The 276678-nt window shown below is 43.7% G+C and overlaps 6 protein-coding genes and 1 long non-coding RNA gene across 8 annotated transcripts in view; 3 read left to right on the top strand and 4 right to left on the bottom strand.

Annotated features, from left to right (window-relative positions):
• Window positions 1–7617: 7617 nt before the first annotated feature.
• CCDC13 (coiled-coil domain containing 13) lies at window positions 7618–32413 on the bottom strand. Its single transcript, XM_058816950.1, is given in 15 exon segments — window positions 7618–7841; window positions 8034–8133; window positions 11667–11821; window positions 14026–14154; window positions 14924–14998; window positions 17708–17805; window positions 18590–18775; window positions 20167–20343; window positions 20968–21132; window positions 22592–22696; window positions 23503–23619; window positions 23834–23923; window positions 26256–26398; window positions 28371–28519; window positions 32199–32413. Coding segments are annotated over 15 exon segments (1986 nt in total). The 3' UTR covers window positions 7618–7759.
• Window positions 32414–37056: 4643 nt separating this feature from the next.
• HIGD1A (HIG1 hypoxia inducible domain family member 1A) lies at window positions 37057–43236 on the bottom strand. The gene is made up of 4 exons (XM_058811144.1): window positions 43204–43236; window positions 41316–41423; window positions 38769–38903; window positions 37057–37737 (listed from the first exon to the last, which is right to left on the bottom strand). The coding sequence occupies exons 2-4, from the start codon at window positions 41416–41418 to the stop codon at window positions 37688–37690; spliced, it is 288 nt and encodes a 95-aa protein (XP_058667127.1). The 5' UTR covers window positions 41419–41423; window positions 43204–43236; the 3' UTR covers window positions 37057–37687.
• A 3292-nt stretch (window positions 43237–46528) lies between these two features.
• Window positions 46529–51116, top strand: ACKR2 (atypical chemokine receptor 2). Of its 2 annotated transcripts, XM_058801459.1 has the most exons (4): window positions 46561–46706; window positions 47284–47341; window positions 47465–47597; window positions 49010–51116. In XM_058801459.1, exons 3-4 carry the CDS (start codon window positions 47564–47566, stop codon window positions 50125–50127), a joined length of 1152 nt encoding a protein of 383 aa, XP_058657442.1. In that variant the 5' UTR covers window positions 46561–46706; window positions 47284–47341; window positions 47465–47563; the 3' UTR covers window positions 50128–51116. The 2 variants fall into 2 exon arrangements, with proteins under 2 accessions (XP_058657435.1, XP_058657442.1); XM_058801452.1 differs by lacking the exon at window positions 47465–47597 and having other exon boundaries at window positions 46529–46706.
• A 1145-nt stretch (window positions 51117–52261) lies between these two features.
• Window positions 52262–54856, top strand: LOC131555412 (7-alpha-hydroxycholest-4-en-3-one 12-alpha-hydroxylase). Its single transcript, XM_058801440.1, has one exon. It carries the CDS (start codon window positions 52384–52386, stop codon window positions 53911–53913), a length of 1530 nt encoding a protein of 509 aa, XP_058657423.1. The 5' UTR covers window positions 52262–52383; the 3' UTR covers window positions 53914–54856.
• A 799-nt stretch (window positions 54857–55655) lies between these two features.
• OBSCN (obscurin, cytoskeletal calmodulin and titin-interacting RhoGEF) lies at window positions 55656–250903 on the bottom strand. Its single transcript, XM_058801413.1, is given in 122 exon segments — window positions 55656–57044; window positions 57406–57555; window positions 58401–58476; window positions 58900–59123; window positions 60369–60608; window positions 61776–61896; window positions 63251–63421; window positions 65606–65728; window positions 66148–66315; window positions 66421–66531; window positions 67916–68041; window positions 68612–72179; window positions 73035–73112; window positions 73528–73573; window positions 74288–74440; window positions 74728–74754; window positions 75302–75474; window positions 75597–75674; window positions 76302–76362; window positions 76871–77071; window positions 77538–77619; window positions 78272–78440; window positions 80135–80247; window positions 80620–80753; window positions 81085–81208; window positions 84170–84247; window positions 84287–84430; window positions 100472–100577; window positions 101704–101833; window positions 102399–102501; window positions 103301–103468; window positions 104313–104426; window positions 106293–106470; window positions 107463–107621; window positions 109253–109417; window positions 110626–110742; window positions 111214–111373; window positions 112982–113155; window positions 113996–114078; window positions 114421–114621; window positions 115569–115708; window positions 116438–116566; window positions 116872–116891; window positions 116993–117059; window positions 117827–118045; window positions 118527–118625; window positions 118714–118746; window positions 119157–119354; window positions 120293–120411; window positions 120770–120848; window positions 122014–122292; window positions 122865–124217; window positions 125240–125512; window positions 126903–127190; window positions 129744–130016; window positions 131229–131501; window positions 133725–133991; window positions 137797–138069; window positions 139979–140245; window positions 141641–141907; window positions 144287–144553; window positions 145138–145407; window positions 146248–146514; window positions 148410–148530; window positions 148532–148683; window positions 149416–149688; window positions 151453–151719; window positions 152949–153215; window positions 153881–154147; window positions 155214–155480; window positions 156548–156811; window positions 157457–157723; window positions 159084–159347; window positions 160366–160629; window positions 161521–161784; window positions 162085–162348; window positions 163103–163366; window positions 166321–166584; window positions 167453–167719; window positions 168585–168848; window positions 170092–170358; window positions 171386–171652; window positions 172605–172868; window positions 173795–174061; window positions 175061–175324; window positions 176402–176671; window positions 177579–177845; window positions 180624–180789; window positions 180791–180891; window positions 181902–182174; window positions 183775–184041; window positions 184777–185043; window positions 185714–185983; window positions 186834–187100; window positions 188165–188431; window positions 190545–190811; window positions 191603–191872; window positions 192468–192734; window positions 193438–193542; window positions 194266–194427; window positions 195731–195884; window positions 196857–196969; window positions 197246–197512; window positions 198873–199136; window positions 199421–199690; window positions 200350–200616; window positions 201371–201646; window positions 203103–203378; window positions 204239–204514; window positions 205596–205871; window positions 206933–207208; window positions 211415–211690; window positions 212361–212636; window positions 213511–213786; window positions 216764–217036; window positions 221099–221374; window positions 222686–222952; window positions 224003–224305; window positions 227401–227661; window positions 231387–231656; window positions 239317–240425; window positions 250734–250903. Coding segments are annotated over 121 exon segments (29859 nt in total). The 5' UTR covers window positions 240413–240425; window positions 250734–250903; the 3' UTR covers window positions 55656–56866.
• LOC131555430 (uncharacterized) lies at window positions 93691–97918 on the top strand. The gene is made up of 3 exons (XR_009274544.1): window positions 93691–93852; window positions 95551–95623; window positions 97626–97918. It is a non-coding gene; the product is annotated as an uncharacterized LOC131555430 (long non-coding RNA).
• Window positions 250904–268366: 17463 nt separating the features above from the next.
• LOC131566441 (meiosis-specific coiled-coil domain-containing protein MEIOC-like) overlaps window positions 268367–276678 on the bottom strand; it is a 15345-nt gene continuing 7033 nt past the window's right edge. The window contains exons 4-8 of the mRNA XM_058817755.1: window positions 274762–276529; window positions 272052–272180; window positions 270709–270889; window positions 268757–268918; window positions 268367–268389 (exon numbers count right to left, since the gene is read on the bottom strand). Coding sequence (XP_058673738.1) covers window positions 268367–268389; window positions 268757–268918; window positions 270709–270889; window positions 272052–272180; window positions 274762–276529 — 2263 coding nt within the window. The remainder of the gene's footprint in view (window positions 268390–268756; window positions 268919–270708; window positions 270890–272051; window positions 272181–274761; window positions 276530–276678) is intronic.

Raw genomic sequence — 276678 nt, 5'->3', positions numbered from 1 at the left:
TAAAAATATTGTATTTTATTAATTTTATATTGTATAAATTTGGATTTTATAAATCCCATGGTTTAGCACTTGCATTCGATGGTCTCAGAGCTCTTTCCAGCCTTAACGATCCTGGGATCTCTACAAAACCCCTTTAGGGTGTTCCAGCAGGGAAGGGACAGGGCTGGGTTGTGGCCTCTGTTATCTCAGGGTGCCCTGTGCCCACATCTGTCACCAAGCCCTGTGACATCTGGGCACAGCTCACCCTGGGGCTCCCTGAGCATCCCTGGGCTGCCTGAGGGGTCAGCATGGAGAAACAAGGCAGACATTCTATAAAAATGTTATATTTTAATGATGTTATATTGTATCAATTTGGATTTTATAAATCCCTCTGTGGTTGGTTTGTTCTGGGAGGGGACCTGCAGCCCTGGGATCAGCCCAGCTCTGCTGTTTTGCTGGCTGTTAACAAAAAGCCTTTTTAGCACGGTTTTGTTTTCCACCTGGTGCACACAGAGAGGCTCTCCCCAGCCAGGGCAGTGTGCTGACACTCCCAGCACCTAACGAGGAACTTTAATCTTGTGAAAAACAAGGTTCCCTCTCCTGTAAAAATGTAAAAGTTTAATAAAGGACAAGAGGAGAAAAAGACAATAAAGCAAAGATTTATGGCTGGGTGCTTGGCATTCACCTGCTGTTTCACCCTTTATATACCACTTCTATTGTATCAGCCTGTTACATATTGACAATTATGCATAATAAACTTTTCCCCAAACTAGTTTACATGTTCTGAGAACTGTTTTATTACTGCACTTGAGTGGGCGCAGTTGGTGAGAGAAAGATGGTGAATTTTGTTTCTTGAATCAGAAGGCTTGATTTATTAATATATTATATAATACATTATAGTTATACTAATAGAATAGGGAGAGAGGTTTTGCAGAGCAGCTAGGTTAGCTAGGAAGAGATAGAAAAGAATCTACAACAAAGCTGTGGCTAAGGACTCGGTTTCTTGGTTTGCGCTGGTGATTGGCCCTTAATTATAAACATAAAACATGAACTAATTACTAATCAAAATAGGTACCCCTGTTGCATTCTTTAGCAGTTGATAATAATTGTTTACTTTGTCTTCGGAGGCTTCTGGCCTCCCGAAGACACAGAAATCTGAAAGAAAGGATTTCTGTAGAGAAATGTCTGCGACACTGTTTAGCAGGGCTCCTCCTCGGGTCTGCCTTTTCAGAGTGTGTTTATTTCTTGGCTGTGGTTTTAGTCTGTTCTTGTTATCACCTTTAGTTTGGGCTTTGGTCTGTTTTCTACTGATGCGAAGTTTGATAGTTGGCATATCATAAATTGGGGTCCTCTTCATCTGTTCATTGAATGTTATCTCAACCAAGCAGGAATTTTAACACAAATATATTTCTATCACTTATTTCACTGCTATGTCTAACAGAAATAAAAACTATATTTTTATAACAAAGTTACTTTAACATTACACATACAACATCCATTTTAATATTTGTGAAAGGCCAATATTATAATATGTATTTATAACAATCTGGATGCAGATTGTTATAAATACATATTATAATATTGGCCCTTGGATGGCCCAGCCCTGATCCTGCTGCTGCAGCTCCATCCCTGCCCGGGGGCTCCCAGACCTCGCAGTAATTGCCTGGCTAATTAAGAGATCGCTGCAGATAACACGGGACACAATTCTTCACAATTCCTCACAATTCCTCCATCTCCCGGTGACTGTGGCAGACAGGGGTTTGTGGCCAGCAAGGAGGGAAAAGAAATCTGCACACAGATGGACATGGGGTCGGTGTGGTGTTGGGGACACGAGGGAGGCAATGAGGAAAAGCAGATCAGTGTCACCCCCTGGCTCCCAAACCCACCACTCCCCATCACAATCCACGCAGAAAGCAAAGGTGGCCCTCAAATTTATTATTTTTCCTATTATTTTTCTTTTTTTTTGTGTTTTTCTTTTGTTTTTGTCACAGCCCCATGGTGCTGCTCCCCTTGGGCACTGGCATCATTTAGGGAGTTTCAGGCAGATGTTAGATTTTCCGCTTCTTTATTATTTTTATTATTTATTATATTTTTTATTATTTTTTTCAATCCTGAGAAATCTATAATCCTGCTGATTTCAAAGGGCAACACAGGTGAAGGGCCAAGCAGTGGTTTTTTCATGAGGCTCTGGGAGCTGTGGTGATAAAAAAATAGTTTAGCTTTAATTTATAGATATTATAAAAAATTAGCCACCTTGCTTCTGATTCTTACTATAATGGGATTTATTTTAATGTGACCAGGGTGTCTTCCTCAGCACTGGGGACATTTCTGTGTTTTATGGCCCCAGTGTTTATGGCTTTGAGTTGGTTCAAGTGATATTTTTTCAAATATTTGGAGGCTTGCTGGAAGTTGTGGCACAGGATTTGAGGCCAGGGCCCTCTGTAGGGCCTGAGAAAGGAGGAGGGGTTCCAGGAAGGGGCTTGGCTCTATCTCAGGGAGACTTGGGACAAAGTGGGGACATTCGTGGGGACACCACACAAAGTCCCTGGCTGCTGGAGCAGAAATTTGAATGGGAAGCAGGGAAGGTTTTAATTACAGAATCCTAGAATGGTTTGGGTTGGGAAGGACATTAAAGTTCCTCTAACCCCACCCCCTGCCATGGACAGGGACACCTCCCACCATCCCAGGGGGCTCCAAGCTGTGTCCAGCCTGGCCTTGGGCACTGCCAGGGATCCATGGGCAGCCACAGCTGCTCTGGGCATCTGTGCCAGGGCCCACCACTCTCACAGCCAGGAATTCCCTCCCAACGTCCCTTCTAAACCTACCCCATTCTTTCAGTTTAAAGCCATTCCCCCTGTTCCTACATTCCCTGTCCTTGTCCAGAGTCCCTCTCCTGTTCTCACATGGATTATTTTCACTGCCTGAGGTTGTCCCATTGGGTTCCTCATCAGACATCACTGGGAACATGCCAATCCCACCAGGATGGCTCAGAAGAGAGGGACATGACCTCCATCCATCCATCCATCCATCCATCCATCCATCCATCCATCCATCATCCATCCATCCATCCCTCCATCCCTCCATCCATCCATCCATCCATCATCCATCCATCCATCCATCCATCCATCCATCCATCCATCCATCCATCATCCATCATCCATCCATCCCTCATCCATCCATCCATCCATCCATCCATCCATCCATCCATCCATCCCTCATCCATCCATCCATCCATCCATCCATCCATCCATCCATCCATCATCCATCCATCCACCATCCATCCATCCATCCATCCATCCATCCATCATCCATCCCTCCATCCATCCATCCATCCATCCATCCATCCCTCCATCATCCATCCCTCCATCCATCATCCATCCCTCCATCCATCCATCCATCCATCCATCCATCCATCCATCCATCCATCATCCATCCATCCATCATCCATCCCTCCATCCATCCATCCCTCCATCCATCCATCCATCCATCATCCATCCCTCCATCCATCCATCCATCCATCCATCCATCCATCCATCCACCATCCATCCATCCATCATCCATCCATCCATCCATCCATCCATCCATCCATCCATCCATCCATCCCCACCTCCAGGACCCCTCTCAGCACCCCCACAATGGCTCTGTCCATCCCTCATGGCACCCATTATCCCATCCAAGCTCCCAAATTTTCAGCCACCCCAGGGAAAGCTCTGAAGGAGCTCCCACCACCTCCCCTCACCCAGATCATGTCCAACCCCCTTTCTCCAGCTCCTCCCCTCCCAATCCCCTCCCATTCCCCCAAAATGTCCCAGTTAGGTCAGGGACAGACTGGAATGACCCCTCTGCTCCTTGCTGCAGCCCCAGCTCCCTCTTCTCCCTGACCCAGGATCCGCTGTGAGCCCAGGGTCCCTCCTGGGATGGTTTGGGAGCTGTAAGAGGAGATGCCAGGGATTTGGGTGGCATTTGTGAGCGAGGCCAGCCTGTCCCATGGGAGCAGCCAGCTCAGGAGCTGGAGGGGAGAGGATGAAGGGAGGAATGAGAAACCCAACACCCCTCTAGGCTCTGTCGTGCTTAATTTAGAGCACAGGGGCTCTGCCAGAGTGTTTTTCCATTTAAAGCTGAACCTCTTCCCTTTTGTCCTGCACGGTGCCTCGAGGGCAGTGGCAGCTCATGGCTGGGGCTGCTGGGGGGGGTCAGCAAAGCAGTTTCCAACTCAGCTCCCCTGTGCCACCAGCTTCTTCCCCATTTGTCCCACATCAAAACTGAACTCCATCTCCTCCTGCCATCCCTGTCCTGCTTTGCCACAGCCCAATCCACAGCTCTGAATTCCCATGGGATGGGCTTTGACCCCCCAGCTGATCCTGTGCCCCCTGTCCAAGCAGATCCCAGGGCAGGGACAGCTCTCCTGTGTCAATACTATGTTTAACCACCCTAATGCAACTCAATTCATCTTACAGCCACTTTGGAAAGCTCTTTGCAGGTGAACTGCTGGCAAGAGGCCCAAAGGAAAGGAGGACAATTCATCAAAGACCATTTATTGCCAGCAGTTCAGCTGTACTTTGAAATGGGATCCATCCATCAGAACCTGATGGCTGCTCCGTGGAGGAGCTCTGCCCAGCTCCAGGGCAGGAGACAGATTTTGGTTCTCCAAGAGTTTGGAGAACTCATATTTGCAGTTAAATCTGCCTAAATGCTAACAAGGAGTGCCCATAACTAAATACTGGCAGTAAAATTAACTTTAACTGTACCCATCAGCCTGTGCCAGAGATGTCACCTCTAGCCTGTCACCACCCTCAGCTGCAGTGAGAGGCTGAAAAAACTCAGAGCTTATCAAAAAGCTGCCTGGGACACGAGTTCTCACTGGATGGGGGTTGTCCCAGTGAGGAAATGCTGGGGACTCACAGTGCTTTTATCTGAGAGAGGCAAAACGATGGCTGGCTGCAAACTGGAGCCAGAGAAATTCAAATTTGAACTGAAATACAGGATTTTAACAAGCTGATGTTTATCCATTATGGAAAAAAATCCAAAACACTGAAAGTTCCAAGGGAAGCAGGGGCTTGTGGTGATTCCATGTCAGCTGTATCCCTGAAAGAATTGTGTGCTGGAGAGATCCTGGGGCTGAGGATCTCCAGTGTGGGGATTTTTCAGGCAGAAACAAAAATATTGTCATTGGTTTTGTTCTCTGAGTGATGGGCTGGGGCTGCTGCTCCCAAGGTCTGCCAGGGCTTCTTATATTTAGCAAAATACTGCAAGAAAATTGATCTCATTCCTTGAAAACTGGGAACCAGCAAGAGCCAGAGAGGCAAAATGATGGCTGGCTGCAAACTGGAGCCAGAGAAATTAAAATTTGAACTGAAAGTTAGGATTTTAACAGGCTGATGTTTATCCATGAGGGAAAAAACCCAAAACACTGAAAGTTCCAAGGGAAGCAGGGGCTTGTGGTGATTCCATGTCAGCTGTATCCCTGAAAGAAACTGTGCTGGAGAGATCCTGGGGCTGAGGATCTCCAGTGTGGGGATTTTTCAGGCAGAAACAAAAATATTGTAATTGATTTTGTTCTCTGAGTGATGGGTTGGGGTGCAGGGGGCTGCTGCTCCCAAGGTTTGCCAGGGTTCCTTATATTTAGCAAAATGCTGCAAGAAAATTGGTCTCATTCCTTGAAAACTGGGAACCAGCAAGAGGCAGCATGGGGAGAATTCAAGCCAGGTCACTCTGGGGAAGTGCATTTCAAAATCCTGAGAAGCCCTGGACATTGTGCACTCCCCACTGTGACAGGAGACAGACTGCACATTTCCATGAGCAGCAGCTGCTTGCAGGTACAGGCTGCCTAAATAAACTGCTTTATAGTGGTTGGGTTCTTTCTTTGATAAGCATTTGGTGGTGCAGAAAAAAAGGAGAAAACGTCCATGTGTGTTCTGTGAGATCCCAGTTTCCTCCTGTGCTTCAGGGGCTGACTCAGAGCCCTTTTCCTGGAGAGAGGTTTGATCTTCACAGCTTCCCTGGGCCAGGGCACCAGGAAGGGCAGCAGATGCCTCTGCTCTGCTCCTGGGAAATTATTATTGATTCACACTCCTGTGTAAGTGAAATCAGAACCTGCAGCTCCAAGTTCCAGCCTGAATTTAGCAGCACAGCTCCCACAGCCCTGCTCCTGCTCAGGCAGCTTCCCCAAGGGACCTGCTCCCTCCTGCAGCTCCTTAAAATCCCCACCAGAGGATTCCTCCCCTCCACAGAGCATCAGCATGGAGCTGAAACCAAAGCTGTGGCTCCTCTCAAGCCAGGATTTATTCCTCAAGTTGTCCAGAGATGATTGAGGGTTGCAAGGTGCTTTTTCTTCTGATGATACTGGCAGGAAAAATATTGCAATGGATGGTCCTGCTTTTTGTGAGAGAGCTGGGCTGAGCTCTAGGGCAGTGCAGCAGCCCCATGAGCACAGGGAGGGTTAATTCCCTAAGTCCCAGGTGCTGAGCTTATCCCCCAGCTCCCTGACTTCCTCCATCCGGGACTCCTAAAACTGTTTGAAAAGAAACATTTCTTGAAGAGAGATATTTCTGAACCTAAACAGGAAAAAAAAAGACAGGAACAACACATCTGGAGTGACTCCTGCTCTGCTTTTTTCCACTCTGCACAGGGGAGTCAGGATGAAACCCAAAAATCCACTTTGCACTGGTGCATTTAGCCCTGAAATGCAAATTCATGGTGGTGCTGCCTGGGGTTAAAGCCTGACAAACTTCAGGCTCATAAAAAGAGGCTGACAAAGCAAAGGAGAAAAAAAATAAAAGCTTTCAAGACTTTCAAGTGAGAAACAAAGCAGCACTGTACAAAAATGCCTGGCTCTCCATTTGCCTGGAATCCCCAAGGCTGCTGTGCACTGGCAGGCTGCATGGCAATGCCTGATTAGCTTGCACTCTGTGTCCTCACTGTGCTGCAGCAGAGAAGGACAGGGCTGCCAGGGTTTGCAGCAGCTCCAAAAGTCCCAGCACTGCTGCAGTGAGGACCTGCCTGCATTTTATAACATTTCTTCCCAGGGAGAACAAGATCTGCCCGATGGATGAATGCAGAGACCCAGAAATGGGGAATTCATAACCTGAGTGGCAAGTTTTTTATGGAATGAGCTGAATTTAAGGTAGGTTGACTCATTGCAGGGGTAATCTGCACAGCTCTTCAGTGGAAACTCAGAAAACTGCTGCATGTTCAAGCCAAGAGAGAGGTTGGGATGATGAGAGGAGCCCACCCAGAGCTGATCTGCAGATAGTCCCAGGTCAGGCTAATCTTGTGCCTGGCCACTGAAGTGCTACAGAAAGCCTGAGACAGGCAGGTAGCAGTGTGGGATAAAAACAGAGCTTGTTTTGTTCTAAGGAAGGGGGCTGGCCTAACTTTTGCACAGCAAATTCCTTCCTGAGCTGATAAAGGCAGCAGCAGATTGAATATCAAGCCCTGCCAGGGAACACTGTGCTGGAACCTGGAAGGTTTTGTCCCGAATCCCCCTGCAGAATTGCAGCTTCCCAAACTACACCCACCACCCTGCTTGCCAAGCCTCAGAGACAGAAAGTGCTGACACATAAAACCTTCACTTTTTGTATTTCATCTCTGCTTCTCATCCTCTCCTGCAAATGCTGAAGAAGTGACAGGATCTGAGGCTGCAAAATGACACTGGTGCCTGGGCTCTGTCCCTGCTCTGCAGCCCAAAGGTCTGGCAATATCTGGATTAACTCTTTGGTGTGTGGGGCTGAGCACCCTCTGCAAACCCATCCCTCACTTTCTCCATTGTGGCTTGATGCAGTTAAAAATCCTCCCCTTTGGCTGTCACAGTCTCCTTCAGAGCAGCCTTCAGACTTTTGTTCTCATCCAGCTGGAAGCCAAGCCTGCAAGGAAACAAAAGGAAAAAAACCTCCCTGTGAGCTGGGGAGCTTCAAAGCAAACTGAGAACAGTCACCTGTGCTGTGGGGACAAAACACTGAAACCCAGAGCCCTGAGAAAGAGCAAACTGAGCCCTTGCTCCTCCTCTCCCTGAGGCAGGACAGAGCAATCCCAGCAGGGAGAAAGGGAGAACATACCTCCTGCTCAGCTCCTCCAGCTGAGGCTCCAGGGGCAGCTCAGACAGGGCTGCAGAGAGCTCCTCTCTGTCACTCACAGGCAAGGGGAGGCTGGCCTGGGCTGCAGGTTCAATCACAGAGTGGAGTTTAGTAAAACAGCAAATCAGTTTTGGCAGCATGCTGAGTCAGTGTCAAACAACGCTGAATTTATTCTCTCAAATAATGTACTTAATCTCTTAAATAAATATTTAATCTCCTAAATTCTATGTTGCATCCATAACATATCATAAATATATGACAGAATTATTTTAATTTCCTTCCAGTAAAATGAAAACATGATGAATTTACGCTTCATATGCCGACATATGTAGGGAGGAAAACTAATTCAAAATATTGAAGTGACCGAAACAAGAGGTTACAGACAGCTGAAAAGGATTAATTTGATGTTAATCTTGCAATTGTGTTTCAGATTATGACAGCTGTGGCTTCCTGAATGTCTGGGACAAAGTTGGCACGTGGCACCCATTGAAACAACTTTTGTAAAGTACTTTGATCCTCAGCATAAACAAAATGTAGTTTAAATGTACTGCAAGGTTTACTTCAAACCAAGGTTCTACTTCAAGAATGCTTTCCTAAATAAAGACCTACCCAAAACATGCAGCTCTGGTCATCTCAAAAAAATCAGAAACTTTTTTCAGGGTGGTAGAGAAACATATAATTCAAATTTACAGCTGGGACTGGAGAAGCAAAAGCTGTGACCAGTGAATGGCTGCAGTGGAAGGAGGAGCAGAGAAGTGCTCAGGGAGCTCAGAAAGGAGAGCAGGAAGGGAGCAGAGCTATTGCAGAGGATGCTGAACTCATCCCAGCCCTGAGGACTGCAGGGTGATCTCTGCTCTAGACAGAAGGCTGAATCATTTTAGTAAATGTAAATAAATAGCTTTCTCTAAAATAATCAATAGCCAGCACTACCTACCTGGAGCCAGGTAACATGAGGGAAGGATTTGTGTGGATCAGCCCCAGATAAATTATAAAAATCAAGAAAGCAGCTAAATGAAGAGAACAACAGGCTGGAGCTGGCTGCAGTCCTAACTGGGAATCTAGCACCAGGACAGGGAACAGCCAGGCTGGAATCTGTGCTGTGCTCCTACTGAACACTGCAATTGCTGGTTTGTGCTTGTGTTGTTGTGTTGGCACATTTCTGTATCCCTTTGCCCAATCCATTTCCCTCATAATATCAAATATCTTCAAATTTGGTATTAAAACACTAAATCCTCCTTGTGTGGAATTATCTGAAAGAACCTGGTTGGAGAGTACTGAACTCTGACAAAAACAAATGAGAAGAAAAGGCTGCATTGTACAGCTAAAAAATGCTTTTGATCTTGAGGCTGTGCTTTACAGGGCTGAGGAAAAACCTGCTGTTACTTACCTACCCCTCCTCTGGGATTATTCTTTGATAATTTGGAATTTGGATAAAACAGGAAAAAAAAGGCACAGAAAATGAAAAGCCTGAATGATTTAAAAACACAACTGGGTTGTTTGCAGCTCCTTAGCATTTTTTTTTTATCTACTTCCCTTGAATTGAAGGGATCAGAAACATTAGACTAGCAATTAGATCAGCTCTCTACAATTTCGTACTTTCAGAAAGAAAGGAAAATATTATGTTAATTAGCAGGTTCTCTAGTCTCTATTTTGTATTCAAGCTTTTCATTTTTCCTTATTTCCTCAACCACTGGCATGAAAGCACTGAGATAACCTCCATGCTCTGCTGAAGAGGTGTGCTACAGGCTTGGTTCTTGTACAAGCTCCAATTTTGGCACATCACAAAGCTCTCATCAAAGCAGGGGAGTGGAATAGATTGTTACCTACTCATCTCATGGATTTAGAGAGGATTTCTCCTTATTAGCCTTCCTGCCAATCCTTTTCTACTTTTGCTTTTAGTCCTTAAGCAGAGGAGATTAATGAACTAAATATTTAGTGAGAAGGGATCTGTCACTGGTGAAAACAGCTTCTTCCTCTGGCTATGAAATGCCAGCCAGCAAAGGGGAGTTACTAAAACTTTACTACAGCACAACAAAACTTGAGCAAAAAGCCTCAGGAGCTGGAGAGTTTGTCTCTCAAGGAGAAGATTTGGTAACAGAACACATCAACACTTCACCAGGCTGTGTAAAAGTCTCAGCACTCAGAAACTCAGTTAAATTCTGTACAGAACAGCACCAAAATGCTCTCACACTTCTGGGATCTACATTTTTCTGCTCTCAGCTAATACAGGTGAGACAACTCTGAGAATCAGTGCTCATAAAAAACCAGATGAGAATGAGTCAGAGTGGGCTGGAGCCCCTTCCCAGGACACAGCAAGGAACAAATCCATCTTTTACAGAGAGAAGCAGGTCTGAAGCACCCGTTCAGTCCCCATTCAGTATAAAGGTTCCTCTGAAGGGCTCATCCAAGGTTTCTGATGAACCCTCTGGTCACCCTAACTCAGCCTGACACCACCCCAACATTTGCCAGATTGAAATTCCCCTCCCTGCTGTTCATCTTCTCGCATTTGAAGTCTTTTTACTTTATGAAAATACACATAAAAAGGGAAACCACTGGAAAATTTTCCTTAAGAATATGTGCCATTTTATTGGTTTAGACACTTTACAGAATCAGAGTCCTTAAGCAATAAAAGGATCTGATCAGGGAAATAAAAATTTAACATCCACCATGAATTCTTTTTCTTTAACTATGCCAGGGAGGCTTTCATATTTATAGCAGGAGATTATCACATTCACGGGATAATAAATTACACCAGATCTAATTACTTCATCACCAGCAATAGTTTTTCATAGGCACTGACAGGCCTTAAATTGGGATATGTCCTTTAATTCTGCTGTTAACCTTCAGCTGAATCCCTCAGGCATGAGTAAAAAGAGTTCTGGGGGCAGCACAGAGCAGGGAAAAGCTTTTATTTTTCCTGGAATTATCCCATGGAAACACACTGCAAATATCCTGGTCCCCCTCAGACCTGAGGGAAAAGCCTCTCCAGTGGAGAAGGGCCAGGATTTTGCCTCCTGCCTTGCTGCTGGCTCTGAGCAGGTCCCATCACCATGTGCAAGGTCAAGCACTGGGCTGGGTTTGGCAGGGGGAGCCCAAATGTTGTCACTGTCTGTAAAGGCCAGGGGTGAAACAGGGGACGTGGCTGTGGCTGAGTGTGGAAAGGGATTTTCTTTTCTGGAAAAATCCCTTTGCCCAGGATTCTTCTCCTGAGAAGCCTCAGAGAAAAATGAAAGCAATAATTATCTGATTTGCTTCTGCTGTGTTTTGCTACTTTGGAATGTGGTTGGAGATTGTTTGCCCACAGGTGATTGTTTCATTGGTTTCATGTGAATTGTTTTCACTCATTCACCAACCACAGCCAAGCTATGTCAGGGCTCTGTAAGTTTTCATTATTATCTTTTTATCCTTCTGTAAGTATCCTGTCTGTATTCTTTAGTATAGTTTAGTATAGCATTCTTTAATACAACATAATATCATAAAATAATAAATTAGCCTTTAATATAATATAGTATCATAAAATAATAAATTCGCCTTCTGAGAACATGGAGTCAGATCCATCATTCCTTCCTGCCACAGGGCACCCCACAAATACAAGAGCTGAGGGCTCCCCTTTACCTTTCCTGCTCCTCAGGGCAGGCTCCTGGGCAGTTGTGCTGCTCTCTGGATCCACCTGCAGCTTTTCCAGCTGCTGTTCCAGGCTGTCACTCTGCCACTGCTCTTCCTGGAGCTTCTTCTCAGCTTCCAAGACTTTGCTGCTGCTTTCCATCACCCTGATAGGCAAAAAATTAATGATTAAAAAACAAAAAAAAAATAGTCCAGCTTATTTGTGTCATGTCTATGTCAAATCAGTCTTGGTGCTGGATCCTGCTTCTTCCAACAGAAGGGAAAGAACTTTCCATCCATCCAAAGGCAGAAATCCCCCTGAAATTGTATCAGGTGATTTCTTCTAAATATGCAAAAGAGAATTAACTAATGGGTACAGCTGGAAACAAGGGGTTTGTTTGCTCAGATCCCTTAATTCCGGCTCCCTGTGTGAATTCACCCTTCAGATGAGCAGGAAAACTGCAGATTGCTGAGGAATAATAAACTGATTTTTTTTAGCCACTCTGGGAAAGCTTGGACGGCAAATAGTTTATAAAAACACAGTCTAACATTTGCGTCAGTTATCTGAGAGGAGAAAAGAAACTTCTGCTTTTAATAAACTTGGAAATCAGACATGACCATGGAGGGAGAGGGTGGAAAAGAAACTGGTGGTTGCATCACAAAAAAGCAAATTGCCTCTCTCCATCCTGAATAACATCTCAGAAAATTAACTACAAAAATATCTGATGTGCACCCAGTGGGGCAGTGACTGACACCAAGAGATTCCAATGAGTTTAAAGCTAAAAAGAAACACAGATTGACCCTCTGGATTGGACTAAAAAAGAGAATTTCCCTCCTGACCCCACGGGTAGAAGCTGGTTACACTCTGAATCAAGAGACTTGATTGGTTTATTTCCCTCCTAGCTGGTATAATTAAAAAAAAAAATTATTACAACTCTAATAAAATTATATCAGTGGTTTAAAAATGTAGCTACAGGCAAGACTCGACCTCCTGTGGCAGTGAATTCCCAGGCTGGTGATGTGCTCTGAGACATTTTATTCCTCTCGGTGGTTCTGCATTCACTAAATTTTCATTTGACCCTGGTGTTCCTCTGGAATCCACTTTGCACAAAAACTGGAGGAAAAATGGCAAGATCTGTGGGATTTTTAATGGAATCATTTGCCAATAGGAATAATTTAAATTAAAGTGCTGTAGAAAATCCCACTTGTAACAATTCCCAGGGCTCTTCCTCTTGATTTAAGCATTATCTGTGTTACCTGAACTTTGTTACACCCCAGCAGTGGAGGGAAGAGGAGGAAAACCTGACTTTTAAAAATATATTCACATTGAAATCTGGCTGGTGCTATATTACCCTGAGGTCTTCCAAGAGTTATTGCACACAGTCTCACAAAATTTATGTTACCTGCTTGATAAATGTGTGATAAGTGTGGAGCTGCTGAATCATCAGTTTATGGCACATTTTACAACCAACTGTGCATTTCATTGACTCTGTTTTTCATTATTCCATACTGGTGCTGGCCACACTTCAGTTACCACTCACAGCCCCATCCTCATCTGACTGCACAGCTCTATTAAAGTCACTGGGCTTACAAACATGAAAAAGATTTTTTCCCAGCATGTATTTCCAGAATATAGCTTTAAAAGCACCTTTTCCAGAGTTCTAAAAGAAAAAAAAATCTATTTTTTTCTGATTGTGATTAATCATGCAGGAGAAAAGTGATAAAAGTGAGAATGATAACTGTGGTAAATGAAAGCAAGTAAGAAAACAGTGCTTATTGTATTGACAGGAATATACTTCCAATATTGGAATACAGATTTGGGAATCAAATAACACATAATGGGAAAAAAACAATAGCTGAAAGGTGTCAAAAAATTACTTTGCTTTCTCTTCTCTTCTAAAACATGGTTGGCTTTTATCATCTTACATTGAATCATAGAAAATAAAATTTAAAAAAAAATCACTGCTATGCCTCTGTTAAACCAGAAAAAATTCATTTAGAAAAGGATACAATGGAACTTAAAAAGAATGTGAAAAGCTTTGGAAGTGAATATTATAACAATAATTACAGTATTTACTACTGATGAATAATATTGCTGCCTCAATAAAGCCATGCATCCATAAATACAGCAATTCTGCTTTTATCTAGGTGCAGCAAGCTGGAAGATGGCTCCATTTTTTTCTGCCCTTTGTTCTAAAAGAATAATAAAAAGAATGAATCATCAGCCAGGCAGGGAAATCGAGCAGAATAAAATTGAAAAGCCCCTATTTAAGGCAAGGATGGCAGCGTGTGATGCTCTGTGGGGCACGTCCCAGACTCTGCAGTGCTCCCTGATCCCACAGAGGATGCTGCTGGCAGGGTGAGGCTGTACCTTCTCTGCAGCACAGCCAGCAGCTCCAGGAGCTTTTCCCTCTCCTTTGCAGCAGGCTGGCACAGAAGCCTCTGCGTTAGGAGCTCTCCCAGCAGCGTTTCCCAGCTCAGGTTGTCCGTGCCAGCAGACCTGAGGGAAGCACAAGCACAGAGAGTCTGGTTCCCACCTCTGGAATGAAACAAAGGCAGGATTTGAGCGCTGTCTCCAATACACTTGTCTGAAGGTGAGGGCAGAATGCAGAGCTCACTACCTCCCCCCAGCACCCATCTCTAGACTGCGATAAACAGAAGAGAAATATTTGGCTATAAAGTCACAGGGAGTGCCATTAAAAAGCTGCTTCCAGGATGCTTCCCCTCCTCATCACCCCTGAAAACAAACTTCCAGCTCTGATCAATTCATTATCCCTGACTCTCCTCTCACTGCTACTGCCAAAGTAAAAGGAGATTCTATCTCCCAAGTGCTACACTAAACTATGAAATGCCCTGCTATTGATTTTCTCCCTCTGAAAGGCTTCAGGCAGCACTTGCACAATGGCAGTTCTTGTGGCCAAAATGTGCTGAAAGGAAGGGGCAGTTTTCCCATGCATCCCATTATTATGTAGTTCATTACTTCTCTGACCTCTCTGCTTTCAGGAAGACCTTCTTTATAACAAAAAAAAAAAGCAGGAGAAATCTTGGTGGTTGGGAGTAAAAATGGAAAAAAAATTTATGTCAAACAAGCAGTCAATTATAGAATTAAGAGAGAAATCAGATGTTAGAGCTCTGGGACAGCTTCAGGCAGGAGGGATGGAGCAAGAAGCTTTCATCACAGAAACAAGGCAGGCAAGACAAGGATTTCCAGCAGCTTGCAGAGCGTGGCAGAGCACTTTCCTTGCTGATGATGAAGTTTGTATACCCACCTTGCAGGTGGGATGAGGAAGAAAGGCTCTGTGGCTGCTGACTCCACGAGCACGTGGCCCATCGCGGACACTGTGCTGGGGGGAGGAAAGCTGGGTTAGGGCTTCACACAGGGCAGAGTTCCCACAATCCCAGTCCTTCCCCAATGCCTGGGTTTTGTGGGGAAGGGCTCCCTCACCCCACACCTTCACCCAGCACTGGCAGAGGCAATCCCAGCTCTGTGCAGTTTGATGGGGTTTGCATGCCACAGATTCTCCTAACAAAGCGACCCCTGCTCTGAAACCCAGGGCACAACTTGGATTTCCCAGTGCCTTTTAAAATATATTTCACACAGCTTTATGGATTTCACACAGCTTGATGAAACCTGCTTTGTGAAAACCCTCAGGAAGATCTGTCATGCTCACTGTTGTAAGAAGAGGATCCAACTGATAACACTGGAGTATCACTGCCAGCCTGGATGAGTTTTGTGCATAATGATGTGTGTTTGGGACATCCCATTTAGGTGTGTGTATGTTTGGGACATCCCATTTCAGTGGGTGCTTGTTTGGGACATCTCATTTAGATGTGTGCCTGTTTGGGACATCCAATTGTGGTGTATGTTTGTTTGGGACATCTCATTTAGATGTGTGTGTGTTTGGGACATCCCATTTCAGTGGGTGTTTGTTTGGGACATCCCATTTTGGTATGTGAGTGTTTGGGACATCCCATTTTGGTGTGTGTGTGTTTGGGACATCCCATTTCAGTGGATATTTGTTTGGGACATCCCATTTAGGTGTGTGTTTGTGTTTGGGACATCCCATTTTGGTGCAGGTTTGTATGGGACACCGGATTTTGGTGTGTGTTTGTTTGAGACATCTCACTTCAGTGTGTGCTTGTTTGGGACATCCTATTTCAGTGGATGTTTGTTTGAGACACCAGATTTTGGTGTGTGTTTGGGACATCCTATTTAGGTGTGTGTGTGTTTAGGACATCCCATTTAAGCATGTGCTTGTTTGGGACATCCTATTTAGATGTGTATTTGCCTTTGGAACGTCCCATTTAGATGTGTGTCTGCTTGGGACATCCCATTTAGATGTGTGATTGTTTGGGTCACTCCATTTCAGTGTGTGTTTCTTTGGGACATTCCATTTCAATGGATGTGTGTTTGTTTGGGACATCCTATTTAGATGTGTGTGTGTTTAGGACATCCCATTTTGGTGTGTGTTTGTTTGGGACATCCCATTTTGGTGTGTGATGGTTTGAGACACCTCATTTCAGGAGGTATTTGCTTGGGACACCCCATTTCAGTGTGTGTTCATTTCCTCAACACAAATTCAGCTGCCAAAGCCAAGTCTCTGCAGACTTACCCCACGTTTCCTTACTTCAGCTGTAGCTAACAAAAGGATAAAGCCTTAGAATTGAGGAAGTGACAGATGTGCCTTCTGGGCTAGGAGTGGTTAATCCTAAAATCAAGTTAAGGTTCATACTGACAGCCTTGGCCCAGCCTAAAAATGCAGATTTTCACTCTGCCATCTCCAAAAGGTTTAGCATCTGTTTAGAGGGTTTTTCATTTCACCTTTTCTGATAGGAAAAGATGATTCACTACAGCCAAACAGAACTGAGAGTTGATCAGCATATTAAAGTGAATGGAAGGAATGAGCCTTGCTGACCAAGTTATTAACAGCTCCCAGAGTTTTTCAGGATCATTCATTGCCCACCTGGCACATCAGCTCTTTCCTTGGCCCTGTACACAAGCAATAATTTATGCATTGCACTTAGTGCTTTCCACAAAGCCATTACCCAGCTTTGGTTCCTGCTTACCATCAGCAGACATGTGAGGTTAAAAAAAAAGGGGATAAAATATAGAATTGATCCAGGAGAGCACAACAACTTCTGCAGAGTTAGAAGGGGGAGAATTAACATAGTCAGAAGGGTGTAGAAACTTTCAAATTAAAGATGTTTTAACTCTAACTCAAAACAACAGAATTCTTCTTAAATTTTATAGTAATGCTCTACTTAGGGATACTCAGCTGATTTTAAAGCCAAATTGGGTGTCTAAAGTAATGAGGTAGGAAATGACACAGAAGAGATCAGTTGTAACTTTATCTTGATGAAAAATTTCCCCCATCCCCATCAGACCAGTCTCAAATCCTCTCTATCAATTAGACCATGAACTCTTCAGCAACAATTTAACAGGAAAGGATATAACTTGCTGTGGTACCATGGTCCCTTCACACAACCAGAGTGACCCAGAGTCACATCAGTGCAAACACAAATCAGATTTATTGCTGCACTAAGATTAGTGTAATTTACACAGCCCTCAGTGAGGCTTTAAAGAGGGTGTTTGGTAAGAACAAATGATGTGGTGTGTTTTCAACATTTCTGCATGTAAATCCTTCTCAAAGAGTATTTATTGATTTAAATAATGCACCAGTGATTTAGTGCTTACCTAAAATGGCACTTTGCCTTCATTGCTCACCCTGCTCACAGAAATCTGCTCCTCAGAAGCCTCGTGTCTCATAAGGGAACAGATTCCCAGGCACTTAAGCTGACCACATAAACATTAGCTGAGCTGCAGGAGGAGAAATAGCTGCACCACCACCATGCCAAATCTAGTCATGTCTGCAAGTCTGCACATCCTTCTCAGCTCCAGCACAAAAGTCCAAGAGATAATGTGATTAGAGATTCCCATATATTGCAAACAGGCTGTTGGCACAAAGCACTTGTGGTTTGATGAAACTGCCTGGGAAAACCAAGCTCCTGGATTACTCAAACAATTTGAAATATTGACTTTCTGATCTTCTTACCGGGCAGATTCTGTCCTTGCAGCCTCAGGTGATGCTGAGTGCTCAGAGTGTGGTGGATGAGCAGCTCCTGACTTGTCCTATGGATGGGCAGAATTCTTCTGTTAATGGTGGAGCATTTATAAAAGCAATTACATAGTTCAGAGGAAAACAGCTGCACCAATGCCAAAGCAGAAGCTTTTGATTATTGCTACAAGCAAGCCAGAACTTTTGATTTACAGGGCCTCCTCAGAAGCTCTGCTTTAATTCCCATCCATTGCAGGATGCAAACAAAGCAGAAGTCAGTAAAAAGGGCAGTTTCATATGAAATCAGAGTGCATTAATAAACCAACTGTGCTGGCAGTGATGCTGCTGCACTGTGGGCTGTGTCCCTAACCCAGGTTTCATCCTGGGTTCAATTTTCCAGCCCCCATTCCTGATTTGGGAGATTCACAACCTCACCATAACCCCAGGAGGGTTTTGGATCAATGAGAACGGGATGCCTAAATTTTGTTCACAATTCCTGCCTGTGAGACAGCAGCAGCTGCCTATGCTGGTGTGACACATTTGTTTGCTTCCTGCTTCCAGCATCCAAGGGTGCTGAGCACTGAGGAGTCCCCAGTGCAGCCCCAAGTCCTGCTGTCAGTCAGTGACAGTCCTGACATGGCCCACGTGTGGCTGTGGTTGGTATTTCTGTGTTTGCTGCTGCTGAAACTGCCTGGAGTTATGCACAAAGGAACTGAGGAGTTACAAAAGAATTCCTGCTTTATCACTCCATCAGGAAGGACTCAGCAGGACAGGGATCCCTGTCTTGAGGCAGCAACCATCTCAGATAACAAGGGACAAGGGTGTGGAAGAGCAGATCTGATTACCAAGTGTGCTCCTCTAATTAATTTGTTTGCCTACCCGATGTGTGAGCTGCCCAATCTCCTCCTCCAGAGTTTTAACCTTTGCTTCTCTGTCAGCCACCAGCTGCCTGAGCTCATCTATCAGGGTGCTTTGTTTCTGAATCTCAGGCTCCACCATCTCCTTGTTCTCACCCTTCTTCTGGCTCAGGCCCTTTAAGATCTCCTGCATTTGCTTCTGCTGGCTCTGGTAAAAATAGAAGCAGGTGAGATCTTTATTTGGTACAAAATTATTATTTTAAACCCCCCCAAGACAAATATCCATTTAGGAATGGCAGGGCAAGCCCCTGCCCTGCCAAGCCCATTCCTTGGTGGGAGCACACTGGTGTCACCTTGGCAATTTGATTTGTTATGTTGACCTGAGCAATGGTCAGATTCAATTTGCTGCCAGCTCTGCTGCTCAGTGTAGCAGAAAACAGAACAAGAAAGGCTGGCCTTTGATAAAGAAGTGACTTTTTCCATAAACTGAATGAAACTCAAGATTTCAATGTGCTTTTTGTGGAGTTAGAACATGATCAGATCCTGTGATAGTGATATTAAAGGCTGAAGATACTGTGGGGTGACAGATATGAGGCCAGGCTGTTTCACCAGTACTTATGGAGGTTTTTTTTTTCCACACTGACAAATCTAATACCTGTCAGGCAGTTTGTTCTGCCAGGCCAACAACCTGCAAGTAAAGTGCTTTTGTGATAGAAGGGATAAAAGAGATTTACCATCCCTTCCCTGATAAACTTGCATCTTTCTGTATTAATTTTAGTGGGAACACTCAGAAAAAGTGCCAAATGTTCTTTGGCACTCCTAATCTGCTGGTCAGCACCCACAGGGCCTGGTGGGAGAAGGGTGAATGGCAGCTGAGCTAAAACCTACCCAGAGCAGCAGGGAAATCTGAGTGGCTTGAAACTAGTGAGGAATTGGATCAGGAAACACAGAATAAACCCTGCTTGGAGGTGGTGTATTCATTTATTTTTATTTCTAATAAATTTGCTATTTTAATTGAGAAAGGCTGTTTAAAACCATGGCAGGACCATGACAGGAATCATTTATTTCTTTCTCAGCATCTTTGAGCCTTTGTTAAAATTCTTGGTTTAGAAGAGGCCAAATCCTCTCAGCTTCTGCATGTGAGCGTGCACATGGTTTAGTGCTCATGGCTCAGTTTGTGTGTTGTGGGCTGTGTAACAAAATAAAATAAAATAAATGGAAGTTTTGTTACAAACAAAAAAAAATCTTACAGGACGGCAGGCATTCTAAGGAAAGAAAAAGTCTACCAGTGGAACTGAAAGCAGAACAAAGAACACAGGCCTTGGGTCAGGACTGAAACCCTTCCTCGACCTACTTCAATCCTTCTGCAAAATGTTTCTGCCAGTCCCTGCAGCTCAGGGCCACCTGGCTGCCACTGTCACACCTGGCGCTGTCTCACAGCCCTTACAGGACCTGATCCAAAATGCAGGAGGGCTTCAGCTGACAGGAAAACCTCTGGCTGTCACACTTGGATCCATCAGGCTCCTGTGCACCCTGAGGCTGTGTGTGCCACAAAAGGACATCCTGTTTTATCACCTATAGAACCAACACACACTGTACCAGCAAGGCATCTATGAGCTCATCATCGTGTTTCCCTTTCTCCAGCAAGGTTCCAATCTGCCCCTTCAGCATCTTCACTTCTCCACACAGCATTTGGTTCCTGGCTCTTGTGGCATCAAGTTTTTTTTTCAATTCCTCGTGGTTTTTCTGGAGAGTGTTGTGTTGCTCAGAGAGTTTCTGCAGTGATGTAAAAGGAAATGAAAGTTATAACTTATCACCGAGCCCCAGGTGCTGTGGTGAGCAAAAACAACCACACATTACCTGGTAGAATCTAAAAAATGGGACTGGAATACTGTATTATTCCTAAGGAAATAGAAATTATAAATGCTACAGGCTGCCTGCTTGTCAACAACCAAGAAGGGTCTGCTCAGGAATCTAGGTGGTCTGAGTAGATTCTCCATTATTCTGGATTCTGATTCTCCATAATTCTGGATTCTGACTCTCCATTATTCTGGATTGTAATTCTCCATTGTTCTGGATTCTGATTCTCCATTATTCTGGGTTCTGATTCTCCATTATTCTGTTCAAATGGAGCAGCCCAGAGCCCTACAGCTCCAGGAGTGTGGGGAGATGTATTTGGGATGAAGAATGCACTCCTGGCCAAGGGCTGACAGGGCTGCTGAGGAGTTTGGGTGCAGCTGTAGCAGAGCTTGGCTGTGAAGTGGGGCAGAGCTTCCTCCAGCAGACCAAGTGGGTTTATGAAATGGTTTTAGGCAGGGTGTAACACACCCTGAAGGCAGAACAAGCTATTACACACTGCTCCACACCCAAACAGAACTCTGTCAGCTCACAGCATTCTACCTCCAAAGATTCCTTCTTCTCTTTTTCCAAGCTGCGAATCTTCAGCAAGTTCTTCTCTTGGACTGACAATTTCCTTGAATCAGGAAATGCCAGCAGCCCCTCATCCATCTCCAGCAGGGAAGTTCTGATCTTCTGCTGATTCAGTTTGTGCTCCAGCTCGTGAACCTATGGCACAATAATGACAACTCAGCCAGAGCTTTACCAGGGGTACAAAGAGGACATGCCCAAAGGCAGCTCAAATAATATCTTGATATTTTCATTCTAGCAGAGTCTGGTCTTTCAAACTGAAATTTAGCTGCTAATAAACATGCAGATTTGAGGGCATCTGTGCAGGATGGAGATCTGGGACACATGGGAGGTTTGTGCCTTTGTGGAGCACATTTTGGAGGCCAGACAGGCACTCCAGAGCACTGGAATTGCTGCTGTGTGAATCCAAGGGAACTTTTGGTGATTCAGTTTATGGTCCAGCTCTTGTACCTATGGCACAACTCACCCAGAGCTTTACCAGGGCACAGGGGAAAGAGGACACAGCCAAAGACAGCTCAGATTATTTCTTGATATTTTCATGGTTAACTAACACTAGCAGTGTCTGGTCTTTTAGACTGAAATTTAGCTGCTAATAAACATGCAGATTTTAGGGCATCTGTGCAGAATGCAGATCTGGGACACATGGGAGGTTTGTGGAGCCACATTTTGGAGGATAGACAGGCATCCAGAGCACTGGAACTGCTGCTGTGTGAATCCAAGGGAACTCAGCTCTCAACTGCTCACTGCAGGCTGCTTTTGTAGTCAGTGGAAGGAACTGGGCATTCCACAGCTCAGTTCCTCTGTCCTGCTTTGGAGGAACCTGCCTCACTTTTGATCCAGTGACTGGATTTACAAGATCCCCACTGACTACAGAAGGACTCTGGATCAGAAAGAAATCTGCACTTTAGAGCAGAGAACAGTAAGAACAGTGGTCAGATGAACCCCAGGCAGGGATAAAACAGGGGGACATGGAATTTGCTCAAGGGAAAGCAGAGGTTAAAAATCTCAGTCAGAATGCAAAAAATCGTAGTTTGATGGTATATAATTGAACAGCAGGAAAATAGGAAAATTACAAATCAAATTCCTGAGAGAAGTTTTATTTAGATGCAGACAAAACTGCCTCCCTGCCTCCTGCTGACATTTCAGCTAAACTCTGCCCTTCAGAAGACTCAAGAGTTAAAAGATTTCACTGAAGCTCCTGAGGGAACAACTTGAAAACCTGATCTGGCCTCAATTCCTCCCATCTGACTGCAAGCACTGAACAAAGGTGTCTAAGTCAGAGCACAGACACTGACAGGGCTCCTTCTGTTCTCAGTGGAGAGAGGCACCTTCAAAACACCCTGGGACCTGAACTGGGCTGCCACAGCTCTCCAAGGTCACTGAACTCCTTCCTTTGACACAGATGTGAAAGATTCTCAGCTGAAACAGCAAAGCCTGCAGGGCTGCAGAGTCATTAACAGGGTGTGCACACAGCAGCAGAGAGATGTGAAGAATTAATGAAGAACTAACAGCACTTTTACCTTAATTTGAGGTGATATCTGCACTTGGAAAGAGAATTCCAGCTGAAACAGCAGCACCAGGCAGGGCTGGAACTCACCTTGCCTTGGAGAAGGACAATTTGCTGAGCTCGCCCACGCCAGCTGCCAGAATTGGTCAAGAGACTTTGGATATTCACATCTTCCCCAACTTCTTTGGCTAAAATCTGGGAAAAGGGATTGGCATCAACAATAAGGCTTAAAGGGATGTGTTGGGGACTAGGGAAGGAAAAGCAGCTCTCTCTAGCAGGGAGCACAAGCAGTTTTCAATATACACAATTATTTTTGATAGGATGAATATTTAACCATAATTAACCAGGAGCAGAGCAGAGGTATTGTCCTCATACACACCAGGAATTGAACCAATCTCCCTTGCAAAATTCTGACACAGCTAAACTTAGTATGAAAAGCATTTAAATTATTTATAAAAAGGTCAGCAGAGTTCTATTTTTAGGACCATATTCTCTGCTCTGATCTGCATTGCAGGTCTCCTACATAAAGTAGGGAAACCAAAGAGAATCAGAGCACATAATAACACTTAAATCCACCATGAATCAGATGAAAAGGTTATTCTGGATGTCATTCCAGCAAACTCTTTAAGCACATGCTGTAGTTCAAGCAAGACCTTTAATCTCATTGAGTCCCATGGCACTGGAGCCTACATTAAAAGTAAATACATAATTAAATGTATGGGAAAGGAGGAATGAACCTGGATGTATGTCACAAACAATTCTGCTGATCTGGGACTTTAAAACTCAGAAGGATTTGTGTCCAATGGACAGTGGGAGGCAAAACATGAGATCCCTGTGTCCAGGAGCACAATTTCATTCCAACCCCTACCCTTGTGTCTTCTTCAGCTCCCTGCTCCATGGAACAGCCCATGGGGACCAACCAAGGGTAAAAAACCTCCCAATTTCCCAAGACTGAACCTCCTGCAGGGGTCCCAGCCCCAGAGTGCTCCCTGCAGTGGCACCTTCTGGGTCAGCTTCAGTTCCTGTTTCAAATTCTGGAGCTGGTTCCGATATTCTGTCACTTTCACGTTGGCTGTGCTCAATTTTTCTTGCAGTGCTTTCACCTCCGGATTTTCAGCCTTGGAGGAAAGGAATGTACTTGGTGAGAACAGAACCCTCAGGGGACAACTGAAGTGAGTAACATCCACGGATCCACCAGGATCACGGAATTATTTTTTCCAGACATAATTTTTGGGGCATAGAGGGGGTAGAGGGGAATTTGGTCCCAAAAGTGGTGACAGGGACCTTGTTCTACAAAGCTGCTGATTTCCTCATTTCAACTACAATTCCTACCAAGTTTCCTTCCAGCTTTTTCAGAGCTGATTCCTTGATTCCTGCAGCATCACCACCAAGGGAATGGATTTTTTCTGCAGCTGCCTGTAGCTGGAAAAGAACCCCACTGTTAGTGCAGAATGGATGCAGAGAACAGCATCACTCCATGGAGTATTAACTAGCAAAAAAGTATAACTTGGATGTTTATGTACTCTAAAAAGCCAAAAAAATCTTAATTTTCCCTTGTTTTTTAACACTTTTTAATCAGTAGGAAAGCTTTTTTTTTCCCTGAAATGCTTCCCCAAGAATCATGTTGTATTTCACTGTGGAAAACTTCAGAAGATATCTCTGACTTGCTGAGATGGGATCAAATTTCAAGTATGGAGACTTCTGAGGTATTTTATCACCAAAAGTATCTCAAATTAATGTTTACGTACATAAATCCAAATCCTGTCCAGCCAGAATATTTCATAAAAAGCAAATAGTACTCAACAGAGAAATAAGAAAGGAGAAATCTACCTGACACCATGTAACTGAGATTTAATGGTGTTAAGGCTCTTTTTAGAACCTCCCTTTTTAGCTGGGAGCTCTAAGGCAGCATTTTTTAACTGCTTTAAATAACTTAAATTATTATTTAAATTATTTATTATTTAAGAATAAAGACTCTGTCTCCTCTTGCTTGCCACAGCAAAGGAAAACAGACACACAACCCCTCCTGCTCTGAATCATGCCCTGTGTTGCTGTTGCAAAGATTTGTAAATGGATGAGAGTGCAGGAGTTTGGGGCTGGAAAGGCCAGGAAGTGTTGCTTTAAAAGTCTGGGACTTCATTCTTTGAGGTGGGTGGAAAATCTTGATTATTTGCCTGAATTAAAGAAGGCTCTAAGGAAGAACTCCTTCATTAAAAAGGGACATCTGGGGGAAAACTCACTCAGGGCCAGCTCTAATTTCACCCTTTTTCATGGCTTAGGGCCACTCTCTCTATCCAGTTCATAGAGTTTTGTATGAACTGATAATGAGGGATTTCAGCTGGAGCTGGCAGCTGCTGGCTCCAGCTCTGAGGAAATTTTCTGCAAACACCCTTTGCTTACATGGCCCACCCTCTGCCAAGTGATTGTTCAGTGGCCACACCTTCCATTCTGTTTAGTGGGAAAATAATCATGGTAAAATACTTATGATTTACAGATTCTTCAGTTTTCAGGCAAGGAAAGAGCTAAAAATAGGTAAAATCACAGTGTTTTCTAGCTATCACTCTGCATTTTTGATAGATACCTCCTAGTGTCAAACACTGCTTTCATTTTACTGATCATTTACATTTTTATCTTCTTTCTGAAATGTTTGTGCTCCTTTCTTTTTGGGCCAAAATCTGAGAATATTTAATGTTTCTGTTTGAATAATGGTCATTCCACTTCTGCAGTAGGGGAAAGGAACCAAGTTGATTTTTCCTTAAATTATTCATGAATTGCTCCACTACTTGTGTGATTTTGTAGGTCCCAAACTACACCTGATACTTGTTTGCCACCCTGCCAACTGTTTGACAAGACCCCTGTGACCAGAACACTGTGGATTTATGCAGGAGTTCTCCAAAATTTAATTTAATCTACGACTTCTTGATCTTTCAGGTAGCTGGGGTGCAATTCAGGTAGATGCATCACTCTTGATAATAAGTGATGGTGAAAGGCTGAGTCAAAATGCAGCTGTCAGCATTATTGATTTATTTAACTGATGTCTTCTAAGAAAGCAAAGTTCAGGGAAAAAATAAAAATAATAATAAAAAATCACCAATACTGTGTAAGGAAGAGGAGCAGTAGCCAAAGGACAAAGCAAATATTGACATCAGGACATCTCATTTTCAATTCAGCAGCCACCTGAGCAAAATTACTTCTGTGAAAGGTTGGCAAAAAGTCACAGAAAATTTAATCTGCCTGAGTGAAGATTTGCTGTCTTATATGATATAGCTTGGTGTTGTTTCAGCTGTGTAAGTACTTATTCCAGAAAACAGCTTTCATTACAGGCATTACAAAAGCTTAGAAGAATAAAGAACTAATTAGTGACTGGTCTTAACGAGGTGGGACTGTAAGACACAAAGGTGTGAAATTTCCTTCTAAAAAAATAAATAATAAGAGAAATAGCATTGACAAATGGGTAGAAATGTCTCTGTGCTTCTACAAATGAACATTCCTAATCGCTGTTTAATAAACCCTTGGCTCATTGTAACTTGGAGATATCCTTTCCTATAGGATATTCACCTGCACAGGTGAAATCTGATTCCCCTGCAGAGGTGAAACAGCTGAGGGAACATCATGGACAGAAATGACCACAACCCCAAGCAAACACAGATTTAAGAGCAAATTCAACACGGGAACATGAACCAAACCCATTTTCTATCCCAGAGGCTGGATTTCCATGTTTTATCATGCAAAAAGAACAAGAAAAATGCCTCACTTCTCTCTCCAGCTCCTTGACTCTGTGATTCAGCTGCTTCACTCTGGCTCTCTCACTCTCAAACTCAGCAGTCACCTCCCGGTTCTTTTTGGCCAGCTCAACTATTTTGGTGGCAGCCACGTCTCCAGCCAAACCAGACACCCCTGAAAGGACACATCAAAGCAGAGGGCACATCTCACAGGCAGGATTCGGATTCAGAACAGAGCAGGCTTTTGTTCTCTGCCACAATGAACCTGCATTGTCCCATCCCTTCCTCTCTGAGCTGTGCCAGGCACTCCAATGAACAAGTGAGGGAAGAGATGTCAGAGGTGCCAGCTGGATGGGTTGGTCCTTTGATTCAGCAGCACACCACTGCCACATTTCACACTGTGGCAATGTTTATATACATAAATCCAAATCCTGTCCAGCCCAGAAGAGCTCATAAAAAACAAATAGTACTCAATAGAGAAATATAAAAGGAGAAATTTACCTGACACCCTAGAACAGAGATTTAATGGTGGTTGGAGCCACATTTTTACCCAGAGAGGGCAGTGGTGGGAAGGACAGCTGGGAACAGGATTTTTTGGCATTATCACAGAAAAAGGCAACACTCAGCTTTGCCTGGTTGTTTACTACAGGAGGAGCTGCTGGAACAGAGGTGTGAACGTTTCCAGACATCAGTTCTCAAAGGTCAGGCACAATATTACAGCTGGGTGCTGGACAAGGTCCAGGAAATTTCATTGTGCCTATTTATAACTCCCTTGGGATTACACAGGGAGCTTTACTGCATGACTCTAAATTGCTCTTTTAATTAGCCACGTCACTGGCTCCCTCATCAGGGAGGGTTTGATGAGTGCCACAAACAAAGCAAACCCCAGGCCTGGCTCTTGTGTCACCTGGCTCTGGTTAACACCACACAGGTGAAGCAAAGCTCTGGTACAAGTGCAAAATCAATGTCATGGCAAACAATGTCCACAGAAACTGCCAGCTCAGCGAGGAACATGAGCCTGCAACAACAAACCCTTGGTGGGGGTGTGCAGACAGAACCTGGCTGCTGTCATTGCTCTTAACTCTTTCATCATTACAGTAATCACTTTTCTCTGATATTCATGGACTGGGGTGGGGTGAGAGGTGAGAGATCGCTCCCAAGTGAATGCTGAGGCCCATAAAGCCCCAGGGACATTAATTGGGCCACACAGAATAAAACTGGCAACAGAATTTGTTCCCATGCCACTGTTTAAAAACCTTGTAAAGAACACAATTTATTGTTTTGAAGGAATTTATTTTAAAAGCACTTGAATTCAATTCATTATTTTCAAAAGCACTGTCCTCATTCTTTTGTGTGATTTGTGCTACCCCTCCCACCTAGGAGCTACTTTTACCTCAGTTTTCAGGATAAATAATGGCTGCTGAGAATCACAGTAAATACTAAATTAACCAAAGCCAGGTTGTTGTTTCCATGTTAAATTGCTGGTCTTCAAGTGCATTGCACTGACCCAAGGCTGTTCACTCCCAGGCAATGTGGGGATTGCCACAATACAGAGAGGAAAACAGAGCCAAGGGATTGGCATCAGCCAGAGAAGCTGCAACAGCACATCTGCCTCCTGCTCCTGACCAGGAAGGGATTATCACCTCTCCTAAACACAAACTACAGCTGCTTTTCAAGGATTAAGGTGGAATTTAATGTTATTTAGTTCTCCTCGTTGCTGGTTTCCCCCTTCTCTTCAAGCCTGGTCATCACTGCTGTCCTGACCAACAGTGGCACCCAGTGGAGGAGGTGCAGCCTGCACAGTTCAGTTGTCAAAAAACACCAAAATCACTTTAGAAGCTGAATTTTGCATTCATCCAGCATCCTGTCTGTGCCCTGTTCAGGCAGCAAAAAAGGAGCCTGAATAAGAAATTGAACCCTACAGAGCAGAGAAAGCTGCAGCACAGCTCTTTGATACTAACAAGAAGTTTTCCAAAATAATATTTTTATGGAACATCATTATTTTGTGCCAATAATAGCAAGTTTACAGTTCTATGAGGAACAGAAATCACTGTGTACCCTAACAGAGCACAATTCTTTTCAGGGACTTTTTTTGTCACCAGCATCAAGCAAACCAACACGGGGAGAACACAAAGTTCTGTGTTTACCTGACAGAGCCAACCTCTCCTCCTTTACTCTTTTCTGGAGCTCCTTTATTTCAAAATCTTTCTCTGCCATCAGCCTGTAGAGCCTGCAGTTCTCATCCCGGAGCTCCCGGAGCTGATCCTGCAGCTGCTCATTCTCTGCCTCAAAGAAACTGGGGAAAAATGAACCATAATGGCAAACAATGCACAAATAGAAATAAAATAATGAAACAACTGCATGATAGATGGGCTGAGCTTATCAGGAGTGAGTTTATTGAATTAGGCACAATGTCCTAAACCTCAGATAAGAACACAAGCTGATTATCTGATCTATTCAGATAACATCTTCTTAAAAAAAAAAAAATTAAAAATTGTATTTTCTTGAGCTGTCTGGGGTAAAACATCACAGAACAGGTGCATTGAGGTTACCAAATAGTGTCATCTCAGTGTTACTTACCTGCTTCTTCAGAGGAAATCAGGCAGTATTCAGCATGTGGGACATTCAGGCTTTCTTTTCTATACTTGACAAAGCCAAGAGAAGCCAACAGAGCATTGACTATAAAGCTGCTCCTGGGGTCTTTTAAAAAATCAATGTTTTAGAGCAATTCATAAAAGACCAATTTCCCATGTCCTCAGCTGATTCTCCTGGAACCCTGTGAGCATCAGTTTGTATTACTAATGGTGCCTTTTGGAATTCATTTAGAAACAGAGAATACCAAAAAACCTCTCTGAATGGAAAGAAATAGCCCTGCTTCTCCTATTCTTCAGGACATTTAGCAACATTTAAAGGTTTCATCTCTCTAAGACATCCAGAGGATTAATAACTTTAATCTCTTTATGGCCCTGATGTGATGGGTCCTTCAAATATAAAATCCAGGAGCTGTGGCCTCAGGGGCTGCATTCAATTGTGGAAATTCAGAATTATCTGAGCTCCCTGACATGGGGTCCTTGAGAAAAGCTGGGATTTAACACAATTACCCACTCACAGGTGACATTTGGGCTGACCCCAGCTGCTGCTGGTGGGAGATGCAGGTCTCCAGTGCTCTGGGATTCCCATGTGGAAATTCCTGATAATCTGAAGCATCTCAGTTACCCAGATACCTTAATCAGCTGGATTAATTGACTCCTAGATTCTCATTTAACCCTAAATCTCCACTTTGGAGATGTGGTTTGGACAAAGCCCAGTTGATACAGTATGTACCTGTAAACACAACCAAGTCAGATGTCTCAATAATCATCTCAATTTTTTTATTCCAAAGTTTTAGCAAGCTCTTAGCACCCATTGGACCTGAGAGCTTTTAAATGCACCCTGCATCTGCCCATGGACCCCTTAAAGCACTGCCACAAACAGCACAGCCAGTTTAGGGGAGGATTCCCAATGCATAATTAAGAAATGCACTTGTGTTTCAAAGGGAGATCAAAGGCAGCTGCTCACAAAGGAGAAGAAAGCAAAGAGCAACGTGAGCAAAGGCAGAACTGAGCTATTCCCACATGAACCACCCAGAGGAGTGAGCAACAAAACTCAGATCCAATTAGAGACACCTGAACCAAAAGATTCTGAACAGTTGGGGGATTAACATGGAAAAAAGGTTCTAAGCTCTTAACACACCTGAGCAGCGAAGTCTTCAGAGAGCTGAGTCCAAGTCTTGAGGAAAAGCACTCGGAGGAGGATGGACAGAAATCCCAAGTGCACAGAGCTGGAGTCTTCTCTGAGGAGCTCCCCACCCCATCCCACAGTGACTCTCCCTGTTACAGAGGCTAAAAATGAGCCAAAAGAAAAGGGCTGCAAAAGGTGCCCCTTTTCACTCTCCTTCAAGGAACCAAAGCCAGGTGGAGCTTATGAGCAGGGCTCTGCCTGCAATTCAGGTGGTTTCCCAAACTGCCTGCCCTGTTCAGGCCAAAAAAAAGTAAGGAATTAATTTAACTTTCGTCAAATTGTGTCTTTCCCAGCTCTTGTTACAGATTCTGCACATAATGGGGAGAGTCACTTGGATACATTCAAGTACAACAAACAGGGAAGGGAGGATAAAGTTACAGAGAGAACAGAACAGGCAGAAATATCAGCTAAACACTTGTCTAAACAAGACTGGGGAGTAGGATGTGAGGAAGGAAACAAGAATTCCCAAGGCTCAGAGGAAGGGAGACTTCTGAGAGGAGAATGTTTTCTGATTGCTGCTATAAACAACAGTGACAAACTCCAATCACTGTCACTGCAGGCCATGTGCAGCCCTGTGATCCTGGAACGAGCCTCTGATGTGCTGTCATGGGAATATTGCAGAGAACATCCTGGTGAATCCCTTCCAAAAACAAATCCTGCCTGGATTTGATCACTCACAACCACTCTGCTGAATGCACACAAGCAAAGGACAGTCCAGATCTATCTGCCACACCTGCCATGTTAAATGAGGACTTTTGAGAGCCAGTGACACATCAAGAGAGGTAAATAAAAAATCTGGGATGACTCAGGCCTAAAGTACTGGACTCTAAATAGCAGAGAACTTCTGGGCTTTCCTGCACTTTGCACACTGCCCAGGCTGTGCCACGGGAGCACCTAAATCCCTTTGCTCTGCCAAACATCTGAACTATGGGAATCAGCCTCACAGGAATTTGTTAAAAATCAAATTTCCATCATAATCTTCTACAGATCATCAGAAAACAATGTTGAAGGGAAGAGGACAGCTGGTAGAAGTCAGACTGGGGGCTTAATTTGGCAAATCAGACAGCTCTGGTGAGTGCATGAAAATTTCTTCACCTGGCTTCACCTCTGCCACAGAGCAAAGCCCTAAACACCTGATGTTGTAGTAAGGTAGAAAAATCACAAAGAAAGGCTTCATAAAATCAAGCCTGCTCTGTTAAAATCAGTGGCTGGTCTGGTCAAAGCTAACACTTAGCAAGTTCCCATGTGAAATCAATCCTGGTGTGAGCAGTTCATTAACATAACAATCTATTCCTGGGTGAAAACCAACCAGCACCTGTATAAACTGTTTTACATCGTTAGAAAAATGAAAACTGTCTCTCATAAACAACTTTCCCTGCACATACACCTCAGGGGGTTGAGTGACCAATAAATACAGAATAACAACTTGTTGCTTACCAATAAGTAATTGGCAAGAAAAGTACTGACCAATTGGAGTCACAGAAAAGGTCTGAAAACTGAATAAAAAGGAGTTATGTGAATAAAGAGGGAGATTTTCCACCAGGAAGAAATGGAGTCCATGTGATTTATTCCCATAGGAGCAGTGCAGACACCTTTGGGTGTGTCCAGCCCCAGAGCTGCTCCAGTCAGGGGAAGCATTAATTGGGTCAGAGGGAAAGGCTGACTGTGACCTGGGAGGAAGAGAAATGATCTGAGCTGGGGCTTTAAACCTCTACTCCAAAAGAAAACACAAGATTAAGGGAGATCCATACCAAAATGCCCAATGTGCTGGTAATCTTGTGATCCACCAAATCAGGATATACTGCAAAGAAATCCCAGGGAAAACTTCACTGCAGGCCTGTGGCTTGCTCCCATCAGTTGCTTTGCCTGTGTCCATCTTTGGAAATGATTCCTGGAGGGAATCTATTAGTTTAAAGCTAGGTAGGAGCCAACCAGCAGTTCAGAGGGTGCCCAAAAGGCTGGATTGTGTCAGGTGGCACCTGGCTGCCCCTTCATTTGTAAAATACTGACATTAAAGAGCACAGCACAATGCCCTGAGGGTAATTATGGACAAGGAGAATCTGCACAGGATAATGAAAGCCCAGTGTGTGAAAACAGAAAGTTCCCACTCAGCTTAATAATATTGAGTTTCATGAGATCATAAGCAAAACACACTCCAGTGACTTCCTGAAGGAATGGTGCTGCCAGACCTTTACCTTTTGCTGGCATCTTCCTTTACAGGAGGTCCTTTTTTAAACAGGTTTAGATCACTCAGGGCCCTTACAGTCTCCTTTGTGCTGCCAGTGCTCTTCTGCCTGTCCTGCATCTCCTTCTTGGCCTCCATCACGCTTTTCAGCCGCCTTTGCTGCTGCTCCTGGTAAGCCTTGAACTGGCTTTTGAAATCTTCACTCACTTTTACCTCTGGCTCCATTGTTTACTAAAAGCATAAGGAGAGGAAAATAAGAAGTGACAGAGAGCAGAGATCAGCACTGCTCTGAAAAACATCCCCTTGTGGCAGCTGCTCTGCAGCTTCTCCTCCCTGACCCTGCCCAGTCTCCCACCTCTGTCACAGACATATTTTGTGAAAAATCCTTTTGCCAGGATCTTTTCTCCTGAGAAGCTTCAGCTTCTCCATGTTTTGCTGCTGTGGAATGCAACAGGTGCATCTTTGATTGGTCTCATGTGGTTGTTTTTAATTAATGGCCAATCACAGTCCAGCTGGCTCAGACTCTCTGGTCAGTCACAAAAATTTATTATCATTACTGTTCCTTTCTTTGTTAGCTTTCTTATGAAATCCTTTCTTCTATTCTTTTAGTAGATTTTTTAATATATAATTTTCTTTTAATATAATATATATCATAAAATAATAAATCAGCCTTTTGAAACATGGAGTCAAGATTCTCATCTCTTCCCTGCAAACATCACCACACACCTCCTCCTTCTCCTCCTCCTCCTCTCCAGCCCTGCTTCAAATCCCTTTTTCCATACATGGCTTTTAAACAGCCCTTTAAAAAAAAGCTTTAGGGGTTTTTTTCACTCCAGAGTTCAAAAAGCAACATTTCCAAATGTTCCTAAACAAACATTTTAACAGAGGAGCAGGTTGGGGCCAAATCCCAGCCAATGTGGCAGCCAGGTCACACTGGAGTGTTTGGGACCCTCCAGCCTCCCTGCCCACATCCAGGAAAGGTGAAAATCCCCCCATTTTTGGGTTAATGAGAGAGAAAGAAAAATATTTTTTTCCTTATGCTCCCTTTGGGCAAGACAGAAGTGTGGCTTACAGCTTTCCTGCAATCGCTGAGTGATAACATTAAATAACTAAATAAGAATATATTCATTATTAAGTATATCTAATTTTAACAATATATTATGAATATGTATTTTAAATAATAATATTGCTGTATTTTATAATATAATAAAAAGTATAATATAATAATAATAACAATATTGCTGTATTTTAAATAATAATAATATAACGTTTCCTTAGGATGACTAAAGACAGTTTTCTGATAAACTGCAGCCCCTTTCTCTTTCTGTTTGACATTTTTTGTGGGCAAAAAATCCCTATTGCACCTTTGGTCTAGAAAAACTAATACATAAATACCTCCAAAGGCACGCCCTGCACTGAGTAATTATCACAGGGCCTTTCCCACACTGAGGGAAATCCAATAATCCTGATTGATGCACCAAAGGCAGAGTGTCCCTTTGTGTGCTTTATGGGCAGAGTCACCTGGACAAGGTGCAAAGAGCAGAGTCTGCACAGCCCACAGGGCTCTGAGCATGAGGGATCAAAGAATTACTGAGTCAGTGAGGCTGGAAAATTAATTTTAATTGATTAAAGCCAATTCTGAGATTTGGAAGAAGCCTACAGAGATAAGGAGCCCGTTCCATTTACTTCAGCAAACTGGATATAAAATTTAGACAGCTTTTCTGGGTTCAGTAACCTTTGGGTTGATAATTAAATTTATAATTAGATTGGATCTCTTGATGGGTTTAGCTACTGACCTTAAAGATAGCAAAGATAAGCAAGAACATCTTCAAAGAATAGTTCTCTCTGTTCTGAAAATATCCTAGAATTCTTAGCAGAGTGACTTTTTTAGGCTTCGTGATTTTTCTAAGAATTTTCTTTACTTAGACTGCATTGCTGATTAATTTATTATTTTATAACTTATTGAGTTATTCACTTATCTATAGGCCAGAAATGTGCATGGTACTCAAGGTGCAGCTCCAACCCCACAATGCTACAATGGAAAAACCCTCTCAGATCCTCCAGTCCAACCATTAACCCAGTGCCACCACCAAACCTTGTCCCCAAGTGCCACATCCATGTGGATTTCAGCACTCTCAGAAATGAAGTGCTCCACACTGAAAGGTTTGTGAAAAACGCCAAGCACTTGTTTTTAAAAATTTTGAAAGTTTAATAGTAATAAAATGGTTATAAAAATAGTAATATAATTAGAGTAATAATAATTTGGACAATTTGGATTAGGACAATATGAGACAAAAATACAAAGAGTTACAGACAGTCAGGTACTTTTTTCTGGGCAACATAAGCCTGAAAAAGGACCCCTGTTAACAAAGGATTAACCCTTAAAAACAGTAACCTGTTGGATATTCATACACCTCATACATGATGCATAAATTCCATTCAACCACAGGATTCTGTCTGGGCAGTGTCAATTTCTTCCTCTGAATCCTAACTGTGTCTTCATGGCTGAGCAAGGCAGGAAGAAGTTCATTTCTCCTGATAATGGAGCAATAAATTCTCTTCCTCTGTGTGTATTTTTTGATTGGCTTTTTATAAATATTAAAATGAATATTATATGTGTTAGAAAGTAATGCTGTATTAATTCTATTAAATAGTGTGTTAAATATAGTTTTAGGTTATAAAAAAATGTTAAAATAGAAACCATGCTATGTAGGATACTTTTTTTAAAGAAAGGACTCACAGTGAGACAGCAGCCACAGGACACCTGAATCCTTCAGAGAAAGAGAATTTATTGCTCCATTATCAGAAGAAATTAACTTCTTCCTGCCTCAAAGGCACAGTTAGGATTCGGAGGAAGAAGCTGACACTGACCAGACAGAATCCTGTGTTTGAATGGAATTTATGCATCATGTATGAGGTGTATGAATATGCAACAGGCTGTTGTTTTTAAGGGTTAATCCTTTGTTAATGGGTGTCCTTTTTCCGGCTTGTGCTGCCCATAAAAAGGTACCCAGAGCTCTGTAACTATTTGAATTTATTGTCTCATATTGTCCTCATTCAAATTGTCCAAATTATTATTACTCTAATTCTATTACTACTTTATAACCATTTTATCCCTGTTAAACTTTTAAAATTTTTAAAACAAGTGATTGGCGTTTTTTCACATCTGAAAATAATTTTGGTGTCCTGTGGCTGCTATCTCACTGTGAGTCTTTTCTTCAAAAAGTATCTTACATAGCATAGTTTCTATTTTAACATTTTGTTATAACCTAAAACTATACTTAACACACCACTAAAAAAATTAATACAGCATAACTTTCTAACACAACACATATAATATTCATTTTAATATTTGCAAAAAGCCAAACATAAAATACGCATTTTTTCACAAGGTTCAACACTTCCAGTGATGAAATATTCCAGAATATTGATGAAATATTCCCGAATATATCATCTAAACCATGCCAGGCTCCAGCCAGGAGGGCTCCAAGGCGGGGTCACCTGGAGCAGGTGACACAGGAACTCACCCAGGTGGCTTTGGGATGTCCCCAGAGAAGGAGACTCCACGCCCTCCCTGGCCAGACCTTCCCAGCTCTCTGCAGAAAGAATTTCTCGCCCATTTTGAGGCAGAATTTCTCGTGTTTACGTTGATATATTTTAACTGCAAACCTGTCGCTGTAATTGCCACCACCCCTGTGACCTGCCAGGACCTGCTCGGTCCCGGCAGCGCCGCGCTGTTCCCCCATGGCGGGAGCTCCTGCCCGCGCTTCCCGCACCTCCCCCGGCCTACCCGAGCCGCGTTCCCGAGGGCACCGGGAGGGTGGCACCGGGAGGGTGTCCCCGGCTGTCCCCGGTTCCTGCTGGGCAGCGGCGGCACCGGAGTCGTGGCCGCGGCTCCCGGTGCGGTGCCCATGGCAACGCGCGTGCCCTTCCCCTCAGCGCCGCCGCCATGATGGCTCCCCTTCACACACCGCCCCCTATCGCCATTCCCGCAATCCCCGCGATTCCTCCACCGATCCCGGCCCCGCGAGCGGCTCCTTCTCCTCCCTTCACGGTGGGAGGAACAGAAAAAGAAAAAGGCGTCGGGCCCCTCCTCATCTGTGTGGGAGCAGCCAAGGGCAGCAGGGTGAGAGCAGCTGGGAGTCAAGGACAGCACCAGGCTGGGAATTGCCTTCCCCTCCTCAGAGGATTTTTATTCTGCTCACGCCATCCCTCTGCTGCGGGATGGGAGCCCCTCGCCAACAAATCCATAGGCGAACAACTATTACCGCCACTGCTCTCTTTTATTCATGTTTAATCTGCCCCTGCTCCGTACAACAGGCCACAGAAATTATTACCTCCACTGCTCACTTTTATTGCCTCTGCTCTGTACAACAGGTCACAGAAATTATTATCTCCCCTGCTCACTTTTATTCATGTTTAACCTCCTCCTGCTCCGTACAACAGGTCACAGAAATTATTACCTCCACTGCTCACTTTTATTCGTGTTTAATCTGCCCCTGCTCTATACAAATTATTACCTCCACTGCTCACTTTTATTCGTGTTTAATCTGCCCCTGCTCTGTACAGCAGGTCACAGACAGGTAGGTGCAGTTTGTACCTTGTAACATCTGAGACTGTCACTATGGAATGTCAGCTGACAGGAAAATATGTGCTTTTTTAGAAATTGGCTTTTATTTTTGTGACTGCTGTTAGAAGTACAAGGAGTTTGAGTGTAAAATAACTCACAGACAAGGATTTTAATACCTCAAAGGTGATGGGGGGGGGGGCTTTTCAGATTTAAATGTTTGAAAATTTTCTGTGGGGAACAGTACTGCAGAAATCAGCTAGATCGTACACTTTAAAAGCATTAAACCACCATGTTAAGGTTCAGTTTTCACAATCTGTATTTTAAATGTTACATTTAGATGTTACTCAGAAGGACACTGTAAATAAAGTTACAAAATATCATAATCCAAGGGTCTGATATAGCAAAAATAGGGAGCCTGTGTCTTCGTTAACAATGAATAAATATAACATTTAAATAGCTGCAACACACTTATCTCTATGCTTTAAATAAAAAATATAGATGTTTATTATAGCTCTCAATATTTTAGAAGTCATTTAGTGCTACTGGAAGCTTCTAAATTACAAAGTTGGAGGCAGAGGATAGAAAATGACAGCAAGGCTTTCCTGACAGAAGCCAGTTCAGACATCATGGTTTTGGGCAACAACAGCAGAAAAAATCACCAGTTTTAGGACTGAGGTGAAGGGGAAGATAGAGGGATTGCACTCCACAGTATCCCTTAAAAACTGGGATGTGGTGGTGTCAATCAGAGAGACCCAGACCCCAAGAGCCACAGGTCCCATTCTGAGGCTGCCAGGTTCAGCACAGTGTACCATACACAAAAATTCTCTAATGCCATGTATTATTTGTTTTCTTCAAGAAGCCCTCAGGAGGAGCTTGGGAGCTGCAGTACCCAGGCCAGCATCAGGACAGGGATTTCAGACAGCTTCCCACTATTCCTTGGGCTTCACCACATACTCCCGGAACATGGAATACAGCACCCCTGCAAGACAGGGAAAAAACAGGACAATTACAGAATTGTGTTAAATTAGAAATAATGGTTTTCAAAATCTGAACAGTTCTCAGCAAGGCAGAATTTCCCTTCCTCCTCAGCTGCATTTTTTTAATAAACACTACAAAATTCTTCATATACAGAGAAACTGGGCATGAAAACATACAATTTATGAAACTGCAAATCCTGAGCTAATTCTAGTTGATTTTGTGGCCAAAGTCAAGCTTTTCTGATGTTCCTGCTGGGAATGCAGTACAAATAGTGTTTTATGGGATGGACATTTACACACAGAGGAGATCTGGGATGTACAGATCAGAGGCACAGTGTCCCTGTGCATGCAGAGACACAAGTCCAGTCCTGAAAACATACATATATATATATAAATATATACATATATATATGCACACATACATACATATATATAAAAAAAATATATACACATATATAGACATATAACACTATGTTTATATATACACATATGCATAAATATTGTATACATGTATATATATAAAATATATTCATATATGTATATATTGTATATATGTGTATATAAAATATATAGATATATCGTATACATGTATATATATAAAATATATACATATGTATATAAATTGTATGCATGTATATATATAAAAATATATGCATATAAACAGATATATAAATATGTAATATCATGGTCTACACAAGCTGTAGATCTTCTAATGCATTAAATTTACAAACAGCAGCATATTTAATGTCAGATGAATGTTTTCTTTTTTTGGTCTGTAAGAGGCAGAGATGCAGAACCTCACATTCCACATCTAGACATAATCAAAACCGCTACTCTGAAATTACATACTTAAATACATAAAATCGGGTTACTCCAGCAAAGCTGACTGAGCAGCAGTAAGGAGCACAAACAGCCTGAAATAAACGTTCTGGATGCTCCCAGCCAGCCATGCCAGCTCTGTTACCCACTGGAGAGATGCAGGAGCCTCTCCATGCTTTGCCATTCCCAAGCACAGCTCCCATTCCATACGTACCGCACGTCAGCGCTCCCACAGCGAAGCCCTGGGCTGCCACCCGCATGTGGATCAGGTGAAGGGACAGTTTCATGTCACCTCTGTGCTTCAGCTTGTACAGCCCGTAGGCCACCACGGCGGTGAAGCCAGCCATCCCTGCAAGGCAACCAGAGCATCCCTCTGAGTGGAGATCCAGGGCACCAGGAGTGAAGGGACCCACCTAAACAAAACAGCCTGTGAACCACCGAGCTGTCTGGGCTGGAAAAGACCCTGAAGATCACTGAGTCCAACCATTCCCCCACAACTGCCAAGGGGAAACAACCCACACCCCTAAACCGTGTGTGCAAACCCAGGGCACTGGGAATATTTGTCTGCTCTGGGCTGCCCTGACCCCCAGGGCAGCACTGACTCTGACCCTCATCCATGGAGAAAGCTTCCCAGACTTCAAGACAGACTGGAATCCACAAAAGTGTGCAACAGATTATAGAGAGCAGTGTAGGTGTGTCACTGGGTGAGAAATTGAGGGTTTGGGGTTTTTAGTGTGTTGTGGATGGCAGCAAGATGGAGGGCACAGGGTGTCATCCTGGGTTTCTTCCTCATACTTCTCCTTCCTCCTTCTCCATGGGTTTGGGTGGCATTTTGTAATTGGGCAGAAAAGTCCCCATGACAGCTCTGTGGGATCAGTTATTGGGTTAAAAGGGAAAATAATCCAGGTGTCAGTTCTGAATTGGATAGTTTAGTCTGAAAAGCCCTTGGAACAAGAGATTGTTGGCCATTTTGTGCCTTCTGATGAAAAGCTGCTGAACTCCCAGCAGTGAGACTGTTTTACTGATAAGAAACAATAAACACCTGAGTGTGAACATGAACTGCTGTCTCTGGTGCCTTCAATCCTGACACAGAGAAACCCACAACTGGAACCCCAGCAACTGGGACCCCCACAACCATGTCCCCAAGTGTCACATCTATACAGTTTTTCAATACCTGCGTGGATGGTGATTTTACAACTGCTCTGGGCAGCTCTTTCCTTGAAGAAATTTTTCCTAATATCCAGTCTAAACCTCCCCTGGCACAACTCGAGGCCATTCTTTCTCATCCTAAAATAATCCTGTTTTGCTCTAATCACTGTGGTTTTGTGGAGTGGTAAATCCTAGCCCTGGTTTCACTCCAGTGCCACCTCATTCAATGCACACATCAGTGCAGGGAAGAGTAAAAGACTTCCATCACCATTGAAATGCCAAAGGATTTTGGCATTACAGCTCAAGGTGTGAGAATTTCCTGGATGTTTTTCAGACAGAACCAGGGCTCCTCACACCTCCTTCCCTGCACACACACAGCCAAGACCCCCACCCAGCTGACGCTCAGACTCTCAGTGTGTGGATGCTTCCTGATGTATCCCCTGGCCTGCTGCAGTTGCTATTTTGGGTGTTGTCACATTTGGCCAGGTGCCACCAGGACAGGACAAGTCACGTGTTATTGTCCCCAAGCTGGGAGGAGGGAGGCTCCACCAGCTCTCTTTCCCAGGGCCAGGATTCACTGATAATCCTTCAGCAGAGCAAAACAGCCCCAGCTTTGCCAGCTCCAACACTGATGCTTTCACAGAATGCACAAAGAAATGCACAACCTTTTCCAATTCCATCTATTTCATTCCATTTTTAGGATTATTTGCACAGTTCATAGGTGCATGCCAAGTTTTAAGTGCTGTGTATATTTTACTGAGCAGAGCACAGGCAGTTTGTCTTCCTTGAGCTGGAGCATTACCAGTGCCACCAGAAAGCTGTAAACACTTAATTCACTCTCATTAAATCCCAATTAACAGTTTTAGGGCCTTCAGCCCAGCTCTGACACAGGTCAAAGGTGAGCTCTGCCAATCTGCTTCAGGGAACTGGAACTCCTGGAGTTCATGGTACAGCCCAGCAAGGTGGAGACAAAGTGCAGCGAGCACGGAAGCAGTGACGGAAATGTGCTGGCAAAAGCTTGGAACAGTTCACCCTGAATGACCCTGCTGCTCTCCATTTAAGGTGGCTGGAAATCAAAACGTGTCCCCCTGCTCTCCTCAGAAGCTTTTTGGGAGTCACAACAGAGAGGCTGAGAACTGAACAACTTCCTCAAGCTGGAGTAACATAAAAGTTACTGAAAAATGCATTTTAAACCAAGTGATGGTAGCAGAGGGCTGAAACATTTACCAGACAGGCTGTCATTTAAATCCTTCTAGTTTGTATTTTTACAGCTTTTAAGTCACTTTGTAGTGGTCACATAATTTCCAGGAACTGTGCTCCAGAACAGCTGCACAACACACTCCTTAACCACTTGACAGCCTCACCTTCACATGTTTTCTAGCCTCACCTAAAAAGCCTTTCAGGGTTTGTTGGTTTGGGCTTTTTTCTTATACTTGTAGCTTCTGATTTTTTTATTTAAGGTTATAGACCTCATTAATTTCCCCCTTTCTTCTAGGACAACCATTATGGGGAGGTAATTTCTAAGTAATTTCCTGTTTGCAGAAAAAAGGTGAACAGTAATGGTGTTTCCCACATCGATTGTGCAAACACATTTCTCCATTTTTGAACTCACCAATGGGCACAAATGGCGTCTCCTTAACCTTTTTTATCAGCTTTGAGGTCTGGCTGGTCTCTGTCTCATAGTCAGGGTAAACGGATTCCTGGCTGGGTGACATTGTGGCTGTGAAGACAAAAAACCTCCCTTCAGGTTTTGGATACCCCAAATAAAGAGAATCTTTAGGAAAAGAAAATCCCTTATCACAAATATCCAGGTAGTGAGATATAAGAACAGGCACCATGTGAAGCAGGACTGTGCTTACCAGGAGAGGTAAGAACAAAACAAAACAAAAAAAGGTAAGAGAACAACAAATTTCTGCTATCTGTTCACACCATAAGAGATCACAGTGACCCCCCTCCATAGTCAAAGAAAGTTTGGTCACTGCCTGCCTTTCTTTTTAAGAATTCCATGCCTCACCACGCCGCTTGGCTTTTGCAGGCTGCTCCTTTATGGCACTTCTGACCTCAGCAAAGTTCACTTCTCCCCCTCATTCCCTGCCAAGAGCAGCAGCCACAGCAGCTGGGTTGGGAAGCACGAGCTGCTGCACAAGGTCAGCCCTGCCTGGCAGCTCCTCAGTCACCACAGCCTGTCCCACATCAATATAATTCCCAATTCCTGGTGGAGAACACAGAGATGTTCTCCAGCCACCATCAAGGAGCTGAGTAAGTCCTGAAGCCCTCAATAGGTGCAGACTTGTGAGGGGTCACATCAGAAGAAGTCATCCACAGGTGATTTCTCACCTTCCCCCAAGGAAAATAAAAAGCAGCAACAGCTTGAGAAGGCCTCCACTCACAGAACCATCATCACCAAAGTGAGACCATCCTCCAGAACTTCCCAGCTTTTTGTGCTGGGAATTGCAAGGATTACACCAAGACCTGTTCCCTCCTCAGTGCTCGGCATAAGCATCACTCAGTTAATGACAATTTCTGCCAGTGACACCACAGAGAGCCCTGCTAGAAAAATCTCTACTGCTATTGTTCAGTCTGCCACCAACAGCAAAACACAGCTCAGGGGCACTTAGAAAGGCTCCAGGCTCTCAGAATAAACCAAGAGGAATTTCATTAAGCAGGGGCCAGTAACCTTAGGCAGAAGAGACATTTCAAAGGTGGCCGTGCTCCCTGGTTATGCAGCATTTCGAGCACACCCATGTGAGCAGACTGACTGGTTCTCAAACCATTTCCTCTGCAAGACAAAAGGATTTGGTTTCTCTATCTCTCTAGGATTTGGCCCGTGCTATAACCACTCTTATTTGCTGAATGTAAACTATAATTTTAGCCTGACTCATTCAGAGAAGGTAACAAGAGCTGTCCATCACTCAGCAGAGGAGGAGACAGCCAGAGGTGAGATTTACATAAGAAAACTATATTAAAAGTGAAACAATTCATCCACCACGGGAAGTTTCTGTGACCTTCAGCTCAGACCAAGATGGGCACGGGGCAGAAGAAACCGGGTGAAACACACGGCCCGGCTTGCCCTGACCTTGCCGAACCGAGCAGGGAGGTCAGGGCACCTGTGTGCCCGGTGTCACCCGCGGGGAGGGACACTGGGGAAGGACCATGCGTGGGAAGGTGACAGCTCCCAGCATCCCTCCCGGCAAGGGGAAGGCCCTGGGTACCCCCATGCTGCTTTCTGCCAGCCCAGCTCCACGTGGGGATCCCTCCCCACTCCAGCCCCAGACCCCGCACCCCACATGGGGACCGTTCCCCACTGCGGCCCCGGGCACCATCACCGCACCCCGGCCTTGTGCCCCACGTCCCCACACGGGGCCTCTGCTCCGCTCCTGCCCCAGTCATCTTCCCCCCACATGGGAGCCCTTCCTGGCTCCAGCCCCAGGCACCCGCAGGGCCCTGCAGAACTCGGGCTGTGTCCCCGCGGTCCCGCCCGCCCCAGACCCGGCTCTCACCGCGCTGATCCCTCACCGGCCGGCGTCTGCCGCGCCCGGGCCCGCCCCTACCTCTTATTGGCGGCTTCCGCCCCGCCCCTCTGCCGGGACCACAACTCCCAGCGTGCCCCGCGCCCGCGCGCCCAACAACAGCCAATCCGGAGCGGGGCTGCCACCACCGCTTCCTTATACGGGCGCGGGGGCGGGGCGGGCGGTGACGTCAGCGCGCGGCGCTCCGCATTGCGGCGGGGAGGAGGTGGCGGCCGGCAGGGGGCGCTGCGGGGCCCGGCCCCGGCCTCAGCCCCGGCCTCAGCCCCGGGTTCGCAGTACCGAGAGCCGGGCGGGGGCTCCGAGTCTGGGTTAACCCCAACACCAGCAAAACATCGGCTCCGGCAACAGGGCGGAAAAATGGCTGCTGGTGGTTCTGCGGCTTGTCTGCTTTTCGCTGCAAAAACGTCCCGTGTTGTCACACTGTGACGTGGAGTCAGCTGGAGAGAGACTGCTGGCAACACCACGGAATGACAGGACAAGGGCGAGCAGTTTTAAAGAAAAAGGGAAGAGCTTTGGATTAGATATTGGGAAGAAGTTGTTCCCTGGGAGTTGGTGAGGCGCTGACACAGGTGCCCAGAGCAGCTGTTTCTGCCCCCGGATCCCTGGAAATGTCCAAGGCCAGGCTGGACACGGCTCGGGTCACCCTGGCACAGTGGAAGGTGTCCCTGCCATGGCAGGGGATGGGATTGTACGGAAAATCCCTCTGGGAAGAGGCAGTGTCCATACAGGAAGGAGGCAGAGGATGCTGCAGCTTCATTCAGTAAAGGAGAGCGGCCCTGGGGCTCATCCCCGCGGGGTTTTCTCTCTCTCTCTCTCTCTCGGTTCCTTTATCCCAAACTGCGCCGCTCGCTGCCCTCTGCCTGCCCCTCTGGCCGGGGTACCAGGGAGGTGCAGCCTTCCCGAGCCCCCTGCCACATATCCCCCCCTGAACAGGTTATTTACCCCACAGTTTAGGAACTCAGGGTTGTGCGGCCCCATTTGGCTGGTTCAGGAATCAGACTGCCCGGCCTCTGTAATAAACCCACTACTTGAATTTACGTAGAGACATTAAAACCCCATTTCAAAGCCATTGGCAGCCATCCCCTCTCCCTGGAATTGTTTGTAAAAACATCAGCACACATCTTCCCTATGAGATGAGATGGTCTTTAAGGTCTCTTCCCACCTAAACACTACGGGAATCCACAAAATCAGAGGGTTTTGAGAAAGCTGCAAAAGGCAGGCCTAAGAGACAGCAAAACTGATTAGAGCTAAAAAATAGCCAGAAGATTTGTTAGCAGAAAAATTATATAAGAAGTAGAAAGTAAAGACAAATAGAACATTGGTCTGTGTATTGAAACTTATCTAAAATAAGCTAAGGTTTTGTAACTCCCTAAGCTACAAAAAAGTACATCTAGTGATACTATTATACATCTAGAGATATATAGTATCTACTCCAATAGTATATCTAGAGATACTAAGAAGTTCTAAGCTTAATAATGGAGCTCTGTGCATTCTATCTCAAAGCTTACAAGCAAACATTGTATTTGAAATAAGCAAGCATTGTTTTAACCAAAGGTACGTGTGCTTATAATAGTTAGAACTACTATCAATGTGCTTTTACTTTGTGTGATTGGTCAAAAAACTTTTACAGTGAGTTGCAACATTAAGTTCTTGTTCTGCTGCCTGGGATGTGAGCTGCTGGCGTCTTCTCATTGTCATGACTGTGTAATGAGACTGATGCTGGAAAATAAAACAGCTTGAGACACATTCATCAGCAGTCCTGTCCCATTTGTCATTTGTACATAAACGCCAACCAGCAACAAACATTTCTGAAATTATGTGAAATTTGGGCTCTTACTTAGTCCTTTTGCTGAAGAGCTCCCACCTGATGTCAGAATCATGGAATGGTTTGGGTTGGAAGGGATCTTAAAGTTCACCCCATTCCACCCCCTACCATGGGCAGGTTCCAGATCAGGTTGCTGCAGCCCCATGAACTTGAAACACTTCCAGGAACGGGACAGCCACAGCTACTCTGGCTTTCCCTCAGCCTGATTTTCTTGCTGCTGAATTATGCCATTGACTCTGTTTTCCCATATTTCAGCCTTCAAGCAGACCTCGTTTTACCCCCACTCTGTGCCAGGATTTTCATGCCCAAAAACAGCCTAGAAATTGCTCCTGACTTAAACCATATTCTGGAAGAGGAAGAAGAATCCACTGGGATCCCAAAGATGCCTAAAACCTTCTCCTAAATCTGAGAACTTGTCAGAGTAAAACAGCCAAGATAAATCCTTTTGTCCCTAAGCCCAGTGATCCTGTGTGCTGTTTGTACCTCCCCATCTCCGAGCTGGGGGAAGGCAGAGCTGCTGCTCCTGCAGGGCCACTGCCACTGACATGTGGCACTTTGGGCAGCACAAAATAAAGCGGCTCAGACAAGGCTGCATCTCTCTAAATGTGCCGGCCATTACCCCTAATCTGGTTACTTTAATTGCCAAAGCCATTAGGGCCCTGCAGTCTGAAAGGAAACAAAAAATCGATGCAATTACCAGCCCTGAAATTGAGTTAATATCTTGTAATAAATTACAGTGAAGGCCACTTTCTCCAGTGACTCTCAGAGGCATGTTTAATTCTCTGCTTCAGGGCAGAAACTCAATTAAAAACAAAAACTTATTTCATTTTAATTGCTGGCCTAATATAATAAAACCTCTGTCACCTGCAGCTTCCTTGTGTGTGTGTCCAGTGTCTCAGCTCTATGAGTGGCTTCTTGCTCTCTGTTAATGTGTGTGTTGCACACATATTATAGTAATATAAATTTGTATATTATATGAAAATATAGTATTATAGTAATATATATGTATTGTATTACAGTAATATATATGTATTACACCGTATATTTTAAGTGCAGCAGCAGCTGATGGTGGCAAACATGGAAATGGGTAAAAATAACAAATTTCTCTCTGTGAATCCTCTGTGAATCTCTATGGATGTGGAGCTGTGGCCATCACTGCTGCTCTGCTCTCCTGTTTTTACCAGGCTGGTTTGGGGTGAATAAAATGCACTGGGATTGGCACAGGGGAAGCCTTGGCACAGCCAGTGTGTTCCCATGGCCCTGTTGGTTGGTGACATGAGGAAACAAGCAGGAGTGTGACACCTCACCCATGCTGATGCCCAAAAACTCCTCCAATAAACCATCAGAAATACCTTTGGCATTTCTGCTCTGCCAAGGATAAGAATCCTGCAGCATTAGATTTCCTGGAAAACACAAGGATTCTTAGAGCAGGGGCTCAGCCCTGGCAGCTGTTGTAGATGTTATGCTCAAACAGGGTGGAGATCATTCTTCCAGCTGCCAAGGAATGATAAAAAGCAGGAAAACAAAACAAAACCAGGGCGGTCATGCTGAGCTCACATTTCCCGACTGTCCTCTTGCACGAACGAAAGAAGTTGCTAAAAGCTTGGTTCAAGCCTCTGGCAGGATGGAAAGAGGAGAAGAAGCTCCTGTAAGTGCCTTTTCTGCTTCTTGCTTGTAGACAAGGCCACACAAGAAACCTGGCAAGGCTCTCTTGTGTTTTTGAGGGGTAGCCAGCTTGGGGCTGGGATTAATTACTGAGCTCAGCCCTCCCTTCCACTCTGAGGTACGGGGTGGGGATGTGGGCACCAGTGCTGGGCTGAGGTGGAGGGAGAAGGATGTGGCAGAGGGAGAAAAGGCATCTCAGAGGGCTGGGAGAAACCCCAAACGCAAATTTTGGGAGTGGTTTGCGCTGGTGTGGGCAGAGGGGGTGTGAGGGGGAAGGGGTTTATGAGTCTCGGGTGTTGCTGTGATCAGCAGAGTGTGCAGCCTTGGTTTCCTCTCAAAGGGCTGCAGTCACAGCTGAGGGTGAATTTCCTCCAAAATATGACACAGAAAAGAAATTTTTAAAAGCTCATTCCCAGACAAGTCTTTTTGTGGCTCTTTCCCATGGCAGATCCCTGCTCTCCCACTGCTCTGTCTGAAGTGCTCTGCAGCACTTGCCAAAGAACTGAGACAGCACAAAAACATTTCAGTCCAGCTCAAACCCATTTTTCTTTGCTTTTCAGCTGCCTGCAACTGCCTGGAATGGGTATTTAAGCCTTTTCAGTCATGGGACCACAGCAGGTACGTCCAGAGCTTCACCCCTTAGAGCTGCACACCCACTCTGAGCTCTGGGGTGCAGGGGCACCCATTTCCCTGGGTGTGTGTGGGGAGGGAGCCATCCCTAAACCCTGCACATCTCTGCAGGGACAAACAGATCCTCGAGGAGAGACTGGAGCTACACAGCCAGGCCTCTTTGGGATTGCTGGAAAATGAGCTCCAGGAAAAAGATGGGTAGCTTTGGCCATGGCTGAAAAAAAAATCTGCTTTAAGGGTACAGGTGTGTTGACACAACTTTTTGCAAAACTGTTTTTTGTTTTGCTGTCAAAAGATTAGCCTTGATTTATAAACTTCTCATTAACCTTCAAAGTGCCAGGTAAATCCCATCTCCTACTGTGTGAAATGGGCTCCTCAGTGACAGCTTTTTTGCTTGAAAATCCCCAAAATAGGAGGCTCCCAATCACTCACCATTTCCTGAAATCTGGGCTGCAGCCATCTGTGACGGCCACAGTTCCAGGGAGTGACCACTGCAGGGGTTGTCTCATGCCTTGTCTCATGCAGAAGTGATTCCAGCAATGTTCTTCCAGCTGAATCTCTCCCTCTCACCAAAATTCAGGACTGGATTCTGGTGCCTACATGCCCTTACCTTGGATGAGTCTTTGAGCAGCCTGGGATAATGGAAGGTGTCCCTGCCCAGGGCAGAAGGGTTGGAACAAGATGTTCTTTGAGGTCTCTTCAACACAAACCATTCTGGGATCCTATGAAATCTATATTTTCCATTTTCAAAGGCCTTTTACCAGAATCCATGTCCTAGAGTTGGCATGGAGAGGAGTCCATGTCCTCCAGGAGCAGGGAGATGTTCAGCATTTCCCCTCTGGGAACAGCCCCACTGACATAAAGGTGCTGCTAGCAGGTTCTTCTTTACCAAGAACTGAGATGTTGCTTTCTCAGCAGTGAGCCAGGTGAATATAAGCAGCTCATAGTCAGCTGTGGTGGTGGATTTCCTGTAATTTGGAGCAGAAACTTCACTAAAAGCTTGTGGTGGTGCCAGGAGGAAGTAGTGACTTATGTCAGAGGAAACCAGGCTCATTCATTTTTAAGTTTTATGTGTCTGAGTCAGGAAAGCAGAATTAATTTTGGGTTTTGGGTTTTGTGGGGTTTTTTTTGTATGTACATGTAGACAGCTATGCCCATGCTTAGGCAAAGGCCAAATTGTTCAGAACACAAAATACTCACCAGACAGTGGCAGAAATTTAAACCCATCAAATTCCAGTACCTGAATGGAGCCTACAAGAAAGACAAAGAGGGGCTTTTTACGGGAGCATAGTGTGACAGGACAAGAGGGAATGGCTTCCAACTGAAAGAGGGTGGGTTTGGACCAGATATTAGGAGGAAGTTCTTTACTGTGAGGCCCTGGCACAGGTTCTCAGAGAAGCTGTGGCCGCCCATGGATCCCTGGAAGTGTCCAAGGCCAGGCTGGATGGGGCTTGGGGCAACCTGGGATAGTGGAAGGTGTCTCTGACCATGGCAGGGGGTGGAACAAGATGATCTTGATGTTCCCTTCCAGGCCAAACCATTCCATGATTCTATGAACTAAACATCTGTGTGTTTCAGACATGTGTTTCACATTTCCTCTGTGATGGGCTGTTTCCTTCCTTGGAACAATATTTGATCCCTTTTCCTTGCTCCTAGGCAGCCACTGGTCAAACACAAGCTCAGGAGTGACAGCAACAACCACAGACTCGTGGCTGGATGCTGCCAATTCAAGTGAGTACCCATATGAGTACCTGGATGAGGAGGATTATGGGCTCTATGGCCTTTGCACCAAAGAGGAGGTGCTCTCCTTCAGCAGGGTGTTCTTGCCATCATTTTACACCATCATCTTCCTGGTTGGAATGGCTGGGAATGCTCTCCTGTTTGCTGTCCTCCTCATGTACATCAAGAAGAAAAAGAAGATGACTGAGCTGTATCTGCTGAACCTGGTGGTTTCAGACTTCTTCCTGCTACTGACCCTTCCTTTCTGGGCTCTGTACATTTCTCAGTGGGTCACCTGGGACATCTTGTGCCCATTCTTGAATGCCATGTACACTCTCAATTTCTACAGTGGCATCTTCTTTGTGAGCTGCATGAGCCTGGACATGTACCTGCAGATAGTTCATGCTTGGTCTCCTCACAGCTCCACGGTGTGGAGAAATTCCATCCTCCTCTTGTTGGTGATGTGGGTCCTTTCCATAGCTCTCTCCATTCCTGATGGCCTTTTCACCAGCACAAGGCAAATTCACAACAAAACCATCACATGCACCCAGGATTATGGCCAGGAACAGTTATTTTGGAAAGTTGTCTTTCGGGTGATTCAAAACACCCTGGGATTCCTTTTCCCCCTCCTCTTCATGACCTTCTGCTACTCCCGCATTGCCTGTGTGCTCAACACCTCCCAGATACCCGGCTCCAGGAGAGCTCTCTGCTTAGTCCTTGCTCTGGTGGGGGTCTTCTTTGTGCTCTGGTGTCCTTACAACGTTGTGCTCATCCTCCACTCCCTGCAAGATGTCGGTGTGATCAGGAGCTGTGAAAGCAGCAGGAAACTGGACTATGCTCTGCAGGTCACAGAGAGCTTGTCCTTTGTCCACTGCTGTCTCAACCCCTTGCTCTATGCTTTTGTGAAGAAACGCTTCAGGGCATATTTGTGGAAGATCCCTCAGGCCATTTTCAGGAGAGGTGCTTTCTTTTCCATCCAGGACTCCCAGACGAGCCCATCTTGCAGCAGATACGCAGCTGAGATAGAAATGTTGAGCATCACAAATGCATCATAAATATTTACATTTTTTACATCCTATCCTGCCCATGTTGGAGTTGGTGTTAGCCCACAGCACTGTGTAACCAGATAGTTCATCCTAGCAACAGCCTTGAGATGAGGACTTTCCATACTGGGATTGGAAAAGTACACGTGGGATCTGTTTTTGTTGCAAGTGGAATTATTACGAAAGAATTGTCCTGGATTTGCTCTAGTGGAAGAAACCCAGTTCCCATCTGCAGTATGTGAGGCAGTAGCAAACAAAGGATCAGATTTCTCAATGTTGTGCCTTAAAAAATGCAAACTAAAACTTGAGGAGAGATTCTCCTCCTCCCTGGCATGGGCTTTCCATGGATGGAATTCCATGCTCATCCATCAGGCCAGAAAGACTGCCAAGGGATGGCTTTGCTTCTCCTGGCTCTTACCATCTGCCAGATGATTTAACCAGGACAATCTTGTTTCCTACCAGGAGAAAAACATGAAGGACTGGACACCTTTGAGCTGAGTTGTTCTCTGTCATGATGAGCTGTGGCACATGGACCTGCTGAGCAGGGAACTGTGGCTCCCCAAGGGGCAGAGCCTTGGTTAGAGATCAGTTTGATCATCAGCTGATTTGAGACAGTTTGAGCAGAACAGTCCAGACCAGTAACAATCAGAAAGAGATAAAAAAGGGGGCTCAGCAGAACAGTGGTAAAGGTATTTGCCTTCCAAGATCCAGTTTGACAAGATAAAAATGATCCATGGATACCACCTGTAAGATAAATATTAGCTTTGAAACACAACAGAGTGAGAGCATGTCCTGAACAGCAGAGCACAGAGGGCTGATGGTCAATCCTTATTACCCAGGGCAGCTTTGAAGTTCAAGGTTCTGAGTTTGCTGACTTTTATTTCAAGGCGTTATTCACCCCAAATGCTCCTGAACCTTAAATTGTCCCTTTTCATCCTGAAAATCTATTAAGTCTGGAACTTGCCTAGAGTTTACAAATAAAATGATTAATTTAAGAGAAAGCACTCATCACGTTTATTTTATTACTACATAAGGTTACAGGACTGAGAAGGGCTTTGAGTTGATCACTGCTGTTATTTTTCTTCCCAACATTGCTGCAGTGTTTTTCCAAAATGCTAAGGTTGGGAGCTTTCCTTAAAAAAACAAAGCCAGAATAAATATTTAGCTGATGCTGTGATGTGGCCTTCACTCCTCGGGTCAGGTCACTGTAGGGAACGTGGAAAGGGACAGAAGGGAGAGCAGCTGGGAAGCTAAAAAGTGAAGATTGTGATCCCAGACAGAGGAAGACTCTTGGGACTGTGGAAAACTTCTGATGGGATGCTCTAGGGAAGAGCAAAGGTGAGGAATAGAGGGGAGCATCCTGCTCCCCTGCTCCATCCTGCACAAGAAGAGGTCCAAGCACCAGGGGCTGGGACAGGCTGTGGTGGCAGTCTGGGTAGATCAGGGTGGCACCACCCAGGGGAGCAGTGCCAGGGGGCAGGGGGTCCCTGGCATTGTCCCCAAACCCCATCTGGAGAGAGGTAACAAAAGGGAAAGAAGGGAAAGTGGGTAAAGCAGAAGTGCTGTGGTCCCTATGGGCACTGCTCCCCAGCCAGGGGCTGGATGGAGCATCTGGAAACTCTGCACTCCTCTGGTGCCAAGCAAATGCAGTGGCTCAAGCTCTCCTCACTCGTGGGGCAGCCCAGCTGCTTTGCTTGGCACTCTGACAGAGCAGTAGCCGTTGCACTGTTCATTGGCAAAGCACTCCTGGGACACCATGTACTGTGGAGATCACCAAAATGTCAGAGACTTTTCCTTCTCTTGGCTTTTGAGACTAAATCAGCTCAGCTGTGACCCCCTTCCCTCGGTCCTCATTTCCAGTAGCATTTCCAACACCCACTCTTGGTTTCATTTTTTCAGTGGGTGTCCATAGCCTGGTCTTAAAGGCAAAGATCACAGAGTGGGATTCTCTGAACATTTTCCTTACAAAATCTGGGCTCCATGCAGCCTAGAGAAGGGAATTTGCCTCATGCCAAAACCCATCCCCCCAATACAGCATGGGTATTCCAACGGGATTCCAACATACCTTCCACCTTAAAAATCTCTGTTCATCCAGGGACGAGTTCACCTCGAGCAGAGCACTGAGCAGGGGCAAGGCAAACACTGACAGCCAATGAGGACACAGGCTGTCAGCTCTGCATCTGCCTGTCAGCTGCTGGGTGGGGATAAAATGCTCATTCCTGCCCCAACCTGCCTCTAGTCCCAGCTCCTGGACGGCACAGAGCTCTCATGGTGCTCTGGGTGGTTCTCCTCTGCACCTTGGTGTCATCACTGCTCGGTGGGCTCTATGTCCTGGGCGTGTTTCGGAGACAGAGACCCAATGAGCCACCCCTGGACAAAGGTACCATTCCCTGGCTGGGCCATCTGCTGGAATTCAGAAAGGACAGCTCAGAGTTTCTCAAAAGGATGCAGAGCAAACACGGGGATGTTTTCACGGTGCTGATCGGTGGTTATTATTTCACCTTTGTGATGGATCCCTTCTCCTTTGGCACCATTGTGAAGGAATCACGATCTAAACTGGACTTTAGGACTAGTGCCACTCAGCTGGTCGTGCAGGTTTTTGGCTACAAACCCATCGAAGCCACTCATAGCATAGTTCATACATCAAGCATAAAGCACCTGATGGGAGATGGCCTCACTGTCCTCACACAAGCCACCATGGAGAGCTTTCGGAAGCTGCTGCTTTTCAACCTGAGCTCAGGAGAGAAGAGAGTGTGGCAGGAGGAAAACCTCTTCCACTACTGCTACAACATTGTCTTCAGAGCTGGGTATCTGGCACTGTATGGCACTGAGCCACCCCGAGGGGCAGGGAGCCAGGAGAAAGCTGAAGAGCAGGATCGCCTCCACTCCAACCAGCTCTTCCAGGAGTTCCGTAAGTACGACCGCCTCTTCCCTCGCCTGGCCTATGCTCTGCTGCCTCCCAAGGACAAAAGAGAGGCTGAGAGGCTGAAGAGACACTTCTGGAACGTGCTGTCTGTGAAGAATGTCTGGCAGAAGGACAATATCAGTGGCTGGATAAGTGATCAAGAGAAACTTCTGGCAGAAAACGGTGTCCCCGAGTACATGCGGGAGCGTTTCATGTTCATGCTCCTCTGGGCATCCCAAGGCAACACGGGCCCGACTGCCTTCTGGCTCCTCTTGTATCTGCTGAAGCATCCAGAGGCTCTGAAGGCTGTGAGAGGTGAGGTGGATAAAGTTTTGAAGGAGAGTGGGCAGGAAGTGAAGGCAGGGAGCCCCCCAGTTACTGTCACCAGGGACATGCTGAACCAGACCCCTCTGCTGGACAGTGCTCTGGAGGAGACCCTGAGGCTGGTGGCAGCCCCAATACTGGTCAGAGCTGTCCTCGAGGACACCTCCGTGAGGACAAGCACTGGGACAGAGTTCACTCTTCGCAGGGGGGACAGGGTGGCTCTGTTCCCATACATCTCCGTGCAGATGAACCCAGAAATCCACGAGGAGCCTCACAAATTTAAGTACGACCGTTTTGTACACCCAGACGGCACCAGGAAAGATTTCTACAGAAATGGGAAAAAGTTGAAATTTGTCAGCATGCCTTGGGGGGCAGGAGTTTCCACCTGTCCTGGCCGTTTCTTTGCTACTGCTGAAATGAAATTGTTTGTGTTCTTGATGCTGAGTCACTTTGACCTGGAGCTGGTTGATGGGGAGGAGGAGATCCCAGCCATAGACATCAGCCGCTGGGGCTTCGGGACCATGCAGCCTGTCCACGACGTTCGCTTCAGACACCGGCCACGCTGCTGACCTGGGCACTCCTGGTGGTGTTTGTTCTGCTGTCACCTATGGGACAAATTATCTGATCTCATGGTTATCAGATCTGTGCAGTGCCAACACTGATATGATCTTGTTTGCTTAATGTTTGTCATGGTTTTTGTTGCTACCTCCTCCTCCTTCTTGTGTTGGAGGAGGAGGAGGTAGCAACTGCTTGTTGTGTTGGTTATGGGACAGAAGAGGGTAATCTGCTGCTTGTTGTGTTGGTTTTGGGATAGAAGAGGGTAATCTGCACAGAGAGACAAAATGTGCCCTGCCAGGCTACTCCCAGCCCCATCCTGGGGACTATCAGCCCACTGAAAGCTAGGAGGAGCACAAGGTCAGAGTGGCAGGTGGGGACTCAAATTCAGGGCTTCCAAGGAATAAGGATTTTGTCCAGGTTCCTCCCAGGGCTGCCCCAGCAGAGCATCAGCCCCATGGTGCCAGCATGACTCCCATGGAGATGTGTCATCATCTCTCTGGATCACCACCTGGGATAAGGGAGATTGTGTCAAGGCAGGGGAGGTATCTATGCTGTGTAGGAAAAGAGCATTTACATAATAGAGTGTTTGGGGGAGGAACCAAAGAGGGATAAAAGAGGGATTTGGGTGATTTAGGGAAGAAAATTGAGATGTAAGGGGATAAAAAGGGCTGGTTGGGGGCAAATAGGTGACTGACTGGTCCCTAGACTTGTCTGGTCACACCCTGCACCGGCTAATTTATTTTCCACATGAGGTATCATTGGCAGGATGGCATCAGCTTGTGGTGAACTCCTGCAAGGTCAGAGAGCAGCAGATATCCTCTCCAGAGATGTAAAAATGTCCTTGGGGAAATGTCTTGTTTATGCTCCCTTCTTGTATCTGATGAGGCCTCCAAACAGAGCAACCTCAATCCCTTATGGGCTACAGCCACTGTGATCTTACAGCCCTCAAACATATTTTTTATCTGCTGAATCAGTGCAGAATAAAACTTTGCTCTACAAGCTCTGCTGTGCTTTATCACCCTTCAACAATTAGGACTCTCACCACTTCCTTACAGAGGTTAAACCCAAGCCTCTCCTGCATGGAGAGCAGTGGATTGATTTTAATGCTGACACTAACCTTGAACTGTGGAGATTATTTGTGGTCGAGGAATGAAACTCAAACATTTTCACATGTGTCCAAACATCAGATCCAGACTCTGCTTTGTCCTGCAAAGGTCATGATGTTACATGATGTTGTAACTGCATGTTAAGGGCAAACTATCCCAGCCTGCCAGACTGGTCAGTAGCCCTGACCTCATGGATGTGGTGGAAATTCAGGCAGAAACTATCAAGCAGTTGTGGCAGGACCAAGGAAAAAAACTACCTATAAGGCTTGACTGAAATTGCTGATATTTCCATTAGCAATTCCAGCACCTTTTCACTCCTTCCATGCTCCAGCTGCAGCTCTCACCTATTTTTTTGTCATCCATCTGAAGCCCTTTTCACATTCTGGTCAATGTAAGCTCCAAACCATGCCCAGGAATTCCCTGGGGTAGCTGGGCAGCTCAGAGCCATCATCACATCCTGCCCAGGTGATGTCCTCCTTCCAAAGCTTTAGAAAAGGATTTTTCATGTGGATGTCCTGCATGGAAGTGGTTCCTAGCTAATACAGTATATGCAGGTTATCACAAAGAGCCCAGGTCAGAGTTGAGGGATGTGTGCTGCACAAATGTGGATTGGGGTTGAGGAAGGAATGTAAAAGTAACAACAATGATTCAGCAGAAAAATGTGGCTTTATTTGCTTGTCAGAATGGTTTATTTAACCAAACAGTGTTGAGTCTATAAAAGAGCTCAGACATGCTCAAATGCATGCAATTGTGAGAAGCAAGAAAGAAAATAATTCATATATGGAAGAGCATGAAAACTCCAAGTGAGTTAATCTATAATTATGTTTTTTATGTTTAGATAGGTTTTTCCCTGGCACTGACCTTTCCATCCCAAAGTGCACCAGCAAGAGCAAAGAACCAGCCTGTGCCAACAAAAACCTGACTGGATTTGTGAGAGAAGTTAAATTGGACAGGATCCAGAGTCCTGAAAGGTTTTTTGGGGGGGCAGCCCTCATTGCAGTGTCTGTCTTGTCTAACTCAGCTCTCCTCCCAGAGAACTGAGAATGGAGTCTGGCCCTAAGCCCTTGGGTTTCTCTCCTCTAGCACTTAAGCATTCCAAATTTTACAATCTATTGAGTTGGTGCCTGCTCTCCACAGCACAGGGAAAGCTCCTTTGCTCTCAGTCACAATTCCTGCTCTGCATGCTCAGCAAGGGAAGGAGTCATGATGCTCCATCTTTCAGGTTTGGAACAATATGGGTTAAACTTGTTGGGAAAGAGCATCCCTGGATAAACAGCCTCACTTTTAGTATTGAACTTTAAGGCGTTAGGAGCTATTTTCCTGTTCTCCTTCCTCTAAACACAGCCAGACACAGCTCTGAGAAAGCCTCTTTCTGCTGCTCATATGGGAAATTGAGGGATACATCAATCACTGCAGAGAAACTCAAAGGAACACTGAAGTTATGAGTACAAAGCAATGACACAGCCAACACCATCCTTTGCAGAGGAAAGCAGGGTGTGAAGGTCAGAGAGGAACGTGACATTTCAGGATTTTTAAAAAGAATTAAAACACTCAGCCTTTGCCAGGGACACTGCTGCCACATCTCCCAGTGGATGTGTCCCTGCTCCCCAGGGAAGAGCAGCTCAGCTTCAAACTGGCAAAGTCTCTTAGTGGTACAAAATCTGCACATTACAAGGTCACTGTTGGGTTTGCTGCCTTCACTGTCCAGTGTCCCATTTCCCCCCACAAGTCACAGAAACAGCTTGTGGCAGGAAGGACACACGGACAGAACACAGTGGGGTTGGTAGGAGGGTTTGGTACCAAACACCCGGTGCAGGAGGGCACAGGGAGGTGATTCCCATCTGTCACCACACCCACGTCACTGTGCAATCATGAGGCCATACTTGGAGCACAGCAGGCCCCTCTTCTTTTCCCGTTCCATGAGGAAATTCCTCAGTTTGGTGGTGGGGAAGGTGACCAGTGCCTGCTGCCTGTTGTCCAGACCTGTCTCCTGCAGCCAGGGGCTCTGGAGGCACTCGGAGGCTGAGGGCCTTCCCCTAGGACAGACAGAGGTGAGGAGTCAGTCATGGGGATCTGTGGTGCATGGGGAGGCTGTCATGGACATATTTTATGAAAAATCATTTTGAGAGGATTTTTCTCCTAAGAAGTTGAGAGGCCTCAGAAACAAAATGTAAACAATAATTATTTCTGCTGTGGAATGCAACAGGTGCATCTTTGATTGGGCTTATGTGGTTGTTTTTAATTAATGGCCAATCACATTCAGCTGTCTCAGACTCTCTGGAGAAACAAATCCTAGCAAAGGATTTTTCAGAAAATATATCCATGACAGGAGAATTCTTGCAAATAGAGAGAAGGGGCAACACCCAGGATGTGCTGGGAGGACAGGCAGCCTCTTACCAAGGGTTTGCACACAGAGTGCTCTGCAGGAAGGACACTGCTCCCCCGGACAGACCCGCGTAGCACCGCGCCAGCTTCAGCTTCCCCTTCCTGGCTGTTCTCAGGAACTCACAGGGTACATCCGAGCTGACGGGGTAGTTGGCACTCAACCTGCCCCAGGAGGAGGGAATTGAAAACATGAAGCTGCGTCCATCTCCCAGCAGCTGACAAAATTGAGGATTGTTGTTGACTTTATTTGTGGTGTTGGAGCTTGTGTGGGGGCTGTCTCAGGGGCGATTCAGGCTCTTTAGTGGAAGGGTCAGGAAGTAGTTTAGTTAAAAATGCCTTTGAGAGTTGGAGATGAGGGTTTGAATCTTTTCTTCCTGAGATAGGGTGGTGGGGTAACTCTAAGAAGGGGTTTAGTCTTCAATCTTTGGCTTACAAGACCAATGTTTTTATAAACTATTAGAGTTAATTAGAGTTTGAGTAATTAATTTTCTAGGGTGGCCGCATGAGGAGGATGTGGAGCTGTTGGAGCGAGTCCAGAGGAGGCCACTGAGGTTAGCAGAAAGATGGGGCACCTCTTCTTTGGAAAAAAACTGAGAGAATTGGGATTGTTCATCCTGGAGAAGGCTTCAGGGAGACCTCAGAGCCCATTCCAGTGCCTAAAGGGGCTCCAAGAGAGCCTCCAAGATGGACCTTGGATAAGGGCTTGTAGTGGCAGAACAAGGATGAACAGTTTTAAATTAAAAGAAAAGAACTTTAGATTAGATATTGGGAAGAAATTCTTCCCTGTGAGGCCCTGGCACAGGTTGCCCATCCATCCCCTCCATCCCCCAGCTTTCCATGGCATTGCCAAAGGAGGGGCACAGCTGAGATTAACTCTCTGAAACTGTGATTTTAAAACCACTCACAGGGTAGGGAACAATCAACTGACTCACATGATGAAGGCTGTGATTTAAAAACTGAAACTATAATTTTAAAGCCAATAACAACACAGCAATCAATGGACTCACATGATGAAGGCTGTGATTCCAATGGACCAAATATCAGTCTGGGGAAGGGCTCCTTGCTCTGTCAGCAGTTCTGGAGCTGGAAAAGTAAACTTGTGTGAGGCAAGCTCCTCTCCAACACACTGAGAGCAGCACAAAGGCAGTGGATACTCTCATGCTTTGCTGCCTTCCCAAGAGGGAAGAAGAGGCAGCTGCCAGGACAGGGAGCTGGTTGAGGAGCTTCCACATGGATGCTGATTGCAGTGAAACCATGAGAACCTCTGGGCAGATGGCAGCAATAGATGCCAGCTAGAATGACATTGCTGTGAGCTCTGTCCCCTGTGCTCTGCAGTGGACAGCTGTCACCACTCACTGCTCCCACAGACTCACACTGTCACTGGAGAGCAGCTCCTAGAAGGCTTTTCTGGCTGAGTCCACCTGCTGCCTTGACCAATGTTTGTGTCTTTCTGTTTATCACAGATTCCAGATAAGCCCCAGGTTGCTGTCACTGAGCTCTACTCACCCATGGTCTCCACATAGTCCGAGCATTTATCCATGGTAATAAATTTGTCTGGTGTGTAGAACTGTGCATTGCCAAAATCCAGGAGTTTCAGCAGGTTGGGCTCGGTGATGATCATGTTCTCAGACCTGAGGTCCAGGTGTAGGATGTTGTGTGCATGGAGGTACTCAGTGGCACTGAGGATCTGCCACAGGTAGTCTCGGACCTCCACCTCTGAGTATGATGTCCTGGTGAGAGAAAGGGGATAGAAAACACAGGTGTCCTGTCTGCATGCCCAGAAATGCCTTTCTACACCCACTGTCACCCTCCCCTAGGTGTCTGATCCCATCAGACCCTTGAGAGTCAAGAAGAAACAACTCTAGTTTAGCAAATCAGCTCTGTGTGGAGAGGCTGGTCCATCCTGTGAGTCAGGTTTACAGATGCAACAACAGGATGTTGTAGAGTTGAAAGAGAGAAAGCAGATTTTTCCTCCTCTCCATTGGGAGGGAATTCCAGCTAGAGCATCCTTCTGTTTCTTTACAGAAGGGACATTTCCTTTGTCATGAGAATATGTTTGCTGTGGGGCCATGGATATCTTAATTGATCTCTGAATTGATGCCCACAATCCCCTCTTTTTTAATCACAGGATTTCAGCAGATCCATTTTGTGCCACTGTGAGAAACAATGAATCTTCCTGACCCTCAGTAACCTCCATGTCATGGTGTTGGGGTTAACAGGTGTTGGTGTAAGGAAACCTTTCATGTATCACATTATGGGAGACAGTGATGCCTCAGGTTTAACTTTTCTATTTTTCACATTCTGTGCTGCTTTAGTGTGTGGGTCTGAGCTTCACATCAGGGCATGGTGAGCTCTGTGCACAGAGCAGGGAGACAAAACAATTCCTGCTCCAGCTGGGCACCAAGGACAAATGATCCAAATCTCAGCCCCAGAGCACAAACCCCGTGGGCTGGAGAGAGAAAAACAAGCAGGGTGGGACTGCCTGGGCTAAAGCTGCAATGGGACAATGAACTGCAAGGTGCAAATGGAGCAGAACTGATCCCAGGGAGAGACCCCGGCAGCGCTCGTGCATTTTGGGGCCATTTTGGTTCATCTTGGGTGCAGCCCTGGCTGGGCTCTGGTGCTGCCCAAGGTGGAGCCATGGAGGCCTTTGAATAAATCCCTGCTTTATTCTTTAGCTCTGTCCAGCCTCTGCTCTAGGGCAGCCTGCACAAGGCATCAATAGTTTCATATCAACCACTGTAAACTGCTTTCAGCATCTCCGCTGGGTGGCCCTGAGTTGTACCTCTCTAGGAAATTCAAGTAATTTTTTAATCTGACAAGAAGATGCAGAACAAACACTTTACAAATCCTGTGCACAATGACAGCACAGAGGAGGAGATGGAGAGGGATGATCCAGTTTGTCAGGAGAAACCAACAGGTATCTTCCTCCCAACAGCAGCCCTGACTGGAAAGCTCTTCCCTCATGTTCTTACCGTAATGCCAAGGAGTGGAGCAGCTCTGGCCCCACACACATCTCCTGGATCAGCACCAGATGCCTGGGGCTGACATAGGCACCCTTCAGCTGGGCTATGTTGGTGTGGTGGAGCTTCCTGAGCACCTGGTACTCCAGCAGCACAGCCTGCTTGTCCTCTTGCCAGTAAGGGATGATTTTAGCAGCCAGAGTCTTGCCGCTCACCTTCTCCCGGCACTGCCGGACGATGCTGAACCGGCCCCTGGTGCAAAGAACACAAAGGCACGTTTAGCTTCTCTCCTGTTCTTTAAAACCACCAGGATCCCGTGCTGTGCTTTTCATCTGTGCCTGGCGGGGAGTTATTGTATCTACTGTCACAGTTTGCACATCCTCCTGTGTCTTTATTCTGTACAGTCACTTTAAATTACCGGAGTGAGAGCTTAACTCCTCTGGAGAGAAAGGAGAGAGCAAGAGAACTACCCCTGTTGCCAACAGAAATCAGTGTCTTTCTGTGTCTGCAAAGATTGGTGCAGCAAGGACAAGAAATATTGTTAGCTCTGGGCTCATTTAATGATAAATCAATTGGCTGCCCCCTGCCCAGCACATCTGTTGCAACAGGAAAAGGGGAGATGGCATTAAACTAAAGGAGGGTTGATTTAGACTAGATATGAGGAAGAAGTATTTTTTTACATTAAGGGTGGTAAAACAGCCTGGCCTTGAGCACTTCCAGGGACAAGGCAGCCACAGCCTGTGCCAGGGCCTCCCCACCCTCACAGGTGTCACAGACATGTTTTATGAAAAATCCTTTCCTTAGGATGTTTTATCCTGAAAATCTGGGAGGCCTCAGGAACAAAATGTGAACATTGATTATCTGCTGCTGTGGAATGCAACAGGTGCATCTGTGATTGGGCTCATGTGGTTGTTTTTAATTAATGGCCAATCACAGTCCAGCTGTCTGGACTGTCTCAGTCAGTCACAAGCCTTTGTTATCATTCCTTTTCTATTCTTAGCTAGCCTTGTTATGAAATCCTTTCTGCTATTCTTTTAGTATAGTTTTAATATAATATATATCATAAAATAATAAATCAAGCCTTCTGAAACATGGAGTCAGATCCTCGTCTCTTCCCTCATCCTAAGACCCCTGCAAACACCACCACACACAGGGAAAATTTTTTTTCCTAATACCTAATCTAAACCAACTCTCATTCACTTTGAAGCCATCCCCTTGTCCTGTCCCTAAATCTCCTTATGGAAATCTCCTTTCTTGTACGGTCCCTTCAGGTACTGGAAAGTGCAGTTAGGTCACCCTGAAGTTTGTCCTCTCCAGGCTGAACAACCCCGATTTTCTCAGCCTTTCTTTGTAGGAGAGCTGCTCCATCACATGTGGGATTTCCCTCTGGGGCATTAAGAACTCAGTTGGGTTCTCTACCTTTTGATCTCAGTTTGGAAGGCGTAGGTCTGGTAGGTTGGGAAGGGCTCAGGAGGTGAGATCACTTCACTCTCTTCCTCAGGGGCAGCTGATGGGGACTCCTGTGTGGCAGCACGAGGCTCTGCAGGGGGAAAGGGACAACAGCTTTACATGGGAAAGCAGCTCTGTGTGGAAACTGGAGCCTGCCTGAGTCTCCCCTGCTATCTCTGAACAACAACAAGCAGAACTTTCTCCAGGGGACTCTGTGTTCCAGCTGCTATTGGAATATATATTGGAATATAGCACCCACTGCTATTGGAATGTAGCAGATTCTGCTCTGTCCACCCCAAAATTCCCTGATATGGCCACTGCAGACGGAATGAGATGGATTCTTTGTTGTGTGCTATGGTATCAAACCTTTTAGCCACTGATTCTTATTTTCTCACACAGCAAATCCTCAGGATATGGTAAAAACTGACAAGAAATTAGAAACTCTAATTAGAAATTAGAAGCAATTAGAAAAATTGTGGTTGGACATTTCAGAGCAGCAGCTGGAACTTGTTGCTCTGGTTCTGGTGTTTGATTGTGTCCAAGCACTCCCTGAAATGCTAAAGCATCCCTTTAAAGCATCTGGTTGGAAGAGTTGAGATATGATAAGAAATCCTGAGAAAAAGGAAAGCAGAGGACTTGGGGTGAGTTAAAAATATCTCTGTGAACTGATTCTTACAGAGCAATCCTCTCCATTGGGAGGAAATTCCAGCTAGAGCATCCTTCTGTCTCTTTACAGAAGGGACATTTCCTTTGCCATGAGGATCTGTTTGCTGTGGGGCCATGGATCTCTTAATTTTAAAAACATGTGTGCAGTACAAAGTAGTCAAATGGGTGACAAAAATAGTAAATCAAGATTTCTATACTTCAGAGACAAAATACAGCTGGAAAATTCACCACAGAAGGACAATAATTCCTAATGGAAGACTCCAGAATAGACAAGTTAGCTACTGAATTTAGGATTTAGTCTGTAATATAAGCAAGTCCAGAGTTTTCACCAGTGCAAGATCTGTATCAGTAGATAAATGCCTCCAGTAAAACATTTTTTGTACAAGACCAATTTCCTCATAATCTCAAATCAAAACTGTCTCTTCAACAGGTAATCTACAGCTCCCAGGTTGTTATTTTATTATTTAATTTAATATATATTATTTTAATAAATAATATATATTTATTTTTAATATTAAATTTTATATAGTTACACATTGTTTATATTTACATGATGTTGTTATCTTGAGGTTTTTAATATGTTTATACCTATTCCCCTGTGTCCAGAACTAGAAAATAATTAGAAAATAATTTAATTTTAGATGCAAAAGCCCTGAACAACCCTGAGCCAAGTGGAATTGGCCTTGATTCACTTCTCTTGGCTTCTGGGTCAACAACTAAAAAGATGCAGCAGGTTTGGTGCAGGAAAATCCCAAAGTTTTCTTGGTGTTTGGTCTTACCCATCTGATCCTTGGCAGTGATTGCCACTTTGGCAGAGGGGTCACTGTAGGGGCCCATCCCTGCCTTGCTGCTGCAGGCTGTCCTGAAGCTGTAGATGAAGCCCTGGGGGAGATTTCTGGCATTGTAGCAGCAGTCAGTGATGTCAGAAGCAAGAGTTGTCCACTCCCCATCTGAACCAAGAACAGAGAGAAAAGAAATCAGGATTCATTTTAAGGTGGTCACTATGGCTTGGAGGTTTTTTAGAGATTTGGGGTTTTGTTGTGTTTTTTTTTCCCCCACCAGCTTTATGTGCTGGGAATGTAGAGAAACCAATTTGGCCAACTTTGGGGCTCTACCTTTTCTAAAATTAGTTGGTTCATATCTGATAATTCCAAATTATGCCAATATTGTTCCAGAAGAAAGGTGACATTTTCCTGTATTTTTTCTCTTTATCTAATTCATGCCACCAAACTCTACTGGAAATATACACCAAGAACTCCAAACAAAACATAATTAATTTTATTTTTTTTTTCCTGTTGGCTCTGTCTTAAATCTAGTTGAGACCATGCGGTGCAGGATTCCTGGACAGAACCATCCACTAACACCATCCCAGCAAACCCAGTGTTTGAAGCATGGGGGTTTTTACTCAGTTTTTATGAAACTCAGATGATTTCTCATGGAACTGGGATTCTAAGTGCATTCTGGACTCATTATTCGTGGGACTAAGTTAGGAAGGAGAAAATTCCCAGCAAACATTTAATCAGCATTCCTCCCACATGATGCTGTGCCCTCTGTGCTCAAGGCTGAACCCAACTCCCTGCAACTGCCTGAGATTAAACCCATCCTTCCATTCAAATAAAATCTGGCAAAGAGCCTCAAACCATTGGATAAAGCAGCAATTCCCCACCCAAACCCAAGGTATCAATGATTTTACAGGGTAATGGTTGAATTGGGGGCTCTTTGTGCAAGAAGGAGCAGATAGAGATTAGAAATTGAGAAAAATATGTGCAGAAGCAGCATAGAAAAGCCTGTTTTCAAATAATAGATAAAAAAGGAATTTATTCCTGATTATCTTAATCCTCCTGTGTTCAGGAGAGCAAGATTTTGCAAGTTCCTGCCAAATAAACAGAACACAGTGGAAAATATAGATGCTGTTCCCCATTTTCCTTCCTAATTGGAAGAACTTGTGTTTGTATCCTCCCCAAAATCTCTCCTACAGTTGTGTCAAAAGGAATAATGACAAAGAAAGTGGTGTTGGAGGGAAAGTGACTCACACCAGCTCCAGAGGGAAAGGGCAGAAAGCTGCTGTCCATGCTAATCCAGAAGGGAGGGTTTGTGTGTTTGTTTGTTTGTTTGGAGAATTAGCGAAGGAACAGGGAGCAGCAGAATCCAGGCTGTGTTTGTGTGGCTGCAGCAGGAATTGCTATCACACTCATAATAACAACAGCAAATCCACCCCAAGAGAGACAGAACAGCCTTGGGGATTTGATACAAAGCTTTTGTTACTAAACAGGAAAACATCCACTTTTGACAAGGGCAGATAGTGACAGGATGAGTGGGAAGGGCTTTAAATTGTGAGAGACTTAGATTAAATGTCAGGAAGAATTTATTATTCTGAGGGTGGTGAGGTCCTGGCACAGGTTCCCAGAGAAGCTGTGTCTGCCTCTGGATCCCTGTCAGTGTCCAAGGCCAGGCTGGACAGGGCTTGGATGGCCCTGGGATGGTGGAAGGTGTCCCTGCCCATGGATGGAGGGCTGGCATTAGATGGTTTTTAAGGTGCCTTCCAACCCAAACCATTCCATGATTAAATGATCCACTGACTTTCACCAGCCTCTGCACCAAGCCTCAAAAGACAATATGAAAGGGGTGATGCAGTTTTGTCAAGCTTTGGTTATTTTGTCCTGGCTCTTTGCCCTAAGCCTCCTCCACAGTCAATAGGAATAGAAAGAACAGCTGCTCAGCAGAGGATAAATTGCCTGTTTGATAAATCATCTTTCTCCAAGACTGTACAGAAAACCTGAGCCTGGGATGATGTTGTTTCATTAGTGTCTCATTTTGTCAGATTACTCAGAGTTTATATCAGATTATATCAGACCAGGCATTTTCTCCTGTAGCTGCTCACTTTTTGGTTGTAGCTTTCACACAGCCTTGCTCGATTCACACTTTAGCAAAGCCTAGGTATGAATATGCAAATTCCAGGCTGATTTAACCAGCACAACCCCTAACTTTTAGATTGTTAAATGATACCTGTATGAATCCCATTCGAACTCTAAACTGAGGAGTTAAATCAAGCTGTTTCTGAATAACAATAAAATTTTCAGCTGGTGAAGAGATCATACAAACCAAGATGTCCCTTGCAAAGCATAGGACTTTACCTTCAGTCTTGCACTGGACACTGTAGTGGACAGGGGTGTTGGTTTCCACAGGTTTCCAAACCACCTGCACTCCATCCTTGTAGACCTCCACGATGTCAGGGGGTGGAGGGCCGGGGGGAACCTCTGTGGAGAGGAGGCACAAAGCTCATGAGTGTTAACAGCAGCACTCTATGATACAAAACTCTACACCCAGCATGTCTCAGCTGCACATATTATTTATATATATATAAAACATGTAAATGTTTTTTATGTATACGTATATATACACAAAGCTAGCGGAACAGCAATTTTGCCATCCCTGATTTAAACTCAGTATTAAGATTTTATCTTGGAGTTGCTCTTAATCCAGGAGAGAAAATAAAGAGTGAAGAAGAGGGAATGAACCCTGCACAGGCTGTGGACCACAGCAAGGGAGAGATCTTCTTCTCTCTCTCTCTTTCTCCACCCATGTGAAGAAATCTCATCTCCAAGGTATTGATAGGTTACATTTTTGGGGACAAAATTACTTAAATACCTATTTCTGTAGCTACTCCTTCTCTCACCTGCTTTTCTTATGACACAAGAGGTGGATGCTGAGCCCAGAGAGTTTGTGGCCACACAGGTGTAAATACCAAAATCCTCAGCATTAACAGAGAGAATTGTTAACAGCTGGAAGTGTTTGAGTGTGGAGGAGATGAGGATCCGGCTGCTGCTCTGGACAGGTCTCCCATCTGGAAAGCAGAGATGGGGGAGATAAATACCCTGCAAATTATACAGGGGTAATTGTAGGCCCTGTCCTGAGGGTCAGGGGCTCTCTGGAGGGATGGCAGTGTCACCTCTGAACCAGCTGATGTGCAGGGAGGAGTGAGGTGCAGTCCGGCACGAGAGCGTCACGCACTGTCCGGCAGCCGCAGCCTGGTCCGTGAGCTCCTCAGTGAACGACGGGGCTGCAGAGAGGAGGGAAAGGGGGATTCAGGATGGCCTGGAGGGCTTGGTGGAAAACAAATTTCTGCAGAACATCAGAAAGCTTTTTTAATGCGGTCAAGAACCTTTCTGGTTCATAGTGTCCCATTCCTTTGACCACCATTTGGAAAATGCCCTGAGCACAGAGCACACAGGTGAAGGAACCCTGTTCACCCATGGGTGTGACAGACCAGATAGATCTTGGAAAATCCATGGGGAATATCTGCATCGCCCAGCCCTGGTACAAATATAAATCCCTGCAGGACATCAGAAAGCATTTTTAATGGGGTCAGGAACCTTTCTGGTTCATGGTGTCCCATTACTTTGACCACCATTTGGAAAATGCCCTGAGCACAGAGCACACAGGTGAAGGAACCCTGTTCACCCATGGGTGTGACAGACCAGATGGATCTTGGAAAATCCACTGCATTGCCCAGCCCTGGTACAAAATAAATCCCTGCAGGACATCAGAAAGCATTTTTAATGGGCTCAAGAACCTTTCTGGTTCATGGTGTCCCATTCCTTTGACCACCATTTGAAGAATCCCGCGGGCACAGAGCGCACAGGTGAAGGAACCCTGTTCACCCATGGGTGTCATGTGACAGGCCAGATGGATCTTGGAAAATCCATGGGGAATATCTGCATTGCCCAGCCCTGGTACAGCTAAAGCAGCAGAATAGCTCAGAGCAGAGAGAGACCCTGTCACATCAAGGGTTTTCCTCTGGTCACACCTAAATGTGGGGGCAAAACTGAATTATGGAATTTTGAGGATGAGGGGATCAAACAGGACAAGAGGAAATGGCCTCTAGTTGCCTCAAGGGAGGTTTAGTTTGGGTATTAGGGAAAATATCTTCATGGAAGGTGTTGTCAAGGACTGGAGGAGGATGCCCAAGGAATCACCAACCCTGGAGGGATTTAACAGATGTGTGACACTTGGGGACATGATTTAGTGGTGGCCGTGGCAGTGCTGGGGTAATGGCTGGACTCAGTGAACTTAGAGGTCTTTGCCAACTAAATGATTCTCTGATTGAGACAACACAAGAAGAGAGAAGGAGACATGAAAGATGGATATTGAAGAAGAAAAAGCCCTGTAGAGCATTAAATCTGCTCCTATCTCCATGGGAAAGGGGGAATTCAGGTTTTCTTCTGTGTTTCTCCACAGTGGCCGCCAGCCTCCCACAGTTGCCACAGCCTCCCCAGCTGCCCTTCCCGGTATCTGTCTGGGCTCTGCTGAATGCTGGGACAGTAACATGACTTCAGAAAATGCTCCTGATGGAGCCAAGGGGAAACTTGTCAGGGATAAAGCAATTCTTTCCTGAATCACCCTCTGGGGGTAAAACAAACCAATGACTCCTGCCACAGCAATACCTTTCTCCTTTGGGATGAGGCTTGGCAGCTTGAATGAAGGGAGTGCTGATTTCCTCTTCAGAGATCCTTCAGCCCCTATTAACAGCTCCTTTTCTGCTGCCTCACTTCCCAGCTCACCAAACTCTGCTGTGAGAAAGGATGAGAAGTCATTCAAGGCCACCCTTCTCCCCATGGCATCTATTTGCAGTGACAGTCCTGCCTTCACACATAAATAGTCACAGGTTCCCTGATTAACCAGCATTTGATTAACAGGGAAGTCTGTGACAGCTGCTGCAAACAGAACAGTGTCCTGGAAGAACAGGGAATATCCAGGGATGGCAGAGAAGAGAGGACAGATCCCCATGTCCAGTGACCAGGGTGACTTCAGCTTCTCTCAGTCAGTTTAACCTGAGGGATTTGCCATGGTCAGATGACAACTGCAGCAAAGAAAGCATCACCCAGCCTTGCTCTGCTTCTGTGCCACCTCAAACAGGGAATTTGAGCCCCTTCCATCAGTGGATTAACCCAGCTGACTGCACTGAAGACAGCCAGTAACAGAGACTTGATGGTGGAGACTGCTGAATTCAGAACCTGCCACAGCCAGATTTGTAATTCTGGTCTAACCACAGCTTCAAACATGCTGGGGGAAAAAAGGGCAGCTGTAGCAGAGGCCAGTTATGGCAGCAAATCTGTAAAGGAACTGAGGGAAATAATTACCTTCCTCTGGCTCAGGAGATGTCTTTCCTTTTAGGATTCTTGAAATGTGGGCGACAGAAGCTTTTACTTTCTTCTTCAGACTCTGCTCCACTGACTGCTCCACTGAATGAGACCTTGCATAAGGCTTAAAGAGTCCAGGCTTGCTGTGGAAGGAGCTTTTCTGCTTCCCACTGGAGTCCTTTTGGGAGCTATACATTTCTTTATGGCTCTCTGCCCCTTTCCCCATGCCTAAGTTAGCTGCCTTTGAATCCTCAGATATTTCCAAATGGTTCTTCCTGTTCTTGTCTTCCTGCTCCCTGATGCACAGTCTTTTATCCTTATGGAGATGTCCTGCAGGAGGGGACCTTGCCCTTTCACCAAGGAACATGAACCTTCTAGGAACTGGTTTGGGTGAAGGCTTCTTATAGCTCAGAAACTCAAATGGGAAATAGACAATGTCGTACAAATCTGAGAAATTCAAATAGGCAGGCTCCACTTCTGAGATGTCGAATTTCTGGGGGCCGCTGCCAACACTGGGTGTTTCATCTGACAGGTCTTTGATTTTCACCAAAGAGACCTCTGGGTGTTTGCCAGTGTCCTTGATCACTGGGATGTGTCTTCTTACAGTGTCCAAGCTCTCTGTGGAGGAAAGGCTCTCTGGGCTGGAAGGGGAGGTCTCAAATGCCAAGTCCTCCAGGTGCTCACATTCACAAGGAACTGTCTGTGCTCCCTGCTCTTCCAGGACTCCTGGCTCCTCACTCACAGCAAGGCAGGGTTCTGCAAGGTCATCCTGCTCAGCGACCTCTCCTCTTCCACCCTGTTGGACAGAAGGGAAGGAGGTGTCCATGTGTGCTTGGCTGCCTTTGTAGGACATCCCTCTGGGAGGAGAAATGTGCCTCCTGCTTCCCTTCTCTCCAGAAACTGACTCTGCCCAAACATCCATCTCCTCAGAGAGAGAAACCATCTCATCCACCAAGCCCTCCAGCACAGCAGACTCCTCATCACTGTAAAAAGAAGATCTGTGGTGTGACAGCTCCTGGCCATGGTAATCCCTGCGGAGCAGCGGTGGGGCAGTTTCTCCAGCATCACTTCTTCCACTTTCTAAGGCAATGCCTCCATCCTCACCATAACCCCCTGGATATTCCTCATATACCAGTTCATAGGCTGCAGCTGGAGCAATTTCTGGTTGTGAAGAAGTTAATGCACCTGAACTGCCACTCTCCAGACCATCTGAAATCCCAGCCCTGTGCTGCTCAAGCACCCCATGTCCAGCCTTGGGGAAAGGAGCAGCCACAGCTTGTCCAGCTGCTCGCCTTCCACTTGCTGTCACAAAAGATCTCACCTCCCTGTGAACTGACACCTCTGGGTGTTCTTGATTTTCACCCTCCCAGACCAGAGGGGCCACAGTGCTTTGGGAGGAGGCAGCTCTGGCTGGGTGTCTGCTCTCCAGAGCAGCAGGCTCTGAGCCGTGGCCTTCAGGAACCTTCTGGGGTTCAGCTCCTTCATGGGCCAAACTGGAAACAATCCCTGTGACAGCTGAGGTTTTACTCCTCAGAGCAGCAAGTTCCTCCTTGCTGAGAGCCTGCTGTGCTCCATCAGAGACCAGAGCTGATCCTGGTGGTGGGATTTTGGGAGCAGCAAGCTGCTCTCCCTTCAGGACAGCTGCTGCTGTGTCTGAGTGAACAGGAGCCTTCTTGTGTGCTTGGCTTTCATAACCATGGGCTGATGGCGGAGTGATTTCTGTAACAACTGCTTCTGCATCTTCCAGGACAGCAGATCTCACATCTTTATGGGTCTTCAGCTTCTGAGGAACACCTTCACCAGCTGTGAAGGTACCTGGCTGTTTGCTCAGCGTGACGGTAGCTGCTGGAACACCTTTCCCAGGAATTTCCTCACTTTTGTCTTTACATACTGGAAGTGATTCAGTTTCTGTTTGTTCTGTTGGAGCAGCATAGCTTTCATACTCTGTGGGTTCAGATTCAGCAGTGCCATGAGCCAAAGTCTTTTCATCTGAGTGTTTCTGCCTTTTGTCTTTCCAAGGTGGGGCTGGGGCTGTCCTTTTAACAAGCAAGTTTCCACCTGTTAGATCTGGGTGGGTGTCAGTGGGAGCAGATTCCTGGGGCAGACAGACGCCTCCCTTACTCAGAGGAGATGACTTTGGGGTGGTTTCTGAATGTGTGAGGGTTGAAATGGACTCTTTGCCCTCCTGAAAAGCAGAGTCAGAGGCATGGCCAGAGGCAGATTTACCCTCTGTGCTCTCATGTTTTGGAGCTGATGGTGCTGTTACATCTGAGCACTGGGCAGTTGGAATGGGGCTTTTCCCTTCCAAATGTTCAGCGTCCTCCTCAATCTCAGTGGCTTTTGACTTCTTCAATAAACGCTTCTTACTCTCACTCCTGTGAGGTGACGCTGGAAGTCCCTCTATGTGCTGTATGAGAGCAGGTGGGCACCCATTCCCCTCACAGTGTGTGGAGGGAGAGGGTTTCTCTCCTGAGCAATCCTTGCTGGCTTTCCTGAGGTCCCCTTGCTCTGCTGGGCCCGCAGAACATCCCTTGCCAGCCCTTGCAGAAACATCACAGTGATCGCTGCCTTCAGGGCAGCTTTCCTGGGACAACACATCACAGTCCTCCTCCAAAATCTCTTGTTCCCTCAGGGATCTGGAGGATCTCAGCCTGTAGTCATCCAGGGAGCGGCTGCGGCTGCCACCAGCAATGGCAGGGTGTGGGGGCTTCCTGGCCGTGTCAAACGACGCGGATTTGGTCAAGGATCCCAGCAGAGCTTCTCTGCGATCATCTCCTCCTTCTTCTTCTTCTTCTTCTTCTTCCAGTTCAAACTGCTCAAGGAGGGGTTCTCGGAGGCCACTGAGGGGCACCTTTGAATAGCCAGCCTTCCGGAAAGTCCTCCTGGCTCTGTCCAGGTGCCTTCTGAACTCCCTGCCTGGTGACAAAGGCGGCCTCGCAGGCAGCTCCGTTGCTTGGCTGTAGAAGGTGCTTTTAATGACACTCTGCCTGGGAACAAAGGATGGCTTCTCTGCCCCATCCTCTGCCTCTTCACCTCTGTCCTTTTCAGATGAAGGTGTGTCTGGTTTTTCTTTCTGATGCACAAGTGATGTGCTTTCTGTGGAAGCCCTCAGGGATGAAGGCTCAGCAGCGATACTTTTTTGGGATGGCTCTCCCCGAAGGCTGGGAAGGAGCCTCCCTTTCTCCTGTAAGATACTTGCCATGAGCTCTTTGCTTTCTGTGGGTGATTTATCCCCCACCTCAGCTTTCATTGAGGCATATTTCCTCCTCATGGGTTTTACTGGAGGGATGGAGCTTTTGGAGTGCTCCCGTTCACTCGCACGTTTCAGAGGCTCTGGATGGCTCGGAGCATCAAATACGGGCAAGTGCAGTTCAGGGGTGGAGCCAAAGTGCTTCTTTTGGGGGAAATTTGAGTTCTCGTTGTCTGAGGAGGAGCCACTGGTGCTGGATGAAGTGCTTTCTTCAATGAGGTGTCTGGAGATGGCCAGGGAGCTGTTGTCGTGGGTCCTTTCCAGGATTTCTGGGATGGACCTCATCACCAGGATGGATTTGTAGCACATCAGGGAGCGCTGAGAAGGAAACACAACACAGCAGAAGGAGATGGGAACATGGTCAGAGTATGGAAAGCAAACACAGCAAAATGAACTCCTGCATCCATGAGTCTAACTAGACACTGGCACGCCCTGCACATGTTACCAATCCAGGCCTCATTTTCTCTCCAAATCTTCCTCTTCATTGACATGACATTAAATTGACTTCAGGGAACACACTTGCTTTGGTGACTGGGAGAAAACAGGACTCTGTTTGAGATTTCCAAAGTCAATCTGGCCACTCAAAACAGATGGAAAGGAGTTTTTGATGGAAAACATCAGATGAGAGACTCGCAGGTGTAAATAGATTTAAATCCTTTGCAATACAACCTCCGGTGACTTAGGCAGCAGAACACCTACTAAGTGTAGGAGATGGGATTCCTCTGCTCTAAATTCTGTCATGTAGGGCATCTCAATTGAAGCTGGGCCTCTCCTTCCAGCCAGCAGAGAGAAACTGGCATGTTCAGAAGGCAATCAATCCAATTATTTGAGAGAACTTCAGGAAAAGAGGCATTTTCTTGGCACCTGTCTGTAATTCAGCTCTGATTGCAAAGGCAGCTGAGGGCACATAACTTAGACACAACCTTGTGTCTTACAGGCTCCTGCTTGGGATTCCAGGCAGTAAAACCCTAGATAATTAATTCCTGACACATCCATCTCTCCTGGGCTTTTTCCCAACTCCCAGCCATGCTCAGATCTCTGCTGAGCTAGCTGCTCTAGCCTAAAAGATTTTTGAAGGTTCAGATATTAAATTATCAGTTATAATATTAAATTATTCAGCAATTAAAAATAGATATAACTAAACAGAATCAACACAGATTAGGGGCAACTCACCTGCCACTTGCTCCGAGCCACAATGAATTTGAGCTGTTTGGTGTTAATGAAATGGGCTGCTTCAAGAGGGACGTTGTGCTGCCAGGTGGAATGAGAGGAAAACCACTGGTTAAAAAATACTGATTTCATTTCTTGAGGTGTCTTTGTGGGGTTTTTTAAAGAATTCTCTCTTTACACAATTGTTTAATTTAGGAAAGTTACAGTAGATCAAATGTTGCAGTTCTTTCATAGTTAAATTGCAGACAAAATGAGCTTTTCAGTGATTAAATCAGAACCTGTTCAATATCTGTCATTAAATTATTTTTGCTGTTAGCTATTTTTTACTCTTTTCCTTAGTGATTTAAGGCTTTGGAATATAAACTTTGGTCTGCAAAGCCAGTTTCCTTTCTGTACTGATGTGACAGAACAAGAGGGAATGGCCTCAGGTTGCACCGGGGAGGTTCAGATTGGATTTTAGGGAAAATTGACTAATAGAGGACCAGGACAAACTTACCATGAACCATTTGTGGGAAAGACAGTCCAAAGCATTTGGCCTGGATCTGGTAAGAGAACAGATTGATATTTTAGTAGGAAATGCCCTCCAACACCAATCACTGATCTTCCTGAAGGTTCTGCTGCATGCAGACACCCATGTACACTCAGGGCTGTGTCCTTGGGATGCTGATTTGGAGCAAAGGAACAAAAAAGACACACAGCAGCTTCCAACTCAAGGTTTTCTTCCCCTGAGGGGAAAACATTCTCCTTTTTCAGTCTGACACTCCCCCAGATGCTCAGGAAGAGCTCCTGGCTCTTTGCAGGAACCCAAGAGTGTCCAGAGCATCTCTGAGAGTGACTTTGCCTCTTTAGGTGGCCAGAGTGAAAATAGCTTTGGCAGCAGGCAGAAAGAGTAGGAATGAAATTAAAACCAAATGCCTGTAAATATGCCTTCAAGCCAACTTTTGTACTTGAAATTGCTTAATGAATGTGGTCAATGTTATTTAATTCCCTCAGTACCAGTCTGTGCTCTTTCCACTCGTCTGTGTCATTCTAGAAACTCCTCAGCCTGGGGGAGGCAGGGAGCAAAGACACCACCACACCAGGGAGAGGCCAATTTGGCAAATATCTGAGTTGTGGGTTGGGTAATGGGGAATAATAAAGAAGAATTAGGGAAAAATGCAGCACATCTCACTCAACTTTCTCCTTTTCAAACCAAACCATGAGCTGGGCTGTGGCTGCTGAGACACCAACAGAGGGAGGCACAGGAGGGCACTCACTTGGGGTGCTGCTGCAGGATCCCTTTCATGAAGTCCTTTGCATCTTCACTCAAGTGAACAACATCAGGAATGGTCCATGAAATTTCCCCGTTCTGGATGTTTAGGAGAGTTTTCCTGTCGTTCTCCCCAGCAAAAGGAGACTTGCACGTGAGGCTTATTTATTGAACACCATAAAATGAAAGGAGACAGGTTTTAGGTTTCTGTTTTCTGTTCAAATGATAGAAGCACAAATGCTTACACTTGGTTTTTAAATACTTGAGGGGCTCGATGCCTGGGACTTGCAATGTTCGTAAGGAGCAACCAGGAAATGAGGAAACCACAAAATAAATTGTCCTTATTATGGGAGGACTGAATGCTCCACTGAAGTCCCTCATTTGAAAGTGCTGGAGGGCTCTGATGGACAAAGGGTTATTGAGGGAATGTTTCCAAGGTTTATTTACCTTAAATATGTGATGACTCCAACAGCCCTGAGGAGAGAGGGAACACAAATGTTATTTTTGTCACTAATTTTCCATCCTTCTCAAGCCCCTCTTCCTGCCACTGAAACAGCAAGATCACCTTCTCCTCACCTTTCTAGAATAATAAATCCTAAAAGCTATTTATTGATTTTTTCCATTTCTATTAATTTTTCTCCTTCAATATTTTCTTAAATTGTTCTCAAGCAATCCTTCATTTTTAAATCACAGATAGAGGAAAGGACTCAAAATAATTCATTTTTTTAAACTTTTTTGCCTTTTCTAGAAAGCTCTTTAGGATTACTTCTTTTAGTTGCTGCCTGGAATAGAGATCATCTCCTCCGAGATGCTTCTTTGCATTAATTAGCAGTCAGAGTTCAATTATGGCTGAAAAAAATTAGACAGAAGGAGCTTTAAAGAACCTTGATGGCTTTTGTATTGGCAGCGTTCACTTTCTGTTTCCTGTGTTATAGTCACTGCTCCATTTACTAATTAACAGCTAATGGAAATTCAGGCCATTGAGGGCCTGGAAAAGCTTTTTGTGAGAATGAGAGATTACCAGATATCAGTTGCTTTTGACACTGGTGACTGGGAAACAATTTCTGGGGCAACAAACTCCGGAGAGCCGTATTTGCTGTACTGGGGCTGCACGGGCGTGATCCTCTGGGCAAACCCAAAGTCACAGATTTTCAGGTCTTCCCTCTCAGGATAAACCATGAGGATATTCAGTGGCTGTTCAATGAAAAAGAAAATAAATCAATGGGGAATTTTTTCTTGAGAGCAGGGAGTATTTTCAGTTGTAAGAATAATTCAGAGAACACCTAATCCTTGGCCAACACGTCGTTGCTCATTACCTTGATGTCCAAATGAAGGATGTTGTTGTCATGAAGATATTTGATTCCTTCCAAAATTTGCTTGATGTACAGTTTGACCTGAGAATTGAGCCCATCATTAAACAATTAATAAATGAACAATTATTAAACAGGGAGAGTAAATGGGAGAGTCCCTGATTTCACCAAGATTTGATCTTTAAAGGTCCCTCCCAGCCCAAACCATTCTATGATGTTTCCCTCTAAGAATTTCTCCAAAAAAAGAATTATTTTACCAATAAATATTGGACACCTAGCTACGAGATGGGAAATATGAAACATTTTGAACTTTTAGCACCAAGGATGTAAAAAAAATCCCTTAGAAACCATAACTTCAACTTTTCTTTTGAAAACAGAAAGGGAGTAGATAGAGTACAGTTACAGGGGGATAAAGTGATAAAGTGGTACTAAATAAGGGGAGATAAGAGCTCCAGATGACAGATAGCAAGGAAATTATGACAAGAGAGCAAATACAATATTTCTTTTTTAGGATGAATGCAATGCTGGTAGTCAATCCCCCTGGCTGTTTGTAGTTATTCCCCAAAAAACCCAACTAGCAATGAAAGTTGCCAGGAACACATTGTAAAGGCTGATTCTGCTTTGATGGATTATCACTGGTTCAAAGACATTTATCATATTCCAAAAGGAAAATGCAGAAAGAACTGACTGTGCTTTCAAATGAGAAATTACCTCAGCTTCAGTGACCACGCTCTTCTTGAATAAACGATCCAGGAGCTCCTCACTGGAGCATCTGACAGGGGCATTAAGGGACAACAGAACCATGTGGAAAAGCTTATTTTGACTCTGGAACCTCCTCCATCCAGCCAAGAGCAGAATTCACGAGGTGATCTCAGGCTATGGGATCATCATGGTCTGCTCGAAATCTGGTGCCACTTCTGCTAAAATCTGCCTGTTGATTTTGGGGTTTCTGTTCTGCATTTCCCTCATGCTCACCTGGACAGGATCTCATGGAAACAGAGCTTATAACTTCCAGATGTTTCAAAATTATTTTGGTGCTTAATGACTCATTCACACTTGTATATACAAGTCTGATTTTTCTCACCCAGCAGAAGATGAGGATTGCAGTGGAGCTCTCACAGAGCTGTGCTATCTTGTTGTGCAGAGAAGAATTGTGTGTGCCCTTTTCACTCAGGAAAGAAAGAAACAAACAAACAAAAAATTAATTACTTGGCTATTTCATAAAGCTCTACCCAGTACTACCCAGGCTCTTCCACAGACAATTGCACAGAAAAGGATACAACTCCAGAATCAAAATCAGTGTTTTTCGTGTTTCAAACTCATCCAGGAGCCTGGTAATTCTGTCGTGGGACAGAGAGGCAAGAATATCCCTCTCCTGATGAGCTCTGGACTTGGTTTTGCTCCTCAGAGGGATGAATTTGGCAGCACAGGACACCCTGTTCCCTTTGTGCACCACCCGTTTCACGAAGCTGAAGCAGCCCCTGTGCAGAATGAAAGGACAAGCCCTGATCAGACCTGGGCAGAGATTTTCCCCCAGCCTGGCCTCTGACAGCTCCCTGCTGCTCTGTCCTTCACTTCTCCAGCAGGAGAAGATCGTTTTGCTGTGTGTGAGGTGCTGTTGCCCTCTCCTGGCTGTCTCCAAAGGGAAGCAAGGTGTTCCCATGAAGAGAAAAGCTGTTGCAGCTGATGCAGGCTCGTGCTGGTGCTCCTGCATCCCTTGGACAGATTGATGTGACGGGCTTGGGATACTCCTGTTGCCAAGAAGCCACATCCAGGCACTAATCTGTGAGCCTTTGGATGTTTTTTCTGGTTGGAGCTGCCCCAGCACACCTTGGAGTGACATCCCCCTTCTGCCTTTATCTCCAACTTCTCAGGACCCACCTCTGCCTCAGCAGCTCAAATGGGCAATGAGAATTCCCTAGCTGTAGAGTTGGAAAATTTATTTACCTTCCAATCTCCTGCTTAACCTCATAATGGGAGTGCAGCTTTCTCCTGGTGGCCACTTTCTTCCCTTCTTGGTCTTTCTTAGCTGTGGAAATAAAGAAAAACAAAAGGGTGAATATTCAGACAACAATACCTTGCTAATAGTGTGCAAAGTTATTATTACAGGACAATTTAAGGCAGGAAAAATTGGAGGGGTCTTCTAAACTTTGAAGGAGAATTAAGTGGAGTTGTTTGATAAGAAGAATGTGTTAAAATTAACTTTGGGGTTGCCCAGAGATGTGGCTGCCCCATCCCTGGAAGTGTTCAGGTTGGATGGGGTTTGGAGGAACCTGGGATAGCAGAAGGTGTCCCTGCCCATGGCAGGGGCTTGGAATTAGGGCATCTTTAAGGTTCTTTCCAACCCAAACAATTTTGGGATTTTGTGATTTGATTTTATCCTGGATCCTGCCAGACTGGCCATATGTAAATGCTACACAGGAACCCAGAACAGATTCCATACAGGTACCAGAATAATGACTGCAACAAATTACACACTGCCATGGCAGTGGAGACAACTCCTGCAGCTGAGAGGGTGGCATTGCCCTCATAGGTGACAGGGTGGCATTGCCCTCACAGGTGAGAAGGTGACATTGCCATCACAGGTGAGAGGGTAGCATTGACCTCAAAGGTGACAGGGTGGCGTTGCCCTCACAGGTGAGAGGGTGACATTGCCATCACAGGTGACAGGATGGCATTACCTTCATGTACGATGAGCTCTGCTTTGCACAAAACCTCCCCTCCTGCATTTTTGGCAACACAGGTATAAACACCACCATCTTCCAGGGCAGCATTGTCCACGACTAAGAAATAAGTTGTTCCTTCCCTCCCCTGATGGATCCTGTTGCTGTCTGTCAGCAGTGAAGTGCCCTGAGGGAAGGAAATGACATTTTGGCACTGGGAAAGTCAAGATGGAAACAGATGTTTCTGCTCTTCTGATGCCTCAGGTTTAGCTTTTATGTTTTTCAGATTCTGAGCTGCTTTAGTGTGGAGTTCTGAGCTTCACATCAGGGCATGGTGAGCTCTGTGCACAGAGCAGGGAGACAAAACAATTCCTGCTCCAGCTGGGCACCAAGGACAAATGATCCAAATCTCAGCCCCAGAGCACAAACACCGTGGGCTGGAGAGAGAAAAACAAGCAGGGTGGGACTGCCTGGGCTAAAGCTGGAATGGGACAATGAACTGCAAGGTGCAAATGGAGCAGAACTGATCCCAGGGAGAGACCCCGGCAGCGCTCGTGCATTTTGGGGCCATTTTGGTTCATCTTGGGTGCAGCCCTGGCTGGGCTCTGGTGCTGCCCAAGCTGGAGCCATGGAGGCCTTTGAATAAATTCCTGCTTTATTCTTTAGCTCTGTCCAGCCTCTGTTCTAGGGCAGCCTTCTCAAAGCATCACTTCAAAAGCAAGATATGGGAGCAGAGCTACAACACAGACTATTTATGTGAGCAAACCTCATATAAATGAGGAGAACCTCACATAAATGAGGAGAAAATGCTGCCAGGGGAGTGGTGGAATCACCATCCCTGGAAGTGTTCAAGAAACAACTGGATGTGGGTCTGGTTGAAAAGGTGGTGTTTTGTCAGAGGTTGGGCTCAGTGACCTTGGAGGTCTTTCCAACCTTAATGGTTCTGTGATACTGGATTTTTTTCATAAATCCTATGAAGAAAGGGGCAGGACGGAGTGTGTGTGACACAGAGCAGATTGTGAGAAATTGCAAAAGGTCCCTATGACAGAAAAATGCAAGATAAAAAAATATACTATAATATGTACATATATGTATATTATACCACAAATATGAAGTGATGCAATCCTGTTTTCCCACATAAAATCTCTGTTTCTAAGGTTTTCCTTAAAAAAACTGTAACAAAAATTTAAGTTGGAGTAAATCACTCCACAGCAGCACCAGCTCAGTGCTTGGTGGGAGCTAAAAGGTACCAGATACTAGAAATTATTAGGGAAGAAATGAAGGATAAGACACAGAGTATAATTTGATAAATGCTTGGTTTGCCCATGATGTGGCACTATTTGGTACATCATCATCATCAATGTCCTCTGTAAAAGCCTCAGGATGAGTATATTGACAGCAGACTGGGGCTCTTCAGCCTGGAAGGGAGGGCTCTAGCAAGATATGACAACAATATTCTAAGGGATAATAAATAATTTCTCTCCCTTCTACAGAATATTCATTGTCCTTAGTCACATTGATTTTACTAAGTAGTTACAGGAAAGAGAGAGCCTGGAAGTCACAATAAACCTGACAACTGGGATAAACCACTCAATCCCAGTCCTGCCCCCAAACTGCAGCACACATCAGTGGCACTCAGGTAGAAACAATTTCTCTTTGTGCTCTTTTTGATCCCCAAAACCATCTTGGTTGCCCTCTCTGCAGGGTGACAACACAGGGTGAGATGCACAGGTGGTGGTTCACTGGGAACAGCTGGTTCCATAAACTACAGACACAATCCAGAGTCAGTGTGAGAGGTGTGGGAGGAAAGAGCAGATGAAATTCCCTGTGGAATTGTGCACTGCAGTCCTGACTCTCAGCCAGGAATGAGTCTGCACTCACCTTGAACCACAAAACTGTGGGCTGAGGGGTTCCTTCAATGACTGCCTGGAATTTGGCACATTCCCCAGAGTTCACCTGCACATCCTCTATTGTCACTTGCATGTAAGGAGGACCTGGTGAGAAAAGAGCATTTGCTGCATGCAAATGAAACTGAAACTTCTTTCCCAACATGCTGACAGGGTTGGAGTTAATGGAATTTATAGGACAGACTATTTAGAATGTAACAGTAGTTTAAAGTCAAATCAAGAGGTACAACAGCAATATATTTGGGGTTGTTCACGCTAGCATTAGTTTTAGGCTTGTCTTCACGCTTACCTATTACTTTTTGTTTAATAAACAGTTACCACTCAAAAAATTTAAAAAAATTAAATTAAAAAAAGTAATTTAAAAAAATCAAATAAATTTAAAAAAAAAACAGTCAGGAGTTGTTACCAAAAGAGAAGACAGTGAGAATCATGGGAAAGGGAAAGAGGGTTTGGTCTTACTTGTTGGAGTCTTCTCCTCAGTCTTATACACTCGAGTTCTTTCTGTGGTCTCGATGTAAACTTCACTGTGCACGTCCCAGACCACGTCTCCTTCTCTCCTGTACCAGCCTCCTGCCCCTGCATCTGGAGATGTTCTTTCAAGAAACCCAAGAGAAAAGATCATGGCATAGCCACATAACAAGAGGTGCAGGATTACACCCTGCCATTGATCTGTTTAACCAGCAGACAAAGAGTTATTCGCTTAAAATTAATGCAGGAAGAATTTTGGTTTGGGGAGGGGGGGGGATTAATTTCTCTCCAACTTTTTTTTGCCCTTCCTTGACAAAGCATTGTCACCAGGATTCTAAAAATATTGACAAACTACAAGAAACTGTTTGGATCCACCACAGGGGACTTGCTTTTCTTGCACCAAAGTCAGAAATCCACGTGGATATCCTGGATATGTGGAGGTGGGTATTTATTTACCTGTCAATGGGAACAGTGCGTTCCCGAGTGCTTTCCCCTCCAGCAGCCTCCTCTTCCCTGGAAGGAGCAGGGCTGGGCTTTGGCACCTCTGGTTCTTCAGCTGGAACCTCCCTCTGAGCTTTGGCTGGCAGCAGAAATTGGGCAGGTTAGACTTGCCACTCATGAGACCATACCCAAACCCCAGAGCCAACCTCTGGAGCCATTCCTGGTGTGCCTCGTGCCAGAACTGAGCCCACCTGAGCTCAGCTGGGTGCAGACACTAAAGTTAGAGGAGAATTTGGCATTTTAGCAAAGAGCACACGAAGCAAAGGGGTTGGACAACACCAGAGGTGTGACACTTGGCTGACTGGGCTAAACTGACTGTTCTGTAAGGAAATACACACAGACAAAGGTAGGAAAGGCAGCTGGTAGGGACAGGGAAATAGAGGTGAGCTGGAAGGATAGTATGGGTTCAAACAGCCTTTGTGGGAGATAATTTAACCATGTCTGAGTTCTGGCTTATGACTGTGAGGAAGTCGTGGAATCACAGGAGCATCCAGGTTGAAAAAGACCTTTAGAAACAAGTCCAGCCATCAACCCAGCACTGCCAAGTCCATCCCTGAAATGCATTCCAGGGAATAACCCAGTGTTAGCTTTGTCCACATGAATTTTTCCATTCAGCTTTGTGTTAGAACAGTTCCTGACTCATTGCTGTGATCACAGACAGCACCAGGGACATGAGTGAGTTCACATCCACGTGAGCTGGTGGTCAGAGCAGGTCCTGGCTGAGGATATTCACAGAATTCCCAGAATGACCAGGTTGGAAGAGACCTTCAAGGTCATCGAGTACAGCCCAGCCCCAACAGCTCAACCGAACCCTGGCACCCAGTGCCACATCCAGGCTGTGTTAAACACACCCAGGGATGGGGACTGCACCACCTCCCCGGGCAGCCATTCCAGAACTTTATCACCCTTTCTGTAAAAATTCTTTTCCTAATACTCAATCTAAATTTCCCTTGGTGCAGCTTGAGGCTGTGTGCTCTGGTTCTGTCAGTGCTGCCTGGAGAAAGAGCCCAATATCAATATGGTTGATATGGAGGTAATACGGACTCTTACAGAAGACCTGGTGGTGTTTTAGCATCAGCACTGCTGCACCTCCACTGGAAAATGTCCTTGCACAGCTCTGAGCTACACCAGAACAAGGTCTGGCATGTGGGGCTTGATGAAACAAAAAAATGGTGCAGCTTGAAGGCCATTTCAGTTATTTTTCTTCTTTTAATATTAACTATTTTATCAGATATAGATTCAAAACCTGGTTTGATCTCACATTCCAGAAGTACCTGATTGTCTTTTAATATTGACCATTGGAATTACACCATAGGATAAAGTGCATCATCTCCTTTTTCATTTAAGGAGAAAAGGTTAAATCCTGAGGAATCTTCTACCCAGCAGGTGGGAATATTTTAGGGAGCACTCTAGGAATGTTTGGTGCTGGCTGGTTTTGGAAAAGAACAGCTGTTTCTAGAAATCACATAAAACAGCTCCACTGGGGTGGAAAACATGGTTATTCAAGGAATTACTGGATCAGAGATCCCAGGTTGTGGGATTGTGCTTTTCTATCACCAACATTATTGAAATATTTACCTCCTTTTTATTTAAGGCAAGTGATCATAGAGAGAGGTGTCAAGTCTCTATCTGATTAAAATAATTCCCATAACAAGATGAAAGGCCTGCCAAACCATCTCATTCACTATTGTATTTTCTCTGTAGCTGTGACTGTGGAAATAATCTGCTAGGTGACATTTTACTAAGGATTTTTGAGTCATCCCACTCCACCAGAGGATTATTTCCAAAGATGATTTGTGACTAGAAAGGAAAAAAGGTTTTAAAGCCCTGACACTTTTTTTATGCTGTTATTTTGGGTTGGATTCCATGAACAGCTTTTATTCTTGCTAAGTTTTAAGTAAGAATATTTATTTTTTAAGGAATTATCTGGAGTTTGAGGGCTGAAGCTTACTTGGCATTGTCCTTTGAGTTAACAGCGGTGAGGAACAGTTATTCTGACTTGACACAGAGACAGCTTAAACAAGTTGTTATGGCAGAAGCAGAGGAAGAGTGGAAGGGTTGTCGTTCATCCATGATTTTTTAAAAACAACAGAAAGACAAAATAATTGCTCTCCTGGCAAGACAGAGCCACACACACAGCTGGTTTTAGTCACACAGAAGCTGCAAGGAGTCTGTCCAGGCTCCAGGTTCAGTGAAATGCAGATGAACTTGAGGCACCCTACCCTCTGAAAGTCTCTGACAGTTCATCCAGGATATTAAAGACATTTCCAGCTTGTTTACAGCAAACAATAAAATAAAGAAACCTCCCTTACCCACCCCACCAAATCAAAACCCAGATGATTCTCTGAATGTAAAGGAGGGATCTCACCCTACCTTCTCCCCAAAAGTACTTAAAGTAAAACCAGGGGAAAAGCCCAAAGGTGGAAAAGATCCGCTATTCCTGAATTTTGGGCAGACGATGAACGAAACTCTATTTCAGCCATGGTTTTCAAACACCTCCTGCTTCCAGAAAGATCCGCCCCAAACTTATACCCAACCTAACCAAAACACACCCTCCATGGCCTGAATGCCCTCTCTTAAATCTTCATCTCCTCAAAACACAACAGCACAGAAAAATGAGCTTAAAAACATCATTACTGGCATGCTCAATATTTTTCTGTCTCTCCGCTCCCGGGTGACATCTCCCACCTTCACACTAAACCTACCATGGCCTCCACCAGTCTGGGTTTGGGTGCTGGCTTCATGAAGCACCATAGAGGGTGGATGATTGGGCAGATGATGAACCAGTTTTGGGCAGATGATGAACCAAACTCTATTTCAGCCATGGTTTTCAAACACCTCCTGCTTCCAGAAAAATCTGCCCCAAAATAAGATCCAACCTAACCCCAACCCACCCTCCATGGTCTGAATGCCCTCTCTCTTAATCTTCATCTCCCCAAAACACAGAAAACTGAGCTTAAAAACATCATTACTGGCATGCTCAATATTTTTCTGTTTCTCAACTCCCAGGGAACATCTCCCACCTTCACACCAAACCTACCGAGGCCTCCAGCAGTCTGGGTTTGGGTGCTGGCTTCATGAAGCACCACAGAGGGCCCGGCTGCTGCCCCTGAGGGCTCTGAGGGAGCACAGCCAGCAGGGACAAGGCCAAGGCCACCATCTGCCCTCATGCCAGGGGGAAGTGTCACCAGCAGGGACGCCGAGTCCAGCAGCTTTCTCAGGGCTGTCTTGATCTCCTTGTCAGCACGCTGCAGCGAGGCCTGCACAGAAGTCTCCGTCTCTGACGGGGGGGAAGTCATTCCTACAGACAAGAACAACAACTTTTCTCCCTTCAGGGCAAAAAAGGAAAACAGCAGCAGCATCCAACCCATAGGAATATCTGCCATCATGGCATTTTCCCCTCCTAGAGAAGGGAGTTGATGGAGAAATCCTTATTCCAGAAAGAGGGAGTGTAGGTGAGAGTTAAAATAAGAAGGCTGGCAGAATGTGCTTTGGAAAGTTGTACCTATGTGAACACCTGGCCTGTTCCAGAGAGTGGAACAAAGGATCCATCTCCCAGCTCAACCTGGCATTGGTTGGTCTGTCAATAACACCTTTATTAATCATAGAATCACAGAATATCCTCAATGGGAAGGGATCCACAAGGATCATCCAGTCCAGCTCCCAGCCCTGCACAGTCACCCCAACAATCCCACCCTGTTCCTGGGAGTGTTATTCAAACACTCTTGGCAGCTTTGGGGCCATGTCCATTCCCTGGGGAGCCTGGGAATGCTCTGGGGGAAAAATCAACCCAAAAATTGGATAAGACCAATGAAATGAACCCATTGCACTGATAGAGACCCTACATGAAGGAAGATGTTATCTCACAGGGAAGGAAAAGGAGTGAACAGGAATCAGCCTCATCAGTGACTCTGAAGAAAGGCAAGGGGATGAAGGGAGGGCTGTTCTTTCTCATCAAAGTCTGGCAGAAAAGCCACTCCTTGCTATAGGGTGATGTGTTTTGCTTCACAATATCTGAATATTTCTCATGGGTTGGGATGTAGAAGGCTGGGATGGGATCACAAACTGCAGGAGCTCTTCTCACCCAATCTCCTGCCTGATAAACCTCCCACAAATCCTGAAAAGGCACAACAAAGGGATGGATGTACTTAGGGAAGCCCCCATGTAATCATGAAGACAGAGAAAATGCAGGTCAGGTTAAGACAATGATCACATTCATGATGCAGATGCTCACCATTCAAGAGAGAAAACTCAAATCAACACATGGTTTGAGAAAAAAAAAAAAAAAAAAAAGAGCATTTGGAAAAAACAGCTCTGACTTGTTTAATGTCATTGACATTAATGAGCATGCCCCATAGGAGTTTTGATTCTGCTCCTTTCCTGGCCTCAAGAAAGTCAATTCCCATTATAGACCTGAGAAAATAAAGTTAAAGGCTATGTGTGGATAAAGACATCTCACTTGATTTCTGTTTTCAATGATCATGATGGTGACAAAATATTTATTTCCTGAATCTGTTGATGGAAAAAAGCAAGATTTGCTCACATGATGTCCCAGACTGCCCATCATTGTTCATCAGCACTGGGCTGGCTGGAAGACAATAAATATTTTCCTAGAGAAATGCCTGGATTCTCTGGTGTTCCTGCTGTGATTTCTGCCAACTGGTGCTGTCCTGTGAACTGGGCAGCTGCCAATGAGTGAAATTATTGGAAAGGCATGAAACATTCAATTAGGAAATATATCCACAGGTGTATGGATATAGATCTAGAGGTTATATATAATCACTGGTCTCTCCCATGCTCTACCACCATCATTTCCCTCCCTGCCCAAGGGACATTACACCAATTCCTTCTTTTGGACACTGATTCAGGCTGAGGAACTTTAATATCCCCCAAGATACACAGACCTAACAAACACCACAGTGATGACACCCTGAGATGGACAACCTCTTTCCCAGCTCTAAAATCTCAGCCTTGAGCCTTTCCACCCCACAACTTCAACCATCCCCAGGAACTCAAGACTGACACAAATTTTGGAGCTCCAGCTCGGTCTCAGAGAAGGACCCAAGAGGATGTGAATCACTCAAGATTCCTGAGTTGGAAATATCCCTAAAACTAGATTTTTTCACTTCAACACTCCTGAAACTGTCCATGAAAAATGAGAAAGAGCCCAACTGCATTAATATTTTTGGACTGCAACCCAGTTGCTGCTGAAGTCAGCGGGAGAAGAGGATGAGCTGATGGAATATCAAGTGATGTAACAAAGAACACAGAAACCCAACAAGTCCATTGACAGCTGATGCAAGACATTTATTGATTTAAACCCAGCATCTAACAGCATATCTTGCACTTAACTTTTTTTTGGTGTGTGTTTTTTTTTCTTTTTTGTATCTCAAGCAAACTGAAGTTTCCACTTTATTAATACCCATTTACCTCCAGGAATTTCAGTAAAACATTCACTGTATTAAAATCTTTCATACAGCTGTATCTTTTCATCTACAGGAAATAAATCCCCACACATGTCATTAGTTATCTACACAGTTTAATCACTTACAAGCAGAATTTTTAACCTCTAGGAAAATATTTTGAAAATATATGTAATGAACGTCTCATAAACCTTTCACTTTGTGAACAGAGCCCTGCATAGGATTTTAAAAATTCCCTTCAATTGATTCTCTTTTGCTTAAATATCAAAAGAAAATGTAAACAGATGTTAATTGCTTTGAGCTAATGAATCAAAGTATAATTATTTGTTGTATGACCATTTGAAGTGCAGCCTTAGAGATTCTTTAGAAAAACCTGAGTGTCAACCACAACACGAGGAAACCTCCATGTTCCTTTATACATCCTCATTATCTTTGGTTTGAATATTACATTTTTTGAAGACAATCACAGGGCAAATTCTTTTCTCAGCAGTATCTTCATAAATTTGAATAAAATCCACTTCCTTCTGTGGAATTATTCAAGATTGATACTGGAATAACTGTGATCAGAATCAGGCTCAAAATAAAAGAAACATTTTTAGCTTTGAAAGCATTTCCCTGTTGTGTTCCTGTTACTTTCCAATGTACAGTGCAATATATGAAAAAAGCACTAATATATATATCCATCTTATTGCTTCATTACAAAACAAACAGTATAAACCAAGGAGATGTTATAAAAAATGGGATAGTACCATAAAGGAAGCTTGATTTCCTTCACCACTGGAAAAGCATCCTATATCATGAAGGTAGTGCACACAACATCCAGAGGGGATGTTGAAAGTGAAAGGCTGTGAAATCAATATGTTCATTTTAGTCAGCACAAGGTGCAGCTGCAGAAGGAAAAAAAAAAACTTTTCTACAAGCACCTTTTGTGAATTCATTCCCTGTTGGCAGGAATATTGCCTCCAAAACAAGCTCCTCAATATCACCTGGCTGGGAAACCCTGAGCCTCCCATCCATTCCTTCCCAAGGCAGAAACTCACTCCACTTTCTCTCCTCGTGCTGCTCAGAAATTCAGCTGTGCCTGAGCATTTCTGGGTTCCCTAAACCACAAATGAATCCACAAATGAACACTTCTCCAGAGCTCAGCTGGGCCAGGGTGTGAGGACCTTCCACCCCACATCTCTGTCACCAGAGAGGGCCAGTGCAGGGTCCTGCTGAGATCAATGAGCTCCACCTGACTCCAGCTGGCACCGATATTTGGGCCTGGAAACTCATCTCTTTTCAGAGCAGCTTGTTGGAGGTCTGGGCTACATCCATTTTTGGTGAAGCCAACAGGGATGGGCTGTGCTCAGGGCACCTCAGCCTCCCCCTCGTGCAGCGTTCCTGCTGGAAAGCTCCAGAGGAACCCCACAGTCAGTCCCTCTCCAAGGCACCTCGACCTTCCTGGTTACAGTAAAATGATGCAATTGCAACTGGCAGCCCAATACATTTGGAACAGATCTATGTTTCAACTGAATATTTATGGTAAAGCTCTTTTTTCTCTCTTTATTTTTTTTTTTTAATCTGTCTTTGTGCTCCTGCTACTTTGCCATAGCTCAGTGGTAAATTCCTCTTATCACATATAGGGGACATCATGGATCAATCTGTTAGCAGGAATGTTTCACCACTGGCACAATCAGGAGAACAAATCCTCATCCAGTCATATTTATTGGCAAAGACTACATTTGTGGTGTCCTTTGAAGACCACTTTGTGGTTCTTTGTCCTTGCTAATGTTTGATTGCAGATGCAGAAATTATTTTGTGCAGCACATTAATCTTTCAGTGCATGTTAACTGAATTATATTTCAAAAGATATGGTTTATAAATCCACCACACTAGAATTCAGGATAATGAAACCTACATTATCAGACAACTAGGAAGTGGATTTGAAAATATCAGTCATTTAGAAAAGACAGTCTTTTTCACTTAAAGCAGAAGAGAACAACAAAACTCTTGCTTCCTCACGACAGTGGGACTCTCTCCACTGACTAGAGTCAAACTGGGATTTCAACTAAAAAAATGCCTGAGCAGCCCTTTGAATCCCTGGTATATGTAACATCTACTATATATCTCATTATTTGGCAGAAGGTTAAAAAAATGCAACCAGACTGTGCATCTTGAAAGGTTTATGAAGAAATTTTGGTAGAGCTAATTGGTGTCACAAGTGTAGAGCAGAGTCAAAGCACAGCGAAGCTTCATGACCTTTGGGCCCACACGGTGACAGAAGACATCCCCTGTCCAGGGCTACTGAAGGATGCTGAAAAGCTTAGATACTTTCACCTCCGTGCTACACCAAAAGCTGGCACATGAAAAAAATAAGTAAGTTTATGGACAAAAAAAACTACACTTCTTCATCTAGATTTCTGTCATAGGTAGAAGAATCAGCTTTTCCTAAACCTCCCATCACTGCTCCACTATGGAATGATACATGTTCACCTAGACCAAAGCTTTTAAAGCTACAAACTGTTCTGACAAACTGTTCCCTTTAAGACTGGAAAAGCTTGACACATCATATTTAAATACATTTCCCTCTAAGGCATTTCCTTGTAATCTTCGCCACCAATTCCCCTCGCCTACAACAATTCTGATATTTATATTTTTTACATAAAGCTGCTCTTTTTGGTGTTAAAAACCACACTGGCATCCACTCAGCTCTGGGAGAGGTCTTCTGTGCTGATGTGCAAGGTGACAGGCTCGCCAACAGTCCCGTAGCTGAGGGTTCTGGTGGAAACTTCAGTTTTGAAGCTCGACTGCCCGTTGTCGGCGGAGCGCTGGACCTCGGTGCAGAACGAGGGCTTCACAGTGAAGGAGGGGCCAGGAGGCGCCGTGCGGGCGTCGCTCACACGGAAAGAGATGTTGGAAGGGCCTGAAGACTGCACCCCAGCCACCCTAGAGGCTGACAGGAACACGGCCCCGGGGACGTGCTCCTCGTACTGGCTGAAGAACCTCTGCCTGGGCTCAGGCACCACGGGCCTGACCACGCTCAGCAGCACCGGCTTGCCGATGGTGGGCTCGTTGATCTCCGTCTGCAGCACCGAGATCTCGCAGGGCTTCTCCGCCGTGGGCTTCTGATCCTCACACCTGTAGGTCTCGCCTTCCTGAGGGACGTAGTCCTCCAGGTCCTCCAGAGTTAAGAGTTTGCCGTTGTGGGTTAAAATCTTGCGGTCCCGGGTGCTGATGTCGTCGGTGTGTGGCTCCTCTGGCTCGTCCACTATGACGTTGTCCTCTTCGGGAAGGAGGTCCTGTATTACTTCAGGTACCTCCTCTCCAACAGACCAAGACACATCCACTTCATCGAGCCCTTCCTTCTCCTCTGGACTCACTGGGGAGAACAGAACTTCGTGTTGGTCCCCAGCAGCTGTCCCAAAACTGAAGACCAAAGGCTCGCCCCCGCAGGCGAGCAGAGGGGAGGCAGCGCCTGACCCACAGTCAGCAGATGGTTCCTGAGGGCAGCTCTTTCCTTCAGTCCCATAATCCATAAATGAATCACTTCCTAATTGCTCAGACCCACACGGGGAGTTTCTCTCTTCACTGCTGACTTGAGGTCCTTCCTGCTCAGTGGTATACACCAGAGGCTGGATGTCACCTTCAGAGAGACCCTCGTTCGGCAGAGACTTTGACTGTTCCACCAATTTATTGTTGGAGTTGTTTGTGTTTGGATCATCTTCTGGGGAGCGCTTCGGCCTTGAGCTGGGAAAAGTGAACGTTAACACTCCTGACTCATCTTTTTCTTGTTTTACTGGGGAAGAACCTCTTTTCCTTGTGGGCTTTGGCGACTTTTTCACCTTGAATTCAATGATTTCTTCCACTTCGACCCACTTGGGCTTTTTCTCTTCCACTGTGCTTTCCACAACGACGTCTCTCGCCGCTGCCCCTTGCATGTCCTCGTGTTCTGTGACATACAGCCTGGGAACAGCAGCAGCCTTTGCTGCTGCCTCCTGCTCGTGTCTGTGGACAGGCTGCCTGATCTTGGAGACATAAACCGGCTCCGGAGCCGGCTCCGCCCGCGGGGAGCGGGAAGGAGAATGACCTGAAGGAGAACGTGCAGGAGAAACCCTTCCCCTTTGTCTTGGGCTCTTCACCACCGTGGTTATGGTCTCCTCTCTGGTGGCAGAAAGGGGTGGAGTTGGCGGGAAGATGAGACTTTCTGGGGAGCCCCACTCCACCAGCACATGCTGTGGCGCCGCGTGGGGTTAGTTTGGGGTGAGCATTGCAGCTTTTGGGGAAGTGGTCATTTTGGGAGGGACACACACGCAGAGCACACACCCACATGCCACTCTCCACTTCCTGATCCAGGGAAAACCCCTGATCCAGGGAAATCCCCTGATCCAGTGCCCTTTTCCCCAGGGGAAACCCCAGCTCCGTGAACCTCATCCGTTGGGTGTGAGCACACAGCGAGCGCGTCCAGCTGAGGGATGTTCTGCTGGCTGCTGCTGTATTTCATGTGCTTGTGTTGATCACCTACTCTGCTACTCCAGACCCCCCAGAATTTTAAACACCCAAAGACTTTAACCTTTTCCTGAGTATCCTTGGCTAAAATCCTAATTCTGTCCACCTCAATGGCTAAATACCTTTTATTGCAGTAGGGTCAGTGTCTTCTTAATAGGGTTGGTGTCTTCTTAATAATATTTAATTAATGCAACATATCTTTCTTTTTTTATTATTATTATGGCCTCTTTTGAGACCAGAGATCTGCATTTCGATATGCATAACAGTTCCACTGAAAGGGATTAACCTTAAAATGTGGATGATCAGGAAAAGAAAGTTAGAACATCTCCTGCACAAGTCATCTATGCCGAAATGAATATTTTTTACTCTTCACAATACCATTACTGTAGACACAGCCTGATCCTACTGCCTCCAATAGACATAGGAATAGCAAGCCAAATTGGGATACATAATTATGATTTCTCAGTAGATTTCTGCTGGCTTTACTTTAGATTTTTTGACTGAAGTTGGGCTGGTGGTAGATGCCTCATCCCTGGAAACATTCAAGGTCAGGCTAGACAGGGCTCTGAGTAGCCTGATCAAGGTGAAATTGTCCCTGCTCACAGCAAGGGGTTGGACTAGATTATCTTTAAAAGTCCCTTCTAACCCAAGGCCTAAACCCAGGCTCCAGTGCTCTTAATTTATATACTTAGCATGCAGTTTTTCCTGCAGGTTTTTCCTGTGGCATTTCTTACCTTTATTTTAGGTAAATACATTTCTGCCAGTATTTTCCTGGCAAGCACAAGGGAGCCAATGCTCCACATCTGCTCCAGTGGAAATCACAGCAAAACTCATTTTGTTTCTGTGTTGAGATTCTGTCCCTACCTCCAAGGAATGGGGTTAAAAACAAAGAATTAACTAAAGGGTCAAACAGTGGCCTGAACTGAAATTAGGAGTAGAGAAAGCAGCTTTTTAATTCCTCTCCTCCTCCTCACTATCCTCCAGTCACACCCATGTGGAGCTGAAGATCACTCCCTCTGCTTCTCAGACATCTCTGCTTTGAGTTTTGCCCTTGAGAATGGAGAACCTGCTTATAGCCATCAGGGTAGACTAATCCTCTTGGCTTTATTGCAGCCTTTCTCATCTTCTGGTCTTATTTTTGAAAACTTGTACTTCCTTCTCCTCTGGAGATCAGGTTTGTTTCCACCTTTAATCTCTCCCTTTGAGGACATGGTGGAGTCCAGGACTGGATCAGCTACAGGGAGGTTTATTTCTTTGCAGAGCACCCTCTTTTCTGCTCATTTCCACTGCTTTGCTCTTTTCCCTAAGTTTTCTGCAGTTTTTCCATAGACCTTTAAGGTCTGTGCAGAGCCTTCCTACTGGCCATGGTGCCTTTCTGAATTACACAGAATTAAAGAATCATTTTAGATGAAAATGAATCCTTGGGTGCTTGCAGAAGACCATGATCTATTTTGCAAAGTTAAAATGGGTTTTTTGGGGTCTGGGATTTGCATATATGGACATGGTTCAATCCCATCTCTCAATTATCTATTATTTTCTGACAGTAGTTTTAAAGCTGTTTCTGTTCATCCACTTGCTACAGATTAAGAGTTGGAATCTGCCCTTTCAGAATTATTCCCATACTTTTCCCCATCACTATCCCAATTTCAGTTGAGGTTCACTCTTATCTAAAGTTCATTACCACAAAAGGAGGGGAATTTCTGCCTGAGATTCCACTCCTAAATTTATCAAACTCCTTTGAGGCTGCAGCCCTTGATTTAGGGATCCCTCCTGGAGCTGTCCTGAGGAATAGCCTATGGAACTGAGATCTCAGAAATCTAGAAATCAGCTTAACTGATGGTATTTTGTATTAATGAATATTATTATTTGATCCACCAGTATTAATGCTGCTGCTCCAGATACAGGGACAGAGATGTGGTTAAATAAGATTTATTAAATTTTAGGTGTGGACTGGCTCTGAGATTCCCTCCTGCTCACAACTTTCTCACAATATTTCTGAATGTGATATAAAAAAAAACCCCTCTCTGTTCAGTTGCCCTAGTCTGAATCCTGGTCCTTGAGGTAATACAGGTAAAAACACTTTATTTTCTGGTTTTTGCAGGGTGAAAAAGATCTAATGGCTGGAAATTTAACTGAGCTTATCTGCAGCTTCTGGGAGGGGAGACAACTTATAAACCACTGCCTCCAAAAGGGCCAAGTGCATGGGTCTAAAGATACAATCCTCAGAGAAAACAATAAAAAGGATAAAAGGTAAGCAGCTCTTAACCATCCTTCAGTTGCAATTTTATGTCTAACAAAACCAAAATACATCCAGTAAGCCTCTTGTCCAAATCAAGGGCTGATTTTAGAATAGTGCAGCAACTGAGGGGAGGCATTTCCCCAAAATATCCATTGCATAACTCCTTCCTGCCCTCAGGATGTGGCTGGAGTGGCTTGGAACTGCTCTGAATCCTGTCCCAGGTCAGGGCCTCCCTTCCAGCACATGAAATTATTTTATTATGTATTTCTCTATGGTGCTTAAGAGGATAAATTAAGATTTTAATGGCTGCTTGGCTTCTAGGCTGTGTGTAACTGAGAAAATACTGCTTTTTACAGTAACTAATCTTTGGATTTTACAGGCATTCACTATAAACCAGGCTCAAAGCATCTAAAAAGACCAAGTCATGAGGACAAGTATTCATATTACAAATATAGAGATAGAAGGGGATAAAAACATTCATCTTCCTTCTGCTTCATCATACAAGCCTTTCCTGAAAAGTTTAAAATAAAGCCAGAAGAAATCACTCTAAGCTCTGAGATATTTGTTAAATTGGTAGGTATTTTCAGGTAAACAATTTTCAGTTTTTTTTTTTTAACGCTGAAAGTCAGATTCCCCCTTCCCAAGCTCTTGTGAAACTCTACCAGCATTAGGGACAATATTTTTCCTGTGTAATATCAAAAAATAACTGTCCCAGGCTGTGTCTAACACCAGTGCTGCTATTTTTGGTAAAGAACAAAAGGACTTTTTTTGAGGTGGTCACTTGACACGGCACAGAATTCTGTGGGATCTGGGAATGGACACACTTGCATGGCCAAAGAGCACAAGCTTGTTATTGGATCATGCAGAGGCAGCAAGGCAAAAAACCCACAAATGTTACCCAAAAAAAAAAAAAAAATCAGCACTTACATGATGATGGTTTTCTTGGGCACTTTAGTCTCTTGTTCAGTGACTACAAAGAGAACAGTATGAACAGCATGGGGTTAAAGAAAGGCAAAAGCTGAAATGATTAAATTATCTTTGCTCAGTTCATCAACATAAACTGGAGTGAAAAATAACCAACTGTACCATCCCATCCATGCTTTCTGTGGTTATTTCCAGCATCATCTTTAGTGTTGCTGACCAAGAATGAGAATCCAGAATGCTCTCTGAACATTTGGCTTAGAAATTAAATATTTTGTGGAGAACAATTTGGCAAAAACTTTTTATTCTACCTTTTTTTTTTGGTAGCTCAAAGCTAGAAAACAAGGTCCTTATTTAAATTTTCTTTATCCTATAATAAGGTAGTGATGGTGTCAGAAACCTGAAAATGCCTCAACCTGGAAAATCCTGGAGAGCTGAAATTCTTTAAACTGATTTCACTTCCTAGAAAAAAAGAGTTCCCCAAACACTGGATTGTGGCCAAACTTTTGTGGACTAACATCATTATCATCAGTAGAGAAAATCAGCATAAAAATCCCAAACCCCAAAATCCTAGGAAACCCAGGAGAGCCCAGTGTCTGCTCCATCTCTTTTTTTCCTGCTCTAATTTGCAATTTTTCCTGACCCTTCTTCCATAACCAACTGGAAGCTGTTGATGATTATCAAGATCAAAAGTTAAGATTTCATGGTGTTGCAAATATTCCTTAAAACTGACACTTTTAAAAATTAAAAAGATCCTGTTTGAAGAATTAACTGATATTTTCAGCAGGTTTCCCATCTCCTCCACTGGAATAAAATTAAGAAACTCTTTGAACAACACTGCTTTGAGCACATCTGAACTGCTGAACCTATTTCAGATCTACAAAAAAAAAAACATCAGCAAGCCTCACTCTTTATTTAATAAACTAGCAAAATATCTTTAAAAAACCCATAATTTAATCTCCAGCAATTGGTTTTCAGTTTTCCAGCCAGCCTATAATAAATAAGCTCTGGTAATTTTCAGTCAGTGCAATTTAAGTGAACTGCTACTTAAAAATATCTATAAAATCACAAACAGTTCTTGCCCAGGGAATCTGGAGTGTCTGTATTATTTGTTTAATAACTGATGATTAGTGCTAATGTTTTCAATGGTGCCCTCAAACCTGCATTGAATGAAAATTAAAAATACATTTACAATATTAAATGGAATACTTTAACCTAATTTTCCTTCCACTTCATTTCCAAGGGCTCTTCCCTGCCTCAGGTAAAAACACAAATTTGACCATAATGAAAAGGAATTTTGTGCAAATATTGATGGTAATTTCTGACCGAGAGCTCATGTTTTTTTTGCAGAGCCTTGTCTTGTTTATGCCTGTAAAAACTGGAATAATTTCCCAGAGATTCAAAGGAGTTGCTGCAGAACTGGGTGAGTTTAAACAAAATCTGTTTGGAGATTTGAATTTAAACTAACTGGATAAGTAAAGAGCAAAATTATTTTCAAATATTTATCCCTGGACACAACTACAATAAACCCATTTACCTATACTTAATTAATATTTTTTTAATAACTCAAACCTTGTTTTAAATGGTGAAATTATAATAATACAGTGATAGCAGATGAATTGAGTGCTCTAACAATTTACCACACTCAGGTTAGAGATTGTCACTGAATTTTTAAATCACTATTCTGCAAATTTTAAATAACTTTTAGAAATCTCTTTAAATAATATTATGAGATTAATCCATATGCACTGAGTATACGAGTAAAAATACTGAAGTTCTGATGGAAATGTTTTAATTAATTGGATTATATATCTGATAATAGGTGCTTTCTATCATTATTTTATGTATATTTCTACAATTAATTTAATGTATTTAGATGAGAATTAAGTAATATAAATTAAATCGTTCAATAAATTTAATGAAATCTCACAATGTCTGTAAGAAAAAGTCTCTTTAATGGTTGCTCTATGAATGTCTGGTCTTGAAGTCCTCCCAAATGACACCAACTGTGATATTTCTATTTGTAGCAGATGTCAAAGAGATTCAATATTCAATATTGGGATGAGAAAGCTGAAAATGGCATTTAATAAATTGTATATGTGCTGTCCAAGGTGTGAGGGAGGATTTGAGCAATCCTATATTGAAGGATAGAACCACACGAAAGTAGGATGAGAGAATTTGGGTTTCTTTTCTTTCTTTCTGGTTTTCTTTTTTGTTTGTTTGTTTGTTTTTGGTGGGTTTTAAATTTTTTTTCCTGTTGTTTTTCCCCGAGAGGAAAATATTCTGCATCCATTTTTAGCATTTTTTTAGGATTTATCATTTCAACTTTTCAAGAGCATTTTAGGCAAACAGCTTTGCAAAGCAGGAGCCCCTGATAAGCAGGTTAAAAGCTGTAAGCATTAGGGACAGCCCAGACATCTCTTTGGTTAATAGATTAAAACATTGGCTTACAAGTGATGGAACACTGAGGATAAGTGAGTTCTCCTTGCTATGGATGGATGGATGGATGGATGGATGGATGGATGGATGGATGGATGGATGGATGGATGGATATTTGTGGCCTTTATTACAATTTTTAAGTCTCTTTTCTCCACTGACAGAGGCTTAAACCTATTTTTGCTCTCAGTTCATGCTGACATGAACCAGAGGAGCACTGCTCTGTTTTCACCTCCTTCTGCTACACTTAGAGGCTAATCTGCAAAACCTGACAAGAACTGCTAAAACTAGTCCTAAAATGAGCAATTACTGCAATTATTGAGGTTGGAAAAGACCCTTAAGATCATTGAATCCAACTGCTAAGCCAGCACTGCCACCTTAAACCCTGTCCCAAATTCCACATCCACATGTCTCTGAAATCCCTACAGGGCTGGTGGCTCAACTCATGCATATAAGAGTTTTTTATGTTATATAAATGGGATCTCTATCAAAAATACCCCTCCAAAACCTAAACAAACAGACAAACATAACCCCCAAATCGAACCAACCAAAAGGCTCCACTCCTGCAGTGACTGATATGGCTGCAAAGGCACCTGGGGCTCTCCTGAATTTGAAACCCTGTGGTCTGGCCAAAAATGAGACTGAACCATGATGATAAGAGAATAAAAATAATGAGGTAAATACCCTAATCATCACCCTAATCAGGGAATATCCCACAGGAGGCAAACTCCTGTGCCCTATTTCTTCAGTAACAGAGATCTGATGCTCCTCTGTGTTTTAAATCTTCCTTGTGAAAACTTCAAAAGTATTTTGGTGATTTTTTAACAAGGTGGCTGCTACAAGGGAACTGAATAACCTGCCCAAGGCTCTACATGAAATCTAAAAGTTGTGAAGGAATTATTGTTACCCAGCTGTAGCTGCTTTGGGAATTTTATTTATGGCTTTGTTTCTACTCCTGTACCTAACTCCTCCCCTTGTATTCATTCTAGGTCCTGACCTGCCCATCCATATGGAAATGGAGCACCTTTCCAAGGCACTGGGCTTTGCTTTTCTTGACAAATAATCAAGTTAGTGAGCCTGGATGGATAAATCACACCAGAACATGCCAGAGCACATCAGCCCAGGTGTGCCGTGTGCAGGTTAAGCAGTGAGGTGCAAAGCAGACACAGTCAACTGGAAGTCAACGAGAAGGATCTTCTTTCAACTACACTTTTTAAAAGTGTCTCAAATTCTTCCAATATCCACAGAAAGAGGATTTTTTTTTTAAGCAACCCTCCATTGACTTCAGTGCAGCGACCAGGTGTGGCTGAAGGCAGATCTCAGCTCACAAGGGATCCCTTAGTCCAGTGGTTTCCATCCTTTTTGGATTTGGTCCATTCAAGGGACCTGCAACCCCCCCTAATGTGAATTTAAACCAAAGAATTTTGGTTTTGATACCCATGGTCTTAGACTGTGGTCCATCACCAGCTGCAGGTCAGGGGCTTATTAACCACTGGACTAATGGTATCCCAAACCATGTGTTTGGTTCAGCAGAATAAACAGTACAGAAAGGCAGGAGGATAAAAACTAAAATAGTTGCCCCTTGGGGTGCCTCATGAGACCCAGACAGTGGTGATTTCACAGGAACAGAGATAAATCAGATAAACCTCAGACCCAGGGTACAGTGAGCCAGGAAACAGACACGGGATCTACTTCTGATGTGATGTTGTCCTCTTGGTGAGGCTACAAGTAATCCCATGTTCACAAATAGGAAGGATTGTGAGGATGGAAAGAGCCTTCATCCTGATCCACCTGTCCTCCAGGTCTTTGCCATATGAACCTGATTTTTCCCCAGGCAGATCAAGGCTGGTTACTGATTCTCAAGAAAGCAACGAGTTCCCTCCTCGGTCACGTGCATTATGCCAAATTCCTCCCTGGTGCCATTCTGCTCACAGCAATCCTCTTGCTCCATGGATGAGCCTATTTTCTCCACTGGCCTGAAGCAGATCTCCCTCTGTTTCACCCTGGAGATGACTCAGGGATCTATTTTCTTCCCTATTACCGAGTTCAAGCAATTGCACACATCACAGAACAAATTTATTTCATGACATTTCTGAAGCTTCCAGGCAAACTCCAATTATATTTCTGTAACCAAGCTCACAATGATTTTTGTTTATGATTACAGAATAACAGCAGATGAGAAATTTCGGCCTGAACATACACATTTGCAAACCCCAGAGCTGAAAATGCTCCTAAAATTTCATACAAACCTTGTTTGCTTTATAACATCTGCCTGAAAGGAACTTCATCAAGACACACCTCCCTGACAGAGATTTATTTGTGTTCCTCTACATTCTGCACACAACTTATTTTTCTCTCTTTGGGGCATAGAAAAGACAAAGAATTCAATTACTTGAAGGTTCATTTGGCTAAAAAAATTCTAGTGTTTCTACACTTACACCATCCTCCCTCTAATGCTTTTTGATGGGACTCTGGGAAAGAACTAAAAGGAAAACATGTTTAAAATGAAGTCAAGAAAGCTCATAGATCAGGATGATAATACTAATGATTTATTGTGGATGAATCCTCTTAATGTAATAGCACAACATTTGTGTCTGCAGAGGGCTGGCCCAAAGGTCCAGCCAGACCAGGGTCCTGTCTAAAACAGGGCCAAGAGCAGAGGACTGTAGAAAATAACGAAAAAATATGAGCAGAGGATCGTTTATCCCTGAATATTATTCCAGACTCCAGCATTTTCTGCCCAGCAGCCTCATGAGTCAGAATGTTGCCTCTTAATGGAAGTTGATAATGTCAATTATGGCCTTGAGCTGGGTTCAACACACTTGAACTCCTGTTATTATCACAAGACAGGGTGGGAACACCGAAGTTGAGGGCAGAAGGTCCTAGAGCTGTTGGTAAAACTCTGGCTTTTGTTGACCATGCCTCCACCAACCACATCTACGAGAAGCCTGTCCCTATCCCAGTCCTCTCTCTTGCCCTCCAAATCTGTCCCTTACCTATCAAAGCTGGTCCCTTGGCTGTATCAGCTCCTGAGCTGTCCAAGAGAGACAGGACTGGCTGGTTCACACTCAGCCACACAAGGACATTTATAAGATGTGCAAAGAACCAATTCCCTATGCCAGGAAATGCTCCCTAGGGAGATGCAGCCATGGATTTAAACTGGACTGTGATGGGTTTGCAGCAAGCACTGACACACTCCATGTGGAAATCCCTGGGATAGGCAGTAATCCCTGGAACTTTAGGCAGTAATGACTAAAAGCTGTGAAGAAAGATGCATTTTTGGATGGGTGGAAAATCAATTCTTATCGCCCTACCAATCCAGGTGAAACTGGCAGGAAAAAAGGAACAGACTCTATGGTTATTGCTGGACAGTCCTAAATAATGGATGAACTAATCGTTGCTCAGGACACACTGCTGTCAGTTCTGCTTTCCCAGTCACTCCCCATGTCCTCCAGTGGTATTTCAGGAACAATCCCAACACATCTCCACTTCTACTCAGTGGCCCCTGTAACATTTCTGCCAGGCTGACACACATTTCCAAGTTTTCCAACAACATACAACATTTCTTTTCGCACTATTGGTGGCGTGACAAACCCTTCATCTGCTCCTCCTTTTCCATATAATGCATCCACATTATATGAAGTTGATTTGCCAGGCTTGGAAATCAACAGATGATGATGGGCACAGAGCCGAGCCGCCCTGTGCCCATGCACATCTCCAGAAGACGTACAGATACATGGACACCAACAACCAATGTGGGTAAGATGGCAAAAAAACCCTGGAATTTTGTTGTTTTTAGGGCTGGTGTACGTACAGAGCTGGGCAAGGGTCGTACCTTCAATGGTGATGGCTTGGTCTCCTCTCCTCTCCTGGGTCAGGGCTGCGGCGCTGTGGTGGTAAAGCTCTGCTCCACTCTTGGCAGACCCTAATCTGTTCATCAGCTGGAGAAAATGGTGCAGTGCCAAATGAAACACAGCATGGTTTGGTTTTTTTGTCATGATAAAACCCTGCCTGTGCTACTCTTGGAAATTCAGTGCTGGCAGAAATGGGTGAAGGTGTGAGAAGAGTGCCAGGCTGGAGTTTGAAGGGACACTTTGGTGCTCGATGGAGTTCATTTTAACAAAATTTTAACAAAAATTTTAACAAATTTTAACAAAAAATTTAACAATTTCAACAAATTTTTAACAAAAATTATTCACAGAGACAAGTTACAGCACATCTGCAAACTTATTTACTTAATTACTGGATCTTACTCTGCAGCTGGGACTTGCTCCTGGGGTAACTCTGTCTCTACCTACAGGCCCAGATTCCTGCTGCACACACACTTAGGTGGCCATAAAGTGGATTTTTTTTTTTGGTTTATCATCCAATAGTTACTGAGTTTTACTCAACCAAGGGAATACTGGACCTTAGGATCTTGGTCAATGGCAAATGCAAGGTAGTTTGGTTTTGCTAAAATTCCAGTAGAATTCTTTAAAGTATGTCAAACTTCCCAAATATTGCTGTCCATTTACCATGGAGCAGCTGATCCATGCTAATTTCCTAAATCAATACCAATTTCTTTTACTGCCAAGCCCTCAGAACTTCTTATGTTTTATTACAATGAATGCATAGATTATGACTAATTTTCATAAAATATCTTACATTTTATCAGCTACTTCTACATATATTTATTAAACAAAACAGGAATTTCAGTGCTTTATCCTTCTATTTAGACTTGATTTCTTTTTTTTTTTTTTGGCTCTGGAGAGTTTCTTAGTCATAATTTAAAGACAGTCCAGAAACAAAATATCACATCAGAATGGTCCCAAATTTTGTAAGAGTTTCCTCTAGAGATCTGGATCTGAGTTTAAGCTCCAGAACAAGCTCCATCAATTCTTACTTGTACCAACAAACTATCAGATCAGAATACTCTGAAGCTTTTGGATATTCACAATCCAGATCTAGCTCTAGGCTATGCATAATATTCTTATGAGCAATTCTTCAGCCATGGGTCTCTGCCAGTAAAATGAATTCTCCTGCCTGTACCATTTCAGATGACAGATATTTAAATCTCTCTGAACTTACCTCACATTCATAGTGCCCCATGTCTTCATTGGAAGGGTTCTTCACCACGAGGACCGCGATGCCACTCCGTGGTTCACTGAAAGTCTGGTATTTACTGGTGTCCTTCAGCAGCACCCCATCCTTGTACCACCTGAGTGGGAAAACATGGAGTGTAAGCCAGGACAAATTATGCAGCATCAAGAGGTCCCCAAGATCACTGATCCATCCATCCAACAACTCCGGAATTGATCCTTAGACAAACACTTGGATCCTGGAAGGGAGGGCTGCAGGTGGGCAGATCACACCTGGGTATGAACCTGCACACCTTTATGAGGTTCTTCCCAAGAGATCTCCTCAGTCAGTGCTGGAAAAGGGCTTTAAATGATGACAAGACAGGATTTGCTGAGCTCTTTGTCTGAATACCTGATAAAATCAAGTCAGGTCCAAGGCAGGGAGGATAAACAATGATTAAATGTTTTCCAAGGCTTTAGAATGGACAGAGTCCTCCTCAGGGTCTGTCTGCAGGTATTTCTTTTTAAATTCTAGCTAGAATTAATTGCTGAGAATCTCAGCAATGTCTGGATAATGAAAAGCCAGCATTGGGATGGGGTTTAGGTGGAAGGCACAGTAAAGAAAGGGTCATAAACTCAAAATTACTTTTCTGACTATGCAAATGAGAAACAAGGATTTTTTCCCATGTGAGATGTAGGACTGACCTGATCTGAGGCCTGGGTGCTCCTTCCACAGTGCAGGTGAACTGGACATCTTCACCCTCGACAAGATAAGCATTTCTGACCTTGTTCACAAACCGTGGGGGCACTGCAAAAGCCAAGGGTAAATGTGACTGCTAGCTGGAAACATGAACAGAGAGGAAGGGCATGTCCCTGACCAGGAAATTCTCACTGGGTATAAAGGGTACTGAAGACCAAATTTTTTGACCTAAAAACAGTTGCCTGCATCTGTACATAATTTTTTTAATATATATTATCCAGTATATGTTGTATAGAGCCTCTGGAATGCCTGAATATTTGTAACATAGAAACATAGAATCATTTAGGCTGAAAAAGACCTCTGGGGTCATGGAGTCCAACCATTAACACTGCTAAGGCCAACAGTCAACCACATCCCCAGGTGCTAAATCTAAATGTTTTCTGAGCTCTTCCAGGGATGGTGACATCACTAGTTCCTTGAGAAGTTTTTTCTGGCAGCTGACAACACTTTTGGTGAGGAAATTTTCCCTAATCTCCAATCTAAACCTCCTCTGGCACAGCTTGAGGCCGTTCCATCTCCTCCTGTCCCTGTTCCCTGGGATAAGATCCCAAATCCCCTGGCTGTCCCCTCCTGTCAGGAGTTGTGTAGAGCCAAAAGGTCCACTATGAGCCTCCTCTGCTTCCCAGCTCCCTTCTTGTCCTCCAGCCCTTTTCCCAGCTCTGTTCCCTCCCCTGGACAGGCTCCAGCCCCTCAATGCCTTTCTGGTCATGGCAATCTCAAAAGTGACCCCAAGCCAGCACAGGGGACAGTCACTGCCCTGCTCCTGCTGGTCACACCACGGCTGGTACAGGTTTAAGGTATTTCATAGCAGACCCCTTTAAAATACTGCACCTGGGCAGGACTTTACCTTGAACAAGGATCTTTCCCAAGGTGCTGGCATTCCCAGCAGGACTGGAAGCAAAGCACATGTACTGTCCTGTGTCAGCCCCGGTCAGGTTGTCCAAGATCAGCGTGCAGGAGCCATCAGGATCTTCTATGATAATGTGGTGGGGATCTACCTCCACGGGCTTCCCATCTGAAAGGGAAATTATTTCTTTTAAAATAGCTTACTAAGAGATTCCTCCTTAGGAATTTCATCCAGCTTTTCGTCCTGAGAGGGCTGAGAGCTGTATTATTGCAGCTGGTGTTGGTAGTTGAGGAATCAGCTCTTCCTCTTCATCCAGCTCTCTATAAAACATCATCCAGGGCAAAGTAGTGTTGAAGGACCTCATACATCACCACTCCTCATTTAAAAGTGAAATTATCCCAGAGTACATTGTGTGCAGTAATTATTCTGTTTTTCCAGCCAAAGGAGCACACCCAAAATGCCCAAAAACACGATCTTTAGACTTGAGAACCTCTAGAGCATCAGCTCTTGGAAAATCCTGATACCTTAGATTTTTAAGTTTTTCTATTCTGTGTTGGTGTGCAGCTTTTAGCTTTATATTAAGTGTTACAAAGATCTTTCCACAGGGTGGTAAAAGACCAAGCAATCCTATTCTAGCTGGAGACTCAAGGACAATCTCTTTAAACTTCAGGCCCAAAGCATGAACAATGAGAAAAGAGGAGGCTGGGCAAGCAAGCAGGGAGGATGAAACTTCATAATTTAAAGCCATTAATTGGACAGTTAACTCCTAGATGGAAATAGACTAAAACTTATAAAAATGTGAGATCTCGTGACCAAGCCCTCTTTTGCTCCATCTTGGAGCCATCCAGGTACTGCCAAGGTGTGGCCTTTGAAGGCTCCTCAATAAATCTCCACTTTATTCCTCTTAACTCTTGTCTAGCCTCTGTTCCAGTTCCTTAAGGCATCAACCCACTGCCCAATTATGGACAGGGAGCACATTTGGAGGGTGCATTTCCTGCCCTGCTGCTCATACCTTTGTACCAGCTGATGGATGGCTTGGGAGCTCCTGTCACCTTGCAGGCCAGCTTGACTGTCTCTCCCAGCTCAGCTGTGCAGTCTGCCAGCTCTTCCTCAAAGTCTGGAGGGACTGAAATATCAGAAGAAGCGTGTTAGTGTGGAGGAAGGGGCTCTGTCCATGGCATGGCTGCTGCTAAGCAAAATAACAACAATTTTTGCAAATCTGTGAGGTTCAGAATGGAAAAAGTGAACAAGAAATTTTAGCAGCTCAAGACTTAATAGGTGACGTGGTCTCCTTGCTTGCCTGAGACTAAATTCAGTCTGTAACACATCTGTTGTTGGCTATAAAGTTAGACCATATGAAAAAAAAGGGAATTTGTTGCCGATCTGGTATTATTTTAGACCATGATTTTAATAAGCACATCCCTTATTCAGACACCACACATCTGTCACCGTTAAGGAAATTCCTCCAATCAAGTGCAGCCTGGGTATCCAAACCAGCATTATGCTGGTGTCCTTACAATAAAATCTATGCTTTCATTGAATCATAGAATTATAGAGTGGTTTGGGTTGGAAGAGACATTAAAGATCATTGCATTCCCACCCCTACCATGGGCAGGGACACCTTCCACTGTCCCAGGCTGCTCCAAGCCCCATCCAGCCTGGCCTTGGACACTTCCAGGGATGGGGAAGCCACAACTTTGGGCAAACTTTTCTTTTATTAAGTGACTTTTCTTTTAACCCATTGCCACCATATGAAACCATACAAAATTATTCTGATAGTCTTCCTCACTAAAACACTTTACTAAAAGCACAAAATGAAGTACCCAGACTTGTTTTCAGTGTATATTGACTAAATCCAATGCTGTTTTGGCATTTTAAGATGCTAAATATCCTTATGCTATAGTGGACACCATTTGTAGCTGATGCTTGGAAAATAAAAGGATCTTATATCCCTACTGATAGATTTTGTGGATTGAAAATTGGTGGAATCTCAAATGACACTGAGACTGATGAAACATTAATGACCAGACAAAATTCCAAAGCAAACACAGGTAAAAAGATAATGCGACATAAGCCAGGAGTCAAGTAAAGAGTCTGGAACCCAGTGAAGGCACGGGGTCTTTTGTACTGGGCTGTGTAGAACTCTGGATCAGGGTACAACCCCAACTCTACCTCCCTTTCCTTCAGGAGAGGTGTTTCAACCCTCAGGTTTTCTTCTAGGCCTCTTCTGGACTCACTGCAGCAGCTCCATGTCCATTTTATTTTGGAGACCCCACAGATGGACAGAGCACTGCAGGTGGGATCCCTCAAGAGCAGAGCAGAGGGGCAGAATCCCCTCCCTGGACCTGCTCCTACATTTAATGATCATAAACAGCTTCTCTCCCTCTTTTATAATTTCCTGTATCTGCTACCTCAGGTTTCGGCTTTTATATTTTTAGATTCTGTGCTGCTTTAGTGTGTGGGTCTGAGCTCCACATCAGGGCATGGTGAGCTCTGTGCACAGAGCAGGGAGACAAAACAATTCCTGCTCCAGCTGGGCACCAAGGACAAATGACCCAAATCTCAGCCCAGGAGCACAAACACCGTGGGCTGGAGAGAGAAAAACAAGCAGGGTGGGACTGCCTGGGCTAAAGCTGGAATGGGACAATGAACTGCAAGGTGCAAATGGAGCAGAACTGATCCCAGGGAGAGACCCCGGCAGCGCTCGTGCATTTTGGGGCCATTTTGGTTCATCTTGGGTGCAGCCCTGGCTGGGCTCTTGTGTTGCCCAAGGTGCATCCATGGAGGAGATCCTTTGAATAAATCCCTGCTTTATTCTTTAACTCTGTCTAGTTTCTAGTCTAGAACTCTGTTCTAGGTCAACCTGCACAAGGTACCAAACCAAGGAGACCATCCAAGAAGAAAACCCATGAGGTTTGGGTTGTCTGGTGAACCAAGGAGACCATCCAAGAAGAAAACCCGTGAGGTTTGGGTTGTCTGGTGCCACACTTACTCCAGATGGGCTCACTGATCCTCTGTTGGATGCCCAAGATCTCCTTCACCCAGGAGTTCTTGATGTTCACGGTCCGTGCCTGCAGCAGGTACTTGCGCACCAAATCCTCCCGCTCGTGCCAGATCTCAAAGGCCCGGTCATCCCCTTCCACCAGGTCATTCACATCTATGTTGTTCAGCTGAGTGACAGAAGGGGCAAGAAAATAACCACAAATCCTGTGTTTTTTAACAATTCCTAACAGCTAAAAGGGGTAATTTGCGTTTTCTTCAAGGACTTTTCGGATCGTGTGAGCAAGGCGGATCGTGGCTTTGGATGAAGAGCAATCAGAGCTACCTTGAGAGTTATTTTCCCTGGTATATTTGACTTTCTGTTTACCAAACTGACATTTTCCTGGTGTTAATTTTTCAGGAAAACAATGTCCAGCATCCCGAGGGTAGAACACAAATTTTCCCTGAAGGACTGGGTCCAGGCAGCATGGAAAAAACAGAGAATAGGCAGTCTCTGGACAAAGCATGGAAATGGTTCAATTTTATTTTTCTTGGAAAATCTGCCTGTGAATATTGATGAGGACTTTCAGAAAGTCCTGGCTGGGCTTGGTCAAGAAGTCCATGTTTTTTTTGGTTGGTTGGCTGGTTTTTATTGGAGTTGAGCATGTCTTCCCTTGTGAAAACTCTTTCCTCAATTTCTGGCAGTTTTAACTCTCAATGTCTGAAGATAAGTGGGTCAAATGCTCTGAATTTTTCCATTTCTGAACAAGAACTGGTGTCTGGAAAGGACATAACCAGCAGAGAAAACCCAATGGAATTTAGCAAATAAGATTCCTTCTAATTTACTCCCAGTGTTACGGATTGCCAAAACCAGAGATTTACAAATGCAAGAAAATACTGTAGGCAGCAAAATCCACATCAATATATTTATGCTGTAATTAAATGAGGTAACAGAAATTAATAAATGTTTGTACTTGTAATCTCCTTGCTGCATGGTAAAAGTCCACCCTGATGGTTTTTGACACGTTTAAAATAGATATTTGGGGATAAATGTAGTTGTGCTTCAAAGCCTTTTTGAAGCAAAGGAATAGCTCAGAAGGATTAGAGGAATGTTCAAGCTGGATATAAAAGTGAAGCTCTAATTGACAGAGAAATGCTTTATGTGAGGATAAAGTGATCAGACCTTCATGATGTTCTTGAAGATGTAGCTGTAGGTGTCAGTCTTTGTGTCTCGCTTTGGTTTGCAGATCACAATATAATTTTTGAAGAGGAAAACATGTCTTTTGTGTCCTTTCCATGCCATTCGAGCTCCTGGAGCTCCTTCCCACACAATGAAGTGGCCCTGATAGGAAAAAGAAGGAAGAGCACACAGTGATACATCTGGAATAATTACCACAGTTATGTCTCACCATCATTTTTCAGTGTCCAGATAATAAATGTTTTCTGTTGCATCATCTGATATATAATTTCTGATGTATCTCTGGTTTATTAAAGCACAGCAGATGGTTTCTAATGCTAAAGGTGACTCATCAGGCACAGCCAGTGGTTGTCATTTCATTGACATTTAAATGGTGCCAGAAAAATAGACAGCCCTTGTCAGGTAGAAACAGGCTTGGGAATATTAAAGGAAAATTGTATTTTGTGTGTTATACAGACACTTCATATGATGATTTGGTCACCTTCACCAGAGCAGGTCATTCATTTCACATAGCTTCAGACACAGACATCTCAATAAGTGACATTGGTTTCCCCTGGCATCTCTAGGGAGAGGTGAACACTCGAGGAGTGTGACAGGACAATTTTTGGATGCCTAAACGTGGAGAGATGAATGCCCACCACAGTGTTACTGCAATTTAGCCTTACAGCTCCACTCAGCAATACACCATGATTCCCATGGAAAACATTAGATACAGACAGAATAAATTACTTGCCTGGTAGAACACAGTAAATCTACAAGGAAACAGGAATTTGAGTGAAGGTGTTGGAGGTCCTAGACTAAAGTGTCCTAAGAGCTGGGTCACCTAAAAAGCCACACACCGGGTTCATGGGATAAACCTGGGGGAGCACATGGGTCTGTTGAGGCCAGTAACTTCAGGAGCTGCCCCATGTTGCTTCCCAATTTTGACTTAAACCCTTCTAGATCATGTAGGGGCCCAGAACCATTTCATTTCTGTTTGATGAGCAGGTTAAAAAGGCAAATAACTGCATTATCTGTGAATTATTCCATAAGCACCCATGCTCTGGTGTTTCAAACCTTAGTGGAGCCAGAACACCCATTTCTGGACAGCAGTAAGTGAAATAAGCAAATCACCTCTTTCAGATATAATTCAATCATATAATATGATATAATGTAATTTAATTTAATGTAATGTATTTTTATATAAATATAATATATAACAATTTAATAATATATAATAATTAATTATATAGCAAATATAATAAGCAATATATAGTTATATATTGATATTATTACAACATTGATATAGCAATATTATAGTAATATATTGATATAGTAATGAGATATAATAATTAACATTATAATATAATGTAATATAATATTACATATAATAGAATATCTGTAATTTAATATAATATGTAATATAATATATATTTTTCTATTTATATATATAACATATAATATTTAACTTAATAATATGTAATAATATATAATGGTTATAATAACCAATATATAATTATACATTATTATTACTACAATATTAATATAGTAATAATATAGTAATGTATTAATATAGTAATGAGATATAATAGTCAACATAATAATTAATTATATCATATTTTCATTTGATGTTGTAGTATATAATAATGAAATAATAGTTATAGTAATAATAATAATAATTTTTAAATTTAATTATTAATTAATAATTTATAAAGACTTTTCTTCTAAGAATTAGGGCTCCTTAGAAACTGGGGAAGGCACCCACGGAGCCAGCAGTGATGGGACATTGCAGTTACCTGGCGGATGGGCTCCCCAAGGCTCTCCAAGGTCCCAGGGTAATTCTCAATGAGAGAGACATGCAGGTTGTTCTCTGCTCTCCTGGTGAGGGCAGACACGATGGCATAGGCCTGCTCCAGCAAAGTGCAGTTCTGGCTGTTCCTGGCCTTGTTTCGGATTAATTCCTGTAGGTAAATGAAGAAAAAATTAGTGGATAATCAGAGAGGAAACAAGCAGTTTCTTCAGAGCCAAAGATTTTCTCAATATTTGTTCTGTCTCTTTCATCTCAGCAACTTTTGCCCCATTTTTTTCACCACAAACTGCTTAGATGACAAAGTCTTTTCTTTCCTACTTATTCAGCAGTATTAAAGACTTACCAGTCTGGCTTTTCCTGACATCAGTTGATGCCAAGTAAAGATAAAGTTGAAACAAACTCCAGATATGGTTTGGTGGTTGAAAACCAAAAATTCCAAAGTGATCCTAAATGTACCCATTGCATTTCTCTTCTGCTTACCCTCACAAGAGCAGAGAACAAGGAATTCATGTGCTGAGTCAACATTAGAATAATAAAAAGGGAGGCTGGAAAAAATGTGAAATGGCATTTTTCCTATTCTTCCCACATTGTTCCTGTTCCTCTCCTTCAGCAACGAAGGCATGGAAAATGCCTTTTCTCCTTCAAAAGACCCTTAAAAATATTGGAGTTTGTGTGCAAGACTATGTTCACAAGTAGAAGGTTCTTCAAAATATTCCAGCTGCTCATTTATACAACACTAGAACACATAAATATTTTGCCATGATTATTTTCTTCCTGAGTATCCTAATGCTATTTCCCATGAAAATATTGTTTAAAATGCTGTTCTGAAATGTTTGCTCATGGTCTAAGACAGTAGGACAGATGCAATCCTGAAAGACAAAATATTTCAGGGTGGTAGAATGGGGCAAATTTTTCAGAAAACAAGAATTTAATCTTACTATAATATCAGTATAAAAGGAAAAGAAGTGGTAAGTCATTATCTTAGACATGGAAACATCTTATTTTTATAAAGTAAATATTACTGAGTTTGAAGCAAATTTATACCTGTCATCCAATATAATATAGAGTAATATAATATATACTAATATGTTATTATATCATATAATTTTTTTTCATATATTTAAGGAAAAAGCTCACTGAACTTTCTGGGGTTGGATTCTGTGAACCTCCACCTGGATTTACATTTACAAAACTATTTAGAGAAGACCACCACTGGTGATGATTAATCTCTTATTTACTCAAGGAGTTTTCAATTGTAGTTTTATCAGAAGGAAGCCAAGAAACAGGAAATAAAAATAAAATCTTTTTCTGCACAAGCTGCACAGAGCAGAACATAAACCTGTAACAACATCTCTTTACCTTAATTATTGTCTGGTATTGCTGGATCCTGTTTATGGGTTTTTCCAGGTAGTGCTGTAGTGGTGGGATCAGTGGCTGTGAGGGATCTTCATTAGTTAAATATTCATCTGTGTATCTCTGAAAGAATACATGGAATAACAAGGAAAGGTTGTTATAAAGAGCAGTAGAAAAAATCCTGAGTAGCTGGAGCAGAGAAACAAGATTTGCTTATCTATATTTATGATTTATGTGGTTCTCTTGGTCTTATAATGTGGTGACCTTTAAAATGTCCCTTAATTACAGTTACATAAACACAGCCACATTCATGGCTGCATAATCTTTATAATATTAATAAATGCACAAGGATATGTAAATATGCTCCCATATTGGCCATACTAACCAGAAAAAAACTAGAAAGTGAACTAAAAACTATTAGTTTTAATAATTTTTAAAGTTTAATTAATTTTAAGTTAATAAGGTTTTGCTACTATATTTAGCAAGAGATATTACAAATACTTTTGAGGTTCACATTTATGATTAATAATGATATTTCTTGATGCAGTGGGTTACAGGATGAATTTCCCACAGGTGCTTTGGCTCCTTCCTTACCTTGTAGAAATCCTGGACAGCTTTGCTGACAACAATGGACTCTGCCTGGACCCTTCCCACCAGGTACTGGATGTACCTGCTGAACTCTGCTTCGTGCTTGATGAAGCACATGGCCACGTCATCGTCAGTGTCACAGCCCTGCAGGCTCCTCAGGAACACGCTGTGGGGACAGGAGCACAGAACATCTCAGGGGAAGGGGCTGAAATGAGGCTAAAAACAGCCCCAGCTGCCAGGCTGGGAATCAGGGGATGTCAGGTGTAAAATTTGGTTTGGGGGTATTGCATTTGCCATCTGTCAGAGCTGGGGCAGTTCTCTGCTGTCCATGGGGCAGTTTTTCCTTTCTCTCTCCCACAGCCAACCCTCCCTGCAGGAGATCTCTGCTGTCCGTGGCCACTGAGTGTCCCTGCAGGGCTGATCCAATCCCAGCATCCCATGGGGAGATGCTCCGCCCAGGGGAGGAGCCAAGCATTCCTACCTGGATCCAATCTGAGCCTGGCACAGCACAGCAGCCTTTGCCCCCTGCACTGCCAGAGGAGCAGCTTTCTGCTGCCCTGCATGGCCAGAGGGAGCCCAGGCCCATCTGCAGCAGCCCTGGAGCTGCAGAGGAAAACTCCCCCCTTGTGCAGGATCCCTGCTGCAGCAGAGCCACAGCTGGCACTGCAGGAGGGCTGAGCCCCCCTGGGATGGGGCTGGGACACCCCCTGACACACAGGGGGCAGGGACTGCTCTCACTCTGGCAGTGGTTTGTGTTCTTGTTTGTACTATTGCATTTGTATTTTTAATTTTCCTAGTAAATAACTGTTATTCCTATTCCCATATCTTTGCCTGAAAGTCCCTTAAGGTCAAAAATTATAATAATTCGGAGGGAGGAGGTTTACATTTTCCATTTCAAGGGAGGCTCCTGCCTTCCTTAGCAGACACCTGTCTGTTCAATCCAAAGCAGAAATGATGGGGGAAATAAGGGATGTTGCCACATTAAGATTAAAGTGCTCAGTGCCTCTTCACCCAGCACAGTGCTATTCCTCTCAGCTGGGGCTTTGGAAAATGGGCAGGAGAACAGGACGAGGGAATGGCTTTAAACTGACAGAGGACTGGGTTAGACAGGATATTAGGAAGAAATTTCTTCTTTGTGACAGTGGTGAGACCCTGGCACAGATTTCCCAGAGAAGTTGTGGCTGGCCCTGGCTCCCTGGAAGTGTCCAAGACTAGGTTGAGAAGGTCTTGGAGCACCCTGGGATAGTGGAAGGTTTTCTGAAATTCCTGGATGCTGACATCAGTTTTACATGGATTAATATCTCTGTGAAGACACCACTGAAGTGCCTGTGAGATCTTGCTGCTTTTTTAACATAATTCACTGTTTCACAGTTAAATTCACTTTAAAGAGTAAGAAATGAGCTGGACATAAGAAGCCTTGAAGTTCTGAAGGGGATTATGGAAGTCCTAACCCTGCGGTAGGATTTAAGCCATGCCATCGTTTACCCTCCTGAAAGGAACATCAATTCCCTTGCACCTCAGCACTGCCAGTGCTCCACATCAGGAAAAATAGTAAGAAATAATAATAATATGGAATAATATTATTCCATAATATTATTCCAGTAATAATAATATTAGAAGTAATAATAACAGTAGTAATAGTAGTAGTGATAATAATGATAATAATGATAATGACAACAATAACAATGATAACAACAACAATAGTAATAGTAATAATAATAATAATAATAGTGCTACTCTTTGGTCTCCAATGAAGGCACTTGGGAATGCCCACCTGGAATGGAAGCGACCAATGTCATCAATATTCCTGAAAATGGTGGATTTCTGACTGGCAACAGCTCCTGGCACACTGGGACAGGTCTCAGTGTATCTAAGGTGATGAGTCTGGAGAAACTGCAAATCCTGGATGTAATCTTCCTCTGAGATCAACAGCTCCTGAATGAGAACACTGATGGAGAGACAGAGAGGCAGGAAGAAATCACGGAAAAATCATCACAATTGTCCTTGAGAGGCTTTTAGGCTGTAAAGTAGGGATTTATGATCAGAGGAACTGACTCCTGGCGTGTGTTGAAAGATCCCCTGTGGGGATTGATGCAGGTGATGCCTTAAGTTTTAGCTTTCATGTTTTCCAGATTCTGTACTGCACTGGTGTATAACTCTGGACTTCAAATAAAGTGTTAGCAAGTTCTCCTCACAGTTCAGTCAGACAAAACACTCCTTTTCCAGCCCCAGAACCAAGGACACCATTGCAGCTTCAGGCCCAAAAAGTACAAACAGCTAACTGAGGAGACCAAACTGGGACTACAAAACCTGGAGCTGTAATTAGACAATTAACCCCAATATGGAAATGGACCAAAACTTATAAAAGTGTGAAAACTCATGAACCAGCATCCATCTTAGATAGAGCCATGGCCAGGCTCTTGTGCTGCCCCAGGTGTATCCTTTGAAGGGTTTTTTTAATAAATCCCCACTTTATTCCTTTAACTCTGTCTATCCTCTGTTCTAGGTAGCCTCTTAAAGCATCACATGATGGATGGATGGATGGATGGATGGATGGATGGATGGATGGATGGATGGATGGAAGGATGGATGTGGCCAGTGGAAGGTGTCCCTGTCCATGGCACTTGTTGACCATAGATGGTGTTTAAGGCCCCTTCCAACCCAAACCATTCTAGGATTCTGTGATCCCGATGCCTGGAATTTCCTAACCTGAAATGAATCACAAAATGCAAGTGGTTCAAAAGGCAGGAAAATTCAAAGGTGCAAATACCAAGTGACATGAGCTCACCTTAGCTTCCTTTTGTATTCATCTTCAGAAACAAACTCTCCAGGAAACTCTGGAATTTCTGTTGCTCCCCACTCTGGTGACAACTACAATATTAGAAAAAAAAAATTAAAATAATTCTTGGAAGTGGACAGTGCTTTTATGTATACATGGAGGAATATCACTCATGTGTTCACAGTCCTGTTTAGTCTAACAATTACTAAACCAGTGTGAAATTTATTTTGTACTGGAGAGTTTTTAGGTCTTTCCAACCCAGAAACCCCTGCACAGACCAGAAATATTGTCTAATAAAAACATGAAAAAGTACCACCTTGTTCCAGACCCCTTCAACAACCTCCTCTGCCATCACTCCTTGTAAAAGGGATGTCTCTAAACTGCAACAAGAATGAGAAATTTTAAATGAGAAATAACCAAACATGATCAATCACCTTTAATTTCTTGTCCAGATAAGCTGGAGACACCCAACCCTGTCGAGAGGGACTCGATTTTGTGGGTTTAGTCCTGACCAGCCATTTCAGAGGATGAGCTGAATCCAGGACTTCCACATATTGTCCTTCCTTCAGGGTGATGGTCTCCTTGTCCGGTGCCGCGGGCACGTAGTCAGCAGTGACCATGTAGACATCAAAGATCTGCAGGCACAAAACTACAGTCACTTTGTGCTCTTCCTTTCCCTTATGAAGAAATTCCCATCTGTGGGAATCCATAAAATCAGAGGGTTTTGGGAAAGCTGCAATAGGCAGGCCTCAGAGACAGCAGAACTGTGATTAGGGCTAAGCAGTAGCCATGAGATTGGTCAGCAGAAAAATTATTTAAACTGTAGGAAAGTAAGGACAAATAGAACAATGGTCTGTGTATTAAACCTTGTCTAGAGTAACTCTCTAAGCTGCAGAAAAGGATATCTAGTGAGATATTAGGAAGGTCTAAGCTTAATAATGGAGCTCTGTGTGTTGTGTTTTAAGGCTTACAAGCAGGTACTATATTTGAAATAAGCAGGCATTTTTTAACCTAAGGTACGTGTGCTTATAGTGGTTGGGTGGAACTACTGTCAATGTGCTTTTGCTTTGTGTGATTGGTCAAAAAACTTTTAAAGTTATAACATAAGTTCTTGGTCTGCTGCCTGAGATGTGAGCTGATGGCATTTTCCCATTGTCATAACCATGGAATGAGACTGATGCTGGAAAATAAAACAGCTCAAGGCCTGTTCCTACCAGTCCCATCCTGTTCATGATTTGTACACAGCCCCCGGCTGGAGATACCCAGCAAGATTCCTCTGGCCAACTTCATCCAAGGCCACAGAAAATCAAGTTCTGACTTCCTGAAGTTCAGCTGTGAGAGCAAGAGGTGCCAAGTCATGTTTCAACCATTTTGACTTGAACCACTTGTTCAGCATCACAGGGTGAGCATCAGAATTTGATTCTCTGTGCTCTGTGTCACAGACACAACATTTAACTACTAAATACACCTACAAAACTAAATTACATCACCAAAGAGGATGGAGATCCCTACACCACAGTAGGCTGGTCACTCTAAGTTGAATTTTCTCCTTGTGTCCAACTTGCCCATAGAGATGTCATACCTCCCCTCTGGAATCCCCATCTTCAGATTCAGAGGAGGATTCCTGAGCAATGGATGAAGGTCTGGACCGTCCGTGGCGAGGAGATGCAGAGGGAGTTCTTGACTCATCATCACTTTCTGCACCTGGTACTCGAAGTTTTGCTGAAAAACAGCAACAGCAAAGTGTTTAAAAAGTATCCCAAATTTAAACATCAACCAAATCTATAATAATTTTTCTTCTTCCTAGGAAGAGCATTCACAATAATATTTAGTGTGATTTCTTATTGATATTTAGGATTAAATGAATAATTTGGATGTTTTAATACATGGTGTTGCAGGCCTACTGCATGTATTGCTGCTGCACTGCAAGAATGTTTGTTGGAGAGTTAATGCCTCTATTTTTGCTCCAAGTTAAACTTTTTCTACAAGATAACCAAGACAGACACAAACCAGAATTTTTCATCCAACTCAACAAATCACTGGATTTCTGCACAGCTGTGTACAGAGTTTTCAGCCTTAATTTGATTTTAAAATTCCACTGTGAGCTAAAAATGTGGCAAGTACAGAAAACAGGATTGCTTTCTGATTTAGGAATGATGAATATCTGAGGAACTCAAAATACCTAAAATATGGAACATACACTTATATTTTTATAATTTACTGTAATGGCTTCTTTCCTAGTTCAACATTCTAGATTGAGAAATAAGGTTGGATGGGCTCCTACTTAAATTTCTTATCCCTAAGCATTGACAAATGTTCATTTGTTTATATAGAATGACTGCCTGAAAAGCTGCTGCATAAATCTCACTTATAATTAAACAACACCTAGAAAAAGAGATTTGGTTGGGTTTTTTCCTACTGTAATTAAACTGTGTTTTTCAGATTCCTTACCCTGAGTTATTTTTGCAGATACCATTTCTGAGATACGTGAGGTGAGTTTCTGGAAGAACTCTTCTGAGCCAACATCAGCTAATGAAATGGGGGTTTTGGGCACACCTTCTCTGCCAGCTTCAAGGTCTCCTGGAAAGAAAGAGAATTTGTTATTAAGCTGGCAGTGTCACTGAAAATTCATCTCTTTTTGAGTAATGAAAGCTTCTCTGGAAGGAAGGTTTAATTTTCTTCCCTTCCCCTGATTTTAAAACTGTCCTTGCTCTCAGTTCATCCAAATAATGCACCCTTGAACAGCGAGCAGTCCTGAAAGGTTCCAACATTTCAGACAATTTCAAGAAAAGTGGACAAAAATGAGTAGATACATGAAATAGATTGACAGTCTCAGCTGTAGATATGAGGGACAGGAAGAAGAGAGAGAAAACAGCTTCTCTTACCTTCAGAGGACTGAATAGTTCTGGAAAAGAAAATAAAGCAGAGTTAAATATTACAATAAAGTGGGCAGTAAGGGGAGTTAAATGAAGAACATGTCCTCCCTTCTCCACACATCCAACTTACCCCAGGGTGGTCATGATGGCTTCTGACACCATCACACGCTCCTGGGTCAGGACTTCAGCCTCTTTCACTGCAAGATTGGGGTTGGTCATTAGAGGACAGAAGGCACAGAATGTCCTTTTTTAGCTACTTAGTGCAGGCACATTTTCTAGACATGGAGCACTGCAGCAGCTCCTGACCTGGGATATATATTCCCAGTCCTGTGGTGGCAATGGTTTCTCCCTCCTCTCCCTGTTCATGAAAAATAAATAATTGCCCCATTTCTCCACGCTGCTCAGGTTATGCTCCTGCAGCTCTTGGTACAATAAAAATGTGGGATGCAAGGCAGGATAACAGAAAAATGGAACCCTTCACAGCTCTGCCGCAATTCCCAGTATATATTTGTTTTCACCCCATTTTATTGTGTTAAAAGAGGCCTTGGAAAGCTCTACAAGAACCTAATAACTCTAAAACAAAATATCTCAGCAGAGTGGAGCACTCAAAATAATTTTTCAAATTACGACTTTTCCCAGTTACTTTACATTGCCTTTCATTTTTTTTAAATTTTTACCTAATTTGGTTGTTCCTAGACTTGCCTTCTGTTTATACAGAAAATGTGCTGCTGTTAATACAAGACAGAGTCAGAAATCTAAAATATTATAGAAGTAAAGAGTGTAACCATTTGCAAGACAAGTAAAATCATGGCTGCTCTTGAGAAAATGTTTTTTTTTTGGGTGTGATTGGATAATTTCCATAACAGTCACACTTGTTTGTTTTGTTGTTTTTTTTTTTTTTTCCCTTAGGCACTGCATAAAAGGGAAATATAGAAAAATTGTTTGTGTTGCAGCAAAGGTTTACCATCTGCAACTTCCAGGTTGGCCGTGCAGATGGACTGGCCAGCCTTGTTGGTGGCAATGCAGGTGTAAGCTCCACTGTACTTCTTCTTGACATCCAGCAGGATCAGGCTGTGGTGCATGTTGGAACTGGCCAGTTTGTACCCAGGAGTGTCCGGTTTGATCCACAGGATGTCCTCCTGAGACTCTTCCTTCATCCAAGTGATTGTTGGTGGTGGATGCCCTAAAGGGAAATTGGTGCCATAACTTTAATCGTCCTGTTTGTGTTCCTCCTTTAAAATGTCATCATAAGGGATGAGCCTTGCTGTGAAAAAATGGTGTTTTGATCCATTTTATGATACTTTCCCAACAATAACAGGCATAATATGCAATAAAGGAGGATTAACCATTTTACAGCACGCTCATAAAGACATCAAATCTTTTTGAAAAACCAGAATTGTCAATCACTGTACAATTCATGGTCAACATGCATCATACTACAGTGTCATTATCTCCATTTTTTCATACAAAAAAATTGGAGGTGAAAAAATATAAGGTGCTTTACTGTGAAGTGCCTTTGCAAAAAATGTAAGCTGGGAGTAGAATCCCAGACTTCAGATACACGAAATGAGTCTACAATGACTTGGGGGCAGAGAGAGAAGAATGTGTTGTGAAATTACACATTTCAAGTGTTATTCAGAGAGATGAGGTATCTGCTCACTTACCTTCAACTTTCACAGATAATGTGATGCTTGCACCCTTTTTCACCTTCTTATTTGTAAATCTTTCAAGGAATCTTGGCGGTATCAGCTGCTCATGGGAATCTGGAAATAATATTATTGAAGAAGCACAGTGAGTTTAGACTGAAAAATTCCTGGGGCTTCTGTTCCCACCTGCTGTGGCTTCTCTCACCTGTTTTGGATGGCTCTTCTTTCTCATAAGGATCTGGAACACAAGGAGAAAAAAAAGAACATGACAAATATAAATAAGTGTTAATCCAGGAGTTGCAACAAAAAGCTCCCAAAGTGATGCCAGTGGAGATATTACACAGAAATATTGGTATGATTTATAAGAGCTTCTAAGTTTTGATGAAATTAACTTTTAAGGTTAATTAGAATGGACAAGAATAAAATAGCTGTTTATGAGACAGACAGACCACAGAGAAGTGGCATCATCATCTTCTTAAACAGTAAATTTATAGGTGAATAAATAAAGAACCAAGAGCAAAGCACATCATCCTTTACCTACAGACTTCCCCACCTCACCTGAGTTACCTTGGGAGGTTTCCTCAGGAAAAAATAACTATACAAAATGTCAAGAACCTCTGAAACAGCCCAAAACAGAGCCACACCCACCTTTGACTACCAGCCTGGCTGAGGAATAGGCAGAGCCAGCAGAGTTGATGACAAATATCAAATACTGGCCGGCGTCTGCTTTGGTGACGTCGCGGATTTCCAGGGAGTGGAATTCCTGCCTGTCGGTCTTGAGGATCCGGTCCGAGGCCTTTAGGGGCTGCCCATTTTTGAACCAATAGAGACGAGGCTGAGGGTACCCTGTGAGGAGCAGTTACAGACACAGAGAGCAAAATTCATTGGCAGCAATGATTTGGGAGCATCTCCAAAGTGCCAGATCCTCTGCTGTTTCAAGGGTTTAACAGGGCTGCTGCTTCAAGGGTTTAACCAATTAGGAATGCTTAAAAATGCATTAAATTCGATTTATCTGTTAAAATTCTTTCCTGTCTCCTCAGTTTCTGGCACTCCCCATATTGTCACTGCATGTGCACTCCCCATATTGTCTCTGCATGTGCAAACACCTTGGAGGTAGAAAAATCAACACTTAGGTCTGATTTGAAAGTTTCACAAGGAGAAATGTTGAAGCCAGATGCATTCTCATAATTTTTATAGACAGCAACAGGAGAAAGTGGAAAAATCCCTACCTCTCCCTACCAGAGTCAACACCAGAGGGATGTTTTTGCAGTGTTTACATTGTAGGAGCAACCCCTTAATGGAGGAAGGCAAATTCATGACTGCTTAATTTATTGAAGAAAATTAAGGAGATTGACTTTATTTTTATTATTATTATTACATAATTATGATTAATATAAATACATTATATTAGATATAGTTATTTGGGTTATATAAATATAGGTAATATATAATGATAGTTATTAATAGTGATGATTGTAATAATGTCAAGATTATTACTCCTTACTGCTCCTGTGCTCAGAGAAATCCAGAATTCAGTTTTCAGAAGCATGTGCCTGTCATTATGCCTGGATATATGGACACAAAATGAGGCTTAATCTGCCTAAGTCTGCTCCAACAGTCCCTGTTCAACAGCATGAACACTTTCCCCAGCTGGTTTGTGCAGAAATGGTGCAAGGTGCTCAGCCCGGGGTCACAGCTGCAGAAGAACACCTTGGAAAACCTTGTCCAGCACTTCAACCTGATATCAGACCTGGAAAACTGACATTACTGTGGGATCCACTCACCTTTCACCTTCAGGTGAAATTTAGCCAGCGATGCTCCAGGTGCCACATGAATATCATGGAGCTCATCAAAGATCTGGGGCAGCTGCTCCTCCTCAGTCATGGATTCCTCCTGTTCTCGGCTAAGCAGCAATTGGGATTAGAAAGAGGAAAATCAGGACTCCAGATAAAAGTTTGGAATCAGAATGATATATTTTAGGTAAATTCAGTCTGTGGGTTTTGGCATCCTGAGAACAGACTCAGCACCATCTGACATTAAAAGTAACAGAGTGACTCCTTGAGGAAACAGCCCAGCTTGCCTGAAGGCTCCAGAGCAATTCTGCCCATGATAAATGTGCAGCTGCTGCAGTTATTGCATCTCAGCTGGGCTGGATGCTCCTTTATGGCATTAAATTTGCTCAACACAGGAAACTCAGCCCTGACATAAATACACAGACTGATCTCACTGAGTTAGAGGTTAGAACCAGTTCCATATTTTACCTTGAAATATATTCCTTGGCACTGTAGTAAGATGAAGTCTCTGTTGCATCTGCTGCTGTCTCATAGTCTGTGCTAGTCACTGTTAAATGGAAAAAGATAGGTCTGAATCATCTGAGCTTTGAAATTATTTTTCTTGCTTAAGCAGTTCTTACTGATTTTAGTTCCCTTACTAATTGGAGTGACTGGCAGATGGATTTTATATTGTACTGCAGCAGGATCCCACACATCCCTGGATTATGGAAAACACCTTTGTCTCTGTTCACCCCAAAAGCTTTGCTCTGAACCTTGCCTTGGAGTTAGCAAAACCCAGCTAAACCCAAGAAGTTTGCAAGTGAAAATTTCCTGGCCAAAACATCTTCCTTTAAAATGTAAATGGTGCGGAGATTCTCAGTTCAATCAAAGAAAGAACAGAGATCATTTCTCCCAGGCTGAGCCTGAGAATTTTAGAGGAAAGATTTAAAACAATTATTATCTCTCCTTCTGGAACCATTGTTTATAATTATGGTTCTTCACAGTGTGCTATTCATAGTCACCATTAGCGTGAGATGTTTCTACTTTGAGACCAATCAAGTATCAATTTAGCAAGTCACATTATAAAAGACCCACTACTTTCATTAAAGTTAACCTTCTAATCCACCTGAAGACTAGTCTTTCTTTCCGTCCCTGACTCAACAGCTGCAGCCATGATATTTTCTGAAAAATCCTTTCCTTAGCATTTTTTCCTCATGAGAAGCTGAGAAACGAAATGTAAACAATCATTATCTGCTGCTGTGGAATGCAACAATTGCATCTTTGATTGGTCTCATGTGGTTGTTCTTAATTAATGGCCAATCACAGTCAGCTGGTTTGGACTCTGGTCAGTCACAAGATTTTATTATCATTCCATTCCATTCCATTCCATTCCATTCCATTCCATTCCATTCCATTCCATTCTTTTTCTATTCCTTGCTAGCCTTCTGATGAAATCCTTTCTTCTACTCTTTTAGTATAGTTTTAATCTATAATTTTCTTTTAATATAATATATATCATAAAATAATAAATCAGCCTTCTGAAACATGGAGTCAAGATTCTCATCTCTTCCCTCATCCTGGGACCCCTATGAACACCACCACAATTGGTGACCCCAAGTGACAGAAAATTCCACAAACAGCATCAAATGGTGCTTTCCTTGGGAAAAAATAAATTAACCAGGTCTCAGCAGAACTCCTTTAATTGTTTTTGCTAGAGAGATTTTGAGACTTACAGTCCACACGGAGCTCAGCCTTGGTTGAGGCCACGCCCATGTTGTTCTCAGCGAGGCAGCGGTAGACGCCCATGTCCGTGGGCACCACGGCGGTGATGATCAGCTGGTGGCACCCTTCCTGGTCCTCGTTGATCATGTAGTGATCGTTTTCCTCAATAGCTTTGCCGTCCTTGAACCAGCGAACCGTGGGCAGGGGTTTGCCGATGACGATGCAGTCAAAGCTCACTGGGTACCCGTCCTGGACCTCTTGGTTTTGGAGCTCGGTCATGAACATGGGGGCTGAAGTTGGGGTGGTTGGAGAGAAATAAGAAAACTTTGGTTTTAGTTAAAGATATATTTTAGGCCCCTGCTGCCCAGACTTCTGGATTCCAGTTTTTTAATTGCAGAGGAATATTTTTTCTCTAGAAAAGAGTCAAGAAACTTCTTAGCACTATGAAGATATTTCATCAGCACAGCAATACCACAGCTGCCAACTATATATTATCCCTGCTCCTATTCTTGCCAAAATGTCTTGTCTCCCTCAGAGCCATTCTACACCCCACATAATTCATTTAAGTACAATAATCATAGTATTTATGGTCATGTTGTGGTAGGTGACATTTCTAGCATGAAAAGGGGCTTCACAGATAAGTCAATATGTTGTAACCTCCCCACCAGTGTGCCTCCTCTCCCTCAAAATGAAAAAGAATAAGAAAGTCATTATTTTTTCTAAAAGTGCAAAGTTTTCATAAAATATCTGCACCAAGTTAAAAAAAAATTGCTAGAAAAAAATTGCTTGAGAGTGAAAAAATTACATTGTAACCTGTTCCCACTGTCTTTTCCAAGGAACAGGCAAGATCTGCTTCCCCTACCTGTGTCAGAAGTTAGCAAAGGTGGTGGAGGTCTTGATGGAGGTGGAAACTTCCCAAGGGTGGGAGGTGATGCCTTCCCAATGCGCAATTCAATTTTTTTCGGGCCTTGTTCCAAGATGTCGATCTCCACTGGAATTCCCAGAGCGCCAAACATCTCTCTGAACCGTGTGGCGGCCGTTTTGGCCTCGGACATGACTTCAAACTTGATGTAGATGTACTGGTCATCCTCACGGTACGTCTGGTGGTCAACCACATCTATGTCCCCTTCGTCTGCGCTGACAAAGAGCTCTTCCTCCACATCAGAGATCTCCGTGGAGATCCTGGCCCTGAAGAGCCTGTGGAGTCTCCTTCCTGCTTTTCGGAAAGCGTCGTCCAGCTCACTGCCGGATGAGCTCTCCGTCTCGCTGTCGGTGCTTTGCTTACTCCTCTTCTCCTTAGCAAGAGCTTGAGCTTCCTGAGCGCCAACCACCACCTTGGCGCTGTGTGAGACCTTGCCAAATTTATTGGATGCCTCACAGGTGTATTTGCCTGCATCCTTCCTGTCCAGGCCGGCGATGATCAAGGAGCAGGTGCCGTCGCTGTAGCTGTCGATGTGGTAGTAGCGACCATCCGAGAGCTCCTTGCCGTCTTTCAGCCAGCGGACGTTCATGTCGGTTTTGCTGTGGGCCACACACTCCAGGTGCAGGGTGCTTCCAGGCTCTCCAGAGAAGTCTTTGAAGGTCTCAGTGAACACCGGGCACTCCTGTTGCTTGATCTCTTTCCTGACTTTGTAGCCTTTGAAAGCGGCTTGGATCTTCACAGCCGCCTTGTTCATGGAGGGGTCGTCTAAATCTGGCAGCTCTGGTTCAGCTGGCTGAGCAGCTGTGGTGGCCACAGTGGTCTCCACGGTGGTTGTCTCCCACTGCTTCCATAGTTTTCCTGTGGAGGTGGACTGAACCTTGCTGGTAATGCTGGTGCTCTTCTTCCCAGCTTTCTTGAGGTAGTTCACCAGGGAAGGAGTGCCAGCTCTGGACTCATCATCAGAGCTTGTGAAAGAGAAATCTGCCTCTCCCGTCCTGGCCAGCTCGTCACATGTGGAGTACTCCTCTGAGTAGTAGTGAGACATCTCTGCTTCCTCCTTCCTCAGCTTCTGAAGCTTCTCCTCCTCCTCAGGCACCTCGCTGATGGAATCCAAGGTGGGCTCCCGGCTCATCCGACGCTTCTTGGCCAGGGCTTCCCAGAGGAGGTGCAGATCTCCCTCCTGGGCAGCTTCAGGGGGCAGGCTGGGCTGGATGTGTCCATCCACCTGCTCCTCAGCCCGGCTGGCAGGGGGAGCTTCCCTGGCAATCTCCTTCAGCATCGACACTGTGGGAACTGCAGGGAATGAAACAGACAAGAAGTTAAAATCTGTGAGCTCGGAGAAAGCACGTGGAAATGTTCTACTGGAGAGTCTCAGAGGCATTTAACTAAGCATCATACTGAGAAAAACATGGGAATTTACAGAATCACAGGATGGGGAAGGTTGGAGGGGACTACTGAATATCATCTAGTCCAACCTCCCTGCTCACACACAGTCCCCTAGATCACATTATTCAGTGTCCAGATGGATTTTGAATATCTCCAGAGAAGGAGACTTCACACCCTCTCTGGGAAGTTGATATAACTGAGTCTGGTCCTGGTGAACTTGTCCTAGCTGACCATGCTTTGAGGAGGAGGATGGACCACACCATCTTCAGGAGGTTTGTCCAACCTCAACAATCCTGTGATTCCATGCATGCACTTAAACATTACCAAACAACTTTTTAAAAAAATTTATTTATTCCTTGCACATTTGGACCCAATAAATCAATTTGTGCCCTTTTTAATGTTGCAGTTGTTTAGACTGCCAGTGGAGCTTGGAAAGCTACCCAGGCTCATCCAATCTCCCAGGTATACAGGGCTTCTCTGTCTGTCCTGAACAGATCTCCAGTGGCTGTGCTGGGAGCTGAGACTCCCATCTCACATGGACACAGCTGCTTGGTTGGATGTGCCTAAGTCTGAAGGTGTCTGGGACACATTCATGTGCCTCTACATGTTGCCCAGTCCCTTTTGAGATGCTCCAGGTTGTCTGGGACATCCACACAATACCCTAAAGCATCTCAAAAGGCACCAAAAACTCGTGTAGAGACAATAATGTCACGCCTTAAATATGTGTCTCCAGAAACTCTAATCTGAGCAACTCAAAATCATTTGGGATGCAGGAACATACTGGGCAATGCCAAACAGGAAAATAACAATTCCTTGTGGATTGTTATCATAGCTTGTAAAAGAAAATTAATTGCAGTCCCAGCTGTGGAGATGGCCCTGGATGTCCATACCAGACCTGATTTAACACCCCAGCAATGCACACTTTGTACCTTCAAGACACAGGCTGGCAACAGATTTGACTTCTGGAGAAGCCATGCAGGTGTAGCTGTCCTGATCCTCAGGTTTAAATCCACGGATAATGAGAATCTGCTTTGTTCCTTCAGAAAGGATTTCATATCTCCCTCCAGCTTTTATTTGCTCTTTTCCCTTGAACCAAGTCACTTTCTCCTCAGTTTTGTTTGATAATGTGCACTCCAGGCGAGCCACCCCCCCTTCCGAGACAGATCCTCCCACCAAGGGTTGGGTGATGGTAACTGGAGGCTCTGCAATTACAGAAATAAAGTGAATTAACACAAAGAACAATCATCTGGCTGTAGGGCACTCCACTCCATAAAATATCCAAGCAACCCATCCATCATTCACAGATTTTTCAGCTGTTGTAGACAACTAAAGGAAAAAAAAAGGAAAAGACTGGCAGCATCCAAAGTATGCACTTCCAAAGATAATATCAAAACAACTTTCCAAGCTCTCCCAGTGCTTAAACCAGCTCCATCTAAACATATACATGCAGAAGTGGTTGCATTTTCCACATTCCTGTGTTTGTTTGCTGGTCTTCATTTACCCATCATCAGTATAAAAGAAGTTCTACAGATTTTTTAGATCTTAAATGTTTCAAAGTGAAGAAGTGGTGATACGAGACAAAGAAGAAACAATAAATAGGAAGAGTAAAAATTATCAAAAAGCAAAAACAATTTAACCAAAAATTCTCAGCATTTTCTTTACTTTGGAAGGAGGTCTACCAGTGGAATGCTGTTTGTAGAACCATGGTACCTCAAAGAAAAAAACATTAAACTCAGAGATTCTGACTAGGATGTAAAAGATGATTCTGGGTTCCCAAAAGCAGCACATCCCTCAAGGTTACCTTCCTCTCTGCACATTTCATCAGGGTGAGAGGATTGCTGCCCAAAATGCCTTGAGTTTGTTGTTGACAAAGTCAGCATGGTCAGAGTCATCAGGGTCCAGCACTGGCAGTAGTTATTTTTGCAAAAAATGCAACAGAGCATTTTAAGCAAAAGAGTAATTTTCTATCATTATACTCATTTTGAGGAATTTAAATGAGTGATACCAGAGAAAGAGTTGCAAGAAAAAAAAGATTGAGAGAGAGAAACTCCCCATCCCACTGAAGCTTCCAAATTTCACCATCAGACAGCAAAGAACTTTGTCCCCCAGCATTTCTTTGGGGGAATTCTTGAAAAAGACGCATAAAAAAAAAAAAAAAAAAGGAGAAAGATGGGTGAAGAAGACCATGTGCTCACTCATGGTCACAGTCTTGGCTACCCCAAACACATTCCAGCATGCCCTTTTTCACTCATTCCATCCTAACTCCACCAGAAAAGACACTCATGGCCAACACGTGGGTACAGTGCAAGAAACCCATGGTGAGGGGCCAGCACGTGGATGATGCAGGCTGCAAGACAGCTGGATGCAGTTTGGAGGACATCAAAGAACAGTGCTAAAAATGCAGCGGGTTTTGTTCACAGCAGCCCAGAACGACTTTTTCTTCTCAAGCTCTTTGTCCTCTGCTGTCTTGGCAGCCAAGCACTGAAAGATACTGCACTGGGAGACGCCTGGAATGGGTGAAGCAGGCATGCCATGCAAAATGTGGGGTCTGCAGGAGCTTGCAGCCCTCCCTGAGCCTGTGTCCATCCTCACCTAACCGCACCGTCTGGGGGAAGTGCAGCGCCTCGCTGGCCCCCGCTTTGCTCACGGCCGACACTCGGAATCGGTGGGGCTCCCCCGGGCTGAGGCCATCCACGGTGAGCTCCGTGTTTGGGATGAGCTCCCTGCTGCAGGACTGCCAGCCAACTCCTGGGATTTTCCTCTCCACCCTGTAGCCCAGGATGGGCTGGCTGCCGTCACCCAGCGGCCTGTGCCAGGACAGGGTGACGGAGTGGCTGCTCTGACTCAGGATCTCTGGTGCTTCGGGTGGCTCGGGGAGGGCTGGGGGCACAACAGAGGTGCTGTGATGTGTGATGTGAGCAGGGACACTCCGTCCTAAAACACCCAAGAGTGTAGGAGTGTGCCCCTTGTTGACGGAGTGACAGAATTATCCTTTGTCCCCTCAAAAAGGAAAGAAGCCCAGAAGTTTCTCTCCTCAATTAGGTGAAAAGACCCCTCATAAGACCTGGGGGACTTCACCTCAAACTTAAGAATAGCCAATTGGACAGAAGCCAAAAATTCTCACCTGAGCAATTTACTAGAAAAAGAAGAGAACAAAGAAACTGATCGCTTTTGTGAGGTGTTTTACCAGAAGCAAGAACCTCTGGCACCTGGATCGGTTTTTCTCTGTAAAGAGTTTTGTTATTTTGCTTTTTTTAAAACCTTTTTGTTTCCAACACTGCAACAGAAGCCATCCTCCTGATTTTATGCCTTCTAAGGTAGCTGAGCTATCTTGGGTGTGAAATAGACCTCCAAGAGCTTATGAGACCTGGCTCGAGGAGGCTCCTATTTCACAAGAGCCTTCTGCAAGCTGTGAGGACAGAAGCGCAATTGTCATGAAAATCTTTTATGAAAAATCCTTTCCTTAGGATTTTTTCTCCTGAGAAGCTGAAAAACGTCAAGAACAAAATGTAAACAATGGTTATCTGCTGCTGTAGAATGCAACAAATAGATCTGAGATTGGTCTCATGTGGTTGTTTCTAATTAATGGTCAATCACAGTGAGCTAGTCTCTGTCCGAGCCACAAACCTTTGTTATCATTCTTTCCTATTCTATTCTTAGCCAGCCTTCTGATGAAGTCCTTTCTTCTATTCTTTTGGTATATTTTTAATTTAATATATATAATAAAATAATAAATCACGCCTTCTAAAACATAGATCAAATCCTCATCTTTTCCCTCATCCTAAGACCCCTGTGAACACGGTCACACTCAATGGACTGAGTATTCTCCTTGTTGTAAAGTTGAGTGTAAAGTCACCATAAAGTCACAACCATGAGCACCTGTGCACCACTGATTAATCCTTGTCTGCCCTGATCTATGCTGCCAATGACAAACATTAATTTTCCAACTCTCATCGCAAATAATTAACCTCTTGTGTATATATAATTAACCTCTTTGTCTCACCAAGCTTAGAATAAAGATAAACCTACACAGTCCATATTAGCAAGGAATTTAACTAAAAATTTCAAGCACATGAAATGAGCCTTGACTGTGTTTATTTTAGGTCTGGTCTTAATTGAAATCAGGTTATTGTGGGACTAAATAATAACTCAAATATTTTAATAACGAGTCACTCCACTTCTGTGTAATTGCAGCGTTGCAATGTGTCACAGCATCAGGAAATAACAAATAAATATGTGTTGGGAATGATCTGGTGTCCTGCTCCATGATCATAGAACAGTTTGGGTTGGGACCTTGAAGATCATCTAATCCCAATCCTTACACTCAGTACACTGGAAAATTTTCCTTGTTTACATTACACTTTGGCCTTAAAGACAGAAACAATTCATTCAGTCTTGAGTTCAAGACATTTATGATGTAAATGACATGCCATGATATGCCAACCCAAAGAATTAAAGGCAAATATGGCCAACAGCCAGTTCTTTAACTCTGGACACCACAAGAACAACATAAAGTCTTTTCTCTGTTGTCAGCCAAATTTTATAGAGAAAAATCTGTCAACAGGAAGAGTATTGCGTTCTTATTTTGAAGTTCATTAAATGTAAGTACCCAAAATTAGAAAAAGTTGATTTTAACTTTTTTTTAAATTGAGCGGAAATGACTGGAATGTGTAACAGAGATCCGTATGTATCAGAAATCATTAGACAGAGATTGCCTGTAGCCATTTAAAGTATAGATGGTCCATCAGTGACTCTCTAACATCTCAGCTACAGCTAAAATACATTTAATTATCTCATAACCATCCCTGGAATGGTGCTGTGTGACCACTGCTGGGTGACCCACTGGTCCCACTGTGGGAAGGAGCCAGATCCTGGGTGCTGAATGGACACTGATGGCATCATCCAGCCATGAGGGAATGAGAGAATTATCATTTTCCCTACTTAACTATTCACTCTGTCTCTCTGGAGCAGGAGGTGTGTGCTCCATGGGTGTCCCCCTCTTGAGGGTTTTAATATGCTATTCATTAATCTGGAAAACTGTTTGCTCTCCATGCTGATTAGTAGATTTCAAAGATTCCTCTGCTGCTCTGGATGATTTTTCCACATGGACTCTACCGCTGCTCCCTCCCATGTCCGCATTTGTCGAGTGAAGAATAATGATTTTTGTTAGAGTTTGTGTTACATTTTACAAAAGACAGCAGCTAAAGAAAGTTGGGGAGCATCTCTACCATCACTAGCCTGATGTATTTTTCTTCTGATGAGGTGGATCTGGTCAAAGAACAAGTTGCCAGTAGTGTCTTCTCAGCCAAAGAACACTATTTTGGTACATGTGAGGCAAAGTGGAAAGGATCAGCACAAAGATTGGGAAATTCAATGCTGAATATCAAAATTAGAGATTTTGAGTGCCCCTGGACTGGAACAACACACACTTACCAATCACAGAAAGCTTGGCTGATGAAATGGCCTCCCTGGAAGCAAAGGTCACCTCTCCAGAATGATGCAGTTGGGCTTTTTTCAGGATAAGTTTGTATTTGTTTCCATCTGCTTGCACCTCCCAGTCCTCCCCTGCCTGGATCTCTGTGTCATTGCTGTACCAGGCCACTTCATTCACTGGCACAGCTTCACTCAGGACACAGCTAAATGTTGCTTTGTCCCCCAGAGACACTTCCACATCCGTGAGGGGCTGCAGGAACTGCAGGCGCCACCCTGTAGGTTAAAATCAGTGATCGAGGCCTCAGTTACAGAAACAATCAGGAGATTTTGTGAATGTTTGTGCTGAAGCTCTGAACAGCCAGGCCTTGGGGAGCAAGGAGATCATTAGAAGGTTTATATACATTGCCAGAACAGAAGGTTTGGAATCACAGAATGGTTTGGTTTGGACTTTAAAGCTCATCTTGTTGCATCCCCTGCCTTGGGCAGGGACACCTTCCACCAGACCAGGTTGCTCCAAATCCCATCTAATCCATAAGTAGGGACTGATCTCTGCTTTTGTACTCTTATTTTCTTGTACAGAAAGGGACTGTGGTCCCCACTGGGGTCTCCTATAACAGCATAAAGTAAAAGGACACAGAGATAATGTTGTTGCTGATAAAACCCTCCTCTCTGAAGCCCTGAAGTGTCTATAAACACAACCAAACTCATCAGAGTCATGACAGCTCTGAGAAAATAATTTACTCCTCACTCAGTGCCAACTGGTCCTGCTTATAAACCATCTCACATACTACAGAGCAAGAAAAAAAGGAAATTGTAAAGCATCAGCCATTTAGGGGTGAGAGAATTGGATTTGTTTCAGATTTTTTTTCAGGGAAAATAAAAGGCTTTGGGATGATCTAATTTGTACTTTCCAGAATGTAAGGCATCCAACAAAAAAGATGTAGAGGGACATTTTGCAAGAGCATGGAGTGACAGGACAAGGGGAGATGGATTCAGATGCCCAGAAAATAGGTTTACATGAGATATTAGGAAGAAATTCTTTGCTGTGAGGATAGGGAGGCCCTGGCACAGGGTGCCCAGAGAAGCTGTGGCTGCCCCTGGATCCCTGGAAGTGCCCAAGACCAGGTTGGACAGGGCTTGGAGCAGCCTGGGATAGGGGAAGGTGTCCTGCCCATGGGTCTGGATGATCTTTAAGGTCCTCCCCAACCCAAAGCATTCTGTGATTCTGTGGGTTAGTGGTGACCTTGATGATCCTAGAGGTCTTTCCCAACTGGAATGATTCTATTGTTATTTATTGTGCGGGAAGAACATCTAGGTAAGAGAAACAACAAATGCAACATTTCTTTTCCAGATTAATGAGTAGCAAAGAAATATTGAATTTGTTGTTTCTCTTACCTAAATGTTCTACTCATCATATTTCCCTGGTTTCTTTCCCCCTTTCCAAGCAGAAATTGAAGATTTCTCCTGCCCAAGCACCCGAGTTACCTTTCACTGTGAGGAAGGCTGAGGTCACCGCATTGCTGCACATGAAAGTCACCCTACAGCTGTCCTGGGGAGTTAAATTCTTCAGCAGCAGGATGTGCCTGAGGCCATTTTCAAAGTAAACCATCTCCGTGTTTTCCGTGGTCTTGGCAGGTTCATCGTCAATCAGCCAGTTGTAATTGTAGGTCTCAGGCTTGGAGAGGTAACACTCGAACAGGGCTTCCCCTCCTTCTACAGCCTCCACGTTCTCCAGGCCCTGGACAATGCTGTTCTTGGCTAGAAAAGAAGGAAAATTACCAGTATTAATTATTTGGCCCTATATCTCTCAATATTAGCAAGCCTCGGAGCCCTGGATGATTCCCACTGCTGCAAAGCTGATGGAAAATGTGGATGTGATAAACTGTGCTTGTAGGCTTAATTGTTAATGGCAATCCGTCCTCTAACAAAGTATTACAATAAGCAGATTTAAAGGCAGTTTAAAAGTAATGATAAACCTCTAGAACCTCCAGCATTTCATCTAGAACATCTAGCATTTCATCCAGATTTCCTCCAAAAACCTTGTTTATATAAATAATGAAAAAAATGGACATATTTGTAAGAATCAGGCCAATAGTCAATAAGAAGGCATAGCTTAGGAAGATAAAGTATAATCACATTCCTTTTGTCCTATGACAGTTTCCCAAAGATCTCCCAGACCTTATTATTTTTACTATCGTCATGACTGGGGAGATGTGAATCCACTGACAGCTCATGATAAAATCTCATTACTTTTCTTGTAAAGCAAATGTAAGAGAATATTATGGCTGGCAAAGCTATAGTGACAATTATCCGAGATAATTCTGCCTCTAGGAAACACACAAAGTCAAAATCTCTATCAAGACTACATTGAATAGCAATTTTCTGAATTTTTAGGTTTATTTTCCCATGCTCTGTGGTGAGTTGTGGGGTCAGAAACAAAAAGCTCCACACTCCAGCCATGCATCAGTTGGCACCTGGACAGAAACAATCAACTCAATGCCAAATTAAATGTGGGCTGGTGCATGTGGGTATAATTCATGCTGCTACAGGGACAAATGACATGCACAAGGGTTGAGTAAATACAGTTTGCACAAATGCCATAAAATGGTCAGCATGATTTGTGTTAGACACCAAGACCCCGAGACATCCCTGTTTAGATCGCTACAGATCATTTGGAACCACGCACAGCAAAAAAGAAAAAAATTAGTACAAATAAATAAAATGTTAAAAAACATCCAAACTGAGGTATTTATTTAATGCTAAAAACCAACATACCCCAAAAGCGCAAGCCACCAAATATTTATTAACTTATTACTAATTACAAGGGTCTCAGAGATGTTGTGTGTGGACTCCCCATCCCTGGCAGTGCCCAAGGCCAGGGTGGATGGGGCTTGGAGCAATCTGGGACAGTGGAAGGTGTCCCTGCCATGGCAGGGGGTTTGGAACTACATGACCTTTAAGGTCTTTTCCAACCCAAACTATTCTGGGCTTCTATAATACTAAAAATATTCTGAATTTTATAAGATTTATACTTATGGAGAACCATTAGGAGAATGTGTAATTTTTGTTAGAACAACCCAAATTGTTTATCTGTGTACTTTGGAAGCACTGGTTTCCATAATTATGGAAAGCAGCCAATTGCTAACCCTACCTCGTCTGGGACACTTTTAGATTATGTTCGTTAAAATCTTTTTAAATCCCTACAATGGAAAGTGCTAATCAATGTAGAAAACATTATAATAAATAGCACCCTGTACTTCTGCACTAACAACCAACTGCAGTTAAGCAAGAAGGCAAAATAGCCACAAATATTCAGAAATCAGAACCTGCTGTTGCTGATCACTCCAATTAGCTTGGTAAGCAGGAATTCCATATGCAACAGAAAAAAAGAAGAAATTTCCATGTAAAATCCTAACTTTTTGTCAATTTTGTATATATTGTTCCATTGTTCCTCAGTGTCTCCAGAAATATGAGTGCTGAGTGAGGAGGTAACTCCTGAGGGATCACTGTTTGAAATAGGTAAATTACCTATTTAATGAAATAGGTAAATTGCCTATTTAAATTACCTAAATCCCCTTTACCCAGCAAAATAAAATGGAATTCCATGCTATCCATTAGTTACTGGTTTTATGTAAAAAGTGCTCTTTAACAGGAAAACAATATTTGTATTATTCCTTTGGACCAACAATACACCTGTGATTTCACAATTCAGCAGGACACATCCCATCCCAGCTCACTGCAGAAGAGGTGGGCTGGCTAAGTGGTGTAATGAGTGAGTGTTAATTAGAAATCAGATAACCCTGCAATATAACATTCAATTCCCATTATCCCCCAACTGTTTTTATCCTCATTTTCAGTACTGGAGAGAACACCAAGAGCAGGTATCTGACGTGTCCCTTATTGCAAAAGCCTTGCCATGATTTTTCTACCTCGTTTATTTGGAACCCATGGTAGTCTTCCTCTCTGGCTGGAAGACCTCACCTTGAACATCAAGTGTAGCCATCACTTTAATGCCTTCAGCTTCACAAGAATAGATGCCAGTGTCTTCTGGGACCGTGGGGTTAATTTTTAGCATGCTCACATTCCAGTCCTGATCGATAATCACTCGCTGCCCATCGGCATGTATTTCCTGATCATTTTTCTTCCAGATGGCGTGCACTGGCCTAGAATATTGGCATATGAACTCTGCTGGGCCTTCTTCATCAACAGTTATGTCCTGCATGGGACTGACCACTTCAATGGTGGGATCTGTTAACCAACACGTCAGGAAGGACATGCATTAGTGGATCCCCGTGGAAATCACCCCTGGGAGGGTTTTTTGCCAAGCACAGAGCCCGTGGGGAGCGAGCAGAGTGGCAGTGCAAGCAGGGGGATTAGCAGTTTAGTCTGTGCCTGTGGCAGCATCAAGCAGGATGGAAGCCAGGCTGGTGCATTAGAACGTGACCAGGACACTGGGAAATGGGCTACCAGGAATTGAGGCTTGTTCTGGAACAGTCCTGAGCTTGGACTGCTTCTCCAATTTTGTGTTTCTCCCAGTGTTTCTGAGATCTTCCAGGCTGGGAAGATGGGAAACACTTCTGCTTCCCGAATGTGGAGCAGGAGTGTGATGCAGAGGACTGCAGAGTGAGTGGTTCCCTGCAACTCTCAACCTCACAGAGCAATAGGAAAATACCACAAACCCTACTGGAAGCTCCTTGTGTGACTAAAATAAAACTACTCATCAGAAAGAGACACAGTCCTCAAATGCAGACACTCATTCCTGTCCTGGGGTGGTCTTGGCTGTCTTGAGCAAATATCCAGGACAGCTGTGACCAAAAAAAGGGCACTTCCCAGGAGCAGATGAATATTGTTTTGACTATTTGTGTGTTTCTCTGCAGTAGACACATTATTTAGAGAAAAACAATACAATTTCCTTTACAGTATTTCATCTAGAGGTCACTGAAAGATCATAAACCACTGACATCTCAGACTGAGATCCCAAAAAATGCTGAGAGCAGCTGGATATGCAGCTCCTCTGAAGGCGTTGAGATCCATAAAGTTGCTTTTAAGCACTTTTAAAACCCAAGTTCTGCCTCTTGTGAGGCAGCTGCAAGGCACAGTAGATATATCTGACCTAAAATACTGTGAGCTCCCAAAGCAGCCAAGAGTCCCTTCTAAGATGTCAGACTGAACCATCCATCTACAATGCAATATGCAGGTGAAAAGGAAAAATGCAGTCTGAAAATGGAAATCTCTCTGAAACATCATTCTTAGCAGAATTATGCCAACTTAAAAACAGAAATACTATAGGGCTGCAAAGGGACATAAAAAGATGACAGTCAGAGAAAGCTGAGATATCAGGAGCTGTGATGATCCTTGCGTAACCCTTCCAGCTCAGGACATCCTGTGACTCTGTGATGTCCTTATTTTTCAAATAGTTGCTCTGCTCACAAGCCAGCTGGGATAACCCAACAGGATCTCTGTCTGGAACGCTCCTCTTGGAACTGCTGCAGCAGGCTGAGGCTTTGGGGTGCTCCTGGCAGACCTTGAGGAGCAAAGAGAGCTTTGCAAACATCATTTGGAGTCTTGCTGCAAGGCTTGGTCCCACTCACTGATGTTCCCTCTGCCAGGTGTGTTTATGGAGAGGAGGCCTCCGTGGAAGATCTTGGAGATGTTTGGTGACTGAAGAAACAAGCAGGTGTCTGTGCAGATGGGGAGAACAACCTCAGCCCCTTCCACAAGATGTTTAAATGTCAAATATCACCTGTGGTACTGGAGAAGGTCCTGGTTCCACTGTCCCCTCGCTGTTGGCTGTTATTGTCGTATTTTATGAAAAATCCCTTTGCTAAGATTTTTCTCCTGAGAAGCTGAGAAGCCTCAGAAACAAAATGCAAATGATAATTATTTGATTGCTTAAAATGTGATTTAGAAGTTGCTTACCAACAGGTGCATCTTTAATTAGTTCCATGGGAATTGTTTTTAATTAATGACCAATCCCAGTCCAGCTCTGTCAGGACTCTGGTCAGTCATGAGTTTTTTATTGTAATTCTTTTCTAGCCTTCTGATGTCTCCTTTCTCTTTCTTTAGTGTAGTTTTAGCACAGTATTCTTTTAATATAATATATATCATAACATAACAAATCAACCTTCTGAAAACTTGGAGTCGATTCTCATCTCTCACGTCGTCCTGGAGACCCTCAACAATTAATAACCATAGTTATTAATTATTAATAACCACAGTTGGCCAGGGCAAGGACTTTGGTGGCCCCGTTCACCTGTGCAGCTCTTTGGGGCTGAGGAGCCAACGTGTGCCCTGGAACCTGCAATTCTCACCTGCCCAGAGGAGCTAGGAAACAGCACCAGCTCCTTCACCCTTCTCCATCCTGCCCCATCACCTGTGAACCATCACTCCAGGTCATGGAATGAATGCAGTTGGAGGGCAGGGATGTTGTGGAGGCCCAGCATGGAAAGCTGAGATCTCACTTGTTGCAGAATAAATCAAATTACTAACGTTAATTGTTGGTATTTAAAATGTTGCAGAATAAATAAAATTACCAACATGCCTTAAACCAGGAGAATGAGGCACATGGAAAAAAGTCAGCTCGTTCCTTAATGAAGAGCAAGCCATGAATGTCTTGACAGACTGAAATATATTTCAAACAAAGATTTGTGCCTTAATTTGTGGACAAAATAAAGTGCACAAAATTGTCAATACAAGGATGGTTGGAATTTTAAAAGTGTTTCACTTTTCTATGAAATCAAGTGTTACTGAGCACAGTGTAACTTGAGTTATCCCAACCCAGTTATAAAATACTGCTAGTGTGATTCAGGTTTGCAATTCAGGAATCTTGGCTTCAAGGAAGCACAAAATATCCACATACATGTGTGTACCTGCAAGAGCTGTGGGGTTGGACTGGATGATCTCCACACATTTCTTCCAAAATCAGTGATGCTGTGATTCCATGAAATGGAAATATCTCAGGAGCCTGTTCATTCACTGAGCAGAATACCTAACAATGTATTTATTTTTAATTTATGTTTTAGGCCCACTAGATATTTTTTTGCTTGGAGATCTCAGAACCATGTTTTGTTTCTGAAAATGGATGCAAAATGTCACAGGACTTGTGGGGTCTGCTCACTGTTTTGTCACTGCATCATTCTATACCATGAAGAAGTGATTTCACATTTTATCTTTGCAGAGAACTAAATTTCCTGAATGCACAAGGGACACATGATGCAGAGAAGGAGACATCAACCACTGACTACAATTCCATATTGTGGATCATTCCTGTTATGGCCCAGCACAGGAGTAGATTTGCATAAATATATTTTTACCCTTTATATCTCTGTATATATCCATTTTCCAAGCAGGGAAAAAGCCTTAACTTTGCCTGAAAAACAACAGATCTTCCCCACAGCTATAAAAGGACTGGGTGGGAAGGAGCTTGCTTTATCAAGTCTGGAGCTCAGTGTTATTTGCAGCTTTTGGCTACCCTTACCAAATAGGAAAAAATATTTATTCAACAGACCAGAAAGCTTTGCCAGTGCAGGGATGAGCTTTCAGAAACAAGGCACATTTTGTCTCTGTGTTACTGGAATGCCACACATCCATTGGCTTCCAGGAACAGCCCAAAATCCTGTCCTGGGAACATGCTGAGCTCAGCACCAGTAGCCCAGCTGTGGAGCAGCACAGTGGGAAATTTGGGAATTGCCACCCCCGCAAGATTTTGTGGTATTTTGGAAAAAAAAGCTGAAGTGGGGATTTAAATTCAGGTGCTACCATAGATGTTTATGTTCATCTCTTCTTTGATGTCAGGTGAAAGCAGCAGCCTTGATCCTGTAACCTTCCCTCACCTATAAAATCCAAAAAACACCAGAGGGTGAGGGGGGAAAAAAATTTAAAAAATCAGTGTGGTTGTAGCCAGAAAAATTCTGGGGTGAGAGCCGGTGACTTGCAGAGTGAGAGGGTTGCAGGGCACATGAAGGATTTAGTAAGGGTAGCCTGGAAGGCAGAAGCACCAGCACACGGAGCAAGTCCAGAGGTGGCCGCGTGTTTCTTGCTCGCGGGGCGATACCTTTGACCAATAATTTAGCTGTGGATATAAGGGAGCCAGCTCTGAAGGTGACAGTGCCCGAGTCGTGGCACGCCACGTCGTTTAGGGTCAGGGTGTGGATCCTGCCGTCCTGCTGGGAGATCTCGGTGACCAGGTTGTTGTGCAGGGGGGTCCCGTCCAGCCACCACTGCACGCTCCTCACGCCCGGCGGCGAGAGCTCGCACGTGAACGTGGCTGACTCGCCCACAAAGACGTCTGTGCTCCGCAGACCAGACACTATCACTGCTGCTTCTTCTGCGCGACAGAGCAAGAGAGGGTGCCAGAGGAGAAACAGAAACAAATACACACGGCTCGCTCCCTAACTCGCTTCCTAACGTGCTCCCTAACTCGCTTCCTTGCAGAGCTAACCCAAGCCCAAGCGCAGCTCCAGGAGAGTTAAACTTGTAGGGCTTTTCCAAGGGAAAAAAAAAGAACTAAAATTGTCTTGAAGAGTGTTAGAAACCACCTTCCATCCCTCCAGCTACTTGTAGGAGAGTCAAACTCGTCTTGAAGACAAGAAAACAAAAACAAACACGCACAGCTCGCTCCCTGCAGAGCTAACCCAAGCCCAAGCGCAGCTCCAGCAGAGTTGAACTTGTAGGGTTTTTCCAAGGAAAAAAGGAACTAAAATTGTCTTGAAGAAGGTTAGAAACCACCTTGCATCCCTCCAGCTGCTTGTAGGAGAGTTAAACTTGTAGGGGAGTTAAACTTCTAGGGCTTTTCCAAGGGAAAAAAAAGGAACTAAAACTGTCTTGAAGACAAGAAAACAAAAACAAATGTGCACGGTTTGCTCCCTGCAGAGCTAACCCAAACCCAAGCGCAGCTCCAGGAGAGTTAAACTTGTAGGGCTTTTACAAGGGGAAAAAAAGAACTAAAATTGTCTTGAAGAGGGTTAGAAACCACCTTCTATACATCCAGCTGCTTGTAGGAGAATTAAACTTGTCTTGAAGACAAGAAAACAAAAACAAATGTGCACGGCTCGCTCCTTGCAGAGCTAACCCAAGCCCAAGCACAGCTCCAGCAGAGTTGAACTTGTAAGGCTTTTCCAAGGAAAAAAAAAAGAAGTAAAATTGTATCATGTAGGGCTAGAAACCACCTTGCATCCCTCCAGCTGCTTGTAGGAGAATTAAACTTGTTGGGGTTTCTCAAGGGGAAAAAAAGAACTAAAATTGTCTTGATAAAAAGAAAACAAAAACAAACGTGCACAAGCCGCTCCCGGCAGAGCTAACCCAAGCCCAAGCGCAGCTCCAACAGAGTTAAACTTGTAGGGTTTTTCCAAGGAAAAAAGGAACTAAAATTGTCTTGAAGAGTGTTGGAAACCACCTTCCATTCCTCCAGCTACTTGTAGGAGAGTTAACTTGTAGGGGACTTAACCTTGTAGGGCTTTTCCAAGGGGGAAAAAAGGAACTAAAATTGTCTTGAAGAGGGTTAGAAACCACCTTTCATCTCTCCAACAGCGTGTAGGAGAGTTAAACTTGTAGGGCTTTTCCAAGGGAAAAAAAGAACTAAAATTGTCTTGAAGATAGATAAGAAAACAAAAGTGCACGGCTCACTCTCCGCAGAGCTAACCCAAGCCCAAGTGCAGCTCCAGCAGAGTTAAACTTGTAGGGCTTTTCCAAGGGGAAAAAAAACCCCTAAAATTGTTTTGAAGAGGGTTAGAAACCACCTTCCATCCCTCCAGCTGCTTGTAGGAGCAGGGTGTGTGTCTGCAAACATCATTTCACTGGGAGGAAACTCCACTCCTTGCCCTGGCTCTCCTGTGTGTTGCAACCATCTGCAGAAATTGTATGAGGCAGGGAGGTACTGAAAGATTTAAATGTTCACTTGGGTGCTTTAAAGGAGTAATAAGATTATCAACAATGATAGAAGCTGCAATCAGTTGTAATAAGAATTTCAGTATTTTTATGACCACTGCTCCAAGTTTTTCAGCAGTATCACCATCTGTTCTGAGACACAGTATGGTCAGTACTTTAAACTAGCTTAACTTAAAAAGATGGGTCCAACCTCAGCCTGGAGGTGAATGTTTCTATCTTTGCTGGAATCAGGAAAGAAATGAGTGGACTTCCTGTTTTTTGGCCAGTTACTGACAAAGATTTTGGAGCAAGAAATCCAGGATTTTGGAACAAGAAAACCAGAGCATTTCCACCATGTTCCACCACCTTACCTTGCACATACACAGACCCTGTGGTGATCTCGTATCCAGTGCTGCAGGTATAATCCCCACAGTCATCAACTTCTACATCGTGGATGATCAGCTCAGCCACGCTGCCCTTCAGCTTCAGCTCGTACTTGTCGCTGGGCTGAATGACCACCCCTCCTTTCCTCCACTCAACAGGAGCATCAGGCTTGGAGATCTCACAGTGCAAAACTGCCGTTCCCCCTTCTTCAGCCTCTACGTTTTTCAGCTCTTTGTTAAACAGCACTGGCAGTACTGTGGTGGAGAAGCAACTGCATGAGTGACAGCGCTCAGAGGTGACAAACCTGCTTGTGACTTATGCAGCTGGGCTGCTCTTCTCTTTCTGGACCACAGGTTTGCCTGCTGGCCACTCATGGAATCAGCTGCTGATGCTGCAAAGGTGTCCACTGTTGCTTTGGGCCTCTAAAGGTCTTCACATGGCCATACTCACCATCCTCAGTGGAAGCACACACAGTGCAACACCACCAATTACCAACCCTTTAGGCTGGAAAAGACCTTAAGATCAAGTCCAGCCATTAACCCAGCACAGCCAAATCAGTGGAAGAACATAGAGCACAACATCACCAATCACAACACAGAGTCAGAACATTTAGGTTGGAAAAGACCTTTAAGATCAAGTCCAGCCATTAACCCAGCACAGCCAAATCCACCCTTAAACCACATCCCCAAGTGTCACATCTACACATCATTTAAGTGCCTCCAGGGATGGTGACTCCACTGCTTCGTTGGGCAGTCTGTGACAATGTTTGGCCACCCTTCCAGTGAAGAATTATTTCTTAATACCAAATCTAAACCCACCCTGGTATAACTTGAGGCCATTTCCTCTCCCCCCCCTGCACATTTTCATCCTATTACTTGTCACTTGTGAAGTAGACCAACCTTTACCTCACCACAACCTCCTGTTGGTAGTTGCAGAGAGTGATAACATCTCCCTCAAGCCTCCTTTTCTTTAGGTTAAAAAACCCCAATTCCCTCAGCTGGTGCATGAGATTTTGGGTGTTTAACCTCTGAAACCACATGCTCTGAGCAGGAGTTTCTTATGGTGACTAAACCCACAATCAACAAGTATGATCTAATCTAAAGGACATAGAATTCTTAGCACAAAATGAACAAAACTGTAAAATCACAAACCATAGAGTTCTTAGTAAAAAATAAAAATGTAAAATTCAAAACCGCAAAGTTCTTAGTACAAAATAAAACTGTAAAATCCAAGCCTATAGAGTTCTTAGTGGGAAATGAATAAAACTGTAAAATCCCAAACTATAGAGTTCTTAGTACAAAATAAAACTGTAAAATCCAAAACCATAGAGTTCTTAGTGTGAAATTAATAAAACTGTAAAATCCAAACCAAAAAAATTCTTAATACAAAATGAATAAAACTGTAAAATTCAAAACCACAGACACTAAGAAAGACAAAGAATCACAATTCATGGGCTGCTCAGGCACCAAGACATACAATGGTTCAAAAACCCCAATTCCCTCAGCTGGCACATGAGATTTTGAGTGTTTAACCTCTGAAACCACATGCTCTGAGGAGGTGTTTGTGACTAAACCCACAATCTACAAGCGTGATCTAGTCTAAAGGACACAGAATTAGCACAAAATGAACAAAATTGTACGACAACCTACCTTTGACCTGCAGATAAGCCGTGGTCTGCTGATCCCCCGAGTCACAGGTGTACTCCCCAGCATCCTGAGCCTCGGCCTCGTAGATGAGGAGCTCAGCTCGCGTGCCCTCCTGGCGCATCTGGTACTTGTCCCCGGGCTGCAGCACCGTGTCCCCTTTGCGCCACTGCAGGCGCGCGTGGGGCCGCGTCAGCTCGCAGCGCAGCGCGGCCGTGCGCCCTTCCTCCACCTCCTCGTTCCTCAGCCACTGCTGGAACAGCACGGGCACGCCTGGCCAGGGGGAAATAAAAAATAGGTGAGGCAAAAATGAATAGAAAAAAGAGGGGTGTATGTCGCAGACATTTCTCCACAGAAATCCTTTCTTTCGGATTTCTGTGTCTTCAGGAGGCCAGAGGGCTCCGAAGACAAGGTAAACAATTATTATCAGCTGCTAGGGAATGCAACAAGAGCACCTATTTTGATTGGTGATTGGTTCATGTTTTATGTTTATAATTAAGGGCCAATCACCAGTGCAAGCCAAGAGACTGAGTCCTTGGCCACAGCTTTGTTGTAGATTCTTTTTCTATCTCTTCCTAGCTAGCCTAGCTGCTCTGCAAAACCTCTCTCGTTATTCTTTCTAGTATAACTAGAATGTATTATATCTTATATTAATAAATCAAGCCTTCTGATTCAAGAAACAAGATTCACCGTCTCTCTCTCACCAGCTGCGCCCACTCAGGCGCGGTAATAGGTGTGTTTTATTGTTAAGGTGTGGGTAGAGGGAGTTATGAAGTTCGCGGACAATTCTGGTTGGGTCTCCCCAAGGAGAGCGTCCAGGGTGCCAAACCTGATAGAGGAGGAGGAGGAGGAGAAGGAAAGGGAGTTAATCAGCTTAATAATAATAATAAATCAGAATAATCTATGTGAGCTAAATTTCTCTCCCTGTATCCCAGGCTTCTTTTCACAAAGAATTTGAAGTTCAGTAGTTATTACTGAAGGCCAGACAGCTTTCCATCCTTGAAATGAAAAATGGGTGATGCAAAAATAGAAAATAGAGGGGTGTTTTATTGTTAAGGTGTGGATGGAGGTAGTTATGAAGTTCATGGAATATTCTGGTTGGGTTTCCCTAAGGAGAGTGACCAGGGTGCCAAACTTAGTTAGAGGAGGAGGAAAGGGAATTAATCAGCATAATAATAATTAATCAGAATAATCTGTCACTATAGGACACTAAACAGCACAAGCGCACATACCGCTGCTCTCAAGGTGAAGAAAAAGGAAGTTTATTTTCTGATTCCAACATTTATAGTTTTCCAAAAGTGACAGTGAATTGGAGGGTGACAGTGCCACCTCTCCAACGACACTGGACAAACCAACAGTCCATCAAATTCCTCCTCCTCCATAAAAGAATGCAGAACAATAAGTTATTTGCATAAAGTGCGTGAGAAAGTTCGTTAAAAGAATGTAAACACTAGAAAGCTTAGAAAAACTTAAAAAATAAGGGCAACAATAATCTATGTGAGCTAAATTTCTCTCCCCATATCCCAGGCTTCTTTTCACAAAGAATTCGAAATTCAGTAGTTATTACTGAAGGCAGACAGCTTTCCATCCTTGAAATAAAATCGTAAAATGGGATAAAATCACTCAAAAAATGTACAAATATAAAAAACAAAAATATTTTTAAATAGACAAAAATATAAAATATACATATGTGTATATATAGAATATATATTTATATATATTAGAATATATAGAACATATCAGAAAATTAGACTATATTGAATATAATAAAATATAGAATATGTGGAATAGTATAATAGAATAACATAAAAATAGAATTATATCTATAATATAAATATAATTAATATAGAGAATAATATATGTAGATTATATTAGAATATATACAGAATATATAAATCTGGGCTTACAATCCAAGGCTTCAGATATTGCAGCCAGAGAGCAATTACAGAATAATTAAGGAAGACCTTGGGAAGACCTCATGGATGGAGATTCCTCTACTCCTCTGGATCTCAGTTCTAAAGTCTGACCACCCTTCACGATAAAAGTCTAGCTTTTTCTAATCTGGATTTCTCTCACTGCAGCTTGCACTTGTTGCCTGTCATCTCTTTACTGAGTTTTCCAAGAAAGTTCTGTGCCTGTCTCTTCTGTAGATCTCCACTGCGAAGCTGCAGAGAGCATCAAGGTCTCCCTTCCACTTTCTCCCCCCAGTTATCAAACACAGCTGCCTTTGCCTCTGCTTACACTTAGATCACCAGAATGGTTTAAATTAGGAGGTACTTTCATCTTTTAACAAACCCTGTTAATGTCAGGGACAATTTCCACTATCCGAGGGTGCTCCAAACTCTGTCCAGCCTGGCCTTGGACACTTCCAGGGGTCCAGGGCAGCCTGTGCCAGGGCCTCACCATTCTCATTGTAAAAAAAAATAAATCTTTTTTATACCTAATCTAAATCATCCCCCTTTAGGTTTAAAACCATCACCCCTTGTCCTATCACAACTGGGTTTGTCCAGGTCCTTCACGTGCTCCAGCCCTCTGACAAACCTGGTGGATTCTGCCACACTTGCTCCACTGATCAGTGCTTCTCTTGAAGCAGAGAGCTCTAAAAATCGATGTTCCCTCCTCCCAGCAGTGCTGGGCACAGAGGAACCCTACCTTTGACCTCCAGCCTGGCCGTGGTCTTGCCAGCAGCCGTGTGGCAGCTGTACTCCCCGGAGTCGGCGCGGTTCAGGTCGCGGATGAGCAGCGTGTGCACCTTCCCCTCCTGCTGGATGCTGCACTTGTGGCTGGGCTGGATCACAGACGTGCCCTTCTTCCACTCCACGGGGACATCAGGCTGGGACAGCTCGCAGGACAGGTGGGCAGTGCCACCCTCCTGCAGCTCCAGGTTGTGCAGAGCCTTCACAAAGGTGACCGGGGCAGCTGTGGGGAGAGGGAACCAGCGCTGCTGCAGCATCCTCACCCAGCATCACCCCCAGGGCAGAGCTGGGGGTCTGTGGTTACATTTGGAACCAGGTCGAAGAGGAACAAGCAGCACAAGGCATTGGAGTGGGCCATCATTCAAAAATCCTTCTATATATCTTTAAAAAAAGGTTTTTCAGAGCTTTCAGACTTTTCTTTTTGTAAATATGATCTGAAAGCATCATAAGTAGGAGATTAGTCCGGAGTATATTCATGACACTCTTCAGCATTGATTGTCACATGTGATCAGCTGCATAATTGGATGGTCTTCAAAGGATGTTAATGTTAATTGTTATATTAAATAACATCAAAGGATGTAATATTAATTATTATTTCAAATAACATCAAAGGATGTTAATCTTCACTCCACGTACAATAAAAACAACTGGAATGACTGGCTCAGATGTGCCTCTCTAAATTGCTAAATTAGATTAGCAGAATCTCCCAAGATTTCCAAGGCTCCCTAATCCCAAAGACACCTCTCCAGAAGTCCAAGCAGTGCCTGCCAGTACCTGCTGAACCACTCTTCCTGGTAGGCTGCTCACCTTCCACCTTCAGCTGCGCTGCCGACGAATGCTGCCCCACTTTGAAACTGACGGACCCACAGTCCTCCAGGGTCACCTTCCTCAAGATCAAACTGTGACGTGTCCCTTGCACTCTGATCTCATTCATTTCGTTGGATTGCAGGGGAACATCCCCCAGGAACCACTGGGCATCCTGAGCTGCTTCCTGGGACAGCCTGCACTCGAACACCGCGTCTTCTCCTTCGTGCGTGGCCACGTCCCTCAGCCCCTCCACGATGGTGGCTGCTGCTTCTTCATGGAAAGGGCAACAGAGTTTTAGATCTGCTTTCAAGGGATGCTTCCTGGGTTAAACATGTTGTTAGGCTCTTTCTTGACAGCACTGTGTTGTTGTTATTTGAGGCCCTAAATGGTAAATCTGGGGGGGTTCAGCTTGGAAGAGAAGGATTATGAGGGCTTATAAAAAAAGAGTAAGACGGAGTTTTTTTAGGAGTAGATAGTGACAGATAAAAGGAGAATGGTTTCAAACTGAAAGAGGACAGGGTTAGCTTAGATGTTAGAAAGAAATTGTTCTCTGTGAGAATGGTGAGGCCCTGGAACAAGTTGCCCAGAGAAGCTGGGGCTGCCCCTGGATCCCTGGAAGTGTCCAAGGCCAGGTTGGACTGGGCTTGGAGCACTCTGGGACAGTGGAAGGTTGGAACTAAATTATCTTGAAGATCACTTCCAACCCAAACCATTCTGTGATTCTAAACTGATAAAAAACACAGTCACATAGCAACATATTAAAATGCTAGAGATGTGTGATTCATGTGTATGCATGTGTATTAAAAGCTTGCAAGTTTTACTGTGTGTTGCATGCACAATAAATATTTCATATGTGTATAATCATAACCTGTGTGCTGTGAAGAAATTGTCAAACAATTCCCATGGGTGAAAATTAATTATCATTAAACCACAGAAGCAGTGACCAAAGGCACATTTCTAGAGGTAACTGACACAGTTCTTAGCCCTGTGAAACCCCTCTCATCTCTGAGATCCTCGTTTCAGGGCGAGGTTTAGCTGCCAAATTAGTCAGTGTTGTACCCCTGCCGTGGTGCCAAGCTGTGCCCAGCCCTTTCCCATGCAAAGCCCCACCTTTCAGCTGCACTGCTGCCGTGGTTTGCTGGTCCCCTGTGTCACAGGTGTAGTCCCCAGCATCAGCTTGGCTCAGGTTGAGGATGGTGAGCTCAGCCACGGCCCCGTCCTGGCGCATCCTGTACTTGTCACTGGCTCGGAGCACTGTGCCCCCCTTCTTCCACTGCACAGGGGTGCTGGGGTTGGACACCTCGCAGCTCAGGGTGACAGTGCCACCCTCCTCAGCTTGCTGGTTCTGGAGGGGTTGGGTGAAGGTGACTGGAGAAGCTAAATCAGGAAAAGTCAGAGGGGGGAAAAGTTCATGTGTCATTGCTGACTGCAGTGTTTGATGAAACTCTGTTGCCGCCCTAAATTTGGTTCAAACTCAATTCCAAAGTTAGTTTGAAAGCAAAAAAAGGGATGATAGAGGGTGCTGTGTGGGAAATGGATTTGTAGAAAGTTCTTAAAGCCTGACAGAAGGTCCACATAGTGTGTGCGTCTGTATGCAAACTTAGAGAGAAGAAATGCTGGCTTAGAAATGCCATGGAATAGGACAGATATTGCTGAGACAGATAAATGGAACCAGGAACAAGTTTCAAAGGATGGCCTTGCAAATTATACTGGATACTTTGGAGAAATAGAACTATGAAAGATGCATTGTAGTAGGACCCACCAGGGGTAATTTTAGATGATTGGCTTTAAGGCATTTTCAGCATGGTGTGGCTAAAGCTGATGGGACAAGAAATGTTTATAATGTATTGTAATTAGGAAATAGTTGCCTTCTGATTGTGATGGTGTGGATTCTAACATCTGTATTGTCTCACCCTTCTCATGAATCTGAAAATGGAATAAAAGATTTTAAAATGCTTCTCAGTTGCCCCAGCTCTGGGTCAGGAACAGGGAATTGTCTCTAAGCACTCTGCACTCCTGAAGAGTCACTGGACACTGCATACAGTGCTCATACACTGAGCACCTCAAGGACTGTGCTCCTTCTTGCACAGCAATTGTCATGGATACAGAGTTTTGAGCATCTCAGTAAATGTATCTCCAAATGGGTACCAAAACCAGACCTCAACAGCCTACTCCTGGTATCCAAATTCTTGTGGATTTGGGAGAGGGCATGGAGAAACATCTTTCTATAATATTCCTTATTTGAAACTTTCTCTGGACCAGCAGAGAAAGGAACCCTGGCAGTCTCTGTGCTGATGGTGTGTCAAGGTGGAGTTTTGATGGGTGGATTTATGAAGTGCATATAAAAACATGTAAAAGTTTAGCTCCTCAGATCCAGTTCCCTGGAAGAACCACAGTGCCTTCACACTTACTGGTGTCTATATATATATATATATATATACACATATATATGTGTGTATGTGTATACATATATATATGTATGTATGTATATTTTTTTTTTTTTCATCCAATTGGCTGAATTGCTATTTACAGTGTGACTGCACAGGCTTGCTCAGCTTCCTGGGTTTGGAATTTTTTTCAAGGAGTGCTGGAGTGGCTGAGACCACACGCAGAGACACAAAGTGGCCATCAGAGGACCTGCTTATAGCACCAATATTCTGGTACCCTTGAGTTGTGGAGTCAGTCTGACTGCAGGCAGGTGCACCCCTTCATGTGTGAGCCCTCAGGGATATTTCAAAAGGTGGGATTTAACAATATCCTGGCTCATCTTTGTTTTTCCTGATCGTGTGTCTCAGAAAAAGTCACCTTGGTATTGTATTTGTATCAGATCAGATTTGAAAAAAACAGACATATATCACATTATATCTATTTTAAAGACCTTTGTCACTAGAAGTGCTTAGGTGCCTTGCTCATTAGCTGGAGTTGTGTCCAAGTTTGAACAAATTCACCTGGATCACCATTTTTCCTGGCAGAACTGCAGCTCAAAGGATGATTAAGCATCAAAAATAGTCCTATCTTAATTTTAGCTCCAGCCCTCATTGTCTGAGTGACCAGAGAGAGGCCACAGGGTCTCAAAGTGTGGAATTAATTCCCACACTTGGGTCCCTGCATTTTTTTTGCATAAGACACCACAGGACTTCTAAAAGCAAAAGCACTCAGCTGCTTTTGACAGCACATCTGAAATCAAGGACAGTAGAAAAAATCCTCTTGGCAGAGCCTAACTAAGGCAGTGGGGCAAGTTTCTTATCTTAAAAAAACCCAACACAACCCACCTTTAACAGTCAAAGGGGCTGTTGATTGTTCATTTCCATTATCACAGATGTATTTGCCAGAACCTTCTGGTTTTTAGTGATAAATCTTTAAAGTGTGGACTGATTTATCAGTCCTCGTGGCTGATTTCATACTTGGAGCTTGGGGAGAACACCTGAGGGTCCTTTTCCCATTCCAGCTCAGCACTGGGCTGGGAGAACTGGCAGCAGAGGACAGCAGCGTCCTCCTCCTGCACTTCCCTGCTCTGCAGTTTCTCCTTAAAGACTGGAGGTGGCACTGAAGTTACAAACAAAGCAAAGCAAAGGATTTGTTTGCTTTGCTTTGTTTTCCAGGCACCTTTGTCTCGGTGTTAAAGCTACAGCTGAATGGTTGAGTATTAAAAAAAAAATCCTCTGACTTCTGTGTTATTTACTGAGGGGTTAAAAGAAGCTTCTGAGAGGGAAGGAGAAGGATTTTAGATGGAGAATTTAACCAAAGAAAGAAAGAAAGAAAGAGAAAAAGAGAAAGAAAAAGAGAAAAGGAAAAATAGAGAAAGAAAAAGAGAAAAAGAAAGAAAAATAAAGAAAGGAAGAAAGAGAAGAGAAGAGAAGAGAAGAGAAGAGAAGAGAAGAGAAGAGAAGAGAAGAGAAGAGAAGAGAAGAGAAGAGAAGAGAAGAGAAGAGAAGAGAAGAGACCTAAGCAACCTGATCTGGTTGAAGATGTAGAGGGATTGGACCAAATGGTCCCTCCAAACCCAATTATTCTAGAGAGGGTGGTGGAAGCAATGAAAATTCCAGGTCTACCCACCCAAGAAGTGAAGCCAAGCTAGTAATTTCTGCAGGAATCATTGAGCTTTGGGAAGATGGTGAAATGTCCCCTGTTCATCCCTGGTGATTCAGCCACAGATGCTTTGCAGCACAAGCACCCCTGAGACACAGGGGGTGAATTTTGGCCTTGAATTTGCTGCCAGCACAAGCAAAGCACCCCCTGTTCCCACTGGCCCTGCTGCACAGCACGGGGAGCCCTCACCTTTCACCCTGAGCTCTGCTGTGGACGTGTGGGGTCCCACGCGGAAGGTGACGGTGCCAATGTCCTGCTCTGTCACCTTCCTCAGGGTCAGGGTGTGCACCTTGCCCCTCTCCACCGAGATCTCGTTCATCTCGTTGTTCTGCAGAGCCACGTCCTGCAGCTTCCACTCGACGTCCCTGGCATTCTCGTGGGACACCTGGCACCTGAAGGTGACATCGTCCCCTTCGGCCACCACCGCGTCCTTGAGGCCGCTCACGATGGTCACGTCAGGCTCTGCAAGGAGGCAGAAATGAAAGGGAAAGCGTGGATCAAATCATGGAACCATCATTTGGGAGTCACCTGCTCCAAGCCCTGCTCAAAGGTTGCTCAGCACCTTGTCCTTCAAGGGTGGGGACAGCCTCTGAGAGGCTGTTCCATGCTCTACTTGAATAAATGTCAATTTGTGCATCATCTGGAACAGCACAGCCTCCCAAACCCCATTTCAAACTCTGCTTTCAGTGTACTTGGCAGCAGGGCAAATGACTTTTGTCATTTGTAGTGGCTTTACCACTTGTCCTTGCTAAGAGACACGCTGCATATTGGTTTTTTTAATTATGCTTGATTGGGTGAAGAGGGCATTTTTGCTGGTGACAAAATCAGGATTTTGAAATTTGTTCCATTTACACTTCGACATCTTCACAGGATAACATTAAAGCCTGACCCTCTCTATGGTATTTCTGTGAACAGATTTGCATTTACTCCCCGCTGATGCCCCAAACGGGCTGAGGCCCTGGCTGGCCTTGTCCTCCCAGAAGGACTCACTGGGTTGGTGTGAGCACAGGGCTCCTGCACTGCAGTTTGCCTGACTCCTGCTTCCAGGACACCTGTGCAAGGATCATACAGACAACCCCAGCAGGCAGAAGCTGATTAAATAATATATAAATACCCCCAGATATAAATATATACCCCCAAACCCACTGGGGAATACCAAAGGAATCATAAAATCACTAAGGTTGGAAAAGACCTCTAAAATCATTGAGTCAAACCATTCAAAAATCAGCCCAGTCTCCTTCTGAGCAAGCACAGTGGATATTTCTACAACTGACGTCAACATCTGCACGAGAAATGGTGCAGCTGGGTGTGATGTGCAGGGGATCTACAACGTGGAGTAGCCCGTGGAGATGCTGGGGGTGTTTGTTCCACACCAGTGGTCCAACCTAAGCTCTGCAATGATATCAAGGCCAGATGCAGCTGCCACGTGAGTGGAAGCTGGGGCTGGACCATCTGTTCAGCCCCATGCACATGATGTCAAGCAAATATTCCAAGCCATGAGTCACAGATTACAGCTGACTTATCCTCTCCTGTCCACTAAGTCAATCTTTGCTTTGGTGTATCCATTGACCATAAGATTTTTAAATTTTTAAATTTAAATTTTAATTTAATTTTAATAAATTATATTATTTTAAAATTTTATTAATTTTAATTTTAATTTTTAATTCACTTTTTCTATTTTTTAATTATACCCTTCCTATCCTATGCTCCATGTTGATCACAATTGTGGCATTCGCATTCTCTGAAAAAATCCCTTCACCCAGGATTTTTCTCCTGGGAAGCTGAGAAGCCTCAGAGAAAAAGGAAAACAATAATTATCTGATTTGCTTCTCCTGTGTTTTGTTCATGTGGAATGTGTTTGGAGATTATTTACTCAAAGGTGATTGTCTGACTGGATTCTGGTGAGTTGTTTTGACTCTTTGGCCAATTGGTGCCAAGCTGTGTCGGGGCTCTGAAAAGAGTCACAAATTTTCATTATTATCTTTTCAGCATTCAGTAAATATCCTTTCTGTATTCTTTAGTATAGTATAGTATTCTTTAATATAATATAGTATTATAAAGTAATAAATTAGCCTTCTGAGAACATGAAGTCAGATTTATCATTCCTGCCTTTGTTGGGGCTTCCCTACAAATACAACACACAATAACCCATTTCATGTGTGTGTACATAACTCAGTCACATTGGGAAATCTCAGAAATCTCCCTGTTCCAATAAACAGGCCTTGCCTTTCACGGTGAGCTTGGCAGAGCTTGTCTGGTCTCCAGCCTTGCAGGAATATTCCCCAGCATCCCCAGGCTGCAGGTGGTGAACACGGAGCTCCCGGAGGGTCCCCTCCTGCCACATTTCGTGCTTGGAGCTGGGGTGCAGCAGGACTCCGTCCTTCCTCCACTCCACTTCTGCTTTGCTGATGGAAACCTCGCAGCGCAGCCTGGCTGTTCCTCCCACTTCCACCTCCTCGTTCCTCAGCTGCTGCTTCAGCTGGGGTTTGATGGCTGTGAAATGAGAAATAAATAATGCATCAGCTCTCTGCTTGAACGCCCGGTCTGCACAAATCAGCACAAGGCACCCAGGCTCTGGTGCTGCAGTACAATTTTGCATTAAGTGGTGATATAATAATAAACCCATTTTTTTCCCCTATATTGTGTATATCCAGAGAATCAGAAAGTTCCCCAAATATTTTTATATCCCATAAAGTCCAGGGCATCCACATGACACCTTTCATGCGTCTGCTCAGCATATTGGAAACTCCAACACACAAAGCTTTTGACAAAGTAAAACCTGGCACTTGCTGTTTAAACCAGTGTAAATCTTTTGACTTTTACATAAATACTCCTGATTTTCAGCAGCTAAATAATGTAAAGCTTTAAAATAATTTCTGATTTCTCAGCTGTCTTTTTAAGACCCAGATCATCATCACTGAGTCCTTCCAGATGATGCACAAATGGACATTTATTGAAGTAGATCATGGAACAGCTCAGAAAACAGCTTGCCACTGATGGAAGCAAGGAGGGGATATCCATGGGGTATGTGTGAGCAGTTGGAAAAAGAGGAATCTCAGTGCCTGTGGTTCCAGTAAAAACACTACTGTGAGACAGGTAAAGCAATCACTGGGCTCTTTCACCCGTAGTTGACCCTGTGACTGCTTTTTGAGTCAGAATCAGCAAAAATATGTTGTTTGAAAGGTTATGGCTAAGATCAAAGCCACAAATTCCACCCAACTTTGAGACAAACACAAACATTTCCTAGATGGTGCTGGCATGGCCCTGTCTGAGCAGGAAGGTTGGACCTGTGACCCGTTCTGTGATTCTGTGATCAATCACAGACATTATTCCTGGTCAGGTTAAACCCAGCATTCTCAGGCTCTTCACAGGGAGATTAAAAATAGCAACCTCAAAATGCTTTTTTTAAATGACGTGTGATTTTCCTATTGATTCAAGTGAACCAGCAAAATTGCAAAGTGCCAAAAGAAGTTTTGTCAGTATTTCAAAATCCCCATGACGCAGAATTCCTTGCTCTTATCTTATCAGAGGAAGGGATCAGTGCACTACACTCTTTGCAGGCTCAAACAGGAACCCTGTCCCACCAGATCCACTTCTCTATATTCTGCTTTATGACTGGGCAGCTCTTTTCCTCCTTATCTTAATTTTTGGATTAAATAACACCTTTCACACAGTTCCACCAACGCCTCTTCTCCTCCAGCCCGGGTGGGTGCAATGCTAACCATTCACTCTGAGAACTGCAGTGCTCTGCTGGTCTCCTGTGTCACAGGTGTAATCAGAAGCATCCTCTGGCTCTACATTATGGATCACAAGCTCAGCTGTGCGCCCACTTAATTTAATTTGGTATTTGGCACACGGGAAGAGCTCCATGGTGCCTTTCCTCCACTCCACGGCCGCGTTATCCTTTGTCAGCTCACACTGGAATTTCACTGCGGCTCCTTCTTCTGCCTCCTCATCTTTGAGCTGCTTTTGGAAAAGAACTGGCAGAGCTAAAAGAGAAAAGAAAAGGATCAACAGGATCTTTTAGTGAAGGCTGGTTAGCACAGACTGTCTCTTGGAGAACAAGATGCTTTTCACTGTGATATTCCTAGGTAGGATCCGTGGTTTTCTAATTTTCCTGGCACAACTAGGAGATCTTGCTGCATCAGAAGAAGCCATCTGCACCCATAACGTTTATTTCCTTTGTTCCTTCACTCAGATCCTTCCCAGTGGTGAATTCATTGAAGGATTTTATCCCTGAGTTGATCTAACAATGATCTCATGAGCAAAGAACTTCAAAACTCCGTGGACAGCCTTGAGAGGTCAGGGATGTCATTGTCTCTCTTCTTCCAGTATTTGAAAGAAAATATTCTTTTTAAATATTCAAACAACATATCCAGATGTTATGTTAAATCATTGCTCTTTCTTTAATTTCTACTCAGGCACAAAGCTTGAAAGTATTTCCTATTAGAGCCTAAAACTCAAACACAGCACTGGAAGAACAAAGCATCGTCCTCTTCCATTCTTATTAAAAATGAAAAAATCCTAATATATCAGATGAAAAAGAAAATATTCACAGAGAATAAGACTAATGCACTTAAAAATACTGATATTGAAATGATTTTTTGCCTGTTGGAGGAACCTATTCCATGAGGAGTCAGCTCACACCACGTACCTTTCACGTTCAGAGCTGCCCTGGTTTCCTGATCCCCCGTATCACAGCTGTATTCTCCTGTATCTTCCAATCTGAGGTTGTGTATCAAGAGCTCTACCAGGCATCCCCTCTGCCTCATTTCATATTTCTGGCTGGGCTGCAGCCCCACACCTCCTTTCCTCCATTCCACTGCAGCGCTGGCTTTCGACAGCTCGCAGCAGAACGTGGCTGTGCTTCCTTCCTCAAACTCCTTATTTTGTAAAGGTTGCTTAAACGTGATGGGCAGTGCTGGAAAATTTGAGAAGAAAACGTTTCAAGAGGGCTTTAGTGCAAGAAGGATCCAGTCCTACCATCATCCTTCAGGTGTGGTTTATTCTAATAATTCCATAATCCTGGGGATTACGCAATTCTCTGTCTTGGTAGAATCTTTCTTGAACCACACTAAAGGAACCAAGAGGTGGGGACAGGCAAAGTCAGGAAAGATCTGGTCTTAGTGGTCAACAGAATGGCCTGGTTTGGGGTCTGAAGGAGTCAGACTTTTCTAAGGAAGAGTTTCCATGCCAGGTATGGATGCTTTAGGCAAAGATCACTGGGAATGGCCTCTCTTACACAGATCCCTGTCCCTTAATAGAAGTCTGTGAGTTTGCAATATTAAACTGAGAATTTCTGCTCCAAATAAAGCTTCTATCAATGTACAAAAGATCAAATTAGTATTGATCTCTTGGTAAGAGATCACAGTGAAGAGGTAAATGGGAGGGGAAATCCAGATCTCTGTTAAGGATGGTACAAGGAGTGAAGGAACACTGTGAAGGTGTGGATTCAAGTTGTCTGCAGTCAGCAGTTCTACCTGAAGTTCAAAGCAAAGTAACAATGCAGCACATTCATATATCCTAGAAATCTCTTATCCCTTAATTGGTGCATCTCTTACCATCCCAAGCAGGATTACATCCAGTTAGGCATCCCTTATCCCATTCCCATATCCAGCCACACCTTGCACTCAGGGCAGGACGGTTCAGTGTGTTTTTATATTATGGCAACCTTCAAAGCCAGGTTGATTTGACCTCTGAAAAACCTGCTCTGGTAGAAGGTGTCCCTGCCAGTGGCAGAGGGATGGAAAGGGATGATCTTTAAGGTCCCTTCCAACCCAAACTATTCAATTGCTTTAATTGCCATTAATCACTCCAGATACCGCAAGAAGAACCTTTCTACTTTGCTGTGTGCCGTGCCCCTGACGAACATTTATTCTGGTGTGGACCAGCAACAAAACAAATCAAAGGAACACCAGAGAACAGAGAACACCAGGAAAAGCTCCTTTCACTGCACTCGTCCTGAGGCAAGGGTCACCAGTGCCTACCATGCACGGCCAGCACAGCCGTTGTCCGCTGGTGTCCGGAGTCACAGGTGTAAATTCCTGAATCTTCTACTTCCAGGTCATGAATGACCAATTCAGCAGCACAGCCCTTCTGCCTCAGCTCGTATTTCAGACCGGGGTAGAGAGTGACATCTCCTTTCCTCCACTCCACTGGAGCCTTGGGTTTGGTGAGCTCACACCTCAGGGTCACTGTGCCGCCTTCTTCTGCCTCAGTGTCCTGGAGCTCTTGTTTAAAAAGGGCTGGTAGGGCTATAAAATAGAATTATGACTTGGACCTGCTGCAGATGGGGCTTGGGAAAAAGGATGTAGAGGGAAAATGAAAGCACCAAAAGAGGTGGGCTTTTTTCCAGATGTCTCTAAACCTCAATGCTCTAATTCAAACTATGAAGCTAGTTGCCCTGAGAAGTAATAGGAACATGTGCAGAGCAAGAATGTGGCATTCACATTTTCTGGAAAAATCCCTTTGTCCAGGATTTTCTCCTGGGAAGCTGAGAAACCTCAGAGATAAAGGAAAACAATTCTTATCTTATTTGCTTCTCCTGTGTTTTGCTCATGTGGAATGTGTTTGGAGATTGTTTACCCACAGGTGATTGTTTCATTGGATTCTGCTGTGAATTATTGGACTCATGGGTCAATTATGGCCAAGCTGTGTCAAGACTCTAGAAGGAGTCAGGAGTTTTCATTATCATCTTTTTAGCATTCAGTATTCCTTTCTGTATTCTTTAGTATAGTATTCTTAATATAATATAGTATCATAAAATAATAAATTAGCCTTCTGAGAACATGGAGTCAGATTCATCATTCCTTCCTGCCACGGGAGTCCCCACAAATACAATACAAGAAGAAATGGATTTCAGGAAGTTACATTTGCCATGAAATATATAGAACTTAACCTATGATCTAAAAATGGAATAAGAGTTTTCTTGCTGTAAAAGCAGCCAGTGTGCTGCCCTGATCACTGAAGAAGTGTTCTGAAGATCAGCAGGGAATTTTCAAAGTTCATATTCCCTGCTAATACAGAGACTTGCAAGAGTTCATTCTCCCTCTTAAGGCAGGGAAATTTAAAGGTTCAGATGCCCTGTTCAGGCAGGCCTCTTGCAGGAGAGATTTTGATTATTTTGACAGCAAAATACAGAAAAAATGCACTTAGCTCTGCATTGCCATTCCCATTTTCTGCCTGGCCACTCTATGAGCTGCATTGACCAGGCTATTCTGCACACTTCATGATTTACAATCTTTTCCTTAAGCAACACTAAACCACAGTTGCTATTTTAATTTTCAGAAAATCCTGCAGCCTTTTCCCTTTAGCTTTTTACCATTGACTGTCAGCGTGGCAGTTGTCTGCTGATCTCCACACACACAGGTGTAAACTCCAGCATCCTCCTCCTCCAGCTCGTGGATAACCAGCTTTGCAACAGCCCCATCCTGACTCATTTCATGTTTTCTGCTCTCTTTGAGCACCTCCTGCCCTTTCTTCCACTGCACGTCAGCGGGTTTTGTCAGCTCACACTGCAGAGCAGCTGTGCCATTTTCCACAGCTTCCAGGTCCTTCAGCTCACTCTTGAATTCTGGAGGCAGCACTGAGGAGTAAAAGAGTTACCATAGAGAGGGTGAATGTTCCTTAAAGGGAAGCTTGATGAGAGAGGTTTCATGGGGCAGCACCAAGCCCTGATCCAGGTCAGCAGAACACAATGGAAAAACTTCCCCAGCTTCCCTGGCCACTGGATCAGGGCAAGGAAAGTGAGATGAACCAGCAGAGCTGAGGGGGGCAAACACCAGCAGGGAATGTTTTACCCAATTCTACAAAAGGAGGAAGCACAGAGAGTCCAAAGGAACCAAAACCTAAGCAAACAGAAAAGGACAGGAACAGACCACAGAGATTTGGGCAGGTTTGGAGGATGTTCACCCAAGGATTACATTACCATGAAAGGAACCAAAAGCCCAAGCAAACAAAAAGGGACAGGAACAGACCATGGAGATTTGAGCAGGTTTGGAGGACCTTGGGACCACTCCAAGGATTACATTACTATGAAAGGAACCAAAAGCCCAAGCAAACAGAGAGGGACAGGAACAGACCATGGAGATTTGGGCAGGTTTGGAGGATGTTCGCCCAGGGATTACATTACCATGTAAGGAACCAAAACCCAAGCAAACAGAAAGAGATAGGAACAGACCACAGACATTTGGGCAGGTTTGGAGGATGTTCACCCCAAGGATTACATTACCATGAACTGTTAATGCAGCTGTGCTGATGTTGTCTCCACACACACAGGAATAGTCCCCAGTGTCACTCAGGTCCAGTCCATGGACCAACAGCTCCACAGCACGTCCCTCCTGCCTCATGCTGTACTTGGGGCCCGAGGTGAGGATGAGCTGGCCCTTCCTCCACTGCACACAGGCAGGGGCTTTGCTCAGCTCACAGTGAAAAGCGGCTGTTCCACCTTCTACCCCTTCCTGGCTGGTCATTTCTTCTTGGAAAAACGGAGGCACAGCTGAAGGATGGATGCAGGTAAAATGTGTTACAAACTGAGGGTGTCTCCAGAGAGGGGTGAGGAAGTGACAGGGGAAAGGTGAGAAGGTTGTGACAGAGGGAAGTTGTCAAGGAAGGGTGAGCATCAGCCACAAAGAGAGAAAAGAGAAGTGAAAATATCCTAGTGGGAACAGACATCCTAATAATTTTGGATTTACCCTGGCTTCCTGCAGCAAAGCTGCACAGCCCTCAACAGATTTACATCGGCTTTCTACCTGGTTCCTCCTCAGAAAAAAGCAGAATACCAGCTCTGAGCTCCTCAATTCACTTGTACTGGTGTCTTCCACAAACTTCATGGCTTTGCACTTTCTTTTCCCCTACTCAGAGCTGCCCTGCTGTGCTCTGACTTGACACAGCTCCTTACTCATCCTCACTCCTTCTTCCTTGAGATATCCTTGAACAGGAGCATCCAGGACTCACAGATTCTTCTTGACCCCAAAGGAAATCTCCAGCTGCTGAATTCCAGCCTGGGTTCTTGTCTCAGAACACATTTTTCTCATTTAACATAATTATTGTGCCCATTGCAATTTGCATCCTTGAAATAAATGTGGTGACCTTCACATATGCCCTTCTATTAACTGGGTGAGATAATGGGATATTTCACCTGTTTAACAAGGTTGGATGTCTCAGATCTCAAAATTAGTGTCCAGTATTAGAGACTTAGTTAAAATATCCAGGCTAGAAAACAGGCTTAGCCCTGATTTGGCACATTTCCCGTTCCAGCAGTGTTAAGCTGAAACATCAGCCTTGTTTGTCCAGCAAATGGTTCTTCCAACAAAGGAAGACCAGAAAGAGGTCACAGAAAGAATTTATTCTTTCCTTAGGAAAATAAGTCTCCTAATGGAAATCTATCTTTGGGCATCAGGACAGAGATGATGGGCACAAAACCCAAAACGGACACAACTTAGTGTGGAGAAAATTATAACTAACAGAACCTTGTTCTGGATACTCTTTATTCCCTCTATTGAAATGGTTGGTATTGAGAATTCCAGAAAGGAAGGGCAAAGAATAAACAGATTTGTGGTTTGGAGAAGAAATGCAGGAAAGGAAAGACCAAAGAACAGTGGGGTTACATGGTAGGAAAGGAATGGCAGAAGGGAAAGAAGAAAGGAGAGCAGGCTTGTGATTAAGGAAAGGAAAAGGCAAAAGGATGGCACAGAGAAATGCAGAGAGGATTTTCCAGTTTCCACAGCCTGCAGGGAACATTTTCAAGTGAATGGAAGTTCAGTTAATAAGGATGAAGAGACAGATTGGAAATTGAACAGCTCAGAGCAGAGGGCAGAGGTTTGCAGCAGGAGAGAGGAGGTCAGGGATGGCTTTACCCTGCACTGTCAGGACAGCTGTAGTCTGCTGCTCTCCACACACACAGGTGTACTCTCCTGCATCCTCCCCAGCTATTCCATGGATCACCAGCTCTGCCTTGAGCCCCTCCTGCCTCATTCTGTATTTCCCACTTGGTTTGAGGGTCCTCTGGTCCTTCTGCCACTGCACTGGAGCAGCCTTGGAGAGCTCACAGAGCAGGGACACCTCTCCACCTTCTTCTGCCTCCTGGTCCTTCAGCTCCTCCTTAAAGAGGGGTGGCAGAGCTGGAGGATGCAACACGGACAGAGGGACAGCAGAAAACCAGAATTAAAACCCTCATTTCTATTTTGAGATTATTTACCCTCTTGCCTTTTTTTCAGCCGATTATAGATGTTCTTAGCCATAACCAAGTCCAGAAACTCTGAAAATGTCTTTCTTTGAGAATAATGTGATTTCATTATCTATTCACCAACTGAGATGTCAGTTCCCTAGGTTTTTGTTGTTATTTATAAAAGAACAAAACAGAAAGACCCAAACCTCAGATCAACAGCACTCACAAATAACACTGCTGGATACAGAACTGTTTTACCCACACCAATATAATTTTTTGGAGGCTGCTGTTATTAGTTTTTGGTTGGTTTTCATTAAACTGTCACAGCCCCATCTATACAAAAGCAGACAGATATCCAAATAAAACTACTCCTAGTTTTAAACTGAAGTTTGAAGGGCCATTATATCTAATAAGAAATTTAGATTCTTATTACTCCTTTGGAAATCATAACTCAAAGACAAAACAACCTACAGGAATTAAGCTCTGGAATGATAACACTTATCTCACTCTTCATGTCTGACTTCTTTAAAGAATCTGGAGCCTTCAGAAAAAAAAACCAAAAAACCAAAAATACATGGCCAGAGAATTTCCTCCTCTTTCTGCTGCCCCAACCCTCACTTCTCCTTTTCCAGTTCCTGGGGAAGAGGCACCTCAGAGCCCAGAGCTGGATGTTTTGGAGAAACTATGGTGGACTGAAGTGACCTATGGGGTCAGAGCTGGAAAATGCAAATATCCATGAAGAGGAGGCTTGCACAGAAGGAAACTTCTCATTTTCTCCTTTTAAAGGACAGATTAATAACAATGAAAAAATTCACCTCGAGTGACTCTTTCTCAGGAAGAAATGAGTTATAAATAGAATGAAGGAAGAAGAAGGGATAAAAAAAAATTACTGACCCAGGGAAGAAACCTCTACATTTCAGAATTATGTCTATCTCAAGAGATATTTATCAATTTTAGAAAGCTCTTTTTACCATGAACTGTTAAGGTTGCAGTTGTCTTCTGGTCACCACACACACAGGTGTAATCTCCAGCATCTTTTAATTCTAGGTCACAAATGACCAGCTCTGCAGTGGTGCCAGACTCTCTCATTTGATATTTGTCACTTGCTTTGAGCACTTTGGGCCCTATTTGCCACTGCACAGGAGCTCCTTTGGTTAATCCACATCTCAGAGTCACTGATGCTCCTTCTTGGGCTTCTTCATCCTTCAGCTTTTCCTTGAAAAACACTGGCAGGGCTGGGGATGGAAAGCCAATAGAAAGTGTATTTAAACTAAGTGTTCAGCATTGTGAATTCTCAGCTGAAGTTCAAATCTGGCCAAATCAGGGGGTTGAGGTTATCACTGCAAATGGTGCCTCAGGTTCTGGCTTTTATATTTTCACATTCTGTGCTGCTTTAGTGTGTGGGTCTGAGCTTCACATCAGGGCATGGTGAGCTCTGTGCACAGAGCAGGGAGACAAAACAATTCCTGCTCCAGCTGGGCACCAAGGACAAATGACCCAAATCTCAGCCCCAGAGCACAAACCCCGTGGGCTGGAGAGAGAAAAACAAGCAGGGTGGGACTGCCTGGGCTAAAGCTGGAATGGGACAATGAACTGCAAGGTGCAAATGGAGCAGAACTGATCCCAGGGAGAGACCCCGGCAGCGCTCGTGCATTTTGGGGCCATTTTGGTTCATCTTGGGTGCAGCCCTGGCTGGGCTCTGGTGCTGCCCAAGGTGCATCCATGGAGGCCTTTTGATAAATCCCTGCTTTATTCTTTAGCTCTGTCCAGCCTCTGCTCTAGGGCAGCCTGCACAAGGCATTGCTGAGATCTGGAAAACCGAATCCAGCAGAGAGACAAGAAGTGCTGAGATGACAGGCCAAAGTACAAGATTTAAGGTAGAATTCAAAGGATTTCTCACAGGACAGAACATCTTAGCTGGTCTAACATTTCCATGGTGCAATTCCCTTAAAAATAAAACACAGCAGTGTCTCTGCAGGGAGGGACATTCCTGAGCTCAGCTCCCTTTTCAGCAACCCCCGACAAAAAATAAACACCTGAACAAGACCTGGACACAAGTTAAACAACAGGTGGACACTCCATGGAGGCTTCAGAGGAACAGAAAATGGACAATAATCTACATTTACCCTTCACTGTCAGAGAGGCCGTGCTGTGCTGCTCCCCACACACACAGGTGTAATCTCCTGCATCCTGCAGCTCTAGGTCACGGATTTCCAGCTCTGCCAGGGCACCCTCCTGCCTCAGGATGTATTTTTCACTTGCCCTGAGTATTTTGTTGCCTTTCTTCCACGCCACAGCTGCAGCCTTGCTCAGCTCACAGCGCAGGGTGGCTGTTTGGCTTTCTGTGCCTTGCAGGTCCTTCAGGTCCTCTTTGAAAAGGGCTGGCAGGGCTGAAGGTCACAAAATGCACAGAGGACATTAAAAATGACATGTGGCACATAGGTGACAGGAGGGGTGGGGTGGTACAGGAGCAGAGAACACTATGGGGTGGAAACAGGGTGTTTTCCTCATCATTCTGAGACATCGGACAAACCAAAAGACAGGAAGAGAAAAGCAGCCTGGATACAACCAGACTTTACAGAGAGTTTACAGATTTAAAGAAACAATTCAGCCACAGGTGAACACACAGCAATATCAATGAGCTGGCATAGAAACCCACAATAATAGAGATATATTTATATTATTTTTACCATGCACTATCAAGGTCGCTGTTGTCTCCTGCTCTCCACACACACACGTGTACTCTCCAGCATCCTTCAGCTCCACATCTTGGATAAGCAGCTTCCTGACCGTGCCCTCCTGCCTCATTTTGTACTTGTCACTGGCTCTGAGCAGAGTGCTGCCCTTCCTCCACTCCACGGGGGCAGCTTTGGTCAGCTCACAGCTCAGAGTGGCCGCTTGGCCCTCGGTCACCTCCTCGTCCCTCAGGCTCTCCTGGATGGCTGCAGGCAGCACTGGGGGTGCAATGGGAACAGGGTTAAAGGAGCAGCAAACTCAGCCTGCAGGTGAGGACATGGCTGTGAGGCCTCAGGTTTTCTATTTTTCACATTCTGTTCCGCTTTAGTGAGTAGTTTTGAGCTTTATATCAGGGCATGGTGAGCTCTGTGCACAGAGCAGGGAGACAAAACAATTCCTGCGCCAGCTGGGCACCAAGGACAAATGACCCAAATCTCAGCCCCAGAGCACAAACCCCATGGGCTGGAGAGAGAAAAACAAGCAGGGTGGGACTGCCTGGGCTAAAGCTGGAATGGGACAATGAACTGCAAGGTGCAAATGGAGCAGAACTGATCCCAGGGAGAGACCCCGGCAGCGCTCGTGCATTTTGGGGCCATTTTGGTTCATCTTGGGTGCAGCCCTGGCTGGGCTCTGGTGCTGCCCAAGGTGCATCCAGGGAGGCCTTTTAATAAATCCTGCTTTATTCTTTAGCTCTGTCCAGTCCCTGCTCTAGGTCAGATTACACAAGACATCAGGTGGGGAGGTGTCTTCAGGCTTGACCCCACATCTGCTTCAGGAATTCGGTCCTAAAACCACTTTGTACATGGAATTAGGGAAAGGTTTTACCCCTAAATCACAAAATTCATCTTCCTCATCATGCCATGCAAGGTCAGACTCAGAGGAACTGTGCACAGATAAAAATGATGATGTTGATAAAAACAATTCAAACCATAATCTCAACAGTGATGGCATCCAGATGGAGTTGGTCATTACCATGTACTGCCAAGGAAGCTGTGGACTGCTGCTCCCCACACACACAGGTATAGTGCCCAGCATCACTCTGGGTCAGGCTGTGGATCACCAGCTCTGCAGTGACATCCTTCTGCCTCATTTTGTATTTCTCACTAGGTTTGAGGGCTGTGTGTCCCTTTCTCCACTCCACTGGGGCAGGTTTGGTCAGCTCACAGTGCAGAGTCACTGCTTCACCCTCCTGGGCCTCCTCATCTCTTAACTCTTCTTTGAACAGAGCAGGAAGGGCTGGGAAACAGAGCAGCAAAGGTTCTCATGACAAGCAGCTCTTCACCACCAAAATAAACAATGTGCACCAATATCTGTCCCTGCCTGGTCACTGACATGAAGATATCTCACAGAAGGAAAATGCTGATTTGTATCATAGACAAAAAAGGGTCTTTTCATTTCTTTCAGCAAATATTAAATGAATTTGCTGATTGGTTTAGAGAAGTATGGAAAATAAACAGCAAAAATGGGGAAACTTCATGTATGGTCAAAACTGCAACTTTCTCAGTATAACCCAGCCTAGAAGATTAATACAACAGTTTACACCATGATCAGGAAAAAAGCTAAAGGAAAAAAATATAACCTTTTAATTTAAATTTTAAGGATGCCTTCAGACCTAGCCCAGAGTTAGGATAAGACTGAAGAGAAGAATTAGAGAGAGCTCCTGAAAGTGCTTGGGTATGAATAAAAAGGAAAGAGAAGGATGATGCAGGCACTGCAGAAATCTGCCATAATTCCCTCACCCCAGGTAGTTCAGGTGCTTCCTGACACCTCATCCCTTTTGGAAAAACAAAGAGAATTATTCAGAGTGTAAGACTGGATGGAAGTGTGGCAATATGTGGAAGCCATAGAATGGGAGGACATTCATTAAGTCTTTGGAATGGGGTGGGAACTACATTTGGATTTAAAATAGCTAATAAAGAGCTTGAGAGGATGGTCTCCAACTCCTGACCCTGACCAGCATGAAAGAAATAATTGAGAATAAGGATGTGGAGATAACTGTGCAGACATTATTGTAAATAGATTAGAAGGAAGGAAAACAACAAGGGAGATGTTGGTCTGCCTCTCTTTCAGGAATGTTGATGATGAGTGGACATGGGGAAAGCTGAAGTGTTTAATTCCTTTTTCTTCATTATTATTAAATGTTAGATTTAATTAAGGAAATAATAGAAATTCTGGCTTGGAAAAGAAATAAGAAAGCATTAGAGAATATTTAAATAAATATATTCTCAAAGCAGCTTGGTGTGATGAAATTTGTCCTGGAATTCTTAAGGTGCAGGCACAACAAATTTCAGACAGTGACAGTGACACTGGAGAAATCAAAGAGAGTGGCTGATGTTCCTCAAGTATGGAAAAAGCAGAAACTAAGATGTGAAAAATATATCTCTGAAATATACACATCAAGTTCTTGCTGTGTAAACTGAGATTCTAAAATCCCAGAGAGTAAAGAAAGAAAAATCACTTGTGTAAAGTCAGCGGAGCCAATAGAGCTCCAAATGTAAATGTCTGCTTTAAAATGAGCTGGAGGTCTCCCTGATTCCCATGGTCTTAGCTTGATAGATCTCCACTGACAAAAATGGGAATTTGAGAAAACTCTTCAGTCTTGAAGCTGAATCCCATTCATAATGCTTGTCATACAAAAAGAGAGAGAGAGAATCTGAGGAATTATTTGAAAAACTCAGATTTGCTAAGAGCTTTTCTCTTCATGAAGGAGTAGATCAGGGTAATTTTTTCTTGGTATAGACTGAGCTTCGTTGACAGAAGGCCAAATAATATGTTCTATATTATTATTATTTTAGTAAAGTTTTAACTTTGATATAGGTGGAATTAGAGAAGGGAAGGGCTACTAATGTGAAAACCACAGTTACAGGATATTGGACTGCGGTTTACACTCACAATGAAAGAATGAATTGAGCAGTGTTTTTCACTAATCTGAGTTCAGGATTATTCAGCATTTTCTGTAGCAACTTGGACAATGAAATGCGAAGTTTCATTAATTTTGAAGATGATCTCAAGGTGGGAAGGGAGAAAGGGTAAAAACACTTCTTTAAACTGGATTAAGATATAGAAGATTTGTATAAAGCAGTGGTGATGAAATGACTTCAGTTCAGCAAGGGCAGATGGAAAATATTTAGGAACAGTCAACAACACAAATACAAGAAGAAGCAGATCTGCAGTGAGGCATTTGGGGTAACAACAGTTTGTGGAGAAAATTCAAGTCAAAAAGTTCAAGCCTGATGCAAACAAATCCTCATAATTGAGATGTGTAGCTTGGAGTGTCCCATTGCTTCTTGGTTTAAAATTCATACAAATATTTCTCTGCTTCTGGAAGAATTAAGCCAGTTCAAGAAAGACTTCTGTTGATTTAAAGAAAAACTTTCTGGCAGTAATGATGGTGCCTTGGGGCTCAAGGATGTACAAGTTAATTTCAATTCTATTTTTCATGGTTAAATTGGAAGTTCAAGACTGAAGCAATCCTTGTTGTATTGGCAAATGCAAAGATAGGCAGAAAAGCAAAGAAATCAACTCCCTGAGCTCAGATTTGTTGAACTCAGAGAGAAAAAGGCTGAAACTACTTCTGTGTTAATAATGAAAATAAAGTTTCCCCTCTCTTCCATGGGAAGTTAAGCACAGTAATTTGGCTGAGGACTGTGAAATAATCTCCTACTCTAATGCTGAGTATTCTGTAGTACCTGAATAAAAATCAACATTATAACATTATTCTTGGTCAGAGTTACAAGGAAAATTACACTGAACCAAATTTTCTTTTCATTATTTAAAATTACTTGTCAAATCCTGATGCAACTTGAAATAAAATTGTTCTTTCAAAGAGCTGTGAACGTTCTTGCTGCTCCATCTGTCTAGGTTCAAGTCAAAAGTGAGTAAACAGAATAAAATAAAGTCAAAATAGAATAAGAAAAAGCAAATCCATGACATCCTTCATCCTTTACAAAGAAATACAGCCCTGCACCAACAAGAGCAAGGAGAATAAACAGGGAAAAATTTAGCAAAATCAATGGAACTACAACCATGGTTAGAATTAGACAAAAACCACAATAAAAAGAAGGAAGTCTGTTACAAACAGAATTAATGGTGGCAAGATTAGAGGAAGAACTCGTGGCGTGTGAGTCCTGAGGCTTGCAGAGGAGGAGGGACAACCACACCCAAAACCGCCCCATTTCCGAGCCCTTTACCGTGCACTGTCAGTGCTGCTGTTGTCTTCTCCTCTCCGCACACACAGGTGTACTCCCCAGCATCCCTGGGCTCCAGGGCATGCACCAGCAGCTGGGCTCTGCTGCCCTCCTGCCTCATGGTGTATTTTTCGCCGGGTTTGAGCACTTTGTGCTTCTTCCTCCACTCCACGGGCGCAGCCCTGGACAGCGCGCACTGCAGGGTGGCTGTGGCGCCTTCTGTGGCCTCCTCATCCCTCATCTCCTCCTGGAAGTGCACAGGCAGGGCTGGGGGGTTCAAAAGGAGCAGAATGTGGGACCACGGCAGCAGCTCCAGTAACCATTTCGTGTGGTCTGACGAGCACAAGTGATAAGCAAAGCCTTTCCTAATGAAATCCATCTGAGAACCACGAGACTGGCAAATCCATCAGGGTTGATGGCCACTCTGAGAACCATCAGACTGGCTTTGGAAAGCTGGAAAACACCTCATTCATAAGTCAGAGAGGGTTTTTCAGGGTGAAATCCATGGTATGGAGTGAAGAACCACATCAGTCTCAACTTCAGACCTGCATGACTGAAACCTACCTTGGCCTTTGCCTAGCCAAAGCATCTAAATTCTATGGAAATGCAAATTGTTACTAAAAAAGTTCATAAATGAACCCATACCTGAAGTATCAGTTTCACTTTTCCATCAGAGACTTTTAAAAGGTCTTTTCCACCCCAAACTATTCTTTATTTTCACCTCCTACAGTGGTCTAGCAGTGCTTGACCATCAAATTGTACTGAAATACTGATAACTGTCTCAAAAACATCTCTTCAAAAAATCTTCTCAGCTTTATGATGGCAACATCTTTACAACCAACATCACAATAATGTGATTTTCCATTTCTCAGCACCTACTGCTGAACATGAGGATTAAAAAAATGAATTAGCACCAGGGTTAATATCTGCAATTTTTGCCATGAACCTCCAACCTGTGCCTGACACCGACCAAAGCATCCAGGAATTTATTCCCGTGTCCAACCAGATTTTGCTAAACCCATTAGAAACAGAGCTGCACTTTCAAAGCTGACACTCCTATGCTCTTAAACCAAAAAAAACTGCTTGAAAACCATCTCTAATCTATTATACATTTCCTTTTTTTAATTATTTTTACCATTGACTTTGAGCGCAGCCGTGGTTTCCTGCTCTCCACAAGAGCACGTGTAATCTCCAGCATCTGCCAGGGCCAAATCGTGGATCACCAGCTCAGCCACCGTGCCCTGGCACCTCATGGTGAACTTGTCACTTGTCCCCAGGGTTTTGTCTCCTTTCCTCCAGGCCACGGCAGCTCCAGCTTTGCTCAGCTCACAGCAGAGAGTGGCCGTGCCATTTTCTGTGCCTTCCACGTTCTTCAGCTCTTTCTTAAAGTGAGGAGGGAGGGCTGAAGATCACAGGTGAAAGAGAGCACTTTAAAATTGAGCAAACACCCTGGTCTTGATTGCTCCACTGAATTAAAACACTTCAAAATGGTTTAGAATGCACAGAACTTGGGAGCAAAGGATTATTTCAGGGGCGTCCCTGACTTGTGCCTTCCAAGACACCACATTCACAGAATTCACCATCTCACAATGACTTGGAAATCAGCATTGATTTATAACAACTCTGAAAATCATCATAGAGTGGGTTTGGACAGCTGGAAAACACCTTATTCATAAATCAGAGGGTTTTTTTAATGATATGAGGCATGGCATGACATGGAAAACCACACCAGTCTCAGTCCCTGAGCTCTCATTGATCTGGAAATCTGTAAAACTAAAATATCAGTACTGGGAGGTATGCTTTAAAGGCATTTTAAGATGTAACAACAGAAAGCTGATCCCAAGATTTCAAGGAGATATGCACAGCTCTTTCTCAAAACCAGATTAAGAATTAAAATGAACACCATGCTGTTTAAAATTAAACTTTCATCACTTTTCAACTTCATCCAAGAAAACCAAGTGAAATCTCAGTGATACGCCCTAAAGAAATTAAGGAGTGAAAATACTCCAAAATGCTATTTCTGACTTCATCAAGTTTTTCATTATCCACTTCCAGCTTCCATCAACAGGAAAGAACAGGGACTGAAAAGAATCTGTGATGCTGTTTATCAGTCCCAAAGGAAGGGCTTTCAGCAGAAGATATTCCCAGTGGTTGGAACAGCTGCCACAACATCTTAAAATAACAGAAGGGACCAAGAGCAGATTGTGATCCCACAGGAGGATCACAGATGACAACGCAGAAAATTCCTCTTAACCCAGATATTTTACCATGCACTGTCAGGGAAGCTGTGGTAGTCTTGTCTCCACACACACAGGTGTAATCTCCTGCATCTCCCTCCTCCAGGCTGTGGATTGTCAGCTCAGCAGTCTTGTCCTTCAGCCTCATTTTGTATTTTTCACTGGCTCTGAGCACCTCCTGCCCCTTCCTCCACTCCACCGGGGCGGGTTTGCTCAGCTCACACTGCAGAAGAGCCGTCCTGTTTTCTGTGCCTTCCACATTGACAAGATCTCTTTTGAACAGTGCAGGCAGAGCTATGGGGTGTAACATAGAGAGGACATCAAAACCATTAACCAGACCTTGGGGAACTCAGGGCTGGGGCCTGTGGCCAGTCCTTCACCATTACAGGAAAACAAATCCATCTGGAATGCTGCTCCTAACAGAAAACTACTGCAGGATCCCACTGGGATAATTCCATCATGACCTGCTTCTAACATTAACTTGTCCATATTCACCTCTTCACAGCTGATTCCAATACTCCTCTCTACCTATTTCACTCTGAAATAATCTATCTTGAACATTAATGACCTGAATTTTGATTAAAAGTCATCCGTAGTGTGACAGCACTGCTGCCTTTCCTAACCTCACAATTTATATTTCTGGTTCAGGGAAAAAACACAGTAATATAGCTTCAGGTGCACCTTTAACCCAAGATTTCCAAGAATATAATGACACTAATATCAGGATTACAAGGGTTTTTAGGAGCATTCAACAAGTTGTCTTATGATGTGCCACTAAAATAAAATGGAAGTGACTTGCATAGGGATGAAAATGATAGGTCAAAATAGGGGAGGAACAGAAATTCCCCAAGCTGGGAGAAAGAAGATGATGAAAAAGTGTGCAGAAAATATGGGAGAATAGTTTTGCCTCCTCAATTTTCCCTTGCCCTTGGCAGCATTTCATCCATAAGAGATATCTTCAATAAAAGCTGTTCTTCCATCTATGGGAGCTGTACATGAGCTGCTCCTTCTGGAGGGGCAACCAGAGCTCATCACCATTCACCATGGCAGAACCAGGAACAAAATTTCCCCCATTTGTGCTTAATTCAGAACCTGCAGAATAACGCTGAGGGGTGGAGATTTATACAAGTACCATTTTCTCAGCAGAATATACAAAAATCCTGCAGAAGAGGAGGGTGGTCACTCATTCCTGAATGGAAAAACCTCTCACTGACTGAGCTCAGCAGACTTAAAGGACTTTACTTCAGGTTAAGCATGAAAATACACTGATGTCTGGGAGACACAATGAGAAACCCCCTGAGAACAACCTTCTGCTGGAGCTCTGCTCACTCTTGCTCCCTGAGATGAGAAATTCTCACAGCTTTTCTTTACTCTGAAATAAAGCCATCAGTTTCAAACTGACAGACAGTGGGAGATGGGAGGAAACAGCACCAGCAAACCAGGAAAATGCTGCAGAATCAAAACATCAAAGCAAGTGGGAGGGAGAGAGAGAAAAGGGATGTCCTTGAGCTATCCCAACGGAGAGTGGCTTTTTTACCGTGGACTGTCAAGACTGCCGAGGTCTTCTGGTCTCCACACACACAGGTGTATTCTCCTGTGTCTTCCACCTCCAGATCTCGGATCAGCAGCTCTGCAGCTGTATCTTCCTGTCTCATCCTGTACTTTTCACTTGGTTTGAGTGCCTTGTCCTCTTTTCTCCACTCCACGGGGACGCCCACCTTGCTCAGCTCGCAGCGCAGAGCGGCCGTGGCGCCGTCTGTGGCTTCCCTGTTCTTCAACCCTTCCTTGAAAAATGCAGGCAAAGCTGAAGGACAGCAATATCAGCAGTGAGATGCAGCACTCCAAAGAGTTAAAATTATGTTTAAGTTTCCTTTTCCCCTCTTATCTTGAATTTGATTCATCAACACAAGAATAGAGATTCTCATGGGTCTCCATGAATCAGCGTTGGGAAAGAAATGTCATCACCAGGAGAGGATTTAATGCTTGCAGTAATCCATAGGGGTATTTTACACAAATCAATACAAATAGACTTCAAAACACCATTTTTTTCCCTGTGAAATTTCAATCAAAAAGAACAAACACCAATTTGAAATTTCTGGAAAGAAAATGGTTTTCTTTTGTGACATTTTAAACCACAACAGGAGGATGTTTGCTGTTTCCACATACTTAAGCAAACAAAGAGACATTTTACATTTTTTTAAAAAATGAAACACTGGAGTTTCATTTTAAATGTCAGTTTGAAATGAAATTGTTCATTTCAATACATGGGTGGGAAAACAAGCATTTTCACCTGAACTGACATACCCTTTCAAAGATGTCAGGTTCAGTAAAAATCAAAGTTCTCCCTGAGAATGATTGTCCTTTAGAAGTTCTGGGCTTGTTTTACACAGAACACCAACTGAATTCCATGACAACTGGGCTGTAGGCATAAAAGCACTTTGTTGTCTCAGGAATGGAGTATGGGCATAAGATTCCACAAAATAACCTAACCTTTTGGAATTTTACAAAACCTTAAAATCCCTAAGATATAATCCCTTTGAAGGAACCCATTTTTGTCTTGAGCACAACGGGGAGTGTAATAACGAACCTTTAAAGAGAAAACCAAAATGAAGGCCCCTGGTTGCCTTACTCTGAGCTTGGACACCAATATCCCTCTCATGCCACAAATTCCAGCTGCACGGATGCCAATGGATGCATTTCACTGGCATTGGTGAGCTGTGGATAAAGGTCTGGCTGAAGAAGGATATGGGAGGGTAACCAGGGGTCTGCCCAAAGGAACAGAGAAATCAGGGTAGTTACTTTCAGGATGTGCCTTGTTTTGTTTGTTTTACCATGAACTGTTAAAACTGCCATGGTCTGCTGGTCTCCACACACACAGGAATAGTTCCCAGCATCCGCCGTGTCTAGATTTTGGATTGTGAGCTCAGCCACGACACCTTCCCGCCTCATTTTGTACTTGTCACTTGGCCTGAGGGTCTTGAAGCCCTTCTTCCACTCCACGTTAGCAGCAGCCTTGTTCAGCTCACAGCTCAGGGAGACAATTTTACCCTCGGTGGCTTCTTTGTCCGTGAGTCCCTTGGTGAAAAGAGCAGGCAGGACTGCAGAGCAAACACGGACATGGCATCAACCCTGGGAAAGCCTGAATCCGTTACTCAATCCCTCTCTTATCTCCCTGGAGCCACCAGACCTTCTTGGTCTCCTCCAGGATTTAGTTCCTCCATAATTTTTCTGCAGCCTCTAACCCTTCAAAAGGGTTAACCCTTCAAAAGATAATTCAGTCTAATTTTTTTTTTCTGTCCTCCTGCTTTAAAACTTTCGTTAAATTCAAGTCTATCTGCAAATTAGTTGACAAATTACCTACCCTTTACTTTATACACCATAAAATCAAGGACAAAAAATTAGAGGCTGTATTTCAATATCAGAGCCAGAGCATTTTGCTTCCCTTGAGAAAAGCAGGAGTCCTACAGAAGGGCCTGATTCATGGCACTGTCTGAATTTTTATAAACAAGAGTCCCTTAAAGCAGAGCAGTTGCAAACATGCTGTCAGGTTTTTGCAGAAATAAAATATTTGCTTGGGAAGTATTAAGCCAAAATTGGTAAAAAAAAAAAAAGAGCTGGGAATACCAGCAGCATTAAAAGCCTATTTTTTATTAAGACTGTCCTTGTGTAGCACCATACGTTAATGAAAATTTGTTCCTCTTAGGAACAACAAGTACCACGGTCTAAGTCAGAAAAAATCAATATTATTCCGACTTTTAGGTCAGTTCCTATGGGAAAATTTCTAAACAATAAGTTATTCTGGACTAGGGAGGTTGTGTTGAGTTGGGAACCCGTTCTCCACTTGTCTTTTGACTAAAGCACCTTGGAAGCACATCAAGAAGGTATCAGGTGAAAGGAGATAAAGAGAGAAGGAAGAAAGGATAGGAAAATTAATCAGCAGAAAGAAGGATTGGAAGTGCACAGGGATCAGAGGAAGCAGAAGTAAGAGAGGAAGAGATCTTGGAATTACACAGGCTGGCTTGGAACACGTACTGAGAATTTCTTTTTTACCATTTACTGCCAGAGCAGCTGTAGTCTGTCGGTCTCCACACACACAGCTGTAATCCCCAGCATCTGCCAAATCCAAATCCTGGATTGTCAGCTCCAAAAAAGGACCTTCTTGCTCTATTTTGTACTTTTCACTCTGCTTGAGCACTGTGTTCCCCTTTTTCCACTCAACTGGGGCTGGTTTGCTGAGTTTGCAGTGCAAAGTGACTGCCTCCCCCTCTGTAGCTTCCTTGTTCACCAGTTCTTCTTGGAAGAGGATAGGCAAGGCTGAAGGATGCAACACCAACAGAGAAGGAATCAGCACCAGAATGAAATGAACTGGACTTACTGGGCTGCAGTGTGTGCACTCAATCAAAAATGCTCTGTTTCTAGGTGGGTACAATTGAAAGAGGGGGTGAAACCTCCTAGAGGAGAGAGAAATAAATTAAACAATATACAACACACAGGTGCTGTCTCAAGGCAAAAAAAAAGCACAAGAGAATACTCCCTAATAGGGCAACTCTCTGGCACTACAGAGCCAAGAACACAAAAACCCTAAGAAATCACACTCTGGTTGACCAGGAATGCTGCCAAAACTGCTATGTTTGTGTGGGAATCCTTAAAATCAGAGGGTTTTGGGAAAGCTGCAAAAGGCAGGCCTCAGAGACAGCAGAACTGTGATTAGAGCTAAGCAGTAGCCATAAGATTGGTCAGCAGAAAAATTATGTAAGAAGTAGAAAAGTAAGGACAAATAGAACAATGGTCTTGTCTAGAATATGACCCCTTGTCTAGAATAACTCCCTAAGCTACAGAAAAGTTTATCTAGTGAGGTATTAGGAAGCTCTAGGCTTAATAATGAAGCTCTGTGTGTTGTGTTTTAAGGTTTACAAGCAGGTATTGTATTCGAAATAAGCAAGCATTATTTAACCAAAGGTGTGTGTGCTTATAGTGGTTGGATAGAACGACTGTCAATGTGCTTTTGCTTTGTGGGTTTGGTCAAAGAACTTTTAAAGTAAGTTGTAATGTTAAGTTCTTGGTCTGCTGCCTGGGATGTGAGCTGATGGCATTTTCCCATTGTCATAACCATGGAATGAGACTGATGTTGGAAAATAAAACAGCTCAAGGCACGTTCCTGGCAGCTCCATCCCATTTGTGATTTGTACTGGCCGGCAATACCTTTGGTGTTTAAAGAAAAACGTGTGTAGGAGGGTTACCATTCACTCTCAAAGCAGCCGTGCTCTCCTGCTCTCCACACACACAGGTGTAGTTCCCAACATCCGTCAGGTCCAGGTCATGGATGACCAGCTCGACAAAGCGCCCTTCCCGCCGTGTTTGGTATTTCTTGCTCGGGACCAGCTCCTTCCCATCCTTCCTCCAGCGCACGGAGCCGCCCGCCCGGCTCAGCTCGCACTGCAGCGTCGCCGTCCCGCTCTCCGTGGCCTCCTCGTTCCTCAGCTCTTGCTTGAAACGGACTGGCAGGGCTGAGAGATGCACAATGGAGAGGGATTGCCACCCTAGACCCTGCTCAGAGGTTGAGGCATGATTTATCATGTGCCTACCTAAGCCTTGCTCCAACACCCTTACCCATTAAGTATGGCAGTCGTATTTTCTGGAAAAATCCCTTCGCCAGGATTTTCTCCTGGGAAGCTGAGAAGACTCAGAGAAAAAGGAAGACAATTCTTATCTCATTTGCTTCTCCTGTGTTGTGCTCACATGTGGAATGTGTTTGGAGATTGTTTATCCAATAGGTGGTTGTTTAATTGGTTTCATGTGAATTGTTTTGACTTAATGACCAATCATGGTCAAGCTGTGTCGAGGCTCTGGAAAGAGTAATGATTTTCATTATTATCTTTTTAGCCTTCTGTAAGTATCCTTTGAGTATCCTTTTATACTTCTGTAAGTATCCTTTCTGTATTCTCTAGTATAGTTTAGTATAGCATTCTTTAATATAATATAGTATCATAAAATAATAAATTTGCCTTCTAAGAACATGGAGTCAGATTCACCATTCCTTCCTGCCACAGGGCACCCTGCAAACACAATACTTAAGCACATCCTGGTTTTTTTTCATGGGTGGGAAAGAAATTCTCTACTGAATTGTTCTGTGGGAATCAACAAAAGCATGACCTTGGCTGAGATCATGCATAAAGAGAGACAAACTCATTCTCATCGTTACACATGATGAACCCTTTGAAACAGAAAATACTAAGGAATCTTATGTTTCCAAGCTAATTCAGGAAAACACACATGCAGGACAACATCCTTCACTCAAAGGAAGGTGAGAAGACAACACAACACACATCCAACATGGGTACAATGAAAATGAGATTGGGGACAGGAGTGACAACGAGCAAATGGATGGAAGAAAGCAGTGGAAGCAGAACATGAAGGAAGTTGTTGTGAGGGAATGTACAGAGAGGAGGAAGAAAGAGGTGGACAAAAACACTCCAGAGTTTCACAGGTTATTTCTGCCTTTTTACCATTCACTGACAAAGCTGCTGTGGTTTTTTGGTTCCCCACTAGACATGAATAGTCTCCAGCATCCTTTGGCTCCAGGTCGTGGATCAGCAGCTCAGCCACAGTGCCCTCCTGCCTCATCTGGTACTTGTTACTGGCCCGGAGAAGAGTTTGCCCCTTCCTCCACTCCACGGGGGCCTCTGTGCCCAGCTGGCACCTCAGGGTGGCTGTCCCACCTTCCACAGCTTCCACGGGCTTCAGCTCTTCCTTGAAGAGCACGGGCACAGCTGAGGAGTGAAGCATTCCCAGTTTACTTCAGGCGCATCGTCACCACCTGGTGACCTCACACTTCAAGGACTTAAAGCCAACACAAATTCAAATTCTCTTGGCACACGCAGAAAAGAAGCTCTGACCTACCTGCATCTCCAGGAGTCTGCTGATATTTACAGTAGAAATAAGAGTTTTGGACCCAAAAAAAAAAAAAAATTATTTTCTAATAGTTAGAATACCAAAATAATTATCCTTCTGCTGCCCAAAGTTGGTCACAGACATGTAAAAACTTGTCGAGAAAGCGGAGAGAAGAATGGACTATTCTTTAATAAAATGTGTAGTTAAGACCCTTCTTACCTCTTGGCTTAGAGCTTGGACAGTCACCTCTATCCAAAGCATAAGAGACATTTCATAGGGAAGAAAACATATTATTTTATCAAGTACCTTTGGTTGATACATTTTAGCATGAAGTTATCATCCCCCCCCCCCCAAAAAAAGAACATAATGGACCCAGCCAGAGCTGCCTTTTGTTTGTGCTGATCCTTGTTCTCCTGAGCACTCTCTGAAAGTGCCCAGGGTTAGGAGGAATTTGGTCACAGACATGTAAAAACTTGTTGGTCACAGACATGTAAAAACTTGTTGAGAAAGTGGAAAGAAGACCAGAATATTCTTCAATAAAAGGTGCAGCTGAGACCCTTCTTACCTCTTGGCTTAGAGCTTGGACAGTCACCTCTATCCAAAGCATCAGACACTTCATAGGGAAGAAAATATTATTTTATCAAGTATCTTTAACTGATACATTTTAGCATGAAGTTATCACCCCAAAAAACAAAGAATGGACCTAGCCAGAGCTGCCTTTTGTTTGTGCTGATCCTTGTCCTCCTGAGCACTCTCTGAAAGTGCCCGGGGTTAGCAGGACCACAGCAAGAACAACAACAAATGGTCACAAGCAGGTGTCTCATTCCTACCATGGATTTGGTAGGAATGTTTGTGCTGATCCTTGTTCTCCTGAGCACTCTCTGAAAGCGCCCAGGTTTAGCAGGACCACGGCAAGAACAACAACAAATGGTCACAAGCAGGTGTCTCATTCCTACCATGGATCTGGACTTGGGCTGTGGTCTGCTGGTCTCCAGTGTCACAGGTGTATCTTCCTGCATCTTCTGGCTCTGCATTATGAATCACCAGCTCTGCCACTGTCCCCTTCTGCTTCATTTCATATTTGGCACTTGCCTGGAGCGTGGCTTCTCCCTTCTTCCACACCACGGTGGTGGCATCAGCTTTTGTGAGTTCGCAGCGCAGGGAGACGGATTTCCCTTCTTCCACAGCCGTGTTCTCCAGGGCTTGTTTGAAAAGCACAGGCACGGCTGGAACACAGAGCCAGGGGTTAGGACAGGCCCTCCTGATCTGCTCTGCATCAATTCCCCCCATGAGAGCTGTCACCTCTTTAATCCAGGCCTTTTCCAAGTGAGCAGAGCAGCCCTAGGCCCTCCACTGGCTGTGTGGCACAAGGAGATTCTGCCTGGGAGCAGGAATAAATCTCTCTCTCTCTGATGTTACCATCTCACTGTGGATTCCTAGAAATGTGGGGCAAGTTTCTTTTATTTTTAAAAAGGGACCTTTTCAGATTGCTCTGGGCACCATCAGCTAATGAATTCCCTGCTCCCTCAGGGCTCTGAAATAACATTCATACCCTATATTTCTCCTGCTTTCCTCTCCAGCACACACTACTAAAGGCAGTGCATTTGTTTAAGGGCAGTGGAGAGTGGAGATGGCACTAAGAGTCTTTGAAAGGATGTTTTGGGGAGTCTGGAGTCTATTAATTACTTGTTCACCTTCAGTTTTCCAGGGGCTGAATTTATGTTTTCACATCCTTATTTTCCAGTACTAGTGGTCTCTACCTCCAACTCCAGTTTTAATACAGCTATGTAAAACAGCTGATAGGGCAGGAACTGCAGCACAGAGAAAATTAATCCTCTGCACTTGATTTTCTTTTTTTTTCCCCAGTTACAGATTGAAAACCCCAGACACAGAATATGAAATCACATGAATGAAATACATCCAGGTGCCTACAAGGGTAAAATATTATCTTTAAATGTACTTATTAAAGATGGCACTGCCACAAAAAACAAAATGAAGTGTTCTGTGATTTCTGTTTAATAGATCTAATGAAGTGTTCTGTGATTTTTGTTCAACAGATCTAATGAAGTGTTATGTGGTTTTTGTTTAATTAAGCACCTGATTAAGTGTGGCAATGCCTCAAAGTGTACCCACCATTCACTTTGACCCGAGCAGTGGTTTTCAGTTCCCCAGCACTGCAGGTGTAGTCCCCAGCATCCACAGATTTCACGTCTCGAATGATGAGCTCTGCCACAGTCCCATGCTGCTTAAATTCATACTTCTCACTGGCACAGAGAACAGTGTCTCCCTTCATCCACTTCACTGGGGTGCCAGGTTTGCTGAGCTCACAGGTCAGCCTGACCTGCTTTCCTTCTTTGGCTTCTTCATTTTGGAGCTCTTGCTTGAAGAGAACTGGTGCTTCTGAAAAAAAAGGAGTAACAGAAATGTTAAAAGAAACACGTGAGGTTGGAAATTACTTTTCTCTTTTAGAGTCAGACTTTGTTTTTGAAACAGAAAACCACAGGAATGAAAAAGCATTAGCAAAGAGTAAACAGATGCTGACATCTCACATCTGGCTGCCAGCACTTCAGAGCAGAAAAAAACCCAAAACCTGAGGCCAGATGCTTATTTTCTTTTTAACCACTGAAGATGCTGCTGCTCTTACTGCTTTCATTACTAACATCAGTGGCAGATGCTGCACTGCAGTTAATGTGCTGCTGATGGCTGCTCAGAGTTGGACCACCAGCACAAAAACCATAAAACTTCACTGAGGTCAGCTCACACACAACACAGAGCACACAGAGGAATGGCAAAGCACTTTCTGTTGTGACCAGCAGTATTGATTTCTTATCATAAAAAACCCCTACAGTGTACTTTTTTTGTCCAGCATTAACACAGATTTAAAACCAGCACAGAGCAAACACAGAGAGGGAAGCACAGCTGAACGTGGCAGGGTCCCTGTGGAGATTCCCCTGAAGGCTCTGCCATTCAAGGCTTTTAGGTGAGCTTGTGTAGGGAAGGCACTTTTGGAGGAAAAATAAACTCAACTGAAATGTTCAGATAAGGAAAAAATAAATTATTCTTGAATTATGCTGTCTTAAGAGTATACAAGTCAGATACTGCACAAAGCCTGTGGTTGTTGGAAATCTACACCCTATTATCCTGTCCCCCTTATACCTCCAGTCTGGGACACTGAATTGTGTCACAGGCCCACTGAATTTCTATTTTCTATTTTTGCATTCTGCTCTTCTGATGCGACTCTGACAGAAAAAGGAAAGTTTTCACATCTATTTCTACAATTTCTACAGTGAAATTCCTTGTAGACATCCTTATGACTTGACTCCTTGACCCGAATCCGTGTGTTTAAATCCTACATCCATCCACACCCTTCTTTGTGAAGGGAAAAATGGGGCTGTTGTGGGAACATTACAAAGGTGGTTCTTTTCTAACAGAAAAATTGTCCATTGGAGTCCTACTGGTCTCAACACGGATCTTTGTTTTGTGATGGATATTGGGAAAATATCCTTGTGCTACAGAAAATCGGGATCATTCACAACCAGCTCTTCTTCATTGCATCATCAAGGTCTTCTCTTTCTTTCACAGCCTCAAGTTGGTTCTTTGTGCTCTGGAAAAATCCTGTGAGCAGCCTGACCTCCCACTTGGTGCTCTAGGGTTCAGGTTGACCATTCCAGCAACCCAAATCCTTTTTTGGTTCCTGCTGACTTCCCCAATCAAGACACAGCTTCTGATCAGTCCATCCCAAGTGCGCAACACCAGCTGCACACAGGACATCCTCTGGTCTGCAAGAACACAGCCTGTGACTGTAAAATCCCCCTGTACCTGCTCAGACCTGCCCAGGGCAGTGATTTAACTCACAGAGAGATTTAGCTCACAGAGGCAGGAGCAATTATAGAGTGATATGTGGTGGGCCTGGTTCTGACCTGGATGAGACAAAACCCATACCCAACTCAAGGTTAAGACTCATCTAAAAAGAGAAGTTTTGCCTCAGCTCAGACAGCAAAAGACAGCTCAGTCTTAGATCATAGACTCACAGAACCCTTTGGGTTGAAAGGGCCCTTTAAAGCTCATCTATTCCAACCCCCCTGCCATGTGCCCAGACATCTTCAACCAGACCAGGCAGCTCAGAACCCCATCCTGATATTGAATATTTGCAGGGATGGGGAATCCACCACTTCTCTGGGCAAACTCCTATAGTGTTTTACCACCCTCATTGCAATAAACTTCTTCCTTACATCTGTGGCATTTATATTCTTTGAAAAATCCCTTCACCCAGGGTTTTTCTTCTAGGAAGCTAAGAAGCCTCAGAGAAAAAGGAAAACAATTCTTATCTCATTTGCTTCTCCTGTGTTGTGCTCACATGTGGAATGTGTTTGGAGATTGTTTACCCACAGGTGATTGTTTCATTGGATTCTGCTGTGAGTTGTTTTCACTCTTTGGCCAATCAGGGCCAAGCTGTGTCAGGACTCTGAAAACAGTCAGGAGTTTTCATTATTATCTTTTTAGCTTTCTGAAAGTATCCTTTCTGTATTTAGTATAGTTTAGCATAGTATTCTTTAATACAGTATACTATCCTAAAATAATAAATTAGCCTTCTGAGAACATGGAGTCAGAGTCATTCCTCCCTGCCACAGGGCACCCCACAAATACAATATTACATCTAGTTAAATTAACCCTTTTTTACTTTAAACCATCTCCCTATGTCCTATCAAGCAGGAGAGCACCTCCTGCCCAGTGATGCTCTTTGATTGCATTGCTCTGAATAAATCTGGCTGCCTAAAGCAATTGCACAGACAAATGTGCAAAAAAGCTCCCTCCTTGGGGAGAGCCATCACTGGGGACAGCTCCAGGAGTGATCCATCCTTTCTGGGGATCACCTCTCAGCCTGGGGTGTGCTCCTGCTGCTCTCTTTTTTGGGGTTTGGAATGAGATAATCTATAATGTACCTTCCAACCCAAAGCATTCTAGAATTCCATGATTCTCAGAGGCACTAAAGCTCCTCAGATGAAGGATTCTCCTATTTCACATTCTGCCACCTCTCTGGAAGCTCTTCCAGATGACTTGATGAGAACAACTCAGTGCACACCACAAGGTTCCTTTTCAGTGTAGTTTCATGTTTTTAATTCCAATTAATCACTCTAGGCTCAGTGTTAGGACCAAAATCACCCCAAAAGTTCTTACCCTTGACATTAATAATTGCACCACTTTTGGCTGCTCCCGCCTCACACTCACATCTGTCACTGTCTCTTTCTCCTGCCCTGTGAATGACAACCTTGGCTTCAAATCCTGATTGCCTGATGTTACATTTGGAAGAATTCCTAAGGCTCTTCCCATCTTTGCACCACTTTCTCAGGGCTGTCTGATCTGGAGGTTTCACACTGAAGGCTCACATCCTTTCCCTCAGTGACTTCAGCATCAACCAGCTCCTTTATGGAGACACAGGGCTTCTCTAGATCCATATAAATAAACCATCTGACATGGTTCAGAAAAGGTGTGGATTCTCAGATCACAAGTAATCTGTGAGATTTGGATCCAGGATTGCTTGTATGAAAGTCATAGGTCAGGGTTAGTAATAAATTATTTGGTGTTTGTGACTATAAAGCCCTCAGGAAGGCACCAGTGATGTTCTGAAGTGTTGTTTAACTGTTAAATGATATCTGGGAAAAACTGAGAAGAAAATATTCCTGTTGAAGAACATCAATAATTAGCCTTTGGCAAATAAAACCTTTCATTTTCCCTCAAGAAAAAGAAATCCATTTGTGTTTCTGCAGCTTAGCAAAATTTGGGCAAATTTTCAATTTTTGTAAAAAGAAAATTTCTTTGAAAAAGTGTGGTTATTCTGAAAAAAAATTATATATGATCTGACATAGCAAGACTGTGTGTTTAAAATCTCTGTGCCATGAGAAGTATTTATATTTCCAGTCAGGAAACATCTCTCCAATCCCACATTCTTGGGCTGTCTCTGCCATTAGTTTCATTTATTTATCTTTGCTACCAAACACTGCAGTTTTACCTCAGTTTAACTCCTCCAGGGAAAACAATCCATTGTCAACAATGAATAGCAGAGAACACACGTGCAATGTTTCCTTTCAAACAATGAAAACTGAATTTAAAACTTACTGGTTGCTCTTTTTGTTTTTTCATTGAATTAATTGATTTCTCCTCATGAGTTATCACCTTATCAGATTGAGGAAAACTGAATGGGGCATCCACTGTATCAGCATTATAACATTCCCAACTAAATCAAATAAACACTCCAAGAGTTGTCTAGGATTACAAAGAGTTCATCCTCCAGCCATAATTTCATTACATAATTAATGTTATTCTTGAAAATGCACAGATATACAATGGTGCTAATTTTTTTAGCATTTTTGCTCCTTTGTTTTTCCACCTACCCACATCAACCCCGCTCATTTCCGCTCATCATTTCCTCTCCTGCAGTTGTGATGATGGATTTACCTTTAACAACCAAACTGGCAGATGTTTTCTTATCACCAGCTTCAAATGTAATGACCCCCGAGTCCTTCAGGGAGAGCTTTCTCAGCGTCAGCAGGTGATATCCACCAGGCTGGGACTGGATCTCATTAAGTTCATTGGTATGGAGTGGGGTTTTATCCAAAAACCACTGCACTCTGCTACAGTCTACGGGAGAGATTCTGCACTTGAACATGGCAGATTCTCCTTCTAACACAGTGACATCCTCCAGGTCTTCTGTTATTAGCACTTTCTGGCCTGAAAGGAACATAAATACATCAATTACTGCAATCTTCGGTTTCTGGCGTGAAAATCGACGGGGGGAAGCTCCCAAGATTTCCCGTTCATGACAGGGAAGATTGAAACAGAATTCCCCCAATATTGACCACAAAACCCACTCACAGGAAGATAAAACATACAGGACACACACCAAAATAGGCAAAGACAACTTTAAAGCATCAGAAAACATAAAGCAGAACAAGTAGCCAGGACAATGCAAATTCAGGGCTGTAAATTTCCTCCTAATGAAATCCCTGGAAAGTTTGGAGTCTCTGACAGCATTACTTGGCTCTAAACATCATCAAGAAATTATCTCTCCCTTGACAACCTGGCTGATTTTCTACAGCAAAAATAACTTCCTTTCTATGGGATAGGACCACTGATCCCACACTTTTCTTTGTGTTCAGCCCAAGCCCTAACACAATGGGAAGTGGAGAAAATGTCTGTGTGGATTTGGTAAAAAAACCCCACGACATCTGCCCTGAAAACCTCCTCCTATAGACAGATGCATCCCTAACTAAAAATAAATATATAAATATAAACATACATACAAAGATAAACCTCACTATAAATATATATAAAATAAGGTTAGCACTGTATACAAAAATATCTCTGATGTTCCTCCTACTTACAAAACCAGCACAGGGCTGTTTTACTTAGATGTTTGTGACAGAGAAGTGTTTGTTTTTTTTTTTCATTTAGAAAAGCTGCTGTTAAAAAACTCAGAGTGAATTCAGGCAGGTCAGAGTCTGAGATTATGATGGGGATTAAACACATTTCTTTGCTTCTTGAGGATGCTGTAACAGATGATCAGAGGAGGAGTCTGACTTTACCCCATTGTCTTTAAAAAATACAATAATAAGCAAGTGGACACTGCTGCTGCACCTCCATCTGATCATTCTTGAATCATTTCTCATTCGTGAACCATTTCTCCAGAGCGCAGGGTTAGGTGGGATATTGGGAAGGAATTCTTCCCTGTAAGGGTGGGGAGGTCCAGAGAAGCTGTGGCTGCCCCTGAAGCCCTGGAAGTGTCCAGGGCCAGGCTGGACAGGGCTTGGAGTATCCTGGGATAGTTGAAGGTGGAACTGGATGATCTTTAAGGTCCCTTCCAATCCAACCCATTCCATTATTCCATGGACCATTCTATTTTTCCACCACCTTTTCAGAACCATGCCTGGGAAGAAGAATCAAGGGATATGGAGAAAACCATGAAGGCAGGATAATCTTCCCTCATCCAACAGCAGGAACTGTGAATCCCATCCATTTTATGTTCACACAGGAGCACCAATCTCTCCCCTCACATGAGCCTTTGGGGGGAAATTTAAATCACACCCAAAATACTTCAGGTGTAATTGCTTCAAACTGCTCTGCAGGTTTATGTTCACACAGGAACATCAATCTCTCCCCTCATATGAACCTTTAAATCACACCCAAAAAACTCCAACTGCTCTATATTCCCATATTTTTGGCCACATGTTCCTGCCATCCTGAGCGAGACAGAACCAGAAATTTACAGCTCTGCCTGTGAACGTTTCTCATGGCAATAAAGAGATGTAAATCACATTCCTCTCATCCATACCTTGCACAGTTAGCTTGGCTCTGGACTGGGCATCCCCAATGTCACAGCTGTAAGTGTCACTGTCACTTTTCTCCAGGTTCTTGATGGTCAGCTGGAGGACTTGTCCTTTCTGTGTCATCTCGTATTTCCTGCCAGCCCTGAGCTCAGCGATGCCTTTCCTCCAGACCACAGAGGATGCAGCTCTCTCACTCTGGCACACAAAAACTGCAGTTCCACTCTCGTCCACTTTCAGGTCTGAAAGCTCCTTGACAAAATAATTAGGTTTTTCTGGAAGGAAAAAGAAATAATTTTAAAAAAGGACCGAGACAGATTTGTCACCCAAACTAGTCCTGAGCGTCCAGAATCATCTTGGATCCTCTCTGCTCCAACTCATAGAATCATCAAAAAAATAATCACAGAATCATTTAGGCTGAAAAAGACTTTAAGATCACCAAGTCCAACTATTAACTTAATCAAACCATATTCCAAATAACCACATCTACATATCTTTTAAATCTCCCCGCTGGTGGTGACTCCACCACTTCCCTGGGCATCCTCTTCCAATGCTTAACCACCCTTTCCATGAAGGAATTTCTTCTTACATCTAATCTAAAACTTGAGACCATTTCCTCTCATCCCATCAGATGGAATGATTCTAAGATCACCAGGTCCACCTCCTGTCACATGATATATCAGGTGAAATATCTCCAGGGAATTTTAATGCCATGGTCCATGGACTGGTGAGGTCTCCTCTTGCAGACAGCTTTCATCACTCATATTCAAAACAGAATAATTCAAATGGCCAAATGGCCAGTTTTGATTGGCTGGTTACAGAGCCCATAAGATTGTTCAGCATCCAAAATATGTTTTTTCAGATCTAATTTTTTAAGCTTTTAATCAATGATTTTTTAAAAAAACTAAAAATCGATTGTGTCCAGGGAGATGGAGGAGAAGAAATCTATGATTGCAGACATTTACACCCAACCTCTGAGCCTGCCAGCCCCTCTGCACCCTTCAGCTGACCTTGCACTGTGACCCTGGCTGTAGTTTTGGAGGTCTCAGTCTCACAGGTGTACTCCCCACTGTCCTTGACCGTGGAGTCTCGGATGATGAGAGTGGCTCGTGTCCCCTCCTGCTGCAGGTCGTACTTCTGGCTTTTCCTGATTGCTTTGCCATCCTTGTACCACCTGATGGTCACATCAGCTTTGGACAGCTCACAGCTCAGGCTGATGTCCTGTCCTGCTGGGGATGTTTTATTCTCCAGTTGTTTTGTAACCTCAGTAGGTTTTTCTGCAGAGATTTAAAAAAAAAAAATCTTTGAATGAAAATCATCTCTATATGGTTGGGGTTTTTTGCAATTCAAATCATAGAATCCCAGCATGGTTTCGGTTGGAAGGGATCTCAAAGATCACCCAGTGCCAGCCCTTGCCATGGGCAGGGACACTTTGCACTATTCAGGTTGCTCCAAGCCCCATCCAACCTGGCCTTGGACACTTCCAGGGATCCAGGGGCAGCCACAGCTGCTCTGGGCACCCTGTGCAAGGTTGGAATAAAATAATGGAAGTTTCCTTCCAACCCCAGCCATTCTGGGATTTCCTGATTCTATGGAAAATTACTAACTACAGATTATGACCCATGTCTGAAAATTACTAATCTCTTCTCTCCACTGACCACCTGGGAACCTTGGTGGACTGATGCACAGTCTGGACTGTAATTATCTGTACACACTACATAGTGTAGTCAGTTCTCAAATATCTATTAAAAGTTTCAGCACTTCATTTGTTTTTAAGGGAAAATCTCAGTTCTTCAAGGCTCACAAGAAAGGCAAAGGAGAATTCTTTTAAGGGAATATCTCAGCTCTTCAAGGCTCACAAGGGAGGTTGCTGTTGACTCAGACCATAACAAGTGTTTGCTGGCAAACCCTATGAAAACACATCAAGGACTTTTCTGATCCCTTTACCTTTCACAAGCAGGGAAGCCTTGGAGGAGAGACCACGGGCAGTGAAGATGACTTCCCCAGCGTCACCAGGAGTGACATTTTTGATAATCAGTGTGTATTTCCGACCTGCATTGGAAGCTTTAAACCTCCCCCCACTTTCCACTTTTCTCGCGTTCAGGGTCCAGTTGAAGTCGTCAATGCTTTCGTGGGACAAAATGCACTCAAAAGTGCAATCTTCTCCCTCCTGGATTTCAGTGTTCTTGAGCCTTTTGGTGATACCAATGTTCAGTTCTGGAGAATGAAAATTGCATTAATACAAGTTAAAAATGCTTTTATGATAGGCGTGAGTAGAGTAATGGTGTTTTTAACTCAGAAGAGGGGTTTATCTGCTAGACTGACAGAATACCACTGTATTCCTCACAGATGGCTGTGACATGGGAAGGATTTTTCAGGCTAAGAATCATCTCAAAGTTGTACAAAAAGAGAAATGTGAATCTCCTGGTTGTGCACAGGAAGGACTGAATGAAGAACAGCTCAGTGGAGAAGATTCAAGATTTAATGAGTTAGAGAAGAGAAAAGCTGTCAGAAAAGAAGCCTCTGGGACAATGGGTAAGGTTCTCCTCCATGATAGGAGAAATAAGATGTTTCAGTTTTTTGACTTGTTACTCCTGATGTTCAAACCAGACAAATCAATTTTTTTCTCATTAACATTATGAGTTTGGAAGTCATGAACAATTCTTTTTCTTTCAGGCTGACACAAGGGTTAGAGGACAGGCTGAAGAGCTGGGTTCCTCAGCAGATATTGTCCTGCTTTTGTGTTCCTACAATAGCTCAAAACAGAAACAGGCTGCTTGGGTGATTTTTTTTTTTTTTGCTGGTTGGGATTTTTATTTTGAGAAATTTTTACTTTTTTGGGAGAATTTTTGCACTTCAGGGATGTTCAGGAAGGAAATATTGTCACTACATTTCTGACATCTGATTTTCACTTAGAAACCCCAGATATACTTAGATCAAATTTAACAGAATTGCTCAGACATCACAATAGTGTGTGAGATTTGTTCAGTAACACGTGAGAGCCCATGGGACAAAACCCATTCATATTTTTAACACTCCTTGAGAGGCTACTGTTTACAACACTTACCCTGAACGCTGACCTTTGATTTGGCAACATCAGTGCCGATGTCACAGGTGTACAACCCTGCATCTGCCTTTTCCAGCTCATGGATAAGGAGGCACAGAGTCTTCCCAGACTGTATCTCCTCATACTTCTTGCTAGAAGTGATCTTCACACCATCCTTTTTCCAAACAGGTTTGACCTTCTCCTTGGAGACCTCACATTCCAGTTTGATCACTCCTCGCTCCTCACCGAAAACATCATCCAAGGATTTCATGAAGACAGCAGGTTTCTCTGAAGGTCAAGAGGCAAAACAGAGAACAACCAGGATGTTTGTGACACTTCCAGTTGCTATCAAATATTTAGAGACATTTATAAACCCTTGGCAATATTGCTGATACCAATGCAGAACCTAAACCAGTATCACCCTCTAGCACAGCCAATTCCTTCATCCTGTTCTCAATCCTTCATCATGTTCCAAATCCCTTCATCCAAAGATTGTGTTGACACAAGGGGCTGCCCTGACCCAGGTGCAGCACTCACACTGGCCTTGTTGAACCTCAAGAGGTTTGCATGATCTCACTTCTTGAGCATGTCCATGTCCCTCCAGATGGCACCTCAACCCTCAGGCATGTCACCTGCCCCACTCAGCTGGTAGTCACTTGCACACTCGCTGAGGGTGCCCAAGAAGGTGTTAAACCACAAAATCTCAGTTGTGTGACCGAGCTTCCAGACATATGAAGGACAGCAGGAAACTGTCTTCTCATGGCTGATTGAATCCAGCTCCAGAACTGATGTATTAAAAACCACAGAATTACAGCATATCCTGAGTTGGAAGCGACCCACAAGGATCATCCAGTCCAACAGTTGTCCCTGCACAGACACCCCAACAAACCCACACTGTCCTTGAGGGCATTGTCCAAACACTCCTGGAGCTTTGGCAGCCTTGGGACCATGCCCATGCCCTGAGGAGCCTGTCCAGTGCCCACCACCCTCTGGGGGAAGAACCTTTTCCAGAAATCCAACATAAACCTCCCATCACTCAGGCCCAGCTGTTTCCTCAAGTCCCGCCACTGACCACCAGAGTAAAGAGATCAGTACCTGCCCTTCCACTTCTCCTCACATGAAGATGTTGAAGCCCACAGCAAGGTCTCTCCAGCTGACCAAACCAAGTGACCTCAGCTGCTCCTCTCAAGGCTTCCCCTCTAGACCTTCACCATCCTCATGGCCCATATTTAACAGCTCAACTTTTTATCTATTAAGCAGGATTGGATCCTGCTTACAAATCCCCATGGATTTGGTAAATAATGGCTCATTTGCACCTCTCATTTTCATTCAGGAACACAATCTGGACCCACCTATCACCTTGAGCCGCACAGTCTCCGACACCTTATCTGACTTCATTGTCACCGTGCCAGCATCCTCAGGCTTCACCTGCTTCATGGTCAGCGTGTAGCACTTGCCCACGTTCTTGATGTCATTGAAGTTGTTGGTGTAGAGGAGGGTGTCATTGAGGAACCACTCCACATCCTCATCGTCGTGGGACAGCTCGCAGGAGAACACGGCACAGCTGTCCTCCTCAACCTCCACGTCCTGCAGGTGCTTCAGGACCTCTACATTGCGGGCTGAGGGAAACCAAGAGGGGTCAGGTGTGGGTTTCTCTGGGTCTGGATTGAAGGCACTTGCGATGTTATTTCATGTTCACACGCAGGTGTGTATTATTTCTTATCAGTAAAACAGTCTCACTGCTGGGAGTTCTGCAGCTTTTCATCAGAAGGCACAAAATGGCCAACAATCTCTTGTTCCAAGGCCTTTTAAAACTAAACTATCCAATTAAGAACTGACACCTGGATTATTTCCCTTTTAACCCAATAACTGATCCCACAGAGCTGCAATGGGGACTTTTCTGCCCAATTACAAAATGCCACCCAAACCCATGGAGAAGGAGGAAGAAGAAGCATGGAGAAGAAACCCAGGATGACACCCTGTGCCCTCCATCTTGCTGCCATCCACAACACACTAAAAACCCCAAAACCTCAATTTCTCACCCAGTGACACACCCACACTGCTCTCTATAATCTGTTGCACACTTTTGTGGATTCTGGTCTATCTTGGAGTCTGGGAAACTTTCTCCATGAGTGAGGGTCAGAGTCAGTGCTGCCCTGGGGGTCAGGGCACCCCAGAGCAGACACAGAAATATTCCCAGTGCCCTGGGTTTCCACACACCACCATCATCATAAATGACCTGTTATCACAAAGAATTTCATGGAGTTTATTAGATTATTTGTTTTGGTCTCCTGCACACTTTGGTCCCCATGTTTCACTTACTTGGTTCTGCATTTGCTTCAGGAGAAAAAAATAACCCTATTAAAAAGGCTAATTAAAACTGTCTAGAACCCTCAGTTCTCTTTTTATATACAAATCAGTTTGGAGGTTTTGTTTGTGTTGTATTTAAAAATACGTATCTTTTTTTCTAAAATGATGTTACAGTGACCCTAAGCATCACACAGAGCTCCAACTCCTGTGTGCTCATCACTGCACAAACAAACACATTTTAACTGAATTGTCCCTCATTTCCAGGGAAACTGTGACACACAGGATGAGATGAAGACAATGATTTTGGCCACAAAGGCAAAGTACAAAAGAGCGTAAGCAACTTGCTTAGGTTTAGGGAGCAAGAGATTTTGATTCCTTTCTTTTCCAGTCCTTGGGCACAGAATTGTCCTTGCAGCTTCTCCATTCTTGGAATGCTGTTTTCAAGGATGGGATAACTCAGAAGAGGGTTTGGGACTACTACTTCATTTTCTTTTTTAATATATATATTTGTTTGGATAGAATGGAGTCACAGAATCATTCAGGTTGGAAAAGACCTCTAAGACTGAGTGCAACCATTCCCCCAGCACTGCCAAGGTCATCTTGAAACCACATCCCCAAAAATTTTCAATCCCTCCAGAGATGCTGACATCACCACTGCCCTGAGTATTTAATTTCAATGTCTGACAACACATTCAATGAAGAACCTCTGCAAAGCCAAACTGCTACCAAGAGCTGCTCCCTGGACTTTTGGAAATGGTTCTGTAACTCAGCTCCAAGTCTTTCTAGAAGTGACACAGTGAACATCTTTTCTTGCAGTGTCACCTGAAGGGAAGAACTGGCAAAAAAAAATTCCATGCCCAGAACGGATGGGGCAGAACATCACTATGAATAATTATTGTATTCAGATATATAACAGTAGCTATAAAATATATTTATATATATATTTATTTTTTATATAAAATATATTTTATATAAAATATATCTGTAGACAAATGTATACAGATGTATAACAATACAAATGTATAACAATGGGAGATAGACATGCTGACTCAGATGTCAGAAAATGAAAACCACAGCCAAGATGACCAGAACTGGAGGCCTGTAGTAGTTGAATATAAAGGATATTTTTAGGTGAAAGCCCCAGAGGTCTAATTCCTTGTATGAAATGGACAATGATGTGCCTTGACAAATGTTAACTTGTGCCTTACCCAGATGCTGCCCTCCCACACGCATTACCAACTTCACAGCAGGAGATGGATTTCAGGACTGGGGAATCAGCAGTTTGCGTGTGATGCTGCATTTATATAAAATCAGAAGATAACTGTGGGAAACTACCTCTCCTCAGGAGAGGGAACCTTGAGTGAAGCAGAGGATCATAAAGACCACCAGCAGGCCAGCCCTGCTGCTGCAAACCTCCCGTACCTTCAACGCTCAGCGTGGCTTCGGTCTCGGCGATGCCAGCCTTGCACTTGTACACACCAGCATCCTGGGGCTTCACCTTCATGATCTTCAGCTCTGCTGAGTACTGGTCCCTCTTGATTCTGTACTTCTCTGAGGGCTCAATGAGCTCTTGGCCCTTGAACCACTTGACGTGCTTTGGGGAAGGCCTGAAGTCACAGGACAGGATGACCGAGTGCCGCTCCAGGACGGTCTTGTCCTCCAGCTTCCTGGTGATCTGGATGTGGTAATCTGCCAAGCAGGGGTGGGGAAGAAAAATGGATCAATCTAAAGAAGAGGAAGATTTTAATCTGTATTTCATGCCCATTAATTTCATATATGAGTTTCTGTTTTATGAACTGCTCAGGTCCTGCTACAAGTATCTCTAAGAGGTCTCGCGCTTTGAAGCTACCACAGCACGATGATCTATAAGGAAAGCTGATTTCTGTAAGATAATACTGTGTATTAACCACCAAATTCAAGGTCCGCTTCTGGCTCAGTGCTTGCTGAATTGCTCTCTAATTGAGGTTTTCATTCAAGTAAGAGTAAATGAAAGACAAAACAAGGACTTCAGGACGTGATTGAAGAGATTTACCATGGTGACAGCAGAAGATAAAAAGCCTGAGGCTTTGTCCTACATCAAGTCAATGACAAAATGAATTAAGTAAATGAGCTATCAAACTTGTCCAGCTCATAAACGGGACAAAATAAACTCTCCTGGCAAATTTCATCTGTTTTGTCCTCCTTGGTAAAGTCAAGTGAATAAAAATATAACAGAAACCAGTTTTAGCTTGACAGATTTGAATACCAGGGACACCAAAGTCATTTAATCAGATCCCTTCCTAAGACATTTCTGGCTCAGTTGGTACATCCAGCATTGCTCCCAACTTGCAGCTGGGAATCAAACACATCTTCCAGGTACACATGCATTTCCAAGAATCCAGCCCAGAACAGAGAATATTTATGACAAATTACTTCCCAGCTACTGTGAAAGGGAAGATCTTGGTTCTGATTCACATGACATATATTAAAAATCACATTACCTCTGACGAGCAGGTTTGCTGTGGATTTGGATTTGCCAATGGAGAACTGGATGGTGCCTGTCATATCAACACTTGTTTTGATTATTGTCAGCCTGTGAATGGTGCCTTCCTGCTGCATGATGATGTTTCTGCCAGCCTGCAAGGCTGCTCCCTTCAGGAACCACTTGGCAGGTTTCACAGATGGAATGGATGTCTCACATTCAAAATTGGCTTCTTCAGGCTCAGTCACGTCCTCATCACACAATTCTTTTACAATATTAATGGCTTGCTCTGAATGGAACAAGAGAGCAGGGATTTAGGAGTCATGAAAGCTTTTCCATTATCAGCCTGACCACTCAAGACATCTTTTCTGCACTTATGAACTCAAAAGGCCTTAAAACATCTTTTATTCTGTATGAAAGCAAACACACATTGCTGGTCACAGGCCAGAAAGTGAATCTATATCTCTTGATTCCTAGTCTTAATTCTAAAGTCACCTTCCTATCCTGGTATCAAATATGTAATACAATAAAATGGAAAAGAAGGTTCATTGGAATGAAATGTTGATAAAAGGACCTGCAACATTTATGTGAAAAACAGACTTTATCCAATACATTTGATAAATGTCTCTGGAATGGGAATTCCCTCATTTTCCTTAGGAGAATATACCATACAATAATTTTTCAGCATGTTCCTGTGCGTAAAAGGATTGAACACCAATGGACTTCAGAAAAAATAACATGAATTAAAATTCATTTTTAAACAGTATTGTGTTTCCAAAGCAAACAACAAGGGAGTCAGCCAATCCTTTCCAACGTAAACAACAAATGAGTCAGGTCATCCTCCTCCCAATGAATCCTAGGGGTGAAAAAAAGAGGTTTTCTACCTTCAACGAAGAAATTAGCACTGGTTCTGTCATCGAAGGCATCACAGGTGTACGTGTCCTCATCCTCGTAGTCGGCGTCGTTGATGACGAGTTTGCGATAGACGCCCTCGCTCACAATCTCGTATTTCACACCAGGGTGAATTTCCCTGTCCTTTTTGAACCACCTGACCTTGGCATTGGCCCGGGACACCTGGCACTCCAGGACCCCCCGGTGCTTCCACAGGGCGATCTTATCCCGCAAGGGCTTCACGATTTTCACGGGCAGCTCTAGGAGGGCAAAGGAAATGGAGCCATCAGTACAGTCTCCATTGCTCTCACTAGCAATATTTCTTTCATTTTCAGTAATTTGGATGATGAAAGGAATCCCTGCTAGGCTGAGCACTCAATTAACAAATTTGTTATTTTTTCTTAAAAACTCTTAAAGTTTCCCTTTTAGAGTTATTTAAAGGGAAACTTTCTCTCCATGGTTTACCGCTGGAGTGGCTGAACTGCAGAAGTAACAGGTGGTTTTTCCTCAACACCTCACAGCAGTACTACAGCAAAACCAGGGACTGATTTCCAATTTCCTGAGCTCCTCAGCAGTGCATCCTCCTTTTCAAATTCAAACATCCTCCTTTTCTCTCCTTCTATCACATTGTTTTAGTTAAATATATCCAAAAATGCTGGGTTTTGTTACAACATACACCAGAAAGTGAAAATGCAAGAAAAAGTCAAGCTACAGCTTTTTGTGCCTCAAAATTCACACACAACTTTAAATTTCTAAAGGTGCAAATCCAACCTCCTGAGAAAATTAAACTGGAATTAAGCCAAAATAAACTCCCACCTGATATTTACCAGACAGCAAAGTAGGCAGGTTTTCTTTCTCTGAAGACTGTAGGACTTTTTTAACCTTCACGTGCAAAGTGAGGGAAGTGAATTGGTGTGTAATGTGAGAGAGTAGAAGCAGTGCTGGCATGAACAGCAGAATTACCTTTTACAGTCAGGTGAGCACGAGATTCTGCTTTTTCTGCTACGAATTTGATCTCTGCCGCATCCTCGACCTGGACACGTGCATATGTCAGGGAATAGGTTTTTCCTGGGAACAGACACACAAACATAGCTCAGATATCCCAGAGCAAAACCCCATTTTCTAGTCTCCCATGCCAGCCCCTCCTCTATCCCACCCACATTCTGTGGTGGTTCCAGGTGTGGGTTTCTCTGCGTCTGGACTGAAGGCACTTGAGATGTTATTTCATGTTCACACTCAGGTGTTTATTATTTCTTATCAGTAAAACAGTCTCACTGTTGGGAGTTCAGCAGCTTTTCATCAGAAGGCACAAAATGGCCAACAGTCTCTTGTTCCAAGGGCTTTTCAGACTAAACTATCCAATTCAGAACTGACACCTGGATTATTTTCCCTTTTAACCCAATAACTGATCCCACAGAGCTGCAATGGGGACTTTTCTGCCCAATTACAAAATGCCACCCAAACCCATGGAGAAGGAGGAAGAAGCAGCATGAAGAAGAAACCCAGGATGACACCCTGTGCCCTCCATCTTGCTGCCATCCACAACACACTAAAAACCCCAAAACCTCAATTTCTCACCAAGTGACACACCTACACTGCTCTCTATAATCTATTGCACACTTTTGTGGATTCCAATCTGTCTTGAAGTCTGGGAAACTTTCTCCATGAATGAGGGTCAGAGTCAGTGTTCCCCTGGGGGTCAGGGCACCCCAGAGCAGACACAGAAATATTCCCAATGCCCTGGGTTTCCACACAATTCCAGACCAAAATCCCCATTTTTTTTCCTCCTACCATCCTGCCGCATTTTGATGTTGTCGGAAGTCTTCAGCTTGTTGTCATTTTTGTACCACTGGGTTTCCACCTCGTCGTGTGAGATCTCACAGATGAAAGAAGCACTCTCATATTCATTCACTTCCACATCTTCCAGTGGTTTTATGATCTTGACATCTCGGGCTGTGAAGTCATAAAGACAAATATTTATTTGGGAGTTTCTCCGTAAGTGAGCCTGGTGTGTTTACCTTCTTCATAATTACATGGAAAAAAGGGGGACTGTGTTTATTCTAAACCAGGCTTTCCTCCTAGGTAGTTTCTCTCTTCAACACAGTGAATACTTTTTATGGTTGAGGCTTATTGTAAGAGGAATTTACATATGCTGGAACTTCATGCAGGTATTAATGAAAAAAATACACATATTAATGAAAGCAAATTCACCAAGAAAAACTAAACACAAGTCTACAACCTTAGGTCATTATAAACTGCCTCATTCATTCTTCATCTGCAATCTGTTTTACATAGGAGATATCTTTTTCCCGAGTCTCCTGAACTGAGTATAATCCTCTTTAACTCTGCACCTTGGCACTCCTTTTGTCACAACTGATTATTTATCTGTGCTACTGCAGCCCTTTCTCTTTGGTACACCTTGGATCAGCCTCAGGAGCAGAGCTGAAATCCAAACAAAACCCATCCCAACCCCAAAACCAGGGAGAAAAGGGGGAGCCCATGGGTCAGATGTTAATGAAGATACTGCAGAACCCAAGCAGCCACATGAGGACAGCATCTAGTAAGCAATGAGAAAGATGCTCTGTCTTTCACTAAGAAAGAGCTGATCTGTTTTTACCATGCCCCTTTAGAAAATAGCATCTGCCAGGGCACAGGAGAGCTGTCTGTTGAGTAACTTGCCTTTATCTCAGAGCTTATCTCAGGTGCTTCAGAGCCTGGTGACAAAACACCAAACACGGACACCTGGTGCTTCATCAGTTGCTCAGTGCAACACTCAGGTAGAAAAACTGCCCTGAGCAGAAAGGAGAGGTGCAGGCAGAAATAAGTACCCTTTCCTTAGCATTTACAACCTAAAAATGAGGGCACTTCTTGAGCTCATACCCAAGTCTTATCCAGTCCCTGTTCAGGAAAATTCCCCCCATGACAATGGTGCCACCAAATCACATCAGCACCAGCCACTGAATCCCTGCTTCGGATCAGGCTGCCCGGTATTTCCTAATGTGCCAATCCAGAAACACCATTCAGATTCCAGAGAATAGAAATCACTTATGAGAAATGGAAAACTGAGTTAGCACCTCTTCCAAAAATACAGCAAGGATAGAGCAAGCACAGGACAGCTTTGCTAGCATTTTCTCACCAGGAAGAGAAACTTAACCAAAACGAGCAATTGTGAAAAATAAACACTCCACTAAGAATTTCTTGCAGTGTAGCCAAAAATGCTGCAGTAAATGTATGTTCCTACTTCAGGCAAACATACCATGAACTTTTAGAGTAGCTGATGTCTTGTCTTCAGCTGCTTGACATGTATAGGTTCCCTGGTCTTCATATTCACACTTGTGAATAATGAGGCTTCTCTTATTTCCTTGGGAGACAATCCCAATGTTTTTACTTTGTCGGATCTCCTTCCCATCCTAGAAAGGGAAAAGGTCAAAGCAGATCACCCTCAACTCCTGTAGATCTGCAGTGAGCAAAACAGACATTCAGATCTGTGCTTATTTCATCCTTCTCATTGGACTGAATGGAAAACTGTGTTTAAAGGAATGTGTTGAATATTCATCACAGGGCAAAGATTTCAGGAAGTTGGAATAGCTGAGGAACACACAGAAATTTTGGATGATCTCCAACACCTTTTTTGAAGGCTTAAAACACCATGCAGGGTTGGCAGTAAGCCCCTTCAGACATAAATGGTGTTAAATTAAAAGAGGGTCAAATTTAGACTGGCAATAAGAAAGAAGCTTTTCACAGTGAGGGTGGCCAAACACTGGCACAGGTAGCCCAGAGAGGTGGTGGATGCCCCATCCCTGGAAACATTCAGGAGCAGGTTGAACAGGGCTCCGAGCAATCTGATCTGGCTGCAGATGTCTCTGCTCATGGCAGGAGGTTGGAAATGAGATGACCCTTCCAGCCCAAATTCCACCTTGAAGAACTGCTGCTACCCCAAATCAAGGAAAGTACCAGCTGAGCCCCAAGGGAGGCTGATCCCCAAAATGACTGTGTAGGGAAAAGGTATTTTATGTATTCCCTTCCCTGACAAAGGAAATTGAGGCTTTTCTTTACATCCCCATTTCCCAAAAAGCCTGTAAATCCTGGGTGAATACTGCTTGGTGTGGAGTGAAGCACAGCACTGCAAATCTGTAACAGCAGTGCTCACATTCTGTGCAAGAATAGAAAAGTTTAACTTTCAAACCAATTTCTAAACACAGCGAATAAAACTCTGAGAGTGATTAATTGGGAGAGTAAACGAACATAAGGACAAGAGAGCAATGCTAAGAGCTTTACTCCAAAGGCTCAGGGCTCATATTCCCTAGAATCAGAATTAGAGGCTCCCATTCCCTTCCAGAGAAGTCAGAAATTAAAATATCACAATCCATTAAGTGCTGTACCTTGAACCACTTCACATTGGCATTGGGTTTGGACAGCTCACACTCAAATGTGGCCTTGAGCTTCTGAGTTACACTGACATCTGCCAAAGGTTTGTTGATCTTCACAGGCAATTCTGGGAAAGAAAGACAAATGGGGAATGGGGTCACACAAGCACTGATGGGTAGGTTTTCATGAAAAATAAAATTTGTATTGGTTTGGGCACTTTATCATTGCTTTGTGGACAGTGATGCCCCAATGATCCTGTTGGCACCAGATGGAAACTTTACTGGGCTTTACATCCCTTGCAGTGACCAGGAAAATTTGTTGCCCTCTTAAATTTGCTCTCCAGGTCAGGAGAAGACAATGGCATCCACCCCAAGCAGGGCTGGAGCCTCCTGTGCCCCTGTACCTTTGACAGTGAGCCTCCCTGATGAGCTGATGCCCTCTGCTTTGAAGGAGATGACTCCTGCATCTTCCAGAGCCACTGAGGAGAGAGTCAGCGAGTGTTTCTTGCCCAGGACACCGAAGCTGACGTTGGGTGAAGGTTTCAGACGAACACCATCCTTCTGCCAGGTGCCCTCCACGTCCTCGTGGGACACCTCCACCTCAAAGGTGACAGTCCCCTTCTCAGCCACCTCCAGGGGCTGGAGGCCTCTCACCAGCTTGATCTGCCTCACTGGAAAACAACATGGAAAAGTTGGAGATCTCACACCTGTGAAATAGCCTGAGGACTTCCAAAATGGATTATTTCCCCATTATTGTTTCCCCAATTATTATTGCTCATGCACCTGCCAATTAGTTGGTATTTGCCAATTAAACAACCGCTTCTACAGGAAATAAAACCTGTCCACGACCACAAAGCTAACATATCTGCTATTTTTAAATGGATGCTTTCATGAGACAAACAAGTCAACCAAATATGACAGAAAACACCACTGGCCCCTTTTCTATTGAGGTATATCAGATTTTAGTAAAAGAAAGACAAATAAGTCCAGGGTAATACTGTGCAGTCCTTCAACTGGGATGAAACAAGGATGGGAGGAAAAAGCTATAGTAAAAGGAAAAAAAAAAAATCCATGACATGGTGCAAAAAGTGCTGACACCTCACAGGTTGGTGGCCAAAGCATCCATGGTTTGGGTGGACATTACCCATTCCTGTGACAAGTCATCCATGCTCTGTCATCCAGTAAAATGGATTTCATGTTTAAACTTGTATCACCACTAAAAGTAATTAAGTTGACAATTAAAAAAAAACCCAAAACACAATGAAGCCTCCAAGACCTCTCCACACAACCTATTCAGTCATCTGACCATTAAAAAGCTTTTTTAGAATATAACCTAGATCTTTCTCACTGCACCTGAAGTCCATTATTTCCTGGCATCATGGAGATTGTTCCCTTACACTTTGTAAGACATCAAACACCCAAAAGACTGTTTTCAAGTCCTTCTTCACCTATTATTTAGAACCAGCCCAGCACCAGTTGGTGGCAAGGACTTTATGGACAAAATTAGACAGTCCTTGAGTACTTAAATCCTGTTTTCAAATACCCTGTGACAATTATTACCAAAAAAAAAGGTAAGAACAGGACAGAAATACAGGGCTATGGATGAGGCACCATTCATTTACTCAAGAGTGAAACACCTTCAGAGAGGTTTGCTTTTGTAGCTTTTTAGACCTTGACTGATTATAAAGAGACATTCTGAACCAGGTGGTTTGCAGAGAAAAATCAGGGCAATGGATGGCTGGAGAGGGATTTTTGGTAAAAAAATCATACCAAAGAAAACCACAGAGCATATCAGGGAGTGAGAAAGAGAGGAAAAAGAAGAATCTTTCAAGCAGCTCAAAGGTGAAAGCTGGTGGGACGAGATGGAGGCAACAGGAACCAGTCAGACATTCTCTATTCATGGCTTAGCTTTCACCTCCTCTTGGTCATTTGACTGGCTTTGTCCCTGTGTCCCCATGATAATGCAGGGACCAGAATCTACCTCCAGACCCTGCCTGGGGTATTTATAGAGCTGAGGGTCACTGGACTCACTTTCCACATTGATCTTGGCCTGGGTGGTGTCATCAGGGCTCTCGCAGCAGTAGAAGCCCCGGTCTGCAAAGGAGATGTCCTTGACCACCAAGGTGTGCTTTGTTCCCTCAGCTTTGATCTCTATCTTGTCACTGGGCTTCAGCACAATGCTGTTCCTCATCCACTTCACCTCGGCAGGCTTGGTCAGCTCTACCTCCAGGGTCACTGTCTCCCTCTCTTCAACGGTTTTGGGCTCCAGCTTCTTCTTGAAGGAGATTGAGGCCTCTGCAGGAGAGGAAATATTAGTGGGAATGTGGAAGATCCAGAAAACAGGCTTTGAAAGAAATTTAAACCAGTGGCTCATGAACTCCAAACCCAAAGCATTCTGGGCATTCCTATTTAATGATTCTAAAGCAGAAATTCCCTGATGCTAACATAATTAATTACAGGGAAAACCACATAAAACAACATCATCATAGAATGGCTTGGGTTGGAAAGGACCTTAAAGACCATTTAATTTCAAACCCCTGACATTTCCAGTCTGTCAAAGGGGCACTGCCACCTCTTACCTCTGACTCTGAGGTTGGCTGTGCTCTCCACACCCTCAGCATTGGCAGTGATTTCAGCTGCATCCTCCAGTGTCAGGTCAGTGATGGTGAGGCTGTGGTTGGTGTCCTTCTGAGAGATCACGTATTTCTTGCTGGCTTCAATCTTGGCACCATTTCTGAGCCAGGTGACCACAGCATCGCTGGGGGAGACTGTGCACTTGAACACGGCCTCTTTCCCTTCCTCAGACACCACACTGTTGAGACTTGTGACGAATTTCACCACTCTGGGAGCTGACGGATAGAGGTAAAACATTCAGGAGCATGTCCTTGAGTATCTCCAAACAGCTAAAAGCTTCCATAGCTTTCTTAGAAGCAGCAATTTGAGTACAGCATAATACTGTACTCAAAAACAGAAAACTCATTAAATACAGTAATAAATAGTTAGTAAATATAGCATGTAATCACAAAAGTGGATCATCATATTTTCTATGTCTGACTTTCTTGGAAGCAGCAATTTGAATACAGCATAATCCTATACTCAAATAAATACAGGAAACTCAGTAAATACGGTAATAAATACCCAGTAAATACAGCAATAAATAGTCAGTTAATACAGTAAGTGATCACAAAAGTGGATCATCATATTTCCCATGTCTGAGTAAATTTTTTGCACAAAGAGAAGTCAAAAAAGAGGGGAAATAAAATCCCATCTTTTATTTGGGAAAATGAATTCCAGCCTCAAATGCAATATGAAGAGACCTGAGCCAGGTCTCACAATCATTATGTTCTTCACAAATAGAGGCTCCACTGACTCTGAGAGTGGAATTCTGTATTTTGTTCTCAACACAGGAGTCACCCCAGACACATGGAAAAAACTCAGCTTTGCAGGGTTCTAACAGGTGAGGACAAAACCCGGGGACCCTTGCACAGCGTCACCATTAGGGACCTACGTTTGGGGACGATGGTGATGCTGCTCTTGTCATCCCTGGACTCGCAGGAATATTCTCCCTCGTCCTCAGCCCGGATCCCCGTTATGGTCAGGATCCGCTTGGTTCCCTCCTCACGGATCTGGAAACGCTTGCTGGCCTTGATCTCCACGCCATTCCTGCTCCACGTCACCTTCCCCTTGGCGTGGCTCAGCTCACAGCTCAGGGACACGCTGCCACCAAGCTCGGCTTTCACGGCCTCCAGCTTCTTGACAAACTTCACCGGGATTTCTGAGGTCCGGGAGAAGGGGAAAAGCGTGAGGGAGGGAAAGAGAATAAATATGTTCCAAGAAATCGGTTCTGCCCAATTGTGGGAATGAATGAATAAATAAATAAATAAATATAATGGCTCTAAGCATTTGGGGCTCAGGGGTGACAAAATCTAACCAGAAATGTGGAAATTCAGGCAGATTCCTTTGACGTGGGATTTTCAGATCCCTGCCATTCTATAGGAGGACACAGAAACAGGAGGGGAGCAAGCACCAGAAGCACTCATTATAGGCTTCCAAACTGGCCAGCAAAAGAAAAAAAACTGAAATTCTTTATTATTTTTTTTTAATTTTTAAGAATTTTTTTTTGTTTTCTATGATTTCTAAAATTTTTATTATTTAAAAAAATCATGACTTTAAGATTTTTTTATTATTTTTACATTTTTAATGACCTTTAAAACTTTTATGATTTTAAAATTTTAATGCTTTTTAAAAATTGTTTATGATTTTTAAAAATTGTTTATGATTTTTAAAAATTGTTTACGAGTTTTAAATTTTTTTATGATTTTCAAAAGTTTTTCAAAAGTTTTTCGGAAAGTTTTTCGGAAAGTTTTTCTGGAAGCTGGAGAACTTTGCCAGCCCACAATGGGGCATCCAGAGAAGGCACAACAAGCCTTGAGGTTGGAACAGTTTCCAGAAGAGTTTGGATTCCACCTCCACCCCACCATGAGGGAAGTGCAGCTGCTGGGCTGGGCCCTGACCTGGGCACTGCTCACCTTTCACCTGGACCCTGAATTCCTGCTTGTCATCCTTTGTCTGGCAGGTGTAGAGGGCAGAGTCTGTGCCCTCAGCTGCGTTCACTGTCAGCGTCCTGGATGCCCCCTCACTTTTGATCACACATTTCTTGCTCGCCTTGATTTCGGTGCCATCCTTGAACCACGTCACTGCAGCGGTTTCAGGCGTGACTGAGGTTGTCAGGGTGATGCTTTCGTGTTCTTGAACAATGAGAGGCTCTTTCTGGACAACTTTCTTTTCAAATTTAGCCTCTGGTTCTAGAAAATATAACGAACCAGGAAAATTAACAACTTAATGCTCAAATCCTTGAGCAGTTTTAAAAAAAGGCAGTTAAAAAAAAAAGGCATAAAACAAAGGAGTTTTATATTGCTCTCTCTTCACACCACCAGCTCATCCATAACCTGTAATAATCCAGGGAATGTGGCTGGTATGATTTTTTTCTGAGCAAGAAGAAAGAAAATGGTCTCTCAGGAAACCCAGAGCTTTTGTTTAGAAAACAAGCAGAGGAAAGAAAATGTAAATATTTATATTTTATCTGCTGTCCATAAAAGGCTTGTTTCCTAGAAGCAAAATTACCTATATAATTCTTTCCCTTCTCCTTTTAAGGATCTTAGATAAAATTAAGAAGAGACATTAATGGGCTGAATTTCTGGTCTGTTTTCTGTTTGCTCCACTGGCAGGAGGGCTGGAACTCAACATTTAAGGTTCCTTGCAACCCAAACCATTCCATGATTCCAGTCTCTTCTTCTTGGCCTCCTCTCTATCTTGTATATTAGTTTTTCTGGGTCTGGATTGAAGGCACTTGATACAGTATTTCATGTTTGGACTCAGGTGTTTATTATTTCTTATCAATAAAACAGTGTCACTACTGTGAGTTCTGCAGCTTTTCACTAGCAAGGCACAAAATGGCCAACAATCTCTTGTTATAAGGTCTTCTAAGACTAAACTAAGAAAGGATACCTAGATTATTTTCCCTTTTAACCCAATAACTGATCCCACAGAGCCTGCAGTGCAGACTTTTCTGCCCAATTACAAAACATCATCAAACCCATGAAGAAGAAGGAAGAAGAAGGTGAAGAAGAACAACTTGCCACCACCCTAAAGCCTCCATCTTGCTTCATATTTTTTTCTATATTCTAAAATCCCAAACTCTAAGTTTTCCACCCTGTGATATCACACACTTCTAACCAACTACACACCCATAATCTCAGTAGTATTAATCAATTTTGGAAGCCTTCTCCACAGCCTCAAGTCAAATGCAGTGTTCTCTTGTGGGTCTGTGCCTTTCAGCACAGAAAGTTTAAAATTCTCAGCGTCCAGGATTCCAACACCTGTACAGCCTTTTGCCACAAAACCAGGCATTTTTGGGGCACACACAAGCAGCAGATCAGGATTTCTGAGTCACTTTTCTCCACAGCTCCATTGCTACTCTGCAAACTTCCCATGTCTACTTCCAATTCCCCATCACTGGAAGAGGTTGGGTGATACGGTGTGTGAAAGAGACAGGCAAAAAGCTAGGTGGCATTTCCAGACCACAAAAAAGTCCAAATTTCCCACCTCTACACTGCTAGATTAAGAATTAATGGGTCATGTAGCTCACTGGGTGTTTCTCCAGGTGAGGCAGTGGCCGTGCCAAGGCTGCTGTGACAGGAATATCCCGTTTTCCTCTAAGCCACAGGGACTGGTTCTTCCCACCCCAAAGTGAGCACTCACCAGTTGCTTCCAGTTTGAAGGTCATCTTCTGGCCTGCAGCCTCACAGATGTATTCCCCAGCATCCTTCTTCTCCAGCTGCCCCACCACCAGGCGCCGGGATTTGCCCAAGGTCTCTATTTTGAATTTCCGAGAGGACACGAGCAGTTTGCCATCCTTGTACCACTTCACCTCAGTTGTGTCCTGTGCTACCTCGCACATGAGGGTGGCACTTTCTGTCAGGACAGCCTTCACCTCCTTCTGGACCTTTTCCTGGTTTATAAATGCAGGTTTGGGCTCTGAGCACAGAAAAGGAAGACAATAATTGTTGACAGGTTAAAATTAGTTTAATCTTACAGATTTCTGTGGAGGGGTTTGGAAAATATTTAGGTTGCCACTTGGCACAACCAACTGCCATCACAGTGTCTACCCTTCTGTGGGATGAAGTTGCCACTTGGAAAATTGGAAACTAAGAGCCTATGAATGGAAAGGACCAAGAGAAGCCTTGACATCAACCCTACAGTTGCAAGTCACAAGGTAAAAATATATTTCATTCAAACTTTCCCAAAGAACATCTGTCCTGCATATCACTGAAAAATCCCAAATACCCTTTGCCTAAGAACTCAGACACAATAAAGAAATTTCTTGGAATATTTCACAGCAAAGGAGCATTTAGCACCTGGCAGGAATAGTAAGATATCTCAAAAAACTGAAATTTCAATAACACAACAGCCAAAAAAAAAAGTGCTGTTTACACTCTGCTGCTGATACTGCAAATGACAAAACACATTCTGGCCTCTAAATCTTCTAAAATAGGATTGCAAGACTTACAAGGAAGGGATTCTGTAATGGCTCTTTGCTTTCAAGAAGTTCAGTGCACAAGAATCACCCTTTGGGATCACAGGAATGGAAGGGATCTGAACATTAATTATTTCTGTTATATTTATAACTACTATTAAACCTGCTAAGAATGAGACAGAGCTTGTACCATGCTCAAGCCAAATATTCCCACTTCCACAAATCCAGGCAACCAAACACAGAAAATCAGGTGAACTCTACAACAAAACGCAGACTATTGCAACTGAGTCATGGCAGAGTAGTTATTTCAATTATTGCTGTATTGGCCTCTACTGAATTCTGACAAAGAATCTTCTCCTACCTGTGACATCAATTCTGAAGGTGAGTTTTTGGCCAGCAGCCTCACAGGTGTACTCCCCTGCATCTTTCTTCTCCACCTGACCCACCACCAGGCGACGCGATTTGCCCTCCGACTCCACCTTGAACTTCTTGCTGGAGCTGATCAGTTTCCCATCCTTGTACCACTTCACCTCTGTTTTCTCCTGGGCCACCTCGCAGCTCAGCGTGGCATTTTCTGACAGTGCAGCCTTCACCTCTTTCTGCACCTTCTCCTTGTTTGTAAACACAACTTCTGGCTCTGGAAAGAGAGAGAAATCCAGACTTTCTCCAAAATATGATTTTGCTCAAACCCGCTATTGTGGCTTACAGGTAACACTGGGAAAAACCCCTCTGACATGACAGTCAACATCTAAGTCTATCAGAGGAACATTCAAAGGACCTTGTGGTGTTTTTTTGCCTTTTTTGGGTTTTTTGACAGCAGTAATCTCTCTATGGTTCATAAGAACGTTGACTGGCAGGACCCAGTCAAGGTAGGACATGTTTTGGTTGTAGTTAATTGCAAACTATCAAATTATCAGAGGAAGAAGCTGTTCTGTGTTGCATTATAATCCCATAAAATTTATTTCTTTGATTCTTAGCAGCTGCTTCTTCCTAGATAATTTTGTGAAGTGAGAAAGGTGCTAGACCAGCACTGACATGTCCAGGACCCTGTTGTTTGTTCTGAGTGCAACCCTGGGAAAAGCTCAGCACATCCAAATGGTGAAATCCCTCTGTCCTCCAGAGACACATCAGTCACACCACTTGCAATTGGATTGGGAAGCTGTGAGGGAGATGGGAAGCTGAATCTATTCTACCTCTTGACGGTCCCAGTAGGGAAATACAACTAGAATGAGTCTCCATGACATCTTCTTTCCTTATTTGCCTCTTTCTTGACACTTTAATGACCTTAATATATATCAAGCCCTACTTCCACAACTCCCTTCAGACTGAAATGAGCACTTCCAAGGGAAAGAAAAGGAGTGTGGACATTGGGCAGGCTCTCCACCATGACCCTGCACTGAGAATGAGCTGTGGTGCAGATTTGTTCTCATTGTACCAAGACAGAAGGAAGGAGATGCAAACCATCAGTACCTTCTTTTTTACAGCCCCTTCCCTCCAGTGGTTTCCAAAATTTTCCAGGGATTCTCCTCCCTGTTTTAAGGATTTTAAATGTTTTACAAAGAATACATGAAGAAAACTTGTATTTGTGCCCATGCTAGGCCATGCCACTGATGTACTCCAAAAATTTGAAGCGTAACACGAAGAAGACTTACAAAATAATGCTAATTTTTCTAAAGATTCTAGAAATGAGACTGATGGGCCAAAGAACCTTCTCTTACCTGGGACATCGATCCTGAAGGTGAGTTTTTGGCCAGCAGCCTCACAGGTGTACTCCCCTGCATCTTTCTTCTCCACCTGACCCACCACCAGGCGACGCGATTTGCCCTCCGACTCCACCCTGAACTTCTTGCTGGAGCTGATCAGTTTCCCATCCTTGTACCACTTCACCTCTGTTTTCTCCTGGGCCACCTCGCAGCTCAGCGTGGCATTTTCTGACAGTGCAGCCTTCACCTCTTTCTGCACCTTCTCCTTGTGGACAAAAGCATCTTCTGCCTCTGCAATTGAGGGTACAAGGGCAGATTTTGAAAATTCACAGATCCCTTCCCAAATGCATACAGCATCTTTTCAATTGTGTTGATAAAATTAATTTCCCATTCACATTTCCTGCCACCATCACCAACTGAATTTTTAACATTTGAATTACATCAAGTGCCTATGAAGGAGTCATTCTCTGGTAGTCCAAGACACAGTCTCAAAATTGCTTTAATTTCCTCCACTACCTTTCTTCAAAATCTGAAGAAAGTAACATATCACAAAATCCAGCAGCACTAAGGTGGATGAGGTCTCTCAGAATAAGGTTTGCTGTAAGAGGACAAGCATTAAATTGCCCAACCAACTCAAGATTTGTAATTTACTTTGCCAACAAAACAAAGATAGTGTTGGGAAAACAAACTTTGTGAACCTATTCTGCTTCTGTATATTTATTTCCCAACTGTTCTCAAGATGTGAAAAAATTATTTTTTTCTAATGAATGAAAATTAGCCAGCCCTAATTGTATTTGCACCATGTCATGGTCAAAAATAAATCTAATGTGTGAACTCTTCAATTTGCTTTAAATTCATTGGGGTACAACAGAAGGATGTCAAGATTAAAAGCTGTCTTGAATATGAAGGTGAAAAGAGCTTTTCCTCATTTTTTTTCCTCATTTCCTGCTTCTGAGAAGAGTTCTGGCATTTCCATCCAGTTGACAGGGGTCATAATATAAAGGTTTCCTCTATAATAAACTATATTTCAGAAAGGAGCTTTCACAAGAGACCGCCTGTGCTCACATGCTATCAGTGCATCTCCCCAAGATTCCCAAGGAAATTCCCCAGAGATCTTCACTCTGACCTGAGTTTGGGGCTACAGAAATCCACTGCATGCTCAGTTTTTAAAAAACAAAGACAGATCTAACAGCATGAACACAATTTCATGAGTAAACCATCAGTTAAGCGATGGCCTGTTGAGATGGAGTTTGACAAGCCATATAACCTTCCCCTCCTTCAATTTTTCAGGATGAAAAACAGGGATTTTGATTTTTCAGGGTTGTAAACAGGGATGCAGCACATTCTCTCACCTTTGACATCGATCCTGAAGGTGAGTTTTTGGCCAGCAGCCTCACAGGTGTACTCCCCTGCATCTTTCTTCTCCACCTGACCCACCACCAGGCGACGCGATTTGCCCTCCGACTCCACCTTGAATTTCTTGCTGGAGCTGATCAGTTTCCCATCCTTGTACCACTTCACCTCTGTTTTCTCCTGGGCCACCTCGCAGCTCAGCGTGGCATTTTCTGACAGTGCAGCCTTCACCTCTTTCTGCACCTTCTCCTTGTGGACAAAGGCATCTTCTGCTTCTGAAATAGGGAAAATATATAAGATGTAAATATCTCTTGTCAAGAAGTTCTTACTTGTACAAGGTGTAGATGCTCTTCACAATCTTGGGCTTGGCAGAGCTGGTTTCACCACTGGGCATGATGATCTTAAAGGTCTTTTTCAACAGAAATAATTCAATATTAAGCTCTTGTAAGTGACCCAGCTTTGCAGTTCTATTTCTCATATAAATAAAGCAATGTACCCTCAAAATATAGTCCATGTAATTATCATCCCTCTCTGACTTGTCCTCATGAACAGCTCAACCACCCCATTTGTAAATTTCTTTCTATTAATATAAAAATGAATGAATCTAAAGATAAAATTCTGTCTTGTGTCTCGATATTTCTACTCCCCACATTTGGAACAAATCAAATACGGCACAATGGCGAGATGCCACCTCCACTATCATATTATCCAGAGGATTTTACCCGGTATTTTAGATCAAAACTGGGTCTTGCTCAGGAATTACCTTGTAACTCAAACCCAAAGACAGGACAAAGACACTGTTCTCAATATGGAAAAGCACTCGATGAACATTACACAAAAAACTAGCATATAAAATTTGAAGTATGTCAGCATGATATTTTATGAAAAATCCCTTCACCAGGATTTCCTCTCCCGGGAAGCTTCAGCTTCTCTCTGTTTTGCTGCTTTGGAATGTGATTTGGAGAATTGTTTATCCCAGCATGTGAATTGGTTTTACTTAATGACCAATCCCAGTCCAGCTGTGTCAGACTCTCTGGTCAGCCACAGGTTTTTATTTTTCATTCTTGTTTAGCCTTCTGATGTTTCCTTTCTCTTTCTTCAGTATAGGTTTAGTATATCATAAATATCATATCATATCATATATATAATATCATATATATATATAGTATCATATAATATATATATATAATATCATATATCATATCATATATATCATATCATATATATCATATTATATAATAAAAAATAAATCAGTCTTCTGAGAACATGGAGTCAAATTCTCATCTCTCCCCTCGTCCTGGGACCCTCACAACACCACAGAAGTGTATTTTTATTTCCTAAAAATTCTGTCATTTTCCAGCAAACTGGCTTTCTGACAGGAGGGTGCAGGCATGGGGAAGTTGGGCTCTGCTCCTGGAGAACAAGAGCCAGGATGAGAGGAAATGGCCTGAAGCTGGGCCAGGGGAGGGTCAGGTTGGACATCAACAGGAATTTTTTCATGGAAAGAGTGGTCAGGTGCCAAGGGAGGTTTGGAGTCCCCATCCCTGGAGGTGTCCAAGGAACACCTGGACACGGCATTCAGTGCTCTGGGTTGGGGACAAGGTTGGGCACAGCTGGGATGGGAGGACTTCTCCAACTTCAGTGATTCTGTGACCTGGGAGGGCTCTTGGGGATGCTGAGCCACTTCCATCCCCTGTGCTACCTCCTTCCCCTCCCCTGTCACCCCCTGCAGCCTCCTGGGGCCAGCCTTGGCTCCTCCTGGGTGATTCTCTCCTGTCTCCACCACATCTGTGCTCCGAGCAGCAGCAGCTGCCTGGGAGGGTGAGGAGCAGGGTGATCTCAGGTCGAGTTCCACATGTGCTCCTGGGCCACATCACAGCCCTGCTATGAATATTGCACAGTCCACAGAAAGAGATGAGTCCTGCAGGGAGCAACACAGAGCAGGAATCCAGCTCAGAGGCTCTGAATTTGAGCTCCTCTGTTTATATTGGCTGTAGAAAGGGTGTGAGGAGATGCTGTTATCATTTAGAAGGCACAGGGTCATGTCAGCAGCATTTTGACATCTGAAAGGGCTCGAGCACACACACAAAGCTTTGCATTCAAAACTGATTGCAAAAATATCAATATTTAAACTCCCATCTACAACTCTGAGTGTGAATATGCAGAGTGTATTCAAAGCAGGTTATAAAACAAGTCTGTGTCAATGAGGGCTGTATTTAAAATGTCAGGTAAGCGGAGCAGGAATATTCCAGGCTGATCTCACTTGTCCTTTACATTCTTGACCTTTCATATAAACCATTTTTACACAGATAGGAAGTGTGACTAAAACTTTTAATCAGCTTCCAAAGTGATTTACACCAGTTAATAGTTTCTTTTAGAAACTTATTTTAAATTTAAAGAACTATTCAGTGAAGATGACATTTTCAACTTTAAGTGGAACTGGGCAGTGGAAATGACGAAAAATATTTTCAGGACATGAAACTTTCACTGATTTAAGATAGGGATTTCATTGCATACCCTGAATCCTGAAATATTGATATTTCAGCATCAGCTTTTTTTCTATGTGTGCAATTCAGTCCCAAGGTGTGCAGCAGCTGATTTTTTTCTTATATTAACCCAAGAAATTCAGTCTAAAAATAAAATTCAGTGTAAAAATTCAGTGTAAAAATAAAAAAAATAACCCAAAACCCAACACTGAGCATCTAACCTTCAACCTGTCCTTAAACAGGGAAAGCTTTGTGCTTGCAGTGGAGCCCTGGAGTACAGCAACCCTGAAAATCTTTCCAAGTGCAATGGCACCAGGATAAATTAAGACCCAGAAATCCGCTGCACTCTGGGATAAACCAGTAAGAGGAGGATTTCTGGAGCAGGAGAGCCAACCGCTCTGAGTACGCATAATCCCTCCTGACTTTCACACTGGATCATTTTCCAGCCAGGGCTGGACGGGCACGTCGTGTCACAGCTGTCCCCATGAGCAATACAGCAACGGTAGCTAAGGCAGGCTGGTGGCACAGGGCAAAGGGTCACATTACCCTGTGCCACCATGGAAATAGGGCTGGAAACCTTTCTGGGGCAGACAGCCCCCTCAGAGAGAGAGGTTCGTGTGTAAAACGCTCAATTTCTGTGTTCTGGCTACACCTCTGTAGTAATATATGAACCAGTGTCAGCGGCGAACAATGAATTTAGTTTATAACAATTTTGCCTAGAAAAGCTGTGGGTGCTCCATCCCTGGAAGTGTTTCAGGCCAGGCTGGATGGGGTTTGGAACAGCCTGGAATGATGGAAGGTGCCCCTGCCCATGGCAGGGAGTTGGAATGAGATGATCTTTAAGCTCCCTTCCAACCCAAATTACTCTGTTTTTATGATGGTCTGTCAATGCCCATATTGAATTTTTTCTGGAAAACACCTCTCAAATATAAACTTAATTATCCTTCCTTCCTTACCTATCCTCCACAGAAAATGGCAACTCCCTCAGCCAAAGAATGAGCTACACAAAGAATGAAAAAGAGCCAAAATGCCCCAGCTCACACCTGGGTACCCCACACAGAGTGGAGTCAATACATTCCCAACACAGCAGCTCCTCTGCACTGCTGATAAAATAACAAACCTCTGTTTGGTGCTATAAGAAAATAGAGGTGAAAATTGCTTCCCTGTTCTGATCACCTCTGCATATGAGACAAGAATTTTAATGTTAAAAAGAGGGATTTGGCTGTAAAGATGGTGGAGTGCTATAAATATTAAAACAAAACACCAAACCCTTTCTTAACATCAAATTCAGAAATGATCACTCAGAATGTAGCTGGTGTCCATGGCTGCCTGGAGCCTGAGATAAAATTCACCAGATATCTTGTAAAATATATTGAGACCAAAGAAATCACAGAATGAATTAGGCTGGAAAAAACTTGGAAGATCACTGAGTCCAACTGTCCCCCTAGCATGGCAGGTCCCCAAGTGCCACATCCACACAGCTTTTAAATTCTTCCTGGGATGGGGACTCCACCACTTCCCTGGGCAGCCTGCTCCAGTGCACGACAATATTTATGGTTACGAATTTTTTCTAATATTGAACCTAAGCCTCTGGTGGAACTTGAGACCATTCACTATTGTCCTACCATGTGCAAAAAAAGAGGAAGGAAAACACTGATTTCCATGGAAGAATGCCTGTTAACAGGAGGAAGAGAACCAGTACTGGTGATCAAACTGAAGAGATTTTGGAACACAGTGGCTGTTATTGAGAAATGTGTTTGAATATATTGAGAAATCTTGCTCACTTCCTCAGCTGAAGGAGATATAGGGAGGCAAGGATATGAAGAGGTCAGCTTCAGATCTGCTCAGTCCTACACAACCTCACTGAAATAGCAGCTCAGACCAGCATCAGAAAGTACTTTAACAGCTTTTCTAATATTGCATCAGAGAAAACAGGGAAAAACACCCAGATACAAAGAAAAAACAAAGAAATGCAACCCAAAATTTGTCTCCCACCTGTGACACTGATCCTGAAGGTGAGTTTTTGGCCAGCAGCCTCACAGGTGTACTCCCCTGCATCTTTCTTCTCCACCTGACCCACCACCAGGCGACGCGATTTGCCCTCCGACTCCACCTTGAACTTCTTGCTGGAGCTGATCAGTTTCCCATCCTTGTACCACTTCACCTCTGTTTTCTCCTGGGCCACCTCGCAGCTCAGTGTGGCATTCTCTGACAGTGCAGCCTTCACCTCTTTCTTCACTTTGTCCTTGTTGATAAATGCATCCTCTGCTTCTGTGGAGTGGGAGAAGTCATTTTAAAATCACGTGTAAGTTGATGCTGTCCAAAGTGATCAAACCCAAATTTAAAACATGACAGCTTCCACATCTCTGGTATTTTTTAATGCTCAGAAAGGAGATGTGGGCCTTTGTCATGCCTGAGGACAACACATCAGCCATTTCTTAGAAAAATTATCTCGTGCTTCAGGATTTCAGCTTCCTCCCATCTCCACACATTGCTTTGTTCCATCAAGTAATGTATAAATAAATACTAAATCTCATTTGCCACTGTGACCCCTATGGAAGCCTTGTTCATTCTAGGGGCCCTGTTTTCCTACTTCTTCCAGACTTATTTTTCCCACATATCTGGGAGACAGCCTTATGTTTATCCTTTTAAAGGCATGGAACGGAAAGGGATGGAATGGGATGGGATGGAACGGGATGGAATGGGATGGAAACTACTTTATCTTTCCATTAGTGGGAAACCAGAAAACACCAAGGGCCACTGAGGGGGACTCATCCCATTGAAGAAGATGTCCAGCTGTCAGCATCATGGGACAGTGGACGGGTGGTTGATCTCCACCCCTACTCAAAATTTGCCGCTGCACAGAAACTGGAGCCCAAAGTGTGGTACATTTTTTTGGTATTAATGGACCTTTCAGTGATGAGAATAAACAATCTCCCACCTGTGACATCGATCCTGAAGGTGAGATTTTGGCCAGCAGCCTCACAGGTGTACTCCCCTGCATCTTTCTTCTCCACCTGACCCACCACCAGGCGACGCGATTTGCCCTCTGACTCCACCTTGAACTTCTTGCTGGAGCTGATCAGTTTCCCATCCTTGTACCACTTCACCTCTGTTTTCTCCTGGGCCACCTCGCAGCTCAGCGTGGCATTTTCTGACAGTGCAGCCTTCACCTCTTTCTGCACCTTCTCCTTGTTTGTAAACACAGCCTCTGTCTCTGAAATAAGGAAACCCCAAGAGTCACACAGAGCTTTTTGCAGTCACTGTCTCTGGTGTTAAATCAAGTTTCTCCTACTTCACTGTACTTGCCCCAACAGGTAATAGCATGAGGGGCCATTAGTGCAAGAAAGCACCTTCATTTCTGTCTTGAAAAGAGGTGAACAGTAATGGGAATTTGATGGGAATTTTGGGGTAATGTGAAAAACTCTCAGTTGTAGGACATATTTAAATGTAGGACTTGAAGGACCAACTTCCATTGCCTGAACCGTCCTCCCTCTTCTCTGTTTCTCTCCCTATGTCTCTCCAAGATTCCAGTGAATCAGAAGGGAACAGCACCTGTATCCTCATGTCCATGAACCATTCTTTCCTTTGCCTATTTGAGATAATTCTATTGTTTTCCATCTAATCATGGAATGGTTTGTTGGAAGTGACCTTAAAGATGACCACAATCCAACCCACCTGCCATGGGCAGGTTCCACTAGACTACATTGCTCCAAGCCCCATCCAGTGTTTAAGGCATGGGATCTAATCAAACACCTTCCCCTTTATCCATCCCTCTCTGCTATGGCCTCACACCATTTTTCCATGCAAGATTTTCTGCAGATGCACCAGCTAATTGTGAAAGGAGAATGAATCTCTATCCTTTCCTACGATTTTTTTTTTTTTGTGGTCACAGCCAGTCATGGGTGCAGATCCATGTGTATAAAATATTGTTATGAAAATTGCCAAAAAAAAAAAAAAATTGAATACGATGGTTGAGATCTGTGTTGAGATCTTTCACCCCAGTGAGATTGTGAGATGATCATCTGGATGAAAGACACCACTCAAAATGGAATTCTCCTTTACCTTTGGAATCCCTGGCATTTTCTCACCTCTGACTTTGACTTGGAATGTTGTTCTGTCGTCCTTTGTCTCGCAGGTGTAGCTGCCTTGGTCTTGCTGTGTCACCTTCTTGACGATGAGCTTGCGTTGTGTCCCCTGGCAGACGATTGTTGTCCTCTGGTCCTGCTTCACCTCAGTCTGATCCTTCCTCCACACCACGGCCCCACCAGCAGCTGACACCTCACACACCAGCTCCAGGCTCTCAGAAGGACTGACTGACACCTCTGGAGTCGTTTTGGGCTTGTTGACAAAAGTAACAGCTTCATCTGGAGTGGAAAAGAGAAAAGGGTTTGTGCCTTGGTGCAGGTTTATCTGCACAAAGTTAAGATAGAGTGGTTATTGATCTTTATTCCATTATCACACACTCTTGATGCCTCTCTGACAGATGGTGCAAACCCCTCTGATCTTCAGATAATTGCTCTCAATTACAGGGAAATCCCCTTAATCTGCCCTACATCCTCCTGGATCTTCCAAATCAAACTGAGACGCCCTCAAGTTGCTCACACTTCATTTACCACTCCTTGATTCCAAAGTCAAGCAAGATCTGGGGGATATGTGTTGATGTTTGAGGGCAGAAACAGCTTTGAAAAGACCTGGGAAGTTTCAGAAAAATCTAGTTAGAGGTGATGAGGAGCCTTTTTTAAATGTTTCTGAGCCCAATCCTGTAGTTCCTTGTTCATAATACCAATCCTACTGGACTAATCCTTCTCCAAGCCAGGGCAAATATGGGATAATCTCATTGATAAAATATTCCCCAAGTTAGGAAAAAGCTCTGAGCAACATGGTCCAGTGGAAGACATCTCTTCCCATGGCAGGGGGTTGGAAAGAAGATAGTTTTTAAGGCCCTTTCCAACCCAAACCATTCCATATTTCCATGAACATAGGATTCAATAATCTCATATGTTTTGGTTGAAACTGATCTTCCCAGCAGAGAACTTAGAATTGCTCACACAGCTCAGTGGAGGTTCCTGCATGGATAACTCAGCTCAAACAGATATTGGCTGTGCAAACACAGGGTATTTGTCATGTAGGCAGCAACAACACAATATTTTTATCAATTAAGACTTTGTAAAGGTAAAAGTCAATGATTGCCTGTCTTTGAAGGCAATCAATTGAAGACAGAGAACTTGGTGTAAAATATGAGCAAAGCTCCTCAAGACACCCTGTCCCTAATCCAAGGAGCAATATTTGATGGGCATGTCAGGTATTTCAGAGCCTTTGTCCCACCAGGGCACCCCTGGCCTGAAGAGCAGGCTGAGGGCTGTCACAAACTCAGCTCAGTATTGCATTTCCTTCAGCAGCAACTGCTGCTTTCCATCACTGAGCAGCCTAAGGACAATTGCCATGCCAGGCAAATATTTAATTTAAATGTGCATTCATTAGTAATGACGTATCCTTCAACAATTATCTGACCAAAGGGGAATGGTCCCTACAGAATCCTGCTGTTCAAGGGTTATTTAATTATTCAATCATTAGATTGTAACCACCTGGCAAATAAATTTATTCTAGAAGAGGTCAAAAGGTTTATTGGGGTGCATCATTATTCTCAAGGCAGATCGATTTCCTGCCCTGAGACCACCCCTGAGTGTGCAGTGCAGCTCCTCAGCACTCTGGAAAATGCTTATGGTGACACATGGAACAAGGAGGCAGCTGCCCTGGCGAAGGTGTTGTCACCAGGTTGTAACTCAATCCTTGCTCACCAAAAGTTTGTGGGGATAAAACATAGCATAACAACTTCTATCTGCCAGAAGGCAGGGTTAGGTGGGATATTAAGAATAAATTCTTCCCTTTGAGGGTGCTGAGGCCCTGGCACAGGGTGCCCAGAGCAGCTGTGGCTGCCCCTGGATGTGTCCAAAGCCAGGCTGGATGGGGCTTGGAGCAACCTGGGACAGTGGAAGGTGTCCCTGCCATGGCAGGGGTGGGAATGGATGAGCTTTAAGCTCCCAACCCAAACCTTTCTGTGATTCTAGAACTTAGCAGACACCAGTTTTCTTTGCTTCAGCCATGTGACAGGAGTTACAGGGGAGATTCACCCGACCTCCCCATGGCCAGCAAAAAGTTTATACCGAGCTCAGGCAATCCTCTGTACCTGATGCTCAGACAAAAGCACAACCAGAACATTTCTAAATTACAGCTTTGACAGCCCTAATCAGACAGCATAAATCAGATTGCAAAGTGCCTTTTGAGGGGTCACTTAGGGCAGAGCCTGGTTTCAGACCAGTTATTCAATTAGTAAAGTGAGGGGCTGGGAATTACACTCCAGGAGAAATTGCATGATGTTTCATTCTCAGAAGAGGACTGGAGGTGAGATGCAGAGTGAACACTTGAGCAAACACCTCACTAAATCCTGCAGCAATCCCTGCAGACAAGTGCTGTCCTAAATTATTCAGCTTTGCTGAGTCTTCAGTTAGCTCATGGACAGCATCACAGCAACCTGGATATTCTGTTACAGGGCATAAGCAACTCAGCTGTGACTTCTCTCGAATTGCATTGTACTGCAGACATGCCAGGAGAAGCTTTCAGGAGAGTTTCAATCTTAAATTTAGGACCAGGTTAAAAATCAGGCTCCAGGCCCAAGGCAGAAAACCCCATTTAGGAGAAAAGTTCCACCCAAGCATGCAACTGGAATCAGTTGAATTTCACAGATATTGAATTTCACCACTGAGTTCTTGTGTCATTTTATACTCTGGCTCCATCCTTAGCAGGAATGCAGTGGTGACAAGCATTTCTCTTCTGGGTTTGGCCTGACAGCCACGTGCTCTGTGTGATGGGCACGTGACACAGACTGATGGAATCACTCACAGCATGACAGGGAGGGATCCCTGAGATCACAGTGTCCTTTGGGAACAGCAGGAGATGTTTAACTAACAAAACTCAGGAAGTAAACTTGTCAAAGGAGTCACAGCAAGGCTTTGAACCCCTGAGGTGGTCCTAAGATGATGCACAGGCTGAGCTAAAGAATAGAGACCAGATGTGGCTGCCAGCTGTTCAGCCACCATCGTGCTTGGGTTGTGCTCCAGCCCTGGAAAAAGTTTGCGCTGACTCAAATAAATCACAGCATTGTTATATTATTTGCCCATACTCTGGGTTTGCACCAGGATCACAACAAGGGTCAGAACCTCTCCAAATGTTGTGCAACCTTGGCCTATAAATCTGTCAATTTGTAAGGCAGGACAAGTCTAAAGAACGCTATCCTGCATTTCTCACACAGACTCTGATCCCACACTTGCAGTACAAACTTACCTGAGACTTTTAAATCAAAAGTCAGGGTGTCATCCCCGATTTTGCAGGTGTAAGTTCCTTCATCCTCCTTTGTCACAGCCGAAGCCACAAGCTTGTGCAGCTTTCCTTTGTCTTCCACGGTGAATTTCTTGCTGGCTGTGATCTCCTTCCCATCTTTGTACCACCTCACCATGATGTTGGCCTCAGAGGTCTCAGACACAAGCTCAGCCCGTTTCCCAGCAATGGCCTTGACAACCCCTCCAGTTTTCTCTTTGTTCACAAAGTTTGCAAGTGCTGAAACAAAACAGGGGCAAAGCTCTGGTAAAGAATTCTGTGCACAGCAGTAAAAATGTGCATTGACATCTACATTTGGTATTCATGTATCATAAGACAAAAATCTATTTATTTAATTATGGATCTAATCACTAGATTCCAAAGCAGAAGCAGACAAATTTCCAACTATAATCCTGATTATCCTGTGTCCAAAAAACAGAGCACATAGAGGGCACAAGAGGCAGAGTCAGGGAGAAGCCGCCCCAGGAAACAGAGCTATTATATTATTAAAAGAAATTATTTATATATTATTAAAATATATTATTAATATATTATTTTAAAGGGAGATGAGAAAAGAAATAAACTGGAGGTAAAGCCAGAAAGGTAAATCAATCATTATATTGCAACCACCTGCCAAGTAAATTGACTCTAGAAGAGGTTAAAATATAACCTAGTTAAATTAAATTACATAAAATTAATAACATATATGGAGATCTTATAGGACTAAAATTAATATAAATTTATTCCTGGAAATTAACTGGAGCATAGAAAACAATAAATCTGGCATTTTATTAATGTGGGATGAAATAATTGAGTCACCAATTGCCTCAAAGCAAAAAATTCAAAACCCACCAGGGAAGGGAAGGGAAGGGAAGGGAAGGGAAGGGAAGGGAAGGGAAGGGAAGGGAAGGGAAGGGAAGGGAAGGGAAGGGAAGGGAAGGGAAGGGAAGGGAAGGGAAGGGAAGGGAAGGGAAGGGAAGGGAAGGGAAGGGAAGGGAAGGGAAGGGAAGGGAAGGGAAGGGAAGGGAAGGGAAGGGAAGGGAAGGGAAGGGAAGGGAAGGGAAGGGAAGGGAAGGGAAGGGAAGGGAAGGGAAGGGAAGGGAAGGGAAGGGAAGGGAAGGGAAGGGAAGGGAAGGGAAGGGAAGGGAAGGGAAGGGAAGGGAAGGGAAGGGAAGGGAAGGGAAGGGAAGGGAAGGGAAGGGAAGGGAAGGGAAGGGAAGGGAAGGGAAGGGAAGGGCACTGCTGAGACATTCTTTCCCCAGCACTACTGAAACTCAGTCCACAGTTTCAAGGTTGTGGGAGGAAGAAGAGGGAGATGAGTTCATTCATTCACCTTTCCCTTCCCCAGAAAACCAGAGTGCAAAACACAACCCGAGCAGGCAGAAGGAGCCGTCTCAGATGTCCCTTGTCACCATGGGAGCTCCTGTGTCAGAGGGTGCCTGGCAGAGGAGCTCAGGGCTCTGCAGGGGCTGCAGTGACAAATGGCAAGTGCATTTCTGGCTGGTTTGGGCAGGAGGCCCAGGCAGTGACACAGTGGCCATGGCTTGGCACGGTGGCCCCTCAGCAGCCACGTGATGCCCACGTGCCACCTACAGCTGACCTGCTCCTCAGATGATTCCCTGTGGCTGGTAAAAGGTGGTGGTGATGGAAGGTAAAAATGTTGATACAGAATTTGAGGGGTTCATCCCACAAGGATGAGAGGTACCAAAGGTGATTCACCAGGAATCAAGCTGTAAACAGCAGACTTTAAATCACAGCTTGTCAATGCAGACTGATAGCATTATTAGTAGTAGTAGTAGTAGTAGTAATAGTAGTAGTAGTTATTTTTATTATATGTTAATTTTATTATATTTTTATGTTGGTTGATTATGTCATTATTATGTTATTTTTATTATGTTTTATGTTGATTTATTATGCCATTATTATGTTATTTTATTATGTTTTTATGTTGGTTTACTATGTCATTATTTTGCTATTTTATCACGTTTTTATGTTTGTTGATTATGTCATTATTATGTTATTTTATTATGTTTTTATATTGGTTTACTATGTCATTATTATGCTATTTTATCATGTTTTTATGTTGGTTTATTACATCATTATTATGCTATTTTATCGTGTTTTTATGTTGGTTTCTTATTTCATTATTATATTATTTTGTTTTATGTTATTTTATTATGTCATTATTATGTTATTTTTATTATGTTTTATGATGGTTTATTATGTCATTATCGTTATGTTATTTTAAATAATAACACTGATCACTCATTTGATAGGCACACCACAGTGAAAACCACATGGAAACATCCATCAAGTAATTCAAGTAAATGTGGGCAGAACTGACAGCATGAAAAATGATGTTAGAGAGGCAGAGCAAGAGAGGAAAATAAAAAAAATCAAAATCAAGAGCAGGTGTCATTTGTAGACAGAAATTCCCCTCTATATAGATTTAGTCACATTTTGATTTTTTTTTTCAGCTCTCCCAAGTTTGCTCTTTGAAACGGCCAAACAAGTTGTCAAATGAGGAAAAAAAATCCCACAGTATTCTCAGGCTTTGTTGTTTCTACACAGACCAAGGAGGGTGAGGTGCCAGCAGAAGATGATGATGAAACACCTCAGACTTTCTCCAAGCAGGAACTGCTATCATGCCTGGGAGGAAGGTGAGGGTGAGTTGTGGGACACAGCATGGAACTCAAATGGCTTTACAGATGGAACTTGCCAGTTCAAAAAAAAATAGGTTCTGAAATCCCTCCTGAATTGTTTAATTTAACAACTAAATTGTTAAATTAAACATTTGACAATTGTTTAATACAACTGTTCAATTGTATTAAACAATACAAAGTTTAAAATTTTTATATTACTTCAGTCAGGGGTTTTGTTTGCCTTTGCCCAGGGGAAAGGAATTGAATTTTCTTCTCAAAGAACTGTATCACCACATGAGGCCTGAGGAGTTTAACACCTCAACAGACCGGGGGTAGCAGAGGAGATATAAAAAAGATCACCACCATTAATGAACATCAACTCCAGACAGCACCCCTGGCATGGTCAGAGACACCTGGTCTCAGAAAAGATCAATAAGAGAACACAGAATGAGAACCAAATTAGCATTGAAGGCAAAGGGATCAATAACTAATAGGAAACCAAATACTAAGAACTGCAGAATTTGGGACCAATGAACATTGAACTGATTAATTTCTCTGAGTTTTGACTGTATAAGCAAGTGAAAAATCAAGTAAACATCACGTATGATGGCATGATTTCCTCCCATGACCCAGCCAATGTGTGGATGAAAATATTTCTATTGCACATCCTGGCCAGAAATAAAATGATGCCTTAATTCTCTAACTAATAGATGATGTTGGAGAGATTTTGTTTTTCCCTAACTTTTGGTGACAGTCTGAGAACAGGCTGGACTGGCCTGGGGTAAGATTTTGTGCTCTGAACCTCAGCAGACATCTGATGATCCATGTGAGGAACAGTCTGGGGATGGACTGGGGGTTTTAGGTAAAACCTGGTCCCCTTCAAGGCAGAGACAGCTTGGCTCTAGTTCATAAAATTTCATAAAATCTTGCACAGATGGGAAGGTTTGCAAGAAGGAGGCTTAATGCTGTTGGTTTCAGGGTAAAGGTAGAGACTGCCATGAAAGGAAGAACAGCTAAAAAAATAGATCAGCTGTAAAACAGTGCTGGTTCAAGAAATATCAAAATCAAGTGCTACCTTGCTGTTTTTCTAGACATCTGAACACCTTGTAAACAGGAAGGGGTTAAGCCATCCAGTGTGCCCTGGAAAGGTCTTTTCTCTTGTCCACCAAAATATTGACAGAAAATAACAAAAAAAAATCCTCAAGCTAATAGTAATAATAATCATCATCATCATTATAAAACAAAACAAAAATGCACAAAAAAAAACAAAAACAAAAAAAACAAATCCCACAATGCCAAGATGATCTTGTACAACCAGACCTGAAGTCTCTGTACAACCAGAACTGCAGGACCTTGTGTCGTGTCCTGCCCTTGGGGCTGAACTTCTTCATCTCAAGAGCACTTTTCCCTACCCACCACTCACCCTCACCAAATTACACCAAATTCCCTGGAATATCAAGATGGAGTGAAAGCACAGCTCCTAGCACCTGGCCAGTTGCTGTATTTGCTCCCCCGTTCTGCTGTGGGACACATTATCAAGGCTGGATGTTGATGGGCAATCACCCAACTCCCTCTTGGAGCCTCCCTTTGTGTCCTTGATGGCTCCACAGGTTTAGGGCAGGAACACCATCAGTGCAGAGCAGCCCAGGCAGTCGCTCACCTTTCACTGAGAGCTGATAAACCATTTTATCCCCCTCACAGACACACTCATAGACTCCAGCGTCCTCCTCAGCAGTGCTGCGGATTTTCAGGATGTGCCTCTTCCCCACGGTTTGGAACTCGTAATTTTCACTGGCCTTGAGCTCCTTCCCATCTTTCATCCACTTCACAGTGGCCTCTGTGCCTGAAAGCTCAGCCTGGAGTTTGGCTTCCTCCCTCAGCCGAGCTGAGACTTTTTCTACATCTTTGGTCTTGTTGGTGAATCTCACTGCAGCTCCTGCCAGGACAAGAGGCTTGGTTACTTTGAGTTATACCATGATAACTTATCCCTGATACAGGCCTGCTGTAGACTGTGAGGTCTCTGAAGGTCTTAGATCCTGTTCCTGCCCTCACACTCTGTTGGAAAACTGATTGCAGAGAATTTCAAATTTCTGTGCTGGCAGGCACTGACCCCCAGGAGAACACTGCACTGACCTGAGGTCGTGGAGAAGCTTCCAGAATGGAATGACAGAACTGGGATTGTGGGTGTGGAATTTTGGAATTTGAACAGAAATATGTGAGATCACAGGGTGGGAAACTTAGAGTTTAGGGTTTAGAATACAGTAATGGATATAAAGCAAGATGAGGTGGGGGCTGCTCCTTCTCCTTCTTCTCCATCTTCTTCACCTTCTCCATGGGTTTGGGTGGTTTTGTGTAATTGGATAAAAAGTCCCCATTGCAGCCATGGGTGGTTGGTTATTGGGTCAAAAGTAAAAATAATTAAGGTGTCATTTCTTAATTGGACAGTTTGTCCTTCAAAGGTCTTGTAGAGAGAGAGATGGGGCTGCATTTTTAGCTTGTTAGAGAAAAGTGCTGTACAATTCAACTTACATGAGACTGTAACAACACTTATGTAAATACTGTGCATTCTTTCTCAGTTCAGAAAATTTGATCTGTTTTTACTGTCAGAGTTACTAAGAAAAAAACCCCAACACATATTTTTCTACTGATAAATAATACTCTAAACATGATTCTGCAGATATCTACACATACTTCCAGAAGAAATTATTAATTTTGAATTCATTATGTTTTGCCTTGCAGTGTGGTAGGTACAGATGTTACTGTCATTTCATAGAGGAAACCTTGATCTTAAATCAAGTTCCAGCATACTAACTTTATAGCCCACACATGGTGGACTAAAAAATCTTAAAAAAAAGCTTTGTTAGTAATGAATGCTCTTTTACTTTTGGAAGACTATTACAATCAAAGAGAATGGTCAAAGCTAGAGCTGAAATTACAGCTTTAAGGTGAATTAGTGGCAGATTTGGTGACAGAATCCACTGACAGATGGTTGTGAATGACAAAAATTCGACAGAAATTCATGAGCTGATGTGAAGCAATCTAGTTCAGATACCATCAGCTGGCCAGATCAGCTCACTCTGAGCTGTGAGGTCATTACCAGGACACACATTAATTACATGACACAATTCCAGATGCTTCCCACAGATCAAGGAAAGCCTCCAGCCCCAGTTTTAATCCTCAAGTCCCAGCAACCACCCCCTGAGTGGGAGAAGAATGGATGACAATAAATGACAATGACAATAAATACCTCTCACTCTCATCTTGGTGCTGGTCTCAACGTCATTGGCAACAAATTTCACTTCTGTCCCATCATCTTTCCTGGTGACGTTTTTAATGACCAGGGTGTGAGTGGTTTGGGTTCTGTTGATGATGTAGGTCTCACTTTCCTGTAAGACTTTGCCATTCAGGGACCAAGTGCCAGAACATGTCTTGGTCAGGTCAACAGTGAACAGGGCATCCCCTCCAGGTGCAACTTCAGCTGTTGTCAGGGGGTTCTTCACAGCCAGGACAGGTTCTAGGGAAGAACATCACACACCTCTGAGAACAAGGCTACCATGCTGGAGGATAACTCATCTTAGGAGCCAAATTGTAAGGGTAAACGAGATGTGAGAATTAATTAATGCAGCTTTATAAAATTCTCATGCACTGAAGGAAAGGCATGGTTGGTCTAAAGGATTTATTTCCTTCCACAGCAGGTAATTGACCTCTGGAGTTCTGTTTTTGCAGGTCTAGGAAAACAGGCATATTTTACTGATTTTTTTTTAATCCCTAAAATGTATAAAGGCCTAGGCCAGAAACACCTAAGTCCCATACAAGTGTGTTGTTTATTGAATAGCCAATATCATTCTTAGATTTCAGAAGGAGGGACTTCTAGATATACCTATGAGTCAGTTCTAGATATTTTAGCACAATACAGATATGTTCAGACAGCGAGGGACAAGGATGACACAATCAAGACACAATATGATCAGAGTTTGTGTGGGTCTTCAATATCTGTACAGATATTTCCTAGTGCAATGATTCAAAGGAAGAAGAAATCCCATTGCACCCAATGATTCTATAGGTACATTGGCACCCTAGAAATAAAGCAAAACCCCTAGATTTCTCCTAGAAATTCTTAGATTAAAGAGAGACTGGCTAGAACTTGGTTTTCATGATGGTATGATCACCCATAAATATTCTCTATGTGCAAGATCGATATCTCTATAAATTGAAAATTGTACCATAAGGCCATCTCAATTTTTCTTTGAACTGCAGGGGCAGAAGAAGCATTTACAGGTTTAAGGTCCAGAGCAGGGAGCTCTGCCTCTCCCACAGCCTGATGTGGGATATTGGAACATGAACACACAGTTCCACCACAGAAACCCAACCACCCTCACTGGGGTGGGTTTGGGCTTTTTCCTTCCTCTCTTTGCTGAAGGTCAGTGTTGGCACAAAGCAGGAGAACCAGCAGTGAAGGCAAAGAGGATTTGCTGGGCTATTTCTCCATCCTCAAAGCCATGGGAAACATTTTCAAAGCCTCCACGTGTCCGACCACCCCATTTAGTGCCGGTTTCATGCTCACCGAGGTGCAGGCTCCCAGGGAACTCCAGGTAGGGGCTCTGTCCGTAGGCATTGACAGCAGACACTCTGAACTGGTAGTCAGCTTCTTCTGGCAGGGTGCTGACCGTAAGCTCGGGGCTGGGCACGTGGGACTCGTGGCACCTGACCCAGGTGAAGCCGGTGAGCTTCTTGCGCTCCACGATGTAGCCGTCCACCGGGATGGGCCGCTCCATCCTCGGAGGGGACCACGCCAGCGTCACTGAGGTTTCTGTTTTATTTTTCACCACAGGGTCAGAGGGAGGTTGGGTGGGAGGTTTCTTGGGAGCTGCGCAAGGGAAGGAAACAAAACCAAGCAGAGAAGTGAGTTACATCAAAGGGGAAAAGCTAAAATGGTTTACGCTGGGCTAAAAGCTCATCTTGCTTAATAAACCTCAATAAAACCTCGATGTGAGATGGAAAAGCAAGAGAATGGATGGAAGATGCTTTGAGAAAGTTTTAAACAAAGATCATAGACTCATTATCGTTCCAGATGAAGTTCAAATTTGGATGTCCAATAATTGTATTGCACAGCTAAACATATGTGGTTTCTACACTGTCGCAGACATCTTTTATGAAAAATCCTTTCCTTAGGATTTTTCCTCCTGAGAAGCTGAGAGGCCTCAGGAAGGAAATGTAAACAATGGTTATCTGCTGTTGTGGAATGCAACAGGTGGATCTGTGATTGGGCTTATGTGGTTGTTTTTAATTAATGGCCAGTCACAGCCCAGCTGGCTCGGACAGAGAGCTGAGCCACAAACCTTTGTTATCATTCTTTCTTTTTCTATTCTTAGCTAGCCTTCTGATGAAATCCTTTCTTCTATTCTTTTAGTATAGTTTTAATGTAATATATATCATAAAATAATAAATAAAATATTAAAAATAAAACTTCTGAAATATGGAGTCAGATCCTCATCTCTTCCCTCAACCTCGGACCCCTGTGAACATCCTCACACTACACAATATTAAAACTGTCATGACAATCAGAGAGTCTTCAAACATTTTGTAGGTTTAAGTCTTCAGTGCTGGATACAGACACACATTTTTGCCCTTCACAGCTCCTGGGCAAAGCAGACTAGCACTCAGCTTCTTATTTTCACTCTGCTGATGGTTTTACCCATCTTCTAAGGTTGTTCAAATCTTTTAAGAGTTATGGAGAGCCTGGCATGTTACACAGGCTTGGATGCTCCCTGCAGCCCCTTCATCTGGATATCTGTCCTACTTTTGAATTTTATGCTGCCCCCACTGTAATAAAGTTGTAACTTTGTCTCCCAATAGTGACATTGTTTGGGATCTTTGTTTTAGTAATTTATGCAGAACCAGTTTCTGGGACTTGAAATTTACTTCAAAAGGAAGCAACAAAGATGTGTTCCCACCATGAGAACCCAGTATTGAGGAGATGTGCCTATTTTATGGTACCTGAGGCTACAAATGTATTCCTGCAGGTATTTGCATAATAAATATTTATTTTCAGCCTTTAATTCCTCTTGAACCCTTTAGAGAAGGCTCAAGTCACATCAGGATTATTCACTATGTCCTGCCACTTATATGGTCAAGAGGAATTACCTGATGTGCTCTGGTTACACCTCCACTGGCATGGCCCAGGATTAATTTCATTTAATTTTGGCTATCTGAAAGGTGTCTGGGTGAAGTCAGTCAACCAGACTACAGCTGTGATCCCACGAGCAGCACACTCAGGAGCAATTAATCCAGCTTAAAGAAGGTGTGGGAGGGGGGTGAAACACACAGTGGACATACTCAAGAATTCCTGACTGCAGATGGAGTCTGTTGATGAGCCTAAACTAAAAACTGAGCTCTGGGACAAAGAGGCAGCTCCTTCCTGCCTCTGTTTCCTCATCTTTAAAATGGGCGTGGTTTTGCATTATTTATCATCTTGCATTAACAATGCAAGATGACAAATAATAAACAAACATTGCCTGTACATTATAAAAGATATCAGAACCACCACCAACCCCACCCAGCTAATTGAAAAAGATGTGGACACAGCACAGAGGATTCTCCAGGCAGTAAATCCGATATGCACAAAGTGTAAAAATAGGAAATCTCAAGGCGATACGCTTTTCCTTCCTTACAGAAATAGACACAGAAGTGGTTTGGGGTGCACAGTTACCAGCCTGTCAGTGACTGTTGGTCACAGATAGATGTCAAAGGTCCCATTAGGGTAACATTAAGCTGAACACTAAGCCCTGGAATGGGATATCTTGACCTTGCCATCAGAAATGGTAATGCAATGTTTTCTTCAGCAATATCTGTTTGTGGGAAGACAGTTTCTTATAATTTCTATTCCATGAATCAACCCTTTCTTCATAATTTAAACAGCAGGGTCTGAAATCAAGCTGAACTTTATTGTCCCCATTGCATAGGTGCTTGTTTGGATGGTATAGCTTCTCAAATACCTTAGAAACTGTCACAAAACCAAATGTGACACTTTCCTCATTTTTTCCTCATTTTAGTTCAATGGCTTCAGAATGCCCAAACCAAGTTTATGTAACTCAACAGTTACATATCTGTTAAATAAAAGATTCCCTTTTGACATTGATCGATTGCAGTGGTGGAAGAAAAGATTTACTCTTCCCAAATTGTGAGTGATTTGTTCATATATGAACCAGAACTGAAACAGAGCCAGAAATCACATGTATTTATGTCTTAAATAAAGCAGATTTCACCTGGGAAATGCAGTGTCATCAAAATAAAGCCAAAGAAAATTAGGCAACTTCACCAAAATTTCATTTCAGGTCCAGTCTTGATGATGTTGCACCTGCTGCTACTGCTCTGTTAAGTAAGATAAGATTGTAGCATGGTCTTTCCCCAGCACTGCTTTTACCAGAGAAACCATGGATGCTCCACCTCTGGAAGTGTTCAAGGCCAGGCTGGACAAGGCCCTGAAAATCTTGGTTTGATGCAAAGTGTCCCTGCCCATGGCATAGGATGGAATGAGGTGATCCCATCCAACCCAATCCATTCCATGACTCTAATATCTCAGAGATATTCTCTCTGTTTGGATCCTTCCAAACACCTCACAACACTCAGGATGTTGGCTTTTTGTGGCAGACATCAAACCTTCAGCTGGTTTTGGACACCAAAATTACCACAATGGCACTCGAAACAACAACGGGGCCATGGGAAGACACAACACCAAGGCTAAACAAAAGAGAAGCTCACTGGTCACAGTGAACTGGGTGAAAGTCCTGTTTGGATCCCTCCAAACATCTCACAACACCCACAGACAGGCTGATGGCCTTTTGGTGGCAAGCATCAAATTTTCAGCTGGTTTTGGACACCAAAATTACCATGGTGGCCCTCGAAACAGCAACGGTGCCATGGGAAGACACAACGCCAAGGCCAAACAAAAGAGAAGCTTACTGGTCACAGTGAACTGGGTGGAAGTCCTGCTTTCATCAGCCAGGAAGGCAATCTCCCCAGCATCCTCCACCTTGCACTCCCGGATGGTCATGGTGTGCTGTTTGCCAGAGCAGGTGATGGAGATGCGGTCGCTGGGCTTCACTTCCTCTCTGTTCTTCAGCCACCTGACGTTCTGGCAGTCGTTGTCCAGCTCCACGCAGAAGGTGGCTGTGTCCTTGATGAAGACAGCAGTTTTCCGTGGGAGTTTTTTAATGATGTTCCCTTCAGATAACAAAATAATCACAGTCAGCAAACAGCAGATATTAAACGCTTTGGACTGTCCAGACTGAAACAGGACTAGCCCACACCCAGTCAAAATATTGTAGACACCATGCAGACACCTGAAAATAAATTCCACGGCTCTGAATCACACAGAACAGATGACCCCAAGGACTCATTTTGGCCTTCAAAGAGAGAAAAGCAAATCTTATTTGACTGTAGTCACTCAGGTTTCTTTACCAAGCAAAGCCAGATGTTGGGTAAACACAAAATACATATGGCCTTGCAAGAGAACAGATTTGACAGCTTTCATTGTCCATATATGCTGGAAATTCAAATTAAAACTTTGCTGAAGTAGGTCAGTCTTAAGCCAGACAAGTCTCTCCTCTGCCTTTAGGATTTCATCTCCATCAAAGTAAATCACATAATCAATATGGCAGACACAGAAGTTACCCAAATTAATGAGAAAGACACTGAAAAATCTCAGGTTTCGTCTTAGTGTCAACACAGAAATTCACATTAAATGAATTTATGTCCTTTCCAAGTGACTGTGATTATCATCACTTACTGGGACAACCCCAAAGCTGTAAGATGTGAATATTCACACAAAAGATTGGACAAACCACAAGGAGACCACCCCAAATGACCAACAGTGACTGGCTCCAACTCCAGAGCAGTCCCTGAGAGGTGAAAGAGGCTTTGCCCAGGCAGATCAGCCAGAGCTGTTTAATGGACAGCAATGCTGAATTCCCTGATAAAGTAACAGGTTTCACCACAAGATTCAAGCTTGGTTCTCTGCTTATCCTCCTCCTTGACCTCTCTGCCCTCAGCACTGTGCTCATCCCACAGCTCTTCACCTCTGGCCCAGCTCTCACACTGTCCCAACCCCACCTTGCTCTCTCCAATCCCCTCCAGGGCAGGCACAAGGCTCCCTCAGGATGGCTCTGCCTCCTCTCCCTGCAGAAAGCTCCACCTGGCTCAGTCACTCTCTCTTGGATGGAACATGCCATTACAGCACAAACAAGTGAAAAAATACCAGCTGTCCTGCTGGGAGCAAACACACGGGTGTGGGCTGGTCCAGACCTAACAGAAGGTGCAACAAAAAGATGTCAGTCTGAGCTCTCCCACATCTCTGGGCTAAATTTTCCCTACTGCATCCACCTCTGTGCACTCTCAGCTCTTTACTGGTGGTACAAAAAGGAATTTTCATGAGGATGCACATCACCCAGCTTTTGTGTATGAAGAACTCCTTCTGGTTTCACTGGGAGTATACTCAGGCTTCAAACGAGTCAGGACAAGATGAATCCTGTAGCTGTGGCAGCCTCCAGTGCCTGCAGCCCTGGGGTTTGTGTCTGCTCACTGACAGACACCCACACCATACCCAACCACACCTACTCCCACTCCAGCCTGAACCACCAGACTCAGGACAACTGGACTTGGCCATCCTTTGTCCTTTCCTGTCAGAATTCAGGACATCCCTCTGGCTGTCCTGAGCAGCCCAGAGCCCTGCCAGGGGGCTCAGGGACCCTGGCACAGAGCCCAAGATGCCTGTGGGTTTGATTATGACCCATGGAGCAAATTACCAACGTTACATGAGGATCTGCAAGCCACAACAGTTTAAGTAGAATGACAGTGAATTTATCACGGGGTGAAAAATAGATTTTTGGGGTTTTTAGAATGGAGGTTCAGGAGGAAAGATGGAGGAATCTGTGCATGTCCAGCCTTTCTCCTTCTTCTTGGCCTCCATCTTCAGGGTGATGCTGGCACTTTTAGATTGGTTTAGAGTAGAAGCTCACTGTCTAACATAGGTGATAGGTATTGGCAAGTAATTGTAAACATTGTACACGTAGTTTTTAGTATAAAAACATAACACCCCCCCCCCGGGGGCAGGCAGAGTGCCTGGAACTGTCCTGCTGGACGGACCTCAGCAGGACAGGAGAAAGAATTTTACAGATAAGACACAATAAACAACCTTAAGACCAAGAAATGACAAGCTCTGACTCCTTCTTCAAGCACCAGGCTGGGAAAAGAGACTTTCTGACACATCTCAGGGTCACTCTGAGCAGCTAGAGTCCCAAGACTTCCCTTGTCCCCTTCCTAAACTCCAGAGAACAGCTCCCGCTGCCAGGGACCTGGAGCTGTGTTTCCCATCTAAACCATGGTGGTACTGACTGCAGCCTACACCACACATCTGGCCACAAACCACAGCTAAACTCCCTTTCCATTGTGGTCAGCATCATTACTGGACAAGAGTGACCCCTCTATTCACTGGGCAAGATGGGTGTGACAGTGCCAGGGGACACATCTGATGCTTGGGGTCATGTTAAGGTGATGCCTTAGGATTCAGCTTTTATATTTTTCAGATCCTGTACTGCTTTAGTATATAACTCTAAAACTCCATGGCCTATCAGCTGCTGTTCTCCCATTTATTCAGACAAAACAATTCCTCTCTAGGCCTGAAACTCAGGGACACCTAACTGTCTCAGGCCCTGAGAGATGTAAACCGTGAATTCCCCTGAAGCTGTGTCAAGGGAAGTTTAGGTTGGTTATCAGGAAAAAGTTTTTCACAGAAAGAGTGATAAAGTTCTGGAATGGCTGCCTGGGGAGGTGGTGCAGTCCCCATCCCTGGGTGTGTTTAACACAGCCTGGATGTGGCACAGGGTGCCAGGGTTCAGTTGAAGTTTTGAGGCTGGGTTGGACTCAATGGTCTTGAAGGTCTCTTCCAACCTGGTCATTCTGGGAATTGGGGGATGAAAATTTGGAGTAAATTACTTCATTACCTGAAGCTGTAATTGGAGGATTAACCCCTGGTATGTAAGCAGATCAAATTTATAACTGCATGAAAAACTCATGACCATCGTCATCCTGGGTGCAGCCCCTCTCAGAGGTTTCTCACTGCCCAAGGTGAACCTTTGAAGGCCTTTAATAAACACCCACTTTTATCCTCCTAATCTTGCCTAGCCTCTGTTTCAGGAAGCTACTCCAAAGCATCAAAGAGAAGGGCCAGGCCACAGCTGGAGGCAGCTTCTTCCAGCATGGGTTCCCACTGGGTGACATCTTGTGCAACACAGCCTGTCCCTGCTGTGTGGCCCTGTGTCCAGAGACACCCTGCCAGGAGCCCCAGGGACCCACTGACCACATCTTCACACCACAAGGGACTCTGCTCCCCTTCAGTGCCCACATGGACATGGTAAATCCTGCTCTCAAGGTCAAACCCAGAGTTCCACGTGTGAATCCCACACTTTTGGCCAATCTGAAACACCAAGAGCTGTTCTTACCTAGAGCAATGTGCCCTCCCATGGACGGAGTGACAAAACTATCCTTTGTCCCCTTAAAAAGGAAATAAGCCCAGAAGTTTCTCTCCTCAATTAGGTAAAAAGACCCCTCATAGGACCTGAGGGACTTCACCTCAAACTTAAGGATAGCTCATTGGACAGGAGCCAAAAAGTTCCACCTGAGCAATTTACAAGAAAAAGAAGAGAACGAAGAAATGAATGGCTTTTGTGAGATATTTTACCAGGAGCAAGTAACTCTTGCACCTGGCTCAGTTTATCCTCTGTAAAGAGTTTTGTTATTTTGCCTTTTATTAAACCTCTTTGTTTCCAACAGTGCCACAGAAGCCATCCTGTTGATTTTATGCCTTCTACGGTACCTGCGCTATCTTGGGTGTGAAACAGACCTCCAAGAGCTGATGAGACCAGGCTGGAGGAGGCTCCTATTTCACTTACCTTGGACAGAGAGCTCTGCAATGGTCCTGCTCCCTTCCTTCATCTCGCAGATGTAAACAGCATCATCGTCCGTGGTGACGTTCTGCACGGTGAGGCGGCGGTAGGTGCCCTCCTCCTCGATGTTGTACTTCTTGCTCTGCTGCAGCTTGGTCTCCTCCTTGAACCAGGCTGTCTCTGTCCCAGCCACGGGCACTTCGCACTGGAACGTGGCAGATTCCTTCTCCCGCACCTCGAGGTCCTTCAGCTTTGCCTTGAAGGGTATGGTGGGTTCTTAAGAGGGGAAAAAAGAGGAAGGAGAATGAGATGGGAATTTAGGAAGAAATTCTCTTTGAGGGTGGTGAGGCCCTAAAATACATTGCCCAGAGGAGCTGTGTTGTGGGTTTTAGGATGAGGTGAGAGATGAGAATTGACCCTAACTTTTCAGAAGGCTGACTATTATATTATATTATATTATATTATATTATATTATATTATACTATATTATATTATATTATACCATATTATATTATACCATATTATATTATACCATATTATATTATACCATATTATATTATATTATATTATATTATATTATATTATATTATATTATATTATACCATATTCTATATTATGGGTGTGGTGCGCTATACTATATGAAATTATATTATACTATACTATATAAAATTATACTACACAAAATTATACTGTATGAAATCATACTGTATTATACTATACTATAAGAAATTATACTATATTATATGAAATCATATTATATGAAATTATACTAAAGAAAGAGAAAGGAGACATTAGAAGGTTAGGAAAGAACGATGATAAAAACTTGTGACAGACTCAGAGAGTCTGACACAGCTGGCTGTGATTAGACATTAAATTAAAACTATTTACCTGTTGAGTAAATAATTTTCTAAATTATATTTTAAAGCAGCAAAACATAAAGAAGTTGGAGCTTCTCAGCTTTTTAAGAGAAAAAATAATCTTAGGAAAGATATTTTTCATAAAATATCAAAGTAACAGAGCAGTGGCTGCCCCATCCCTGGAAATGGTCAAGGCCATGTTGGAGTAAAAGGCCTCAAAAGGAATCCTTCCAGAATTGGTTCAGTTGTGACCGTGTTCACGGGGGTCTTAGGATGAGGGCAGAGATGAGGATCTGACTCCATGTTTCACAAGGATGATTTATTATTTTATGATATACATTACATTAAAACTATACTAAAGGAATAGAAGACAGGATTTCATCAGAAGCCTGGCTAAGAATAGAAAAAGAAGGAATGAATAACAAAAGCTTTTCTCTCAGAGAGTCTGAGCCAGCTGACTGTGATTGGCCATTAATTAGAAACAACCACATGAGCCCAATCCCAGATGCACCTGTTGCATCCCACAGCAGCAGATAATCAATGTTTGCATTTTGTTCCTGAGGTGTCTCAGCTTCTCAGGAGAAAAAATCCTAAGGAAAGGATTTTTCATAAAATGTGTCTGTTTAATGACAAACAAGCTGGTCATGGGACACAACACAGGGCAGTAATTCCAGGTGGGAGTGAGCAGCTGAGCTGCTGCAAGAACCAAAGTTTTAAGGGTCTTACAGCAGAAGTGAGCTGAAAGGGCACAGAGAGCTGTGAGGTGGCTGTGCACAATCAGATGTGCACAAAATGAGTTTTCTGTTCTCTCCACCAGCCCCAAAGGCTCTACAGCAGCTTTTGCCCACAAAAATAAAAGAAATAGAGAATGAGCCCCAGTCTCGCAATTGCCTGAGCCCTCCTCCAGCAGTGGGGCTGCAGTGCTCTGGCTGAGGGCCCAACCCAAGCATAGATCAAAGCCACCAAGCAGCTGCATGACAGTGAGGGAAGTCACTTCATGAGCTCAACAATGTCAAATTCCAGCGACAGCTGCGCTGTGACATCACCCTGATACCCCAGGCCTGAAGTGGGGAAAGGGGAGCTGGACTGAAGAGCACAGCTGGGGCCAGGGCCTGGTGCCGCAGTCATGTCTCACACTGGATCAGCCAGTGCTGGAACACTGCTCATGCTTTGCGAGAGATCATGCCTGGATATGTCCCTTTACCTTCCAGTATTGGCTGGGCCAGCTCCCAGCTGGCTTTTTGTGACTCCATCCCGCCTCACCACCCTCACATTAAAGAATTTCTTCCTAATATCTGATATAAACCTCCCCTCCTTCAGTTTAAATGAGGTACCAGACTCTAAAGTCTTGACAGCACACCTGAAGGGAGCAGTGCCATGGACTACCTTTGTTATCCTGAGGGTAAAACCTGACTGGGAACCCATATACTATGTCCAGGAACAGGAAGGTGACACTAACCATGTCAACTTGGAATTTTTTTTTTAATGTTATGCCTAAATACACCTCGTTTAAGGCAAGTAAAAGCCTTGCCTTGAAAAGCCTTCAGCTATGGTTACACAGATCTCTGTCGCAGACATCTTTTATGAAAAATCCTTTCCTTAGGGTGTTTCCTCCTGAGAAGCTGAGAGACCTCAGGAACAAAATGTAAACATTGATTATCTGCTGCTGTGGAATGCAACAGGTGCATCTGTGATTGGCCCATGTGGTTGTTTCTAATTAATGGCCAATCACAGCCAGCTGGCTCAGACAGAGAGCTGAGCCACAAACCTTTGTTATCATTCTTTGCTATTCTATTTTTAGCCAGCCTTCTGATGAAATCCTTTCTTCTATTCTTTTAGTATAGTTTTAATGCAATATATATCATAAAATAATAAATCAGCCTTCTGAAACATGGAGTCAGATCCTCATCTCTTCCCTCATCCTTGGACCCCTGTGAACAGTCACAGATCTGCTCTGCCCACACTCCAGATGGTGATTAGCCTTTTTTTCTTCTTTTCCTGATTTTTTTTTCAGGGTTAAATAAGATATTATGATGATATTCTTTATTCTGAGGGTGGGGAGGCCCTGGCACAGGGTGCCCTGAGAAGCTGTGGCTGCCCCTGGATCCCTGGAAGTGTCCAAGGCCAGGCTTGGAGCAACCCGGGATAGTGGAATGCCTCCCTGCCATAGCAGGAGTGGAAGATGATGAAGTGTAATGTCTCTTCCTAAACATTCTGGGATTCTGTGAGGCCCAGCTTTGGTCAGGGGGATGCAGCCCTCTGGCAGGAGGGAGGCTGGAGCTGCCACTGGGAACACTCAGAGCTGCACAAGGGCCAAAAAGAAACACAAGCTGCACCTGAGAGGCACACAAGTGTATTCCCATATTGGAGCAGCTGCCATATCATTAACCCCTCTCCCTTTACAGTCACTAAGCAGTACCTAAAGTGAAAAAAAAAAAAATCTATTCCAGGAAAAAGCTCAAGCACAGCAGGGTTGGTTGACTCTTAGGAGCATGCTGCTGTAACAGCAGTGCTCTCCCAGCCAGGCAAAGGCAGTGCAAGGCTATCTTTGGCAGCTTGGAGTCACAGATATCCTCTGAAAACAACTCTGCTTTCATCCTGCACACACGTCTTATCTCCCTCTGAATGGAGCTTTGGAGCAACAGCAGCTGATAAACTGAACTGAGGCCTGGGATGAACCCAGCCAAGGGCTTTTGGAGATGTCAGAGTGGTTCCAAAACCCACCAGCCTCCTCCTCCTCCTCCTGAGCATCCCTCCATGCTCTTTACAAGGTCTAGAATGTGCCTGGTCAGGTTGATTTGGGTCAGGGGACTACAGAAGGACCAGAGGTGTCCTGAGAGCAGGTAACCCAAACCATCTGGCCCATAACCAGCACCACCATTTTCTGTTTTATTTGCACCCAGGTCAGAGAGGTGCAAATAAAACAGAAAATAACAGAGCTGCCAAAACCTGCCCACTAGGAAAAACGTGAGAGGCACAGCACTGCAAAACACTGGGGGAGCACAGAGCAAAAGCAGCTCATGGAATTAGCAGGAAACTGCAAGAACTTGGATCAGAGACTCATTATGCTGCCTATCCTGAGGAGATATTTCTCCAGTCTGTCATAGGATTTTCTGTTTGGTCCACAGCAAGCAAACTGGCAATGAGAGGATGTTATTTTTAAAAGGCAAGTCCTGCTAACACATATTTTGCTAAGAATAGGTGCAGCCTGCAAAGAAGCCCAATGTTTTCTTAACCTTATCAAGGCACATCTGCCCTCTAAACCTCCCTTTTTCACTTGCCTACATTTCCCCTTTCTTATTGCTGGAATTCTCACATTTATTATTCCAGAGGCAAGTTTACCCTCTGCCCAATGAAAATGAGCCAAGAAAGGTAAGAATATGGAAAAACCTCCCAGTAAAAGCTGGCTAAATGTGGATTGAAAAGCTTCCACCATCTTCAGCCTTTGATCTTCCTAATTACTGTGTTTTCCCAATTTCCTTTCTACCTCCTCATTTCTCAAGTTGCAATTCTCTTTCAGACCTCCAATGTGACTGCCATGACAGTGACCATCCAAAATCCCATCTGATCAGAGGGAGAATGAGGTTGCCTCAGCACCAGGGTGTTTTTCCCATCCCCATCCTGTTTGGCTTGCAACCTTTAACCTTCTCACCCAGTATCTGGTTACTTTATTCAGGGACTCCAGCAAACACAGCTTGGCCCAGGGTGGAGACCTGAATTCTGGTCTCACCAACTTTACACATGGCCCAGGGAAATCTCCAAAGCCTTCAGCAAACCCAGGCTGGTTATTTATGTTCCTCCCATCCTCCCCACGCCTTGATTTGTTAAAGGTTTATTCTTGGGCAATTCAATTGGGACAATTGGGACAATTCTCCCAAATCCTTTTGCAGCTCACATCTCAGTGTATGGATTGTGATTTTATCTCTGTTCCAGGCACATTTCTGAATCTAATCAAGCTCCAGTTTTCCTTGTTTAGGAGAGTGATTCTCTGCCCTGTAGCCTTTCTTTGTTTAAGTCTGATTCACTAAATCTCATTTAGGAACAGCTCGAAAAATTATTTTTTTTTCCTCCCAGCTCAGTGATCTTTAAGGCACAGGCTCAGCAAAGAGTTCACAAATGTTGGGTTGCTGGGTCCCTAAGTTCCTAGGATATAGACTGACAGAACATCGGAGGTTTTCTATGGATGTCCCATCCCTGGAAGTGTTCAAGGACAGTTTGAACAGGGCCCTCAGCAACTGAGTGACCTAGTGAGTGCCATCCCTGCCCATAGAAGAGGGTTGGAACCAGATGTCCTTTAAGGTCCCTCCCAGCCCAAACCATTCTGATCCAATGATGGCTGCTTGGAGAATTCACCCTCTCCTACACAGCTGAGCAAAGAGAAGTTTGCATGGCAAGATGATCTCCCTCCCTAAGCCTGACAGCAGATCAACCAATGGCATCACACAAAACAACAGAATTAAAATCTCAACAGAATTAAAAGCTTTTTTCATCTGCTGCATCACTCTGACCTGTCTTGGGAGGGCTGAGAAGAACTTCTGGTGACACAAAGGAGAGTCATTTATCAGGGCCTAATTATAACCAACACACGTAGATTTTCCATGGCAGCCTTGGCCTGGACAGGGAGCCAAATGTGGCACAGCATGAAAAATAAACAATCCATAAACATTTCCACTTCAGCCTCCTGACTCACAGGCAGCTCTGGACAACGGACAGGGATCAATAACCCTTTCCCATGGTGCTTGCTCCCAGACTGGCTGCTTCCCTGGCTTTCCTCACCTCGTTTGGAACAGGTTGCAGCCATGAGAGCAATAGGATAAAAACAGAGGGTTTTTATACAATATTTTTATAATTTTTATAATTTTTTATATTTTATATAATTTTTATAATAAAAACAGGCAGAGGAGGGGAGGTTTGTTTTTGCAAGGTGTTGTGCAGGGAAATGGGTTTGATCCATCCTCAAAGTGATCCTCCACCAGGGTGAGGGCCAGGATTGATCCCCAGCTCTGAGCCCCAGCTTATGAGGTAATCCCAGCTTTATAGAACAGGACAAATGCCCTTCCCCACGCCACTCAGCACCTCCAAGGGACAGCAAGGGGTGGGACAAGTGCCAGTGAGTTCCACGGATCAGGTGTCACTGATGGGCACAGGGACTGAGCCACTTTCCAAAGAAGGGAAAACAGAAAATCAAATAACACCTTTGAGAGGCTTAAAGAGGAGTATGAAACACAGATAATTCCTACTTAATTGTGTTTCTAATTATTTTGCTGCCAATTAAAAATCTTTGAGTTTTACCACTTGAGTGGCAAAATCTTTTGTCTCTGACAGCTCATTTACAGGTGGTACCTGCATTCCAAACTGCTGTCCCCATGCCAAATAGGAGAGCAGCTGGAAAATTTAGAGCTTTCTGGATTGTTCAAGGCCAGGTTGGATGGGGTTGGAGGAACCTGGTTTGGTGGAAGGTGTCCCTGCCCATGGCAGGAGGTTGGAATGAGATGATTTTTAAGATCTCCTGCAATCCAAACCATTCTGGGATTCTATAAAAACTGTGTGTCACACTTTGGTTGCGATTCTGAAGAACTAGGGCTGACCTGCACAAGTGTGGAGTGACCCTCTGAAGGCAAGTTCTTCACCACTGACTATGGCAAACAAAGGCATCCTGGGCCTGGGAGGTTTTCTAGGATTCAAGGAGCACAAACAATCCAGCAACCCAAGCTGGGAAAAGGCTGAAGAGCCTGGCAAGATCCAGGCTGCTGGTCGGTCACTGTACAGGAAAACTGAGCTGGACTGTAATTAGAGTTGGAGTAGGTCCCCCAGGGGATCTGAGGCAGCCTGACATGCTCATCTTGTAGGGAGGGGTTTCCACTACTACAAATGGCATGTCTGAGTAAACCCCATGGTGATCACAAACCCAGATGTGACTAAAGCCTGGAGGGTGAGACAGGGCATTGGCAGTCACTGACCTAGAGCATAGAAAAGGATCTCTTACATCACTGTGAAACCAGGACTGACAGGAGCCTTAGGGACCTGGTGCACCCCAGCTGCCCCACAACCAGCGGATGCCTTGTGAGGGCTGACCTAGAACACAGACTGGATGGAGCTAAGGAATAAAGTAGGGATTATTAGGAGGCTTCAACAGATCCACCTTGGGCAGCACAAGAGCCCAGCCAGGGCTGCACCCCAGGGGAACTTAAAGTGGTTACTAAATGGACGACCAGTCACAGGGTCTAACACTTTTATCAGTTCTGCTCCATTTGCATATTGGAGCTAATTGTCCAATTCCAGCTTTAGCCCAGGCAGTCTCATCTTTTTTGTTTTCCTCTCCAGCCCACGGTGTTTGTGCTCTGGGGCTGAGATTTGGATCATTTGTCCTTGGTGCCCAGCTAGAGCAGGAATTGTTTTGTCTCCCTGCTCTGTGCACAGAGCTCACCATCCCCTGATATGAAGTCCAGACCCATACACTAAAGCAGCACAGAATTTAAAAGATATACAAGCTAAAACCTGAGGCATCACATCCAGTTCTGCCTCATCCATCTCTACCTGGCACCTCTTTACTGCCCTTCCTAAGAACCACCAGCAATGGGACTCTATCCCCAGGTCATCTACTCAAGTGCCCAAGCCCTTTCCACCAGGAGAGCTTTATTCAGCCCTTCCCAGCTTGGGTTTTTGGATACTCTGTTCTCCTTGAAAACTCCTAGAAAACCTCCCAGGTCCAGGATGCCTTTGTTTGCCATAGTCAGAGGTGAAGAACTTGCCTTCAGAGGGTCACTCCACACTTGTGAAGGTCAGTCCTAGTTCTTCAGAATGGCAACCAAAGTGTGACACATCTAACACCCTCCCACGCAGCAGTTTGGAGGCAGATGTTTTGTTCAACGTCCTCTTGAATGCTCCTAGAAAACATCCCAGGTCCAGGATTCCTTTGTTTGGAATCGCACACAACACAAGTCTGACGCATCTAACACCCTCCCTTGCAGCAGTTTGGCAGGCTGAGGTTTTGTTCAAACCAAACCACCCACCTCACCCCAATTCAAAGGTGTATCCTTGCAGACACACCCACCCTGGTGACAACCACACCTACCCACCTTTGACAGTGACCAGCACAGAGCTGTAGGTCTGCCCCGCCAGGTTGGAGGCCGTGCAGGTGTACAGCCCGTTGTCCGTCTGCTTGCAGAAAAGAATCTTCAGTACAAAGTTCTCCTGGTCATCCTCATAGATAACATGCCTCCGGCCTTCCACAATGACCTCGTTGTCCTTCTTCCACACAATCACGGGCTTAGGCTCTCCTGTCACGTAGCAGCTGAGCTTAGCGTGCTTGCCCTCGGTCACACTGCAGGTGCGTGTCAGGGCCCCGAGCGCAGCGTTGCGCACGCCCTTGGCCAGGCCCGCCGCCCGCTCATAGTCCCGGGACAGGCCGTAGCCCAGGCTGGACAGCCCCTCCACAGCCGAGTAGGCAGAGTCCAGAGTGCTGTGGGAGATGTCCATCTTCCTGATCTCCTCCCGCCTCTTCTGCAGGTGGGACAGCAAGGAGGCCGTCTTGCCGCCACTGTCGGGGTTGGAGGAGCCGCGTGTTTCAACCACCAGCGCGGCTGAGGCACTGGCGGAGCCGATGAGGTTCTCTGCCCGGCACGTGTAGGTGCCACTGTCCCCCAGCTGGGCACACTGGATGGTGAGAGCGTTGGACTCACCAGCAGACTCGATCTGGAAGCGCCCAGCGTCCGCTTTGTTCCTCAGGTATCGCCCGTCCTTCTCCCAGTTCACCGAGAGGGGAGGGCTGCCCTGGACTTTGCATTTGAACATGACGTCTTCTCCCAGGGTTACTTTGATGTTGGTAGGTTTCTGGATGAAGTAAGGAGCCGACTCTGTGACCGTGGTCTCCTCTCCCACCTTGATGCTGACAGCAGCAAAGGCCTCCCCGATGGTGTTCTTGGCCCGGCAGATGTACTGGCCGCTGTCCTCCAGGCTCAGGTCGTAGATGGTTAGCCGGTACAAATCCCCATCCTCTGTGGTTTTAAACCTTCCCCCAGACTGCACTGGAAGTTTATCCTTCTCCCAGCTCACCACTGGGATGGGGTTTCCAACAATCTGGCAGCTCAGCGTGGCGTCCTTCCCTACAGACACCATGAAGGCCTTGGGCCGGGTCAGGAAGCGCGGGACCCCGCTGAGCGAGCTGTAATCCATCCTGGCTTCCTTCCTGCAGGGGCACAGAGAAAAGGGTCAGCAGAGGGCAGGGCAGAGGGTGCACCCAAAAAAAAAAAAGAAAATTAAAAAAAACAAATCACTGCAATCCCCTGGTATCAGAGTGTTTGTCACCTGGAACCCCCATGTGTGATGATGTTTCCCTCATCTTCAGGACGAGAATCTTGACTCCATATTTCAGAAGACTGACTTATTATTTTATTATATATATTACATTAAAAGAAAATTATATACTAAAACTATACTAAAAGAATAAAGGAAAGAATTTCATCAGAAGGCTAGCAAAGAATAGAAAGGAATGATGATAAAATCTTGTGACTGACCAGAGTCCTGACACAGCTGGACCTGTGATTGGTCATCAAGTAGAAACAATTCACAGGAGACCAATCAAAGATGCATCTGTTGCATTCCACAGCAGCAGATAATTATTAAAAATATATAAACAATATTATTATTGGTTACATTTCCTTTCTGAGGCCTCTCAGCTTCTCAGGAGAAAAATCTTAGCAAAGGTACTTTTCAGAAAATATGTCTGTGACACCCATATTTTCAATGCCCTTCTCATTATGGGTGAGAAGGAATATTATTGGTTTTGAGGATTTCCTACATTTGAGGTTATAAACTGCTGCACGAGGCAGCTCACTTCCCCATAGAGCCTCTGGGCAAAACAAACTTTGTGCAAAACAGCCCAAAACTCTTTGAGCTGTTCATACAGAAGGAAAATGATGATGCCTTTCCTCTGTGGCACTCAGAAAGTGACCTGCACTAAAGCTGTGTGACAAGCTGGTTCTGCAGCCATAAAGAACAAACTGGACACCACATTCTGAGAGATGGGTCTGCCCATCAAGATGCTGCCTCCATCTCAGAATTGGTTTGGGTTGGAAGGGACCGTCAAGATCATCTCATTCCAATCCCCTGCCATGGGTAGGACTGTCACTCCCTAAGACCAGGTTTTCCAAGAAGATTTGAGTGCACCATTTCTCTTCAAGCTGTTGTGATAGATGAGTAATGCAATGATTGACTCTCACAATTCATAGACAACTATTATGGATATAAATTAAGAAAAGCTTATAGATTTATAGTTATGTTGTACCCCCTGGTGTGGTTATCAAGGGACAGCTGGAGTTGGCACATCTGGGAGGGCTGGCTTGTCACTATGGAACACCTGGGCTCCAACCAGGATTTGAGGAAGAGATCTCCACCACTGGACAGCAAAGAAGGGGTTGATGGACAGAACTTTGGAAGGGATTAAAGGGTTAAAAAGGAAAAACCTCCATTGTGAGGGGGCTGAGCAATGGCAGGGAAAATCTTTTGCTCCCAGTGCCATAGCCTTTTTTCATTCTTCTGTTGTATTTTTGATAAGGTTTAATAAACCTTCCTGAACTATGAAAAGTGAGTATCTATTTCTCACACTGTTTAACCTCTTTGGCCTCGTGACGCCAGACCCCTCTGTCCTGGCCGCTCCTGCCTGACCGTGGGAATGGTCCTGCTCCAGGTGAGCACATCCCTGCTTTTTCACCTCCAAAGTTCTGCACACAGCACAAGGACCAGGGCTCTGGGTGCTGTAACTCAGAAAGGAAATTAAACCCAGTCAGTGAGACAGAAATATCCTTCTTAATCCTGCAGCAGTTTGGCTTCCCTGCTGGCCACACATCCACCCACTCTCTCACCCAATGGCAGGTGCTCTCCCCAGCTCCAGCAGAAATCAATAGGAACAGGCCAAAACCCTGCTTTAATTTCTTAAATCACCATTTCTCCATCCTCCTCCAGCTCCTGTCAGTGCATTTTTGTTAGTGCACAAATCACTGATGGCATCAGGGACTGAGGGTTGGATCAACTTGCTGCATGACCTTGGGAAAAATCACTTCTTTTCCCAATTTCTTGTCTCCCCTCCCACTTCTTCACACCAAGACAGGGATGGGCTAGCAAATCATTATGTGCACAGTGTATACATGACAATGTACTTGCTGAGGTAAATGACAAATAGTGCATGAAAAGTACCAACAGATTACAAATTTAATTCCATTTATGCTACTGTGGATTGAAAAATACAAGCTTACCATTAAATCCATACATTGGAAAAGAGGTGGCACAAAAATACAAAATGGTGTTTGCTATGAGAGCCCAAGAAACTTTTGGAAAACTGCCTCAGGCACAGGGTGGGATTCTTGGGGTTGTCCTGAATGGTCTTTGTGGGTCACTTCCAGCTCAGGATATTCCATGATTTTGGGAGCATTATTATCATTCCAAAGTTATTGCTGAGCCAAACTTCAAACTTCATCTGGGTCACAGATCTAAGGCAAAACCAAATGTAACCTTTCTACATTTAACAGAAAATACACCCCATGTCCTGTCCTACCCTGTGTCTCCCACTCCAAAGAACACACAAAATTACAAGGAGCAATCAAAGACTTTTCCTTTTAGACGAGATCAATCCTTTCTAAACTAATTCAATTTTGGTTGCTTTTGTTTCCTGGTATTGAACAAATTTCATTATTCTGCTACAGATCTTTAGAAAATAAAGAAACAGGTTTCAAACATTAAATCTAGGAGGGGGAAAAGAAGCAGCAAGGAAAATTTACTTTTAGCACATGCTAAGATGGTAAAGAATGATTGACTTGCAGTCATCAGTGCTATGACCAGCTCACTTTCGGTCAAGTGGCCACCTTCAATGCACAGATCTCTTTTCCTCTTGGTCTCAAACTGGTCTAGAAATCTGTGAATTAGTTTGGAATTCTCTGGACCCTCTTACAACCCCAACCCCTGCCCTCAGCTGAGCTTTGAAACGTGTTTTCCATAAACGCTTGTGCAGCTGCAAGCAGAGAAGCTGCATGGAGGGTTAGCAGGGGCAGATAGGAGCCTGGGGCTGCAGCCAAAGTACACTGAAGTCAGTGGAAATTTCCACTGAAGTCACTTGATTGACAATCAGAGTCTCCTGCTCATTTGGGGAAGGAGCATTTCAATGCTCAGAAGGGGATGCTGAGGTTCAGCTCAGCTCTGGAGAGCCCAGCAGAACCCTTCACTGCATTAACTGAGAGTTAACAACCAAAACAGTCTCAGAGCTCATGTCCTAATATTTCCCAGCCATTAGTTGAATTTCAGGCTGCACTGAGCCATCAAAACACTTGGATTCACCTTCAGAAGACACTGCCACGTCTCAAACTTCCTGGGTTCCTATTGTGTCCAACAGAGACATCACTTATTTCCAGCTTTGCAGTGTCAAAAAGAGCAGAAAATTAAAGTTGCTCCACTTCTCCATCAAGCTGGGCTCTGCATGACATGGACAAGTGCCTGGAGCACTGAGGTGGCCACAGAGACACGAGAGGAGCTGCCAGGGACCTCTCAGCCCACCAGAGTGCCATTTCCATCACTTCCACACCGTTCTGTGCCTGGAGGAGCAGGGTGAGGGCTCTCAAAGCCTGGCTCTTATGCTGCTCACTTCATAAAGTGCATCCTTCTCTCCCTGCTAAGCTGTGCCTAAATGAACGCACCCCAGATGCTCCCTGGTACCTGTCAGAGTCAGGAACAGCCAAAAATAGTCAAAAAACAGAGAGTCAGGAGGAATGGCCAGAAAACAGCCAAAAAACAGCCAAAAAAGCCACAACCAACCAAAAAAAAAAAAAAGAAAAAAAAAAGGAAAAAAAAAAAAACACCAGCCAAAAAGCAAAACAAGCCAAAAAAAAAAAAAAAAACAGCCAGAAAAACCCAGCTAAGAAAAAAAAGGCCAAAAAACAGCCAAAAAAAAGCCAAAAAAAAAAAAAAAACAACAGCCAAAAAAAACCAGCAGCCAAAATAAGAAAACAGCCAAAGTTAAAAAAAAAAAAAAAAAAAAAAGCCAAAAAAAAAAAAAACAACAAACAAAAAAAACACCCCCCCAAAAAAAAAAAAAAAAAAAAAACACAGCCAGTCAGGAACAGTCAAAAAACAGTCAGGAACAGCCAAAAACACCACATGCCTGTTGGTTTTGCTCCTGAACCAAACTGGTGCAGCAAATCCATCCAAGTGGCCTCCAGGTCCAGCCTCCATCTCCCATGGCTCCCAAAAACTCATCTGGTGTTTGATGATCCTTCCCATCCAGTACAAGCTCCTGTGTCCACAGACCTCCTAGTGTGGGGTGAAAACCACATCCCCTGCTCTTCCCTACATCTCCAGCAGCTTTCACCCTGTGCTTTCACACTCTATAAGGTTTTTACACCTTTATAAATGGCCAGGATGCCAGAGAAAAAATCCAGGAATCAGTGAAAACAGTATGTGCTCATCATTATTTTAGATATTTTTCTAGCATGGAAAGAAAAAACAGGGTTTATTCCTTGCTCTGCTGCTGGCTTGCTTTTATAATTATGAGATAGGCACTCCAGTTCTATTATCTTTAGTCCCCATCTGAAAAAGAGAGGGGAAAAGTTGTTTTATGGGTGTGCAGAGCATGAAATGCAGTGAGAGGCATGAAATCCAAACCTGTAGCAAGGATGAGGCTGTGTGTGTATCTAACACATCTAACAAATTAGACAGACTGAACAAGATAAACATTTTATAATTTAAACAAGATTACATTTTACAATTTCATTTATAATTTAAACAAGATTACATTTTATAATTTCAAATGGGATAAAACCCATCACACTGGATTAGGATGATCAATAGATTTAGGAGCCAGGAGAGGACAGATTTGTGAAAGCACTGAAAGGACAAGATTTCATATTTCTACTGTGCAACCTGCCAATCAACTTATTCAATAGTTACTCTGATCTCAATTATTTACAGGTTCACTCAAACTTCAAAAAAAGCCCAGTAACTCTGAAACTTAAATTTAAAAAATAGTAACTCTCTGCAAGTGCCAGGGCAGCTCCCTTGGAAGCAGCAGGACCAAGAACAAAGCATGAATAAAGCTAGTCAATGCAAATGCCCTTTCCAATAAATCTCAGGCATTTGCCAGTGTCACATTTCCCCATGTAATCCCTCTGTGATGAATCATTTGCAGCAGAGATCACATTCCCGTCCTGGGCATTTCTGAGCACGCCAAAGGCAAACTGGCAGCAATTATAATTTTGCTTTATGTCTTTATTCATTCAGATTTTCCCTGATTTGCATCTGGGGGAAGAGGCAGAACTGCACAGAGCTGTCAGATAAATAAATAAATCACTGCCCTGGGGCCAACAAGCAGCTGGTCCAGACCTCCTGTGCCACCACTGCCAGTGTCTGCTTCCCATGGGCAGGGGAGTGAGTGCCTTGCAGTGGGAACCACCAGAGAGTTCCAGTTCCTGATGGAGAACTCAGAAGTGGAAAACTCTGATGGTGGTGCCACCAAATTCCTGAATGTTTTGGGTTGGAAGGGACCTTAGAGACTCATGGTCTACCCATGGTAAACCATCCAATTCCACCCCTGCCATGGGCAGGGACATCTTCCACCATCCCAGGTTGCTCCAAGCTCTGTCCTGGCCTTGGACATTTCCAGGGATCCAGGGACAGCCACAGCTTCTCTGGGAAACCTGTGACAAGGCTTCACCACCCTCTGAGGAAGAATTTCTTCCCGATATTCAACCCAACCCTGCCCTCTGGGGCAGAGAGGAATTTCTTCCTAATATTCAACCTAACCTCCTCCTTATCCCATCCCTCCATCCCTTGTCCCCAGTCCCTCTCCAGCTCTCCTGGAGCCCCTTCAGGCCCTGCCAGGGGATCTGAGCTCTCCCTGGACCCTTCTCTCCTCCAGGCTCTCCCAGCCTGGCTCCATCCCAACCTCCTGGATTCACTCTGCAGTGCTGGCTGATGGGTTGGGTTGGTTTCACGTTCTTCATCACTGCTGATCTGCACCTGGACACCTTCCACAGCCTCTGAGAAGGCAGAGGTGTCCCCACCATGGTGAGCTGGCCCCCAGGCTGTGAGCAGCCTGGGATGAAGCTCTTTCTGTGAGACAGGACAGGGGGAACAGGTTATTCTCTGCCCAAGCCTTTCCATTCAAGGATTAGAAAGAGAATCCTGTCCGCCATGGTAGGAAAATTAATCTACAAATACCAGAGGTTTATGTCTGAAAAGGAGACAGAGGAGACCTTTTTGGCTTTACTTGAATAAAGGGAGAGGCCATAGGGCATTCCCCTAAGGTCTCTCAAATTTTTGGAGGATGCAGCCTCCCTTTTTATCCCAATTTCCCAGCCACCTTTCCCTTCTCTCTTTTCCCGTTTCTGAGGTACTTGAGAGGTTCAGGCTTACCAGAATGCCTGGTACCAAAGATTTCCCTTTAATGTATAACCCTCCCTTTTATTTTTAATTCTTATGGAATTTAGGGGTTTTTCTTCTCCATTGGTCCTTTCTTTCTTTCGTTCTTTCTTTCATCTTTCCATGTCTGATTTAGTTTATCAGCAAACTTAAAATTTATTTGTAAAAGCAAATATCTTTTTCCATTCATCAATCAGTGGAATCCTTCCCATGGCTTCTTTTCTCTCTCAGTGCTGGTTTTATCCACCAGCAGACCCACAGCTTGTTTGGAAAGACAAATCCACTATTCATTTCAACCAGGACTCAGAGCAAAAAGCACGATGCAATCCATCCCATAAAACATTCCTGAGACAAAAGGTGGCCACGAGCAGCAAAATTAGAGACTTTGGGGACATAATTAAACCTAAAGGATCACACAAAGGTCCAAACACAGATCAGAAGCACAGAATTTCTCTCAGCACCACATTAAGTCCTTCACAACCCTATTTGCTCATTTCCTCAATTCTCTTTTACCCTTTCTTTGGTCAAAAATACTTTGATTTGAGGTATTTTTCTTGCCTTTGGAGTTTATGTTTCCTGAACTTCCTCTGCAATGCTAGATTCTAATCCTCTCACTCCTTTTCCTGACAGGAAAGGCAGGATTTACAGGGAACCTCCTGTCTCTGAAGCCTGAGCTTTCAAAGAACATCCCTGAAACGAAAGCTCCAGATAAAAATCAAGGCAGCACCGCTATTACCACAGTTTACACGACTTATCTGCTTGTATTGTTCCATCTAAAAACATCAGGAAATGGAATCCGTGGGTGGGAAGGGAAGTCCATGAGTTGTCAAATGGGAAGTTTGGGTTCCCTTTGATGTTTAAAATCCTGCTGAGGGAAAACAGCAACAACCTGGCTGCTCTCTGGCTTCCAGCAGCCTCCCAGGGAATGGACAACTGCTGCAGACATATTTTCATTAAAAATCCTTCCTTAGGATTTTTTCCTTTTGAGAAGCTGAGAAGCCTCAGGAACAAAACCTAAACATTGGTTATCTGCTGCTGTAGAATGCAACAGGTGCATCTGTGATTGGTCTCGTGTAGATATTTGGAATTAATGGCCAATCGCGGCAGAGCTGGCTCTCTCTCTGTCCAAGCCACAGACTTTTGTTGATTCATTCTTTTTTATTCTTAGCTAGCCTTCTGATGAGAACCTTTTCTTTTATTCTTTTAGTGTAGTTTTAATGTAATATTTATGATAAAACAATAAATCAAGCCTTCTGTAACAGATCCTCATGTTTCCCTCATCCTCAGACCCCTGTGAACACCGTCACAGACGACTCTGGAATAGCACGAGTGTTGGGTGTCAGCTGCAGGCTGGGTGACATCAGCCAGGCTCTGGTGGGTGCCTGAGAGCCATTAGAGCAGACAGGGAGCTCTGGGGGTGAAATGCACACCAGCACAGCCAGTGCTGCTGCCCATGACACCCCTAAATCGGGGCTCAGCGCTCTAATCCAGGTGGGCGGGATTCATCCCCTTCCAGCAGTATCTGCGCCTCAGGGCTTAGCTTGGCCTACTCTGAATTCCACTGCAGTGAGGGAGAAGCGATTTTGGCATGTCCAAAGGTCACTGGGTGGGCAGATGGGGGAGGTTTCTGTGGGGGATCCATCACTGGAGGTGTTGGACACAGAGAACCTGCAGCACATGAAGCCTTTTGCAAGGAGCTCCTAACTGGGCTCAGAGCAAGGTTTTGTTGGAACCCAGGACATCCCTCTGGCTGCCCTCCACGGCTCAAACCCCTGCCAGGGGGCTCAGAGGCCCTACATGGAGCCAAAGACCCTTGTGCCTTTGATTTTAACTCATTGAAACCATTACCAACGTTATATGAGGATTTACGAGCCATGAGAGTTTAAGTAGGATGATAGTTAGTTTTTCACAAGGTGGAAGAGTAGAATTTGGGGTTTTTAGAATGAGGGTTCAGAAGCCAAGATGGAGGGATTTGGGCATGCCTTGTCCTTCTTTCTTCTTCTTAGCCTCCATCTTCTGAGTGATGGTGGCACTTTTGGATTGGTTTAGAGACAGACTGTCTAACATAGGTGATAAGTAGTGGACAATTATTGTAAATAATGCACACGTAGTTTTTAGTATAAAAAGATAACACTGCCCCAAGGTGGTCAGTGTACCACAGACTGACCTGCCAGACAGACCTCAGCAGGTCAGAGAAAGAATGTTATAGATAACAGAGAATAAACAACTTTGAAAATCAGAGCTAAAGAATCTTGACTCCTTCAAGCACCAGGCTGGGAAAAAGAGACTTTCTAACACCTTGGGGTCATCCTGACCACAAAGACCCCAAGAAGGTTTGTCTGCATTCCCTCCCATTCACAGCCTGCCTCCATCCTAAGCCAAAACCCATGGGAGATGTTGAGGGAAAGCTCCTAGCAGGCCAGGGGCTGACATGGTGTTAAACATGGTGAGCAGCCCTCAGGGTAAAGGAGAAGCTCGAGGTACAATTCTGACCTTCACAGTAGGGCTGAAATGCACCAAGTGCCTCAGAGGGACCTGCAGCTCCTCATCTCCCCCTGTTAGTCCCTTATCAATAACCTGGATGTTCCCAATGATTGGTAACAAACAAGGCTTCAAACATTTAGAAAATTCCAATGAGGAGCAAGAATAAATCACGTGGTTTGTGAACATCACTGGGCAGGAGGGTCAGACACCTCCCAGCCACGTTAGCAGTACACACTTCACAGAAACCACAACAGATTCAAGCCACTTAGGTGATTTACATGGTTAAAACACTTTTTATCTTTCCTCTCTACAGAGACAGACCTATCTTAGAAAACTCATCCCACTTCCAACCACCTGGCCAAAAACATTTTCTACCAACACACCAGCACCTCCAAGAAGCTCCATGCAAGGAAAGGATTTCATCCTCCTTGGGTTTTACTGCAACATGGGGACTTCATTTCACATCCCACCCTTGATGGAGCCACAAAACCACCCCTGAAACTCCCAGAGGCCTCAAACTGCACAGAGCAGCCCCTCACGACTCCACAGCAGCCACTTTTCCTTCTATTCTTATGAGCCTCCCAAGGCTGCTCTGACAACAGCAAAAGGCCAAAGCACCAGGGAGGTCTGGGCACATTGTGATGTTCACTCCTGTTCTGTGGGGCTGAGAATAAAAGATACAAATGGAGAGAAAACACACAAATTCTGAGGTTTCCAACCCAGGAGACAGAAAAGGAGCAACAAAACCATAGAAACTTCATCACAAATTCCACCAAACTGCATTTTGCTTGACACACAGGCCTGGAGAGAAGCAGCTGTGGCAGAATCACATTAAAAATCAGACTTGCAAAGATAGAAATGCTCCTGTTTTAGCCATGTGATTTCCTCCATGAGGGAGTTGCAGGATCACAGCTCCCATATGGACAAAGAATTCCCTTGGTGACAATCAGGCACGACCTAAGCCCTTGTATTTTAACAAGTGCACGTCATTGTCATTACAGTCACTCCACCCCATTGAGCTGTAGGGCCCAAAATAGCCTCAGCTGTCCAGCTCCATCTCTCCCTATCTCCCCTCAGAACCATTTGGAGAAATGGGAGGAGGGTGGGGGGCTGCAGAGTGAATCTGTATTGACACCAGAGAGGAGCTCAGAGGGGAAAAATGTCCTGGCTGAACAGAAAAGCTGCACTGAGATGATGCCCTGGAAATAAAGCTTTTTGAAATGTTCCTTTCTGCCACCTCTCCATGTGTTTTTCCAGGCTCTCCATGCCCAGTGGTGTCTCAGATTTGGGGACAAAATGTATCAAGTCGAGTCTACAGCTCTAAAGCTGATTTTTTTCCACTTTCCCTCTCTGGAGGCTGATCTTTGCTCAGAAGTAATTAAGCAGAACAATCCACATTTGGTTCAGAGAAAAAGGAGGAGGGATTTACTACTTGCACCTTCAGCTCCATCCCCAAAAAAGTTTCATGAAGCAAAAGCAGCAAAACATCCTCCAGCATGGCACAACAACCACCTCACCCTCCCTCAGCTACCAACGACCTTCTCCACATCCTGCTGGACTTCCAGCATCCCCAAATCCACCTCTCTTCAGCTGAAGGCTTTGTTCTTACCTGGAGTCTTGTCTGAGTCTGAGGAGGACAAAGCTCCGGGCAGAGGAAGCAAAATCTGATTCCTACTGCGATGAAAGGAGGGGGAAGAGGGAAGAGGGGAGCAGAGGACATGGGGAGACCATGTTGGCTTGGGCTCCCCCCCCCTTTCCCCTCCAGGAAATAAAACAGAAACCTCAGCAAGGGCAGGGAGGTGCAGAAGGTGCCCCCGAGTCCCCCTGCAGTGGCTCTGCTGGCCGGGGTCAGGCTGTGCCACCCCCCTGACCCTCCTCTCTGGGCTCTCCTCCTCCAGTCAAATCGCTGACGCGCTTCTCCCTGCCTCCAGAGCCCGGCTCCAAAATAGCTCTGGGTGTCATTTACCGGGGAGATTAAATTTCCTGCGGCACACAGGCAAAAGGGCAGCGTTGTAGGGACTCACTGCCACAGCCCAGCAGCAGCAGGAGGGCAAAAAACCCCAAAAATGGGGGTTTGGGTGGGCTGGGGGACAGGGGTCAGAGGTGCTCCTCAAGGGTCCATCCCACAGCTGAATGGGATGTGGGCACTCAGGAATGGGGGGCTTGGACAGGAATTCTGTCCCAAAGGCATCAGATCAATTGTAGGTTTATTTATAAATAAATAAATAAATAAATAAATATCTCCCAGGCAGGAGCTGTTACAATGGCAAATCAACAGCAAGTTGATAATCCTAAGTGTGTCTCTGCCCCTTCACCTTGAATATGTGTGTGTATATATATATAGGTTATATGAAGTTATATGTACATATATAACCCGTATATAACCTATATGTATATATTTATTTCCCCACCTTTTTGCTTCATTAACACAAACTGCATGCAAAAATAACCCGAGCAGCCAATCCATCCCATCTCAGAGGCTCAACATCATCATTTCTATGTTTACAAGTCAAATTCCTAGTTTTTAAAAACAACCTCCTTGGGGTCCATGCCAATTCTTATTGGCAATCAGAGTGTTTTAAATTTAAAACTGATTTTTGCTAATGGTCGAAGAGCTACAACAGAGCCCAGCAGGCTCCCCCACAACCACTTCAGCTCTGTGCAAATATCAGGAGTGAACTGCAAGATATGCTTATTTTTGGCAGTAAACACAGCAGATAAGGTGCTGCATAGTCCAAGGCTCTGAAGACACAGTGACAGGCTGTGTTAAATCACTTTTCAGGGCACAAAACCACCACCAGGGCAGCTCCAGGGAGTTTTAGCTGGGATTTTTGAAAGCAGAGCTTGAAGAGAATCACAGAATTCCAGAATGGTTTGGGTTGGAAGGGAGCTTGAAGATCATGTTTTTTAATTCCCCAGGAACTGTCCAAGGCCAGGCTGGACAGGGCTTGGAGAAATTTGGGGTAGCTGGAGGTGTCCTTGCCCATGCAGGGTGGAAGGAGATGAGGTTCAAGGTCCCTCACAGCTGAAACTATTCTGTGATTCTGTCAAAATCAATAATTTGATTTCAGGATTGAAGAGAAAAAAAGATTTAAGGTACTACCTGAATGTCCTATGCATTGGCTGAGGGACTTCATCCAATGTTCAGCTCTGTGAAAAACTCATCCCTTCTTAAAAGACAGTGCCCACTGTGCTTGTTTTGCCCTCTCTTCTGAAGGTGGATTAAAGTTTTAGCTGTAGGACTTGCAGAGGCTTCCCAAAGACACAGGAATGTGCCCAGGGTGTGTCACCAACAGCTCTCAGCAGGATTCTCTCTGAATCAGCAGAATTTGGTTTCTGACCAGACCCTGCTCCACAACCTGGACATCAGCAGACTCAAGGTCTGTCCCCAGCTGATGCCTCAGGTTTGAGCTTTTATATTTTGAGATTCTGTGCTGCTTTAGTGTGTGGGTCTGAGCTGCACATCAGGGCATGGTGAGCTCTGTGCACAGAGCAGGGAGACAAAACAATTCCTGCTCCAGCTGGGCACCAAGGACAAATGACCCAAATCTCAGCCCCAGAGCACAAACCCCGTGGGCTGGAGAGAGAAAAACAAGCAGGGTGGGACTGCCTGGGCTAAAGCTGCAATGGGACAATGAACTGCAAGGTGCAAATGGAGCAGAACTGATCCCAGGGAGAGACCCCGGCAGCGCTCGTGCATTTTGGGGCCATTTTGGTTCATCTTGGGTGCAGCCCTGGCTGGGCTCTGGTGCTGCCCAAGGTGCATCCATGGAGGAGATCCTTTGAATAAATCCCTGCTTTATTCTTTAGCTCTGTCCAGCCCCTGTTCTAGGGCAGCCTGCACAAGGCATCACAAATGGTAATTTGGAATAGTCCAGTGTCCATTTGGAGCAAACCAAAGGAAATTTGCTGTTCCCCAACCCTCCATGACACCACCTTGCATTTCCCTGCCCTATGCACTTGCCAGAGGCACCAGGTAGATTGTTACGGGATTAAACAAGCAGTGCCTTTCCTTTAACATCATGGTGACTTGGAGGAGGATCTCAGAGACTTTATGATCTCCACCTTGGGGTTTTTTTAGTAAAGGACCACCTGTGTGTACCAGAATCGCAAAGTGACTCCACCAATGCCCTGTGCCAGGGCTTAGCGACTCTTTAATGCAAGAAATTTTCCCCAATATTCAAACTAAAGCTCCCCTGGCACAACTTGAGGTCCTTCCCTCTCCTCCTGTCCCATGGGAGCAGAGCCCGACTCCCCTGGCTGTCCCCTCCTGTCAGGTGTGGTGCAGAACCAGAAAATTCCCCCTAAACCTCCTTTTCTCCTCCTAATTCTCCTGATATGAGTTGGATTGTCTGAGCTACCCCTAAAAGTCACTAAAAATTGAAAAGAGAGAAACATGTCCAGTCCCAATGAGTTATTAACCTATTCAGGAACTACAACATGTCATGGGTTTAAAATAAAGGAGCCTCTTAAAATGATGAGCTAATAAAAGTTCCAGCTTATAGAGAGAACTGTGAAAGGCTTGAAAAACACCCTGAATTTGGATGAAGATAAATAAAATATCATCAGGCACAACTCTAGTCCCTTCCTCTTTGAAATAAAAACCGATAACTTTTCCATAAATGTTTTCTGCCCAACAACAAACATCAGGAAGATGTGTTCAAAACAGAAACTTGTGCAGTTTTAGAAAGAAAAATCTTCCCTTGCCCTTGAAAACTATAATTTGGAGTTCCAAACCCGCCCATCTGAACAGTTCAGTTGGAAATAAAAGGATGCCAAATGGAATTAACCAGAGTTTACAGGCACCAAAACAAGCTGTGTTTGGGTTTTCTCCAAAAAAAGAAATTTAAATTATTTGAATTATAATAACCAGCAAGGCCTGAGGCATTATATCTTATTTCAATACTGCTCTGAAGTATGAGATTTTTTGCATAAAAAGGCAGATTTTTGTAAAAAAGATTATATTATTCCTGCTTCTCTCTGTGGGAGAATTTTATTTTTCCCCATGTGAAGCTGCACAAGAATTTAAAAGCTGACACCATTTATTTCTCCGCAGTATGTTTACTCAGTTTTTACAGCTAAAACACCCTGACTCTTTGTCTCCCAATCTAGCATTGTCAGAAAAATAAAATTAAATAAAATCAACGCTAATAAAATCTTCACAAAGAAACAAGTAACAGAAAATAAGATTTTTTTTCCCACCACATCTAATTCTGATGGGAAGAGCACCTAATTCTGAATTAAACCTCACAAGAAATTCCCTAAGGCACTTCTATCATGAGGGAACACATTCCCTTAAAAAGTTTACTTATACCTGGCAATGTTAATTGACAGAGTCCTGGAGGACACACAAAATTAATATATAGAGGCAAATTAAGTATTATATTGATTTAAAAAAGAACAGAGGAACTGGTTTAATTTTTCTTCAATTCCTAACTGGATTATTTTTTCTTAAAATGCATTTTTTCAGAATTTCAGGACAAAAAAGAAATTAAATACACAAGGCTGAAGTGACACATCTTGCTAAGGCTTCCAAAAAGCTTATAAAAGCTCCTTTTTATTTTATGCTTTCCTGAGCTTCTCTGCTCTCAGCATTAAACCTTTTTCTATATTCCTAATAAAATACCTAAATTTAAAAATTTCTGCTGAATTTTTAAATTTAGGTATTTTAGCTAAATTTTACCTGATTTAACCCTGTGTATCCCAAACATTTTGTCAGGATGCCTGGAGATGTTTGAAGAGTGGACACATTTGAGCATCCCATTATGGATTTTTGCCCATTTCAAAACAACTGAGGAGTTGCTGATCCCAAATCCTCCTTTGCTTCCCAGTAATCCCCAAACTTTCCCAGAGCTGCACCTGAGCAGCATTTTTCTGGCATTATGAACTAGACTGAAAAAATAAAAATTAAAAAAAATTAAATGAAAGGTTAAAAAAATGTTTCCTGAATTTTGTGTTAGTGGAACCCTGAAGATGCGAAGCCTCAAGATCTGCCAAAATCAGATTTTCAGTAAAAATATGGCTCTGATGGCAAAATCTGTCTGGTTCTGTTGGGCCAATTCTTCCATTTTGGCATTAAACCTTCAATAACTATACGCTGAATAAAGCTCTGCACCACAATCCAAAACTGTGTACAGGTCTCTCACAGTACCAAGTTATTTCCTACAGGAAAAAGTTAATTTCATTCTGGTAGAAATGCACATTTTACAAGTTGTTTTGTACTGAGGGCAGTGCAATTGCCATAGAAAACCAGCACACTTGGTATAAAAATGGCTTTTTGCCCACAGAAGATATGGACTTCCCATCCCTAGAAGGGTTCAAGGCCAGGATAGATTGGGGTCTGAGCAACCTGAGAAATATTTCTATTAATAAGCCAAACAAATAAACAATCACAGCACAAAACAAACTAAAGCCCACAAACAAAAAAAGAACAGAAAAAAACTGCCCCAAATCAAACAAACACCAAAAAATTTAAAAACAAAACCAAAAACACCAACCAACCAACCCAAAACAAAAAAATCCAAACAGAGAATCCCAGAGTGGTTTTGGTTGGAAAGGACCCAAACAAGTTCTATTAAAAAAACCAAACAAATAAACAGCAACAGAACAAAAACCTACAAAAAAGAAAACAAAAAAACCCTGAAACAAGCAAACACCAAGAAAATAAAAAAAAAAATACTCAAAAAACCCCCAACCAATCAAATCAAATCAAAACACCAAACAAAAAACCCCAACAGAGAATTCCAGAGTGGTTTGGGTTGGAAAGGACCCAAACAACCTGAGAAATAGTTCTATTAAAAATCCCAAACAAATAAACAATCACAGCATAAAGAAAAAACTACAAACAAAAAAGAAAACAAAAACCAAATCAAACACTGAAATAAATTCAAAATACCCAAACAACCACCTCAAAACCAAAAACAATACCCCAAAAACCCAACCAACCAACCAACCCAAAACAAATCAAATAAAAAGCCCAAACAGAGACTCCCAGAGTGGTTTGGGTCAGAAATCACTCTAAAAACATCATTTTTTATCCTCCACAACCCCAGGTTGCTCCAAACCCCATCCAACCTGCCCCATATTAAAATATAAAAAACAGTCAAGAGCAGGACAACCAGGAGTATGGAGCTGATTTACCTTTTGAAATGTCTTTTACTCAAGGAACTTCATTCCTTTCAGAGAGTTACCTGCACAGAAGGTCCATTTTTAGGTGCTGAAGCAGCACCATGGGCTCTCCGTGGTCACACTCATCCATCCCTTCTTGGGTTCCAGCTAAGGAAGATGTGTCAGCATGGATAAAATGGGCTCAGTCCCTCATCCCAAACATTGCCCAGTGACTCAGCTCATCCCACTCTGCCTCTCCAGCTCCCCCTTCATCATCATCATCATGAGGAGCCCCCGAGGGAGCTGGGGGTGCTCAGCCTGGAGAAAAGGAGACTCAGGGCTGCCCCCATCACTCTGTGCAGCTCCTGAAAGGTGCCTGTGCTCAGCTGGGGCTGGGCTCTGTCTGCAGCAGCACTGACACAGCCAGAGCACACAGCCTCGAGCTGCACCAAGGGAAATACAGGTTGGTGTGCAAACCCAGGGCACTGGGAATATTTCTGTGTCTGCTCTGGGCTGCCCTGACCCCCAGGGCAGCACTGACTCTGACCCTCATCCATGGAGAAAGTTTCCCAGACTTCAAGACAGACTGGAATCCACAAAAGTGTGCAATAAATTATAGAGAGCAGTGTGGGTGTGTCACTGGGTGAGAAATTGAAGTTTTGGGGTTTTTAGTGTGTTGTGGATGGCAGCAAGATGGAGGGCACAGGGTGTCATCCTGGGTTTCTTCCTCATGCTGCTTCTTCCTCCTTCTCCATGGGTTTGGGTGGCATTTTGTAATTGGGCAGAAAAGTCCCCATGGCAGCTCTGTGGGATCAGTTATTGGGTTAAAAGGGAAAATAATCCAGGTGTCAGTTCTGAATTGGATAGTTTAGTCTGAAAAGCCCTTGGAACAAGAGATTGTTGGCCATTTTGTGCCTTCTAATGAAAAGCTGCTGAACTCCCAGCAGTGAGACTGTTTTACTGATAAGAAATAATAAAAACCTGAGTGTGAACATGAGCTGCTGTCTCAAGTGCCTTCAGTCCAGACCCAGAGAAACCCACAACTGGAACCACCACAGGTTGGATATCAGGGAAAAGTTTTTACAGAAAGAGTGATAAAGTTCTGGAATGGCTGCCCAGGGAGATGGTGCAGTCCCCATCCCTGGGTGTGTTTAACAAAGCCTGGATGTGGCACTGGGTGCCAGGGTTGAGTTGAGCTGTTGGGGCTGGGCTGGACTCGATGGCCTTGAAGGTCTCTTCCAACCTGGTCATTCTGGGAATCAGCAGAGAAACCATTTCCCTTTTTGCCAATACCCCACAACCAGTGGCAGTGACTGCTTTACCCAAAAATAAAGATTTCATGGCCACATTGTTATTGGGTGAGTTCTGCTTTCCAGGGAATTCCAAACTGAGTGCATATCCTATTTGTGACTCACCTTGGACAAGCCAACAGAGTTGTTTAAGCTCTAAATTCCTCCAGCACCCCTGAGGGGTCAATCCCAGTACAATCCAATCAATCCCAGCACAATCCCATCACCTGCAGTGCCTCTGTGAAAAGCTCAATATGTCACAGATGGGACATTGTCAGCAAAGGGGCTTTAAAGACTTGATACGCAAAGGAAAATTTGGATAAGAATTTGACAACCAGGTTGCTTTTACTAATAAAACTATCTTAAATATTTTTTGCATTAAAATGACCTTAATTTTTTTTTATATTAATAAAGCTCTCAAATGTTTTAATTGCATTAAAATGACCTTGAATTATTTTTTACATTTTTTGAACATTATATAAATATTTTGTTGTTTGAGTTGGTTTTTTTCATTACCCTCTGGAAGGCAAACAAAGATCCCTCAGGAAAGAGAGAAGGAGCCAGCACCAAGGTTTTTATTCAAGTGTGCTCTCCTCAAAGAGCCCCATTCATCCAATAATGGATATTTACATCATTATTTATACAACTATTGGCTGTAGTCAGTGTCACTCACAAATCTTGAGCGTGATTACCTCCCAACAGGATGCACATCCACACTTTAAAAATACAAAGTGCATGCACAATGGATTTATAATTCTAGAAAGGCAATTTCTTTCCACATCACAACAGAATTCAGCCCTTAAATGTTCCTCAGCTGGAGCATAAATCAATCATTTACAAGATGATTAAGCACCCAGGAAAGCTTTCACTCACACACATATACACCCCAGATTAGCTTTGCTTCACAATTGCTGCCAGAAGTTGTCCTTAAAATCAAACTTGGATGCTCTGCCTGAATTTTGGAGTGATTCTGATTAACGCAAAATGTAACTTTGCTTATGATAAATGATGCTTCTGCTGAACGGGGGGAAAAGAATTCTCTCAGCTCAGCAGTGGCCTCAGCAGAGCTGCACAAACAGGACAAGAACATCACAAACATCACTGCCAAGGGCTGAGAGGGGGACTTGGAACAGGGACCTGTTCTGGGAGAAAAGGTAATGGCTCCAGATGGGAAGGGAGCAGGTCTAGATGGGACACTGGGAAGGAATTCTTCACTCAAAGGGTGGGGATGCCCTGGCACAGGGTGCCCAGAGCAGCTGTGGCTGCCCCTGGATCCCTGGAATTGTCCCAGACCAGGCTGGATGGGCTTGAAGCAGCCTGGGATGGTGGAAGGTGTCCCTGCCATGGCAGGGGTGGCACTGGATGATTTTTAATGTCCCTTGCAACCCAAACCATTCTTGGATTCCATGATCTGTAAGAAGAGTGGAGTAACTTACTCTGTGAAGTTTTGTGAAGCCTGAACAAACTCCCAAGAGTGAATTCCAGACACACCTCCATCCTTGTTTCTTCCTGGTGATACCATTCATTTGAGCACCCTGATAAAAAACCTTGACGTGAGCCACACAGATTTTACTTCCCCCATTTGTAGCTGTGACTTCCTCCATTCAGTCCCTCTTAAAGAGCTGTTTGTTTTTCTGGATGTAGAATTTTAATGGAATTGCCTGCAGCCTTTGCTGAGCCAGGGATCTACCAGGATAACAAATCCATCTTTTCTATTAAAATCTCCTTCATAACAGGTCAGACATTGGTTGAAAATGGATTTATGGATTCCAGAATGAAGAAAGCAACATCCTACCAATTCAGCCAATCTTCTAAACCCACTCATTTCTGTTAAAACTTCTGATACATCTTCACCTATCTTATTTTTCAATTCTCAGTGATTGCAGTCCCTCCTGTTCTGATGGAAATCCCCAAGCTCCCAGGGTCACACTGGTACAATTATATTGATTAAACTCCAGCAGACCTTGAGTTCTTCCCTATGTGCTTCAAGAACTGAAGCCACCCTGAGACCCACACAGAACAACAGGAACTCTGTCACTGGGAAGCTCCCACACCTTGTGGGTGATTTCTCATGGGCAGCTCCTCACAGCACTGACTGCTCCTTCCTCACAGCACAGCCAACAAACCCCAACTCCCTTCTCAACCACTGACCCCTCTTTTATAGCACTCAAGCTCATTGGACACAGCTGTGGCCTGTTAAGGGCAGGGCTGGTCTCAATCTTTGGTGATTGGCACAGCTGCAGCTCCTCAGGGGCCAGATCACCTTCTGCACCATCTTTATTTTCTTTCTATCCCACAGAGTCATTCAGCAGGTTCTGCAGCACAGCAAGGAGAGATCAGGAACAGCTCCTGGGAGGGGGGATGTTGGATTAAGCCCTTTCCTGACCCACAGCTGGGGCAACTGAGAGGTGCCTTAAAAACCTTTATTCCATTTTCAGTCTCATGTGAAGGGTGGGACAATACAGATGTTATCATTTATCTTATTATAATTAGAAGCTAACTATTATTTAATTATAATACATGATAAGTGTTTCTTGGCCTATCAGCTTTAGCCACACCATGCTGAAAATGCCTTAAAGCCAATAATTTAAAATTACCCCTCGTGGGTCTCACTACAATGCCTCTTTCCTGTTCTATTTCTCCAAAGTATCCAGTCTTATTTGCAAGGTTATCTTTTGAAACTTGTTCCTGGTTCCATTTCTCTCTCAGCAATGTCTGTCCTATTCCATGACATTTCCAAGTCAGCATTTCTCATCTCAAAGTTTACATATGGATGCACACTGTGTGAGCCTTCTGTCAGGCTTGGAGAATTCCCTACAAATCCATTTCCCACAGGAGGAAGCTCTGAGTTTACAGGAGAGCTGAAGAACTGGGAATGCACCAGAGCCTGAGATTCAAAGCTCACCAGAGCATCTTCTAATTATTGATGAGATTATTGATTATCCCAGGCCAGGCTGGACAGGGCTTGGATCAGCCTGGGACAGTGGGAGGAGTCCCTGCCATAGCAGGGGTGGAACAAGATCAGCTTTAAGGTTCCTCCCAACCCAAACCAGTCTGGGATTTAACTCTGAAAATCCACCTACATCTCCCAAACAAACATTTTTCATCAAAGTTAAAGATCTGAGTTACCATAAATTCTTTCTGTAAGTCAGAATGCTCCCACAGCTCCTTCAGTCATGACCTACCCAAGGCACAAAGATCTGGGAATTCTCTACCACAAGCAGCAGCAGAAATTGTTTTATATTTCTAATTTATCTAAATTCTCTGCTTTTGCAACCCAACACTCTTAAATATTTACCTAAGCAACCTGATTCATCAGCTCCAAATCAAAGATCTCCTCAGTAAGGAGAGCTGGCACTGTGGAAAACCAGATTTTATTTTTTATATGGCACTATTATTCAAATCAGAGCAGCACTACTGAATTTCACAGCTTCACAAAGCCCAGCCTATCACACAAACGTGGATTTAAAACACTTTTGATTAATATTATTTAAAAACCAGCATAAAATCCTGAGATTGATTTGGGAAGAACACATTTCCCTGTGCCTGCTTTCCAAAATATCTCACACAGCACAAGCTGCCAGCACAGCCCCACTAAAATAGCTGCATTTATTCCATCACAGGTGCTTTGGAACAAGTATCAAAGCAACCAAGCTGCAGTCAAATAAAAGCAGAGATGCCCCCCAGGGAAGGGATGTTTCTCTCATGATCTGCTCTGGAAATCCCCTTCTCTCTGCAAAAGGAGGGTAAAGAGGAGGCTGCTTGGCAGGGGCTCCAAAATTAATTTATAAAACACATGTCCAATCAGCAGCAACAACAGGAACCTGCTCAGAAGGGATCATTTGGGATATTTGATGTGTACAGCTCAGCTGAAGATGGAATCACCTCAAAATTAGATTATCCAAAGCACCATTTTATAACTTTTATAACAAGTTTTATAACTTCTCCACCAATGAAAAAAAAAACTGATCATAGCAATTATTTTTCTGCCTGTCACCAGAAAAGAAAAAACACTTTTCAATTTTAAAATTCCTTGCTCTAAATTACTCTAAACTTTAAAGTTTCTTGCTCTAAAACAAGGAACTTTTCCCAGTCAAGGTGTAGAACATTACACTTAACTTCTACAGCACAAACCAGCCAAATTCTGTTGTTGACTTTTGCTTCAGATCTCTGCCAAAAAAAATGAATCTCGGACATTTGTGAATTTATTTTGAGAAAAATGCTAAATTCATCCCAATTCCCCCATAATATCCCTTGAAGTCCTCACTAAACTCTTCCCTTTATTCTCAACTACCTGATGCAAATCAATTTTCTGTGTGATCCAAGAGATCCCTCAGCTCCAAGTTCAACAACTGCCCAAACTTCCCCAGAATTAAGGCAATTAATTCTTCCAGAATTAAGGCAATAAAACCAGTCACAAAAAACACACAGGATTTTAATTTCTGTCATGAACACAGAACAGGTCAATTCAAGGCAGAATTACCAAACTGAAATTCAGCAAGTGAGGAACAGTGTGAGTGGATCTAAACAAGCTGTCACCATTTATTAGGGACATCCACACAGCACAGGTGATTATTTAAATAAAAAGGAATCAAACCACATACATAGAAAATACCAGAAAATCACACTGGCCATGACTTATGACAATTCTCCTGTTTCTGAAGACTCTCATACATGTGAACAAAATCCCATCAGTTCAGCACAGGTGGACATAACAAGGCATCCTGGTGATCCACAATAAAAAAAAAAATAAATAAAAAAAAAGGAAAAGCAGATGGAATTCCCAAGTTAAGGTGCACAACACCCTGTGGCATCAGAGCACATCTGTGAAGGGGAATTTTAAGGATGTTACATAAGAGGTAGAAGTAAGATTTCTGCAGCGTTCAAACATCCACAGTTGTTTTACAGAAACACTTAAATAAGCCTAAATTGATTAATGATTAAAATCTTGCATAATCAACAAGTTTAAGCTAAGTTATAATTTCACACATTTCTGTTGGGCCCAACCAAAATCTCCTTCAGTAATATTTCACTAGCAGTGTAAAATGGGATATTTTAAGGAAATCAGTTTGACCAACACACAGGCAAATGATACACTTCAGACACCAAACAGTAATATTAAAATATAGACACTATTAATCTTTGTAGATCTGTCATAAAAAATAAAAGGAAACTTATTTTTCCCATCTATATATTGGAAACATAATTCTGTGAAAAAAACTATGCTCATTAAGTAACTATTGTGCATAAACAAGTTGTGTTTTATTCACACAACTTTATTTACTGTTTTTATTCAGCAAAAAACAAAGCAATCTTTGTCCGGCAATGATTTTTTCTCTGATTTATTCTCTCTCTAACCAGTGCTTTTTTTTAATACACTATATGCAATATTTTCCTTTTTAAAGCTCATTTGGCAATATAAGTTTGGATTTATAACTCTAGTTCCTCAATTTGTTTAGAAGTTCCTCCTAACCCAATATATTTTCAATTTCTAACAGCACAGACATTTACATTAAACACATAATTTTGCACCTTTGATTACAGTATTGCTAATGAAGAAAAATAAGGACCTTCCATTCTATAGCACTGATAAATTTGCTTGGCAAAGTTATTATTTTATTTTAGAAAATTACAAAGCAGTTCTCTACCAAAAAATTAATTTATTAAAAAATCAGACATCTCAGGTGCTAAAAACAAAAAAAAAAAAAACCAAAAAACCAAAAAGTGCTGGTGACTGGCATGGATAAACTGCACAGGGAATAATAAATCAAGGTCTCAGCATGGTTAAGGCTCCATTTCCCTCAAAGCAAAACAGGAGAAAACGTGGTGCAAAAATTCCCAGAAAACCCCAAGTTCCTGCAGCAGGTACATTCCTCAGCTTTAAGAGAAATCAAAATTATCCAGGCTCATTCCAAGAATCCCTCTAAAAGTGGCTGGGAGCTCATCCCTCCAGATTTTATTGATAAAAGTTCAAGGTGAGCCACTGAGCTTGTGTTTAATGAGCTCCTGCACTCAAGGCAAAGCAAGAAACCCAAATCAAGGCAGAAATCTCTTAAAAGCTGTGCCTTCAATGCAAGCAGGGCCACACTCAGCTCCTCAGCAGCCCAATAATTCAGAAATAATAATTTAAATATATATTCCACAGCCAACTGCTCTCATATTGACTGATGGGAAGTGCTCCCTGCTCCTGTTCAATCTACAAACACCAAATAATCAATAATTCAAAGTTTTTCCACTTTAACAACCCCATTAGGAAAAATAAATGAATAAATCTGTAACAGACTGTGGCCATAAGGAATTTAACATTTAGTTTTGCAGCTAAGAGCACTCTACCACAGAAATAAAGATATAAAGAACAAAATCCCCAAACCCCACTGCTTTGGGCTGTGCCACCTCGCAGCATTTGTGAAAATTGCAGCTCTCAAACAAAGAATGGGCCAAAAAAAAGAGAAAAATTCCAATACCCAGCTTTGCTTCCAGAGCAGGTAAAAATAGAATTTAAAAAAAAATTAATAAACATATAGGCTTAAGGTCTGTTTGTTGCATAACTTTTACAGTATTTCAACAAAACCAAAATCCAAATTCCTGCAGAATCAGAGCTAAGACTTAATGGTGACGTAGTGAATATCCCACAAAGCCAAGGTGGATTCTGCCCCTGGGGGAAGAACAGACATGAACCACAACCAAACCCATCTTATGCTCACTTCTCCTTGCTCTTTCTCATCTCCCAAATCTAGAAAATAAATGGAGAAACTGCACAGGGAATAATAAATGAATGAAATCCTGCCAGGAGAGGAGCTGATGCTGATCCCAGAGGGACAACTCCATGCCCAAACCCTGTCCTGGTCCCTCAATTTAATAAAAACACACCTGGCAGGAAGGTTGGCCATCAGGGCAGGGCAGGAAGAAACCAACTCTGCCCAAAATCTGCACCCTGACAGAATCCAGAAGGGAAAAGAATCTTAATTCAAGCCAAGATCCCTGGTCCCTCAAGCCCTCCTGACCATGGCAGGCAAAAGAGAATTCTCCACTGGAATTTGGGCTCCTTCCTTCTGGAAGCTCCCTTTCCCTTCTTTTTATCCCCCAAAAATGGGGTGCAGATCAAAGACAATGCCAGGAAGCTGGGGTCTGGAAAAGTGGAAAAACCTGGTACAGTAATATTAAAATATAGACACTATTCATCTTTGTATATCTGTCATAAAAACTAAACAGATTTTTATCTCCACTGCTCTGCAAACAGAAATTCCTCACCAAACCTCTCATTCAGCAAATCCCCACCTTAAAACATTGATTTCCTTCAAAAGAAATAACCAGGAATAACCATAATCAAAACATTCATTTCCTTCAAAAGAAATAAACAGGAATAACCAAGAGACCATGAACTAGAAAATAAACAGGAACTAGAAACAAACAGGAATAAAGGGACCATGAACTAGAGCAGCAGTTCTGCCTAAGGCAAACAATTCCCAAATTTCACATATCCGGGTACAGACAAAAATATTGGTGGTAAATTCCAGCAGCAAAGACAAATATTCAGTTTAAAAAGGATAAAAATGCAGTTTGGGAATTAAAGTCACCCATTCCTGAAAAGGCAAAACAAGCAGCATGAACTTAAATAATCTCCTTGCATGCTGCTCTAATGGAAATAACAAATGAATAGCAATTTCTGAGTTTTAGTTTATATAAATAGCATCAGAGCAACTTAACTGCCAGACGGACCCTGTGGGTACAGAAAAACAGAAGTACAAAACCTATAACCAGAAAAAAAAAAAAAAAAAGTTAAAAAATAAAGTAAAAAAAATTAAGAGCTGTTCCCTGCTGCAGGCCTCCCTTCTGGGAATTAATGAGGTTGAATCACCAAAAACCTTCAGTTATTAACACAGAATACAGAAATAATTGTAATTTTTAAGTCTATGTTGCACTGGACTTCCAACAACTAAAGCATTAAAGATTCACTAGCAACTATCAAAAAGCACCCTGATAATAATCCTGACTCAAAAAGGGACAACTGAGTGTTAAATTTATTTAAACTGGAGCAATCCAGTGTCCCTGCCACCAGGACTGGCTACAACTCTGCCACTTTCTTCAGCTCACCCCCAAAATTTAAAAAGTATAAATCAAAATAGGGAAAAAATCTCAAATAATTAAATCTCATGAAAGTTGAGTGCAGGGGGGGAGGTGGGAAAAAGGGGGAATAACCTGAATTTTACCTGATAGCTTCTCAAAAGGAGGAAGGGCATTTCTTTCCTGTCTCTAAACATCAAACCTAACTCCAAACCAAAATCACCTCTTTGGCTTAAATGTGACCCAAACCTCAATTCTGCTTTCCCTGAAGTCAGTAAAATATGAATACAATCAGTTCCTAAACCCACAAGCATTATAACTTGTGCTTATCCACACCAAAAACTCAGTGCAAGACTTGTAGAATTTGCACCTTGCTGCCAAATTAAACACAAGGCAGCAAAAATGATGTTCTGACAGAGCTGCTGCAACTCCAGGTGTTATTGTACAAAATAAAGTGTTATTTTACAAAATAAAGTGTTTTTTTTCCCTAAAAATACAAGAAGTTTTGTAATAAAACAACAGAAATGGAGCATTCTGAAATTAGGAATTGAAGACAACTTATTCTAGGTCTGGTGCTGTCCATAACCAACCCATTTAAAGAAAAGGGTAGTAAAAAATTATTAAAACTTATTTTTGTAAATAAAACCTTATTTTTGTTTGCAGAGCTGGAGTTTTTGTGAAGAAAAGTGAGTGAGGCCAAGTGACAGAGGAGCATTTGCAGGGCATGAGCAGGAGCACCTGACCCAGCACATGACCCAGCAGGACATTCCAGAGCCCAGAGCTCCTTCAGGAGCCCAACCTGCAGCAGCTCCTGAGTGCAATTAACATAATTAACAATACGAGCTGATTGCAGTCACGTGGAACCCTTCAAAATGCCATTTTTAAAGAGAAATTGGAATCAGAAGTGACCACACAGCTTTTTTTAACACTCTGGAAAAATGAGATTGTTAAAGGCACATTAACTATGAGCTAATTAAGATCATTAATTAACACAATAATTAAGTAGTACAATATGAACCAATTATACTCTAAACATTCACCACTACAAAACAACCCTGGTTGCGTAAACAGAAAAAAACCCAAGATCCAGACTCTGAAATTCTGATTTCCTGCCAGCACAGCAATGGTAAATTAATTTTAATTTGGGTAATTAAACTCCCAAATCACCCACAAACTGAGATACTACAAACTCCACTTTTAAGCTGTGCAGCACAATCAGTTTTACAAACGTAGATTGACCCTTCTTAAATTAGTTTGTGCAAATAAATTCCATGTACACAGAGAGAAAACACACTAAAATAACCCTGGTACCTGTTTTTTAGGCTAAGGCTTGGAATAATCTTTTAAGTAGAATTCACTTTTTTTTTAAAGGGGAAAAACATAATTTTGCTACACTAATGATCTGATTTCTATCTACTTTTGTTTTTAAACTTCACTCAGTGGATTACAGTGAGGCCTGGGTAAATTTTAGCTACAAAATCTCCAGCCCTCAACAGAGTTAAGGATGGCACTACTGAGACAAAATCTGCTCTAGAAACATCCACAGATCCAGAACTACACAACTGCATTTGGAACAAGTTTGCAAGCACAAATATATATGTGAACAGTTCTATAATTACCCACAAAAATGTCAAATTTGACAGCGAACACATGACATGAAAATCTTCATTTTTGTCCTTCAAATTTTGCTTATATCCCCACCTTAATTCACTTTTAACCCAAGAACTGCCCTCCAAAACTGTTCATTAATATCCTGATACTCAAGAACTTTAATTATTAGTACATGTTAGGAGACTGTGGAACAGTAAGACAGTTGTTAAAGCATTAAAATATTCCTAAATGCCCTAAGATCACAGCTTGGATTAATTTTTCTTCACTAGTTTTCACCCTGAACAACCACACTCTGATTGTCTAAGCCACACAATGGAGACTAATTAACAGCAATTAACTATATTAAACCTTCCACACCAAAAAAATAATCAGTGAAAGAGCTTTGGTAACCTAGTACATAATTAGGTTTGTGTAAATATTTTGCAAACATCCCTCTCCCAAAAAACCCCTATATACCACGTGTATATTTATATAATAATATACAGAGTTCCTGAGTAAATCCTTAAATCTGACTATTCAGAAGATTTGGCAAAATATTTAACTTCATATTACTAAAATAGATTTTTAAAATAAACATTCAATGAAGGCATTAAAATAAATAGGGAATGTGCCTGAAAAAAATATAGTACCAAGAACATATATTAGTAACAAATAATAGTTTTTTTATATGCAAGTGCATACTATGTTATATTGTTACTGGTTTTAACCCCACTGAGGAACCAAGAAATCTAATTTCTAATCCTGAGCAAGTTGTCTAACACCTGCTAATGTGCACTTCCACGCAGTTCACACTGCAAAGCTACAAAAATCCACTTTTTTAGTGGAAAAACCAAAGTGGACAATTCCATGGAAAAGCTCAGCTCATAATGGTTTTGCTGGAAACTGAACTGGCAGCACAAAACCAGCACTGAACACTGATTATTCCTGTCAAACAGAGATAACCTGTCCCAAAAAACACCACCACAGCAGCATGGATTGCTCCTGACACAGTGATGAGGTGCAAACTACTCAGTGATCACTTTGGCTCCGGAAAGAACTACATACACATGGTGCAAAAAATGAAAATAAAACAAACCCTGAATGACTACTGAGTACCTTTAAATATCCTAAATTGTCTCATTAGCCAAAAAAAAAAAAAAAAGAGAATTTAGTTTTTCCAGATTCTGGTTGCTCAGGTCCTGGCTGGGCTCAGAGCTGTGGGTAAGCACAGGAGGAAAGCTCAGCTCTTGTTCAGCTTCCCTAAAATGAAAATTTATCAGCAGCAGACACCTGCAATATTCAACTGCATCAATACCACTACAAACTGTGTCTCCACACCAGAACCACAGCACCACAACTGCAGCATTGACCAGGCACCTTAATTAACCCTTTTTTTTTAAATTAACCCCTTCCTGACATCCAGTGAAATCCACCTCTGGCGGTGCTGGGCAGGACCTGAGACCTTCCCTCCCCATCCTCGGCTTTCCATTTATTATCGGCGATTATTCCAAAATCTTCCTCTCTTCCTCAGCTTTTCCCCTTCCTCTGCTTTCCTGCTCCAGGCTGCTTTTCTCCTGGTTGCTTGTGCTTGAAGGACGAAGCTCTGGCAGGAGGAGTTGTTGGTTTTCAGGTCCAGCAGGAGGGGCTTTGGGCAGGGTCAGCTGCAGCGCGCACCAGAGCGCGGTGCGAGTTGCGCGCGTGGCTCCAGCCAGGGCTCGCAGGGCAGCTGCCAGGGCCAGCACATCTGCAACACAGGGAAACCTCATCAGGGGACAAGCCTGGAAATGTTATTACCAGCTTTTGGTTTCTATGATGGGATCTTTGGTGTCAAGATGACCCTGAGATGTTGGAAAGTCTCTTTTTCCCAGGTCCGAGATCAAAGAAGAAGACTGAATTCCTTGGCTGTCATTCTCAAGGTTGTTTATTCTCTGTTATCTATAAAATTCTCTCTGACCTGCTGAGATCTGTCTGGCAGGTTGGTTCATGGCACATTGACCACCTTCAGGGTGGTGTTTACTTTATTTACAATAATTTCCCAATACCTATCACCTATGTTAGACAGTCTGTCTCTACTCTAAACCAATCCAGAAGTGTCACCATCACAGCAGAAGATGGAGGCCAAGAAGAAGGAGAAAGACAGGATTCCTCCATCTTGCCTCTTGAACCCCCATTCTAAATCCCCCAAAATTCTACTTTTTCACCCTGTGACAAATTCCCTATCATTCTACTCAAACTCTTGTGGCTTGTAACTCCTGGCACAGAGGTGGTGATTGTTTCCATGGGCTAAAATCAAAGGTACAGGTGTTTGTGACTCCGTGCCAAGGGCTCTGAGTCCTCTGACAGGGTCTGGAGCCCTCCAAGGCAGTCAGAGGAATGTCCTGGGTCAGGACTGAAGGCACTTGAGACAATAGCTCATGATTAGACTTACATGTTCTTTATTTCTTATCTACGTCACAGTCTCACAGCAGTGAGTTCTGCAGCCTTTCATTAACAAGGCACAAAATGGCCAACTATCTCTTGGTACAATGTCTTTTAAGGATAAACTGTCCAATTAAGAAATGAAATCTAAATTATTTTTATTTTTAACCAAATAACTAATCACTCAAAGTCTGAAATATTTGCATTAAATCTAATCATAATCATCCACTTAACCACTGTGTCCTACTATTCCTGCCTGGCCAAGAACCTTCCTTCTACTATTCCTGACTCACGCTTGGAGTTAAAAAGTCACATGGAACTTTTAGGAGTTATTTTAAAAATTAGTTTGCATATAGGACTAGTCTTTTAAGGGCACAACATTTTACATTCATTTTACATTTTAATTTTTGACATCTGAATTGCAAAAGCAAAACATTTTGCTTCTCTTTCCAGCTTATCACAAGAGCAGCTATTCCCCAGCCAAAGGAACTTCACTGTCCACTTCACTTCAGCACTAAGGAGTGAATTCCTCTTTTGTTCTGAGAACCAGGTATTTTCTGAAGAAAAATAATATCATCTTTAACCTCAAACTATAAATTGCCACATTTACTGCTGCTACAGATTATTCTGGCTTTACTTCAACAGAATTTGGGAAACCTGGAATGTCATTCCTGGTGGGTTTGTGATTTAGGTAAGGTAGACAATTGTTCTGCACAACACTGGCTATTTTATTATTTTATAAGCATAAGAGAAAAGAAAGTTTAGCCATACCAGGAAATAATTCTACCTGCTTAAAAATGAGCACATTTTTGCTTTTAGGACAACCACTTATGGTTATATAACGTGACTGAAGTTTTTACAAAAACTCTCCCTAATCAAGAGAATAAAATAGCTTTTTTTTAAATAGTAACAGGAAAACAACAACAACAACAAAACAATAGAACTCAAAGTAAGTTAAAGTCTTAAAATTACCAACAAAATTAAAATGTATTTGCAAACTTCCTTGCTGAAGTGACAAAAATTGCTGGGTATTCCAAATTTACATTTTTATGTGGAACATACCCACAATTAAACCCTTGGAAAAGCTCTGAGGGCTGCAGGAATGGGCAGCATTACCTTTCTCATTGTTGCAGCGTGGCCCCCTGTGACTCCGGGGGTTTGCAGCATTCCCAATCTCATCCTTCCGACGTGCCTGGGTCACCTGAATGGCTTCCAGGTGCAGCTCCAAGGTCCTGGAGATGTTCCTGTGCAGGGGAGCACCACAGAGCCTCTCCATTCTTCCTATCAGTGCGAGCACCTGGCAGAAAACTCAAGTTATTGTTTCATGTCCTTGCTTGCTGTACAAATGTAACTTTTCTACTTTCAAACTTTGCAGCTGCTCTAAGTTCTCTGAGGCATGCTCTCACAGATTTCTAAAAGTCTTATCTTTACTATTTCCCACAATCCCCCCACTCCCAAATGTAGTAAATACCCTCACAAAGATCAAACAGCAACAGGACATCCCTTCATTATACAGAAACCTCTCCCCATATGAAAGAAAGATGTACTGTCCCAGTAGGGAGCAAAACCAGAAGCAGATCTTTAATAGAGACCATGTCAAAACCCATCATTCCACAGAAAACTAATAACCCTATTTAAATTAATCAGTAAACTTTATCAAAAAAAAACCCAAAAACCTAAGTACCCTTGAAAATTTAGTAAAACAACAATTACAAAAAAAAAAATCACATCACACCCACAAATAGTTCTGTATTCATCATCCCCAAAAAGACTTCTAACTCCTAGAGATTACTTCAAAACCTAAACAAAACCAAGAAAGCAATCAAAAACATGACACCCCTCCAACCTAGATTTCCTTCTCTATCAATAACTCCAAGAAACTAACCTCTGGTTAGCTTCAATTTAAAAGACTATCCTCATAGGTTAAAAGACAACTGTTCTCATCAATTTAAATGACTGCTTTCTCAACATACCACTCCATCCAAAAAACCATCCCAAAGTTCACCTTTTCAGTTCACAGAATTCACAGAATCACTGGGTTGGAAGAGACCTTAAAGATTACAGAGCCCAACGCAGGCCCCAACACCTCAACTAAACCCTGGCGCTGAGCTCCACTGATCAGTTCTATCAGTGAACTCAACCACCAGTTCCAAAAGAGAACCACTACAAAACCACCAAACCCACTAAGGTTGATGAGTAAACCAACAAATCCCAGATTTGTTGATGAATAAACAAACAAATCCCAGGAGAAGTGCAGGAGTGCAGGCGTACCCAGGCACACTCACGGGCCTGGTCGGTGAGCAGGCGATCCACATGGGATGGAACTCAACCGCCAGTTCCAACTATCAGCCAAAGAAAACCACTACAAAACCACCAAACCCACTGCTGCTGATGAACAAACAAACAAATTCCAGATTTGTTAATGAATAAACACACAAATCCCAGGACTGCAGGCGTACCTGGGTGCGCTGGCGGGCCTGGTCAGTGAGCAGGCGATCCACGCGGGATGGATTCACAGGGAGCCGTGGCACAGGGCTGGGACTGGAGATAGACTGCCCTGGGAAGTGCCTTGCAAGGTCAGCCTCAGCCTGAAAGGGAAATAATTTGTCAGTGTGATGGTTTGAAGTGAGTACAGTGTGCTCAATCTGGTTTTGGCGCTGTTTGGAATTTTCAAGTGGATTAGGAGTGAGGGCCCGATCGGCTTCTGAGGGCATTGACAGAAAAACATTCCCAAATATCACAGGATCCCAGAGTGGTTTGGGTTGGAAGGGATCTTAAAGCTCATCTTATTCTACCCTCTGCAATGAATGCCTTCCACTATCCCAGGGTGTTCCAAGCCCCATCCAACCTGGCCTGGGACACTGACAGGGATCCAGGGGCAGCCACAGCTTCTCTGGGCATCCCATGCCAGGGCCTGCCCACCCTCACAGGGAGCAAATTCCATCCTTTTTCCATGAGGAGAACACTAAACCACTGTTGGTTTAATCCCAAGCTCCCTGAATGTAGATTTGCAACAGAATGATTTGGGTTGAGAAAGGACCTGCAAACTTCCACTATCCCAGGGTGTTCCAAGCCCTGTCCAGCCTTGGACACTTCCAGGGATCCAGGGGCAGCCACAGCTTCTCTGGGCACCCTGTGCCAGGGCCTCAGCACCCTCACAGTAAAACTTTCTTCCCAAATCTAATCTAACCCTGCCCTCTTTTGGTTTGAAGTCATTCCCCTTGACCTGTCACTACATGCCCTTGTCAGAAGTCCCTCTCCAGCTTCCGTGCAGGAATATTTCTCTAATTCAGCTCTCCCTCAGAGTTCAACACCTCTCACTGCTTGTCTCAAATGTCACATATTAAGATTATTAAGAAAAAAAAACCAACCAAAACCAGGCGATAACAGCAACATAAATCACATCTCAAATGCATTAGGATGAAACTCCATTTAGCAAAAACTGATACCAGCACTTGAACCCAGAAGATATTTTTCTTTAACAAAGAAAATCTTTAACACAACAGCCAAGCTTCCACTGAGAAAGAGTGGCTTAGCCAGGGTCTAACACAGACAGTGACTAAACATCACCAAATCTATTTTTGGATAGGAAATTCTGACACTTAAGTAAGAAAGACACAGCTAGCAGTAGATTCCTTATCTCATTCCTTCTCCAGGGTACCATGAATGTAAGAGAGAGGGGTCAGGTGCTGCACTCAAGGCTAAGTCCATATTTGTGCATATTTGTACTAAAAGTATGTGGTGACGTCCTTCTCTTTTTGCTTCACTTATTATTATTTACTACATTATTACTTGTTAGTAATTATAATTTTATTATTATTATTTTGTCCCTGCCTGACCTAACATGGATTACAAGAGCTGACTCCCCCTGCACTCATCATCTGAGGAATCTGAAAGGCATCCAGAAAAAAATAATGGATGGAGAAAAGGTCATGGAATCGTATAATGACACCAGGTAATTAAGAATTACAGTTAATAAGCAATTAAGTAAACTACGTGCACATTTAATATTGCACATTATTCCTGACTTGTGGAAATGCTTTAAATGTGAGATCCCTAGAAAAGTGGGGTTTATCAAAGGAGACAGGTAGGCTGTGACCCCAAAGCAGCTGCAAGGAACAGGTTTCAGAGAGCTAAAAGGGCTGAGTGATTAAACAAGACAGAGAAAATTACATAAAATCCCAGGAGGAGTTTCTCTCTCCTTGCAGTCATTCTCTCCTGAGGAATGTGGTTTGGCTGCAGGAATGGGAGCCAGGCTGTGGCTTGGAGGACTGAGAACAGTTTCTATTCTGTAACCACAAACCACCCTGAGAAACCCTGAACAGCTCACTGGGATAAAACTGGAACACTTGGAATGGACCAGAGCAAGGGGTTAATTAAGCCCCTTTGATTAATGAGTATGGGGGTAAACAACCCTCCTTTCATGATGAAATAAAAAGCAGGAGACAAAGACTATGAGGTGGTCTTTGTAAACAACTGAAAACAGGAGACAAGCACTGGATCAAGAACCATCCCTTGCTCACTTCCAGAGCATTCCTGGAAGGCCAGACAGGCAGAGAGGAGTCTTGTTTGAAGGCATCCATGAGAGAACAACACAGGCACCTCCATTCACAATTCCAGAAGTCCATCAGCAAGGCCCCACAGCTGATGATTGAAAGAAAAAGAAGTTTTCCAGGTCAAGCCTGCTCAGACACCTTTATCCAGTGATCAGGAGGCTTCTCACACATGGGAGTAGCACCCAGTGCATTATTAAAATCAGGGATTATGGCCAATTTATTTTCTGAGACCTGGCATGGAATTCAGGTATTTGACTCCTCTTGGGAAAGCTCTTCCTCCCTCTTTGGAGCACAGAGTTTTCATTCCCAAGTGCAATACCCTCATTATCAGTGTGATGCTCCCCTTGCCAACAGTTCTGGAAGTGAGTCTAAAGCAGGAAAGTGACTGTAATGAGAGGAGCATAAACTGAAATTCCCTTTGGGAACAAAAAAAATATTGTAGGTTTTCTCTACAGACACACAGAGAGTGCCCGGGACTAGTTACTTCATTTTCTTTCTTACTACTTTACTACAAGAAGAAAAACCCCAACAAACCAAAGAAGAAACACCATAAAACTTTCTCTCTTAAAACCAGCCCAGTATTTATCAGGAATCACCACCAGCTGCGTTTTACCTTCTTCCTCTCCTTCTCCAGAGCTCTCCACTGCTCGTGGCACTCCTCCAGGTGGATGTGGAGCTCGTTAGCGGGGCCACTGCGGCTCCTGGGAGGCCTGAACTTGTTAAATGGGGCTGGGAAGGCAAAGCAGGGGGCAGAGATTTCCCCAGGGAAGAGATCACTCATGAAGGGACTCAAGGGGTTGAAGTCGTCGCAGTGAAAAAGATCAACGAGGTCCGAGAATGGAAGCGGCGGCGGAGGGAAACTGAAAGCGTTTGCTGGTGGAAACAGTTGGTGATTAAATGGAGGGAAGCTGGGATTTTGTTTAAAATCAGACATGAATGGGAAGGAAGGAAGCAGAGATGGGTTGATGAAATCTGACAAGCTGCCACCGCTCTGCTCGTGCTTCTTCGGGAACACGTGCAAGGTCTGGTGGTTTGGGGCCGTAGATCCCAAATGAGGGATCCAATTCCTTCTGCCTCTTCTGTCATCTTTACCGCCACTTTCCTGGCTCTGCCTCTTTGGGAACCTGTGATATTTCTCAGCATGGTCTTCACCTGCAGCCTTCTGCTGCACAAGCCAGTCGGGTGAAAATTGAACGGGGAATTTGCGGCGCCGCCCGTCCTTGTTCACCCCAGCACCCTCCTGGGACCTTCCAATGGGTCTCATCTGCTTCTGGCTCTCTGGGATGAAATGAGGAACCCCCAGGTGACTGGAAACTCCATTTGATGTCTGTAACCTCCCATCTTTCCTGGGAGGGAGGGTGGGAAGGAGCTGGGAGTAAAAGGGGGGCTGTGTGAAAGGCTGGTGGGTGGGAGAGCCCCCAGACATGGTGGAAACCCCTGATGAGGACTGGGGGCTCGTTGCCATTTGTTTTCCATATGGAATTTCAGATGCAGCAGCTGCCAGACTGTTCCCATCCAGCCATGCACACCCCTGGTATGAGGAGTAATTCCCATTTTGCACAGTGTTTTTCACAGATAAATCATATTCAGCTGCTTGAGGAGAGCTTTCCTTAGGGCCCATATGCACTTTACACTCATTATTATTAAAAGCATCCCCCACAATAAAGCCACAATGGCCATTTTGCACATGGCTTTCCTGGGGTTTCCTGCCTGTTTCTCCAGAAAATGGATTTTCCTTAGGGGGTGGGTTGAAAAAATGAAGGGATGGATGGACGGGTGACTGCAGTTTGTGAGCAGCTGGGAAGTTCTCATATCTCTTAGAGAACAGGTGGCTGTCCTGGGGTACTTTATCCCAAGAGTTATCACCAGGCTGATTGGAAAGATCAGGGGAATACTTAGTTTGTCCTTGAGCATTATTTTTCAGTGCTTTTCCTCTTTTCCAAAACTCCTTCTGGGTGCTGGGGTTTTCTTTCATCCTGTTCCGAGCAGAAAAAGGGCTAAAACTGGACCCACATTTTTCATAATCTCCATTTAACCTCCTGTGGTCATAATGCTGGTTCCAGCCCCCATTTGGGAAGGAAAACCCTTCCTGGGGAGCTGTGGTGCTGTTCTGCAAGGAGGAATTTTCAGGGTTCTTCAGGGCATTGCTGGGATGAGCACAGGGAGAGAGCCAAGACTCGAGGAGCTGAAGGTCCCCCAAACCTCTGTGCAGCATCTCCACCTCAGGAGGCTCCTGCAGGGGTTCCTGGTGGCAGCTGGAGCCCAGCAGGGTGGGAAAATCCTTGGGTTGGACCCAGTGCTGAGCCGGCAGCCCTGGGAACTCCCCATTGCTGCCCAGATCAGGTGCCCACACAGCAGGGAACAAACTTGGCAGAGAATTCCTGGAACAGAGTTAAACCAACCTCCCATCAGGATTTAAAACATTTCTTGCTTTAAAATAACTCACACATCATGCACAGCTCTCCTCAAAAACAGGAGGAATATTCCCACAGCAGCTGAGCAAGTGCTCTGTGAAATCTCATCACCCACA

The sequence above is a fragment of the Ammospiza caudacuta genome, chromosome 1 (assembly GCF_027887145.1).
Source record: "Ammospiza caudacuta isolate bAmmCau1 chromosome 1, bAmmCau1.pri, whole genome shotgun sequence".
Taxonomy (NCBI): domain Eukaryota; kingdom Metazoa; phylum Chordata; class Aves; order Passeriformes; family Passerellidae; genus Ammospiza; species Ammospiza caudacuta.
The sequence above is the reverse complement of the archived record's forward strand: the minus strand, read 5'-3'. Positions and strand labels throughout refer to the sequence as shown.

Excerpts from the sequence above, each read along its gene's own strand:
- HIGD1A (XM_058811144.1), bottom strand. The coding sequence starts at position 41,418 with ATGTCACCCAGCCAGGAATCCGTTTACCCTGACTATGAGACAGAGACC. Across the intron at positions 38,904-41,315 it reads GACGCCATTTGTGCCCATTG|GGATGGCTGGCTTCACCGCC; the intron begins GTGAGTTCAAAA and ends GTTGCCTTGCAG. Across the intron at positions 37,738-38,768 it reads TGTGGGAGCGCTGACGTGCG|GGGTGCTGTATTCCATGTTC; the intron begins GTACGTATGGAA and ends CCTGTCTTGCAG.
- LOC131555412 (XM_058801440.1), top strand. The coding sequence starts at position 52,384 with ATGGTGCTCTGGGTGGTTCTCCTCTGCACCTTGGTGTCATCACTGCTC.
- ACKR2 (XM_058801452.1), top strand. The coding sequence starts at position 46,563 with ATGATAAAAAGCAGGAAAACAAAACAAAACCAGGGCGGTCATGCTGAG. Across the intron at positions 46,707-47,283 it reads AAAGAGGAGAAGAAGCTCCT|CTGCCTGCAACTGCCTGGAA; the intron begins GTAAGTGCCTTT and ends TTTGCTTTTCAG. Across the intron at positions 47,342-49,009 it reads CAGTCATGGGACCACAGCAG|GCAGCCACTGGTCAAACACA; the intron begins GTACGTCCAGAG and ends CCTTGCTCCTAG.